At 38.8% G+C, this 232772-nt stretch overlaps 2 protein-coding genes across 2 annotated transcripts; both read left to right on the top strand.

The window, feature by feature from the left end:
• The first annotated feature begins 3468 nt into the window (after window positions 1–3468).
• LOC149228182 (uncharacterized) lies at window positions 3469–195821 on the top strand. The gene is made up of 12 exons (XM_089378088.1): window positions 3469–3994; window positions 45106–45234; window positions 87746–87838; window positions 88167–88246; window positions 114461–114574; window positions 150379–150452; window positions 150545–150621; window positions 179665–179748; window positions 179942–180034; window positions 180142–180249; window positions 180337–180411; window positions 194783–195821. The coding sequence occupies exons 1-12, from the start codon at window positions 3671–3673 to the stop codon at window positions 195272–195274; spliced, it is 1743 nt and encodes a 580-aa protein (XP_089234214.1). The 5' UTR covers window positions 3469–3670; the 3' UTR covers window positions 195275–195821.
• On the top strand, window positions 106487–107628 carry LOC149228183 (uncharacterized). The gene is made up of 2 exons (XM_089375655.1): window positions 106487–106668; window positions 106786–107628. The coding sequence occupies exons 1-2, from the start codon at window positions 106551–106553 to the stop codon at window positions 107442–107444; spliced, it is 777 nt and encodes a 258-aa protein (XP_089231781.1). The 5' UTR covers window positions 106487–106550; the 3' UTR covers window positions 107445–107628.
• Window positions 195822–232772: the final 36951 nt, after the last annotated feature.

The raw sequence follows: 232772 nt of genomic DNA, 5'->3' as shown, positions 1-232772 counted from the left end.
ACGTATTTCATTATTTACTGGAGAGGGGGGGAGTGGCTCCTTTTGGAGCCTTGTTATTCTTGCGCCCGGATCTGGTATTCATCATTCCCTTGAGGGTTTTCTGGGAACCTTGGAGAACATCCATGTAGGTTTTCTCCTCTCTTTGTTTCTTCTTGGATTTTCGGCCCCTGGATGTTTTGATAGGAGAGATTTGAGAACTGTCTGATTCAGATTCTCTTTCTTCTGATTCTTCTCCTGATTCGGAGGCAAGACTAATGTGTTCGTCATCGCCTGCTTTTCCCCCTTGATCTGCCTTGGTTAGTTGGGGATTTGATTCTTCTTCGGATTCTTTCCTTTCCTTCGGCTGACCTTCAGTTTCTTCATGTTTCTCTGAGGCCTCCCCCTTTTCAGCTGTGGATGGGCCTTCATTTGAGACTGGTTTGGTTTTGTCGTTGGGCTGGGGATTTCCCTTTGATTCTGTCTGCTTCTTCTCGTTTGGCTTTGAGACTACCTTTCCTTTTTTTATTTCCTTCCATCCTTCTTCTTCCTCTTTATCCCCTGATGGTGCTTTAGGGCAGTTTCGTTGAAAATGGCCATGTTCATGGCAGATCCTGCATTTAAATGGGAGTTGCTCGTAGTCTAGCTTCTGGTAGTGATGCCAATCTCCCACTGTCAACTTGATAGCTTCCGGTAGCCCAGCTTCGAGATCCACTTCCACGCATATTCTGGCGCAGGTGTATTGGCCCTTGTTATCAGCTTTGTCGATGAATCTTCCCAGTCCATTTCCTATCTTTTGCAGTGCTTGGTAGCTCCAGCAGTGTATTGGAAGATTGGGGAGCCGAACCCAAACAGGGACCTCCTTTGGGACATCGACTGAGGGGTCAAAGTCGGGTGTCCATTTATTCAGAAAGAGACCTTGGTTTCCCATGAAATATGGGCCATTTCTGAACACCAAATCTCGGTCTTCCTTGGTAGTGAATTCAAAGATGAAGTAGCCCCTTCCAATCGGGTAGCTGATTACATTGTTTGGGAGCAGGGGTCTCCAGTTTCTTTGCACCCATTCATCAGTCGATTTGGTTGTTGGCCATCGTCCCATAAACTGCCCTACTAAACCTCTGTCAGCCAGGGCAAGGGCGATTTTGATTGTCTGGTCTTCTGGTAGAGCAATTTCTGGGATTTCTTCTAATTTTTTGATAAACTTCGGAGCTTCAGGCTGCATTCGTTTTTTCCCTCTCTGCGTAAGGATCTTCTTGAAGGCTTCTGCAGGCGAAATCGGAGGGGTGGGAGAGGGCTCCGCACCCCCTGGAGCAGCCATGGCGGCGGCAGCTGGTCGAAAACCTAGCAGAACGCATTCCCTATCGCGCGCGCGTTTTTAATCGATGCTCGGAAAAGAATTGGCTCTGAGACAAACATCCAATAAAACTTTTATTGTTATCTCTCAAATGACATCATTTTTAAAACATGATTGCTTGCATAGCAAAATGGAGTTGAGATTATCTATATTTTGTGATTTAGTATTAAATTAATTTATGGAATAAAACTTTTATTGTTATCTCTCAAATGACATCATTTTTTAAACATGATTGCTTGCATAGCAAAATGGAGTTGAGATTATCTATATTTTGTGATTTAGTATTAAATTAATTTTTGAATTAAATTATGGAGACAAGTTAATTAATATTTATGAATAATACACAATAACAATTGTTTTACTATTATTTTAACAGTTAAATTATAACTAGCACAATTATTTAAATTAAATCACTAGAAACTATAGATAGATATCAAAAACTTAATATATAATCAAAATACTTAGTTCTTGTAACATTTCCTATCGTCAAAATGAAAATAATTTAAAATTTAAAATAAATAAAATAAATCAGTAACACTTTCCAAATATTATACATTTGTGTATGATTTGTGATTTAATATTAAATTGACTGAATTTGACACATTCCCTTTGAATAAAACTCGGAATAAATTGATAAAATTTGACACATTCACTTTGAATAAAACTCGGAATAAAGTTGCAGTACATTAAACTGCTTTAACAACATTCACATATTAACTTTTTTGCATGGTAATTGAGTCCAATCTTTTGTGTTTGGTTAGAGGAAAGAAGGTAAAACAACTTTAACAAATCAATTGAAACAAATGAGAAATTGAAGACTAACCTCCTAATAAATGCCAAGAAGCTGAATCTAGAACTTGAAAGGGGGATCCTGGTGGTAGAATTAGTTTGGATTCCATACACCATCCTCCCCTAAAATGAAATAAAGAGCTTCAATGCATTGCATTGGATTTTCCCTCACCATTGTTGGATTTTCAAATCCTTTGACCGGCCATAATAGATACACACAATGAAGGGTTTAAAAAAAGAAACTTCTTGAATTCTTGAATTCAAGAAGATCAATTTCTTGTTATAAGATCAATTTCTTGAATATCTTGGAGGGAGGAATTATAAATATTATGGGCAAATAAAACAAATTCAACAAAGTTAGGAAATAAATGCTCACCACATCCTAAAAATTAGTAACTATATATCAATAAATTTTTCTTAATGAAATTAGGAAAAAAATGCTAGATTCTAAAAACTAAACTAATTATCATAATAGTTATTAATTATAAAAGCTATGAGTAAACAAAAAAACACTGTAATTAATGGAATTGAAAATAATAAGTAAAAAAAACATACAAATTAAATCAAAAAATAAAAACCAATATTAAATTTTTTTAATTTAATTTAATTTTTTCTCTTTAAAATTTGTTATCTTAAATTGAAAATAAAACATAAGATATGTTTTCACTATAATAATAAGTCATCTTAAATTGAAAATATGGAGAAAAATTATAATTTATAAAAATAGAAATAATAGAAAAAGGTAAAAAATAAATAAATACATGAAAAATAAATAAAATTAAAAACATAAAATTAGTAACCAATAAAGATAGAAATTACTAACCAATTCATAATAAGACTTCAACCAATCACCTTACCAATAAATACATTTAAATAATAATAATAAATAACAAAAACATAATTCTCAATGTTAAATTATAGATAAATAGCATAAAATTTTTCTAAAAAACAAACTAATACCCAATCAAAATCAAAACGTAATAAATTAATTTTATTTTATGAAAATAAAATTATCTAATAATATATATTTTAAATAAATACATTTAAATAATAATAAAAAATAACAAAAACATAATTCTCAATGTTAAATTATAGATAAATAGCATAAAATTTTTCTAAAAACAAACTAATACCCAATCAAAATCAAAACGTAATAAATTAATTTTATTTTATGAAAATAAAATTATCTAATAATATATATTTTAAATTATTTATCTATAATTTTAAAATTTTAAGAAAGCAAACTTTAATTAAATAAAAATAAGAAAGCAAACTTTAATTAAATAAAAATAAATTTAGACGTCCCTACAAACTTTCTTTGTACCTTGTGAGCTATATGATTGGCTAGTTGGACAGCCCTTGAAACTATGCAAAATCCCAAACACAAATTCTATCTGGAGATATACCTGTCCTACCTTGGTGTATCTATCAGCGCAGGCAAACAGTTTACTGAAAGAGGTTTTTGCAGGGTTTTAGAAACGAAAACCGAAGAGACACACAAACGTTTTTGCAAGGCTTTAGAATCGAAAACCGAAGAGACACAGACACGCTATGAGTGATCCAGAGACACAGAAAAGCGTGGCAGTAGTATGGAATCATCTGGATGATGACGATGACGATATTGACGATGAGGAAGAGGAGGAAGTTGAGGTATTGGATGTATTAGAGTGGTTGGATCTTCGAGATGATGTTGAAGCAAGAGGGAATACGAACAAACCCTTTTCTTACACTGCGTCTGTTACTGCTACAAAACGCCCTAATGCCCATGGAGGTCTTCATTCTGCCGCAGCAGCAGCAGGAGGTCCTCGCTCCCTGCAGCCACGTACCAATCAGCACCAGAAATTCTTCAATCACATCCATGCCGGACCCCTAGAGGTAATGTAATATAATAAATTCTTTTCCTATTCCTGTTTTCCAGGGCGAAACAAAAATTACCATATTTCTAGGATGGGGTCGTTTGAATAGCTGCTCGAAAATTACTACATCTCTTCAATCATGTCCATGCCGGACGGTCGGACCCCTAGAGGTAATGGGATATAATCAATTTTATTCCCGTTCCTATTCCGAGGACAAAATGAAAACTACTATATCTCTAGGATTGGGTGACCAAATAGCTGTTCTTATTTCCTGCCCTCCTCTGATCGTTTTGATTTCGGATTCGATTCTACTTACATTCACTCATAACATAGACATACACCCAAGGTCGAACAATTTTGTTTTGGGGGTGGGGGTTAGGTGTGGAAATTCTGAGCTCCTCAAATATATGGAGCAGCCATGTAAGTTTCCTTCTTTGCCCCAAATTATTGTATTGTATTGATTGTGAATCTCTGGCAACTCTGAAATCTTTTTCCACCGAGTGTCATATCACTCACGCGTCTAGAGATGCCAAAAAGGTGGGATTTCACTCTCTCTACATTGCATTGGGTCCTTCAAATTGATGGGTTCTTTACATTGATTCGGGACTCGGAGGAGGCTGCTTCTTTTACTTCTCTTTCGTCCTCCGCCTCCAATTCTAGTACCACTTGACATGCTCCTTTTGATGGTTTTGTCGCTTTTGGATTAATTTCTAATCATATATCCGCCCTTCTTGTCGCCTCTTGGACTAGGTGCTTAGCTCTATGGAGCCTCTTCTTTCACGTCAATTATAACTTTTAGCTTAGAACTAGACGCTGCAATATTTTTCTTTTCATTAATTGGGCATAAATAAAATTATTTCTCTAAAATTGGAAAGTCATCTTTTACCGGATGGTGAATCTGGGAATAAGTGAAGATTAGGGTTTGCTTGTACCTCACCAATACCATACCATCTGGGAATAAGTGAAGAATACGGTTTGCTGGTACCTTACCAATACCATACAATAATCTACCTAAAGGGTGCATCAATAATATTCAATATAATCAATATTTACTAGTTTCATTGACCTACTTTTGTTCATTAGTTGGACACAAATAAATTTATCTCATTTTTAAAATACAGCCCTTTTTAAATGGATGGCAAATTCAGAAATAAGTTGGACCCACCTTATTGCCAGTCCCATACAATAATCTGCTCAAAGACTGCATTGGCACTATTCAATACAATCAACAGCCTCATTTGGCAAACCCCAGGTAGGGGAGGAGAATGCCATCCAAGACTTAACCTGGGCCATTGTCCAACAACAGCTCGAAATTGCTGCCAAATCACAGCCCGGCAGATCATCTTATCTTATCTATGATTTATTTATTTTTCTGCTTAATACATTGTTATAGAAGCTTTTGGAAATAGAATGCTGCTTTTGAAGATTTAAGATGTTAACATTTGACTCTTGAGTAGTAAGAATGAGAGAACGAAGTTATATTCATTTCCATGGATTATCAAATCAGGTCAATGGGATTCACATGTATTTCATAATAATGTTAATGCAGGAGTGCCCAAGGTGTCTCCTTAAAAGAAAATAACAAAATGACAAAACAAATTGGTAAACCCAAATAGGTTAACAGTAGACAATGACGCAGAGGGCCGATCCTGTTTAAAAGATGAGGAAAAACAAACACTCCTGTAGCTGAGAAGGCTGGGTGGATCATGAGCAGGGGCCAAGAAAAGAATGGGATCCTAATGAAAGTCATCCTTGGTGATCTATTGACAATCATACAGTGGCTAGTGGCTGATACTGGCTGTTGTTATATGAAATTTTATAGTGGAAGGCTGATGAGGACATTTTATTTAGCTGCTATGAGCTGGATAATGCTGACGTCAATTAATCTGATTTACTTTTACTCGCAGTTTTGGACGGAGTATTTTATTAGTCATGTTCTGCCATGAGGGTGAACATTGAAAGGACTTGACCATTTGATGGACATTCTTGTAGAGTTTCAGTATATACTAATATAGCGAAGATTCATTATGACATAGATAGGAAATACCTGGGTCCTAGTCTACTATTTTATATCAAAACCACAAGAAAGTTATGTCAAGGTTTGCTTTTAGTTTCTTTGCATTTGTAATTGGATGACTATTTTAGAATACCACCCTGTGATTTTATTATCTTTTACAAGTCTCATGCACATACACCATTACTGAGTTGTGCATCCCAAGTTTTGTGTGAAAATGATCCCTAAAACGTAGGCCTATGGCCTGTCCATCTTGCCAACACAGATCTTTTGCAGAATTAAAATTTATCATCTCTGCATATCACAATCACAATCTGAGATCAAACTTTACATTGTGAATTCATGACATGGGGTGAATGGCTTTCTGCAAATCTGGTTTCAATGGCTTGACTGCCTGTTTTACCTGCTTATGGTGCCAAGGCAAATGCTCAACCAAGGATGTAAGTCAAATTCTGTTGTGTTAAAAATAAACAATGCCCTCTTTGTGTTTGAATGTGCAATCACAATACTTCATTCAACCATTTCTTTGCTCATTAAAATCATATATGCATATTTTCAAGCAAAATAACAATTACTGATACCGCTTCTCATTGATATCACTGTAATCAGGGTGCAATTAGTCAATTATAAATCTATCATGCTAGCTAATTGTCTCCACGTGTTTGGAGAGTGAGGGCTGTAGTTAATTGATCAATGTACACAGGCTGTAGTTAATCAACAAAGCACAAAAGAACAACTTGTATGCATTTATAAACAAAATTTTAAATGGCTGTATGAAGTCTCTTTCCTTCCAGTCAATGTTTCCCAATTGCAAGACCGTTATAAAATAACAATTACTGATACCGCTTCTCATTGATATCACTGTAATCAGGGTGCAATTAGTTAATTATAAATCTATCATGCTAGCTAATTGTCTCCGCGTGTTTGGAGAGTGAGGGCTGTAGTTAATTGATCAATGTACACAGGCTGTAGTTAATCAACAAAGCACAAAAGAACAACTTGTATGCATTTATAAACAAAATTTTAAATGGCTGTATGAAGTCGCTTTCCTTCCAGTCAATGTTTCCCAATTGCAAGACCGTTATAAAATATTTACATCAGCATGTGGTGGCTATAATGTATGCCAAAGTGCACTGGCTTGAGAATATATGGCTGTAGCCTGTACCATGCTATTGCACTGCATTCAAACCCATATAGTGGACCTGCAAAGCCATAAATGAATAATTACTGCTGTAGGTTGACCAGCTGTGCGTTCAGGGAGAAATTTAGTTGTAGCAGTTTACATGGCAAACACTAACCCAGCAAACAGAAATGAGGTGTTGGTAGGCAGGTAAAATGCACACAACACTTAAACAGAGCACCAACAGTGTTTTTAACCAGTGATCTAGCCAATGTTGCATGAAGTGGGGACGTTTTTTGGAAGCAGATCTGCGGAAGCGTCATTTCCCAAAAATCTAGGAAGCGAAGCGTCTCAGAAGCATCTACTATATATATATTTATTTATTTTTGCATTTATATTAAAAAAACATCCAAAATACCAAATTAGTTGTAGAAGATATGGAAACATGCATATTTGTACATAAATCAAGATAGATATGGCATCCATTGTACATTAATGATTAATTATTAGAGCATCAACCATCTAGAATCTAGATTATTCTCCTCTTGTCTAGCCTTTGCCTCTACCCTTATTGTCTAGGGATATTAGTCAACATTGCCCAATTTTGATCAAACTACCTCATCCAAACCTTAAAATATGGTAGAAAAAGCTTAACATGCTTGATCGATGATTTTGACTTGATTGAAAGGTAATTTTTTGCTAAGGGCATGACAAAGGAGTTCAACAATTAATACCACCAACACTAGGGTACATATAGGGCTTGGTCTCTTGATTAAATGCCAATCACATACCCTGATACATGATATAATCTAATGAAATGTCACAATCCCATTGATCCTGAATTCCTAAAAACTGTTATGTCTGCTTGGTGCACTTGATTAAATGCCAATCACATACCCTGATACATGATATAATCTAATGAAATGCCACAATCCCATTGATCCTAAATTCCTGAAAACTGTTAAGTCTGCTAATTTTGAATAGGATATGAAATTCTATTTTTTCCATATGAAATCTGATGAGGATGGAACCACTCTCAAACATCCTGAGTCATTTTATGGTAATGTTAAAAATTTAAGTAAAATGATGAAAATGAAAGATAAAGGAGCATCTAGGAAGCATCTAAGGAGCATCAAAGGAGCACCTTAGGAGTGTCCGAGAAGCCCGAACCCAACTTAAGTCAAAGAAAAAAATTAAAAAATAATAATTTGGAACCCTATTGAACTACCCGTCTCCCCTTAGATCCACTCGAGATCCGTGTGGATTTGTACCTAATCTGTCATGGATCTGGGGTGGATGCGTGGTTCCGGATTTTTGAACCACAGATTTGATGATGGATCCTCCACTGATATGCACGGGACGCAGTTCTCGGTTTGGATCCTTGGGGGGGGCGTTTCGTGCAACATTGGATCTAGCTATTACACCTTTGGGTCATTGGAAATGTGGTTACTGCTAGAATTCAACCACCATGCATTTTAACAAGAATGAAAATGATTTAAAGGCACGTACTTTCTAAGAGATAGTGATTTAATTAGTAAAACTACACAACATTTAAAAACTCTGTGAACAATTGAGATTACCCTGGCAACACAAATCGGAAAATCAAGATTTATGCTCAACGATTATTACAAATAAGAGCTATACACTTTATGCCAAAGATTTTGTGTATTCTTACCCCTTAGTGGTATTTTGTAGATTGTGACTTTGGCTCAAAGATGATCTTTGTTCACCATGGAAGGGCTTAAAATCCTTTTTGTCCTCCAGTTTTGAATAAACTTCTTATTTGTGAGTCCTCCATTCTTTTGCTACTGCCCATGCTTTTTCATAAGCTTCGTTTTTCCATCTCTCTTGGGTTGGGTTTTCATCCTTTAAGGCTTCCTCTATGATAACGCTTTCTTGGATTGTTTCATCTTCTTGTGGACAAAATAAGATCTTTGGCTTTTGGATCATTGACTTCAAAATTTGCCAAGATTTATCATTTTTACAAAGATTGGAAAGATCATTTAGGATCACATCCCTCCATCCATGGGCTCTTGATTCCAAAAGCTTCAACTTAGCCCTTTGTTTTCTTCTTTTGCAATTGTGTTCTTGTCTCCTCGGTTGCACATAATAGAGTTGCTTCATTGGGTATTATGGATTTTCAATAAACTTGAGTTATCTTTGCGTTAATCTCTGGCAAATCTCCAAGAAGGGAGGCCTCTGCTGCAATATTGAAAATAGGTACTGAGGAGGGGTTGCCCTTGATGTTGGCATGATCCTATTATCCATTTTGTTGGCGAGGATGACATTTTCTGCTACTATAGGTCCCCAGGCAATCGCTGCTCCTTGGGCTGCAAGTGCAGGCAGCGCTTTCTTTCCCTTAACCTTGACTTTCCAAACTTTTCTCTTGGTTGTGCGGTTATTGTTAGGGTTGTACCCTAACTCCCATACTTAGACACTATTAATTTATGTGGCCCATTATATAGTTAGTTAATAGTAACTCATTATAAAAAGAGTCCTCTTTGTTAATAAAAACCCAATTAGCTAGTAGGCTCTCATTATAAGTGGACTCATAGGTAGTTAATATTCTTTATGGATAGATGTGTATTGAGTATAAGGTCATGTGATGTTTTGTCGAGATTGTGATTGAGTGTTGCTCTTGGATGTTGGCCCCTTGAATAGGCAGTTGATATAGTTCTCTATTTCCTATGATCAAAGAGATCTTTTTCAGGGTTTATCTCTCTTTTCTCTTGTGTTCCCCAGTTTTGCACTATATTTCATGTGAATTACACTACAAGTGGTATTGGACCTCTTTCTTAGGCATGAAATGGGAAAATTTTGGGGCACAAAGTGAATATATATATATATATATATATATATATATATATTCCTTTTGTTTCGTTTTTATTTTTTTATTTTTGACAGGAAAAAGGAGGACGATAGTATTGAGGTTGAATTTTGAGACTTTAAGTGCAAAATTTCAAGTATCTATTTTGATGAGTGGATTCGTCTTGAAAAAATAATCCAATTTTGTTATATTCCTAGTTGGAAAATAACAGTAAATATAGAGCTGTGGGAACAACAAGCAAAATATAAAATCAAGCACCCAAATTAGAACACTAGTAAATATGAGCAGAAGATATGAGCCATTTTATTAATATGGGGAAATCATAGTACAAAATGAGAGAACAATGGACCCTGTTGGCTTGGTGGGGCCTGACCTAGGTTCAACGTTAGTTAGCCAAACAAATCCCTACACTACCGGCCCTTTCGGCATCAACCTACAGAGCGCGGACCGAAGTTTCACCCGAAGTAGTATGGGGGGATGCTGGAACCAAGTCTCCGCGCCCCGAGATGGTCGTGATGTTGGTTTATTCCTTCAATTCTTGCTTTCATGCAAGTCGTTAAGTTCTAGGGCTTTGTCTGCCTAGCCCCTTATTCCTTCCTTTGATACCTCCGCGAAAAGGTACCACTGACCTTTGCGCAGCCCTAACCTTTGGTTCAGATACTTTTGCGTTGCTAAGGCAGTGTATTGCACAGATTCCCAAGTTATCTTAAGAATCTTACTTATCTTATTAGATAATCACAATTAGCACCACGTAAACAGATATCCTTATTTGCGTTCAATTATCCAACATAATTACATACATTTGCGCATCACATAATTATTATAAATGTAATTCATACACAATATGTCAAGATGCATTAACAGGAAACAAAGACACAAAATTTGTCGAATACTTTTCTTTATTGATATCTTCAGATGATTACAGACTTTATCCGCCCTGTGCACACAGCTGTAGGGGTTCGCACACTTAGCTGCAGACTTCCACCCTAGGCCTCTGTGCACTTAGTTGTTGAGCCTCTATGTTAAAATTTGGTATGTTCTATGCTAGAGCAATTTATTTAAATTTTCACAGTTAGCAATCACATCAGCATTACGATAAACTGGAGATAGAACATAAATATAAAACGCAGAAGACAAGCCAAGACAAGAGGACACAAGATGTGGTGCGAGCCAGGGACAAACCCCACAATGTGTGGGGAAACCCTTTGATCAAATCTTCTTTTATCTTCAAAGTTCAGCAGAGAAAGAGAGAGAGAGAGAGTACAATTACAACAGAAGTCAACACTTTGACTTGTCTAGATCTAAGCATAGATCATCTTCTATAACAATGAGATCAGTTGAAGACATTCTGCTTCAACTGATTCTCTAAGGTGACTCCTTCACCTATCATCATGCTGCATCTGGTTCTCTTGCTGTACCACTCATACTGCACCATACTTCACTGATCATGCTGCCCATGATCTACATTATCTTGTAGTCTTGCTGATCATGCTGCCCTTTACATCATTACTCATCATGCTGCCCATGCCTATCATGCTGTAACACTATTACACTGCCATATGCATATCAGCCTTAGCTGCTTGCTATGGCTTGCAGCCTAGCAAAGCAGCTAGGCTATAGTTGCACCCTCCTACTAAACAGCTTCTCCCTCAGTCCTCTAATATAGAGACAACTGCTATCATACATAACCCATGCTTGAGAACAGCAGTCTTTAATATCGTTGCTGCTAGGATTCCTGTGCTTTGACTGAAGGCTATATTCATCCTTGATTGCAGCATATCTTCACATTAGGACTGCGTCCTTTTGGAGCATTCATAGACAGAGTATATGTGCATTAGGGTTGTCCTCTTTCATGACTGAGTTAGAACCTTTTTAATGACTGTGTTAAGATCATCTCCTAGGGCTATTGGTACAGCGTATTAGGGCCTCCATTGACTGTGTTTAGGGCTGCTGGGAACAGCATATTATGGCCTCCATTTGACTGCGTTTAGGGCTGCTGGAAACAGCGTATTAGGGCCTCCCTTTTACTGCGTTTAGGGCTGCTGGAAACAGCGTATAAAGTCTTCTCCTCTAGAGCATTTAGGGCTTCACGTGGCTGTAGTTTAGGGCTGCGTAAACCTTCACACTTTGGCAGCTACAGGTCTCTTTTTGACTGCGGCCAGATTATTATGACTGCGGCTTGACCTTCATATTACTGCAGCTATCCTTCATATTACTACGGCTGCATTTAGAGCTGTTTGGACAGCATATTAGTACCTGCGTTTAGGTGTATTAGGGCCTGCGTATAAGGCTACAGGTCAACGTATTAGGGCATCACTTGACGGTGTTCAGGGCTGTTCCATTTACTGCGTGTAGGGACCTTCATGACCTGTGTGTCTTCATTTACAGCGGATAAGATTAGGGCAACATCTGCAGCTAGACCAACGTATTCTTTTTGGTGTCTCTCCTTCTCCAAAAACCCAAGACGTGGAGAGGAGGAGATCACTTCAAGAATATCTCCCCAAATGACTTCAAGTCCTCACCTATTTATACTAAAAACAAAGATGATGAATAGACACGTCTATTGGGCTTCTAGAGCCTACATAAGTGCTGGTCGGCTTGATAATAATTACATAAACAAAATAAATTCATATCTCCATAAATACTTATCGGAATCGGATGATCTTTGGATCAATCCTACACCTCTCGACGAGAGGGATCCAATAAAAATATCAGCTGCCAGAAATAAGCTAACCCACATGGAGTTTGGCCCTAGTTGCCAATTTAACACTCTACCTACGCTACGACTCGAAACTTAGACTTCTTACTTCAAAGCTATGACTATCTGACTACAATTCATCACTTGTCAGGACTACTTAGAGCTTATTTTCTTAGCTCTTTTTATACAATCCCATGGTCCGACTTTACTTTACAAAATAAGGGCGGACAACCCTTTATGACTCATGATGCCTCCGCGCTCCTCGACCACAAAATGCAGAGACTTTACAATTTTATTACAAAATTTGACCCAAAACATGGGCTTTTAGCCCCAAAACTGTCCTTGGGGGATCCCGTTCCCAACAAGCCCCCAACACAAACATCGTGACTCGCCCTTGAGTCACTTGGCAGGTGTGGAGATCTTAGCACAAAGGTTGTCTTGCTCCTATCCTCCGGTGCGATTTTGATATGATGGTACCTAGAGAACCCATCAGTGAAAGAGTATGCTTCCTGGCCACCTACATTGTCCAACACTTCATCCGTGAACGGAGTCGGGAAATGATCATGTACACAAGTGTCATTCAACTTCCTGAGATCTACGCATATCCTTATTTCATCCTTCTGCTTCTTCTCCTGTACCACCATTGGGCTCACCCAATCAGATTCTTCCACAGGCTCAATGATACCTGCCGCGAGCATCTTGTCTAGCTCTAAGCGGACCTTCTCCTTATACTTCAGATTGAGACGGTAAGGTCTTTGCTTAACCGGCTTCGCGTCGGGCTTCAACGTGATCTTCATAACACCTAGGTCCTCGATTATCCCTTTTAAATCCGTAAACTTGGTAGGGAACAAATCCTGGTATTCGTGGAGCAATTCAGCGACCTTATCCATCGTCGCATCATCCTAGTAATCTCCAATCTTCGTGAATTTGGGCTCTGCCTCCGTACCAATATTTACTTGTTTCGTTTTCAGTGGCGCGATTATATCAGGATTCTCAATCTGTGGTCCTTCAACCTTGTGGTGACCTTCTGTTTCAGGGATGTTAACTTTTCGCGGATCCTCATCTTCTTCTTCAACTGTTACGTTATAACATTCCAACGCGTGACTCAGCTGAGTAGCCCAATCAGGCTGAATCAGGTCCAAAAGATCCTGCGTTTTCCTAAAGATTGCTGCTTTTACTTCTTGTAGCGCTTCGTCGATACAGTCAAACCCGTCTTCAAAGTTGAATGTCATTATAAATCCCTCGCGTAGAATATCCCATTCACCTGTACCATGGCGGAGCTCTGTTTCTAAGTACCAGTTCATTGGGATGACATCCAGGGTGTGGTAAGACAAGTGCACCCATTCAGGTTGGGGCTTCTCTCCATAAGCTTGAGCTCATTTTGGCTAAGTGCGTGCGCGGATCATCCCGCCCATTATATTTGTTTGTCAGTCGTACCTTCGGCTTCCCAAAGCGTGTTCTCATCATCCTCCTACATTCGCGCCAATCATCAAAGCTTCCCTTGTGCGTACCCCACCATCTTGCGGGCGTAGCGCGCAGTGCCCAGTCCAACGCCTGGAAGCACTGCTTTTCTGGTACCTCCCTCTCAAATGCATCCAAAAAGATATCTACATCATTCAGGCCATCATAAGTGGGCAGATTTCTTACCTCTGACGACACAGTGTAGCGACCGGGTCATCATGTTACAGCTCAGTGTAGTTACTTCATGTAACCGATTTTTCCAGCGCTCTAATTCTTCATCAAAGTCCGAGGTGCAGGAACTCTCGCGATCCCATGTAATTCGTCCATCCACTGTTGGATTCACCCAATCTTGGTCTCGCGCTGTTATCTTATAGATACAGTCCAGATCGTCATCACTCTCATAATCGTGGACTGGTTTAGTATAGCGCGATCCTTGAGCAGGATCTAGGGGTATTATTACGCAGAGTGATTTCTTCTCAAATATCATCTTTCGCTTCTTTAGGTTGATTACCCCGTTCATATCAGTAGCCCAATCAATTCCAAGGAGCGCAGGGTAGGGGTTGCTATCATCCACAATTTCTATTACTTCAAAGTCAACTAGTGCGCTCGTGCCTTCAATATCTACAGTCACCCCTTGTAGTTGCCCCATGGGGATGATCTTCTGCTGATTTGCCATCCTTAACTGACTCGGAGACCATTGCGGCGCGGGTCTTCCCATCTGTTCCCAAGTTTGTTTCGGTAGGACGTGTGCGTCGGACCCCAGATCCAAAATAACCTGATCCATCTCATACTCTCCTATCTGCGTGGTCAGCCTCATCTCTCGCCCTGTCCTTGTTTTATGCTTACCAATTTTTCGTACCACGCGCGGTTCACTCGGAGCGTTTCTGGTGCATCTATTTATAAGCTCCTGTAATCCTTTCACAGCCTTGCTATCGCGTAGCAACTTCATGCAGGTCTCTAGGAAGGTTGTAAGCATAGAAGGGTCCATCTCCTAATTTGGCTTATCCTTGCTTCTTGAGGTGGAGGCCTCAGCGAAGCTCTTCTTTGCTTCCATGAAAGTTTTGTGTGCGCGCTCCAAATCGAATTCAGCCTCCTTCGCCGGAGCTTTGCGAACCCATACGCTGTCTTCGGGCTGTTTCCCCTTATCATCCCTTGTCGCAATTTCACTTCGGAGCACTATATTTACTTTCAGATCCTCTTTGTGAGGCTCAGACTTCATCATCTGCAGGTTCTAAGTCGGCTGAGGTGGTAGCGCCCCTTTGTCGCGTACCCTTGCTATCAGCATAGGACAGTCTTCCGTCTCATGATCAAACAGAGTGCAATACTTGCATGATGGACGTGTTGGGTTAGTGCAATAGCGGGCATAGTGTCGTGGTCCTCCGTAATTGTAACAGATCAACTGTCCCCGACCTTTGCCAGGTCCTCCTCCGCCTCAGCCTCGTCCGCGCCCCTGAAAGCCTGTTCGCACCATCCTTGTGCTCTGGTCAGGGGGTCGCGTTTCTGTTTGTACCCTATAGGCGGGTGTTCTATCCATCATCAATTCATAGCTTCTGCAGTTGCGCTCATCATGCCCTATCGACCTCAGAAGTTGCAGAACAGTTGCTGCGGTGTCTGTATAAACTTCTGCAACAAATGACAGTTATCCTTGTCATGTTTTCCTGCTACCTGACATATAGCGCACCACAATGCAGGCCCTGCGCTTGGTTCTGCTTGAGCTTTTAGCCTCAAAGGCATTGGTCCCCCTCCTGTAATATAGTTCGCAAAGACCGGGCAATGGTCTTTGTCATGCCCCTGATCCTTGCATTTTAGGTACCATACCTCTTCGTGCACCTCTGGTCTAACTGTTCTGTCCTGCTTCAAACTTTGCATCTCAAGGCAAAGATTTTTCAATTGCGCATGAATCTGTTGAACCCCCAGATTTGGATCTTGCATCGGTGTTTCATGCAGTCTCATTGCAATCTCCAAGGCCTCTGTTCGAGTCGTTATCTTCTGTTGTGACAGCGCAACCCTTAGGTGTGGCAGGAGCGAAGCCACAAACCATTCGCGATGCTGTCCGTCTGTTAAGTTCATATTAGCTTCACGGATTTTGCACTTCAATCTCTGATCTAATTCCCAAGGTGTCTCGCCTGGCTACATCGCGATTTCCTTGAACCCCACAATTGACTGTGCTTTAGATTTAGGCCTACTGAATTCTTTATTCAGTGCTGTCTGGATGTTTGCCACTCCAGCATTCGGGTTATCATTAGAGTACTTGATGTACCAGGTTAGTGTGCGATCCCGTAGAGCACTAACCAGTGTTACCTTCTTCATTTGATCATCTGTAACGCCCTGAGCTTCCCATACAACTTTCACAATGAACCGGAATTGGTTCGGGTCCTCATTTCCCAAGCCTTTGAACAAAGGTAGCTTCACTGAATTTGCCATACTGAATTGCGGTGGAGGTGGAGGTGGTACGGGTGAAGTTGCAGGGGATGGTGGTGAAGCTGGAGGTGGTGTGGGTGGAGGTGGCAGTGGCGGGAATCCTTGTCTTATTAACTGAATAGAACTTCACGAAGAAGCCTACGCTATTCCCTCTTCGTCACTTCGTGGAGGTGAAATCAATGGACTATATTCAGGACCCTTTCTTCCTTCATTCCTGTAAGTTTTTCCGCTTCGCGTAGCTCCAAACATCAAGGTAGCTGCATAACCTGTTTTTCGCACAATAACATCTTAATCCAGGTATTCAAAGACTTCAAGTACTTACCTCGCGGACCTTTGAAAAAGCGTCGCTTCACCTCACTGTAGCTGATTGAGGTATCGACCGCGAATTCAGTCACAAATCCTCCTATGATGCGATCGAGCCAATGATCGACAACGTGGCGATCTTGTCCTCAAAGGCTTCCAACCTCTGTACTAACTCCGGAGTCCAAACAATAGGATCGTCAAGTTTCCACCTTCCTTGGCTATCTGCTAGCTTCGCGTTCCACTCGTATAGCTCAACCGGAAAGGAACAGAAAAAGATCTCGTGGATCTCTGTATATAGGTACTTGTCAAGCCATTGTTCCTTTGTTAGTCGCGAGTTTCTGTTCTCCTGCGCCGCGAATTAGTGGATCTTCCTATCCAACTAGTCTCCGATCTCTTTCTTAGTTGGATTCCAGTAATACGACATCACACATCTCTTATGTAGATTCCGGTCCCAACAACGGAACCATTTGTTGGCTTGGTGGGGCCTGACCCAGGTTTAGCGATAGTTAGCCAAACAAATTCCTACACTATTGGCCCTTTCGGCATTAGCCCGCGGAGCGCGAACCGAAGTCTCACTCGAAGCAGTATGGGGGGATGCTGGAACCAAGTTTCCGCACCCTGAGATGGTCGTGATGTCGGTTTATTCCTTCTATTCTTGCTTTCACGCAAGTTGTTAAGTTCTAGGGCTCTGTCTGCCTAGCCCCTTATTACTCCTTTTGATACCTCCGCGAAAGGGTACGACTGACCTTCGCGCAACCCTAACCCTTGGTTCAGATACTTTTTCATTGCTAAGGTAGCGTATTGCACGGATTTCCAAGTTATCTTAAGAATCTTACTTATCTTATTAGATAATCACAGTTAGCACTGCGTAAACAGATATTCTTATTTGTGTTCAATTATCCAACATAATTACATACATTTGCGCATCACATAAGTATTATGAATGCAATTCATACACAATATGACAAGATGCATTAACAGTAAACACTGACACAGAATTTGTAGAATACTTCTCTTTACTGATATCTTCAGATGATTACAGACTCTATTCGCCCTACGCAAACAGCTGCAGGGGTCCACGCACTCAGCTGCGGACTTCCACCCTAGGCCTCAGCGCACTCGGCTGCAGAGCCTTTACCTATGTTACGACCCAAAACTTGGACTTCTTATTTCAAAGCTATGACTATCTAACTACAATTCATGACTCGTCAAGACTACTTAGAGCTTACTTTCTTAGCTCTTTTTATACAATCACATGGTCCGCGGACCATGGGTAGATCTTTACAGCCGACTTTACTTTACAAAATAAGGGCGGATAACTCTTTATGACTCATGACACCTCCGCGCTTTGCGACCACAAAATGCAGAGACTTTACAATTTTACTACAAAATTTGACCCAAAACATGGGCTTTTAGCCCCAAAACTATCCTTGGGGGAATCTCGTTCCCAACAGACCCTGGGCTTGCCAAGCAAGTTATGCAAACCCCAGGTGAAATCTCGCTGACCCAATTGTTCAAATGACTCCAAATTGATAATACACACTGACCATAAAATCTCCTACAGACTGCCAAATGGAATTGGACATTCTGCTCAAAATGAAGGCCATAATGCTCTGAAAATGCAGTCGTGAACTCCTCTCCTCAAACCCAAAAATACATAGAAAAGGTTTGGCTTATCTCCAAGTCAAATTTGAACCCATAAAGTGGTGCAAATTCCCTAGCTAACTAGCAATTAGCCCTGCTATAAGAATGAGGATTTTAGGTCTGAATATCGCCCGGAAAATTTTGTAAAATTAGCCCCGGACTCCTCTCACCAAACCTACAAAAACCCACAAAGGGTTTGGGATGAATCCACCGACCTTCGGTGACCTCCAACAAGTGCAAGTCACCCAATTTGGCCAGAAAACGCCCCAAAGTACTGATACTGCTGAATTAGGCCCAATTCCACCACTGGAAATCTATCTCAACTCTGGCTAAATTTTCCGTTGAGGAATACCTTCAATGTTCGTCCCTTATATCTCCTCAACTTCTATTATCCAGCCTCTGCGCAAGCTTGCCTAGAGACCCCTGCGCACTTCTAGAAATGTAAAATTTCGACCCCAAGAATTCCCTCAAACTCAGCCCTGCTAATCACCACAAAAATCTCTGGCTAAAATAAGGGAAAATACCTGCAAATCCTCCAGTGTTCTGCTCCTCCGTAACTGATCTCCCCACAAGCAATTTGAGCCACCTCTATGCCTTGGAAGGAACATGTACCAGCTGAAGTAACCTGCAATTATGCCCAATGGAAACTCTGAGTTGAGCTCCCCAAATTGCCTCACGGTGGAGACACTCGAAGTTCTCCGAAATGAAGGTGGAATTCCCACTCGGAAATTTCTTGTGCTGAACAACACGATTGTCTTGGCTAAGCAACTCAAGAGAACTAATGCTAAATTGTCAAATGATCCAAGATACCAAATGGAGGCCTCCCAGCTTTATTTATAATTGTTGGCCCTCTCTCCCTTGGTGGTCCCCACTTTCCACTAATTCGCACCCCTTCTTTTCTTTCTCTCTTATCACTAGGGTGAATTGCCACTTGGGTCGATTTTTCTCTCCTTGTGGTCCCCACTCTCCACCAAAGCTGTAATTTTCCTTTTTCCTCCTAAACCTCAATGTCGGAAATTTCTCCCATTCTCCAAAATTGTCTCTAATGTGGAAAATTAAAATTGGGGATATTACAAATTTCAAAGAAAAATTGTCCAAAACGGGGATTGTAAAGTGAAGTTATTTGCAATTTAAAATCAACAATTTTTTTAGGGGTTTTTTGGGAAAGGACACAAATTTTGTATATTAAATATCTTTTAATATAGAGCATAGATTTCAATGAAACTAGTGCCATTCGATCCAAAAAAGCCGAGGAATTTCATAATTGGGGTTATAATAGCCAATCCAAGAAGTATAACAAAAGTTGTGATTATTTTAAATTTTTGGGCTCAAACCTTACTTTGCACAAGTTGTTTTTTGGTGATTTTAGTGTTTTTTTTCCAGGATTATCTAGCTCATTTTTTTTGAAGAGACAATTCAATCTCCTTAGTTGGTTCCTTGAGATATTGGGTTAAGTATTATTGTTGGACCTTGTAGGTATATTTGAGAGCTATAACACCTGCCACTCCCTTGTCCTCAGGGCCCAAAAGCTTTTCCAGCGAGCTCTCCCATGAAGCATAATACATATAAACATCCTCATACTTTACTAGACAACATGAACATCCGCTTTGCTACAAATAAGTTGGAATTGGAAGGTCATCTTGAGCAATGTTAGGACAATATCAATACACAAGAAAATAAGTTCACTAAGAAGCTAGATGAGAGGTTTGGCAACTTTGAAAAAATTTAACTTAGTAGTTTTCAAGTATGTTAGCTCAAATCATACCAAGAGAAAAGCACATGACTACACAACAAATTGAGCCACACCAAGAAGAAACTTCTAACTTGGATTTGTTTAGCCACCCACAATACTCGTCAGGTCCACACAAGAAGAGATCAATGGATAATAACATATGACGTCATCTTATTAAGGTGGACTTGAACAAGTTTTATGGTTTTGAATCGTCAGGATGGGTCACTTAGATGAAACATCACTTTGCTCTCTAGGGTATTATTGATGACATGATGAAACTCAGGGCGGGGGTGCTGTATTTAGATAAAGTATGTTGGCAAAGTCAATTTGTTAAAGCTATGCACGTTTTGAAAGTGACACTCATTATTTGGGGTGACTCACTGAGTTACAACAAATTGGCTTAGTCACTGACTTTAGAGTAGCTTTTTAGCGATTAGCCATTCGTATAGAGAACTTAACAGATTCCTTTCATTAAGAATACTTCATTAGTGGTCTTAAAGAGGAGATTTGAGCACAAGTCAGAATGTAGTTTCCTACTACATTGTTAGAAGCAATTGAGAAGGCTCTCAAAGCTGAAATGGTGATTAATGAGTGAATAAAAAGCCCAACTTTCATTCCTTGCACTTGTCCTCTCCAAGCCAATTCACCAAGCACAACTCCTACTTATCCCTTAAAGGTACAAAGGTTGTCTCCAACAGAAATGGCAGATGACCAAAGACGTGGACTCTATTACAATTGTGATGAAAAATATGCTTTATAGATCATAACTGTAAAGAACATAAATTGCTCTGAATTGATATGACTACACAAGGCCTTACAAAAGACATAGCCACTAAAGGGATACCAACATTACAAGTTGAAGACACCATTGCTCAAAAGCAAGCGTATATTGAGCCATCATTTCCTCTTGAAGAACCCCTAATCTCCTTGCATGCATTATAAGGCATTTCAACACCACAAACATTGAAATTCATAGGTTGCTTCAGGCACCAAAAAGTTATAGTTCTAGTCTAAGTCATCGGTTTCTGTGAATTTTATCCTTGGGATTTGAAATTCGCCGAACCTCAAACGATTTCAAACAAATTCGATTTTGTTCGCCGAACTAAATGCCAAACTTGAACAATTTTTGTTGTTGTTGTTGTTGTTGTTGTTAAATTCAGTTAAAAATTTGTTTAGATTCAGTTAAATTTTTCTAAATCTGTTAAAAATTCGTTTAGTTTCGGGTTAGGTTTTTCAGTAGGTAAAATTATTTAAAAAACTGAGCTAAAAGCCTGAGTTTTCGGCATACAGTATACCCTCACTACTCAACGCTTGACCAACGACCGTCCTGCTTAGTGCTTGCTCGACCCTCACTGCTCTTGCTCTCTTGGTGTCTCGACCCTCCTGCTCAGTGTTCGGTGGCTCGACCCTCCTGCGTGGCGGTTCCACTGGTCCCTCATTGCTTCAACCCTCTCGGCTCAACCTGCACTGCTTCAACGCTCACGCTCCCAGGCTCGAGTCACCACTCACCAGTCTCACGCTCACGCTCACAAATTCACAACCTCACGCTCAGGCTCATGCTCACGCTCACAAGCAGTGGGCACAACCACATAGCTGCAACCCATAGGCCGGGCCCACACGGTGTTATGCAGCATAGCCACGCAGCACGCTTAGTGCTACTGCTCACAGTCACGACTCACAGGTACAACGTGAAACTCCTCCCTCGGCCTCTGCGTGCTCAGTTATGTTCCAACTTCTAGCCTCCAGCTCCAGGTAGGCAAACTGCATTTTTTTACTGCACATTTTTTTAATTAGTTAATATATATAAATTAGTAGTTAAAATTTAGTTTTTTTTAATATATTGTAATTTGTGTCTCGATTAGCAGCCTTAGCAGATCCAGACTGTTTAAAATTTAAACAGTGTGGATCTGCTAAGGCTGATGCCTGATAGTCCAAACACAATATATTTAAAAAAAAACCTAAATTACAGTCTAAAAAAATTTCTGCAAATTTTTTTATTTTGCAAAAACTTTAAAACTACTTCAAATGTAAATTAAAAAAATAAATTTTAGTAATCAGAACCTTCAAATTTCAATGGCACCCCCAAAATCAATTGTTGTAGCATGGGATTTTGTCAAAAAAGAAGGGAAAAATCTTTTGTGTCCGCTGTGTGGGCATCAATTCACTGGCTCTTTAACTAGAGCAGTGGATCACTTTCTCAGTATTAGCAGTGGAAGTGGAGGTGGTGTTGAACGCTGCACTAAGATCTTTGACAAACATAAAACTGCAGTGGAGAAAGACTATTTCACTTCAAAGATGGAAAAGGAAAAAAGGGAAAATAAGAGGCAGCGAATTGAGAGGGAGACTGCCATGTCTTCCTCAAACACCATTAATTCATTCTCAACCATTGGTGGATCAAGTTCTACTCCCGCAAAAACAGGTGGAACCAGAACATTGAATCAATTCTGGAAACCTGTGGAGAGAGAAGAAGTTGATGATGCTGTTGCATAATTCTTTTATGCATGTGTAATTCCCTTTAATGTGGCCAAGAGTCCATATTTTAAAAATGTAATTAAAAAGGCTATTGATTTTGGGAAGGGCTATGTTCCTCCCAGATCCGAAGCTTTAAGGACCACTTTGCTAAAGAAAAACAAGAGACAGAGTGGCAAAAAAGTTGTTTCAAATTAAAGAGTCTTGGAAGCATATAGGATGCTCAATTTTGAGTGACGGTTGGTTAGATTTGCGTCATCAGCGATTGATCAATGTGCTTGTTTATAGTCCGTAAGGGGTACATTTCTTGAAGATGGTTAATGCAATGGATCGGGTGAATACATTAGAATTTATTTTTGGAATTTTGGATGAAGCAATTCAAGAGCTCGGGGTGAAAAATGTGGTCCCAATCAATGTGATTATACTTTTCCATAATCATCTTCCCTACACCAACACAATTTGATGCATCTCAGTACTTGGATTTAATGTTGCATGATTTAGCCAAATTTCCTTGGGTCAATGAGAGAATCCGAAGAGCCAAAACAATTGCAAACTTCATCATCAACCATTGTCTCAGTTTGAGCATACATAGGAAGAATGCATCTAAAGAGTTGTTAAGGCCTTGTGATACAAGGTTTGCCACTTTTTATATTACTTTGAAAAGAGTTGTTGAGGAAAAAGCAAGCCTAAGAGCTGTTTTCTGTAATACTGAGTGGGAGAGATCTCCCCTTTCATAAGAAACTAAGAGATCTCCCCTTTCATAAGAAACTAAGGGGAAAAATGTTGAACAAATAGTGCTCAATAATGGCTTTTGGGAAAATGCAAAAAAGGTTTTAAAAATATGTGGCCCAATGGTTAATGTGCTCTGCATGGTTGATGGTGACACACCTTGTATGAGTTTTGTTTATGAAAGCATTGATCATTGCAAAGAGGCCATTGCAAGTGCTTTTAATAATGTGGAAGCTAATTAACAAGAGATATGGGAGGTAATTGATCAAAGATGGAAGATGATGCATAATCCATTACATGCAACAACATGCTATTTGGACCCTAGATTGTTTGGGTTATCAAGACATTGGGATGAAGAAGTCATGAATGGACTTATCCAGGTTATTGAGAAGCTAAATTTAGATCTATCAATTGCAGGTTTGGTCAGATGTCAGCAGAGGGTATACATGTTAGAAGAAGGGTTATTTGGAACACTATCAACAAAGTATGGTAGGAGAATAAGTGATCCAGCAGTATGGTGATCAGGGGCACCAAAATTGCAAAATTTTGCAATTCGTATCTTAAGCCAGGGATTAAGTGCATCAACGTGTGAAAGGAATTGGAGTTCCTTTGACCACATTCATTCCAAGAAAAGAAATAGACTGTTATTTGGAAGATTAGAAGATCTTGTTTATGTTTGTAGTAACTTGTAGTTGGCTTTGAAAAATGTGGCTAAAGAGTCATCCAATATCTCTATTGTGTGTATCGATCTTGTTCCTAATGAATCAAGGGATGACGCTGATTTTTACATTGATAGTGACATTGACAGGGAATTGAGTAATGAATTTGATGCTGAAGCAGCTAGTGGATTCAAAGCCCCTACTGCTCTTGAAGCTATAGAACTTTTTGATGTAACAAGTGGGCCACTGGAACATCAAGAATGAAACTTGTGTTCCCGTTTTAGACTTCTAGTTTACTTTTTGCATGAACAATTTTCTAAAACTGCCAAGCTACTTTAAACTTTAAAGTTATATATTTTGAATATTCTTTTATCAGATTGTTTTTCAGTATATGAAATCTAATATGGCCCATGGTTATGTCGAACTTGATATGGGTGCCAATGTCTATGATGAATTTCTCACCTTGTTTACTATGTATGGAAGTTGGTTCTTTATTGGCACTCGCTTTCATGGTTTATATGTGGAAATGATTTAAATGTTTGAGCAATAATCCTGTGTTTGCAATGTGCATTATGGACTTTGAAAATTGACATGCCACAACCCACCTCTGCATCCTTCCATAGCAACAGATTTGTTATATAAATTTATGTTTTATGAGAAATAAACATCTATTTGATTGATGTTGGATAGTTTGTAACTTTGTAAAATTTCAGAATTTCAAAATTTTCAATGTGCTCTAGCAGCTAGCTGTCATAAATTTGATTGATGTTCGGCAAATTTCTCTAGCTCTTATAAATTTCATAATTCTTCTTAGGGAATAGTTCTTTAATTTTTTATGCAAATTTTTCTAGTTTGTCATAAATTTTTAGATTCTTTGAGATATGCCCAAAGTACATACAATAGAATCTATAAAGATGAATGTCACATTTATTTTTCGGCTTGCTTAAAATTGTTTTATTTTTATTTTTTTATATATATACGTATTTCTTCAAATTTCTATATGTCGAACTTTATGCTGAACTTTATCGGCAAAATTTAAGGTGTTGAACTTTATTCGAATTTCAAGGTCGTCGAACTCAAACACGAACACAAACGTGGTGACTTAGGTCCTAGTTGATAGGGGCAATACTCAAGCTTTCATTCACAAGAGAGTCACAAAGGAAACACATGGTTTTGTACATCCAATGTACAACTTCCAAATCATGATTGCCAATGGAGTATGATGAAATGTGGGCGAAGATGTGAAAATATCAAATTTTCTATGGGAGAATATCAACTCAAAACCTATTTATTTGCCTTTGATATGGGTGGTTGTGATATAGTATTGGGGGTAGAATGGTTGCACATGTTGGGACTAGTACAATGGATTTCAAAGAACTCTATATGAGTTTCACTAGAGGGATATGTACACACCCCTCAAGGGCTTTAGGTAAGCTTCTTTGAAATAGTCAACTCATTATATGGGGAAGTTATTAAAGAAATATCACTTTGCCATTATTCCAAAATTTAATTGCCATACAGGTCATGGATAACAAAACACAAAAAATCAATGCATATTTGTAGTTAGTCCTTGACAAACATCATTAGGTCTTTGAGACATGAAAGGGTTTACCCCCTTCTTGAGGAGAGCATGACTAGTGTTGCAGGAACTCCCCCCCCCCCGAATCAAAAGCCCGAAACGCGATCCATACGAATCTGTGGGTGCCCTCCGAAATGTGTTTTGGAAAGACCGAAATGCGGATCGCGCTGAAAAATACGGTTCCTGCCATTTCAAAACCGTACGGCCTGATCCACGCTTTGTTTTTTTGAAACGCGTTTCGTACGATGGATTGGCCGTACAATCCGCGACATTTTTGGGTCGGATCCGTAAGGATCGCGACCGCTTCGCTGGGCAAGCGGTCGTTTCCGCTGTGTAGGCCACAAAATGACGTTTTTTTGTTTTTTATTTTTCTTTTGTTTTTCTTTGTTGGGGGTGGGTCCACCTTGGGTTAGGGTGAGAAGTGAAAGGATTAAAGACCTTTTCATCTCTCATTTTATCACTTTTATTTTATGAGAGCTTGGAGAAGAGAGGAGAGGACAAGAGAGGAGAAAGAGAGGAGAGCTTGGAGGAATGAAGGAGGAGGAGCTTGGAGGAGTAAAGAAGGGCTTCCATCTACAAGAGCTAAAGAGGTAAGTGCAAACCCCAAACTCCCTCATTTTTTTGTCATTGTTTTTTGTATTTTTCTCCTCTCTCTCCTACTCTTTCCCATTCTTTCTACTTGCTCATTTAATTGCAGGTTGTGCACTACCTATATCCATATTCCAAGACGGTGTTCTTTTGGCTTCTATGTATCATTCCACTTTTGGTTTTAATGATGCCAAGGGGGAGTAGGAATAGAAGGGAAGAAAAACAAGAGGATAGTGGTGAGTGACCCAATGTATGATTGTGGATGAAGGGTTTGAAGAGGAAGGGGATGAACCCGAAGGGAACAACTAAAGCACTAGAGGGGAAAGCTGCATTAACACCCATGTGGAACTATGTGACCAAACTTGAAGGGGGAAAGGGTGGTGGAAGCTATAAATTTTTGTTCCCTCATGGTTGTCACAGAGGAAAACCATTTAGTGGTTCATATACCTGTGTGAGGAGGCATCTTTGTGGGGTGATGATAAAAAGGGTGCTGCGGGGATAGAAATTTGCCCAAACATTTCAGCTGAACAAAGAAGAAAATACATCCAAATAGAGGAGGTTGCACAACAAAAAAGCAAGAAACAAAAAACTCAGTCTGAATCAAGTGCAACCTCTAGATTTGGTAGCTCATCTCCTCATGGTACTTCTGCAAGCTTTGGAGGTAAAAGAACAATAGGGGATTTCCTAAATGTTGCTGGGAGGGATGATGTGGATGGAAAGATAATCTGATTTTTTTGTGCTTGTGGTGTACCATTCAATGTGCTACGCTCTCCCTATTGGCATGAAATGGTAAAGGCCATCAATGAAGCCCCAAAAGGATACAAGTCCCCCAACTATGAGAAAGCTAGAACAATGTTATTAGAAAGAGAAAAGGCAAATGTTCAAAGATCTTTGACACGTTTTACAAATGAGTGGGTAGATTGTGGGTTATCCATTGTATTGTTTATTTGGGGTAGCATCGGGTGTGCTCTAGCCACAAAAATTGGTGGAGAGGCTAAAGCACATGAGATCTCCAAGACCAGAAATGGTTTGGGCAGAATCTAACCAGTTTGGGAGATATTAAAGTAATTAATATTTTTAATGGAGTCTCTAAGTCTAAATTTAGGGAAAATAAAATATTAATGTGAATTAATATAAAACTGAGTTAGAATGGTCCAAAAGTCATGGATCAAGCCAGATCTAATCTTAGCTGTTGATTAGGGACTTAATCTCGATCGTTGAATCATCAATGAGAAAAGTATAAGAAGAGGCTTGAAGGTCAGTTGGAGAACACACCGAGTTGATCAAAAATTCGATTTTCTGGGGCAGGGATTGCTGAGGAAATCGAAGGAGTGATTTGAGTTGCAGTTGAGGGGCAATGAATACAATAGCAGAGAAGTAGAGAGAGTACTAGGAGCATCAATGCAGAAGCTGGGAGAGGGTTGACGCAGAGCCAACTAGAGGCCATGCAGGGCAACCAGAGACTACACTGAGGCAACCAGGCACTGCGCAGAGCTTGAGGAGGGCTAACGTGGGAGACGCAGAGGCTCCAGAGGCTGACGCAGAGCCCCGAGAGGCTGACGCTGGGCCAAATAGGTTGACGCTGGGCCAGAGAGGCTAACACAGACCCTAGAGGCTGATGCTAGGAGATTTCGTGGGGCAGATTGGAGCTGGAGAGTTGGATAGGGTGACGCATTCCCTATCTGGGTGACATAGAGTAGCAAAAGTGCTGCAGTGTTGTTGTGGGATCGTTCATCTGGTGATTTAGCTGGAATATCTGTCTCCGACTGAGAGGTACTATTGTTGAGGGCATTCTCTGTTGGGTGAGCCATTTCTAGCACCTAGGCTGTATTCTGAAAATTGCATAATAATAAAATTCTCTGATAGCTGCACCGGTTTTCTCGCATTGGGTTTTTTCGGGGACATTAGTCCAAAAATAACGGTGTCACTTGTGTGCTTGTTTCCTTTAGTTGATGATATGTAGGTGTTGAGACTGTACTTGTATTTATTTTCAGTATTTACATGGTAAATAACTTGTTAATTAAAAGAACAAGTAGGAAGAAATAAATCAGATAGTACATGAAGAATTTCTAATGGGTTAAACTTAGAAATTCCAACATGGTATCAGAGCGTGATTGCAGATCACAGGATAACTGAAGGCATCAACGGAGCAGAGCAGCAACAGCAGAAGAAACAATTGCCTCGAGTGACAGAAGTTGTTCCTAGCAGAAAGCAGCAAAGAAGGGGTGATGTAGATAGCCTGCGTCATCAGTTCGAGCCAGGGGGAGGATCAACGCAGTGGCAGAGAGGAGCAGACCTGACCTACGTAGTGCCCGGTCATCTTTCTCAGTGAGTAAGGATTGATGCCTGTGGCCAGGAGGTGCGGATTTTGTTGGTGTTGGGATTGCACAGAGCCTAGAGGCTCTAACCTTCAGATTGTTGGGGCATAGGAGGTTGTGGGTAAGTTGCGGAGCAAAGCTGGTGGGGTACTATGGTTAGAACAATACTTAACAGGGCAAGACCAAGGAGGAGGGAGTTGCTACCAAGGATTTCTAGCCAAGAAATCCGGATTAGTAGTGTAGCTGCACTAATGATCGGAGTAGGGCATCTCAACATTCGCAGAAGGATTTCTTGGAGGGAAATTGAGGCTCAGAGGGAGTCACACCGAGAACTTCCAGGAGGGAAGTAGAGAGACTTGAAAGAGTCGAAAGAGGAGCAACGAAATGGCAGTGAATGGGCTAAGAGATCAGGATAGACTGGACGAAGCTTCGAACTTCGTAGTCTGGAAGGCCAGGATCTTTTTCATTCTAGACAGGCATTGTCTCAAGCACTTCGCCTTGAAAACGATAGCGATCCCAATTGACCCAGCTATGAATGAAAAGTACGAGGAGGCAAGGGCCAGGGCAAGCACATCATCCTTGATGGGGTCAAGGACCATGTAGTGGCACATATTGTCGAGAAGGACACGTCAAATGCGATGTGGGAGGCCCTGATGAAATTGTACTAGCATACTTCTGTGCAGAGGAAGATGTTACTTGAAAATCAGCTGCTGTCATACTAGATGCAAAAGGGAGAGCAGATAGATATCTTCATCAGTCGATTGAAGGAGATCCGGGACCAACTGACTTCCATAGGGGCACGTCGAATGAAGAGATGTTGGTGAGGACCGCATTGAACGCAGTCTCAGAGGATTGGGAGGTATTGTTCAGAGCACATTGGCAGGTCGAGCCTTCTGGATTGGGAGGAACTGTGGGCGGCTCTTTGTCAAGAAGAGACTAGACAACTGACCAAGGTGGGAAGCAGTGACAAGGGGGTCAGAATCAAGAAGGAGGAAGAAGAGGATGCAACTCTAACATCTGCGGGAAAGCAGGAGAAACGGAAGAAGAAGGACCTCTCCAAGGTCAAATGCTTCCATTGTGGGGAACTGGGTCACCATGCGAGCCAGTGTCCAAGGAATAAGAGCAAGGGAGAGGCTTTTGAGACCAAGGCTGCTCTAGCGAGGGCGGAGAAAGAAGTGGAGACAAATGATGACTGTGCCATGAGTGCTCATGCGCCACTTGAGAGGAAGTGGGGAGACATCGAGTTGTAGTTAGACGGACTACAGGCGATGAGGGGCAGGATCCTCGAGGTACCCAACCTCTTGGATTATACCTTGCTATGGGAGCCTCGAAGAGGTGTAGCAGGACTGGCGGATGTCAGTAGAGACGGATGCGGATGGAGCGACAGAGAGCACTACAGTGCAGGAGTCCCAGGGCAGCGTGAGGCAGCAGTGCGAGATGCATGGAGTTGCTGCAGCAGCGCAGACGTCAGAGAGGGAGCACTTGTCAGCGATAGAGGGAGCTTCAACATCGGGAGTGTTTTTAGCCTGACGAAGATGTCAGAGTTGGGAGATTGATTACTTACTTCTCAGTAATTGAGTTGCAGTGAAGCAGTCAGCAGTGGCAGTGCTATGGGCAGCATGATGCAACGTGATGAGAGGGGATTCAGTGTAGATGCAGCAGTGGCAGGGCCATGGGCAGCAGCACGGATGCAGAGGGAGCTACTGTACGGATGCAACAGTGGCAATGGCAGGGCCATGGGTAGCAGTACATGATGAAGCAGTGTAGAGGATGTTGGGCAACAGGCCTAGCATTAGCACAGGGACCGATGCTGGATGATCAGGGTGATACTCGGTGAGGAATATTACTAGAGCACAGTCCTCGCTAAGAGGGAGTGTTGATTTGGGGTAGCATCGAATGTGCTCTAGCCACAAAAATTGGTGGAGAGGCTAAAGCACATGAGATCTCTAAGACCCAGAAATGGTTTGGGCAAAATCTAACTAGTTTGGGAGATATTAAAATAATTAATATTTTTAATGGAGTCCCTAGGTCTAAACTTAGGGAAAATAAAATATTAATGTGAATTAATATAAAACTATGTTAGAATGGTCCAAAAGTCATGGATCAAGCTACATCTAATCTTAGCTGTTGATTAGGGACTTAATCTTGGCCGTTGAATTGTCAACAAGAAAAGTATAAGAAGAGGCTTGAGGGTGAGTTGGAGAACACACCGAGTTGATCAAGAATTCGATTTTCTGGGGCAGGGCTTGCTGAAGAAATCGAAGGAGTGATCTGAGTTGCAGTTGAGGGGCAGTGAACACAGTAGCAGAGAGGCAGAGAGAGTACTGGGAGCATTAGCGCGGAAGCCGGGAGAGGGTTGAGCAGAGCCAACTAGAGGCCACGCAGAGGCAGCTAGGAGCTGCACAGAGCCTGAGGAGGGCCAACGTGGGAGACACAGAGGCTACAGAGGTTGACGCAGAGCCCCGAGAGGCTGATGCTGGGCTAGAGAGGCTGACGCTGGGCCAGAGAGGCTGGCACAGACCCTAGAGGCTGACGCTAGGAGATTTCGTGGGGTATATTGGAGCTAGAGAGTTGGATAGGGTGATGAAGAGCAGTAGAAGTGCTGCAATGTTGCTGTGGGATCGTTCATCCATTGATTTAGCCGGAATATTCTCCGATTGAGAGGTACTACTGCCGAGGGCATTCTTTGTTGGGTGAGCCCTTTCTGGCACCCAGGTTGTATTCTGAAAATAGCATAATAATAAAACCCTTTGATAGCTGCGCCGATTTTCCCGCATTGGGTTTTCTTGGGGACATTAGTCCAAAAATAATGGTGTCACTTGTGTGCTTGTTTCCTTCAGTTGATGATCTGTATGTGTTGAGACTGTACTTGTATTTATTTTCAGTGTTTACATGGTAAATAACTTGTTAATTAAAAGAACAAATAGGAAGAAATAAATCAGATAGTACATGAAGAATTTCTAGTGGGTTAACTTAGAAATTCCAACATGTATTAGATGGGTGGACAAATATTTGAAACCAACATTTGATAAATGTTCTTGGTGCTTCTGCTAGTGGTGCAGTATTTATTACATGTCATGACTCCTCCTCCATGAGTGCATCTTCCCAAAACATTGCAGATCTCCTATTGCAATCAATCAAAGATGTTGGTTCGAAAAATGTGGTTCAAGTGATCACAGGTAATGTAACAAATTGTAAGGCATCTGGAAAAGTTATTGAGCGTACTCATCCACACATCTTTTGGTCTGGGTGCTTGGTTCACACATTGAACCTTTTGATGCATGATTTTGTGAAGCATAAAGAATGTGGGTGGATTAATGAGATTTATAGGAGAGGGAAGCAACTCATTAAATTTATCACAGGGCATGGAAGGGTAAACTACTTCTATGGCACTTACTCCAAGTTGCAGTTGCTTAAACTTGCAAAAACAAGATTTACAAGTTATTACCTCACCGTTAGGCGACTAGTGAAAGTGAGACAATCTTTAAATAATATGGTGACTGCTGAATCATGGGAGGAAATTAACACTGATAGAGATTGGTGCTAATGTAGCCAAGGACACTATTCTGGACACGTACTTTTGGTCACAGGTTAAATATGTTTTGCAATTCACCAAACCAATTTATTACATGATTAAGTTTGGAGATTCAGATCGACCAATAATTGGGGAGGTGTATGAGCAAATGGATAGCATGTTGGGGCAGATTAAAGACATTGTTGAGCCTAGAGATATGACCTTGTAGAATTATATTCGTACAGAGGTGGAAAACCGATTGGAAATGCTAAATGTTCCATTGCATTCATTAACATATGTTTTGACACCTAAATACTATCATCCATCATGGCTTTCAACACCAACACTTGGGGGGGGGGAGCAGGAGAAAACCACGCCTAGATCAAGAGGTTCACAAAAAATATATGATTGCATTGAGTAAAGTAGTCCTTGATGAGGAGGAGGCTTTTTAATTTCTTTTCTAATTTCTTCTTTAGATTTTAAACTTTGACTTGGGTTCTTTGCCCACAAACCCTTTTGTGACCAAACTTCACAAACCCAGATCTAGGCTTGTGGAGTATCTCCCAAGCTACACATTTCATCAAAGGATCCTAAATTAGGCATTGATTCTTATGATATTGTTGACGGCGTTGGACTCGCCAACATGTCAGGGGATCTCCCCGGAAAAAAGTCCCAACTAGACCTCAGACCGTTTGGTGTAGGAGTCCCAGTAGTGGGTCATATGGTATCGCCTTGACCGCGATTGCGCACAGAGGCAAGTAAGATGTGCTTGTTGGTAGCAAGGGTGTGACATGCGCAACAAGCCAAGGAAGTTGCATGAATGGTTCTAACACACGGAAGGTGGAGTGAGTGCGCCCCTTGGAAACCTGTGGAAACACGCAACTTGGAAGGGAACACACGAGCAAAGATGCATCACGAACTGGAAGGTAGGCGAACCAACAATCCAAAGTGATGGTTAAACCAACAACACATCTCAGTAAGATTGATACATACATATATAGAAAGAGTTTATACATACAGGCGTAAGAAAACAAATACATATCATTAGAGTAACCAAGTTGACTGAAATACAATAACAACATATGCATGAAACGTGATGGCTCTGTTATATTAAGAAGTGAAAGGTCCAATCATATAGTACAATGATGACCAACCACTAGTCCCGATAACGAAACGTTACAGTCACTGCCGCTTGCTCCTCCAAAGAGATGTACTAGTTCTGCACTGTGGAGAAGCCAAGGCTCGTTACGATACTCTCCAAGCTTTCTCTAAGATACTCCTATCAGAAGCTTGGCTTGCCCAAAGCTACAGTGAGTTATGAAGTTCTATAAATAGCAAAGGGTGGGGTGACCCTTGACATTCCCCTTTGTGACTCTTCACCTACCACATGATTGTTACATTTAGCTATCGACACTTTGACTTTCACTTTACAAGATGTTACATACAATTTGCACATGTACCCATGTGAGACAAAATAGGCTTGAGCAAGCCATGCAAGCTATCACTAACACTCAAACAGTTGTGGTAAGACCAACTCTTCGATATCCTTGCGATGATCGACGGTGGCGAACTGACGCTAAGCTTGGTCGTTCATGATGGTGTCCGTGCGTTCAATGGTGACATCCTGCTGAAAGCGAACTCTTGCCTCTGTTGCATTCGGGTACATTGATATGGCTCCTCTGTCCAACTCGTCTGATAACATGCGCATCATCGTCTTGAGTGTAGTTGGACTAGAAACATATTGATGCATAGTGCCCGCGTTGATGCTCAAGTGTGTGCTGGTTGCTGTGCGCATCAACTTGTTGAAATACATGTTCAACTCTAGTCGGACTTGGTTCTTGTCTTCGCCTCGGTGAGTGTGCCAATGGGTGGGATCGCATGCATGCGCATAATGACATCCATGCTCCTAAACAACCGTGCATGCAATCGACGACACTGCTCATCTTGTCTACTTTGTGCCAACCGCTGGGCTGGGTCTATAATCTGTATGGGTGCAGTTTCATCAGTCTCTGGATGTTGTGCCTCCTGCTGTACCTATTCCTGCTGCAACTCCTCTCGTCTGTGCAGCTCTTGTTGTTCCTTGAGTTGCCGCTTCAACACCTGCAACTCCTTCTCTGTTTCTCTCTCTGCCTTTGTGCGATCCTCTCGCCACATTGTCACCTCATATCCTCAACCTTAAAGTTGCTCTCATAAGAAGTGGATCTGCTTGAACTTGCAACTTTGCTTCGCCTCTGTGCTGGCAACAGCCTTCCTCTTGCATTTGTCGCATGCAGGTCTGCTACCTTCTGCTGCTGCTGATGTTGTTGGTCGTTGTGATGCCGCTGCCATTTCATCTTGATATCCTTGTCCATGAACAACTTTATGTCTTCATAGATAGGCAAGTCCGTAGACACTTAATCGACTGCATCCCCAGTTGCGCTCTCAACGGTGTCTTTGACTTTGCTCTCTTGGAAGCCATTGTACTCGTGTTGTTGAGAGGCAGACGAACACCTGTGTTACCTGAAGACATAGCAACACTCATAGCAAGCAATATGTTAGTTGAAAACCAAAACAAACTGGAGGACTGACATGCAACATACCTGCATGACTGTCTGTGAAGATTGCGCAATTTTCGTTGGGAGACTGATTGCCAAAACTGCGCAAGGCATAGTTCGGGCTACCGGGAGGCTGACTGACTATTGGAACTATGCAATGCACAGTCCAACCTAGCCTGCTGAGGACTGAAACTGCACAATGCGCAATTTCAGTCAGCAGTGACATGCAAACCAACAAACTGCATTGTGCAGTTTCTGGGGCCAGCAAGGCACTGCCTCCCAGAATTGCGCAATGCAAGCCTGGAGGTCAGTGCTGGGCCAGACTTGCACAATGCAAGCCTGGAGGTTAGTGCTGGGCTAGACTTGCGCAATTTTTGGAGGGAAGGCAGAGCCTTCACTTCTAGAAATGCACAATGTTAGCCGGGCAAGGTAAGGCAGCCTAGACCTGCCGACGAGTGACTGAAAACATGAGAAGTTTGATTGCATGGTGATATTAAGTGTAAATAAGAGTGAATGATCATGCATGCAAACAGTGGGTGCAGGATTCAAAGAACGAGAAAACATGCATGTGTGTGAAGAGGGTCACCACAACGACGATCGTCGGTGCAAAACAGTGTCATGCATGCGACAACAGTGAGTTGCAAACGAAAACTGAAACAATGCGTCTACAAGCTAACATACATCAAAACGGCAACAAGCACCCATTGAAATCAAACAGACAACACTTACATAAAGCGAAACACAATAGGCGACAGAAACTCAACGCAAGACATGAGAAGCAGACTTACCCTGAAACAACTAAGCTGAAAGTGCCGAAGACTCTTGGATGTGATGTGGGATGTTAGCGCTACAAGTTCGATGAGAGGAATGAGCTCTGCAGTGTCCGGTTCATAAGTTTTGATAAGATCGAGGTTATGACGCGCATGCCACAAATGTAGGAAAAAGTGACACTTGGAGGGAAGTTTCTAGAACGATCTTTGCATGTAACTTCCAATTGCTAAAAATAGATCCCTAAAGTGTAGGGATGCTTTTTGCATGTTGCTTCTTGCTATTTCGGGAAAAGCGGCCCATGCATGCAAATCAAGTTTTTTGGGTCCCGGAGGGAACCAGTCAACCTGAAGGCAGATGCAATACCTTGCAAGACTGGGAGAGGGATTTGCGCAATTTTTGGGTTGAGTTGGGCTGGATGTCCTTGAGGGATTGCACAATTTCTCGGGTCATTTGATTACTGCTTCCCAGAATGCGCAATTTCTGGGTTGAGCTGCAGTGCTGGGGCAGATTGCGCAGTTTTCTCTGGGAAGCCTCTCTAATTGTTCTGCGCAATTTTGGAGCTCAGCAGGCTGTCCAAGAGATTTGCACAATTTTTGGAGGGAAGGTTGGTTCCCCTCCAGAATTGCACAATTTTCTGAGGGAGCTGCTCAGCCAACAATTAGCTTAAGTCCGGAATGGTAGCCTGTGAATGGAGTGAAGCAAATTGACATGCACAGGCTGGCAAGCCACCGAAAAACAAATGAAGCCTATGTACTTGACAGTGCAAGACAAGCTGCTAAGGATGGTTGGTAGGGAGACTCCAATACGAAACTAAGGCAAAATTTTGGAGGGTGGTTGTAGCCGCTACAACACTTGGCGACACACTGGTAGAACTCCAACTCTCTGAATGGACCTTGTTCGTGAAAAGAAAGTCTAAAACCTCCAGAAGTATTGTTCAGATCTCTATTCACCTTGGTTTCCACACTTGTTTGATCGTAAGATGTAGCATCTGCCAAGCTCTTGGTCGGTTGGCACACATTCCAAGCCAAGCCAACACAGCCGTTTCGATTGGGGATAAGGGATATATTGGTGCACAAGCCATATGGTCATCAGAGTTTTAGTTTCTTCTTTGGTGTTGCTTCGCTGCTAGTAGGCTTGGATAGTACCCCGACGGAGTCACGCATGAACACAAGCATCGCTCCGCTGCCAGCGAGCCTGGTCAGTACCCCGACAGAGTTACTTGTATCACCTCTCTGCGCAGGAAGCCTTTCTCTTCTTTCGCCTTATTCATTTTCATTTTTCAAAATTTTTTCACATTTCAATTTTTTCATTTTCATTTTCATAATTGTGCATAGCACTTATTCATTTTAGAGGTGGAAGAGAGATCTCGACTTATTGAGAGTAAAAGAGGTTGTTCCTTCAGAGAAGTAGTGTGTATATACCTTTGATGTGCTTGTTAAGGTTTTCCCCCTCACCTTACTCTACTTGACTGAGTTGACAAGGGTTAACCCAAAACAACCGACTGGAGTAGGTGACACTAGTTAGCACGCAAGCGTTGTGTTTTCACCAAGGCTCACTTCGATCAGAACCTATTTTCCATTGCTGTATTATGGATTGAAGACAACAAGTTCTTCATACAAAGGCAGGACGACAAATAACCAAGTATTGATAATTGCACAAGTCCTCTTGTACTTTACCCAACTTGTTTCAAGAGTCGCACACGGTTTCATGCGAAACTAACCTACGAATGTAAACAAGCAAACAAACGACAAAACAAAGCAAAAGAAGAAGTAAATGCGTAAGCAAAGCGAGTAAGCAAACAAGCAGGCAAACAAACAAACATGCAAAGTAAGAAGCAAACATGCATGCAAGCAAACAAACCAAAAGCAAACACTACTACTCCTAAGCTAACGGTGCATGGGTCTGCTTATGTAAAGTGATACTTCCAATGCAGCCACCGACGCATTGGTCGACTCATGTTGGTGAAGGCATGGTTCGCGAACAATACAACTGTGCGAACCAACAAACATGAAAGATATAACAGTGAAGCCAAATACACTTCGGGGTTAAGTGCATCCACTGAAAAGAAGTGAGTGAAAGTGCATGACATGCACCCTGTGGACTTGCCATGGTGCTGTGCTATATTGCGTGTAGATGTTAAGTGTACGCATTCTCTTGACTGTGACATGTACGCAAACGTGAGAAAGGTAGACCACTTACTGTGCGCAAGTGTGCTTGCTGTGTAAGATTCCTCCAATGCATGAGCGATAGGATCGTGTAGTTCGATTGGAGGAAGCGAAATTTGAGTGTTAGATTGACCTTCAGTTCATACAGATGAGTGATGAGGAGCCTTGGGTGTTTGAACAATTTCCTGATTGGAAGTGAAACCAACCTCAGGACAACGAGGGCCTGACATAACCATCAGCTTGGGCTGAAGTGCCCCTACAGTCTGCGGGGTCTCGACTTCGTCGACAGATAGATCATCATAGACTAGTGTCTTAGACAAATTAACGATGATTGGATCATCATCGTGATCAGATGAAGAAGTAGAGAGATCACGACAACCAAGATCAGAGAATTCAAGATGTTTGTTGGCATCCTCATGATTTGATGAATCACACAGAGGGGTAGATGAGAAGCAAGAATGTTCAGCCTCTGTGTTTCTGGAAAAAGCAGATGAAGAATTAAGTGGATGTTCCATGAATGATTTGACCACTCCGCTGTCGAATGATGGGCTGACATTTGGTGTGTTCTGCGAGTGATCAACAATAGGTGCATCCGTAGACGGAGATACACGAGAAAAATCAGGGATGGCAGAATCACCGAAGATGTCAGGGAAAAGCGGAGGAGGTGCAGACGAAAGGGAATCATCCTTCGCCACGGGTTGATGTTCAGGCTCCCATTCATACTTTTCATGAATGACAACGCAAGTTGGTTGTGCAACACCAACTCCATCGATGGCTTGATCCTCATTCACAACAGGTGTAGAGTCCGGAATGGAAGAATACAAGACAGTGCAATTCGAAGGATCCACAAAACGCGAAGATGAAGGTTGAAGTAAGACATGCATGTGACAACCCATGGGCTTCACAACCAAATCTGCGCGAAAATGGAGAGAAGTGATGTTGGGAGGATGTGACAGTTGAACAGACGCGTGTGCATGTTCTTCCACATCACTCTACGGTGGTGAGGTTGTTTGATGAGGGGAGGACGGGTAGTCACTTGTGATAGCGACCGTGTCTGTCTGTGATTGTGCAGCGTCATCACCGAAGTATGCTGAGCGGGGTTTGCGCTTGAACTTCTTCTTGGGATTGACTGATTTGGTAAGACAATATTCAAATTTGTCCATGAGATACTAGAATTTTTTGCGGGGTCTTCCGTTGTTTTAACAGTTTTTTGTCAAGAGGTTATGGACCAAAATGATGGAAAGTAGATTCAATGAGATCACAGAACTGCTCAAGTGAGTGCACGCTGCGTGGTGGCAGACTCCAGTACTACCGTTGTGGGGATTCGCGAAGTGTGTATGCAAGCAGCACGCTGGCCTCTTCTGCAAGGAATGCATATAAGTCTTCTAAGTACTCAGGCCATGCTACTTCGCCTTCACCATCATACGTGAAATCGGACAAGAGATCACAAAATTCCCTCGTGATGTCGAGAGGTTCGGCATGCGAAAAACATCGCGGAGGGACGAGTCTGACAGTATCCATGACGGATGTGCGAAGATTCAAAATAGGATGTAAGGACTCAACTTGTCACCTGGCCCAACTTTTAGCGCCAAAATGTTGACGGTGCTGGACCCGCCAACATGTCAGGGGATCTCCTCGGTGAGAAGTCCCAACTAGACCTCAGACTGTTTGGTGTAGGAGTCCCAGTAGTGGGTCTTACGGTGTCGCCTTGATCGCGGTTGCACGCAGCGGCAAGTAAGATGTCCTTGTTGGTAGCAAGGGTGTGACATGTGCAACAAGCCAAGGAAGGTGCATGAATGGTTTTAACACATGAAAGGTGGAGTGAGTGCGCCCCTTGGAAACCTGTGGAAACACGTAGCTTGGAAGGGAACACACAAGCAAAGATGCGTCACGAATTGGAAGGCAGGCAAACCAACAATCCAAAGTGATGGTTAACCAACAACACATCTCAGTGAGATTCATACATACATATACAGAAAGAGTCTATACATACATGTGTAAGCAAATATATACATATATCATTAGAGTAACCAAGTTAACTGAAATACAATAACAACATATGCATGAAACGCGCTGGCTCTCTTATATTAAGAAGTGAAAGTTCCAATCATACAGTACAACCATGACCAATCACTAGTCCTGATAATAGAACGTTACAGTCACTACTGCTTACTCCTCCAAAGAGATGTACTAGCTCTGCATTGTGGAGAAGCCAAGGCTCGTTACAATACTCTCCAAGCTTTCTCTAAGATACTCCTATCGGAAACTTGGCTGACCAAAAGCCTTTACAATGAGTTTTGAGGTTCTATAAATAGCAAAGGGTGGAGTGACCCTTGACATTCCCCTTTGTGACTCTTCACCTACCCTCATGACTCTTCACCTACCACATGACTGTTACATTCAATTATCGACACTTCGACTTTTACTTTACAAGATGTTACATACAATCTAGACCTGTACCCATGTGAGACAAAATAGGCTTGAGCAAGCCATGCAAGCTATCACTAACACTTAGACAGTTGTGGTCAGACCAACTCTTCGACATCTCTGCGATGATTGACGGTGGCGAACTAATGCCAAGCTTGGTCGTCCATGATGGTGTCCGTGCGCTCAATGGTGACATCTTGCTGAAAGCGAACTTTTGCCTCTGTTGCATCCGGTACACTGATATATCTCCTCTGTCCAACTCGTCTGATAACATACGCATTATCGTCTTGAGTGTTGCTGGACCAGAAACATATTGATGCATAGTGTTTGCGCTGATGCTCAAGTGTGTGCTGGTTACTATGCGCATCAATTTGTCGAAATACATGTTCAGCTCCAGTCGGACTTGGTTCTTGTTTTCGCTTCGGTGAGTGTGCCAATGGGTGGGATCGCATGCGTGCGCATATGTAGAAATTTCTGTTTTCCCACCCCGGTTTTTAGTTTCTCCTTATTTCTCCCATGTAGTTAAATGTCCATTCCCATAACCATACATTTAACAGACTGAAAAAAATAAATATTGCTGAAAACACAAATTCTGGAAATTTTTCAGAATGCTAGAAATTGCAGAATTAAAAAACAGCAATCAAAAACAGCCATTAAAACACATTAAAACACTGATATTTTTGGTCAACTTGACCTTGGAAAAACCCCCTACAACTCTTGGGGAAAACCAGTTTGAGAGCTCTTCTTTATTTCTGAAAATTGCCTTTTTACAGTGAGAATTATTCAGCAAAAAATCAGCAAGCAAATTTACAACTTATCTCCTTTCCCGTGCCTCACAGCAATCTGGAAATTACAGCAAACAGGACAGCAATAAATGCTGTACGACCTCCGTTTTGTGTGCAGAAAAATCAGCAAACTACTCGATTTTTGTGCAAAAATCTGCCTTTCACTATGTGCTAAATCAGTTGTACAAATCTGCTCAACTGCCTTGGAATGTGTGCCAAGCTGCTGTCTCCTTCTCCTCCCTGCTCAGAAATCTCTCTTGCTCTCTTGCTCTCCTTCTCCCAATCTGCTCATGAAAGAATGAATGACCTTTTCCTCCTTTAATATAACTCCAAGTGACTTTTGGGTGATCCAAGTGACTTTTGGGTGATCTCTAAATCCAATGGCTGAAATAGATTTAGATCAATGGCTGAGATTAAATGCTCATTTAAATCTCACTTTCTATTTTTTAATTCACCCCACTTTAATAAAGACCCACTTAGTCATTTATTTCCAAAGTCACTTTTCCTTTTTAATTTTTCATTTACTTTATAAAAGTTACTTTAAAATTAGACTTAGTAACTTTATCACTTAAAGTCACTTTTAAATTAGATTTAACTTTATAAAATTATAAAGTCACTTTAGGAGAAAAATTAAATTCTTTTGGACACTTTTCCCTAGGCCAAAGATCAAAGCCTAAGGGAACCACCTGTCCTCCGATACCAAATTTCAACAGCATAATGACATCCATGCTTCTGAACAACCTTGCATGCGATCGACGACACTACTCATCCTGTCTACTCCGTGCCAGCTGCTGGGCTGGGTCTATAATTTGTATGGGCACAGTTTCATCAGTCTGTGGATGTTGCACCTCTTGCTGTACCTGTTCCTGCTGCAACTCCTCCTCTTGTCTGTGCAGCTCCTGTTCTTCCTTGCGTTTCCGCTTCAGCACCTGCAACTCCTTCTCTGTTTCTCTCTCTGCCTTCGCGCGATCCTCCCGTTGCGTTGTCACCTCATAGCCTCAACCTCAAAGCTGCTCTCATCAGAAGTGGATCTGCTTGAACTTGCAACTTTGCTCCGCCTTTGCGCTCTCAACAACCTTCCTCTAGCATTTGTCGCATACAGGTCTACTATGTTCTGCTGCTACTGATGGCGCTGCTCGTTGTGATGCCATTGCCATTTCATCTTGATATCCTTGTCCATGAACAACTTGATGTCTTCATAGATAGGCAAGTTCATAGACACTTGATCGACTTCATCCCCAGTTGCGTTCTCAACAGTGTCTTTGACTCTCTGCTCTCCTGGACGCCATTGTACTTGTGCTGTTGAGAGGCAGATGGACACCTGTGTTACCTAGAGACATAGCAACACTCATGGCAAGCAATCTGTTAGTTGAAAACCAAAACAAACTGGAGGACTGACATGCAACATACCTGTGTGACTGTCTGTGAAGTTTGCGCAATTTTCATCGGGAGGTTAGGAGACTGACTGTCAAAACTGCGCAATGCACAGTCCAACCTGGCCTGTTGAGGACTGAAACTGCGCAATGCGCAATTTCAATCAGTAGTGACATGCAAACCAACAAACTGCATTGCGCAGTTTCTGGGGCCAGCAAGGCACTGCCTCCTAGAATTGCGAAATGCAAGCTTGGAGGTCAGTGTTGGGCTAGACTTATGCAATTTCTGGAGGGAAGACAGAGCCTTAACTTCCAGAAATGTGCAATGTTCGCTGGGCAAGGCAAGGTCTGGGCTAAGGTAGCCTAGACCCGTTGACGGGCGACTGAAAACATGAGAAGTCTGAATGCATGGTGATGCTGAGTGTAAACAAGAGTGAATGATCATGCATGCAAACAGTAAGTGCAAGATTCAGAGAATGGGAAAAGATGTATGTGTGTGAAGTTGGTCGCCGCAACGACGACCGTCGGTGCAAAACAGTGTCATGCATGCGACAACAGTGAGATGCAAACGAAAACTGAAACGGTGCTTCTTCAAGCTAACATACATCAAAATGACATCAAGTGCTCATTGAAATCAAGCAGACATCACTTACACAAAGCGAAACACAAAAAGCGATAGAAACGCAGCGCAAGACATGAGAAGCAGACTTACCCTGAAACAGCTAAGCTGAAAGTGCCGAAGACTCCTGGATGTGATGTGGGATGTCAGAGCTGCAAGATCGATGTGAGGAATGAGCTCTGTAGCATCCGGTTCATAAGTTTTGATAAGATCGAGGTTATGATGCGCATGCCACAAATCTAGGGAAAAATGACACTTGGAGGGAAGTTTTTAAAACGATCTTTGCATGTAACCTCCAGTTGCTAAAAGTAGATCTCTAAAGTCTAGGGATGATTTTTGCATGTTGCTTCTTGCTATTTCGGGAAAAGCAGCTCATGCATGCAAATCAAGTTTTCTGGGTCTCGGAGGGAACCGGTCAACCTGAAGGTACATGCAATAGGCTGCAACACTGGGAGAGGGATTTGCATAGTTTCTAGGCTGAGCTAGGCTGGCCGTCCTTGAGGGATTGCGCAATTTCTGGGGTCAGCAGATGATTGCTTCTTAGAATTGCGCAATTTCTGGGCTGAGTTGTAGCGCAGGGCCAGATTGCGCAGTTTTATCTGGGAAGCCTCTTTGACTGTTCTACGCTTTTTTGGAGCTCAGCAGGTTGTCCAGCAGATTTGCGCAATTTCTGGAGGGAAGGCTAGTTCCCCTCCAGAATTGCGCAATTTTCTGAGGGAGCTGCTCAGCCAACAATTAGCTTAAGTTCGGAATGGCAGCGTGTGAATGGAGTGAAGCAAACTGACATGCACAAGTTGGAAAGCCACTGAAAAACAAATGAAACCTATGTACTTGACAGTGCAAGACATGTTGGTAAGGATGGTTGGTAGGGAGGCTCCAAAACGAAGCTAAGGCAAAATTTTGGAGGGTGGTTGTAGCTGTTACAATAGATATGTTGGTATTTGTTGTAGCATGATTTTTTTTGGACTGTAGAGGCCATCTAGAGCCTCTTTGTTGATGTATTTTTGAACCTGTTGATGTATTTTTTGGTTCAGAGATGGATTGCATTCATGCTATTTTGAATCTTGATTATATGCACCCCCTCCTTGCTATATATATGAGAAACTTTGCATATTTATGTATAATGGTTGGATTCCTATGGATGCACATGAATATTTATGGTTTTTTTTATTCTAAATTTGAATATTTATGTATGTTCCCGTGGATCGGTTTTTTTTCCGGATCCCGGTTTTTACATCGACCATTTTTTTCCAATTCCTGGTTTTTGGATTGACGGGTTCGATGACCAATCCAGTTCTGATAACATTGGCTCATGGTTGGTTCTAACTTTTGAATCTTCACTCTAGATATTGATGACCTTAGAGTGAGTCTTTGACTCACCACTTTTCACTGTTTTTGAGTTTGAGTAATTTCATTTTACTATTCCATTCTTCAGACTTTAGTATCTACTATTTTGCTTAGTACTAATCAGATTCTAGAATAACAAATGATGAATTTGAATCAATATGGATTCTAGAATGATGAATGATGAATTTAAATCAATTTATACAATATTTTACTATTTCTATTTCATTGAATCGTTTAAGATGTATGAATCAATGTATTTGACTATTGAATTTGAATCACACACACGGACACACACGAACAGGGGGGACATCTCTCTCTCTCTCTCTCTCTCTCTCTCTAGAGAGAGAGAGAGAGAGAGAGAGATATGTTCCCCCTGTTCCTGCTGACTTTCCCTAAAATTGGGGGTGCTCCCACACGTTTCTCCTGTGCATCTCGCCATTCCTGTGTCCCCCATCCTGGAAATGTGGTGGAACATTGCTATAAACATACGTTCCTTGTTTGTGTTTTTTGGATAGGAAGTTATTACAATTAAAGGATAAACAATTTTCTACTCATTTCAGACCTTTTCACTGTGCATTTTATATTTGCAACTTGTGGATGTTAGTCTTAGGGCCTTTCAAATACACAAGTGGGGCCTTTATGCTTGTTTTTAGTTAGGAAGTGATTGACACATGTTTTAGACTTTAGTCCATAAGTACTTTGACGTTTGTGAGTGAACATGCTCTGGGTAGGTGCCAATGAGTTTTAAATTTGTCTCATGATGTTTTTACTATTTAGAGTATATAATTGCTATATTATCACGAGTACTCTTAATATGCATGTTCGGTACATTTTTTAGATGGTAGAGCAATTTCTTATTGGGAAGGTATGTGGATCAAACCTTTATTTCATTCTTAATAATTAGTAAGAAAGTGTGTAAAATGCTGATTTAGTCTTTAAAATTGAAGTCTTTGAATTATAGACTACACTGTTAGTGTTCTAAATTATCCATGTTGATTAGCATACTTAACTTAGTAGGATTGTTGAGATGTAGGAATGGGAAGGCATGTCAGATATTGGTATGTCAAACTCTGTCACAACAGCAATTCGTGAAAATGTTCGCAAGCATTCTGTGGGACGCATTCGAAACAATGAGAAAGCAGATCGAGCTACTGTTGAACAGGTTATTTGCATTAAAATAAATCAAACTGTATTTTGCTAGTTCTCTTTTTGGTTAAATATTTCCTTGTGCATTGGCTTGAATATTGATTAAGCTGGCAGCATTGCTTAGATTTCTCCCGGTTGATTCTTATGAAAAGTTTTCTTTCATTGCTCTTCATTATACTATTTGTGCAGGGATTGCCAGTTACCCACTCTCCGGGTTTTTCTCCTCCTGTTATATCTGATGCTATTCGTCATTCATGCTTTGTGTACAGCTCTGATGAATGGTTATATAGTTCAACCACCTCTCCATGTTTTGGCTACATTAACATAATATCGAGTGATATTGGATTATAGACAATCCAACTGTAGGAATTTCAGCTGATCTTGGATAGATTATATATGTTCAAAATTCATGTTATCTTCCTTGCTTGCATGTATGATATATGACTGTATGACATGAATGAGTGCTGTCTGGATCTCCCTTTTTTCTTGACTCTCTAACATAGCATTCATTTCAAATGACGTGTTTCATAACCTCATGCTTATCTCCTTTTTATGAAAATTTAATTAACTCTGTTTTCTAGCAAGCTAATGCGATGAGGAATGGGGTCTTATTGACATAATATTATGTTTGATCTGATTGGTCCCTCCCTTTATTATGTTGATATTTGCTTGATATGTTTTTGGCTTAAGTTATTCCTTTGTCTTTCTGCATGCTAGCCGCTAGTAGTGCCCTGGACTGAATAACATTCCAACAAAAATGTTTGAAATTTTCTCCATTTTCCCTTCATTGGAGGGCTCTTTGGGTTGCGTTAGTTGACTAGTGTTTAGAAGGTTTCCCTTATGTTTTTTGTGCTTCATAAATGTGAAAACTTTCTGATTTGCACATGTAATTTTTGTACGAAGAAATACTCCATTGTTCCAAGGATATGAATATGCCTCATGAATGGGTATGAGTACACCAAAATTTTGGAAAATTTGGGTATCTGATTGGATACACTATAGGCAGAGTGTGTATAAGAGTATATATGTACAAACACCAAATAGAAAAATCAAGAGGGCCTGTTGTATCTCCTGAAAAATAGAAAATATAGGATAACAACTTTGCTGGAAGATAAAAATGGGAGAGGATCTTTCATGAATTTTATATAACTCAATAGGTTAGATTTCTTTTAGTATTAAGGTGTCATACATAAACAATACATACAAAAGCGGTATCCCTTAACTTTGCATTTCATCAATTGCATTATTTATTAATAGATAATTTTATGCCTATGTTTTCGCCATTATATATAATTATATATGTTCCACATCATTTATATTATTTGGTTACTGATTTCTTGCAAGATTGCTGGAAAGTCATAGGAGAAGATGTGTGGAGACTAGTGGAAGATTCCGGGGCTTCCTCCTCCATCCTCACAACCTTGTGTTAAAATATGCAACTGTGGTCAAATTCCGCTTTGGACAGATCACCTGATAGAGATAATGATTGCATTGAATTCCTCTTTTCGAGAGGACCAAAATCGAACTAAAGATCACTCAAATCAAATAAGGGAAAGTGTACTTATGAAGAAAAGCCCACATGTGCACATTTGACAAGGTCGGCCCTAAAGCAAAGTGGACACCCTTGGAAGGCTATAAATACAAGTGACCTCTACCTCATTTGGACACCATCATGAGACACTCTTCTATCTTGGTTTTTGGCTCACACAAGTTTGAGGCTCATCCACGGAGGAACAAGTTCGCTTTGAGGTGAAATTGCAGGGTCTGAAGCTCGCATCTCAATTTTAGGGTTTGGGCCACAGTCATAGGCACAACATAGGAAGAAATCGACCACATTCGCTTGCATAGAAGCTCACTTGTGCGACTGGAGCCTTCCAGTCGCATAGACAACTCTCCATCCATGCGACTGGGAGTTAGGGTTTCAGAATCGCAGTCGCTCGCTTCTCTCAGACCAGATTCGACCCCAGTTGCTCGCATGCCAGGCTTAAGGGTGCGACTGGGATGCTATAGTCACTCGCATGACTCCTCCATGCGACCGAGACCTAAATGATGGAATCTCAGTTGTCCAAAGATTTCGCTCAGTGACTGCAGGGTTCGGCAGTTAACTGCAGATAGTGACAGTTCATTACAGACTTCAAAATCATATTTTTGAGTATAAGCTTTGTTGGGTTCATTTATGGATGTTGTAGTTGTTTTTGCTGGTTAGTTACATAGATGAAGATATGGATCATTGTACTCTCTTTTGCTGAATCATTTGATGACAATCTAAGAAGAAGAAGAATTTGAAAGGGTTTTCCCCATAGTGGTTTTTGCCTTGGTCTCGACCAATCCTGGTGTCTCTATGTGTGAATGATTTTCTTCTATTGTTCCTTTATGTTCCGTTGCATTGATGATGATGATATTGTTCTTTCTACATAGTTGCATATGTTGCTGAATAATGATGTAAATCTGAATAATGTTATGATGTTATGGGGTGAACTTAATGTGTTAATGAAGAAATGCAATTATCAAAGCAAAGAATAATATAGCCCTATGAAAAATTAACACCTTGGATGCCCACCTTTATCTCTCTCATCCCTCATGGTACACAATTTGAATCTCCTTCTGATTTTTGCCTCATTGCACCTTGTAATGTAGTCTATAAAATCATTTCTAAAGTGATTGCTAACAAATTCAAGCCTCTTCCTACTCTTATCTTAGCTGAACATACTGGCTATGTTGAAGGTAGGAAAATCTTGGACAACATTCTTTTGGCTCATGAACAAATTTATTCACTTAAATCTTCGAAATTCCCTTGAATGCTGATTGAACTAGATATGCCAAAAGATTTTGATTAGCTTAGTTGGCAATCTATTTTTCATATGCTTAAAGCTTTTGGTTTCGAGGAATCTTGGATTCACTGGGTCATGGCTCTTGTCACAAAACCTTTCTTCTCCATTTTTCTAAATGATTCCTCCTCGACCCCCTTTTCCCCTATAGAGGTATTAGGCAAGGAGACTCTGTTTCTCCTAATCGAAGAGGTACTAGGACATGCCTTAAAAGATACTACCTTGGAAGGTGCTTTGAAAGGTCTTCCTACTGGAATTCCAGACTCTCCCTTACCAACAATTTGTTAATGACACACTCCTCATGGGTTGCCCTATGGCTAGAGAAGCCATTGTCTTAAAGACTATCCTTAATAACTTATTTGAAGCTTCTGGTACCTCTATCAATTTAGTCAAATCACAAATTATATTTTTCAATACTCTCTCTTCCATTCAATTTCATATTGCTAGACTCCTAGGTATTCAAAGAAGTTCCCTCCTGTCCAAATATCTTGGTGCCGCTTTGGTGCAAATCTCTCTTCGGCAAAAGTTTTGGGAAGATTTGCTTTGAAAATTTGAGAAAAAGCTTTCTTGTTGGACATTTAGATCTCTTAACCTTCCAGGTAGTCTCATTCTTTTGAAATTTGTCTTGCAATTTCTTCTTCTCTACTTATTTTCAACTCTAGCTTCCCCAAGGTCATTTTACAGATAATCAGTGATATTAAGACTCTAGAGAACCTTTCTCTGGGGAGGGGCAACTCAGGAAAGAAAATGAGCTTGGTGGTTTGAGATAACATTTGCAAACCCAAATTTCTTGGTGGATTGGGTTTGAGGGAATCTGAAATTCTTAGCCAAGCCCTAGAAGCAAAAACTTGGTGGAGATAGTTACAAAATCCAAAAGCTCTGTGGAGTTGAGTTTGGAAAGCAAAATTGCATCGAATAGAGGGGAAACACAACTTATATGCATGGAAGGAAATATCAAAGGTTCACATCTTTGGAATTTGACTTGGAGAAACAAGTATCTTATCGAAAATCACAACTTTTGGGAAGTTAGAGATGGAAACTTAACTCTTTTTTGGGAAGACTCGTAGCACCAATGGCCCAAGCTAGGGCAAATAGGGGAAATGAAAAATATAAAAACCCAATTAATATCTCAAGGTAGTCACTGTAGTTCAATATTGGACTCACTCCCAGGAATAGAAATAATGGCAGCAATGGGAACATTGCTTTCTCTGGCCATTATACATAAATCAAGACACCTAGACTGAAATAGCCAAAAAATTGGAAAAGAGGAATATAAAGACCCATAAAAGGCTAGATATTTTAAGATGGGGTCATGGTACTTCAAGAACTTTTAATCTCAAGGAAGCCTATAAAATCCTTTTGGGAATGATTGGATAGTGTCAAATTTTGCAGATTTAAAATCTAATTTCTAAAATAATAAACCATAGAAGACAATCAATTGTTGATTTAGGGTAGCATCGGATGTGCTCTAGCCATGAAAATTGTTGGAGAGGCTAAAGCACATGAGATCTCCAAGACCCAGAAATGGTTTGGGGAAATTCTACCTGGTTAAGGAGATATCAAAATAATTAATATTTTTAATGGAGTTCCTAAGTCCAAACTTAGGAAAAATAAAATATTAATGGGTATTAATATAAAATTGGGTTAGAAGGTTCTAAATGACATGGACCAAGCCAAATATAATCTTAGCCATTGATTAGAGATGTAATCTCGGCCGTTGAAGACTCAATAGAAAAAGTATAAGAGGAGGCTTGAGGGTCAGTTGGAGAGACACCTGAGTGATTGGTTAGTTCGATTTTCTAGAGCGGGGTTTACTAAAAGAAATCGAACCAGTGATCAAAGTTGCAGCTAGGGGCAGTGAGTACGAGGCAGAGAGGCAAAGATAGCTGGAAGACTAGCGCAGAAGCAGAGAGGTAGACGCAGAGCCAGAGGGAGCCACGCAAAGGCCAACAGTGACTGCGCAGAGGCCAGAAGGGCCTGCGTCATCCATGCAGAGGCTGCAGAAGTGACGCAGAGGGCTAGAGAGGCTGCATAGAGCCTCAGAGGGCTGATGCAGAGGCCAGGAGGGCTGACGCAGTGCTTCAGATTGTGCTGGAGAGGGTTTCGTGGGGCAGACTTTTAGAATATCTGCTTCAGAAGAGAGGTATTACTACCAGATTTTTTATCTCTGTCGGTTGAGCTAGTTTGGCACATAATGTACTCAAGAAAAGCTGCTTAATAATAAAACCCTTAGAACTGCTGCACCGGTTTTCCCAAGTTGGGTTTCTCCGGGGACGATTGTCCAAAAATAATGGTGTCCCTTGTGTGTTTGTTCATTTCTTCAATCGCTGATCTGTAGATGCTTGAGACTGTATTGTGTTTATTTCAGTATTTATATGGTTAAAAAACTTGTTAATAATTAAACAAGTAGGCAGAATAAACGAGAGAATACAGATAAAATTTCTAACGGGTGATACTTAGAAATTTCAACAAATTTCTAATGGGTGATACTTAGAAATTTCAACACCAGTGAACAACAAGACACAAGATTTGGTCCAAGACCAAGGAAAAACCCCACTATGGGGGAAAACCCTTTTTAAAATGCTCTTCTATTAGATCGTCTTCAAATGTTCAGCAGAGATACATAATCAGAGTACAAAACCCCTTTTACAAATAACAGTAGTAACAACCCTTTTTAATATGGCAGTGTCAAAATACCTCCACAAGCCTCCAAAGGCTTCCAAAACAAGAGCAATAAACACAAGTGCGTGAAAAAAGTGCACAAGTACGAGAGCTAAATACTGAGAGCAATATTCTCCAAATGCAAGATCAGAATGTTACTAAAGCAAGGGCAATATACCAACAATCAAACTCTGGTGCGAAAGCAATATCAAGAATAGAATATCTCTGGAGCGAGATCAATACAAGAGCTAAATACTTCTGGTGTGAGAGCAATACCAACTACAATAATACTTCTCTGGAGCGAGAGCATTAACAACAACAAATAACAAAAGCAGAAACCACTGGTGCGAGAGTTGAACGAGAGTTTTGAGATTTGTTAATAGATTTGCCAAACAATAGATCCGCCAATGATGATAAGAGATTTGCAAATCTGCAATAGATCTGCTATTGATAATAAGAGATTTGCCAATGATGATAAGAGATTTGCAAATTTGCAATAGATTTGCTACTCATAGTAAGAGATCTGCCAATGAAAATAAGAGATCTGCAAATCTGCAATAGATTTGTCACTGATAATAAGAGATCTGCGACTGATAATAAGAGATCTACCAATGATGGTAATAGATCTGCAATAGATCTGCTACTAATAATAAGAGATTTGCAAATCTGTGATAGATCTGCTACTGATAATAAGAGATCTGCAAATTTGTGATAGATTTGCTACTAATAATAAGAAATCTGTCACTGATAATAAAAGAGTTAAATCGCTGATGCGAGAGCTAGATCACCAAAGCGAGATAGAGAGAACTTCTCTTCAATATATAGAAATCTTTGAGGCAAAATCCCTTCCTCGAATTAAGTGTTTTGGTAGCTCCTAGAGTGATCCATTTGAATTAAATAACTTAAGTGATTTTATTTTGCACATGTCTAATTGCTTTATAAAATATTTTTGAAATAACTTTTGCTCTTATGAAAAATAATTTGCTCTTGCGAAATAATTTGCTTTAAGGGTGATAGGGGTTTACCACATAAAGTGATTTCTAGGGAAATTCCTCTGTAGTTGCTAAAAAATTCAACACTCCCTCTCAACTAGGGAGGAATTTCCATCAAGAAAGCCTAAACTGCTGTACCTTTCAAATCATCATGACTGATGTTGAACGTTCTTGAATCTAAAGAAGAATACTCATGGCAGGAGAGCTACTGCTACCACCCCGAATCCAAGCTCAGCGAAATAAAGGCTAAGAAACCTTTACTAGGGAGTCTCAAGCTTCAACCTGGTCCAAATAATTATCTGGGAGCCAAATGGTTCCACCCGACATCAGGGAGTCACGTGCTACAACCTGGAACAAATACCATCTGGGCGACACACACTACCACCCGGAATGGATACCGCTCAGTCAATAAGACTAAGAAACCATAATAGCTTAGTATATAGGCTAAGAATCCACAATAGCTTAGCTCAAAGGCTAAGAATCCACAATAGCTCAGCTCAAAGGCCAGCTCAAAGGCTAAGAATCCAAGCTGTTCAAGAACACCAACGTCTATGCTGTTCAAGAACACCAACATATTTGAACTTGAGCGAGATACAACTTACCATGACTGGTAAGGATCACCATCGGATCACAAGTAGCCAACACCCATTGGCCAGATGGGTGGGAAACAAGATGCATTACTGGGGCATACTCCTGATTGGAGGTCCCTCATCCCCAGAAGCTCGCTAGCTCAATTCCTCATCCCTGGGAGCTCAACTAGCGGGGAAGAGCACACATCTCAGTGTTCTTAATCAGCCGAGCCCCGAACCCGAAGAGGCACATCCCTTAATCCAAGCATATCTTTGAAGACTAGAAATTTATTCTTGGACAGTGCTTTGGAAAGTGTATAAGCAATCTGCTCATCAGTCTGAATATGGTGGAGTCTCACTGCTTCTCTCTGTACCATGTCTTGAATGAAATGATATCTGATTTCAATGTGCTTGGATCTGTCATGAAATACGAGATTCTCATACGATCAGATCCCACTCATAGTATCACAAAATATCATTGTAGTATCCAAGACTTGCTCAAATAACTCTCCAAAGAGTTTTCTTAACCAGACAACTTCCCAACTAGCTAAGTTAGCAGCAACATACTCGGTTTCTGCAGAACTGAGAGCCACTGGTTTCTGTTTCCTGCTCCCAAATTGAAACAACATCCTGAAGTGATTTTTTTGTCCACAATGTTGCCTGCCCAATCAACATCAGTGTAACCATGCAACTTTATGTTGCCAGTAGTATATGGAAGACCAAAATTAATTGTCCCATGCAAATATCTAAGGACATGCTTTGTAGCAACCCAATGATTCTGTAAAGGCTTGGTCATGAATTGACTCAAGGTGTTTACAACATAGAAAATACCAGGAGGAGTGTTCACTAGGAACATCAATGCTCTAATCAACTGACGATACTTAGATGGATCAGATAAATCAGGTCCAACTTCATCACCACAGAGTTTCTTGAAGTTCATCTCCATGGGAGTGCTCATGGATTTGCACTCTACCATTCCATGTAAAATTTTCTGTTTCCCACCCCGGTTTTCAGTTTCACCTTATTTCTCCCATGTAGTTAAATGCCCATTCCCATAACCATACATTTAACAGACTGAAAAAATAAATATTGCTGAAAACACAAATTCTGGAAATTTTTCAGAATGCTGGAAATTGCAGAAATAAAAATCAGCAATTAAAAACAGCCATTAAAACACATTTAAACTCAGTGATTTTTGGTCAACTTGACCCTGGAAAAACCCCCTACAACTCTTGGGGAAAACCAGTTTGAGAGCTCTTCTTTATTTCTGGAAATGCCTTTTTACAGTGAGAAATTTTTCAGCAAAAAAATCAGCAAAACAGAAATTTTTCCAGCAAGCAAACTTATCTGTTTTTCAGCTAACAGACAATCTGGAAAATGGCTGTACGAGCTGTACGGACCGTACGGATGTACGGACTGTACGGACTGTACGGACGACCGTACGGACTTGTACGGACAGACCTCGAAATTCGTGCAGAAAATCGCCTCCTCGATATTCGTGCTGAAAATCAATTTTTTCACTGTTTTGCTCACTAAATCTGCCTTTTTCTGCTTGTTCTTTGAGCTGTACGGATTTGCTGAAGTGCTGCCTTGGTATGTGTGCCAAACTGCTGCCTCTTTCTCCTCCTTGTCCAGAAATCTCCTTTGCTCTCTTGCTCTCCTTCTCCCAATCTGCTCATGAAAGAATGAATGATCTTTTCCTCCCTTTCCTCCCTTAACCCAACCCTAAATGACTTTTGGGTGATCCCTAAATCCAATGGCTGAAATAGATTTAGATCAATGGCTGAGATTAAATGCTCATTTAAATCTCACTTTCTATTTTTTAATTCACCCCACTTTAATAAAGACCCACTTAGTCATTTATTTCCAAAGTCACTTTTCCTTTCTAATTTTTCATTGACTTTATAAAAGTCACTTTAAAATTAGACTTAGTAACTTTATCACTTAAAGTCACTTTCAAATTAGATTTAACTTTATAAAAAATTATAAAGTTACTTTAGGAGAAAAATTAAATTCTTTTAGACACTTTTCCCTAGGCCAAAGATCAAAGCCTTAGGGAACCACCTGTCCTCCGGTACCAAATTTCAACATTCCAAACCTCTCCAATAGCTTTACAACATACTTCCCTTGGGAGAGAAATTTCGCCAAGTCTCTGCCATACCTCTAGGCCCAAGAAGAAGTTCATCATCCCAAGGTCTTTCATTTCAAATTCAGAGGCTAGCTCCCTCTTACACTGAATCATCAGAAGTTCATTACATGTCAAAAACAAATTGTCAACATATAATACCAAAATCAAAGGCATACCATGTACAACTTTGAAGTAGAGGTTTGGATCAACACTATTGCTCGTGAATCCCAACTTTACTAAGTAGCTATCAATGTGAGAATACCAAGCTCTAGGGGCTTGCTTGAAGTCATAGAGTGCTTTCTTCAATCTGCATACATGGGTTCTTCTGTCATGTACCTCAAAGCCTTGTGGTTGTTCAACATATACTTCCTCCCGAAGAGCACCATGCAGAAAAGCTGTCTTGACATCCATCTGATGGGGAGTCCACCCTTGACTAGTAGCTAAAGCAATAATAGAGCGAATGGTGGTATAGCGAGCAACAGGTGCAAAGATGTCTTCATAATCAATTCCCTCTTTCTGAGAGAATCCATGAGCCACAAATGTTGCTTTATATTTTTCAATACTGCCATGCAGGCCATGTTTTATTTTGAACAACCACTTTGAAGTCACAACTGGTTTGCCCTGAGGTCTAGGAGCAACTTCCCATCCATCATTTTGCATAATGGATTCATATTCTTCTGTCATGGCATCCTTCCATACTTGGTGCTTTTCTGCTTCTTCCAATGATTGAGAACATAGTTTTGATATCGACTGGGCTTCTTGCTTTCTCTAAAAGTGCCCCTTGGAGCTGTATGTTTTTCAGCAACCTATAGAGTATCACGAAACCATAGAGGCATTTTCCTATATGGAGGAGGAACTAATGGATCCATAGGCTCAACAAGTTCATCTAGGTCCTCATGATCAGGTTCATGGGTAGAGGGATCCACATCAACATTTGTTTCTTTAGAAGAGATAGGAGGAGGACTAGTTCTTACATTTTCAAGAGTTGCATCTTCATCAAATGTTACATCTTTGCTGAAGTCTATTGTTCTTTGACCAGTTATATAAATTCTAAATGCTTTAGAATCTTAACAATAACCCACACACATACCTTTCTTACCTGAAGCCTCAAGTTTGTTCCTCTTTTCTTTTGGTACATGAAAATAAACAGGACAACCAAAGATCCATAAATGATTGAAATCAGGGTTCTTGCCTGTGAATACTTCTTCAGGAGTCTTGTCATATAATGCTCAATGAGGAGTCCTGTTCTGTACATATACGACAGTGTTGGCAGCTTCTCCCCATAGGAACTTTGGCACATTCTAATCATGTAGCATGGCATGAGCAACCTCCATGATAGTTCTATTCTTTCTTTCTGCCACACCATTCTGTTCAGGATTATATGGTACAATGGTCTCTTTCTTGATACCGACTTCTTTGCAAAAGTCAATGAATTCATTTGAAATGAATTCTCCTCCATTATCTGATTTGAAGACTTTGATTTTCTTTCCAGTTTGGTTTTCAATCAACACTTTGAAATTTTTAAACATATCAAAGGCTTCATCTTTGTGCTTTAGAAAGTATATCCACTTTTTTCTAGAGAAATCATCCACAAAGGTGATATAATACAAATATCCACCTATGGATGTCACTGACATAGGTCCACACAAATATGAATGAATTAGTTGCAGGATGTCATGAGATTTGGTACTGCTAGAGGGAAAAGGCCCTCTCCATTTCTTTCCACTTTCACAACTGGGACAAGCTTGATCATGTTTTGTTTGGATTTTTGGCATTCCATAAACTATCTTCTTTACTTTGGGTAGTGCCTTATAATGAAGATGAGCAAATCTGCGGTGCCATAACTTGATCTAATTGAAATTGCATTCTTGAGCCATAGCTTTAATAGGTCTCCCATTGACCTTGTAAAGCCCTTCGACTCTCGATCCAAGAGTAAAAGCATTTTTCATGTTTGTTTTCTCTGGCCAGGTTAACACCTTTCCTTTTATAAAATCCACCTTCATTCCTTTATCTTCTAGAGTAGATATAGATACAAGATTTTTCTTTAGACCAGGTACATATAAAACATCTTGAAGATGAATAGTTTCTCCAAGATCCAAATGAAAAGAAACTGAACCAAACCCTTTTACAGGGTATGTAGTGTTATCTCCAAGGATAATGTTTAAACCAGTCTCCCTCTCAACCAAATTAGAGAGGACTTCTTTATAACCAGAGAAGTGCCTAGAGGCACCACTATCCACTAACCAGCTATCTAAAGAATCTGGAGGAGAAGCACTAGACAAAGCTGAAATCAGAAAGTACTCAGATTGAGAAGCAACAACATTATTTTCATACCTTGTATTTTTGTATCTCTTTTGAGGACAAGGCTCTTGATCACGATCATTGCGAGCATTGCTTCTTCCTTCATATCTTCTTCCTCCATAATTCCTCCTTTTTCGATCAGGAGACTGATTATTGTAGTTGCTGCTACTCCTTTGATTATAAGAGGATCTTCTTTCTGGACAATCTCGAGCATAGTGCCCATGCTTGTGACAGTTAAAGCATTTAACATTTCTCATGCTCTTCTTGAAAAAATTGGGTTTGGACTTTGGCTTAGAGGATTTTCCCTTTCCTTTCTTCTTCTTTGCTTGTGCAACAAAGATAGATGGTTCTCCTTCTTCATGTCTCTGAATTCTGCCCCTTGAAATCATCCTTGATTCTTCCTGCTTGCATCTTTCGATCAATTCATTAAAAGTTGGCAAAACATTGTTATTGCTGATAGGGGGCTCACCAACAGACAAAATGTGGTCCTTGAGTTCAGTAATCCTTATAAAATAAGAACGAATAGATTCTGCCTTATTCAATTTGATATCTTTGATCTGTTTCTTCAGGTCAAGGATGTGATTCAGATTGTGGACTTCAAACATGCCAACAATCTTGTCATACATTTCCTTAGATGTCTTCAGTTTGGAGATACAGGTAAGAAGATGGTCTTTCGAAGAATCAATGATAATTTTGCGAGCTTTGATCTCACCTTTCTTGTATCTTGCTTTAGTAGCAGCAAGGGCATTTTCAGGAGGCTGGGGTACACCTCCTTGGACATACTCTGGAACATCTTCTTCATCCAAGTTGGTGTCCAATTTGAGTTTCCAAGTAGCATGCCCCTGTCAATTTCTTCTTGTCCTTGAAGAAGGATGTAGCCATCTGAACTGATCTATTGTTGTATTTTGAGCAACAAATAAGGTCTTTCAGTAAATAATTGCCTTAAGCTTATCTTCACCACTACTTTGATACCATGTTAAATTTTGCAGATTTAAAATTTAATTTATGAGATCATAAACCATAGAAGACAGTCAATGAACAACAAGACATAGGATTTGGTCCAAGACTAGGGAAAAACCCCAGTATGGGGGAAAACGCGTTTTAAAATTATCTTCTATTAAATCTTCTTCAAATGTTCAACAGAGATACATAATCAGAGTACAAAATCCCTTTTACAAATAACAGTAGTAACAACCCTTTTTAATATGCCAACTTCAAAATACCACCACAAGCCTCCAAAGGCTTCCAAAACAAGAGCAGTGAACAAAGTGCATAAGTACGAGAGCTAAATACTAAGAGTAATATTCTCCAAATGCAAGATCAGTATGCTATTGAAGCGAGGGCATTATACCAGCAATCAAACTCTGGTGCGAAAGCAATATCAAGAATAGAATATCTTTGGAGTGAGATCAATACAAGAGTTAAATACTTCCGGTGTGAGAGCAATACCAACTGCAATAATACTTCTTTGGAGCGAGAGCATTAACAACAAAAAATTAAAAAAGCAGAAACCACTGGTGTGAGAGTTGAATGAGAGTTTTGAGATTTGTCAATAGATCTGCGAAATGATAGATTTGCCAGATAATAGATTTGCCAAACAATAGATCCACCAATGATGATAAGAGATCTGCAAATCTGCAATAGATCTTCTTTTGATAATAAGAGATGTACTATTGATAATAAGAGATCTGCCAATGATGATAAGGGATCTGTAAATCTGCAATAGATCTTCTATTGATAATAAGGGATCTGCTACTGATAATAAGAAATTTGCCAATGATGATAATAGGTCCGTGTTGAAGAAAAGTGTAACTAGGTTCGGTATTTGTCAATATAATTTTGATCTTTGTACTTGTCAAGAAAAAGAAATATTATTTTTATAAATTATACGGATGAGTTTCTTGCTCATTCCATAGGTCTTGGAAAGTCAAAGAGTCAAAATTATGTTAAAGAGCTCTTCTTGAGCATTTATGTAATGTACATGGGTCAACCCAGTGTCAAGTAGCCCTCCAAGACAAGCACCATCCTCCAAAGAAGAAGACTGCCAGCAAAGCGATGTGAAAGACAGTTAAGTCGACTTCATAATATATAGAGATGACATGTCGACTCAATAAATAGACACCACAATTCACAATGACACGTCGACTTATATGGAAGACGAACCACTATATATACTCCATTAGGGTCTGCGCAGAACAAAGGTACAAAACTCGAATCCTCTGAAATCTCGGATGGGTACAGTGACTTAGAAATTTTAGATAAGTGCAGAAGTTCAGGTTTTTCGGATGGAAGGATCTCTGTGTTTTTCGGTGATGTTTTAGCCTACTCATAGTCTCAACAAAGCACTGTCTAGGTATGCTAAAATACAGCCCCAGTCTTAGGTGGTGAAATACACTCTCGGCATACCTCTGTCTCAAGCATATAGTCTCGGTATTTTTGTGAAGAAGAGGATCTTAAAGAATCACCCTCAGTCTCGACATACACTTAACATGCAATTACATTTTGAACTTAGAAGTAACGGTCACAAGCATGATGATGATCTCAAGTAACGGTCACAAGCATGATGATGATCTCAAGTAACAATCACAAGCATGATGATTATCTCGGTATATATATCTTAGCATAAAGATCTTGGTCATCCTACATGAATACTCTCAATACACATACATATCTCGATATGGACCATCGTTGTTATGATGGTGATCTAGATGAAGGTGCATAGATGATCTCAGTAAAGGCACAATGGTGATCTCAATGAGTAATCAGGGTGCAACAATGATGGTCTCGGTAAAGCAGTAATGATGATGATGATCTCAGCAGTGACAAGGAAGAAGAATGGTGTCTTGGTCTTGGAGTGGCATAGAAGGTCAAGTTTCAAGGTCTTGGTGTTCGTCAATTAGAAATTAGAATCTCTATAAGAAGAATTATGTGCGGGTTTTCCTCTCCAAGAGGGAGAGGTTTTGGCCCTGGCAGAATGCCAACTTCTTGTGTTCTTGTCTCTTTGTTTTGGTAGCAGTTTGATGAAGTAAACACACACACTTATAAAAATAGGAAGATCAAGATAAGATAAATAGTAAAAGCTTTCACAAATTGTTGTAAAGTATAGAAGAATCTATCTAATGCTAACTGCCTTGGATTCTTCAATAGTCCGCAAGTCTGCAATAGATCTGTTACTGATAATAAGAGATCTGCTATTGATAATAAGTGATCTGCGAATGGTGATAAGAGATTTGCAAATCTGCAATAGATTTGCTACTGATAATAAGAGATCTGCTACTGATAATAAGAGATCCGCTAATGATGATAAGAGATCTGCAAATCTGCTATAGATTGGCTACTGATAATAAGAGATCTGCCACTGATAATAAGAGAGATAAATTACTGATGCGAGGGCTTGATCATCAATTGGAGAGCTAGATCACCAAAGCTAGAGAGGGAGAACTCGATGTGCTGCAAATGAAGGCTTCTCTTCAATATATAGAAATCTTTGAGGCAAAATCCCTTCCTTGAATAAAGTGTTTTGGAAGCTCCTAGGGTGATCCATTCAAATTAGATAACTTAAGTGATTTTATTTTGCACGTCTAATTGAATCACTTAAGTGATGTTATTTTGCACATGTCTAATTGCTCTATAAAATAATTTTGAAATAACTTTTGCTCTTATGAAAAATAATTTGCTCTTGAGAAATAATTCGCTTCTAGGGTGAAATTGGTTAACCAAATAAAGTGATTTCTAGGGTAATTTCTCCCTAGTTGCTAAAACATTCAACAGATAGAATGCTCAAAACAAATGGAAGAAGCTTTGGAATCCTAAGCTATGGCCTAAGGTAACTTTATTCCTTTGGTTGGTTATTCTTAACAAAACATTAACCTCAGATAAGCTTAAGAAAAAGGGCTTTTAGGGGCCCTTTATATGCTGCCTTTGTTCATCCAACCTTGAGACTTCTAAGCACCTATTGAACAACTGTGAGTTTCCTTCTAAGCTATGGGATCACATGGCTATTGTCTCTTGACAATCAAATCGAAATAGAAGTAGCTTGTTATCAACCATAGAGGAATGGAGATCTACCCCTTTCTCCAATCCAATACTAAATAGAGCTTGGCAACTCTTTCCAAGATTTATCTTATGGGAAACCTAGAAAGAAAGGAATTGAAGAATATTTAAAAATAAAATATCTCCCATGGATTTCATCTGGAATTCTATCCTGAATAAGATTAGAGAAACTATTTTTCTAATCCATTGGACCTCCCAATATTGGGATTGCAATCATCAAGATAAGCACATTCTTTCTTTCTTAAGTCTCCATCAATCGATCACTTGTCCTCACGCTCCTTTATCTCCACCAAGCTATTCAAGTTCCAACTATTGACTTCCTTCCCTGACTGGGTTTCTAAACTTGAACTTTGATGGGTCCTCAACATGTAATCCAAGTTTGGCTAGTTTTGGGGGGTGTTTTCAGAACAAGTCTAGGTCACGTAATTCATATTTACTTAGGATATCTTGGGGTAGACAGTAACAATGATCACCAATTGAAACATCTTCAACTTCGTGTCCATCTTCTCCCACATTGTAGTTCAAAATGTACTGAGAAGTCTAGTTGCCCTATTTGAAACGATATTCCTTGGTATCCCAAAGTGCACCTTGACTTGTCCAAAGAACAAGTTCGCTACTTCTTGCTTGTTGATGGTAGTTTTACAAGGCATTAGAACACACATCTTGTTGAACTTGTCAACTCCCATGAGTAGGTAGTTATGTCCCTTCTTGGTTGTTGAATAATCTTCCCACAAATTTCATGGAAATGCTTTCCCAAGGACAAGTGGGTCTATACAAGGGATGATATAGACCTTGTTTCCTGTTACTAGGCTTATTGGTACAAAAAAACATGCACCCTCTTATGGACCTACATACCTATTTTTGCATCCTGTGCTAGTACACATACCTCTGCAAGTTGACCATTGTCTTCCTTACACCAAAATGCCTTGCAACCTTAGACGTGTGAGCCTCTCATATTCGCTACAGTCGCTCACCTTTAGGAACACATAACTTATCTAACCTATAGAGAACCCATTTTGGAGATGGTAGTCAACTGTGCTCTCACCATCATCCACATGGATCCGACTTTACGACTATTGAAACACCTCTTTGAAGTCCTCATCCTCTGTATATGCCTCTCTATATGCATCATGGGTGAAAGGATCCATGTGCATAAGAGTTCCCAAACCTATAATATTTGATGTGGGTGGCCTTCAAAGCATGTCAACCAACTTGTTTGTGCTGCCCTTCTTGTATTTGAGCTCCCATACAAACTCCATCCACTTGTAATGCCTAGCCTACTATAGTTTACTTTGAGCCCGCAGTCACTGTAGTGTTGGTGATTTGTGTGGATTACTGTCTCCTTTCCCATCATATAGTGTTTCGACTTCTTTTTAGCTTGCATTAGGGCATAGAGCTTGTTGTGGTAGGTAGGGTAATTGAGAATCACCCCATGAAATACTTCAAAATGGTAGCATACATGTCTTCCTCCCTGCCAATGTTGCATGAAGTGGGGATGAAATGGGGACGTTGGAAGCGGGGACGCAGAAGCGTCATTTTCCAAAAATCTAGGAAGCGAAGCTATATATATATATATATATTTATATTTTTTTGCATTTATACTCAAAACAAACATCCCAAATACCAAATTAGTTGTAGAAGACATGAACACATGCATATTTTTGCATAAATCAAGATAGATATGGCATCCATGATTCCATTGTAGTTACTAGTATGTACATCAACCATCTATATTCTAGCAATTACAAACATACATCAAATTTTTAAGCATATTATAAAACATAAAACATAGAGCATATTATGATTTATCTAGCAAGTGAGCAACTGTCAACATTTGTCATGTCCAAAATTCAAATAATAATGTTTACAAAATATGTCAGTTGGTCACCGCCAAGACAAAAAAGGTTCAAATTCACAAGCCTGCAAGTCTAATGAGTAATCTATGACAAAAGTAGTAAATTGTGAATATATCTACCAATCTCTCCTCCTTCCACCACGAAGAGAACGTGGCGGCGGGCCTCCATGTGGTGGCAATGAAGAAGATGGTGCCTGTGGAAGTTGTGGCAGTGGCACTGAAACTGATGAAGACAAACCCCCTACTGTTGGTGTTGAACCATGGAACCTAGGAACTAAGGGACTAGATGGGGGTGGGGGTGGCATATCAACACGATCATCATCATCCTGGAATCGCTCAAAAAATTCATGCAAAAAAAAAACACTAGTTAACAAAAAAATTAAAAACATGAATTACAGAAATGCTTTATAAGGAAAATTCATACCACAATGGACATACTTGGATAAGAGCATCCTCTAATTGCTCTAATCGCAACACTCCATCCTCCAAATTGGGATCCTCTAGATTCTTGTCCGAAATCAACAGGTCTTTATTAGTCTTTGCATCTTCACAGTGATGGGACAACAATCATAAGTTGTAATGAACATAAACCAAGCTCTCTGCCCGGGCCCCGGTCTAAACTCAACCTGTTCCTTTTAACACTGTGGATGAAAGAATAAGAGCTCCAACACATCTCTACAGAAGAAGTGTTTACCACCTGTGATAGCACCCACAATGCCAAAGTCTGTAGAAGTGGAGTAGCCCCTCCATGCATGTTCCACCACTCAAGAGAAGAAAAAGTCTCTTGTTCTCTAATTGCATGCATGCTCCCAAATGGACCAGTGTTAAGCGTATAGTTGCTCAACTGTCTCCGTACCATGGCAACCTCCTCCTCATCAGGGATTAATTTACTCAATGCAGCCATATATTTTTTGTGAACCTCTTAATCTTGGTGTGGTTTTCCCCTGCTTCCCCCCCAGGTGCTGGTGTTGAAAGCCATGATGGATGATAGTATTTAGGTGTCAAAACATATGCTAATGCATGCAATGGAACATTTAGCATTTCCCATCAGTTTTCCACCTCTGCACGAATATAATTATACAAGGTGATATCTCTAGGCTCAATAATGTCTTTAATCTGCCCCAACATGCTATCCATTTGCTCATACACCTCCCCAATTATTGGTCGATTTGAATCTCCAAACTTGATCATGTAATAAATTGGTTTGGTGAATTGTAAAACATATTTAACCTATGACCAAAAGCAAATGTCAAGAACAACGTCCTTGACTGCATTAGCACCATCTTTGTCAGTGTTAATTTCATCTCATGATTCAGCACACACCAAATTAGTTAAAGCTTGTCTCACCTTCACTAGTCGCCTAAAGGTGAGGTAATAATTGGCAAATTTTGTCTTTGCAAGTTTAAGCAACTGCAACTTGGAGTAAGTGCCATAGAAGTAGTTTACCTTTGTATGTCCTGTGATGAATTTAATGAGTTGCTTCCCTCTCCTGTAAAGCTCAGTAATCCACCCACATTCTTTATGCTTCACAATATGATGCATCAAAAGGTTCAATGTGTGAACCAGGCACCCAGACCAAAAGATGTGTGGATGAGTACGCTCAATAATTTTTCCTGCTGCCTTACAATTTGCTGCATTATCTGTGATCACTTGAACCACATTATTCGGACCAACATCTTTGATTGATTGCAATAGGAGATCTGCAATGTTTTGTGTAGATGCACTGATGGAGGAGTCATGACATGTAATAAATACTGCACCACTAGCAGAAACACTAAGAACATTTATCAAATGTTGGTTTCTAATATTTGTCCACCCATCTGATACAATGGATACCCCAGAATCTACCCACTCATTTGTAAAACGTGTCAAAGCTCTTTGAACCTTAGCTTTTTCTCTTTCTAATAACACTATTCTAGCTTTCTCATAGTTGGGGGCCTTGTATCCTTTTGCGGCTTCATTGATGGCCTTTACCATTTCATGCCAATAGGGAGAGCGAAGCACATTGAATGGTACACCGTAAGCACAAAGAAAACAGACTATCTTTCCATCCACATCATCCCTCCCATCAACGTTAAGGAAATCCCCTATTGTTCTTTTACCTCCAGAGCTTCCAGAAGTACCATGAGGAGATGAGCTACCAAATCGAGAGGTTGCACTTGATTCAGAATGAGTTTTTTGTTTCTTGTTTTTTTGTTGTGTAGCCTCCTCTATTTGGATGTATTTTCTTCTTTGTTCAGATGAAATGTTTGGGCAAATTTGTATCCCCACAAGACCCTTTTTATCATCACTGTCCAGTGCCCCACAAAGATGCCTCCTCACACGGGTATATGAACCACTAAATGGTTTTCCTCCATGACAACCATGAGGGCACAAAAATTTGTAGCTTCCACCACTCTTTCCCCTTTCAAGTTTGGTCACATAGTTCCACAAGGGTGTTAATGCAACCTTCCCCTCTAGTGTTTCAGTTTCCCCTTCAGGTTCAACATCATCCCTTTCCTCTTCAAACCTTTCCTCCTCATCATACATTGGGTCACTCATTATTGGGAGCACTGTCCTCTTGTGCTTCTTCCCTTCTATTGCTACTCCCCCTTGCCATCATTAAAACCAAAAGTGGAATGAATATGATACATAGAAGCCAAAAGAACACCATCTTGGAATATGGATATACGTGGTGGACAACCTGCAAGTAAAGGTGCAAGTAGAAACAATGGGAAAGAGTAGGAGAGGGAGGAGAAAAATACAAAAAAAATGTCAAAAAAATAAGGGAGTTTGGGGTTTGAACTTACCTCTTTAGCTCTTGTAGATGAAGTCCTCCAAGCTCTTGCTCCAAGCTTCTCCTCCAAGCTTTCCTCTCTTCTCCTCTCTTCTCCTCTCCTCTCTTCTCTTCTCCTCTCTTCTCTTCTCCAACTCTCATAAACTCAAAGTGAGTGAATGAGGAATGAATGGGGGCTTTATTCCCTTCATTTCTCACCCTAACCTCACCCTAACCCAAGGTGGACCCACCCCCAATCTGCAAACTCACCAAAAAAAAAAATTAAAAAAAAAATTGATTTTTTTAGTAGCGCGGCACACTTTTCCGAAGCGCGTACGGAATTGTACGATTCAGCCTCCGAAGCGCCACGCTTCGTATGGCCGAAGCGCCGTACAAAATGCGCTTAGGAGATTCCGAAACGTGTTTCAGAGGGACGCTTTTGGAATTTCCAGGAAGCATCATTATCAGTCCTAAACGCGTTTCGGAATTTCAGAACCGCGTTTCGGGAGGCGCTTCTTGGACGCATCCGTACGGACCACGCTTTGGGCATTAGATCCTGGGGGGGACGTTTCCTGCAACATTGCTCCCTGCATCAAGACTGCTCCCATAGCATACTCACTTGCATCTGTCTCCATTTCAAACGATTACTGCAAGTTTGATAATGCCATAATCGATGCTTGAAAGATTTTCTTCTTTAAACTCCTCAAAGGCCTCCTTACACTTTCCCCACTGGAAACTCTTGCTACTCATTGTTATGGTGGAGTGGTACTGCCACTGTTGAAAACAAGGCTATGAATTTCCTCAAAAACTGCGCTGCCCCAACAAAACTTTTGACCTCAAAAATATTAGTAGGTATTGGCTACTTCATGATAACCTCCATCTTTGCAGGGTCTATCTTTAGCTCTTCTCCACGTATCACATATCCCAGATTCACCAAACACTGTTGTGCAAACTCACACTTCTTGAAATTTTCCAACAACGAGTGCTTCTTCAAAGTCTCTAGCACCTACATCAATGTGATATGTAGTCGTCCAATGTGGCATTGTATACTGATATATCATCCAAATGTAATGATGACAAATGAATCTATAAAAGGGGTAGTATATCATGCATCGACCTCATGAATGTAGTTGGTGTATTGCATAGGCCAAATGGCATGACTAACCACTCATACAAACCTTTCCTAGTTTTGAAGGCGTTCTTCCAAGTATCTTATTCTTTGACTTGAACCTGGTGATATCCCGACTTTAAGTCCAACTTGGTGAAGTATTTGGCTTGCTGCATTTGATCCAATAGATCATCTACAGTATGTAGGGGGTACCAGTTCATGAGCGTAATTTTGTTTAATGCCTTGTAATGAATACACATCTGCTAAGTCCCATCCTTCTTTGGCACAATGATGATGGGTGACCCACATGGTGAGGTACTTGGTCAAATGACACCCTATTCCAGGAGCTATTAGAACTTCTTCTTCACTTCGTTTGCCTTTATAACGAACTGCCTTTACAACCCAATGTTTGAACTTTGGCAACAAAGATTTTGACAACAGTTGGATCTCATGCCCCACATCCCTTTTGGGCAGTATCCCTTTAGGCTCCTGGAACACACCCCTGTATACCTATAGCAAGTTTTCCAGTTGCTGTTTATGTTCCTTAGTGCATCTGCATCCTTCTAGGGATGGCTTGATTCTTATGGACTCTTCTATAGACTGGTTTTCTTTTAAAAATAATAAAACATACGTCAGTCTTCTTGCTATAGCTGATCAACTTTTTGGCCTAGTTGGCACTTATTAGCGAGATCTTTGACTTTCCCTTGCACACGTTGATGATGAAGGAATTTTAGTTCTTGATGAGTCGATATTGGTTAGCTCTCCGCATGAATGTTGCATCTTGCATCTACGTACAGGGACTCTGAAATACAACGCCACATGCATCAAGTGGAGCTACATCCAACCCTACTTCATCAATAAAATCAACACTAATAGCATATTTGATTTGCACTATTTGTTTACCTTTATTTTTCTCTCATTGTTGACCCAATCCAATGGATATGGTCTAGGATGGTCATGAGTCTCTAGTCTCAATTTCTTGACTAGATCTGTTGCGATGAGATTTGCTTGTAATCCCGAGTCGAATAGAGTATCAGTTTTTGTCTTCTTGACCGATATCTTTATATGGAAGAGTCTGGCCATTTCCTTTTGTTCATGTTGCTGAAGGCTACTCAGATTCACCCATTTTGCACTTATATATACACAATTTTCTCATACAAGTTTGAGCTACTTTCCATTTGGTTACTAAAATCTATGGCCATGAGATTTTTCATCTTAGCATTTTTCTTTTTGTTCATCTAGTTGGGCTTTGGATGCAACTTCCAACACTTTTCCTTTGTAGTGGTTGCTGGGATCTTTGCACTAATGTGTTGTGGTTACTGTATTTCTATCTTTTCCCCTTTTCCACTTATTCTTCCCATCCTTGTAAGCTGCTTGGTGCTCGATTTGCTTTGACCCACTTGATTTCCCTTTCTTCTTGCCTATGTTCTCCAGGTACTGTCCCTGTACACAAGCCTCATCCATCGTTCTAGGTTTGAATAAAATCACTTGCTTCTGCATATGATTGTGTAAACCCATTAGATACTTGAGGAGTACCTCTGGACTCTTTGGGGAGAAGCCAAATATTATTGCGATCTTCCTAAATTCTGTGTTGTACTCCTGTATAGTCAGCCCTTGCCTTTTGCTAAAGTAATGTCACCAGAGCCATTGGTCCTCTGCATACCCTATAGGGTAGAATTGTGACTTCACGAGAATTTGAAATCCTCCCACTTAGTCATAGAGGATCTCCTTCAAGTGTCAGGGTTTCTGTGTGGCTTTCCTACTAGGTTAGGGCATGGCCTTCTAATTCCAAACGCGCAAATGAAGTTTTATGTTCATCCTCAATGTTGTAAACACTAAAATAAACCTCTAATTGCAACAACAAGTGATTTAACTTCAAAGCGTCAATCTTACCTTGATATGGCTTGATGTCAACCTATGCTTCCATCTTGAACATGGATTGTGATTGCTTCACAACACTCGAGCTGGATTGTTCCTTTTTGGGCTCTTTCTTGGCCTTCCTATTTGTTTCTTCTCAATCCCTCAATTTAGTTTCTAATCTAACCTCTAAGTTGCAACCTCTGTCTTTGTTTTCGAACTTGTTTGTTAGAGCTGCGATACAGAGATTCATGTTACGACTGATATGTACAATTTGTTCTTCCAACCTTGAGAACCTCTCCTCTGCGTGATCTCGAGGTTTATTAATAGATTTATCGACCATGGCTGGGTTTTTATGACTTTTTGCTTAAATTGATTTGGATCCCTTGCAACCTCCCATGAAGTACCCAAAGACACCTGCTTTGTTACTAATATGATTTGTAAACTACCGTGGATATTCCATTGGACAATTTGTCACAATATATCTATTAAAATATATTTGAAAATCCAAAATCTGCAATATGAGTGTTAATTGTTCCTTGTATTTCTGGATACATTAATTACTATGTTATGCTTATGCATGCAATAAATAAAATATGGAAAATAGAGAACAACAAAATGAAACTCACAAATGAAAATGAACACAAGATATGAACTGGGAAACCCTTATGGGAGAAAACCTAGCTAGAAAGTGAGGCTGTTTTGCTCATCCTTTCTCTAAATGGAAATGCATGGAAGGACAAATTAGTGAGACCTGTGACCTGTGGCTGCTATAGTACACAAACCTTCTGTGTTTGGTCTCTCTTTATCCATTCTCAACTACCTTGCTCATCTATGGAACAAAATGCACTTGAATAGAATGGAACTCCTTTTCCTCTTAGTGGCTTGGTTATGGCACAACTCGATAGCTAACTAGGGGTTAAATTTGAATCATTCAACCCTCAATATGAGTTACAACTCGACCCTTCTAGAGTCTTCTTCATAGTGCCATGGGCTAGCCCTTTTTTCATGAGTAATGGTGGTTGGCATGGAATTCTCTCGAATTATGGTGGTCAATTTGAATAGGTCAACTTTCTTTTGGGAGGCATAACTTTATCATATGGGCTTTGATTGAGGTGATTCCTGTGCTGTTGGAAAAGTACCAGTGTGTAGATTATGGAATCTAGGTCCATATTAACGTTGGGACCTCAAAAAGTGGTCGTTTAAGGCCTCAAGATGACTCTTGAAAATTTTCACCAGAAATATTCCAAATTGGGATTGCCGGTAAAAATAACCTTGCAAGTTGATTCCCCCATATTGAAAATGTAGCGAGTAAAGGTATTCTGACTTGTGCCTTAAGCAATGAAGACCTTGAATTGTCCTCTTGCCAGTATGAGTGGAGTTAATGAGTTAGACTTCAGTTAGGATGAGTTATTTACAGTATACTGGAATAATCATCAAGTCAACGTGCGTAGAGTTGGAGCTTCAGTTAAGTTGAGTCTTCATCAGTTTGACTACAGAACGAGGTGGCAGTTAGAAGTTCAGTTAGAGCGAGTTAGTTTTCAGTCTTGATTGAAGGAAGAATGATTTAGTCTCCAGTGTTGTTTGGAGAGAGAACGAGTTAAGACCTCTAGTGTTGTTTGGAGAAAGGACGAGAAGAACTCTCAGTGAACTCTCAATTAGAAATTGACTTCTAAAATAGAACTGGGCCTCCTTGCATGTTCGAATTGGGTCTATAAAGAGGAGGACGAAGGCACAAGAAATTAATTAGTTTTGTGCACAAGGTTTGTGAGACAAGACAATTCACGAGTTTGTGAGAGCATCTTTGATTGTGGAGAGCGTAAAGAGCTTGTGTCCTAAGAAATAGGAGATCACAAGTGCGCTAGAATTTAGGAGATTGATTGTGCACAATTTTGAGGAGCTGGTGTCCTAAGAAATAGGAGGCAAGAAGTGTGCAAAGAAATAGGAGGACTTGTGCTAAGAAATAGGAGCTAGACTTGCGCTAGGAAATAGGGGATTTGCGCAAGGAAATAGGGCTGCCAAGTGCGCTAGGAAGGAGGGGCAGCATCAAGCAAGAGGCAGGGCAATTCAAGGAGGCAACAAAGGAAAAATTGCGAGCTAGAGGGCCGAGATCAAGGCATACTGAGATTAATTATATCAACTGAGATTTGTGAGAAGAAGAAAAATGCTTTCCCAGAGAAACATGTTGCCTTGTAATAGATCTGATTGCTAAAAAACAATCAATAAAATACCACATCAAGGAAGCAGGTTTTCCCTGTTGGGTTTCTTGAGAAAACAAGTGCGTCAATTTGTGTGCATGTTTTTTTTTTTCTTCTCTATCTTTGGTGTTTTATTCCACTGCTTATAAATTGTTAAAAAACTCTTTATATTGGTGAAACTAAACTAGGTTTAGTTTTCACTTATTCATCTAAGTAGTTGCAGAGTTTCATGGAAATTTAACACCCCAATTTTTCCACCCTAAAAGCATCGAGATGTATGAAAAATAATTTAATGATCCAATGGAGATCAATGAAGAGACCTTTTCTCTACTCGCTAGGTACACTTGTGTTAAAGCTACCATGTCCTTAGTTTCATTTATAGGATGGAAGATACATCAAAGGGATGTGAAGACAACTTTCCTTAATGGGATCATTGAAGAAGAAGTGTAAATAGAGTAGCCTTAGGGCTTTGAGGTAAATAAGGAGTCCTATGTTTGCAAGCTTAAGAAAGCCTTTTGTGGACTCAAGCAAGCACAAAGAGCATGGAATTCCATGATAGATGGTCATTTGCAGAGCATGGGCTTCACCAAAATTGAAGTAAATCCTAACTTATATTATATATTTGTTGGGATTGATTTGCTTATTTTGTTATTATATGTAGATGATTATTTTTTTACAAGTGCAGGGAATCTCATCTTAGGGATCAAAGTAGATATGGCTGTTGAGTTTGAGATGGTGGACATTGGCTTGATGCATTACTTCTTGGGTTTGGATGTTTGGTAGAGGCCAAGGGAGGATATTCCTTAAGTTGGATAAGTATGCAGTTGGGATCTTGAAAAGGTTTCCAATGGAGGACTCCAAACTTGTGGCCTCACCCATGATCACTAATCTGAAGAAGGTGACACTTAAGATCTAGAGTTGGTGGCTTCCACGTTGTATAGGTAATTGATAGGTTCTTTGATGTAGTTGGTCAACACTAGACCAAATATATGTTTTTTAGTGAAGACCTTGAGTCATTTCATAGTGGAGTTGAGGTAGGAGCATTGGGTAGCAACAAAACATGTGCTTAGGTACTTGATGGGTAAAATGGAGTATGGTCAGAGATATCTTGGAGATTGTGAAGTGAAGTTGCGTGGGTATACATACTCAGATTAGTTCAATGTTATTAGAATTGGACTGGTCATCGAATCAGTAGACCCCTTGGACTGGGAATCAGAACTAGACCAAACCGGTAAAAAAATCAAACCAAAAAACTTGTCAACCAAAAACACATAAAATATTCAAATTTTAAAGAAAAACATATATTCATGTGCATCCATATGAATCTAAACGTTTAAATTTTATACACAGATAAGCAAAAGTTCTCATTTATATAACATGTAAGGATGCACATAATCAAAATAACACCGAGTGCAATCCATCTCTGAATCGAAAATACATCAAAAAATAGGACCTAGATGGTCTCTAACATCCAAGAAAAAATCATGCTACAACAAATACCTACATATCATCAAAGGCTTTGCCTATATTGGGATTTTTGTCATTAATATCACCTCTAAGCATTAAAATAAGATAGAAAATGCTTAGCTTGTCAATTCAAGATTTTGTTTAGGTGATGGGTACATTTTTAGTAGGATCACGATATAGGAGTTTGACAGCTAATGCCACTAACATGAAGGTGCATAGAGGGCTTGGTGCTCTTGATTAAATACTAGTTCCATACCCTTGTAAATGACAAAATCCAATGGAAATGATGCAATCCCCCCAATCTTGAAATCTTGAAAAATTATTAAGTTTGCTGGATTTTGAGTGGGATCAAATTCTACTTTCTCCATAGGAAATCCAATTGAGTTTGGAACCATTCTAAAACATCCCGAGTCATTTCATGGTAATGTTAAAAGTTTAAGTAAAATGATGAAAATAGTAGGGCCATAGACTTGAATATTAGGCACCTATTGTGGACAAATAGCCAACTAAGAGAAAAATAAAAAAAAAATGAGAAAAAGCAAAACAGGCCCCATGTGTTGTGTTGTATGTGCCTTTATCGAACTGACTAGTTTGGTGAAAATGGCCGGTTCGATATCGAACTAGCCAAAAGTAGTTCAGGAGGTCGGTCCAAACCAATTTTTCCCTCCAACCGGTTAGACTGGCAGGTTTGGTCCGGTTTTGATAACACTAGATTGGGTTGGTAGTGAAACAAATAAGAAGAGCACCTCAAGATGTTGCTTTAGATTGGATTTAGTAATGATATCATGGTTCAGTAGGAAGCAAGCTTTTGTGGCACTCAACTTAGCAGATGCAAAATTTATGGTAGCTAGTACTGCTAGTTGTGATGCCACTGGGTTCACAAGTTACGCACAAGATTGTTTGATTAAGAGTCAGATCCCACAATAATTTACCATGTTAATAAGAGTTGCATCAAACTCTTCAAGGGTTTGGTTGTCATGATAGGTCCAAGTACATGGAGATTAGATATAACTTCATGCGAGACAAGATTTCGAAGGGAGTAGTGAAGCTCCAATATCTTCCCATAGACCAATAGGTATATGATATTTTGTCCAAGCCCTTAGCAAATCGGAAGTTTGAAGCATTCAAAGACAAACATGGATTTGTGCAAAATTTCTTCTTTGTTAAGAGGGAGTGTTGAGAAATATAGGTTGGGCAAGAATTTTTGTTTAGGTTTAATATGAATGTGCTAGAAGTGGTTTAAGATATTTTGAAAGGTAACTCTATTTTCTAATTCAGTCTAGGAAAAAGTGAAAGGCCTTACATTTAGTTATTGAGTTTAAATAAGTGTATTTCATGCATTTATGACTTGGACTAGGACTAATCTCAACTACACATCTCATCGAGAGATTAGGGGTTTCATAGATATGGTTTTAGCTAAAAGTGTAAAGGCATGTTAGGATAGAAAATTCAGACTATTTTTGTCATATATGGACAACAATTAGTTGAGCAGAGCTGAAGAGTAGGAGAGGAGCTAGAGCAGAGGGATAGATGAGGCCATAAAAGAATCATCTATATAGTAGTTTCATTTAGTAGTAGGTTTTTGTATGCCAGTATGTACAATCTTCCTTGTAGGCTATTTATTCTTAGTTGTTTGTGCATATTTGTTTCAAAGGTGATTTTGATTAACTGTGTAGATGCCAGTTTTGGAGATTGTGGAGGTTTCCTTGTAAGCTTTAATTTTTAAATAAGGAATGAAAATTTGATTTTGAAGGAGAAATTACAATTGTATGTGTGAAACTATTTTATGCTTCCACTATTTACTGTTCAATTGTTGGGTGATTGATGCTATGGTCTGAAATCAATTTTTGTGCTCTAGATTGTGAAACTAGTCTGCAGAACATGTTTGGGCTTCTATATTTTAGCTACTTTAGGACCAACTTCCACTTCTTGCTTGCATAAATCGAAGATGGCCTAGGCCCCTCTTAATCTTGAACTTGATCACCGAGCGAGGGAAGGCTAAGTGTCTAGTACAAACATGGAATGGTTTGGAAAGTATATGGCCCCGAGGCACCCCTTTAACTAAATCAACAATTTGTTTGTTTAGTTGAGGTCATAAATACAACAATCACCTAGAGGTTGGGAATTTCTACATTTAAGATTGAGCTAGTCATTATGTGGATCCATAATTTGTCTTTAGGAGGGTGCCCTACCTCTTGATTTCTCTAAGATAGGGGATTTATTCTACAAGCACCATAAACTCTTTGTTGGATCTCTTGTTCTTGGATTGCAATTTTTTTGCCAAATGATGAAGGGAATAAACAACAATCGAATCCCTAGCAAAATCATCAAATAGGTCTTGCAATAAAGAAAAAGCACTTGGGAATTCCAAATCAAGAATTGGCTAGAGAGGTGGGAGATAAATGAGGAATGTCCATGAGAGAAAAGAACTGAGGAACCACTTACAATTGAGATGTAGAAGAGGCAAATGGAAATGGAAGATGTAAGGAAAACAACAACACTGCATTAATAAGTTCAACCCCATTGGTGAGATTCAAATCCAATATTGCTTAAGACTAAATGTTCATTTGAAAGAGAAGCACATGCTAACTCAACTAAAAACATTCTCTCACAAGTTGGGATTATAGACTGGGATGTGAGATGGAAAGGTGGAAGGTGCTCAAGGAAGAATGGAAAGAAATGATTTATGAAGTGTGTAACTTGGAAGAGGTAGAGATATCACAACACCTACTACTACAATGTGAAGCTTACATACACATAAGATGACACTTGGGGCTCGAAGGAATTAATTGGACAATAGTTTTCTAACAGAGGTAGTTTGAGGATACTGCATAGAGAGTCACAAGAATGATGTACTTGAGAGTTAAATTGTTGAGGATGATGGCTAAAGTGATTAGACACCATCAGGGTGGGGGGGTGTTGGATAAGTAATTTTGATTAGTAACATTCTTAGGGTAGCCCATTGCTTTTTCTATCATATCATCTTTATAGCTTGATAGCACTTCCATGATTTTGATTATCTAGAAAAAAATAAGGCGATAGCAATAAGAAGTGAAATAATGTTGACATATTGCGAAGAGCACAATAATATAGTGAAACCTAAAGTTTATTAATGAATGAAGTAGTGCACACACTGCAATATGTGAAGCAATGCAAACTAGCTAGAATGGGGGCAACTTATCTTTGAAAAGAGATGCGTCAGATGCACTCATTCACAAAAAGCTTAGCCCAAAATAAGAGTTGAAACTACCTTTTAACATAAAGGCTAAAACCCTAAGAGGTAAAGACTCTAAGATCCAAAACCCTAACCCTATGAGTTGGGGTGGCGAAAGGAACCTAGTTGATATGTCAACTTCTTGGTCTACAAATTTCAGATGGAATTTGTTTGGGTTGTTTCTTAGTTTGTTAAAAAAACTTATTCTAAGCTTTATGAGTTTGGTTGGATTGGAAAATTCCGAGCCATGTCAATGCCGAATATCCATGGGATGTGCTTGAAAAATGTGTTGAAGGTCAAGACTTTGAAAACTACTGTAAAATTGGCAAGGCGTAGGAATGTTTTTAAGTTGTTGGAGAATTAATTTGCCCCCTGTATCCACTTGGATCAATGGTCCCCCTTTACGAAGCAATGGTCTCCATTACATCAATTTCCATTAGGTGGAGAAACTTCTGTTGAATCTAACTATTGGTGAACCAATTTCCCTTGTGCATAAGTTTCTCTACATTAACAACTTGATAGAGTTGTATGTTTAGTTGGTAGATGTCCTTCATTACAGTGTACATGATTTAGTTGACTGTAGCTTGCTTAATGCTAGTGGGTGTTGAATTCTATTGGGTGAAGTGCTTTGCCACTTTGAGGTGTCCAACAAAGGTAGAATATATGGTGGAAGCAATGTTGAAGTTTCTAAGTTTACTTAATTTAGAAACCCTTCATGCACTTTTCTTGATTTATTCCTACCTACTTGTTAATTTTTCTTCAACAAGTTATTTACAATGTAAATACTGAAGATAAACACTAGTGCATGCTCAACATATTATAGATCAGCAACTAAAAGAAACAAGAACAAACACACCACATGACACCATTATTTTTGGACCACTGTCCCCGGAAAAACCCAATGTGGGAAAACTGGTGCAGCTATCTGAGGGTTTTCTTATTAAGCAATATCAGAGTACAATATGTGTGCCATAACTAGCCTACCCAACAGAGAATTTCCTTAGCAGCTATACCTCACAGTTTGAGAGAAATCTCCTGGCTGAAACCCCGCAAAACCCTTCCAGCAGCTCCTCAGCACAAAATTGCTCCTGCAACCCCAACGTCTGCCCAATTTGGACTGTGTCTGCCCCTCTCTGTCTCACTCTGGCCCTACGTTAGTCCCAGGAGGCCCTACGTCAGCGCTGGGAGCCTCTGTGTCAGCTACGCTGCCCCCTCTGGTGCTTTGCGCAGCACTTGGCTGCCCCTGCGTGGCCCTGCGTGAGCCCTTGCTGGCTCTGCGTCACCCTCCTTGGCTGCTCCGCTGCTTTCTCGACACAATCTCTGCCTTCTTTGTTCCTCTGTACTCAATGCCCCTCAGCTGCTCTCCCGATCACTGATTCTATCTCTCTTAGCAAACCCCGCTCTAGAGAATAGAATGACTGATCATCAGGTGTGCTCTCCAAGTGACCCTCAGGCTTCCTCTTATACTTTTCCTGTTGACATCTCAACGACCGAGAATAAGTCCCTAATCAATGGCTAAGATTAGATCTGGCTTGATCCATGTCTTTTGCACCACTCTAACACAGATTCATATTAATACACATAAATATTTTATTTTCCCTAAGTTTAAACTTAGGGACTCCATTAAAAATATTAATTATTTTAATATCTCCTGATCTGTTTAGAATCTGCCCAAACCCTTTTTGGATATTGGAGATCTCATGTGCCCCAACCTCTCCACCAAATTTCGTGGCTAGAGCACATCCGATGCTACCCCAAATCAACACTCCCTCTTAGTGAGGACTGTGCTCTAGCAATACTACTCACTGAGTATTACTCTGATTATCCGACATCGGTACCTGTGTTGATGCTAGGCCTTCCTGCCCAACATCCTCTGCACTACCGCCTCCGATATTGCTGCCCATGGTTTTGCCACTGCCACTGCTGCATTTGTACAACAGCTCCCTCTGCATATGTGATGTTGCTGGTCCTTTCTCCAGCACTGGCTCTGCACTGCACCTCCTCTCATCATGTTGCATCGTGCTGCCCACTGTTGCACTGCAACTCAGTTACTGAGAAGTAAGTAACTGATCTCCCAATTGACCTCCCTGTTGGGCTAGAAACACCCACTAATGTTGAAGCTCCCTCTGTCGATGACAAGTGCTGCCTCTCTTTGACCTCTGCGCTGCTGCAACAACTCCCTGCATCTCGCACCGTTGCACACCTCTCTGTGCCTTCCTGCACTGGGTCAACACTCCTATGCCTCTTGCATTGCTGCAGCCTGCTAGCTTTGCGCTGTCTCGGGGCTCCTGCACTTTAGCTCTCTCTACCACTCCATCTGCATCCGTCTCTACCCACTCAGCCAGTCTTGCTACTCCTCGTCGGGGCTCCCTTAGCAAGGTCTAATACAAGAGAGGCTGGGTACCTCAAGGATCCTGCCCCTCATCGATTGTAGTCCGCTTGACTACAGCTCGATGTCTCCCCACTTCTTCTCAAGTGGCGCATGTGCACTCATGGCACAATCATCTTCTGTCAAAACTTCCTTCTCTGCCCATGCTGGCATTGCCTTAGTCTCGGAAGACTTTCCCTTACTCTTCTTCCTTGGGCATTGGGTCGCATAGTGACCCATCTCCCCACAGTGGAAGCACTTGATCTTGGAGAAATCTTTCTTCTTTCGCTTCTCATGCTTTCCCTCAGATGCTAGGGTCACATCCTCCTCCTTTTGCTTGACCTTGATCCCTTTGCTACTGCTACTTGTCATTGATTGTCGTCTGATCTCTTCCTGGCAAAGAGCTGCCCACATCTCGTCTCAAGGTAGGAGAGTCCCTCTGCCCAGGATGCTCTGGACAAACACTTCCCACTCTTTTGAGACAACATTCAGGGCTGTCCTCACCATAAGCTCTTGATCCGGTGTCGCTCCTATAGCAGTCAACTGATCTTGGATCTCATTCAGTCCTCCGAGGAAGGAGTCAATCGTTTACCCTTCTCCATCTGATACGACCTCAGCTGGTTCTCGAGCAGCGTTCTTCTCTGCACAGAAGTATGCTGGTACAGGTTCTTGAAAGCCTCCCACATCTCAATTGCCGTTTCCTTCTCAACTATATGTGGTACCACATGATCCTTGACCCCGTCAAGGATAATTCACTTGGCCCTCGCCATCGCCTCCTCGCACTTGTCATTATCATTGGGGTCGACTAGGATAGCTATAACCTTCAAGGCAAAGTTCTTGACACGATTCCTGTCAAGCACTGTTAATATTCTGGCCTTCCAGACTGCGAAGTTCGATGCTCCGTCCAGTCTATCCTAGTCTCTTACCTCGTGTAGTGCCATGATGCTCCTCTACTTCCCTCTTGGAAGTTCTCTGTTCGACTCCTCTGAGTGTCTACTTCCCATCTAGAAGTTCTCTTCTGGACTCCCTCTGAGTCTTGATTTCCTTCCTGGAAATCCTTCTGCCGCTTGTTGAGATGCCCCCTACTCTGATCGGCTTGTGCAACTGCATTGCTGATCTGGGTTCCTTGGCTAAAAACCCTCGGTAACAACTCCTCTCGCCTTGCTTTGTCAAGTACTGTTCTGACTACAGTACGTCACTAGCTCCACTCTGCAATATTCCTACAGCCTTCTAGACCCCAACAACTGCCTCTCTGTGAACTGCGTCAGCCCCTTTTTGCTTCACACTGCCTCTGCGTCACCCTGGATGGGTTTGCGTCAGCCCTGGGATGCCTTACGTCAGCACTCTGGCCCTCTGCGTCAACAACGTTGGCCTCTCTGAGGCTCTGCGCAGTTCCCGACTTCTTCTGCGTGGATCTGGCTGGCTCTGTGTCACACTTCCTTGGCGTTTGCGTTGCTAGAAACAACTTCTGTCATCTCGGGACCACTGTTTTTTGCTGCTATTGCTCCGCTCTGCTAATGTCTTTTAGTCCTCCTGTAATCTGCAATCATGCTTTGATACCATGTTGAAGTTTCTAAGTCTACTTAATTTAGAAACCCTTCATACACTTTTCTTGATTTATTCCTACCTACTTGTTAATTTTTCTTTAACAAGTTATTTACAATGTAAATATTGAAAATAAACACCAGTGCATGCTCAACATATTACAGATCAACAACTAAAAGAAACAAGAACAAACACACCACATGACACCATTATTTTTGGACCAATGGCCCCGGAAAAACCCAATGCGGGAAAACCGGTGCAACTATCTGAGGATTTTCTTATTAAGCAATATTAGGGTACAATCTGGGTGCCGTAACTGGCCTACCCAACAGAGAATTTCCTTAGCAGCTATACCTCACAGTTTGAGAGAAATATCCTAGCTGAAACCCTGGAAAACCCTTCCGGTAGCTCCTCAACACAAAACTGCTCCTGCAACCCTGACGTCTGCCCAATCTGGACTGCGTCAGCCCTCTCTGTCTCACGCTAGCCCTGCATCAGCCCCAGGAGGCCCTGCGTTAGCTCTGGGAGCCTCTGCGTCAGTTATGCTATCCCCTCTGGTGCTTTGCGCAACACTTGGCTGCCTCTACGTGGCCCTGCGTGAGCCCTTGCTGGCTCCGCGTCACTCTCCTTAGCTGCTGCGCTGCTCTCCCGGCACAATCTTTGCCTTCTCTATTCCTCTGTACTCAATGCCCCTCAACTGCTCTCCCGATCACCGATTCTATCTCTCTTAGCAAACCCCGCTCTAGAGAATAGAATGACTGATCATCTGGTGTACTCTCCAAGTGACCCTCAAGCCACCTCTTATACTTTTCCTGTTGACGATTCAACGACCGAGATTAAGTTCCTAATCAACAACTAAGATTAGATCTGGCTTGATCCATGTCTTTTGGACCACTCTAACACAAAGTCATATTAATACACATTAATATTTTATTTTCCCTAAGTTTAAACTTAGGGACTCCATTAAAAATATTAATTATTTTAATATCTCCTGATATGTTTAGAATTTGCCAAAACCCTTTCTTGGTATTGGAGATCTCATGTGCCCCAACCTCTCCACCAAATTTCGTGGCTAGAGCACATCCGATGCTACCCCAAATCAACAAGCAACTACACATTAAGCATAAGGTGTAAGCCAAGGGAAGGAGGAATACTCAATTCAAAAACATTCTCCCTTATAGCCTTGCTGATGGTGTAAGGCCCATATTAGAGTGGTCCAAGCTTCCTATGGGGCTTAGTGAATCATTCTTTTTGCAAGTGAAACATATTGTATCACCAACTTGAAACTTATGTGGTACTCGATGTGGATTGTGTCGCTACTTGTACTTGGCATTGGCCTTTTTCAAAATATCATTAACTTGTTGGATGTGTTGGATCCATTCAATAAATTTCCTTGCTCTATGCGCCATAGTTTGAGTATGAGGCCAATAGTTGGAACCCCAGGCACACTTGAAGAGCTTGTGGCCAATATAGTTGTGAATGGCCATGTTGTAGCCCAAAGTGAACCCATAATAGTGCCTTTTGTTGTGGTACTCTTCTTGTAGGGTACCAAAATGGCCATCTTAGAGAATTAATCAACCAGAAGTACACAATTGTTACAATGCTTACTTGAGGGAAAACTTGATATATAATCCATGGAGATTGATTGCCGAGGCTTACCTGGAGCAGGTAGAGTAGTGTACAACCCTTGCTTTCTTGATGGTGTGTTTAGCAATGGTATAGATGGTGCACAATCTGATATACCTATCAATGTCTTGTCAGAGCTTTGTCTAGTAGAAGTTCTTTCGCAATAGTGCCACTGTTTTCTCCACATTGAAGTGCCCTAACACCCCACTTTATTGTGCCTCCTAAATTAGCTTCTCATGATTGACTAAATGAACACAAAGATGGCCCATATGGTTTATAAGTTCATCCTTGGAGGTGAAAGTTTGAATCTTGTTTACCTGTGCTTATTGTATCATATATAGTAGTGAAGTTAGGTTCATTGTCATAAAACTTTGGTCACCCAAGAGTCTTTTGTCTACAAGAACTAAGCATTGTGGTTAGTGTTGAAAAGTGTAACTAGGTTCGGTCTTCATAATGACATGTAATTGTGTCTTTTTTAAATGATGTAATAAAGGAAATAAAATTATTGTTTGTATGCCTTGCTTCATGGGTTTCATGAGCAAGTGATTTTATTTTAGATGCTCCCATTGAGAGCCTTAGGATTTGTCATTAAAAGTCAAAATAATTAATGTAATGTATGAAGAGTTCTTCTTGAGAATGTATATGAGTCCATTAAAGTGTCTAGAAGCCCTCCAACGACAAGCACATGGTTCTCCTATTCAAGTCGGCCTCTAGATGAATTAAGTAGCACATGTCGGCTCACCTAATAAGACACATCCCTTCGCTATATGACATGTCGGCTTATATATATGACAAACTACTATATATAGGCGTGCAAGGATCCACATTTCAGAAGCACAAAAGTTCGGATCATACTTTGAATTCGATGGGCAGTCACTGTATTCAGTTCAGATAAGATTGCAGAAGAAAGTTCGGATAAGAAGCTCAGACTAAGGTACAACAGTCAAGGAATTCAGATGTCTCTGTAATTTCGGGTGAATAGAAGCAACGAAGAAGATGACTATTTCAGAGACAAAGTTTCGGTATCCTAACAAGGAATCACAGTTCAATGAAGATACTACAGTTCGGTGGAGTCAAGGGAAATTCAGAACCCTCTGTAATCACAGTGACAACAAGAGTCTTTGTGCTACACAGTTTGGACAAGTATAGATATATTACAGTTCGATGCTAAAAGGAAACTACAGTTCAGTGATTAGAAGAATGAGTCTCGGTGCTATCTCAAGAAGGACTTGGTGCCATCATAGAAGTAAGGTGTCGGTTATATGACAACGAGGAGGTCTCACAAAAGGAGATCACGATGTGAGGACAGTGATAAGATCTCGATGGTGACAATGTCTCGATGGTAAAAAGATCGAAGAGGAAGAAGAGTCAAGAAGAAGAAGGTTGACTGTCAAAGAGAATGTGTGTCTTAGTCTTGGAGTGGAAAATAGGTCAAGGGTCTTGGTCTTGGTATTCGTCAATTGGAATTTCTAGAAGAAGAATTTGTGCGGGTTTTCCTCTCAAAGAGTGAGAGGTTTTGGCCTTGGCTTATAGCCTACATGATGTGTCTCTTGTGTATTTATGTTCATGCATTGGTTACTGTTTGATGAAGAAGAACACTAATAATCTAACATGAAGAGGATCCTAATCTAAAGAAGTAAAAAGCATTCATAAGCAATCACTAATGGAAGAGAAATCCCCTAATGCTAATGCCCTAGATTTCTCAACAGTTAGTGCCACAACTAAACTTTCATTGACTTAGTTTGCAATTTTTCTTGTATTTACCTTCTTTTGCTTGATGTTCATGTGAAATTATTGAATGTGCATGGACTACTTTTGATGCCAATCATTCTCCCTATTTTTGCAGGGGCTTGTGGCTTGTGTGGATGATCATTTCCTTTCCTAGAATATAATGCACAAATGACATGCTTGCATGATGGAGTACATCTCCTTGTCATAGGTGGGGTACTTGCAAACCATGTCAGAGAGTGTATTGTTGTGATAGGTCATTGGGTGCCCAAGCTAAGTGAGGATTGCACCAAGAAGTAGTTTGAGGCTTTTTTCTCAATCTAGAACAATTTTGTAGGTATGACAGAATCAGGATTAGTGCCAAGTAGAGGCGATGTTTCAAATCCTTGAATGCTTTCTGTTGTGCCTCACATCAAACAAAGTTGGATTTGGTTCCACGTTTGGTCATTTGTGATATGGTTGAGCCCCCACATGAACTTGCAGTAGAAGTTGGTTGGGCACAAGAGGTTGTAGAGCGCAATTAGCGACTTTAGGATTGGTCAATTGCAAATGACTTGGATCTTAGCTAGAGGCACGTGCACACCATGCTCATTTGAACTCTCTGCATGTGGAATACATCTCTCCAGATTGGTGTATAACTTGTGTTTCTTTTGTGTGGTCAACACTTGTTAAATGTCCTTTAGGTGCTCCTCCTCGTTTCTAGTGAAAATGAAGATATTATCTAGATATACAACCTCAAAGGAATTCGTAAATGGTTGCAAGTTATTGTGCACCATCCTCGTGAATGTTATTGGGGCATTAGTCAAGTTGAAAGGCATGACTAACCACCTAAAGAGATCTTCTTTAGACTTGGAGGTTGGTACTTGGTGATACTTTGACTTTATATTAATCTTACTAAAAAACTTTGTGTTCTTGAGCTGATTGAGGAAATTGTCAATTCTTGGATTGGATACTAGTTCTTAACTTTTATTTTGTTTAGGGCTTTGTAATCAATATAGAGTTTCCATGTCTTATTTTTCTTCGGACTAGCACAATTAGGTTTTCATAAGGTAAGGATTTTGGTTGATTGTGGCCCTTTTAATTTATCTCTTGTATCTAGTGTTTGATCTCCTCATTCTCCAAAAGAGAGTGTCTTTATATTGGGCCATTCAGTAAAAGGGCTCAACGTGTTCAATCAATTGCATGTTTACCTAACAAGGAAGAGGTACCCCTATAGGTGAGGTGAAAACATCTATGTAGTCTTCTACCTTCTTTTCCACCTATTGCTATAGAAAGAGACACCTTGTAGAGGATTTGGGAGTCACGGTGATCTTCCATTCACCTTTTATTTGAACCATGAAGAGGACAATTTTCCTAGTCTGAATGATTTCCTCTTTCATTGCTTAGCATTGATTAGAGAGACCACATTGTTGGGGATTCCTTTGGTATCTTGTAGAGTTGACCTCCTAAAGTAACAATTGACTTTATGGGAGATCGACTTGTAATCAACATGATGCTTCCACATATATGGTTCTCTTGAAAAAACATCCCAAACTTCAAACAAGGCAACATGACTCTGGACCTCATCTTTGAAGGGCTTGATGTCATAGTGTAGGTGACATTGTCCACTTATTTGGATGTCTTGTCCCTATTTCAATGAACTGATGGTGGATTGCTGAAGTTGCAACATCTTTGAGAGCTTCAACTTCGTGACGACCTCTACTGAGATTAATGGTTCTCTTGAAAAAACATCACAAACTTCAAACGGGGAAGGGTTTGATGTCATAGTGTAGGTGACATTATGCACTTACTTGGATGTCTCATCCCTATTTCAATGAACTGATGGTGGATTGCTGAAGCTGCAACATCTTTGAGATCTTCAGCTTCTTGACGAGCTCTACTGAGATTAGATTCTTTTGGTTACTGTTGTGAATAATGAAATGTAGTGGAATCCCCTCCACCCACATTTGTGAGTGGAATATTTGCTCACCTTCCTTGATTTCCTTTGATTGGACCTTGTGGTAGCGATGGTAACATTGGGTTTCACATTGATGATACATCTTTACTTATCCAACTTAAAATAAGAGTTGATGCTGGAATTAGAGTTTAAGGCTGACAATGATTGTTTTGAATGATATTCGTCAGTGTTGTGCCAAGGGATTTTGTGGATCTCATACCACTTTCCAGTGTCCTCCTTTGACTTCTTGTTACTCTTTTCTGCGTGTGGCTTGCATTGGTTGTTTGGAGGTTGGTTATCTTTGTTTTGTCCTTTTCTTTGCTAGTTAAGGCCGCATATATAATTCTTTAGCGACGTTTAATTTATAGACCTAAAATCTCTCTTACCTTCTGTCAAAATTTTGCTTCATCTTAATTGCATAACATTAAGGGGCACTTATTGAAGAGATATCCAAAAATCACATTTATGTCTGGATGTACTTGTGTAGGCAACTAAGTGTTGACTTTCTAGGTGCAATATAGATTAGCACAATATTTCTAAAATTCTGATAATTACATTTGATGTAGATCTTCTTTTAACTTAATCCAATATATCATTCAAACTTCAGCGAGTATACTTCAAACCATAAAGAACAATAGAACAATAGAGATCACAATGCACAAAAAGGAAGACAAGATTTACCCTGTGAAAACCTACCAAGGAGAAAAATCCAACAACCTTTTTCAATAGAGAAATTCTTCTTGTTCAATGAGAGACACACCTAGACATATGGTCAAACCTGGTCTTCTCCTCCAAGTCAACTCACCCAATATAATCCAACAATTTGTTCTTCTTGTCTGACCCAGAATTTCGGCCCTTTTGCAATTACCAGTTGCCCCAAAATTTTTGGCCCTGCAACAGTTGCCCAATTACCCAGAAAATTTCGATCCCGTACAGCAGAATGCCCAGAAAGATGGGAACCATAGAGGGAATGGCCAATCAACACGTGCAAGTTGCAAGAGAGAGATAATTCATCCTATTTGTCCTTCTTGTTGTTCGCTTGCTTGCCCAAAAGCTGTTTTGTGTGAGAGAATGCGAAGGCCTAAGTGGAGGAGGTCGAGCTGCGTTTATATAGCAGCCTGTCTTGGCTGAATGGATGTGTCTCTTGGCCAGGGATGACTTGACTTGGAGGGAAGCTGACTTGTCACTTTTGGAGCCAAAATTTTACATTTCAAAAATTCAAATTTTCAAAGTCGCAATGGAACTTTGACTCAAAATAAATTTTCTTTAACTCTAGCATTTATAGATATGCTCTACAATGATAAATACAGGTACATCAAGTGACCAAATATACATTATGATTCATGAAGACCGACCATAGTTACAAATTCAACGCAAGGCATTTTAGAACCAAGTGTCACTTGGAGTCCTTGATACCTAGCTTTGAACATAAGATAGGGAAGGTATCTTGTGTATTGGTTATCATAGTTCCAACAAGAGAGAATTCCTCCTTGAGGGCGTCAACAAAAGCTGCACAAGTGAGTTGTGACTTAAATGCTTCAGATTTGTCTTTGGCATGTTGCACATAGTAAATGTCCCATCAATCTTTTGTTGATTTTTCCAGTACAATAGATACAAGTACTTGTTTCTGAAACTTGATAATTACTTCTAATGATTTAGATGATTATTTTCTCTCTTTCAAGATATCATTAAGCAATTTTACATTCAGAAATTCAACCATAGAAAGCACTATAGTAATAGAGATCAGAATGCACAAAGAGACAAATATTTTACCCTGGGAAAACCCACAATGGGGGAAAAACCTACCTGACCTTTCCCTTAGAGAATCAATGCAACAATAGATACATCAAAGTCAACTAACCAGCAAGATGACCATCAACCAAGAGCCAAGTCAACCCTTTACAAGATCCAAGACAAATGTCCACAGTTCTGTCTACAGAAGCTCTGCAACAAGGTCTCCAAGAGGAACCGAAAAATGTCCTGCAACTCTGCCTCAGAATTTGCACTTTGCCACAGAGATTTACCACAGTGACAAGGTCTCAAGAGGGTCGAAATTCATCCTCTTTCTTAGACTGAGAAAATAGGATGATGCCACAGACTTTGTGCCTCAGATCATCGCACTATACCACATAACCTTCGTACCATACCACAGAGAAATATATCTCAGAACTCGGCTTCCTTTGATTGCTAGAACAAGGGCCATAAGATGATCTTTCTTCTTCTGATTTTTGACCCTCAAATACTCCTTGTCTTCTTTGCTTGGACAGAGACAGATGTGTGATCCGAAGTGTGTCCTTGGAGGAGAGTGAATAGGCTTATCTATAGCCTTCCAATCATGCGAATGGGTATGTCTCATGGGCAGGCCGCCATGACTCTTGGAGGGCCGACTTGGACTCTTGTGGAGGCAAAATTACTAATTCAAAAATTCAAATTTTCCTGCTTTGATAAGGTCATGAAGAACATGCCTTTTAATATTTCTTTCGAGTAAAACAAATAAATAGTTTTCTTTTTCTTGCAAGCATGAAGAACATGCTTCAAAATAATTTTTTCTTTTACAAATATAATTTATTTTTTCATCATAACAAGTACAAATGATCATTATATCTTCGTGGATCATTATGTGTTTTACTTTGTCAAGGGATGACCTGTTATCAATGTCACTTCCATCCCATATACCATTTTGGTCTTGTGGATGTTAGTAAAATCTTTGTATCTATCTCACTTATTATGCTTCTGTATAGCACACTTAATATGGTTTTATGTTGTGCTGCCCTAGTGCTGTTATTCATTTGGTTCATTGCATTAGGGTTTCCAGGTTAGTTGGATTTGATCCCTTCACTCCTATGAATCTCAATACACTCAAGGGTGCATGCAGAGCAACAAAAATTTAATCTACAATGTGTCACTGAATTGTGAAGACAGTTTGATAAAAATTCGTATCCATTTTATTTGCTCCTTTTTGCTTTCCTTTCCCATTCTTACATTCTTGTTTTGGCTGGTGTGTGTATTGCTTATCATTAATCTTATCGATTATGTTATTTATGGGGCACTCATTTTTGAAAGTGTGTAAGCATTATTTGTATGAACATTACATCAACCCATCCATTGGCTTATGCTCTCAATAAACATCCTTTGGCAAGTTTTGTCACCTGCATGTTTAAGAGTTTTGACACCTTTTTGCATCTCCTCCTTGATTATTTTTGGTCTTATCTACATGTCTCCTTAATTTTCTTATATTCTGGAATAAAGAGTGGGAAATCAAAGGGCATTATTATTCTAAAAGAAAAACTTTATTCATTAGTTGAATTTGACATTTGATACTGACAATGCTTTTACAGGCACTCGATCCTAGAACACGCATGGTCTTGTTCAAAATGTTAAATCGAGGTGTTTTTCATGACATAAATGGGTGCATTTCTACGGGTAAAGAAGTATGCATCTTACACCGTCTTCTTGAAAATTTATCCCTAACTTTTCTGTCCGTGGTTCCTGTTGTTTGAATTTAGAAAAACCAACATTAATGTTAAATTTCCTATTACAGATGCAAACATTACATAATCTGCGTCTCTAAAGTAGGCATATGGTGATGCGAGTTGTAAGAATTAATTAGTAACAGGAAAAGAAAGAAAGGTTTACTTCAAACTATTAATAGTTCAATTGACTATCTAGTCTCTGCATCTATGGTAACTTTTTTTGTTTTTGTTTTTTTTACTCTGTTGTATATGTTTTTTCCTTTTACAATATGAAGCTTCTGTACAGGCAAATGTGTACCATGCAACAAAAGAGAATGGAGAGGAGCTGGCTATCAAAGTCTATAAAACTTCTATTCTTGTTTTCAAGTAAGTTCCTTACCGTGTTTTGATGAAATCTTTAGTTGACTTCGATATTTCTCTTAAACTATTTATGGCATCCTAATACTCTGCAGTTGGCTAATTTGACTATAATAATGCTTATGGATCTATTATCTGGACGGTTGCTTGATTTTTAGTATTTTTAATTCAATTCTATTCGTCCATATTGGCTGGTGTTACAACATTCTAGCATCCTGCTGTTTTCCAATATATTCTGAAATCCATACTGTGAATATTTAAGCACATCTTTTGCAGGTGTTAAAACGTGTGGAACATTGCATACATTGTATTTCTTGGTGGAATTATGAATGCTGCACATTTAAAGCAAAAGACAAACTACGATGCCTTTGTTTATGTGTGAATTTCAGTTAATTGCATTATTTGGCCATAATGCTCTAGCTCATATCCTAAGAAACTCTATGTATTTGCTTTTCACTAGTCTAATTGAATGATCAAATGCAATGACACTTCAACGTGCTTTTTTATTGCCTGAATTACGAACTTGAGGGAATTCAAAAGTAATATTCAGCTTTTACTAAACAATTCAATAAAAAACTGATGTTGAGGTTTGGCAATTGACTGGAGGCAACTGTTGACTAGAATCTATGTTTGTCTACTTTCTGGTTGAGTATACCAGTTTTGGATATTTTCTGTAGATGTTCATCAGCTGTATCATGTTGATAGTAGCAGCTGAGATTGTTGAAAATTTCAACCTAAGGAATGAGATACCGGGAAGCTTTGCTATAGTGTTATGATCTAAAATCTGGCTTCTTGACGGAATTAAATGATTGTGAACTTCACTTGGGAAAAATAAGATGTATTATCCAAAAGCTCTTTCTTATGTAATATCAAGGTCAACAGCTGTATATAGCTAAAAAGAAGGTTTATTAATCTGACAATGCAAGTGACCTTTGAAATAATACATTAAGAAGATGGAGGTTGAGAGAACGGGGATGGAAACAATTGATGGATTTTGCGCGAAGAGTTAATAAGCAAGGTTTCAAGACATGTGGAAGGCAGAGGAAGCAAAGGTAAGAAGCTTTTCATGCTCTTTGAATTGCCTATCTAGCTTATATGAACTGATTATTGAATGGACAAGAGTAAATCCATGGTTTAAATGCTAAGCATTGCAGAAGAAATCCATGATAGAGAAGTAGCAATGGTGAGGCTTCTTTGTCCACGGTAAAAATCTCTCTCCCCACACTTTATTTGTGACGAATTGCTGGCGTTAATTTCTAGAATATTAATTTTTCCTCTGAAATATTGATTATCTCATATACAAATTAAATCATAGCATTCTATATCAAAGCCAAACGAAAAAACATATTAATTTGTTCAATCATAATATGTTTCAAACCCTGAGAATTATACCAATATTGAGCTACATATATGTTCTCTCATCATGTTTTCTGAAACAAGTTTTGTGTAGATACTGAACCCTTTACTAGAAAGAAGAAAATATGTAGAAAAATAAGTCTTCCATATTTATCATGAAGACTTTAGAAAGAAAGAAAGAAAGAATATGGAAATATATGGATGCATGCTAGAAAATAAAATTAGCAAGTGGGCAGAAGAAAGAGATAAGCGTGCTAAAGGGCAAGTAGGCTTTAGACCTAACCATTCCATAGTTGATCATTGTATAACTTTAAGGCACATCATTGAAAAAGTTTGGGAGAAAAAGGAAGAAGTCTTTTGTTGCTTTGTTGATCTCAGAAAAGCGTTTGACATAGTTCTTAGGGATAAGCTTTGGCATAGAATGGAGGAACTTGGGGTTCCTAACATTTGAGAGCAGCTGCGCATAGGCTGTATGAAGAAGTGAAAGTCAAAATTAGAACTTCAACAGACATTTCGGAAAGTTTTAGAAGCGATATCGGGGTAAAGCAAGGTTGCCCACTGTCTCTAGCCTTTTTGGTTTATATATCGACAAGCTTAAGGAGTGGTTAAATTCGCAAGGGGGTGATAGTATCTATTTGGGCAAGTTTGTTATAAGGCTTCTTTTGTAAGCAGATGACATTATTCTGATTGTTAAATCGGCTCTTGGTTTGCAAAACGAAAGTAGTGGTTTTCTCTACAAAAAAGAAAACATAACCAGCACAAGTTCTACTTTGAAGGCAACATTCTGGAAGAAGTTGTGGATTACAAATACCTCGGAATTGACTTTAGCAAAAATCTAAGTTGGGATGGTTGTAGAAAGAAAAGAACTTTGGGGGGTTGGAAAACATTTTATGCTTTTCAAAATAGGTGTAGAGAGGCAAAGTTATGGGACTGGAAAAACCACTCAAACTCTTTTTGGGCTTCTAGTGATTCTGTTAAGTTTAGGTATGTTCTATGCTTAGAGCAATTTATTTCAATTTTCACAGTTAGATCAATATCTTTTCCAGATTAGCAATCACATCAGCATTAAAGTAAACTGCAGATAGAACAAAAACATAAATCGCAGAAGACAAGCCAAGACAAGAGGACACAAGATGTGGCGTTAGCCAGGGACAAACCCCAATGTGGGGAAACCCTTGATCAATTCTTCTTATATGTTCTTCAATAGTTCAGCAGAGAAAGAGAGAGATAGATAGTACATTTACAACAGAAGTCAACACTTCGACTTTCTAGATAAGAGAATAGATCATCTCTACATGAGATCAGTTGAAGACATGTTGCTTCAACTAATTCTCCAAGGTGACTCCTTCACCTATCATTGTGCTGCATCTCGTCCACATGTTGCACCTCACCGTGCTGCACTCATCATCACAGTGCTGGATCTAATGACCATGCTATGCACTTCATGCTACTGCTCCTGTCATTGCGCTGCTCATAATGGATCTGCACCCAATGCTGCACTCATCACTGATTTGCACTCAATGCTGCATTGATCATCACTGCATCCAGTATGCTGCTTTACACTTACCAGTCTTAGCTGCTTTCTATGGCTTACAGCCTAGCAGAGCAGCTAGAGCAGCGAGACTCCTCCAAAGTGTAGTCAACTAACCGTCACAATGTATGCCTTGATTTGTCTGCAATTGTGCTCTAAGGGAAGGCTGTCATTGCCATCCACAAGACTGTCCTCCATTTATTACAACATGTATATATCTGACATGCCATACATCAGACTGAAGATGTCACTGTCATGTGTTCACTAGATAACATACAACCTAAAGAGCAGACTTAACTGTTTCTTCTTTATGACAATAAATTCCCAATCCTTAACTCATGCCTTGTAACAGTTTTATCTACAGCACTATGCTGTCATCTACAACACACTTAGGCACCTACAACACTTAGTCCATGCTGTCATCTCCAGCACACTTAGGCACCTACAACACTTAGATTCATGCTGTCACCTACAACATACATAGGGACTCCTTGTGCTGTTGATAAGGGCTGCGTATTGTAGACAAAACAATAGCTAGGTATCCTTGATTAGACTGCGGATTAGGGCCTTTGTTTGTTGTTCGTTAGGCCTCCTTAGACTGCGGCTAGGGCACCTTATTGGACTGCGTATTAGGGCCTTTTGTTTGCTGTTCGTGTATCTCTATTGCTATTTCTAAGGGCTGTCCCAAACTCTTCTAGAACAACATATATATATGGGTATGATAGGCTGCGTTAGAGTCTGCTGTTTAGGCCTCCTTCATCATACTAGATCTCCCTTCCTTTTTGCGTCTAGGGCTTCTTCATTAGGGCAGCGTAGATCTCCATTAGGGCAGCATTATCCCTTAGAATCTCTCCTCCTACTAAAACCCAAAGACAAGTAGAGAGGAAGAGATCCCAAGTGAGTGTGTGGAAATGACTTGAAGGCCACCTCTATTTATACTAAAACGTTGAGCACAAGTGGGGTTTGTTTGGTTGCTGGCCGACCTTGACGAATTGTCCCATAACACTAATAAATTCATATCTCCATGAATACTTATTGGAATCGGATGATCTTTAGATCAATCCTACGCCTCTCGATGAGAGGGATCCAAGAAAAATATCAGCTGCCATTAATAAGATGACCCACATAGAGTTTGGCCCTAGTTGCCAATTTTAACAGATTCCGGTGATTCTCTATGGTTGTGAACTATGGGCCAACAGTACATCTGACATGCAGTGGAGACAAATTGAGAAAATTCAGAAGCGTTTGATTACAAACAAATTCAAGATTAAAAGTGCAGTTCCTTATGCTATCTTGTTAAGTGAAACAGGGGCTGCTCCTATTGAAGCAATTGCTATGGTGCGAGTCATAAGGTATTTAAAAAAAATTTGAGCAAATGGAAGAGGGTAGATCGCCTAAGGTTGTCTTTAATGACAAATTGTGCAACAGAAAAAAAAAAAAAAACTTGGATGCAGCAAAATAACAAATGGTTTAGTAAATGGGGTATTTGCTTGAACACGTGTCCCATAAACAACAAAGAGATAAAAACTTTTGTTATGGATAAGTTCCACAAGCGTACTTGGGATAAGGAGCTAGGAAGAAAGAAAAAGTACTATATTGAAGTGTTTAATCCCACTCAGTCATCAACCAAAAGCATACATAGAGGCCACTATCTCTTGGATAACCAAAATTCTTATTGCTTAGTTAAGGGCTAATTCTCATCAACTCCGTTGTGAAATAGGGCGCTGGAAAAGGCCAAAAGAAGTGTGGGAGGAAAGAGTATGCATTTTTTGTTTTTCCGGAAAAGTGGAAATAGAAAAGCATTTCATTTTAGAATGTGAGGCCTTCAAAGACAACAGGGAAAGTTATGCAGATATGCTGGCAGCTAGCTCTTGGGATAATCTATTTAGCGAGGGGTTTGTCGAGAAGCTGGGAGCATTTATTGTGAAGCTTCACAGAAAAAGGGTCGAATACATCAAGCATATGAAGAAGCAATCTATCCCATAGGCTATCGTTAGCCTCGTGGACGTTAAAATAATTTCTTTCTTTCCTCTAATGACCAATTAAAGTTCTAGTGACTCGAGAGTATAGTTGATAGAAAAGGCAAAATTAGGAGTGATCAATGCATCTCCTGAAAATGTAATAAATCTAGGCTATTATCAATGCATGCAGATAAAATTGGGAAAATAGAAGGGTTTAACTGATAAAGGAAACCTTGTACAGTGAATAAGAGAATACTCAAGAAGATTAGGTGCATAATGAAGAAAGAGGACTAGTCCTCATTTAAGTCTTTGAAAGAGTTTGCAATGTTGAGTCCTTCTCTTGATTTTGCACCAACCAGCTTCAAACTGCAACTTCGACTTGCCAGCTTCAATACTGTAACTCAACCTGCAACTTCGATCCTGCAATTTCGGCTACGATGTTGCTATAGAAACCTTGACTCAACTTCTCCTTGAGAGCTTCCTTGAGAAAGATAGCTCCTTCTAAGGTCCATGAGGTTAAGACAAAGTTTCCTTTCTTCCAACAACTAGATACTGCACTTCGTCCTGCTACAACTCGAACTTGCAATTTTGACCTTCCCAGAAAGCTGGAGAAACCCTAAATTTCGCACGCGTGAGAGAGATAGAGCCCAAAAAAAAAGATTTTTGCTTCTTCCTTGGATTCTTCTTGCCTTTTAGACCTTCCCTCTCCCTTCTTTCTCCTTCCCAGCTACAATACAAATTCTTCCTTGAGAGATCGAACTTGTTGGTTTGTGTCACAAATGAGGTCGAACTGCTTCTTTATATAGCCTTTCCAAGGGGTTGAATTCCCTCCTTTAGGCCGACATGAAGCTGCCAAGGCCAACTTGTACTTTTGATGTTTCCAGGACTTTCTAGAGTAAAAAATAATTCTTTTTCCAATTACATTTTGCTCGGAAGGGTTTTATAAACATGATGTTGACTCCTTTGACTATGACAATAAATCTTAAGACCTAACAAATCCTAGAAGTATGAAGAACATGCTTTTACAAAAGACCATCAATAATGAGGATGAAACCCATGCTTTTAAAATAATAACTTTTTCTTTTCTTTTCTTGTTTGTTACTTAGGATACATATTGAAATGAGTATGACAACAATTATGAAGGCCACAATTTGTTACATTCTTCAACACTCCCTCTTAACTAGGGAGGTATTCATAATTCTACAACTAGTACAACATCATTCTCCAACTGAAGAGTTCTCATAAGAAGAGTTGGATTGATAAGCCAACTGTAAGTATCATTATTATGACCAACATTGTCTCTGGGGCCTAACTAGACAAGCTCTACTTTATTCAAGAGCATTATGCTGAGAGGCTTTATGTGTGATATCACACTACCTCTACAAGGCACATACCCCATACGGATGTTTACAAGGTATGTCCTTTTAGGACTATACTTATCTTGGGTTCCCAATCTTGGATCTGCAAAGAATGTTGGTCCTCTTCGACCACTCTTATCTTGGGTACCTGTCCCATTCTCAAAGAGTGTCGACACCTTTCCTTTCTTGGAATGTCCATCCTCAAGGGAACCATAGATGCTTAACCAATCCTCTACCATTCTTTCTTCATTAGTCATTACCTGAAGAAGAGAATGCAAATGGATGTTCAACATCACTCCCTCTCAACCAGAGAGGACATTCGTATTCTCCTTTAGATTAGAGAATAGATCCTTGCTCCTATTTAAGGAGACTCCGTTGCTCTTTCTCAAAATTAGAGGAGATTCTTGACTTCTTTTAAAATTGGGAAGTCAACGCCACAAGCCTTATAGCTTGTCTTCATGAGAGTATCAACTACATGTTCTTCATAGCTACATGGCTCCCACTTTCTTTCGCATCTCTTGCATCGGGCTTGCTTTCTTCCGAATTATTATGGTGCTATCTTTACTCTTCAATCATGCGACAAGATCTTGGTCATCTTCCTTGTTCATCACTTTCACCTTGCCATGAAGGTGTTATATTGAGCCTTCTCAATCTTCAAGCTAATCATAGCATTTGCATGAAAGTGATCTCCCTTGTTGACCTTTAGGTTATCTTCTTGCATTGCTACCTTTCAATCCCAAGATGAACATGTCTTGACTTCACAGTTGCCAGGTATCATGTATTGAGCCTCCCTCAACATTCTTCATACGTTTTATACATACAATTGAACTTACCTCAATTGTCATCATGTATCCTTGCAACATCCTTCCAGATAGCAACAAAATATGTTAACTAGATAACCAACAATAATATAAAAATAGACTTACCTCATCATGATGACCTTCTCAACCAACCAACATTCTCAGGTTTCATCTCCATATGAAACTTCCTTTATGCATTAGAGTGCTCAAAGGATCGAACTTGATTACCAAGTTAGAACTCTCTTCTGAAGATTATACTAGATGTTAATCATTATTTTATATATTCTAGAGAAAGTCTTAATCCTTTATTGATCTTTGAGTAAGCCCAATCCTATCTTATACACATCATAAAATCATACTAAGCATGTTACAAGATTTTGTACATATGAATCTTATTCAAGAGTCACTTTTTAATATGCATTCCTATGCTTCTTATTCCATCATCTAGCTATGAGATGGCAACCTGACCCATTGCATTCCTTCATCCCTTTAACAATATTGTTTCTGTACTATATGGAAGGTATACTGCCCTAGTCGTAATGCTTCATCCAGGAACCTTCTAAAATGGTGGTTCTTATAGGATCATGATGATCCATCTTATCAAGACGACTACCTCTAACTTAATGTTAGATAATGCTCAGATGTACAATATGCAAAATGGTCTATCTATCCATTTTTAGATACTAGATGACTTCTACAAAGCAACTTAAACAAATAGACTCTACATATGCTATTTTTTATGACATTAAGCAAACTCAAGATTCTTCTATAAACAACAATATATACTATCCTAAGGGAAAAACTAATCTTTATAAAGAACTCGACAAACAGAGTTCCTTCTTCAATAGTAAAGATCCTTCACTTCTTTCTTCGGGTTTTCTCAGATTCTCCCACTGCCTCTGCTACATGAGCTTCACTTCTTTCCTTTCTTTTGTTAATCTATTGGCTTGGACAATCCCTCTTAAAGTGTCCAAACTCATTGCACATAAAGCATTGAACTTTGGACATATCTTTCTTCTTGGACTTTCCAAAATTTCCCTCTTCAACTTCTTGACTTTAGCTAGAAATGCTTGAGACTGCTCATTTGATCCAATATCATCTTTTACCATGATCCTTCCAGAATGCATTGAGCCCACAACTCATCAAAAGGAGTTGAATCTTTCTTAGAGTAGATTTTTGTTGCAAAGCTACTCCATTCTGGTGGTAATGCATGTAATACACATATGGTCATTTTTGAATTAGAAATTCATTCTCTAAGCCCCTGCAGATGGTCTCTTAATTGAGAGTTTTTCATGAGAAAGGTTGCCATGTCCTCATACTTTGATTTCTTCATTCTATATAGCTTATTCCACGAAGACATCTTTTGTCCTGATGTACTTACATGGTACAAGTTCACTAGCTTATCATACATGGCCTTGGAAGTTTTCAAATTTGCAACGAATGGAACAAGAGGATCCTTAATGTATTCAACTATGATCCTTTGAGCCCTTACTTCCCCTTTCTTGTACTTTGCTAGTTCTTGAGTGTTGTCTTTGCTAGGTTCAATGATTCCACTAGTGACATACTCCATTACCTCATGTTCAGTAAGTGCTAGGTGAATCCTTTTCTTCCATTCTAGGTACTTTGCTGCTCCAACGAGCTTATCGCTATCCTTGTAGAAAAACCCATATGACCTGTAGATTCAGATAGTGAGTAATAATGTGATACCTGATAACCAAGATTCTCTTCCTCCTTGGTGATGTCTTCAACCTTTCTTGATGCCCTCAAGACCCTTGAAGAAACTTCAATGATGTCCTTGAATGATGTTCCTAGGATTTCTCCAACAACAACTTTCAAGAGTGATGAATGATACCAAGATCCCTTGATACTTTCTTCAAATATACCATCCAAATGGATCTCTTTACAATAGAGATCAACAAATTTCTTGCACTCTTCCTCAAATGATTCCCCTTGACAAGCAAACCCTTCCTTGTTTCCTCAAGGCAATCCTTCCAGATGCCTTCCAGTTCACCTTAGCTCTGATACCATGTTGGAAAAATGCAAAGTGGCAACTTATTAATTCCAATTTTCCTATTCCTTAATATTTTCTTGTGAACTTAATTAGTCTTCATATGTTCTTTGATTAAATCTTTTCATCAAACAAATATCAAGAACAGAAACAATAACAACAGAGGACACAAAAATTAGGCTCTCAACTAGGGAAAAACCCCTCCAGGAGAAAACCCGAAAAACTCTTCTCTTCTTATAGAATCTGCTTCAAATGAGATACAAAGACCCAATCCCTAGATCAAGTCCTCCTCCAAGTACCAAGTCAACCCTTCAAAAATTCCTCTTGATTTTGCACCAACTAGCTTCGAACTGCGACTTCGACCTACGAACTTCAATACTGCAACTCGACTTGCAACTTTGACCCTTTAATTTCGGCCTTGATGTTGTTGTATAAACCCTAACTCAACTACTTGAGACCTTCCTTGAGCAAGACAACTCCTTCTAAGGTCAGTGAGGTTAAGACAAAGTTTCCTTTCTTCTAGCAACCAAATACTGCACTTCATCCTGTTGCAACTCGAACTTGCAATTTCGGCCTTCCCAGAAAGCTACAGAAACCCTAAATTTCGTACGTGTGAGATAGATGGAGCCCAAAAACAAATATTTTTGCTTCTTCCTTGGATTCTTCTTGCCTTTTAGACCTTCGTTCTTCGTTCTTTCTCCTTCTCACCGACAGATCAAATTCTTCCTTGAGAGATCAAACTTGTTGGTGTGTGTCACAAATGAGGCCGAACTACTCCTTTATATATCATTTCCAAGGGGTCAAATTCCTTCCTTTAGGCCAAGATGAATTTGCCAGGCTGACTTGTACTTTTGAAGTTTCCAATTTTTTCTAGACTAAAAAATGGTTCTTTTTCCAATTACATTTTGCCTGGAAGGGTCTTATAAACATGGTGTTGACTCCCTTGACTCATGACAATGAACCCTATGGCCTAGCAAATCCTAGAAGCATGAAGAACATGCTTTTACCTAGAAGACCATCAATAATGAGCATGAAACCCTTACTTTTAAAATAATAACTTTTCTTTTCTTTTCTTGTTTGTTATATAGGATACATATTGAAATGAGTACGGCAACAATTATGAAGATTGAAACTAGTTACATTCTTCAACACTTCTCTAACAGATTTGTCAGAAAGGGAGTTGACAATTCCCTAAAATCTTCAACGATTTCTTTCTTAATCAAGAGATAATAACTTCATATTTTTTCCCTTATTTTTTTTTGGATCAATCTATTGTCCTTTTTTTCTTAGCCAAAATGGAGTTTTGCAGAAAGGAAGAATAGGTACATTGTGAAGGCTTCCAAGGTGATGATTCACACATCAGATGGCAACATAAAAACAAGTTTTGCAGCAAGAGGGTTCTCCCTAAAAGAGGGAATGGATTATGAGGAGATTTTTGCTCCAGTTGCCAGATGACCAGGTTCTTGTATGGCCTAAGGGCTTGAGCATAGACTCAACAGGAAGTGATTGATGCTCGAGAGGGAGGATTGTACAGATTGTGAGGACATCTAGGACTGTGCTAATTGACCAGAAGAACTTCCATCTCCAAGGAAGTAGACAGTCAGGCAAAATGGAAGGAGAAACCTTCCAAGAGGATGTCACGGGTTGAGATTGTCAGACAAGATGCTCAAAGATGAGAGGTCTCTAGGAACAATATGCCTTCTATGAGGAACCTGTCAGACAACAAAGTATGCTTCAGTGACAGAGGGTGCAACAGTGGCAGAAGGATTTGCTATTGTGACAAAGGGAGCAATTGAAATTACCATAGGAGGATCTGCTTCAGTGTTAGAGGGAGTTGGCCTCAGAGTTTGAGATCATGACTTGATACATTATTTCTTGGATTGGAGGTGTGGCAAAGATCAGATGATATCTTCCTTGGGAAAAAGAAGTACATTGTTCTGATTTTGAGGAGATTCGATATGATGGATTGCAAGTCCATGGCTACACCTATGGTGACAAATCTGAATAAGCTAACTGATTCTGCTTCAGATTCATCTTTGGTGGATCCCACAATGTACAAGCAATTGATTGGATCCTTGATGTACCCGGTTAACACCAAGCCAAATATTTGCTTTGTAGTGAACACCTTGAACCAATATATGGTTGAGCTGAGGCAGGGGCATTGGGTTGTAGTGAAGCATGTCTTGAGGTACTTGTGTGGTACAATTGGATATGGTTTGAGATATATCTTAGGTGGTGAAGTGAGGTTGTAGGGATATACAGATTCAGTTTGGGCAAGGTGTGTAGAGGACAGAAAGAACACCTCGGGGAGTTGCTTCAGCAAGAAGTAGACTTTTGTCGCACTTAGTACAATAGAATCAGAGTATATCACAGCGAGTGCCACAAGTCAGGAAGTAGTGTGGCTTCAAAATCTCCTTGCAAGGCTATTTGATCAGGTTGAAGCTCATTGAGATCAAATATCACTTCATCCGAGACATGGTGTAGAAGGGAGTAGGTTAGCTCCAATACATATCCAAAAACGAGTAGATTGCAAACATTCTCACCAAACCTCTGTCTGGAGCGAAGTTTGTATACTTTAGAGACAAGCTTGGATTGATGCAAAATGTCTCCCTCATTAAGAGGGAGTCTTGATGTCTTTGTAGGATTGGCCAATTCCTCTCTTGAGAAGCCATGAAGGACTTTGGATGGGTCATACTAATTGGACCAGAGGAGATTGATGTAATTCATTTGTGAAGCCACAAAGGACTTTGGTTGGGCCATGCTGATTTGGCTAGGGGTGAATGGTCCAGGCGCAAATCCTCTTGTGAGAAGTCATGAAGGACTTTGGTTGGGTCATGCTGATCTGACCACATGAGATTAATACATTTACCCGAGGAGGCATATTGATTTAGCCAAGGTTAAATGGCCCAGGGTACTCACATTGCCTACTCCAGTATGGAGTGATCTATAGACATGCATGTGAAAAGACACTATATCAACATAACAAGCTCATGAATTTTTGTTGTGGAGGAGAAATTTCAGCTAAGGAGAAATCTGTTGTAGCCAAGGAGAATACCTCCCTTGTTAAGAGGGGGTGTTGATTTTCTGTGTAGCATCGAGAGGTATTCCCACATGCCTAAGTCGACCTAGAAGAACTATGAAGAATTAAAATAAAAATTTGATTTTTGAATGACAAGTTGGCCCAAAAGAGTCAAGTCGACCCAGGAGGGTCAAGGGACGTGTCCCTTGGGTTATTTCACTCCATTCGACTAGTATAAATAGACATTGTGATGCCTCATTTCAACACCAACGAAGAGCAAATTTGACCAGGAAGAAATCAATTTGGAGATCATCTTTTCTTCTCTCTCTTGGCCATGTGTGTGAAGAAGCATTGACCACACTTTTGATTAGAGTTGGTTGAGATGTTTGACCAGGTTTTGACTGCAGTTTGACTGACTTTGACCATAGAATAGGTCGAGTTTGACTACATGTGGGAAGAGTTGACCACAGGGATTTGATTGCATTTGTTGACCACAAGGATGAGTTTGACCAAGCCAAAGTTTGATTACAAATTTGACTTTTGGTTGGTTTGACTAGTGTTGACTTGCTGGATTTTTTAGCAGGTTTGATTGGTGTTTGACTTGGATTATTGGTACATATTTCTAGACAAATTGTTGATTTGTAAACCTTGTTGAAGAATAATTTCTCCTAAAGAAAAGTTGTTGGTAACTTGGGTTTTCACCCAAGTTGGGTTTCCTAGGGTAAAATTGTTCTCTATTGTGCATTGATGTCTTTCTATGATCTTTATTATTTCTGCTAAATTAACTGTTGATATTTTCTAAAGTGTAATTGCTTAATGATATCAATGGCATAAGAATAATGTGTGAAAATCATTAGGAAGTAACTATCTGGCAAAATATTATATTCTACCATGCATCTTGTAGATAATTCAACAACCCAAGTACTTATGCAACAACAAAAAACTATATATATGTGAAGCCAAGGTAGAATCTAACACGTCCAATAGCGACTCAGAATTAGAATGTAAGGAAGAAAATAATATTCAAAATACAAAAGATGAAGAGGCCCAGCCTAAGATATTGCTTGTCACAATAATAGGACTAGTGCCACCCCAAACATTGAAACTAAGAGGGCATGTAAAAAAGGAAAATGTTGGCATGCTAATAGACACAGGAAGCATCCATAACTTCATAGATGGAAATGTCGCAAAAAGACTAAATCTATTTGTATATTCAGCCATAGACATCAGAGTTGACCATAGGGATTTGATCGCAGTTGTTGACCATAGGGATGAGTTTGACCAAGCCAAAGTTTGATTACAAATTTGACTTTTGGTTGGTTTGACTAGTGTTGACTTGCTGGATATTTGAGCAGGTCTGATTGGTGTTTGATTATTGGCACATATTTCTAGACAAATTGTTGATTTGTAAACCTTGTTGAAGAATAATTTCTCCTAAAGAAAAGTTGTTGGTAACTTGGGTTTTCACCCGAGTTGGGTTTCCTAGGGTAAAATTGTTCTCTATTGTGCATGGATGTCTTTCTATGATCTTTATTGTTTCTGCTAAATTAACTGTTGATATTTTCTAAAGTGTAATTGCTTAATGATATCAATGGCATAAGAATAATGTGTGAAAATCATTAGGAAGTAATTATCTGGCAAAATATTATATTCTACCATGCATCTTGTAGATAATTCAACAACCCAAGTACTTATGCAACAACAAAAAACTATATATATGTGAAGCCAAGGTAGAATCTAACACGTCCAATAGCGACTCAGAATTAGAATGTAAGGAAGAAAATAATATTCAAAATACAAAAGATGAAGAGGCCCAGCCTAAGATATTGCTTGTCACAATAATAGGACTAGTGCCACCCCAAACATTGAAACTAAGAGGGCATGTAAAAAAGGAAAATGTTGGCATACTAATAGACACAGGAAGCATCCATAACTTCATAGATGGAAATGTCGCAAAAAGACTAAATCTATTTGTATATTCAGCCATAGACATAAGAGTGATGGTAGCAGATGGCAACTATCGATGGAGTTGGAAAGTGCCACACAGTCAAGCTACAATTAGAGGATTACAAATTAGAATACAGATTCTACATTGTGCCTTGGGAGGAGTAAACGTTGTATTAGTAATTCAATGGCTGCAAACCCTGGGGGCCTATTATGCAAATCACCAGAAACAATTTATCAAATTCAAATGGGAAGGAAGAAAATATAAATTGTTCGGATTCTAGCCTTCACCAGCTCAAATTGTATCTTCTCAGCAAATGTCAAAACTAATTAGAAAGGGTGCATATGTTTACATTGCACAATGCCTTCAAATGGAGATAATAGCACCAAAAATAGTGCATTCTCAACACTCACAGATTAAAGCCTTAATCCAAAGTATGACAAGATATTCCAAGACCTGCGTATGAAGCTGCCCTTGAAAAGAAGGATAGATCATAGAACATATAATTGAAGTTAAACCAGACTCAACACTAGTGAATATCAAACCATATCGATATCCTCACCACAGTAAAACATAAAAAGAAAGATTAATTGAAGACCTATTACACTGTGGAGCTATTACAACGAGCAAGGCCCATATGTAGCCCTAGTAGTGTTGTTTTGGGAAAAAGATGGATCTTTCAGACTATGCATAAATTATCGAGGCTTAAACAAGATGACTATAAAAAGCAATTTTCCTATACCATTTATGGATGAAATGTTGGACAAGCTTCATGGAGCAAAATATCTTAAAATTAGATTTCAGTTCAAGGTATTATCAAATCTGAGTAAGGCTAGAAGATGTGGCAAAGATGCCATTTGGGTTAACCAATGCCCCTGCCACCTTCCAGGAAACCATGAATGAATAATTTAAAACCTAACTCAGAAAGTTTGTACTAGTATTTTTTGATGACTTTCTTATCTATAACAAGACAGGGAAGGAACATCTTAAGCATTTGGAGCAAGTACTTGCTCTCCTAGAAGAAATCAGTTCTATGCAAAAATATCACAATGTAGCTTTGGTATGCAAGAAGTCGCATACCTTGGCCATGTCACATCCAAGGAAGAATTTAAGGTAGATTCTAGTAAAATCAAAGCAATCATGGAAGCCAAATAATGTTTCTAAACTAAGAGGATTCCTATGATTAGTAGGTTATTACAGAAGATTCATCAAGAACTATGCTTAGTTAACAACACCACTATCTAATTTGTTGAAGAAAAAATCCTTCCAGTGGAGTAACCATGAAGAAAAGTGTTTCAAAGCATTGAAAAAAATTATGTCTTCTATATGTGTTAGCAACATTGGATTTCTGAAAACTGTTTGTGGTGGAATGTGATGCTTCAGAGGTTGGGATATGTGCAGTATTAATTCAAAATGACCATCCGATAGCTTTTGAGAGATGAAAACGCAACAAGGGGGAAAACCTAAACTTTACATTTGATAAAGAGATGCTAGCCATTATCCATGCGCTACCTCTTAGGTAGTAAATTCTCAATACGTACGGATCACAACAGTCTTCAATTCTCATTAGAAAACATTATCAACCGAGCAACAAAAATGGATAGAAAAACTTTCCACCTTTGATATGGATTACAAAAAAGGGAAAGACAATGAAGTTGCTGAATCATTGTTATGAAAGGATGATGAAATATGTGTGACAATAGTGGTGATTCCTGACTGGTTAGGTGAAATTGTAATACCCCTTGGGGGAAATTATCCTTAGGGTTGAAAAGAGCACTAGACAGTACCACAATATTTCTTGTATTTTGCAAACATAGATAATATTGAATGCTCAAATAGAATAAACAAGTAGTTGTTTCCACCAATGACTCATACAAATGTAACCAATCCAACAATACATAATAGGACTGTAAATCCACAGCTCTTCCAATCAGTGTTTTACGAAACGGCCGGGTTGACTCCGAAACGGCCGTTTCGATCCGGGTCATTAAAAAAAATTGCAACCCGGCCCTATGACTCGGCTCGGTGACCGGGTCAGCTATGACCCGGCCGAGTCAGCCAATGACTCGGCCGGGTCATAGCTGACCCGGTCAACCCGGCCGGGTCACGACAAAAAACGGCCGTACCGTTTCCAAACCGCTGGGCAGCGTTTTAACATGAAAAAAATTAACTTTTTGCTGATTTTTGGCTGATTTGGTTAGGGTTTGTGGACATGAAAAGGTTTATGTGATTAGTTAAATGCATTTGGGGTCCATTTCCCCCTCCCAAACTCTATTTAAGACAGCCAAATGCTCTCATTTCACTCACAGCAGTCTTATGCATTTGAGTGAGAGTCTTCTTTGAGAGTTAGTGAGCAGTTCTTGAGCTTGTTTTGGAGCAGCAGTGAGGAGTCTTGGAGGAGCATTGTAGCTGGAGTGAGGAGCTTCTTGGGCAGCCATTTGGAGCAGCATTGAGGAGCTGATTTTTGGAGCAAGTTTGAGGAGGCAGTTTGTGCCTGGAGGTATTTTTTTCCACCTCTATAAATCTGTTTTTACTTATTAAATTTTAGGTGCATATAAAGATAGCTTAGAGAGTGTTTTTAGTCAAATAAATGAACATTGAATCAATTTTTATTTTTTTTTTTCATTTTCAGATTGTTTTCCTAGTCAAAAAATGGCACCTAGAGCAAAAGATGCTGCTTGGGCATATGTTGAAATGGTTGATAATGAGATGTGTTGCAAGTTTTGCCATAGGAAAATTAAGTCAGGTCCTGGGGGGATTCATAGGCTGAAACAACACTTGGCAGGGATTAGAGGCAATATTACTGCATGTCAATCTAAGGAAATTGGGGAGATTAGAAAGACTTTGTTGGAAAGCTTTGAAAAATTTCAAGAACAAAAGACTAGGCAAAAAGAGATACAGGATGAAATTGGGAGGAAGAGGGAGATACAAAGAATGATGGCTGCCAACCCCCACTATGAGTTTGAGGGTTCTTCCTCTATCCCTCAAACTGATGCATCAAACCCTTTCCGTTATGTTCCTCCCTCTTATGCTTCTGTTCAAGATAAGGGAAAGGGTAGAATGAAGGGTGATGGGACTATCAAAAGTTTTTTCACTCACTCAGCCTCCTCTCCATCAGATGCACATGGTCCTGAAGTTAGTAAAGGTCTTTCTCAGCCCACTTTAGATGACCATTGGAAGAAAGAATTGAGGGAGACTGCTTGTGACTACATAGCTAGATGGTGGTATGATGCTGATATCCCCTTTAATGCTGCTCGTTCACCATATTATGAGCCTATGTTTGAGGCCATACATGCTGCAGGAAAAGGCTTCAAAGGCCCTACTATGCAAGAGCTAAGGGGGGTTCGTTTGCAGAAAGAAATTTCATCAATTAATGAGTATTTGCAAGATTTCAAGGAATCATGGGCAAGAACAGGGTGTACCATCATGTCAGATGGATGGACTGATCAAAGAAACCGTACCATCATAAACTTTCTTGTCTTCTGCCCACAGGGAACCATGTTTTTAAAATCAGTTGATGCATCTGATAAGGTAAAAGATGGCCACTTGTTGTTTCAGCTATTGGATGAGGTTATTCAGGTTGTGGGGGTGGCTAATGTTGTTCAAATCATCACAGACAATGCCTCTAACTATGTTCTTGCTGGTAGACTGTTAGAGGAAAAACACAAGACCATCTTTTGGACCCCATGCGCTGCACATTGCATAGACCTCATGCTTGAGGATATTGGGAAATTAGATTGGGTCAGAAACACTGTAGATAATGCCAAAAGCATAACAAAATTTATCTACAATCATACACTGGTTTTGAGTCTCATGAGGAAACACACTGGAGGCAAGGATATTATTAGGCCTGCCATCACTAGATTTGCTACACATTTTTTGACATTGCAATCTATGCTTTCCCAACATAGAAACTTGCAAAAGATGTTTTCCAGTGATGATTGGAATAATAGCAGTTGGTCTAACAAACCAGAAGGCAGAGAATTGAGAAGGAAGGTCCATGATGAAACTTTTTGGAGAAAGGCAACAGAGATTGTGAAGGTTGCTGAGCCACTAGTTAAGGTGTTGCGGTTGGTGGATGGGGAAAGGTTGGCTATGGGCTTCATTTATGAGGCTATGGATCAAGCAAAGGAGCAAATAAAGGCAGCATACAAGGATAGAGTGGCAAAGTATGGGCCCATTTGGGCAATCATTGATGAAAGATGGAACAATCAACTCCATCGCCCTATACATGCAGCTGGGTATTTTTTGAACCCACAGTATCATTATAAAGCTAAGGAGTCAGGAGCTTTGAGGGGGGAGGTCAGAGATGGACTGGTTGATTGCATTGAGCGCATGGTCCCATCGGAGTCTGATCAGCTACTGATACATCAGCAGGTCACATCCTTCACCAATGCAACAGGTACCTTTGGGAAGAACCTAGCAAAGATTGCAAGAGAAGCAGATGAGCCAGGTAAACAAAAATTTCAATTTTCAATTTCTCAATTTCAAGTTAGATATAATTTGTAATTTTGTTGAGCTTCAGCCTTCATCTAACTCATAATTCATTACACTCCTATGTTTTTTGCAGCACAATGGTGGGAGGCCTTTGGTGGCCACTGCCCTGAATTGCAAAGGTTTGCAATTCGTATTTTGAGTCAAACTTGCAGTGCATCTGGGTGTGAGCGCAATTGGTCTGTCTTTGAGAGGATTCACACAAAGAAGAGAAACCGTTTGGAGCAAAAACGGTTGAATGATCTAGTTTTTGTCCAATACAACCTTCGGCTCAGACGGAACCAATTGCTGAACAAAAGACCTGATTCAGATCCCATTGTGTTGGAAGACATTGATCCAACATCAGATTGGGTAGTGGAGAGTCGTCTACCAGAGTTTGATCCTGATGAGGATCTTGATGAACTTGATGTTGGAGATCCACTGCAGCGTGTTCAGTTGAATGCAGATCCCAATCCACCAGCCTCAGTCTCACAGCCAGCTAGTAGGACTCCAGTTGTAGGTGCTTCGCCTTCCTCTGCTCAGCCACGACAGAAGCGCAGCCGCATTTGTACTCTATCTCAGCTTGCATCTGCTTCACAGCCTAGTGGTACTGGTACTGGCACCACTTCTACAGTTGCAGTTGGAGACGATGATGATGAGGAGGAGTCATGGGGCCCCTTGTCTGGCTCTGCCTCTGATGATGATGATCCAGAGATTGGTCGAGATGATCTTGGCTCCTCTGGCAGTAGCCAGTAGCTACTAGCCTCCTTGGTTATTTGTATTTTGTTTTGACTCTTGAGTCTTTGATCATGTATGACAGACTACAGTTGACTATGTATTTACTATTGCCATTGGGTACACCGTACCATTTTGATATAATGGATTGGTTCATGAGCCTACTTTGATCATATGTTGTCTTCCATGTATATTATAATGTTGTGTGTTTCGAAACTTGAATGAAAATATTTAAAATTATGTTTAAACTATTTAAAATTATGTTTTTTTATAAAAAAAATAAATATTTAATGTATTTTTTACAACGACCGAGTCATTGAAATCGAGCCGGCCGAGTCATTGCCGTTTCCGTTTCCGTTTCCGAGTCGATCCTCGGCCGAGTCCGAATCCGAGTCCGTTTTGTAAAACATTGCTTCCAATATCATACTAAAGTTTAGATTCATAATAATGGCTGTCAAACAATACTGTCCTAATTCTATTGATCTGACCTTACAACCAGCCTCAGTAATAACACCTTATCTCTCGCTGCTACAGGCAAATCAACCAAACTTCATTTGCCATAGATCATGCCATATAAATGTTTTGATGCTGCAAACAAGTCTCAGGGATGCCTTATTGCCACAAGCCCACCTTAGAGATATTTGCTGCTAAGGAAATACTCCTGTAGGGTCTGCAGTCATCAACAGGGCCTTTGGGGATAGCTCACTGTCTCAGGAGGGTTTCATGGATGGGTGGCTGCCACAGTAACACTCAGAATTCACGCACTGCCACAGGTAATGCCCCGACGATGGGCTACTGCCTCAGATAGTGTCTGAGGGCTGATCCATTGTCCAGATAGTACCTTAGAGTTCATTCGCTATCACAAGTTCACAATAGGCCCCTTTCGGTGAGCCTCTGAATCAGAAAAGCCTTAAACAGGCCTATGCTGCCCCAAATAACCTTTGCTCCCAAAACTTCCCTTTATTGCCCCACTGTCCCAGAAAAAGCCTTCAACAGGTCTACGCTGTTCCAGAATAGCCTTTGCTACCCAAACTTCCCTTTTTTGTCTCTCACTGTCCCAAAAATAGCCTTGAACAGGTCTTCGCTATCCCAGAATAGCTTTCACTGCCCAGATAATCCCACATAACCTTGCTGCTGCAGAATTATTCTCTTAGAAACCCTTCTTGCTGCAAATAGATGAATGGTGCCTAATGAATTATGCTAAACTGAGTAAATAAAAAGGATTGGCTAGGGTGGAATCTTTCACTACTGAAACCAATTAAAGATAAGGGGTCTTTAACCCTCCAAGAGCCTCAACTAACAAATTAGAAAGATCAACAACCCATCATGATCAAAATGAATCTCCTCTCTCCTTTTAATAGATTTCATTTGGAGTTTTTCCTTCCTAATTTAAATTTTGAGTGGCTCACAAGTTTCTCTCTATTTGCCCCAAATTCGACTTCTATTGCAAGGTTTCCTCCATTTAACCCTAATTATCTAATGTTACCCCAATAACATCAAATAATGGGTTTCCAACTTTCCCCCGTTACAAATGACTATAACCTATGGGGTTACATAGGCCACTTTGTCCTCCCTTGGGCAATTTAATTAGAAGAGGACATTACAGAAATTCAGATTGAATATACTAAGGATCTTGAATCTTATTCAATAATCAACAATATGGACCAAAATCCAAAATTTGAATGGAAAAATGACATTTTATGGTAAAAGAATAGAATTTACCTAGTTCTGTCTTCAAAGTTTAAAAGGACAGTCTTAAGGGATTCACATAGTTCCCCAACAACGGGACATGTTGAGGACAAAGCAATTTTAGAAAGGGTGGCAATGTTATGAACATAGTAAATATTAATTAATTAATTAAAATGCATAGTCAAGGGGCACATACGCTTTCACCTCATGACCAGTCAATGCTATATAGCAAACTGTCCCGATGGTTATTGTTAATTGTACCATAATTCATAATCTTATTCAACAATAATAAATGTTATTTGCAAGTATTTCTTTGTAACAAAAGGTGTTTTGCACTGTGTTTCAAAGACAATTCAATAATTTCAATTAACCCTGTAAAGTGGTTCCCTATGTGACTTTCTGTATTCACATAAATGTTGAAAATTGGGGCAACTATGGGACAAATTTCCCCATAGGAACCCAACTACCCCAATGAAGCCCATCTCGCCCCAAAAAAGAAAATTCAAATTGATAAAAGAAATATTATTGATGTATTTTGGGAAAGCCATCATTTAAAATAAATTCATGTTAATAATTTATCGTGTTACAAATTTGGGCTATTATTATGATTGAATTAAAATTTATGTTTCCCTCCAAAAGTTTCCCTCCAAAAGAAATTTAAGTCAGCCATCCAAAGCTGATAGGTTGGCTTGCCCCAAAAAGATGCTTCCTTTCACACATTGAAATAACTATAAATAGGCGTTAATATTCCTCCATTGGTCATGATCAATATGGTGAAGGCTCTCTGTAATTCGTATACGTCTTTGTGGCTCGCATTCTACATTAGTGGCTCGTTGGCTTTTCTGTGGCTCGCATAAATCTATTACATGGCTCACATCTATGGCACGTTGACTTTTTGTGGCTCATATGAATCCATATGGCTCACATCCATGACTCATTGACACATTACAGTGGCATCACATCACATTATGGTGGCATCGCTTGATGGTATTGCATCACATTGCAGTGGCATCGAATGATGGCATCACATCACATTATAGTGGCATCACATGATGGTATTGCATCACATTATAGTGGCATTGCATGATGGCATCACATTACATTATAGTGGCATCACTTGAGGGTATCGCATCACATTACAGTGGCATCACAGGATGGCATCACATTACATTACAGTGGCATCACTTGATGTGGCTGACTATACTCGTAGTGGCTCTACACTGTGGCTCGCTATATTGCTATGGCTCATTCTTTGTAGTAGCACGCATAACACTGTGGCTTGTTGTTAAAATTCAGTGGCCCACATATCCTTTGTAGCACAGCGGCTTTGTGGTGGCTCGATGGCTTGCATATCTGTGGTGGTACGTATATTACAATGGTTCTGAGATCTGTGGTTTGTCTATTCTTTTGTGGCTCACGTCTATTATCCTTGGCACACATGTCCAATCTCTATATATATTCTCTGTGATATATGGTAGCAGTGTTATGGCTGCTATGTGTAACAATGTTACGATGTAACATTGATATGACAGTTAATGAATATGGCAGTGACCTTGAGTTCTCATGATAATAGTAGTAAAGTATGGTAGAGTCCCTTATGTCAGGGACAACACACTTTTGATGACAATGATAACAGTATACAATGACGGTGATCTTTGATATGACAATACCCTTGATTGATGTATGGTAGCAATCTTGATATGACAATGTCCTTGACATGGCTACAACATTTGATGACAGTGACCTTTGAGATGACAGTGACTTTGGTATGACAATGACCTTTGAGATGGCAGTGACATTGGTATGACAGTGACCTTTGAGATGACAGTGACTTCGGTATGATAGTGACTTCGGTATGACAGTGACTTTTGATATGACAGTGACTTTGGTATGACAGTGACCTTTGATATGGCATTGACACTGATGTATGGCAGTGTATATGTGATGTATGGTCTGTCTATATGACAGTAACCTACAAAGAAATATGTTACTTGGAGATCCACCTCCCTTCTTGTCTGTTGCCAGGTTTGGCCTAGGGGCCTTATGTATTGGATGATGTAAGATGTGTCTCATACTTATTGTACATTGTATCTCAATTGAACTTTTGATGAATATCTAATAGAAGAAGAATTTGGTTGGGTTATCTCCCTTGTGGGGTTTTGCCTTTGTCTTTGACCTAAATCCTGGTGTCTCTATTGTGCATGCTTTTCCTCTATCGTTCCTTTATTGTTCCGCTGTATTGTTGATGTTATTGTTCTCTCTATGTAATTGCTAATGATGAAATGGTGTTATGGGGTGAATGTTATATGAAAATGTTGAAAAAGTTTAAAATTGCAATTATCTACAAGAGAGAACTATCTAGCTCTAAAAATTAACATCAAATTTTAGGAACCACTTTTTTTGAGAGAAAATTAGAACAAGAATAAATTTGATTTTGCAAGGAAAATTATTGAAAAGCTATAGGATTTGTATTTGAGATTTGAATCAAACAAGCTTATTAATAGACTAAACCACAGATGATTTCGTTTATAGGATTAGAGAGAAGTTTATTAGCTTGTTTGCCAAAGGCCAAAAAAAATAGAGTATAGAGAGCCACAAGTTACAATTTTTTTTCCCTTTTTTAGGGTTTTTGGGGATCAACAAATATGTTAGAAAAAGTGTAACAAGGACAAGTGTTTCCTAAGGTATGGTTTCTTGCCAAGGAAAAAGTGTCCAACATGACCCTTGATTTAACTTGATGAGAATTACAGTTCAAATGACTTTATGAGCATTAAAGTCATAAAGTGACTTTTTGGTCTAATTAATGAAAAAGGTGACGAGGGGGTAAAGTGACTTTAAGAGACTTAAAGTCTAAGGTGACTTAAGTGGGTTAGTGTGATATTATATCTCCACCCTTGATCTCAATGACCAAGATTAAATCTCAACCATTGGATCTTAGGGTTTCCTTATGAGAAGACAAAAGGTCAAGGAAGGGAAAGAGACCAATTCATTTTCTTCATAAGTTTTGGAGAAAAGGAGAGAGCACACAAGAGGAGCTGAGCTGAAGAGAAATAGAACAGCAAGGGCACAAATTCCAAGGGAGAAAAGTAAAGCTGAAGGACAGTGCAAATTTCAAGGAAAAGGGGACATGAAATTCAAGGCTGAGGACACAAATTTCGAGGAGTTTTTCCAGCAGTTTAGCAGCAAAGTAAAGCATGAATTTTGAGGGCAAGTACAAGCATTAACTGAGCTGTCCGTTCAACAGGCTCAGCGCAAATTTCAAGGCAGCCAGTGGCATGAAATTCGAGGCAAGCTGGGCACGAAATTTGAGGGGATTGTACAGCATTTATTGCTGTCTGTTTGTACAGCAAGTGGCATGCATTTCTAAGTGAGGACACAGAAATTGAGGCAGCAAAGGCACAGAATTCAAGGAGAAAGATTGGCACCAATTTCTAAGAATTCTGGGCACAATTTCCAAGAGATAAGTCTGCATTTATTGCTGTAAATTTCTCTGAAGAATAATAAAACTTCTCTCTCTCACTGATTTTCTCTTGGGGGTTTTTCTAGGGTCATTTGACCAAAAAACAGTTGTGTCAAATTTTTGTGTGAATCCTTGTGTTTTAGCACAACAAAAGTGAAAAAGTAGAAGTAGATTCTTAGCGTTCCAATGTGTGAAAATATTCATGTTTATGTCATATGACAGTGGCATATTAAATGTGGGTTGGGCATTAAACTTGATGCGAAATCACTTAACTTGAAACCAGGGTGGGTTTACACACCAAATTTCTACAAAATAGAAAGGTTTTCAATGGTCAACAGATCTACTAGAGAAATAAAAAATATAGGTTTATATAAAACCTAGATTAAATATTTAAGCCAAATAAAACAGAGGTTTAGAATGGCTTGTGGGGGGAGGTTGTTCTTGCAAAAAATGATTTTGAGTTCATAGAAGAGCTTTGAATCCTCGACTACGATTAGAATATCAACCCAAAAAGCCACTCGAAAAGATCTGAGAATCATCAATTTTAGTTTTTGACCTAAAACCTCAAAATTTGGAATTTTGCCAAATCTTGCGTCAAATGGGCCTGAATGGTTGTTTGAATCAGCTGCACATCTACAAAGCAACGAGAAACTAGTTACTCTACCAGATAAGATGCTATTAGCTCTAATTTCTAAAAGCATTTTAGAAAACTCCAACAAGTCAAATGCAAAATAAAACTAAATAACAAATCCAATCACACAATGACTGCAAAACATAGGTTTATATTGAAAAACACTACTAGGAAAAACCGTTGTTGAATCTCTCCACTCTTTTATATTACGTCAAAAGGCTTACGATGCTCTTCTCTTTAGAACAATAGTCTCATGATCAATTGATCATTAGGGATTCTGTCTCCCTTTTTTATGGGCTGTTTCTTAAGTGTGAGCCATTGATCTAATCTTAATGTTTGGTTACACGTGAGCCTTTGATCTAGCCTAGATATTTGAGTTAAGGTTTTATTCTTATTTAACATTAATATCTCAACACTTCCCTATAGTTTCATGTTGTAATTTACCTTTCTATTTAGTGATTTGTACAGATGGTCAATGGACTAGTTTTAAGTTAATGTAATTACATTATGAGTTGGCTTGTTAGCAGCCATCATGTGTGCAAACTTCTAGATGTATAAACAAGCCCTCCATTGTGAATTGAGTTATAAATTATAATAGCAAGTGAAGACAACTTCATTGTACACTATTTGTCATAGCTCCATTTTTGTTAATCATGTGTATGAATGTAAATATGACTGTGAGTTGAATACGAGCTTCCTGGCATTTCATGTGTTATTTTGAATGTTTTTCTATTGATCTTTCTCTCTCCTATTTATTTAAGTCATGTTCACAAACATTTACTCTGTTCTACTGTCATCACTTTAAAACAATGATATCAGCTGAAATCCCCATTCAACATAGAGTATATGTACTTGCTCAACCTATGAATTTGCATGTTTTGTGTGATACTCATCTTCTTTTATTTGCAAATGACAAATAGTTCAATACGCATGTTTGTGGAATGTTTACTTGTGAACATGAGGGGGAAGTCAATTGCATTGGCTTGTGGAATGTTATATTGGGGGTTTCTCTTGGTAAGTTAGAGATACGTGTATTATACTGTGGGAAAAGATAAGCTAGATGGATTTCAGTGATGCAATTTATTAATTCAACATGCTTAATTTAGGACAATTATCTTGTAATTAACCGACCATGTGGTATGCACAAGTAGATATTCCATCTTTGTAATGTAGGGGCTTCTCAATGATACAATTCCATGAAGAATGGATATTTCTATGTGCTTGCAATGAATATCGGACTATATTTTTTTGTTTCAGGGACAGGGAAAGGTATGTTCAAGGAGACTTCCGTTTCAGGCATGGGTATTGCAAGCACAATCCAAGAAAAATGGTGAAGACTTGGGCAGAAAAGGAAATGAGAAATCTTTCAAGGTATTATAATTTTATGTTATTAGTTATGTCAACAAACACATTTGTTAAGAATTGTTGCTGTCCTTTTTCCAAGTCCTATGACTCTTGCGTTTTTAGATTAACTGAGATTCAGTTATTGCAGTACAATTAACTTCTTATTAACATCTTTTTGGGCTACAAATTGCACACACTTCTTTTTTCTTATCTTACAGATCCTTTATACGGTGGCATATCCCATGATTAGGATTTTGTTCCACATTAATAGTTTCCTTCTAATTGTGTGTGTGTGTGTGTTGGTCGTTTGTGTTGTAAATAATGTCCAATGCATAACAATTGACAGAGGTGATTTATAATGTGTTACCCACACTAAAAGCTTTGCCAATTGGGATGCAAATCCTTCGATTGATGTGTTATGCTTTTCGCTATGTTTCACCAAGACTCTGGGATGGGGGGATGCAGGTACAAGGAGACGCACAAGGGGGACGTGTGGGAGTACCCTCAAATTTTAGGGAATTTGGGGGGACGGGGGGGGGGACATTAGGGTCAATTTTCCTTTTTTCCCCATCTGCTTATGCCTGAATGGTTTTGACCGTTTTGCTTTGAAATTGCTTTGATCTTTCTTCTTCCAATCAATCCAGTTGTTAGTCTTATGTTTGGATTGTTCATGGCAGTAACCGTTTTTTCGGATAGTATCCTCTGATGTTTCAAGTTCATCGAACTCAATTTTGAAAGCATATTCAATAATGAAAGCATAAGCACATTGATTTATGCATAGTTGAATTATATAATGAAATACATTGATCCATACTCATCATTCATATCGATACATACATTATTCATCTGCTGAATCGTGTTGTCATTGATGCCAGCACCGGTATTTGAACGCTCTTAATATACATATGTGGATTGCATTGATTGGAAACCCCAATGGTCAAGAAGCCCTAGGAAGTTTTTGCAGTGTGGTCATGATGCCTCGCTATTTATGAAGAAATTTGCAAGCAAGATCATCATCATTTGATTGCACTTGTCATGTTGTTTCTAACAGTAGGTTGTACATCACATGGGTCCTCTTAGTTAAAGAGGCGTGCCCTTCTGAAGTCGATGCCTTAAAGTAATGATCAAGGACCCTAGAGTTAGCCTTGATTAAGGAGTGAATAAATATTAAACTTGAAGGCATGTTCAAATCGGCCCAAGCATAAAAGGGTCAAGGATTTTGGTTAAATATGCTTTGGTTGAAAATTAAATTATACTGGTTGACCCTGTTACCGCTCAAACTAGCAGGGGTCCTATGAGGGGATCCTATAGAGCAACTACTAGGTCGAAGGGCAACAATGGAGAAATAGCTCGTTGCCACCTCAGCTAAGTTCCCTTGCTCTTTAGCGATGGGAGGAGACCTGGTATAAGGGGAATCATTAGATGAATGAATCAGTAAGAGGATAAGGAGTGATTCCTAAGGTCTATTCGCAAGACAGACTCAATTGGATAGCTTGCTTGCTTCGAAAGCAAGATGATGGGCTCTTTAGGAAGGTCTAAGAGGATTCTCAAGACTACGGTTTGGGAATATATCTTGTCAAGATGGTTCCTAGACCGGAAAATCCTTATGGAGAGTTGGCTTTTATGTGATCTTTGTGAAATTAGAGCTGTAAACTTGTGGGACCACAAAGGACCAAGTGAACCCAAAATTAGGTCAAGAGTATGGAGTTGATCAACCAAGGAGGGGCTTGACCTAATTAGGGAGGAGAAGAGGATCAAAGGACAAATTTTCTTTTGAGTATTGAATACAATGATCCAAATGAGGACACTAGCCAAAGGAAACCTAGGGAAAGAAATGGTCTTTGATCTAGGGCTTGCTATATCTCGGGATCCCACTATCGAAATTGCTTCAAATTTGAAGGGACTCTAGAGGAAACCTTACCGTAGTTATGGACCAAAAATTGAGGTGTTTTGATGGCTATGATGGAATTTATTTGATGCCCTATGTGACCTATTTGGGCTAGGCCTAGAAAGAGAAGAAGAAGGCGAGAAAAATATTCTTTTAAGTGACCACCATTGGTTGGATTAGTGCCGTGCTTTGAAAGACTATATGCAATCGAGGAGACCTCTGGACAACTTCGCATGGCAATTAGGGCATGAGAGTAGCTGCTAGAAGATTTTATACTTCGATTGCAATAATTGATGACTTTTCAAGGTGTTTTCAACTAAGATAACCTCTAGGAACATTCACCCATTCATACATGACACATGCAATGTATGCAGTGCTTCAAAAGACCAAAATTTACACCATTTTTGCATAGAGTAGCAGTAAATTTCAGACCTATATAGTGAAAATCCCAACAACATTTATGTGACAAAGTAAATAACAGGAATAAACAAGAAAAAGATCACTTACGTGTACAATGAGTATAGCCAATCATCAAATTATGCCAATAATGAACCTCCAAGACCAAGAAGATAGAATCCAAACATCAAAATTCATCCATGAAACCAAACTCATCCTCCAAAAGGGAATACGAAATTCTGCAAGTAGCTACTAAACCCAAATCCAAGTGATGATGAGAGAAATGAATCACCTCTGATCAATTTATATCATCTCTAATGAGTTCAAGTTGCCTATTTGGCCTAATTAAGCCCCAAATAATAAAATAATGTGCAATAATATCCCTTGGTGACAAGTCGACCAAGATAGCTCAATAACACAAAAATAAGCCTCTCAAGACGGCAAAATGATCAACATGATGAGTCGTTGGGCCATTGAGAAGGCCTAATGAAGATCAAAATGTGCCACGGTGAGAAAATGGACCCTCAACATAGTGGACAAGGGCTTGGCCCCTTGTTTTCCAAGAAAGTCACTGTGGTGCTCCCAAGTGGGTGTGGGGGCACAGAGACATCCTCATGGGTCTCCGAGTGGATCTCTAATGCCTGTAAACCATCTGTAAGGGCCAGGATAATGACATAAGCCCTCCCTTTGTCTCTTGCAGTGAGACACATCCTCATCTGGATGCTGGAACATCTTCCAAGTGTATGGTGCAAATGTGGAGCCGATTGGGCATGGTAAACTAGGTGCATCATCTTCATCCAAAAGGTGGAACACGAACAATCAATGAGTGGTGCTGGGGATCCTTGAAGTACTTTATGCTATGGTGGAGGCTCATGGCTCTCAATGCTCACCCTATAAGTGCCAATGTGGCCCTCTAGAGGGCTAGGACCCCTTATAGGGAGACCAAGCCCCAAAAGGAGACCCACCTGCATTCCTGCATAAGATCCAATGCATCCCCTTGCCCTCCAATACAACAAATCATTAGAATAATCAAGTAAAAGAACTTACAAGTCATCGAATCATTTGGGCACTTCATGGTGGCATGCCCTTCCATAGTGGGCTTTGGCATGTAGAAGTGTCTCCAAGCTCAACAAGGGGGTTAGTCAAGGACCCTATTAGGTGGTTTCAATCTTTAAAGGGGGTGACATGTGCATGGTACATCCATCAGGTGGTAGGTGGCAAATGATATAGTGATGGAACAAAGTGGGAATTAGGGGAGTGCTTCAAGCCACATGCCATGGTACAAGGGTAGCTATAATAAGGGAAGTCCACACCTGGGTATATGAGTGGAGGGAGCAAATCGTTGCACATGAGTTACCTCGACCTTTGTTTTTCCACCCTTCTTCAGATGCCTTTTGCCTTTGATCGTTTTTTTTTCATAACTGCTCGGGGCTCCAGGGGATGAGAGCATGATGTGTAGGATATAACAGTAGGTACCCCTTTTTGAGGTGGGGCATTCCTTTGCCCACCAGGGGTTGGGACAATCATGGGTTCCTTAATGATGGAGGGGGCTCATTTAGAGCCCATATTAACCAGGGTGATGGCCATGGATAAGGGATAGAGTTCATGTTTGGCTTTTGCCCACGTGCTAAATTTGTATGTCCCATCCATCTTTTGGATTTTGTGGTACATTTCCTGTTGAGAGTAGCCAAATTATGTTTTTTCTTTTCTTTTTAGCTGCATCAACCTCCGGGGCATCATTCCGGGCCCGACTCAAGGTGTGGTCAAGGGGAGGGGGAGGCTAACCCTATGTGGACCTAGATGGGAAAAGAGATGAAGGGGCTAAAATGAGTGGAAGGGAGTGATGTATATAGCGTTGGGAAGCGGGACCACGCAACCAAAATCAAGATTTCCCGTGTAATGCCAACCCTAAAGCTAATGGCCAGTAAAGGTGATCTCATGGGACTAGGATACAACGCTAACCACAAAATTGGGTAGTAGAGACAGGAGTACATACCTATCCCACTCTTTCCACCGAATTCCCCCCACCAATCCATGCTCAAAAGTGCCCTTGACAATTAAGGAAAATTACTCAACTATACCAATGAAAATCTATACATTCAGGGTCGGGAGGCCCACCTTCAAACATAAAATCGTATCAAATGGGTGAGGGACCACAAGGCTAGCTCAAGTGGCAAAGGTAATGGCACATCAAGCTATATGGTGGTTGCAAGGGGTTGCCAGTTGAGGATCATCTAGGAGAAAAAATTTCTCCTATCCATGCCACCCATTGGGAGTGGGTAACAGACCCTAAGAGTGATTAAATGGTCATCTTAAAATGTGGATAATACTTGATTAAATAAATAAAAATGGAGCTATTACAACAAGAAAGATGGTGTCTTTTCGGCCCTCTCATAACCCCTTGTCCACTCAATCAAGTATAAATACCATTGTAACGACCCCACCACGAACTATGGGCAGAAAAGGAGTATTAGCATGCATATGATAGCTACATATGCATGCATTGCATTAGTAAACTTACTAAGTGGTTATAAAAGTTGTCTAAAGAAAGGATAAACGAATTAATTATTAAAATACTAGATTAAATACCTAACAATTAAGAAGGGAATTCTTACCCTAAACACAACACTCCAATATATATATATATATATATATATAATATATATATATATATATAGTAAATATCTATTTATTAACTTTGAATAGATTAAATGCTTATAATTTGAATACTTTATTGCTCTTTTTATTAACATAAATCAATATAATATATCAAACATATATTCAAAATGGGAAGGAGTTTTGGGAGTATTTCATAGATAGTGAAGGAAATTTCGAGGAAGCCATAGACAAAGAGGACAAAGAAGAAGAGTGGGCTGTAATTGTTCTTGAAGTTTTGGCCATAGGGGGCCATAGTGCTTCCATTTTGAAGTACTTTGGAGCTGGGTACCGATATTGTGCCCAGTTTGGCAGGGAGGTTTTGGTCATTTTGGTAACAGGAGCAAATTTGGTGCTACAACAGCTCGGGATCAACTTCAAACATGGAAGCCAAGTATGTATATGTGAATTAAATTGATAAATTCTTGTTTAAATTGCAGCTGTTAAATTTTGGTAGAATTTAGGAATTTAATTTTGGTTTGGGCATTAAAACCATGTTATATCTAAAAAATTTATACATGAATTTGTGAAGAGATTAGAGACTTCTGAGCGAGATTCGATTTGGGTAGAGCTATTGTGTTTGTTCTGTTATTTCCCATTGTTCTCGCATAGGTATCTATCATGGTGGGTCATGAATGATGTTGGGCGCAACTAATCCAATCTAGGGCTTGAGCAAATCAAGTGCACTTATGCAATTTTGAATCGATCTGAAGTTGATCAATCCTATAGCTCAAGGAACATTCTCTGGCCTGGTGCGTGTTTCGAATGTATGGTGATCATGTATTCAGTGGTCTGTTTGGTTAACAGTCTCTGAGAATGTTGATTCATGCATTATCCGTCTGCGTAATCAAACGCTAATCCTCATCAAGTTGCACTTTCACTCAAGGTGTTATATATTTTGTTTTTAGAGAAAAGAACAATTCTGCGTACAAGACATTGTCCGTGGATACTTTGTCATAGGTTGTGGTTCATTTCTTAAGTCTGACAGTGGATGTTGCGCACAATAAAGTTTTGATTTTTAATCTTTGTTTATGGAATGATTTTTGACTAGATCACACTTACGTGGAGTGATGTCACTGTGAGCCCTTACGATCATCAATTCATCTGAGCAATTGAAGCCTATATGTCTATCAATCTAGATATTTGTTCTGAGAATGTTGGTTCGTGCATTATCCGTCTGCGTAATCAAACGCTAATCCTCATCAAGTTGCACTTTCACTCAAGGTGTTATATATTTTGTTTTTAGAGAAAAGAACAATTCTGCGTACAAGACATTGTCCGTGGATTCTTTGTCATAGGTTGTGGTTCATTTCTTAAGTCTGACAGTGGATGTCGCGCACAATAAAGTTTTGATTTTTAATCTTTGTTTATGGAATTATTTTTGACTAGATCACACTTACGTGGAGTGATGTAGCTGTGAGCCCTTAGGATCATCAATTCATCTGAGCAATTGAAGCCTATATGTCTATCAATCTAGATATTTGTTCTTATGTTTTGGTACAATGCAATAAAGGCATCAAAAGGTTTTCGGTTCTGGGTATAATTACATCATCTGTCGTGATTCACTGGGTCTTAGAGTGAGATTGGATGTATATGGAAGTGAGATCAATTGCATGTCTGTTATTTCACTTGTTTTGGTACATAAAGGATCTTGCTATCGTGTTGGTGCGTAAGGGTATTTATTTGAACTTCGATCTGAGCAACTTTCCTCTTGACTTGTGCTTACATAACACTGAAATATTATGGTGCAATGAGGGTAAGTCTGAGCATATCGCTGTTCTGGTATAATGAAGGATGTCTCTCTGTGATTGAATCTGAATGCGCAAGTGTAAGGCATAAAACACTGGTGAAAAATAATGTGCGATTATGGTCTATGTAGTTAGAGAAATATCTCAGACCTCTAGTGCAATGACATGGTGCAATGGGATGTGTTTGTCTACAAATGCAATATGTAAAAGGGGCATACGCACATAAAGTATTGATCGAGGGTCCATCCTTGCAAAAAGAGCAAAGGCATTTTGGTCGATTGAAGCAGTGTCATGATCTGTGCATAGGAGAGCTTAAATTCTGAGCACAAACATAATCTCGGTCACACATGGCGGTTGAATCAAGCAGTGATCGGTGCAAATATTAAGTTTTGTTTTGGGATACATTGTGTAGTATTATACAACATTCTGATTTGGCTACTGAAGCGTGATGGTTGCTGATAACATGGTTTTTGGTAAAGCTGGTTTATTATGAGCATAATGATTATTATAAGTTTCTTGCTGCTTTTGTTTGTTGTTTAACCATTTGACTGTAAGAACAGATTGATAGTATTTGAGCTCAGAACTTGTATAGATGACCAACTGTTTTTATAAACAAGATGTTGAAATTCAGTAGATGACTTAGTTTGGTAATATCACTGTGAGGAAATTTGGTAATATCACAGTGAAGTAGTTCAGTAATATCACGATGAAGGAGTTCGGTAATATCACAGTGAAGAAACTTGGTGTTATCACAGCAAAGAAGTTCAGTGCTATCACAGTGACGAAGTTCGGTGCTTGTGCAAGGAAGAAGTTCAGTGTTCGGTGACAACACAGCGATGAAGTCTCGGTGCAAACACAGTGATAAGGATTCGGTGTAAGCACAGTGATGAGGTTGACTTGATGGATGGAGGTAGTCTTGAGTCTAAGTTGTAAGGGTCTTGGTCATCTCATTTTGAATCTACTGAAGGAAGAATTTTGACCGGGTTTTTGCCTAGAGTGGGGTTTTTCCCTGGCTGCGTGCCTATATCTTGTGTCTTCTGTTTGTTGCTTGGCATTAGTCTTGATGATAAGAAAAGATAATTCGTAAGAACTAATAATAATAATGAAAACCGTCACAAGATAATGTCATAATAAGAGAATTTGTTTAACTGCCACACTTTGGATTTCTCAACATGGTATCAGAACTAAGGTCATGATCAAAGGCAGTTTGAAGACCACTTATACATCTTGGAAGTATTCTCAGTGAAAATTTCTGTTTGCATTTGTCTCAAAGATCATGTCAGTTAAATCAAGATCCCAGCTTAAGAAGAAGGATTTGAGTATACCTCAAGGTGACAAGTTCGGACCTAATTCAGAGAAAAGAAGTTCAGTAAAAGGTTCAATACTACAGTGGTGAATTTCGGTGTAAACCTCAGCAAGGAATTCGGTGAAGCTCCAGTAAAGTATAATCAGTGAAAGACGAAACATTTTAGGGCTGCCTCCACAGAACCGAAACCTTGGACTAATATTTGGGCTGTCACTACATAACCATGTCACATGTATGCTGTCATCAAAGGAGTGAATGGCGAAATTACATGTACAGAAATCACTGCAGAAGTATATTAAAACCAAGTTATGATGCCACTGTAGAAGGATAATAGAAGTCGGGTTATGTCACCATAGAAGCCAAGTTTTGATTAAAGTTTGACACAAATAAGGATGCCACAAATGTCACCGCGGAATTGAATTTTGAGTTAAGCAAGGATGCCACAGAAATCAAGTATGACTGAAACAAGGAACCAGCTTAAGGAAATCAAGTATAAAAGATCATGGCTAAATACAAGAAGAACACTTAAAGGAATCATTACGAGGTTTGTCAAGAAACAGCGCCAGGTATGTCTTAGAGTATACACCTTACAAAATTCTCTTAAAAGTATGTTCATCTTACATTACTAACATCGTTTTGTCTAGCTGTCTTGAATCATAAATATTCTTGTTTTGGGTGATTCATCAGCTGATAAATCTACCCTCCTTACATCCTTGATTGTTCTCATAGAACCTGTTGTACCTTAAGAAACCAATTTCCTGGCTGTGTAGAAATTGTGCTTAAGACATTAATATTTATAATTATTGTCACTTGTTTGTCACTTAATTGTATGTTGTGTTCTCAAATGAAGGACCTGGGAGACTTGGTTTTTAACCCTCAATACTTAGGTGACATGAAAATATCAAAATTCCATTTGATTGTTGAATATAAATGATGAATGAAGAAAGCTTGAAGAAGTCAGAGACAATATGCTGTTTTACACAGAATCTACTATTTATGACACTTGGAGAAGTTAAAGATAATATGTTGTCTTACATAGAAACTACTACCTGTAACTTAGGAGAATTGCAAAGGTGGAAACTTCAAGTGTAGGAGCACTCTTTTAAGGGATTTTAACTTCATTTACATAAGCAAATAAAGACCTGCAGCTTCATTACCATACTTAAAGGAAGAAAACATTTGATGACACATAACAAAGAAGTCACAAAATCATACCCAACAATGTGTGGAAAACTTATGATTCTTTCATTAATCAACAGTTGTATCAGGAATACAGTGGCCTAGTCTTCAGGTTCTCCAAAGTTCGAACCCCTTCTCTGTAAACTTTCCTCTTTTTATACATTATGAGATAGTTGGTAATCACCAAAACTGTCAAACTACCTAACTATCCTCTAACTGTCTAAAGTAAAAATTATTACAGAATATTACATAGAGGGTAAAAGACACCTCATTCTCAAGAAAATAAAATAACAGGAAGTAACGGAAATTAGAAGGTGATGGCTGTTCGCTGTTTGAATCTGTAGCTTGAGCCTGTGGTTCTGCTGATGTATCTTTGTGTTGCTCTATCATCCATTAATGGAGTAGTGGAGGAAGTGGCGGGGTATGGTGAGTGATGTGGGCAATTAACAGATGAAAGCGGTGGAAGATGTGGAATGAGCAACGTGGGGTGGAAAGCTTTGGGAGCTCACTGTGGGGGTAAAGAATGTATGGGAGCTTCAACGAGGTCAAACCCTCGCAGTAATTTCTGGCCACACATTTCGGTCAACCATGCTAATGTCACGGTCAACTGTAGGGGTTGAGCTTTAATTAATCTTCGTGCTTATTGCTCCCCCGTAGCGCACCTCAACGTACTTATCAAGCTATCGCTTGATCATGCCTCTTGAACCTGCATGACCTTTAGACAACGACAAACCTTCGATTACCACGAAATTGAAAAGAATTAACACTCTGGTTCATAACCTATCACGTTCGCCTTTTCAACGGTCTTTTGACTCCCATACGGACCCGATAGGAGATAAAAACTGCCAGTTAATGATTTATCGGGTCCTATTGTAAAGACAAAACCTGATTACTTGCCGACCCGATATTTGGCCCGGACGTCAGCGAATAAAACTGTATTTGATACGCCATCGTGTCCAATCTCCGAAATAAACCCCATTCTAGTTAACTATGCGATTGCCGTCGGATCTGTGGCTTGTTGATCGGACGACCCAGATCTTCTCGCGGGTTTATCACTTTCAAAGCCATTAATAATATAAAAATCAACCATTTCTTTCATATTTTTGATTTTTCTTTCATTTTGTGATAAAACTGAAAATAAAACTTGAATAACAATGGATGCTACAACAGAACCCTAGACAGGTTCTATTGAAAACCCTAACTTAAGGGTAAGCTAATGTTAATGTGTGAAACCTTAACCTGCCTAGGGTTATCGGAAATGCTATTTGTTTTTGATGATGATGTCATGTTTGGAGTTTTGGTATGATCATGAAAATCCTAACTTGTTAGGGTTGAATGATGCTGTTTAAGATCCCAAACCTTTGATATTTTGGTAAAGAAGGGTTTGCTATGTTATGTATTGAAACCCTAGATCTTTAGGGTTTGGTTGGGTCTATAAGAAAAACCCTTGTTTTGTATTTAAAGTAAGGTCCTAGGAATGAAACCCTTGGTATGTGTCCATTAATTGAATCCCTAGGTTGGTCTAGGTCGGTTTATGTCTAATGTATTAATATTGCCTGACATATGATGTGCTTATGCATGATGATGAATTCCTAGATACATGTGTTGACCTAATCATTAATGGTCGTGAGTCCTAGGGTTTGGAAATAAGCCTTAATCAAAGTTTGATATTCTAGGATAACATTGTTTGGAAAATCTAGGGTTTTGCCGCTGAACCCTAGTAGTAGTTAAAGTCTCTAGTACATGTAACAGTTTGGAATCTATGTATCTATATAGTGATTGTTGAGATTGTGTAAGTGAGAAATCTAGGGTGTACATCAAACCCTAGTAGAAGCTAGTTATGTTGTTGATTAAGCTGTGATTGGTTTTGATAGTTGAAGCTCATGTATGAAATCCTAGTGGGGAGTCTAACATATGAATTATGATAGTTGTTAGACACATTACTTGTTTGAATTGTTTCTAGGGTTTGATATACGAAAGAACTTGTCATATCGTTGAAAGAGTATTGAAACCCTAGATGAGTTTAATATTTTGAGTTGTTGATGTGATGTAGGGTTTACTAAACTTGGATAAGAAGTTGAAGTATTGAAGTATAGTCTCTTGCTGATTATGTTTGTAAAAGTCTAATTCTTCCGTTATTATAAGATTTTGATATGGCTAACTTCATGCTTCTATAGTTTTGGTTGTACTTGCTATCTAAGTTGTGCAGGTACATCATCTTCAAGATGGTGAAGATGTCCGTAAGTAAAATTTGATGTGATAAGCATGATGTATGAATGACTTTGATAAGAAGGATGGAAGCCATAAAAGATTCTCTAATAAGAAGAAGTTGATCTCCTTGGGTGAAGAGGGAGCCTGTATAGAAGAGAAGAGGGAGTCTAGATAGAAAAAATCTCCCTGGTTGAGAGGAAGGGCATAGTTTTGGTTGGAGAATGCATTTTGAAGGATATGTTGCTACCTGTGAAGAGGAAAGGAAAGTGTATGATTGAGGAATCTTCTGTCAAAGATTTGATTAATAATCCTACTATGATAAGTTGAAAAGCAACATCTAGTTGTCTGGAAGGCCTCGAAGGTTTGTATTTGATTATGTACATTTGAATGTGTACTACTGATAGGGGTTGTGTTTGTACAGGTAAATCTCTTAAAGTTTTGATAGCATGCTGGTTGCTGATTAGTTTGATCGGGAGAGATTTGTTGTCCTTGATCTGCTGGATCAAGGAGTGTTGAGGTTTTGTGAGTGAAGCATTGCCTGGGAAGACATCTGGCTGACACTTTGTGTTGATGTCCAGGTCTCGAAGTTGGGTGGGTGGTGTTGGTCATAGAGCTCTGACCTCGGATACACTCCTAGATCCCTGGGTTGATGGTTAGCAAGTAAGCTTGATGGTGCCTAGAGAGGCTGAAAGCTTTAGTCTAGCTTAGTCCCACTCGAATAGATTGCCCTGGTCAAGAATATAGTCCGTGGCATTGCGATGCCTAAATTGTTGAGAGACCAATGGATAAATTGCCTTGGTCAAGAATCTAGTTCGTGGCATTGCGGTGCCTAAATTGTTGAGAGACCAATGGATAGATTGCCCTAGTCAGGAATCTAGTCCATGGCATTGCGGTGCCTAAACTTCTTCGTAGATGATGTGTTTTGAGATCTTCCATGTACCTCTATGATTATATGTAAATATGAATACCTCCCTAGTTAAGAGGGAGTGTTGAAGAATGTAACTAGGTTCGGTCTTCATAATTGTACTTGAAGTCAAAATGTAATATATTTGTCAAAAGAAAAGCAAAAAGAATTTTTATTATTATTGAATTGACTTGTTAAAGCATGGGTTTCATGCTTGGGTCAATTGTCATAGGTCAAGCCTCCATTGTAGGATTTATGATTGTTTATTTGGGTCAAAGTCATTTTGTTGATTGGTCAAAGACTCCTCCATCAAGTCTCCTCATTGTCGGTTTCAAATAGATCATCATCAAGTCGACTACATTTAACTGAATTGAAGTTGGCCTCAACATATAATGACACGTCTCTCCAAAAAGGTCATGTCGACTTATTTACTACAGGGAACAACTATATATACAAGTATGAGGACTTCACATAGATACAGTCAATGAACTATTTCATAAAGTATTTCGTGAGACCTTTGAAGTGCTGAAGAATCTAGGGCAAATGTAGTTAATGTGATTCTTCTTAGCATCATAACTATTTGTGAGGTATTTTAACTTTTTGCTTATTAGCACAATCTTATCTTGATATCATTAGTGTGTGCATTTCTTATATCATCAAATAGTTACCAAAATACAAGAGACAAGAACACCATATGTTGGCTTTCTGCTGGGGTCAAAACCTCTGCCTTTTGGAGAGGAAAACCCACACAAAATTCTTCTTATAGAGATTCTACTTGACAAATACCAAGACAATGACCCTTGACCTACTAGGCCACTCCAAGACCAAGACACCAATCCTCTTCTTACTGTTGACATCATCATCATCGTTACTGACTCATCTAGATCATCATCATAGCTGCATCATTGAGGCCATCATTACTGCACTCTTCATTGCTGCAACATCATTGATGGACCTTTATGGGGGGCTTTACCATGATAATAAGATCTTCGTTGTTGTACCATAGTTGATCCTTTACTTGTATCCTTGTTGCACCCTTACTGAAATCATCTTTATGTCAATGAGGTCTCTATAATGTATGAATGCTACATCGATATATTGATCATGACCTTATCTTCATGATTACCAACCTCACTGAGATCATAATTGTGACTAGTATGCTGAGAATGCTTCATTGTGAGATCACTGAGCTTCTTCTTATTATCATTATGCCAAGACTGTTGAGACATGACCCTTCTCCATTGACACACTGAACCTCTGTCTTTATCCGAGATTCTTGTACCCTGAACTAGGCCGAGACTGTAGGGAAATATGTTAGGAGATTATTGTAGTTGTCATTGAGATTTCAGAGGTATTTTGAGGTTCTGTCATCATTCGAAGTTGCAGACACTTATCCGAAATTATCAGAGACATCCGAAGTTGTAGAGGCTTATGCGAAGTTCTGTGTTTTCTGTGGTGACCCCAGCGAGGTATTTATAGTGGTCACGTCTCCATAAATGAGCCAACATACAATGTGAAATGTTGTGTCTGTTTATTGAGCCAACATGATAGTTATATATATATATTTGAGGCCGACATGACTGTACTCCTTATCGTTTTGCTTGTTGTCTTCTTCATGAGGATTGTGTTGGTCTTGGAGGGCTGATCTAGTCACTAGGTAGACTTATATACATTACATATATCCTCAAGAAGAGCTCTTTGACTTTTTGACTTTCTTAGACCTATGAAATGAGCAAGAAACTCATTCTTATAATTCAAAAATGATATTTCTTTTTCTTCACAAGTACAAAGATCAAAATTACATTTGTAAATACCGAACCTAGTTACACTTTCTTCAACACTGCCTCTTAACTAGGGAGGTATTTATAATGGTACTTGGTTATTCTGAATCTGAATAATTTCTCATAAGAAGAATTGGATTGGTAACCCATCTGTATAGCATCATAGTAACCAACATTGTTTCCACAACAAGGCCTTGACTGACAACTCTATCTCTCATCAGATTAGAGCATAATGTTGGTGAGACCAATGACTACAGACACCTTCGTCATTGTTTCTCAAGGTACATACCCACCCGAGTGTTCACTGAGTATGACCTTCTAGGACTATTCTTATCTTGGGTTCCTAGCCCTCAAAGAATATCGGTCCTCTTGCCTACTCTTATCTTGGATGCCTTACACATCCTCAAAGAGTATCAGATGCCAAATGATTACCCAACCCTCACATTCTTTCTTCCCATGTGAAGACAAGAATGTTGTATCTATCTCTCCCTCTCAATTAGGGAGGATACATCCACCATGTGTCTACATTTCTCTTCATGGCCTTCACTAAGACTTACGACTGTTAGTCCTGGTCTAGTGCATGACACATGAAATAGAAAACACAACTGTCACTCCTTTTTAATTAGGGGTGACTGAATCCAAGCTCCCTCTTGATCAGGGACTTGTCAAAGCTCCCTCTTAACAAGGGATTATCCTTTTCATCAACAACTTCTTCTTTGTGGGTCCTTCAGCTGCTTGATCAACTTCTTTCCTTGATGTCATAAAATTCAGTTGAGCTTCTTTCTTGTAGGGCATCAGCCATCAATCACTTTCCTTCTTGGTTCGTCATGTCATTCCTTTCTTTATGGAAAGTGGCCTTCTTGATACATATCTGGAACCTTCGTCATATAGCTACTTCTTTCCCATCATGCTTCTTTAAGGAATTTCCATCCACCACATGAATGCCAGTTGTACTTGTACTTACAACTCTTGTTCCAGTAGCCCTGCATGCACTCATCCAGATATTATTCAAGAAATCAAAACATAACATTAAATCAAATCGTACCTTACTAGATGGCTCTTCATCATGACATCTTCCTATAGGTATCAACATCCTGCATTCATGTTGACACATCTCCCAAAGATATCCATTGTCAAGGGTCTCCATCTTTTTCAGACTTTCATTAGAGTCTTCATATCCTTCTAGGAGATTTCCTAGTCAAATCTTCTTGGTCTATTGGATGTTGATTGCCTTCATCATGGTTGCATATCTCACGATCTCTTCCTTCCTCACTCATTCCATTCCACGAGCTTTCAATCAGAGTTTCTTAACTATAGTCAACCACCTCATACTTCATATGAGGACATATTATGTTGATTTCATCTTAGTGTGACTTTATGCCTTCCTGCATCCTTTCAGAGGAGGAGATCCTTTTTCTCTTGATCATGCTTCTTAAGATAGAAGCAATGATCCCTGTTACCTGCAACCATATGACATGACATTATAATATTAAACACAATCATACATACCTTATTTTACCTTCAGATCATCGAGTTTTCTTCCAACAACTTCCTTGATTGAAACGATCTTCAATCCCTTGATTTGCTTCATGTCATCATATCATCATCTCATGGATTCCATAAGTTGGTGTTCTTGTTGAAACACTTGATTCCTCTCTAGATTAGTGAACCCTACAATGAGGATTCCATCAAAGATTTTTGAGGATCTTGTATATCCCCAACTGGCAAATGTTTCCTTTTTGACTTGATGTATGATGAGCCTTAGATGACTCCTTCCTTTCCTTCAATGTCCATTGAGGTTCGCAAGAGCTATATATCCTACATGATGTATGCCATGGATTTTGTCCTACATGATCCCTATGGTGATGTTACGAGCTCTTGTTTCTAATGCTTCCATGATGCCACGATGCATCTTATTATCATTGTCAAATCTTATAACACAAGATTTAGGAGCTTATGATAGGACCCTTTTGTGAGGGATACTATCTTATTCATAGGAGAGATTTGTTACTCCCTCTTTCCTTGGCCCTTTTCTTCAGCTTCCTCCACCTTTCAGCGATATGAGCTTTCACAATCGTTCTATAGCATTGAGTCTTAAATATACTTATTTTGTCATGCTTGAGGACCAACCTTGCCTTTCCTTTCTGCACATGGTTGAGTTCTTTAACCTTCAATATTTTTGCCATCAACTTGTCTTTCTTTATCTAGCATAGAGACCACAAGTTGTTGAATGAGGTAACCTTCTTGTTCATGGACATTTGTTACCTTGTATATCAGTTAGAATGATGATGATTATCTTCCTTCCTAGATCTTGTAGATGGGATCTTATGAAGATATCCTATATCCCTAGATACCCTTTTTACTTTCATGAAGAATAGATTCCATGTGACCTTCATTGCATCTTTAGAGAATGAGTTTATCACCTACATCACTTTGATGTCTCCAATATTGCTATGTGAAGGGATCATTCATAAGCATCCTTTTCCATAAATTCAGAGGAGACCTATTGATATGTTTAATGACTTCAGCTACTTAGAGGACTATGTCTATCCTCCTCCTTCATGCAAGGAATCTTGAGGACCCATCCAACCTATAGATGTCCTTGCAATCATGAAGTCATTTAACCAAATATATAGATTGAAAAGATACTTACTTGTCATGTGAAGTTGAAATCTTCACCTTGATTGCTTTGATGATGGTTGAAGCAGATGCATTGATGATTCCTCTGAATGAGATCTTGGATGTCATGGTATGAAGCTAGGATATCGGAAACGGCTGCCTGAAGGGCCAAAATGCCGTTTTATGTTTTGGATATGTATTCACCTCAGAAACGGCAAAAAAACGGCTTAAAAACTTTTTGGGTGATTTGGAATCTGGATACGTTTTGTTTTTTTTTCTAGCCGTTTTTCAGGCATTTTTCTGAAAAAACCCTCCCGTTTAAAAAAAACCAATACGTTTCAGCAAATTGTGATATGTATTTTAAAAATTTCAAAACGTTTGGTCGCTAATACCTTGCTCGCCGGGAACAGATTTTCAGAATTTAGCATTTTAAGTTTTGAAGTTGTAACTTTTAACTTTATGGGCACGGTTTATGATTCATTCTACCCTAACCTAATTCCTAAACGACAAGAGCGCTGACTGCTGAGTGCTGAGTTCACTGCCACCGCTGAGAGTTTCGCTGCCCGTTGAAAGTTACTGAACCTGCCGGCATCGTTGGACTTGGTACACAACTGATAATCTTTGTCTCTTTTTATCTTTCGATTCATCTCTAGAGTCTAAACAGAATGATTTCTTGCTTTCAAGTTTCTGCGGCATTAGCAGCCTGTTTCGTTTTCTCTACACTGTACAGTGAGTGAGTATGTAAGACAACAAATTTACAAACGTTAACCTCTTCTCCTCCATCATTCTGTCTGGATGGTAAATCCCAGGTGTGTTTTATATGACGCAGGGACAGTTAGATCCAAAGATAGGCTTTGGAAGAGATTGACTTTACCTACTAAGTGTTTGAGGCTCATACCATAGTTACTGCTTCTTTGCACATCCTGTGATCTTCTGTTAACATTTTTTTGACTTGATAGAAAGAAAGATTTAAGTTGTAACTTGGAAGTTCTTCCAGTGATATAAATTGTTGCTTTTACCAACACCTCATATTGTGTATATTTGGACTTTCACCGTCACGTTGATATAGGAGGAGTGTTTTGTAACTTTGAGCATAACGTGAAGTCCCTTTCTCCACAATTCTTCAGTGGTGGCCCTTGGGAAGTTAAGCACAATGGAACTGGAAGTTGTCACTTGAATCAATTCAGCTACTAGGAACTTTTGATTGCATTTATTTCCATCCTTGTACATCAGTGTTATGGTTGATACTGTCAACACTTACGGCTATGTTAATTAGATGTCCCATTGATGTTTGTGCTCAATTTTATGAAAATATGCAACTAACACTGCCATGTTATACTAGTCTTTGAAAGGGAGGGTTTGGCATATCTTTCACCGTTCACGTCTTGTTCAGACTCCAGAGGTGTACTAAGCATGACATTACTAACTAATCCAAATAGTATCAGCATTGACTGTTTGACACAATACCCAATTATGATTTATTATTAGAGTCTATGTTGGAGAGCTGAGAAACAGTTGCTGGATCAAAGGATTCCATGGCTTCATTCCATTATATAATAAAAGGACGAAGAATTAGAGGTTTTGCCATTTGGCATTATCTTCATCTTGGAACATAGTTGACATGATACAGGTAGACAGAAGCAAGACTGTCTCCCTTGGCTTTTTACTGGAGAGAGACCCCTCCAACTTCACTCTACATCTGCTCAAAATTCAAATGTGTTTCTATTTTGCTTGAACGTTGCACACCCCCAAACAGGGATCATACCTGCCTACTTACATAGTAGAATTTTCAGGCTATCTCATTACCTAGACAACTTCATGCGGTTGTGTATGTAGGGCCTACTGAAACAGGGATACATATCCACAACATTCCCACATTTTCACTAATGCAACATCAATGCCCTGCAATCTCTGGTGTGATGTTAGGTCACACTTTGGGCAGGACTAACTTTCAAAGGTGGTAGGACTAACTTTGAAACTTGAAACTTGAATCATGAATGTTATAATAATCGTTAATGATGATGGCAATGTTGAATGTTTATGCCATATGGCATATGTTGAAACTTGAATTGATGATGATGAATCATGAATCATGATAGATCATAGATGATAATCTAGATTCTGAAATATGAATTTTTTATTTTTAATATCTATATATATATATATATATATATATTTTATATATTTATTATGCGCCGTTTCCTGCGGTATCGTATCCAGATTTTTTGAAAATTTTCCGTATCCGTTTCAAACCCCGTACCCGTATCCGTTCCCGTATCCGTTTTCTGGTAACTTAGGTTTGATGTTTGTCACAGTATAAAAATAAGGAACAAAGCTAATAAGTAAAAAGGTAACACAAACAATTATCAAATTGAAGAGAATTAACATATTCATTGACCTATTGAATTCTCAATAGATCTGGGCAGTAGATCATTTTCCAGTGGCTGAGAATCAGTTCCGGAAGGAAGACCGAGCTTGTGTAGTGTGAGTGCAGGATCACCAAAGGAGTGTAGGATCAATCAGCTCGAGATCCAGTTAGCCGAAGCACATTTCTAGTTGCCAGTGTAGAGCAGAAAGGAGTGTGAATTATTGGAGGAGATAGAGTTGGGTTTTGTAGTGGAAACAAGGAGTTTCTAGGTTGATCTACCAGTTGGAGTAGTGGAGAGAATTATACAGAGCTTTGCCAATGTTTGGCAAGTAGATCATTGTACTCTCTAATTTTGCTGAAGAATAATAAAATAAACCCTTATTTGCCGCACCGGTTTTCCCTACGACGTTTTTTCGGGGACATTTAGTCCAAAATAATTGTGTCAATTTTTATGTGTTTGCATCTATTTCTCAGTTCTTTATTTTACTTCCATAACATAATTTATTTGTGAAGAATGCATCCGTGAGTTATTTGCTATTTGCACAAACAAATGAACTACTAATGAGTTAGGAGAATAATTTCTAGTTGGTGCATTCATGGAATTTCGCACCCTACAAGGCTAATACTAGACCAAGTGACAACAATAAGGTAGTAGCCCACTGTCACCACAACTACTACCCCTTGCGCTTTGTCGATTTTCAGGAATGGGAGGAGTCCCGGTAGGTAGGTCACCTAAGAGATTTTCTATGCTTCAAGGTATAAGGTAATTAAGAGGCTTCTAAGGGAAAGGCACGACTTAGGTACAAGGCTCCAACAATGATGATGGGCTAATTTGCTTTCCAAATAGAGGCCAAATTTAGGCAACACAAGGCTAGGTTTGACTGATAATTTGTGAGTTGGGATTACTTGAGGTCAAGGTGCTAAGAAAAGGTTTCCAATGATGAGTATTATCAAGGTAAAGGCACATGAAACCTTCAACACGTGCTCATGTTGAAGCTATAACAAAACTGGGGTTTTATCCTAAGGCAAACAACTAGGGTAAGAGAAATTATGGATAAAAATGGAAGGATTGGCCACCAAAGGGGAATGATTTTGAAGCAGCCACTTAACCCTAGATGTTGAGGCCTTCCAAGATAAAATGTTCCTCTTCTTATCGAATTCTCACTAAGCCCTAATTGGTTGCTTGGCCTTAAGAGGGCCGAATTTACTGAGGAAGCAAAAAATTAAATTTTATGGATAAAATTTGAGCTGATCACCAACAAGAGATGGCCAGTGCCTAGTCCTTGGGTTGATGGTGTCTATGGAGGTGATAAATTAGCTAATTCTTGCAAAGAAGTAAGGATGTTTGATGCCCTAGCAAAAAGCCTAACTCTTTCCTTTGTGAAAGATTGAAGTCACTTGAGAGAGCTATAATCAAGATTCGCCAAGGGAAATGTCATTTACATTTCATATATGAGTAATGCATACAATTATGACATCTAGATTCTATAATATTGATTTTCAATAAATTAGGGCACAATAGAAAAATCCTAGATCATCAATACATTCCATACATTAAAAATGGGCATAAAGATTATTCAAAAATAGGTACATTTACACGATGAAAATGCATGAACATTTTGTTATCAATTCGAGATAACTTCTCCAAAGTCAAGAACAAGCTCCAATAGCTAAGTATCCTCGATAGGTCACATCTTGCCAAAGATAAATGAGGCTGAAATTCGCCTAAGAGAGGCTGAATTGTCCAAGTGATGATGATCAAAATGATATAGTCCTCACCTCCATTTATATGAGGCGGAAGAGTCATAATTACTAGCCTAAAGCCCCTACTACCAACTAACATTACAATGAAACCCTTGGGTTACAAGCCAACCCAACTAGCTTAGACATAAAAGCAAATAAAAGCCACATGTGTGAGCTGTGAGTCCTTTAGGGCTGACGTCATCCATAGAAGAGGTTCCAAATGTCAAGCGTTGGTGCTCTAAAGTGCCAAGTGTGATGTAGAAGCACTTAAAAATCATCCTTTGAGGATTGGCCCTCAAATCTCTGTCAGAGGCTCTTTGTGGTCCCCAAAATCTAGCTAGGGCACGACAAAGGGGTCTCCTGGGTCTCCAACTGTGACAAAGTGTCCATCTCTGGTTCAACGTTGAGGGATTTCCAGGTGCTACTAGCCCTCCCAAGTCTTTGAAGGAGAGACCATCCTCATTTGGGCCTTGAATCGACTGCCATCCTCATAAGACGCTGAGGCCGACCTGGGGGCATGCTGGGTCCAGGTATATCATCCTAAATAATTCAAATGTAGTGCAATGTAGCAAAACATCCTAGGTGCAGGAGGTGGTGCCTAAGGGTAGGTATGATGTGTTGCTGCTGCTTGGAGATCAAAGGCTCTTGATGCTTCACCTGTGGGTGCCAATATACTTCTCTGGGCCTGGGTACCTATGGGTAAGGTGCCTAGGACATGGGCTGCTGAATGACTTGACAATCACAACACAAAGTCTAGTGAAAGAAACCAATCATCATAGACTAATCATTTTTGCATCTAAGCGAGCCAAACTTGAATGTTAAGGGCTATTTAATACTTCAAATTGTTGAAGAATCTAGGGCAAAGTAGTGTAAAGTGATTCTTCATTACTTGATAACAGTTTGTGGAGTCTTTTTACTTTTTCTTGTTAGCTTATTCCTCTTCTTTTTCTTATTAGTGTGTATGTGTGTACTTCATCAAATTGCTACCAAAACATAAAACAAGAACACAGGATGTTGGCTCTCTGCCAGGGCCAAAACCTCTCTACTCTTGAGAGGAAAACCCTTTAGTGAATTTCTCTTATTGAAGCTTCTATTGATCAATGCCAAACCCTAGACCCCTGACAAGGAGATCCTCCAAGAACAAGTCAAGTCTTCTCTCCTTTCTGCACCATATATCTCAGCACTTCTTAAGGCACTTCTTCCGACACTTTGTTCTCCGGCACTTTGTCCTCCTTCTGCTACTTTGTTCTCTTATTATGAATCTTGTTCTTCTTCCTTGAGTATTTTAGATGAGATGATCTTCTTTGATCCCTTGCTCAAGTATACTTCAATTTTTCCCAACTGAAACTCTTCTGGAGTGTATGACTATTCTGCTGCCCTAGATTTTCGCACGTTTGGAGAGTATTGCTAGATGGTGTATGTCTTTCTCCCTCACTTGAGTGTCTTTCTTCCACGCTGGAGGAGGAGGCCTTGTAGGCCTAGTTTCAGCGCAAACAAAGGTAGGTAAGTGTCTCTGTATTGCTACTGTCCTAGCCACAGGAACAACCTTCAAATCTCTTCGCACATGTCACTGTGGTAGCCCTAAAACAAACTTCTAGCCCTCGGTGGTGTACCCTTTCTCTTCGCTGCCTTTTAAGACCCTTTTACTTCGTTTCTTTCTTGCCTTCACTTCGCAGATTTCAGAGCACAAGTTGATGCATTGTCTTTGGAGTGGACAACCTCTATAAATAGAGGATTATCCCTCCATTTAAGACGACTTGAGTGGCTACATGTAAGCCGACTTAGAGTGCTGCTTGGAGGCCGACTTAGAGGGCTGCTTGGTGACTGTTTTGCTGAGCAGACTTCACATGTTCTTCCATGGTGTTGTAGCATGCTTGAAGGAGGTTCTTGACCCTGTCATTACATAGGATTAGACTTGACTTTGCTTGGAGGTTTCCCTTTGACTTTAATATATATTTCTACATAGTGTAACATGCCTTTAATGCCTCAATATTTTCTCTTGATTATTTGACTCACCTATAGCACTTTGAAATGTGCTAGACCTACTTCAATGAGCAAGAAACTGATTGGGATATATTATAAAATAATATTTCTTTTCTTGAATAAGTACAAATATCAAAAGTACATTTATGAAGACCGATCCTAGTTACACTTCCTTCAACACTCCCTCTTAACTAGGGAGGTATTCATACAATATTACAAGCTGTTTGGCTATTATCAATCTTGATGAATTCACATAAGAGAAATCGGATTTGCAATCCATCTATTATAGCATCATATTCATCAACATTGTCATAGTGCAAGGCCTTGACTAACAACTGTTAAGATTAGGTATGTTCTATGCTAGAGCAATTTATTTAAATTTTCACAGTTAGCAATCTCATCAGCATTATGATAAACTGCAGATAGAACATAAATATAAAACGCAGAAGACAAGCCAAGGCAAGAGGACACAAGATATGGCACGAGCCAGGGACAAACCCCACAATGTGTGGGGAAACCCTTTGATCAAATCTTCTTTTATCTTCAAAGTTCAGCAGAGAGAGAGAGAGAGAGAGAGAGAGATAGTACATTTACAACAGAAGTCAACACTTTGACTTATCTAGATCTAGCATAGATCATTTCGTATAGCGATGAGATCAGTTGAAGACATTCTGCTTCAACTGATTCTCAAGGTGACTCCTTCACCTATCATCGTGCTGCATTTGGTCTTATAGTTGCACCACTGCATACTACCTCATGCGGCTGTCCATGTCCATGATCTTATCCATCATAACGCTGCTCAAACTAATGTGCATCATCATCATGCTGCTGCCCCTGCTAATGTATCATTGTGCTGCCCATGCACATGATCTCATAGTGCTGCCCATCATGCTACTGCCCATGCTCCATGTATTCGTTGTACAGCCCATCCACAATATATCATGTTGCTGCCCAAGACTGCGTTATATATGTGTGTCCAGCGTATATATATAACTTATGTACTATAGCGTATATTGTCCAGTGATTACTGCCCATCATATGTACAGTCTAGCGTATATATAAAGACCATACATTTCAAGACCACATACATATTAAGACCCTATATACAACTGGAGCAAGATCATACATATCGAGAACCTGTTATATAACGTTGATGCCATACATCTTTGTATCAGTTTTCACACCAGAGCAATATCATATACCATCACAGTATTGTGATCATATGCCATTATAACTAGGGATATCATGCGAATGCCATATCACATTAGAGAGATGAATGCGAGACAATATACCAAAGCGAAAAACCTCTGCGGCCTCAGTGAATATACATAAGAGACATCTGTGAGTATATATAAGAGTCTTTGGCATCCTCTATGTGAATATAGATAACCTCTGCGATGTGTACAGGACCTCTGCGTGTATATATATAACCTCATGCGATGTGTACAGGACTGTCCAGCGAATGTATATAACCATAACTGCAATGTATGACATGACTGCCCAGCGTATGATTGCACAACGTATACATAACTCCAGCTACACCTCAGGACTGTGGAATTATGACTGCGGTTGACTGTGTCCTTTTATTACTGCGTCCACCATTTATCTTACAGCGTGTAAGTTCCTTAAGAACAACGCATATATATATATATATATATATATATATATATTGTGCTCCATAATATTTCTACAGCGAAGCATATATATATTGCGTTCCCAGCGTATGGCTGCGTGTCATCATTATCTGCGTGTAAGATACTCTATGAACTGCGCTTTGACAACAACGTATATAATCCTTTATGAACAACGTATATGATCCTCTATATAAAGGCATCCATTAACTGCGTTTAGGGCTGCTTAGAACAACGTATAAGTTCATGACTGCGTTCTCCGTTAGGGCATCATACTAGGCCGACGTAATCTAGTGTGAATCTCCTTCTCCAAAAACCCAAGACGTGGAGAGGAGATCACTTGAAGTGAGTTACCAAATGACTTCAAATCCTCCTCTATTTATACTAAAAACGTAGAGGTTGAATAGACACGTCGGCTGGGCTTCTAGAGCCTACATAAGAGCTGGTCGGCTTGATAATAATTACATAAACAAAATAAATTCATATCTCCATAAATACTTATCGGAATCGGATGATCTTTGGATCAATCCTACACCTCTCGACGAGAGGGATCCAATAAAAATATCAGCTGCCATAAATAAACTGATCCACATGGAGTTTGGCCCTGGTTGCCTATTCTTTTCTTGAATAAGTACAAATATCAAAAGTACATTTATGAAGACCGAACCTAGTTACACTTCCTTCAACACTCCCTCTTAACTAGGGAGGTATTCATACAATATTACAAGCTGTTTGGCTATTATCAATCTTGATGAATTCACATAAGAGAAATCGGATTTGCAATCCATCTATTATAGCATCATATTCATCAACATTGTCATAGTGCAAGGCCTTGACTAACAACTCTATCTCTTTATGAGACCATGAGCTACAGTGATGGCGAGACTAATGATTTACAGACACCTTCATCATTCTTTCAAGGTACATACCCACCTCGGTGTTCACCAAGTATGACCTTCTAGGACTATTCTTATCTTGGGTTCCTACTTCCTAGCCCTCAAAGAATATTGGTCCTCTTGCCTACTCTTGTCTTGGATGCGCTACACATCCTCAAAGAGTATCGGATGCCAGATGATTACCTAATCCTCCCATTCTTTCTTCCTAAGTGAAGACAAGAATGTTGTGTCTACATTTCCATTCATGGCCTTCATCTAGACTTACGACTGTTAGTCCTGGTCTAGTGCATGACCCATGAAATGGAAAACACAAATGTCACTCCTTTGTAATCAGGGGTGATCCAAGAACTCCCTTTTGATCAGGGACCTGTCAGAGCTCCCTCTTAACTGCAGACTCTTTCCTTTATCAACAACTTCTTCGTGGGTCCTTTAGCTACTTGATCTCCTTCTTTTCTTGATGTCATGAAGTGTTTGATCGAACTTGTTCTAGGTAGGGCACCATCCATCGATCACTTTCCTTCTTGGTTTGTCATGTCATTGCTTCATGGAAAGTGACTATTAGGTTTTTCTTGTCATCATGGCTACTCCTTTGTCATCTTGTCCATGCTTCGGAATACTCTTCTCATGGATGCTTCATAGTACTTGCTTGATTACATGTTTTTGACCTAGTAGCCCATTATGTCTTTATCCTGATATTGCTTCAATTTTGCTTTTCCTTTTGTTGGATGGCTTCTTCATCACGACATCTTCATAGGGTAGGATCAATTATCTGCACCTTTATATCTCCAAGGCCTTCATAGGTGTCAAGGGTCCTTTCTTTCTTTATCAGAGTTGTCCTGCCTTCCTTCTGGAGATATCTTCAAGGCCTTTTGTCAGATAGTGATTCTCGGTGATCATGGTGTTCTACACATGCTTGATCTCTTTCTTCATTTGCTTCTCCTCAGATAGATAGGTCAACCATCTAATGCTTCTTGTGAGAGCATTCCTTTATTGCTTGCTTTCTGGACTTGTCATCATTTCTTCTTGCTTCTTAGTCAGCAATCTTATGCTTCTTATGTGAGCATGTTCTTTTGTTGACCTTCATCGTATTGTAGTGCATGCCTTCGAGCATGTCCTTGGTGAAAGAGATTCTTTCATGCTTGATCATGTTATAAAACTATACCCATGACTTATTAACATACAAATGATAACATGACTTAAACTTTGATGTATACATACCTCATCTTGATTCTCCTTCGATCATCCTTTGGTGTGGTCCTTCTTGCTTCATCTTAGCTTGCTTGCATATCATCCTTTTCTTGAATCTCGTGAATGGGATTCCCAATGAGACATCTGCCTTGGTTCATGAACCTTCTTTTGAAGATTCCATCATATCATAGGATCTTAAAGATCCTTGCCTTGCAAATGTTTCTTATCCTTTGATGATGGAGGTCTTCTAAGATACTTAATCATGATCAAAATTTTCTTCTATCATGGATGAGGTTCTATACTAGGTATGCTCCTTCTATATGAATATCTTGAGCTATATCTACCATGCTCCTATATTCTAGAAGATATTTATACCCATGCATTTTTATTCTCATAAATGCTACATCTACATGAGTATCTAGAACTCTATGCACATCATGCTGCTAGATTCTAGAGGATGCTTCTAGCCATGCAAATTTAATTTATTCCTACATGCTCCTATCCTACTCAAACCTTTGAAAGAAGTCTAGAAGTAAAGAGTTTGACCTAGTCATAGTAGAGATCCGTAAGATCTTCCTTCTTTTGTTTCTTTCCTTCTTCTTTCATCTCGAGTTATGTGAACTTCTTCCCTCTTCCTTTTGCTGTTGTTGTCCTTCTTAAGCTTAGGACAATTCCTTTTGTAATGTCCATATTCTTGGCATCCAAAGCATTGGATCTTGGACATGTCTTTGTTGTTTGTTCTTCGTGGACCAAACTTGCCAAAAATTTACCCTTTCTTTTGTCCATGGTAGCAAATGCTTTCTCCTTTGATCCCACATGTTCTTTTGCCTTGAGTCTGGTTTCCTCTGTCCTGCATAGAGACCACATTTCACTGAGAGTGGTTGCTTCCTTCTTGGCATATATGCTTGATGTGAAGTTTCCCCACTCCTCTGGTAGAGCATTGAGTACTACAGTTGTCATCTCTTTGTTAGACATGCTTTCCCCAAGCTCTTGAAGTTGATTTCTCATTTCAAAGATTTTCATGAATTAGGGAGCTATTCCTTCCTATGTTATCTTCATCTTGTATAATTCATTCCTTAGAGATATCACTTCTTCGATTGTGGATACTGAGAATAGCTCTACTAGCTTATCATAAATTTCTTTCGATGTCTCAAACTTGGAGACATAAGGAATGAGAGAGGCTTTGATCGATTCTATCAGAATCCTTTGAGCTCTTGTCTCATCCTTGCTGTACTTGGCTAAGGCTTGAGTCTGTTCCTTAGTAGGGATAGTGACATTCCCTTTGACATGCTCTAGGAGTTCATTCTCCTTGAGAAGTAGATCAGTCCTCTTCTTCCATGCAAGAAAGTTATTTGTCCCTACCAATTTATTGCTTTCCTTGCAAAAAGACAATGATGCATATTCAAAAGGGGACATGTACTTACTTGATAGATTTTGTGATGTGATGGATTTGCTTCCTCCTTGAAGGCTTGATGGCTTGTCTTCCCTGGATCTTGATGTTCTTCAAGATGCCTTCTTCGAGTAGACTTGCTTGGTGATAAGGTTTGCTTGAAGACTTGTAGCTTGATGTAGGTCCTGCTTCAATCTGCTTTTCTTTGTAGGTGCCTTTATGTAAGGCTCTTCTTCTAGCTTTGTAGACCTTCTTGATGAGTAATGGATTGTATACCCTTCTTGATCTTGAAGTGATTAAGACTTTTGATGTTTCAACTTTGTAGATGTTTCTCCTTGATGAGTGTTCTTGAGTTGCCCTATCCTTCAGGAGTCACCTTAGCTCTGATACCATGTTGAAGAATCTAGGGCAAAGTAGTGTAAAGTGATTCTTTGTTACTTGATAATAGTTTGTGGAGTCCTTTTACTTTTTCTTGTTAGCTTCTTCTTCTTATTAGTGCATAGGTGTATACTTCATCAACCTGCTACCAAACATAAAACAAGAACACAAGATGTTGGCTCTCTGTCAGGGCCAAAACCTCTCCACTCTTTAGAGGAAAACCCTTTAGTGAATTTGTCTTATTGAAGCTTCTATTGATCAATGCCAAACCCTAGACCCCTGACAAGGAGATCCTCCAAGCACAAGTCAAGTCTTCTCTCCTTTTTGCACCATATATCTCGACACTTCTTTAGGCACTTCTTTTGGCACTTTGTTCTCTGGCACTTCGTCCTCCTTCTTCTGGTACTTCGTTCTCTTACTATGATTCTTGTTCTTCTTCCTTGAGTTCTAGATGAGATGATCTTCTTTGATCCCTTGCTCAAGTATACTTCAATTTTTCCCAACCAAAACTCTTCTTGAGTGTATGACTGTTTTGCTATTCTGCTGCCCTAGATTTTCGCACGTGTGGAGAGTATTGCTAGATGGTGTATGTCTTTCTCCCTTGCTTGAGTGTCTTTCTTCCACGCTGGAGGAGGAGGCCTTGTAGGCCTAGTTTTAGCCCAAATGAAGGTAGGTAAGTGTCTCTGTATTGCTGCTGTCCTAGCCGCAGGAACAACCCTTAGATTTCTTCGCACGTGTCACTGTGGTAGCCCTAAAACAAACTTCTAGCCCTCGGTGGTGTACCCTTTCTCTTCGCTGCCTTTTAAGACCCTTTTACTTCGCTTCTTTCTTGCCTTCTCTTTGCAGATTTCAGAGCACAAGTTGATGCATTGTCTTTGGAGTGGAAAACCTCTATAAATAAAGGATTGTCCCTCCATTTAAGCCGACTTGACTATTTGCATGTTGGTTGACTTAGAGTGCTGCTTGGAGGCCGACTTAGAGGGCTGCTTGGTGATTGTTTTGCTGAGCAGACTTCACATGTTCTTCCATGGTGTTGTAGCATGCTTGAAGGAGGTTCTTGACAGTGTCATTACATAGGATTAGACTTGACTTTGCTTGGAGGTTTCCCTTTGACTTTAATATATATTTATACATAGTGTAACATGCCTTTAAGGCCTTCAATATTTTCTCTTGACTATTTGACTCACCTATAGCACTTTGACATGTGCTAGACCTACTTCAATGAGCAAGAAACTCATTGACATATATTATAAAATAATATTTCTTTTCTTGAATAAGTACAAATATCAAAAATAAATTTATGAAGACCGAACCTAGCTACACTTCCTTCAACATAAATAAGGATTCCTTTCCAAATTAAAGGCCTTGAACTCGCAATGGTGTTTTCTCCCTTGGTAAGAGTGGCTAAAGGAAAACCCTATTAGCTGTTTCTAGACTCCAAGGGGAAGTAACATTTCCTCAATCCACCCTTCAAGTAATAGGTGTTGGTGAATTAATGAATTATCTACCTTAGGCCCTTCTTGCTTATCTCGATGATTATTTTAAGACAAATCTGCGGCAACTGAGTTTGTTGCTATCCCATTTGAGCACTATTTTGGGGAATCGTCTCCACCTTCGGCCATTACTTAGTTTTCCGATGTCCTTGCCAAACTAGAACAACTCCCACCTAAATCTCTCTAGAGCTCAATCTTGGTTGTTGACTATCTTGATGGCTTTTTATAAGAGCTATGTGGAGTTTAGGGGGGTAATATGGCCCTTGGACTAGCATTAAGGAGGAAAATAAATACTGTAACCTTGTATTTTATTGACTTCTATTGGTGGCTCCTTGTTCATCTCAAGGGAGGTGTTGGAATTATTGGTGTAATTTGTAGATGTGGTTGTGGCTCATTCATATGTTATTATTTTATAATTATGGCCAAGGCCATATTTTATTCTTTTATTGTATTACTAGGCATGGTAAAGGTCGACCTTCTCAAATTTGATATGTAGATTCAATAACCCTCTTAGGGTGTGTACCCTGTTTTGTGGGCCCATATCCCTCTCCTGAAGGGATGCCTCGCTTGAGTTGTATATAAATACTCAACTCAAAGTCTCATTTGTATCATCTTATCTTGTGATTTTCTTGATATGAAATACAAAGCGTTATAAGCCTAAGGACACCTAATTTTTTTGTTCCTCTTGTGATTGGCTTCTTTCTCTTAGTCATTGTTGTGTATTTCTCTTTTTAGCTCTTGTGTTTGGCTTTTGCAGTCCTTCTTAAATGCATTGCACCCATCTCTCTCTAGCTCACTTATGAAGAGGCTATTTCGGAATTTGGGTGAGATTTGCTTCCATCAATTCCTCTCTTGACCCTTAAAATCTCAACAAGCTTTTGCTGTGAGCTTCCCATTGTATTGATATCCCCTATATTCTAGTCATGGTTTATTAGCTACCTCACCTTCCTTTTTATTATTTAACTAATTATACTTTATTATGCATGTGCTAGCATTGGTTTAGTTATGGATGTCGAGGCTTGAAATTTAAGGTTGGCCTTTCCCTTAAGAGAAACTTTTGAAGATATCATTTATCTTGCATGTGATTCCATCGAGCATCAATTTCTTTTGTAATTGTCAGAATTATGTATTATCCTGAAAATCAGAGCCTCTATAATCTACACTTTAAATGACATGAACATGTGATTTTATAACGTTGATTACCTATTCACTTGTACAAGGAAACTAGGTTACCAGGATTTGGATTTGGATTCGATGCTGATCCGAATCCGAATTTGCTTGTTTTTTTGAAAATCCAGGATCCGGATACGACAAGTACAAAAAAATTAAAATATAATAATATTTTTTAAATTAAAAAAAACACTTTTAGAGTTCAAAAGTGAAATCCATATATAAATCACAACATTTAAAATTGAAACCATTAGATATATTATAAATATGAAGACTGATACACTGAAATGATGCATCCTCCCTCATACAAAAAGGATAATATCATAAATGATAATAGTAAGTACAAAAATGAGCTTCTCACCCATTATTACTCTACTATTATCATAATGTGCAGTAGGTTTAACTACAAATCCTCAAGTGGATCTACATTATCTTCTGCATATTGCAACTCTACATCATGTATAGATAATGGGGGTCCTGGAATGTAGGAAGTTGCTTCAGTAGGCTGGACTGGTGGTGGAACAATATCCTCAAGTAGGTTGAGGTGAGTCATGGCATTCAGTGTTAGGTTCAAGTTAGAGATCTCAGGCTTCACATCCCACATCCTGCTCGAATCTTTTTTATACCTTGGTTCAACATTTTATAGAAGACAAAGGTTGGTATGAACATACACAAGATCCTCGGCCTTTGCTGCTCCTAGCCTGTTTCGCTTCACTGAATGGATGAAGCCATATGTATTCCAATTCTTCTCAACTGATGAGGAAATAGCAAAGTGTGATAACAACCTGGTGGCTAGACCGGAGAGACGAATGTTATCCTCACCATGGAAGCCTTGCCAAGTAATAGGATCAAGATGCCCTCGATCATCCATAGCTATTGAATCTGAAAAGCTACTAGTAGATTGTATAAATCCTCCAAATTCTTGGCGTACTTCCATTACAATTCCCACATCTCTATAAATTTTCCTCAAAGTTGTCTTGTATCCTTGTACCACTTCAGAATCCTTGTCTGGTACTGTTCTACCAGGTAAAGACAAAATTTTGGAATGATAATATTTGCGGTGCAATGCATAGGCCAAAAGGTGTAATGATGTGGTCATTTTGGTCGACCTTTCTGTAATTATGTCCTTCACTTCATTATAGAATGTTTCAAAATGGTCATTTTCACTTGCCCTGATAATTTCCCTTATCCTCTCCAACATAATATCAATGTTTTCTTTAACTTCCCCCAAGCGAGGTGTAACTATGTCAAATGTCCTGATCAAGGTCAAGATTGGTTTAGTAAACCACAAAAGATATTGGACTTTGTCTCACCATGCATTATCAAGAATGATGGACTTGATTTTCAGGCCTCTATCAGAAGTGGAAGTCCTCTATGATTCCCAAAGAGGGTCATTGACCATTGATTGTAATGCTTGTCTCACTTTCACAAGCCTCTTTATGACAAGAGTGTGGGAGGCAAAATGAGTTTCAGCAACCTAAAAGTTTCAAAAAGTCAAATCTCAAATGAGAAATCATATATAAATTTGTAATTAAAATTAAGAATTTCCAATACAAATAATATTGATTAAAAAAAGAGTACCTTCAGTAGCTCCAACTTTGCAAAACCTCCATATATAGCCTGAGACATTGAATGATTGGTTATGAACATTTGAATTTCTTTTGCTGCTACATATATTTCATTAATCCACTCAATCTCACTAATTTTGGCAAGCATAAAGTTCAATGAATGTACTGCACATGGAGTCCAAAAGATGTGATCATATCGACCCTCCACAATCAAACCTGCAACTTTACAAACCTGTGCGTTGTCCGTAATGACTTGGACAACATTATGTGGCCCCACACATTCTATTGCATCAATACGAATTATGGATATGAAAGATTCATCTTTCTCTATTCCACTGCAATCAACAACCTTCAAAAACATTGTCCCTTGGGGGCATACTGCAACAACATTAATTAATGGACGGTTTCTTTGGTCTCTCCATCCATCAGAAATGATGGACACCCTTGTTTCTGCCCATGTATCTTGGATCTCCTGTAGCTGTCTATCCACAAATTGTCTCTCTGATTTTCACAAAGTAGTGCATACCTTTTCATATCCAGGGCTTTTGTATCCTTTTGGCATTTCATTAACTGTTTTAATTATTTGTTGCCAATAAGGGGAACACACCAAATTGAATGCTAGCCCATTTGCATAGATGCAATGAGCTACATGTTCATTGAGTATATCTCTACCTTGATTATTGAAAGCTGCTTCAAGAGGCCCTAGAGTGGGTCTTTTATTAGTTGTGGTACCAGGTCTAGATGGCAATGAAAATAATGCACAAAACATTACGTTTAATAATGGTAAAGATAAACTTGGTTGTAGTAACAAAGATCCACATGAATATGATGATGATCGCCACCATAAACATAGAAAGAGAGTCACTCGGTTTCAATCTTTTGATTGGGATGGTGAAGAGGATGATGAGGCAAGACCTATCAAGAAGCGAGGCAAGCTTCTAGATAATGGCCAGTCATTGCAGGAAGGTGAGGCATAGTTTTCAGATCACTGCAGGGAATATATCCCATTACAAATAGAGAGAGAAGTATCTGTAAAGTTTGACAAGAAGCGTTATGGTTCTTCACCCTTTGCTCGGTTGAATGTGAAGGGAGGTCAAAAATTGGTGAAGGGAAGTCAGACATATCGTGTTGGACTTGCTCCTCGGTTTGATGTGCAGAATTCCCTTCTTTGTGCTCCATTAGGAAGAGGAAGGGGAAGGAGTATAGGTAGCTGGGCTCTACATGATTCAAGGTTCACCTCCATGGAGACAATTGATTTTTCGTCAGCAATGCCTCAGGTACCTACGTCTTCAAATATGTATTGTGCAAGGCCTATATCAAATCTTTGAAATTCTGAAAATTCATCATGGGATGCATTTGGGCTGATTCCTGGAATGCCTAATGGTGGTCTAGAGCAGATGCATACACTACACACGTTAAAATACAAGGAAACTGGCAATTTGAAGTCACATCCTTTGTTATGCCACTACCCTATCAAGGCTTCGATGCCACTGAAGCATAAAAATCAATAGCTTGTTGGCTTGAATGTTAAAATACACAAAAGTATTTGTGATAATAATTTATTATATATATAAAATGTATAAGTGATGATTGTTACAATGAGGACCCGCCTATATATACCTAAGCAGGTGTCCTTTCGTGATTGGGCATGTCTTTTAGACATGCCTTTTCACTTAACTTAATGACTATTTAACATAACCAATATTTGATTATTTAATATTTACATTAATTTTATTTATTTTACTTGTTATGAATCATATCCATAACATATTGAAGATGTATATTATCAATGAAAAATTTAGTGGAATGACATAGTATATTCTACATGACATCAAAGGTAGCTATAGATAATTTAATTGATGTTTCAGAATATCAATATGAAATGGTGGCCCAAAGCTCAAACCTAGAAGATATTCATACATGGAAGATTGCTTGTACACCAATTTGAACGCGAATTTGACTTTGAGATGACAACCTATTTTAATATTTATTTGACAACATATTTTGATATTGGAAGTAGTGCCTGACATAACCATACTATTCAACGAGAACAAACATTTTATTATTTCAGGAATTTTATTATTTCAATGAGGGCCATACTATGCCAACAAGCACGTTGAATACAACGAATAGTGTTATACCTTGAATAACGGTGATGAATAGAAGTCATGCTGCTTTTGACTGTTGCTTTATTGCTTGTTGGGTGCCGAGTAGACAACGTTGAGCCCACAACCGGTGCCAAGTAGACATTCTTGAGCCCATTACTGACAACCTTGTGCCCACTTGTGGAATGTTCCGTGCGGGTTGCGGGTTACTTTGTCGCTGTCTGGGGTGAATCACTAAATAATCCAAGAAAACTCGAGAGTCGAGAGTTTCACAACCCTCTTGTTCTTCGCCTGTTCATCGAGAGTAGGGTGCACTGTCGACGAAGAAGAGGGACCACACTTTAAAGAAAGTCAAAAACCTAAAATCGGATTTGATTTTCACTTTCGCGGGTTCCGGCTAACTAACTCGGGATTTTTTTCGTTGACGAGGATCCATTTCCTTAAAACCTAGATCCGCCACCTGCCATATTTGCCACGTATTTAGGCGGATCCAGGTCCGGGGATCTTGGCCCTCCCTCTGCTAGATCTGGTAACTTAGCAAGGAAATGATGGAGCTTGTTTATACTTTTTTTTTAATATATATATATATATTCCATATGAGTAATATACTTGTTTCAATCCTTGAGGCACTGCTTAGACATATAGGCTTGAATTCATTACATGAAATACTCATTATGAGCTCAGCATGTCACATGTGGGAGTTGAATCCGAGTGGGGAGGATAACAACATTTCTCCCAACCACCCGAGCTAAACCCAATTGACAGGATTTGAACCCAAGTGGAGAGGATAACAACATTTCTCCTATGATCACGGGCTGTGGAAATATGCATGTGCAAACTTTTCTGCCAACCAGCCAAGCTAAACCCAATTAACGGAGCTTGTTTACACTTGCATCAAGTTGTTGGGTTTGCTTACACTGTCAACAAAGCTGTTATAATGAAAGTGCAATGTATTATTTGTGAAGGGATGGTATTTATCATTGATTCAATTTTGACATGTAAACTGGTAGGCTACTGGAGGCTTTTGTGCATCTCTACCTTATCTAGGTACATTTGTAAAATTCAATACTATGGGCATTGACAACATTCTTTTGTGCGAGTTAACATTTAATTGTCAGACATGACATTAGGTTCTTAGATACTTGTATTTAATGAAATGATTACGTTGTATTTTGATCTGCTCATTTTGATATATATGTAATGTAGTAATCTACCTTTCTACTGCATGCAGGCTGAATGCAGCTGGCATCCGGTGTCCAACACCAATGCTTCTACGACTTCATATTCTTGTCATGGAATTCATAGGTTCTATTGCGTGCTGTTATGAATTTCTAATTCGTCATGCTTAGTATTCATTTCTAAATAACAGATGAGAATATTTTAATATGGCTATACAGGAACAAATGGTTGGGCTGCACCTCGACTCAAAGATGCTGCCTTGTCAGAGGATAAATTACGTGAATGTTATTTAGAGGTAATAATTTGATTATAATATTTCTTTAATTTATTGTTAGTGGAGTCCTCGTTCTGAATTAAGAGTTTTGTTTTGTTTTGTTTGGGTGTTACTAGTCACATGTGGGAATTTCACCTGCAGGCTTGTGGCATCAATTCTTTTGGTTAAGTGGTTGTGACTGAGGGGAGTCTAATCCATCAAAGTCATCTTTGATTTGCAGTTGGTCCCATCCACATGAACGGTTCCTTGTGGAGGCAAATCAGCCCATAGGAGGCAAGCATGTCACTAGTGGGAATTGAACTTGGGTGGGGAGGATACTAATGCTGGACTTTAACCCTGCAAGCTAGGCTGCATTGACGTGATTAAGATTGTATAGCTTATCTGCTATATTAACATTCTTTTTGAATTAATGCTGCTTATGAATCCCATCAAACCTGGTGAACTTATAATCCAGAGGTCATCTAAACTAGAAACTGAATGTGGAATTGTAGTGGATGCACGCTGAATGTGTGAATGTGCCCTCTACAGAATGCACCAATCCTCCTTTGTTGTGCACAGGAGCCAGGACAAAAGCCTGCTGTCAATGCATTGAATGCTCGATTACTTCTGTTGTATGAACTTGCAATAAGTGCACCACTGTTGGAGAACACTGTCCAAGCTAAAAGAAGTAAAAATCTAACACTCCCTTGTAGTAAGGAAAGTGTTCTCCATCAAATCTATTGTCTCCTTGAAGATATCAAACTTCCCCTTTGCCAGGGGCTTAGTCAAGATATTTACAACTTGCAAATCAGAAGTAACATAATTGTTCTCCATCAAATCTATTGTCTCCTTGAACATCTCAAACTTCCCCTTTGCTAGGGGCTTAGTCAAGATATTTACAGCCTGTGAATCTGAAGGAACATACTCTAGAACCACTGTTCCCTTTTGAACCATGTCTCAGAGATTGTAGTACATGATACCAATGTGCTTGGAGGTGTCATGGAACAATTGATTCTCAAAATGTCTGAGACAATTCAGTTTGTCACTGTAGACCATAGTAGGTTCCAACATCTTACTTATTAGCTTTACCCTTAACCTGTTGAGCTAGATGGCTTCAGAACTTAGAAGTAATAGTGCTAGTTGTCAGATACTTTGTATCTACTGAACTTAGCACCGCTAACGTTTTCTTGCAGAACCAGAATAACACTCCTGAACCCATACTAAAGAAACACTCTAAGGTACTCTTCTTGTCCCTAGCATCCCTTGCCTAGTGAGAATCAACAAATGCGTGTAACATCATCTCACTATCTCCTGCATATCTCAGACCATAATGTAATATGCCCTTCAATTATTGGAGCACTTCTTTGCAGCAACCTAGTGAAGCTGTCTCAGCTCAACCATATACTTGCCCAAAGTGTTCAATGGAAAACATATATTAGGGCTGGTATTAATCAAATACCTCAGAGATCCAATCAACTGTCTACAGAATGAAGGATCTACCAAATTTGAATCCAAGTAAGTGTGCAACTTCATTTTTGATAGCACGAGTGGCGAAGGGTTTACAATCCATCATTTGCAATCTCTTTAGGATCTCAGTTGTGGATGTTCCCTGACAAAGGAAAAACCCAGCTGTACCCTCTTACACCTCTAGACCCTACAAATAGTGCATCAGTTCAATGTTTTTCTTTTGGAACTCTTTTGCCAACTTTGCCTCGCACCATGCAATGGGCTTCTTTGAAGTTTGAACTCACTGAAAGTATCAGATAATCTACATACATGATCAAAACAAGTAGATTGGATCTATTAACTAAATAATAAAGATTGAGATTTGTGGAAGCTTTGGTGAAGCTTAAACTTAACAAGTAGTCATCAATCTAGGAGTACGAAGCATGTTGTGGTTCCTTTAGCCCATGAAAGGCTTTATTGAACCTGCACAGATAGGCTTCTTACTCATGCACCGCAAATCCTCTTGGCTCATTAATGTATACTTCTTCCTCAGTTATATCATTGGAAGGCTGTCTTTACATCCATTTGATCTAACTATCAACTGGAAATTGATGCTAAAAATGTGATACCCTAATAGAAGTATACCTGGTAAGTGAAGCAAAAGTTTCGTCATAGTCGAGCTCCATTCTTTGGGCTAGTCATCTTACTACAAATTGAGCCTTGTACTTCTTGATGTTTCCATCAACTACATGCTTCACGTTGTACAACACCTTGATTCAACAACTGATTTCCCCTCTGGTCTAGGCACAATGTCCCAGACATCATTCTTCATGATGGAGTTGTACTCCACCATGGCATCGTGCCTTCCTTGCCCACCTGCTACTTGCTCATAAATGGAAGATGCATCAATGATGGAAAACGTTAGTGCAAGATAAATGAGAAATTTCATAGGAGGATGACTTACTCAGAAAGAAGCCTTTGGAGCACCAACTTGTTGCTTTGCCTCTTGCAATGTTTGGCTTAGCCATGTGGGCTTCTTGGTTGAACTAGATGGGAAAGTTATTTCTGTGCATCTACTAGAACCTGTATGACCTGAACACAGGTTCCCTAAAACTAGTGGGTTAATGCTTGGGGCACCAAATGTAGTTTTGTCATCAAGCATTGTTGGAAGGTCCTAGGAGTTGAAGAACCATGCATCTTGATCTGCATTCACGACTGTACTTATGAGTATCTTCTTTTGAGATGGAATGTAGGCCTTGTAAGCTTAAAGGGCTCACAGTAGCCAACTAGAATACCCTTCACACTAGAGGGTTCAAGCTTTGCCCTCTTCTCTTTAGGACCATGAATGCAAATTGGACACCCAAACACTGTAGAATATGAAATATATTGTTTATCCTCTATGAAAACTTCTTTGGAGTCTTATAATTCAATACTTTGTGAGGACACCTTTTAAGTATGTAGACCTATATTCAACATGCCCAGAGAAACATAGGCGACTCTAAGTCATGGACCATGGATTTAGTAGTGTCTACTATGGACCTATTCTCTTTTTTGCAATCCCATTCTATTGGAAGTGGTAAGGCATTGCAAACTCCCTCTTGATACCTGTTGGGAAATCCATAGAGTTGGCAGTTAAACAGTTTCCCTTATTATGACATTAACTTGAGATGTTTTCATTATTAGTATTAGATCTTTTAATTATCTTTCCTTATTATCAAGATTAATGCCAATCAACAAATAGATGAGAACACAAGGTGCAGGCACGCTGCCAGGGCAAAAACCCCCCTCGAGGGGAAAACCCAGTTACAAATTCTTTCTTAAGTAGATTCAAAAAGTGAGACTATCAAGACCCTTACAATCTAGGCCAAGACATCCTCCATCAAGTCATCCTTGTAACTGTGAGAGCACCGAGTCCATATTACTGTGAGACCTTGTTACTGTAGCACCGAAACCATCTTGTAATAGCACCAACCTGTGGTCGCACTGAAACACCAAACTGTGCCTAGCAGTGAAATCATTTCTGTGCCTAATCCGAGCTCCTGTAGACCGAACTTCTCACTGTGATTATGCCAAAACTTCTTCTCTGAGATCGCACCGAAACTACCTTGATGAGATCCAAACTTCTCACTGTGATTGTACCGAAATTATTACTGTAATGACCGAATTTGATTTCAGATGTAATCCAAATTTGTACTTCTGTGTCTAATGCGAATTACTTAGGCTTGTATATATAGTAGTTTCCCCTTGTAATACATCTTGAATAGTTGCGTCATTGTTTTAGGTGAGGCTGACATGATCATATTTGAATGTAGCCGACTTGATGATGATCCATTTGAAGTAGACACAAGGAGATTTGATGGAGGACCCTTTGACCAATAAACAAATTGACTTTGACCCAAATACATAATCCTAAAGTCTACAATGGAGGTTGAACCTATATCAATTGACCCAAGCATGAAACCCATGCTTTAACAAGTCAATTAAATCAATAATAAATTCTTTTTTCTTTTCTTTTGACAAATATATCACATTTTGTCTTCAAGTATAATTATGAAGACCGAACCTAGTTACATTTTCCAACAATACCCACTTCTTTGTGAAATAGATCAAAATCATTAGAGGTATACTCCCTTCCATTGTTTAATTTCATTACCTTGGTGTTCCTGCGTGTCTTGTTCTCAATAAAACTTTGAACTCTTAGAACCTGTTAAAGACTTCATCGGTGGTCTTCATAAAATATATCCCATTTTTTTCCAGCAGATGCATCAATGGAAGTAACACAATAACGATTTCCTATCAACAAAGCAAATGACATGGGTCCACAGACGTCTGAATGAATCAATCCAAGAGTACCTCTTCTTTTATGCTCACTGCTTGGGAAGGAAACCTTGGCATGCTTGCAGACTGCACATCCCTTACACAGTCATCTCCTTTCCACCTTGAAATTAGGAAATCCAATCACCATATCTTTCATAAGAGGCAAAGATCCATAGTTCAGGTGATTGAATCTTCTGTGCCGAAGTTCACATATATTTTTTCTCCTAGTCAACAAGTCTCCCTGCATCATGGGATTTGCCAACAATCTATAATCTCCACTTTCTCTAACTCTTCTGGCCAAAACTTGACCAGGATTAGGGTTATGATTTTGATTATCACTTACTCATCATCAAACTCAGTCCTGCACTTCAAGTCTATTAGATAGGAAACTGAAAGTTGATTGTCACATGGTTCGGGTTTGAGTTCGAATTCGGAAACAATGAAGTTCATATTGAATTCAAATTTAACAATGAAGTTTGAATAAGGTTCAGCATTAGGTTCAACTATATATATATATATATATATATTCAAAAAATATAAAAATTATACGTATAATAAATTTATATTAATTTTTATTTTATATATAATTATAACGATATATTATATTAATAATTTTATAATTTTATAATAAATAAAAATTATATTAATTTCTAATCTATATTTTATATACTATATGATAATTTATAATATTATTATGTCATATTAATAAAATTTATTAATTTATATGTAAAATTTAAAATATAATTAAATTTATTATTTGAAATGTGTTTTTTATATCAATTAATGAATCACCCTGTAATTCCTGTAACTCCCTGACGCAACTCACGTCGACTCCCATAACCTGCCTTGAGTAATTCATGTTGACAGCTGTAACCTGCCCTGCATAATAGTCCTCGATTCTCTGTTCATGCATAACTTGCACACATGTCAAAGCATCATATGGTTTCTTTGGTTTTGTTAATGGCGAGGACCTTCTCATAGGTAATGAATTACAAAAGAATGATGGGTCATGTTTCTTAATCAAATTGTTTGCTCATGTGATTGCCCTCTCCATTGACAATACTGGAAAATTGGTGGGGATTTGTTGTCTGTTTTATTTATGCCTTCAACACCTGTCGAAATTATGCCGAATCTGTATTAAAGTTCGACAAACCTGAACCAAAGTTTTTAGATTTGCCTAAATTCGAACCTCGTCCTTTAAATCTGGCGAACCCTGTGACTTAGCTAGTATGTTATAGAACCTAATCCTATCACTAGGTACTTGCCATCATCACCAAGTTCTACTTTCACACTGGTATCTTGTTGAACTTGAAGAAGGTTGATTTGTTGGTTGTTATATGACTTTAGTTCCACCTTCAACATACCACCCAACACTTGAAACTGTGTTGGTGGAAAGATGTAACACCATGTCCAAAGATGTGTTGATCTCAACAGTCAAACTCGTCCACACTTGAAGCTTCTGCACTTCTTGCAAATTGTTTTTGTTGTTGTTGTTGCTTGCCCTTCCCTTTCTTCTCTGGACATTGAGGAGCACAGTGGCCATTTTTGTTGCCCTTGAAACACTTGATGTGGCTCAAATCCTTCTGCTAGTTAGAGGACCCAGTTTCTTCTTCACACCCATCCTGAATCTTGCATTCTTTCCTGCTTTCCTCATCATTTTGTGAAGTCTAGCTCTGGCACATCCTCATAGCTGGTTCGAATTGTCTCTTCCTTGATCAGAACTAAGTTATTGTCTTCTACCTTGTCACTAACTACAACTCAAAGATCTCCCAATCTATTGATCTTCATTATATAACTAGCTACTGTATTAGTCTTCCTCGTACAGGTACTGGTTAGTTTATTCCGCAATTCTGTTGGATATGTTCACACTTTGGTTCAAGGTGACCAGGGTAATATGCATCTCCTTGGTTGTCTTTTTCTTTGTGATGTGAGGGATTAGATGATCCTTTACCAATTCAAAGCAATTTGTTTACCTTTGACTGATTTCCTGTTGTGCTTGGAATCCTTGTGATTTGTGGGAAGTACAACATCCTCTAGAAGGTAGCATAGTTCAACTTCTTCCAATAGATTCTGCACCTTGCACTTCGATGGGTCAGAGTTGGAAGCTCCCTCCAACATGTGGCAATCTCCGAGACCATAACTGGTCATGAGTGCTACTGTTAGAACAAACACAAAAACAGATCACCAACTAAGATAACGTACAACTTTCCAATTACTAGAAGATCCTGGAAATCTCACCCCTCAACCCTTCACAGGTCTAGATCTACTTCACTCTGTAAGCTTATGCATCCCACCCTTGAAACCCTCCAACAATTGCCTTCCACAGGTTGCTGTGTATACATGCATGGATTCGGGGAAAGTTTCGGCAATTGTGCTCAGATACCATGCCATTTTTCAGATGATGTTAAGCAAATTATGCACTCAAAGGATAACCCTAAAACCCTAACTAACTTTAAAGCTTGAAACCTATTAAAACAACAATCTTTGAATACTAGAATCTACAAACACATACTGCAGGAAATAATCACAGAAAATACAGAGAAATCTGAACTCTTAAATCTGCATCACTGTGTTTATTAAATCTGGGAAAGTAGTAAACTGTAATGCTACACCTCAGAAACTAAATTTCGCTGACCAACACAGTGTTACACCTCGACAGTCTTCTATAGAATAAGAGATTGTAAGGTTTACAAATGTCTGCCCTAATCTCTGTAGAGTGTTGTAGGTAGGAGATCCCAATCCTAATCTAGCCAAGACAAGTGCATTGGGCTTGCATGAGTGTGGCCCTTGATTAGAGTGCCCACTAGGAGTTCACTACATGCATTGAAGTGTGCAAACTCTCCTAAGGATCTACACCATACTTGGACTCTGTTTTCACCCATGCGATTTATCCTTGTTAGGATATTTAGATACTTAGTTAAAGATCAACTTGGTCTAATGTGTTTTTGGGTAAAGTTTGTTTCTTTAATATGCCTGTGTGGCTACCTAATCCTATGGTGATGATATGTTCTAAACATAAAGTGATCCAATGATTGATATTCTTATATTGATGTTTCACCCATGGCTTGGCATTCAACTGGTTCATGATCTCTATTTAAAGATCTCAGAGGGTCATTTGCTAATAATCGATTATGAGAAACTCTTGTGTAAAATTTGTTCCTCTTGCATTCATATATAATCTCATGTGGCTGTGTTGGCTGGGGCTGTGTTTTCTGTGTGCTTTATGTGAGTTTAGAAAAATAAAATATATAGAGAAAAATTGCATATTTGAGATGGATTAACTGAGATCTAATCCCAACCTTATCAAATTTTTGATTTGTGTTTTTTTTTTGAAATTTCATTTGTTTTTGTGTGTGGTTGTGTAGAAGTTTTTTGTAGGCAATAAGGGTTTTGGGGTGAAGTATGCACTTTGAGCCAGAATTAAGAAAAAGGAAAGCTCCCCTCCTTCATAACATTTGTTATATATTTTCAATTTTGCATTAGCTCCCTGGGTTGAAAGTTACTTTGTGAAATAAAATGTTTTCAGTTCAAGGGTTTCTTTTCACAAGTCTTTTTTTGAAAGATTTCATGCAGTTTTAAGTTATCCAATAACTTTATTGTAAAGTGCCATTTTAAATTATAAAAGTGAATCACTATAAAGTATAATGCTTTTATTATTATTATTATTATTATTATAAAGTTACGTTTTGCACACAACTTAGTTTATAAGTAACTTCATTGTGAAAGTGATTCTCACTTATTTCATAAAAGTGGGTTATTTATTGTAAAAGTAACTTATTTGTAAAAGTGAGTGTTATTGCTCATTTTGTATGAGTCTTGACTTGTGATTTTGATCATGCACACACTTGTGATTTTCATCACAAAGTAGGTTTGCAGGATGATAGAGCTTTAGATAGCCTAGGGGTATACATATTTTGGGTTGGAGAGGTGTGCTCTTCATGTTGATCTTTTGGTTTCTTTTATGTGATAGCTGGAAGGGGATAGTTTAGATGAATTTTGATGCTATGATTTATTATTGGTGGTGTGACATGTTCCTAGTCACCAAGACGTTTATTGCGATATGAAGAAATGTACCTCGCCATGATATTATCGCCAGTAAAATTTGATGATATTTTCGTCGATGATAATATTTCTTTCCTATCTTAAAAATTGTGAAACCATCCAAAAAATCGTAGGGCTGTAGGGAAAGGCAGTGTAAGTGTTTCTTTCTTTGGTTCGGTTTTTTGGACTCATTTTGCAAACAGAAAGAATGTTTTGGAGAGTAGAGGAGGAGACTAGTTTTGCTTGAGGCAAGGATGTGAAAGACATCTTTTTCCTTTGCCATCATTGCATTATTTTGACAAGGATTGACTTTCCTTAATCATGGATGCACTTGTAGGTATGGCATCAATTTCCACAAATTCTTTTCTTCTTTGTAGATTTTTCATATGGTTTCTTTGACCCATTGGTTTTTCCTTATCTTGTTAGGGAGAGAGTGTGTTTTGTTTTCCATCATCAATTTGTTGTGGAATGGGGAGGGTTCTCTACACCCACCTTTTTTTTTGTTTTAACAATTTTTTGATAGGTTTTGCATGCCTATCAATTTTCCCTCTTTTTTCTTAAAGTTTTATTGGAGTGTAGGAGATTACCACTTATGTATCATTTTGATTTGTACTTTTTTAAGCAATTTTTTTGTTTTGTTTTTTTTTTAAATGTTGATTTTGTTTTTTTCATTTTTTTTGTGCCCTAGGTTTATTCATTACATTGAAGATTGAAAATGCCAAGAGTTTTGGACCCTATATGGGAATATGGTGAACTTTAGGGGCGCTTAAATAGACAAAATTTGAATTGCAAGTTGTGTTGGAAGCATATGACAAGGGAAATCTCATAGTTGAAATACCACCTTATACAAATTCTAGGACATGATATAGAAATTTGCGCAGAAGCAAGCTCGGAAATCATTCGTATTACCAACAAAGCACTTGTAGATAAGGGTACAACCAGATAGAATAGTGAAGTTGTGAAAAGTTAGGTTGCAATAGGAGGAGTGGGGGGTTGGGGGGGGGAGAAGTTATAGTGGTTTTCTAGCATTACCTTCCGCAATGGCTGGCCCCTCATCGACTTCATCATTTTTTGTTTCTAGAACCACACCTAGTGCACAACCTTCTGTGAGCTTGCTATCGCTCAAACTAGTAGGGGTCCTAGGAGGGGATCCTATAGAGCAACTAGTAGGTCAAGGGACAACAGTGGAACAATAGCCCACTGTCACCTCAACTAAGGCTCCCTGCTCTTTATGGATTTTCATCGATGGGAGGAGACCCGGTAGAAGAGGAATCACAATGATGAATAGATCAATGGTCAGATAAAGAGTAATTCCTAAAGCCTATTCACAAGAAAGACTTAATTAAATAGTTTACTTGCTTGAGAAGCAAGGTGATAGGCTCTCTAGGAAGGGCTAAGAGGACACTTGAGCCTAGGTTTAGAGGATATGCCTTGACAAGGGACTCCTTAGACTTAAGGATCCTTATGGAGAATTGAGTTCTATGTAATCCTTGTGGAATTTGAGTTATAGAATCGTGGGACCACAGAGAACCCAAACTAGGTCAAGGGTATGGAGTTGATCGACCAAAGAGGGGTTTGACCTAATTAGGAAAGAGAATAGGGCAATGATCCAAATGAGGACACTAACCAAAATCAACCTAGGGAGAGAAATGATCCTCGAGCTAGGGCGTGTGATATCTCGAGATTCCACCATCAGATTGTGCTCAAATTTAGAGGACCCCTTGAGAAGACTCTAACGTAGTTGTGGACCAATTTTCAAGGTGTTTGGACGGCTACAAAAGATTTTTCTTGATGCCCTATGTGACCCTCTAGGGTTAGGCCTATAATTTGGAAAAGTGAAGAAAAGGGAGGTAAATTTGACCGCCAAAGGGATACGAGGATCAATGCCTTATCACTTGGGATTAATGGAGTCAAGGTACACATAGATCGAGAATTTTTGTGAGCTAAGGAGCCCTAATTGATCTTTGCTAGCCTCCCCAAGGGTAGCCACTAGGTCAATAGGGATTTATACTTCAAATTTGCCAAAGAGATGAAGTTTCTAGGTTTTTCAACCTAAGAGGTGCCTCTAGGAACATTCACCCAATCCCTCAAAGTGCAACACATGCATTAAATCACTTATTCAAGGTCCCAAAAAAATTTCACATTACATTAACCCATACAAGAATAATGATAACAATATACATGCATTTGACAAGGAAGATAACAAGAGTAACATCAAAATTTCGACTTACATGAGAGAGACTATATCCATTGATCCACTTTGCATTAGAAAGAAGCTCCAAAGACAATAGTGAAAATCCAAGCATCATATTGCATCAAGAAACTCCAAAAAGTTAATCCCAGCAAAAGGTGTGAATATATCACAAGAGATACCAATCCAATCCAAGTGATGATGAGAGGTTAGAATGTGTTGGAAATACTGAGAGGGGGTGTGAATCAATATTTCTTTTCAATTGTTATTTTTACTAGTTAGATCACTTATAATTAGAACACAAAATGAACAATGATAAAATAAATAATTTTATTAATAAGATATATTGAGTACAATAATAGTGTAGGGCTCCAACCCTAGATGAAGACACCAATCTTCAATCTCCCAGGCTCCAACTTGTATTATGCCAAGCACCGACTTGGGCTTTCGAAGGCTCCAACCTTGTCAACTTTTAGGCACCAACCTCTAGGGCTCCATCCCTATCTCTGATACAGGCTCCAACCTGGTCCCTTGAGGACTTGTATCCTCTAGGGCTCCAACCCTATCTTTCAAGGCACCAACCTTGTCTCTATGAGGCTCAAACCATCAACTTCAATTCGTCAGGATACGTTTGATGATTCTTCACAGCTCCCAAATTCCAATATCTTCTTCAATGAGCTCTGTCAATCTCTTCAGCAATGTCTTCTCCAAATCACTTCATCAATGACAACCTTGTCTTCTTAGAAGGTTTCACCATTGCTCTTCATGTCACCCAAACAAATATCTCCAAAGTCACCTCATGATTGCTTCAACACATCATAGTCTCCAATAATATCTCCAAGACCTTCAAGATGTCTTCAATAGGCAACCCAAGTTCTGCACCTGCTCTAAGCCTCTTCAAGGGATTCTTCAAGAACTCTCCAAGGAAGTCTTCACAATGCTTCAACAACAAGATATTTCTAAATGCTACTACTGTAATCTGAGTTTCTTCAAAGCAATAGGTCTGAGCCTTCTTTCAAGATGACTGTCTTGAGTTAACTCCAAAGGATGTCTGTCCGAGCCCTCCACAATTGACACTGTTAATTCGAGTCTCTCAAACTGTTTATTGGTCCAGGGTCTGCACAAGTCCAAGCTCCCAACAAACACAGGTCTATACAAGTGACTGTAAGCAATGAAGCGCCACTCGCATAAGACCCGCGAGTACCAGCAGGTCTTGGTGGGTTCTATAGTGAGCCGGGTCACTCACATAGAACCCACGCTTAAGACTTGGACTCGGTGGGTATTTTATTAAACCCGACTACCCTTATAAGATTCGTGAGTTTGCCATAAGACCTGTATCAGACCCTTATAAGACCCGTCGACCCCAAAAAGGCAATTTTTTATTTTTATTTTTGATTTATTTTTATTTTTCTTTTCTCTTTTGGAAATGAGGTGGAGGGAAAGGGAAATTGGAGTCACACCTCTTTCCCTTCCATTTGTTATTCACTTGTCATGAGTGTTTGGCTAATTTCTATGAGTGTTGAGTGACTCCATTGTACAGTGAAGGAGCTCTTGGAGGAGGCTAAAGGAGGCTAAAGGAGGCCAAAGGAGGCTAAAGGAGGCCAAAGGAGGCTTCATTAAATCAGACCCAAATTTAGGTAGGCTTCATGAACTTTGTTTGAATGTTTTCCATGTAATTTTTTAAATTTTTTTTATTCAATTAATTTTTTTTTAGTTTGCAATTTTTTACGAGAATTCGCCATCAGAGTTCTGAGTGAACCCTGCAGTGCTTCTTCTTGTGAGCACAATTGGTCAGTGTTTGAGCACATCCACAACAAACAGAGAAACAGGTTGGAGCATGAGAGGTTGAAGAATTTGGGTTTCATCTACTACAACCTTCGAGTGCTCACAAAACAAGTGCAACCAAAAGAACAGATCCAATTTTATTGGATACTATTGATTTAGAGTCTGATTGGGTTGTGGAGGAGTCCCTTGATTTGAGTTGGCTTGATGAAGAGACTGAGGATCTCTCTAGCTTTCCATCTCAAATGGAGACTCCAAATACATCTGCCTCACTGTTGCTTCAACCTTCTGATGTTAGCACTAGCTCTGCAAGAGCTTATTGTAGGCGTAGTTGTCCATGAGTGATGAGACTGAAGATTGTTATGAGACAATTATTTATCATTTATGACATATGTATTTGAATTTTGAACTTGTTGACATTTTTATTTTAATTATGGAATCATGAGTCCTTTTCTTATTCAGTATCTAGATGTTTTGCGTACAAAAATCAAATATGTTATGTTGTACTTTTATACATATGAGATGATGTTATGAATTATTGCATATATTGTGGTTTTTGTAACTTATAAGGATTGGTATTTTCATTAGTTTCTTTTTTGTGCTTAAAATTTACCATATTTTAACGTTTTTTTGTATTTTGACAAGTCTTATGCGGGTCGTTCCTGAGTCTTATACGAGTCGACGAGTCAATAGTGAGACGAGTCTTATACGAGTACGAGTCGTGCAACATTGACTGTAAGTGTATCTCTCAAATTGACACTGTTCTTCATGTGTATTACAACACCGTGTAGCAATAGGTACGAGGTGAGCTCCAAACTATGCCTCCAAGAGACTTGATCACTGTCCAACCTTAAGTCCGATGTGTATAAGCAAGGTCCAAGCCAAAACAGTGCAACTGTCCACTCACCGAGTTGTAGGTGAGGACTGGTCCGAGGTTATACCCCTGAGGCTGAGCACCGAGGCTTAATTCTTCACTGTTCCTTCACAAATCAAAGCACCGAGCTGTAATCTGCAATCAGAGCTTTACAACAAGTGTATACTTTAGATCTGTCCGAGTTCTGCTGCCCATAGCTTAAGCTTGCCAAGTATGCCTGTGGTTCTGTGCAAGAAATCCGACCTCTTAACACAAGATTGTCCTCAAAAGAATTTGCCCAAAATAATATTTTCTTGCTCCTCGACGCTTCTAAGTTCACGAGTTGTGAACTATGTATTTATCTCTGTGATGGATGACTAAGATAGATACTTGAAATGAAGTATTTGACTTGTGTTTATACGAGTTTCGCCAATAAACGAAAAGACATTCATTAGAGGAGAGGCCGACTTGTGCATGAGGTGGCACATTGAAAATATATTAAATAGCTGTCGGAAGGGGTCTTTGTTATTAATTGACCAAATATAATATAGTTTCATTATTACGGAAACCATATTATAATAGCAAGATAGGAGGGGCCATAGCTTTTAATGAATACATTTAAATAATGCGAAACCATATTATAATGGATGCCGGGAGGTCCCACATACCACATCATCACTTTACTCTCATACATTGGGACCACATGGATATCGAGGATTTGTATCGGAAGCTTTAACATGACACAACCTGCAAAACTTGCGATATAGGAAAGTTCCGATGAGGTAGATGCAATATTATATTGAACACGTTATGATAAAGCCAACTGGGTCTGCAACCATATTGGAAATCAGAAGGGCATATTGGAGGTGCCATTCAGAAGTTCTGATAAAGTGGCGGATGCGATTTAATAATTAAATCGTTAAATTAAATCAAGTCGGGTCCGCATATCGGAAGTCAAAGATCAGAGGTCCATATCGCTCATCGGAGATCTGAGTTCAATATCACATATCGGAGATCAAAGTTTATATCGCATATCAGAGCTTAGGTCTTATCGGAGATCAGAGATTGGAATTTTGAGTGATGATGCACAATAAAAAAAAGCCGATTTGATATTTCTCCGATATCACTGTTCTTCACTTTTGGCTCTTTCTTTTGGGCATATGGGGTCTTCTCTTGGATTTGCTCCTCCTTGGCTTGTCTTGGCTGTTGCTCTTGGCTTCCGATGGTTTTCCTTTGGCTTTCGATGGCTTCTCTTTGAACTGCTTCTCGCTCTTTTCTTTGGTATTGCTCCTCGGGTCTAATTCTTCTTGAGATTTCGTCTGTATATATATATATATATATATATATTCATTCAATCCATATGGCCATCAATGACAACACTGACATCTCAACAGAATGAGCCTCTCATTTTTATACAACTCTAAAGGTGATTCGATTTTCCTAATTGGCCTAAGCTAGCCCCAAATAATAAAATAATACATAATAATGACACCAAGATAGCTCAATAATACCAAGAATAACCTCTCAAGAGGGAAAAATAATGAACATGACGAGTTGCTGAGCCATTGAGGAGGCCTAATGGACTCCAAATGTACTAAGTTGAGTGAAAAGGCTCCAAACATAGTGGACAAGGGGTTGGCCCCTTGTTTTCCAAGCAAGTCACATGTGGTGCTCCCAAGTGGATGTGGGGGCACAATGACATCCTCATGGGTCTCCAACTGGATCGATAATGCCTGTAAACCATCTGTAAGGGCTAGGATGATGACATAAGCCCTCCCTTTGTATCTTGCAGTGAGACACATCCTCATCTGGACCCTGGAACATCTGCCAAGTGTATGGTGCAAGTGTGGAGCTGACTGGGCATGGTGAACCAGGTGCATCATCCTCATCCAAAAGGTGGAACATGAGCAATCACTAAATGGTGTTGGGGATCCATGAAGTGTTGTCTGATATGGTGGAGGCCCATGGTTCTCTATGCTCACCCTACAAGCGCCAATGTGACCCTCTAGAAGTTTTGGACCCCGTATAGGTAGACCAAGCCCCAATTGGAGACCCACCTGCAATCCTGCATAAGATCCAATGCGTCCCATTGCCCTCCAATACCACAAATCATTAGAGTAATCAAGTAAAAGAGCTTACAAATCATGAAATCAAGTGGCAATTCATGGTGGCATGTGCTTCCATAGTGGGCTTTGGCATGTACAGGTGTATCCAAGCTCAATAAGGGGGTTAACCAAGGACCCTATTAGATGGTTTCAATCTTTAAAGGGGGTGACATGTCCATGGTACATCCATCAATGGGTAGCTGGCATGTGATATAGTGATGAGACAGAGTGGGGATCAAGGGAAGGCACCAAGCCACATGTCATGGTACAAGGGTAGCTATGAGGGAAGCCCACACTTGGGTATATGAGTGTAGGAGGGATCAAATCACGGTACATGAGTTACCCAACCCTTGTTTTTCAACCCTTCTTCATATGCCTTTTGCCTTTGATTGATTTTTCTTTATAATTGCTAGTGGCTCCAGGGGATGAGAGCATGATGTGTAGGATGTAGCAGTAGGTACCCCCTTTTTAGGTGGGGCATTTCATTGCCCACCAGGGGTTGGGACGATCATGGGTTCCTTAATGATGGAGTGGGCTCATCTAGGGCCCATAAGAACCATGGTGATGTCCATGGATAAGGGGTGGAGCTCATGTTTGGCTTTTGCCCATGTGCTAGATTTGTATGTTGCAGTCTTTTTTTTTCATTTTGTGGTACATTTCTTGTTGAGAGTGGCCAAATTATGCTTTTTTTTTTTAGCTACATTAACCTCCGGGTCATCGTTCCGGGCCCGACTCAAGGTGTGGACAAGGGGAGGGGGAGGCTAGCCCTATGTGGACTCATTGGACACATGTGGACCTAGATGGGAAAAGAGATGAAGGGAATAAAATGAGTGGAAGGGAGTGATGTATATGGCATTGGGAAGCGGGACCACGCAACCAAAATCAAGATTTCCCGTGTCGTATCGACCCTAAAGCTAATGGCTAGTAGAGGTGATCCCATGGGACTAGGATACAAGGCTAACCACAAAATTGGGTAGTAGAGACAGGAGTACATACCTATCCCACTCTTTTCGCCGAATCCCCCCACCAATCCATGCCCAAAAGTGCTGATGATAATGAAAATTACTCAACTATACCAATGAAAAGCCATACCTTTGGGGTTGGGATGCCCACCTTCAAACTTACGATCATAACAGATGGGCAAGGGACCACATGGTTGGCTTAGGTGGCGAGATTGTGGCACATTGAGCTATCTGGTGGCTGCAAGGGGCTGCTAGTTGTCGACCAAAGATCATTTAGGAGAAAGTTTTCTCCTATGCATACTACCCATAGATGGTGGGTAACAAACCTTAATGCTTAAAATAAATGAGAAGGAAGAAGCGGACAAACTAGTGGCCAGGCGTTTTATATGAAGTGACATTCCTTTCAATATTACCAAGAACAATCCATCTACCAACCTATATTAAATACTATTGCTATTGTTGGCCCAAGGTACAAGGTCCCTTCCTATGATGAGTTGAGAGGGCCCATTCTTCAAAATGAAAAGGTTGATTTCTCTACTAGATTGGAGGAGTTTAAGGCATCATGGAAACGCATTGGATGCACTATAATGTCTTAAGTCACCTTACAAAGTGACATAGGACCCAAATGATGCATAAATACGAGTTTATGATATGGGACATGATGACTTTGGTGACATGACATGAAGGAAACACACACACACATACACACATAACAAATTAGTGAATTATTACAGAGTCAGAAATGAAATAGAGCAAAGATTCAAATCCTTTGGAATTTAAGTCAGGAATGAAATAGAGACAAAGATTCAAATCCTTTGGAATTTAGAAACTAAAGCGATTTACAATTTTTACATGATGATACAAATTCTATCATACAACTAGTACTACATTAATGGTGATAAAATGACAAACACATGAGGAATTAGAACCATAAACTACAATTTTTTCAGCAAGACTTAAAATCAAAATGTATTACATAGATACTGAGTCACTTCTACTATAAGTGGGAATGCTGATGGCAAATACAATTTAGTATAGATACTAGATACTAGAACCATAGATGACGGGGTCCATGATCCTAATGGTGAGATCTACCCTTTCCCACCAACCATCATTTAAAACTATGTCCTTGACCTTTTTTGAGAAGCTTGATCTTCCTTCCTCCAAAGAGACTGAAACTCCTCCCTTTCTATTGACCTTTACTAGCTGCCCTTGAAAATTGAGCCATAATATTTGTAAAATGAGGAAGGCAATGGACCGTTGTAGAGAAAAAAACCTTAAAGATTTGTGGGAAAATCCACTTGCCTAATAGTTGGAATTAATCTCTTCTAGCACTCCACTATAACCCTTAGCTATACTCCAAATTGCCTCACAACTCCAGCTTGCCGAGTTAAATGACAAATAAAGAAGGCATAAACATGTTTTAATGCCCGTTCACATGGGGGACACATGTCAAATTTTCAAGACATATTGAGGGCACATGTCTAAAACATGTTTGGCATGTTTCTAACACGTGTCCTCACTTGGTGTTTGACATGCAAAATCCAAGACATGACCCCTATTTGGACATGGATTAGAAGGGTAGGACCCTTGTTAACTTCCTTGTTAATTGTTTGATGCGGATAATGTTTATTAAGTCTCTTGATGCGTCTACACATATTAAAGAGGCACAATTACTATGTGAGTTGTTGGATGAGTTCATTTTGGAGGTAGGTCCATAGAATGTTGTCCAGGTCATAACGAACAACACTGCAAATTATGTCACTATTGGCAGGTTGCTTATGCTAAGGTATCCTACCTTGTTTTGGACTCCTTGCATTTCACATTGTATTGATTTTATGTTGGAGGATATGGGGAAATATCACTTATATAAAGGATAGTATTAAATCATCTAGTAGCATAACTAAATTTATATATAATCATGCATCTATGCTTGACATGATGTGAAAATTCACCAATAACAAGTAGTTGGTGTGTGTTTTGCTTTAGGAAAACGCCCTAGAGACACACTTAGTTGAGTGTGATTTGATGTTGCTTGTACTTGTTTCTCCATCTCATCAACTGCATTGCTGTGCTCATAAATCTTCATGGATTTAGTGGTATATCATTCTTGATGGCCAGTTCTCTTAAGATCAATTGTGCTAAATGATGTTGCATGATACCTTAGGCTACAATTGGTATGGTTTCGTTGTGTTTTCTCTTATTTAGAAGTGATGCTTGAGTTTTGACTTGCTTGTGAAGTGTACTTGGCATTAGATGGGTATTTTATTGCATATAATTAAGTAAAAATGTTACCTTGTTACTATATTAAACCATGTTGGTACATAATTGCCTTTGGATAAGTGTTGTTAACCTAGGCCATTGGGTACGATAAGGAATTCAAGGTGGGTAGCATGGTCATATCCCCTCCATTCTTAACATTTTTCATTAAACATGCTTATATTTCCATCCTATCCATAAAAAAAAACATTCCCCCAACTTATGTTTGACTTAGCAAAAGATCATCCAGAAAAGGGTCATGAAGAAAAAGTAAAGAACAAGAATGAAAACCTCAATTAAATCAAGCCAAATAAAAGGCTAGAGAGGCAAAGAGCAAAAAAAAAAACTACTTCATTATGTCACCCCCCCTTTTCAAGTCCTAAGAGTAGATGCTTTTATCTAAATAAAAAAGGACTTAGAAAAATTAAGAAAATTAAAAGAAAAAATAATAGAAAATGGAAGCGTGTGTAGGTCGAAGTAAAGGCTCCATCTCACAAGGCTTTGTAAAGAAATGAAGACTCCTAGTGATATTCTAATCAACTAGTTGGACTAGACCTAAGCCACCAACATCATATATGACTTAGGAAGTTAATTCATATGTTACCTTTATATCCCCTTTAATAAGTTAGCGTCATTTACCTACTCTAACCAAGATGACTTGGGAAATACCTTATGCTCTAGTCCATAGACAGATGTAAAACATGCAAGGTTGTCCCCCATGGTTTATTTCATGTAATTTGGTAACATTGGCTTAATGTAATTGTGCTAAATTATTTTGTCTATGTTGGTACCTAACAGTTGGTCGAGGCTTGATGTGTCATTATAGGTTTGGGGTTATGCATTGGAAGTTGTGTTAGCTGACATGGACAATTATATGGTGTTTTATTCATCTCCAAAGAGTCTACACAACCTTCATGTTCATACAATGTTATTTGGCTAGTTATTTATCAAAAGTATTAAGTTTTTTGCTAGCCCATGTATAAGGGGTTTTCTCTTTTCTTTATATCCATGTTCACACTTGAGAGAATATTTGATTTAAAATTGAACTAGTTGGTCATATGAACACAACTAGTCCCAATTATTGGGTTTTTAGAAGTTTCAAAAAACTTCTCTAAGCAGATCATTATTTTAATAGATCTTTTAGGAAAAGGGCACAATTTTCTTTGTCCACTTTTTATTTGTTTATTATTGACCTTATCTATTTCACATTTGTGGGATTTTCTCTAGCGCAAGGGGGTTTCCATGTGTGATTGCTAAATTTCCCTTATAATCTTCTTCAATAAATTGGATTTATAAATCAAGAAAGTTTTGATTTACAATGGAGGTTATTGAGGTGGAAGCAGCTACGATTACAACTTCACATGCCCTAGTGAAGCAGCTATGCAACTACAACAAGGATTTATACTACGAGTTGACAAATTAATAGAGTTTTGAGGGTGAACCTTCCATGATTACCCCTAGGAACGTTCACTTTTCATGCCCAATGAATTAACGCATTCAATAGATCAAGACTACTAGATGATTCAAGATATTCGCATAAATTTAGAGCACAAGCAGCATCATGATGTAGTATTCCATACATTAAACATAAATTGAAAATTTTGCATGAAAGAGAAATTTACATTGCAGAAAAAGAAGTATATGCATCCATTATATTTGCAAGAGAGAAGCTCCAAATAGAATAATATCAATCCAAACATTAAAATGCATCCACTAATTGTCAATTTGTCCTTAATAGCTTATGCAGAATTTTAAAGAAGAGATACCAATCCAAATCCTAGTGATGATCTAATGAAACGATCATCACATCAATATATATCCTCCCTAAGGGGTTCGATTTGCCTTATAAGGCCTAATAATGCCCCAACTAATAAAATAATGTGCAAAAATAACATTCCTTGGTGACAAGCCCACCAAGATAGCTCCATAATACAAAATAAGCCTCTCAAGAGGGAAAAATAATAGATACATTAGGTCTAAGGGCCATTGAGGAGGCCTAGTGCAGTCCAATGTATGCCAAGATGAATGAATGAGCTACAAACATAGTGATAAAGGGGGTGGCCCCTTGATATATAAGCAAATGACCTGTGGTGTCCCCAAGTAGCTATGGGCGCACAAAACATCCTTGTGGGTCTCCAAATGGATCGAACAAGCTTGTATCCCACCTGTAAGGGTTGGAAGAATGATGCAAGCGCTCCCATTGTCTCTGATGACGAGACACATCCTCATCTGGGCCTTGAATCAATTGTCAAGTGTGTGGTGTAGGAGTGGAGCCGGCTGGGCAAGGTGGTCCTAGTGCATCATCATCGTCCAATAGGTAGAACACGAACAAGCAATAAGTGGAATTGAAGGATCCCATGAAGTGTCAATCTGCTCTCTGCTATGGTGGAGATTCGTGGCTCTCAACGCTCACCCTACAAATGCCAATATGTTCCTTTGGAGGGCTCAGATCTCGTATAGGGAGACCAAACCCAAAGGAACACCCACCTGTAATCTTTTATAAGATCCAATGTGTCCCCTCACCTTCTAGTATAACCAAACATTAATGTAATTGAGTAAATGAGCTTACAAAACATGGAACCAAGTGGACACTTCACATTGGCATGCCCTTCCATAATGGGCTTCAGAAGGTACAAGCATCTCCAAGTTCAAGAAGAAGGTTAACCAAGGACCCTATTAGGTGGTTCAACCTATAAGGGCGTGACATGTCCATGGTACATCCATCAAATGGCAGGTGGTATCTGAAATAATGATGGAATGGAGTGGGCATTGGGGGAAGGCTCCAAGCCACATGCCACAGTACAAGGGTAGCTAAAATAAGGAAAACCCACACTTAGGTATATGAATGTAGGAGGGAGCAATTGTGCTACATGAGTTACCCCGACCATTGTTTTTCCGCTGTTCTTCATATGCCTTTTTTCCTTCTATATATTTTTGTTTTGTAACTGCTCAGGGCTTCAAGGGATGAGAGCATGATATGTAAGATATAGCAGTGAATACCCCTTTAGGGTGAGGCAATTCATCACCCACTAGGGGTTGGGACAATCATGGGTTCCTTAATGATGTAAGGGGCCAATATAAGGGGCCCTTGGAACCAGGGTGATGGCCACGATGCAAGGGGTAGAGCTGTTGTTAGGCTTTTGCCCACATGCTAAATTTGAATGTCTTGGCCATCTTTTGCATTTTATGGTAAATTTCCTAATGAGTGTGGCAAAATTATGCTTTTTCTTTTCTTTTAGCTACATCAACCTCTGGGGAATTATTCCAGGCCCGATCCAAAGTGTGGACAAGGGGAAGGGGAGGCTAATTCCTTGTGGACCCAATGGACAAATGTGGACCTCGATGGGAAATATGGTGAATGGGCTTATAATAAGCAGAGGGGAGTGATGTGTATGGTGTCGGGAGGTGGGACCACGCAACCAAAATCGGGGTTTCCCATGTAGTGCCACCCCTAAAGCTAGTAGCCAATGAAAGAGATCCCATGGGACTAGGATACAAAGTTAACCGTCAAATTGGACAAGGGAGACGAGTACAAATCAAGCCCACCCCACTAACCCATGCCCAAACATATCCATGATAAGTAAACAAAAATACTCAATTACATAATGAAAAACCATACCTTTGAGGGTGGAAGGCCCACCTTCAAACATATGATCATAATAGATGGAAGAGGGAGCGTATGGCTGACTCAGGTGGCAGAGATAGTGGCACATCGAGCTATTTGGCAGTTGCAAGGGGCTGCTGGCCGTCGACTAAGGACCATCTAGGAGAAATTGTTTCTCCGATGGGTATCACCCACAGGTGGTGGGGAACGCTATGTTTGACAATGCTGGTTATGATGTTGATGCTTGAGAATGGCTTATCAATCCGATTGTTCTTATGAAAATATTTCATGAGTATCCTTGTACCGGTTGTACAATTATGAATACTTGCCTAGTTAAGAGGGAGTGTTGGAGAATGTAACTAAGTTCGTTCTTCATAATTGTGTCAAAATGAATTTTGCTAATACAAAGAAAAAGAAGAAAAGTAAATTTTGCTATTATTATTTTTCTAAACAAGGCATGCATTTCATGCCCCTAGGTTTATTGAGTCAAAGTAATTTTGGATCGTTTGAAAGAAAAATAAAAGAAATTATTGTTGAATTAAAAATATTAAAATTGTCCCGCAAACTATGTTGCAGGAAACACTGGGCATGTAGGTATTTTAGGCAAAAAACGAAATGGAAACATTGAAACGTGTTTGGTATGGCCCTAAAACATGTTTCAGGCCATACAGGGGCGTTTCACAAGGCTAAAATGTGTTTCAGGGCCGTATGACCACGTTTTTGACAAATTAACATGTTTTTTTTATCGTTTTTTTTCTTTTTTCATTTTAATATTTTTATTTGGCATTTATAATAATGTGTGGATGTTTCTAGATGTCTCTCGCAAGTTATCAAAAGACTCTTGCATCATTCACTCATCACACAAATTGAGCAAGTCGTTTCACTTAGAAAGGGGAAAGAGGAAGAGAGTAGTGGTTTCAGCTAGGGTGTTTGCAACAGTGAACAAAGGAGATTTTAACAAGAAGAAAAGGAGATTTCACAAGCAAATTCAGAGTGGGGAGTTTCCGACTACGACATTTTTTTTTGGCTTAACTACAACCATCTTTGTCTTGTGTTTTGTAGAATTTGGGGTAACTTCGACTATAAAAAATTAGTTTCGGTAAGAAACATTCATTTTCTTAGTTTTTTCCCACTGTTTGTATTTTTTCAGGGTTTATGCTTGCAAAAATGTGAAAAAAGTTTTTTCTTTACAAATTTGTTTTTTTTTTTTTTTTAATTTATTTTTGTAGCAATGGCTTCCAACCAAGGTGCAAGCTAAGTCACAGGGTTCGGCGAACCTGAAGCTTCAGGTTCGAAATTCGGCGAACCTGTAAAAAAAATTTGAGGTTCGTTCAGGTTCGGCGAACCTGAAAGTCGAACCTCAAGGTGAACTCGAACCTCATCGAACTTTATCGAACTTCAACAAACCTCACGAACCTAATCTAACCGAATCGCGAACTTAAACGATTTTTTCAGGTTCGGCGGTTTTCCTTGACGGTTTTGTTGACGGTTTTAGAAAAAAAACCAGGGGTTTAATAGCTTCACTTACAAGTAGCTGAATTGCTATGACTCAAACGCAAATGAAAAACGAGGACAACCCTATTAAGATCCAAGGCGCGGACTTTTGGATCATGTAGTTCCAAAGTACTAAGCATTCTGGTTTCCAACGTAAACACTGGAGGATTTGGATTTATTTTGAAGGATAAGGGTTTACTTCTTCGATTGCGGGGAAGTTTATGTAAAAATGACGGAGTCTGCACAATTTTTTTTCCATAATCATTATAGGTGTGTTTGAAATGCTACTAGTTAGTTTTTTAAAGATTTTTGAAATGCAACTAGTTTGTTTTTTTTAAATAATAAAATTTAAAATTTAAAATTTTGTAATGAAAACTATTTTTAAAATTAATTGAAAAATGAATAATTTTTTAAATCAATTTAAAAAGACAAAATTTTGATGTAGAATTTTAAAATATTTTAATCTATTATATTTTCTTAATATTTTATTTTTTATTTAAATATAATAAAAATAAAAATTATTAATAAATAAATCAATTTTAAATTTAACATATATAAAGTTCATACATTATTGAATTTCTTCCGTGTATATATAATATTTCTTTGTGTTATCATTTTATAAAGCAAATAGATAACATAAAATCAAATTTAGACATTTCTTTAAAGGAAGAATTCAGTTTGAATACAAGCCCAAGAAGTTAACTGAGAAAATATTTGGACATTTTAAAAATCGGAATATTTGGAAAAAGCAAAAATATATTATGCGAAAAAACTAAAAAATTAAAATTGAAATATTATCGATGGAAGAGGTAAAGGAATCGTCTTTCACAGGATAAGAATTGTGGAATCGAGAATTTTGATATATATTCCTTTGCTACTATGCCTTCACCTATAAGGTTTTGAAGTCATCAGGGTTAAATGGTAAAATATTTGAATAATCCGAATGAAAAGAGATATTTGAAAAGTGTTAAATAGTTATTTTGCTTTTTATTTTTAGTTAGTTAGTGAACAAATTCCATTAGTTCAAACAAAATATTGATAATTTATATAAACCAAAATCATCATTTTAGCTCCAAAAATAATAAATAAAATATTCTTTTCCAGTCATACTAATCACCTGATCACTTTTCCAATCATACCATCCGCATTTATCAACCATCTATTTATATAACTATTTTAATCTTTAAAACACTAGTCACAAAACATTATTTTATTTATTGAAAAAAAACCACAGAACCTTATTTTTTTTTTAAATAAAAATAAAAACCAATCGGACATGGCACATGTAGACTTTTCATGTTTAGTAAATTATTTTCCCAAAGACCCGTGCCATTGACTAATTAGTAGAATTTCAAAACTTCTTTGAATCAGTGCCCCTTTAGCGTTGCAATCTTAAAAGCAACCGAGGTTGTGTTCAGTAACTAGTCATATATATATATATATATATATATATATATATATATATATTGAAAAATATGTATAGTCGAACCTAATGCCGAACCTCATTCGAACCTGATCGGAAAATTCGAATTCGAATCGAACTTAATCGTTGTCGAACTCGAATTCGAACTCGAACTGTGTGACATAGGGTGCAAGTTCAGCCCCCAAGTCCGACCAGAGGGCTTATTATTATCCTCTTTGGAGGCATGTTCAGGGGTTGAAAGATGTGCAGGTGGTGGCCCATGGGAATGGCGATGTAACCGTTGTAGTAATTCGCTCCTACCCAAGAGTGAAGGCACATCTTTTGCATGGAGGAGGATAGAGGATTGCAGGTTGCCCAAAAACAACAGACCCAATGGTGAGGAGGGCATATCAAAGAGAGCAAGATGAGGTTAATGGACTTAAAAGAAGGCATGAAGAGCTTGCTAATGCTACTCCTCAAGCTCCACCAAACATTGAGCCAAGGATTATGGTTGAAGCAAGGAAGAGGAAAGCAACTCAACAACAACTACCACCATCTAAAAATACGAGAGGGGCATTTGCTTCAATTCAAGAGAGCATAATTGTTAAATTGGTGAATGTGCGAACGAGAGGAGAAGTTGATCCTAGAGTGGCTAGGTGCATCTATGCGTGTGGTATCTCATTCAATGTTGTTCAGTTTGCTTACTAGCAAGATATGATAAAGGCAGTTAACAAAGCTCTCATAGGGTACAAGGGGGCCAAATATGAAAATGTTAGAACTCAACTTCTCAAAAATTAGGAGCTTGTGGAGGATATCTTATCACCGATTCATTGTTCCTGGAGTAGCTCTGGGTTTAGTATAGTCTCAGATGGATGGAAAGATACAAGGCATAGGCCATTGATAAATATCATTGCCACTTCACCAAAGGGAGCAATGTTTTTAAAGGCAAAAGACTTCTCAGGAGAGGTAAAATATGCACAGTTCATTGCTGATGTTTTAATAAAATCTATTGAACAAATAGGGCCCAACAAGGTGGTGCAAGTTATCATGGATAAAGCACCAATTTGCAAAGTTGCAGGTTTAATTATTAAGGGGAGGTATGACCACATTTTTTCGGCACCCTGCATTGTCCTTAATCTAAATCTGATCTTAGAGGAGATCAATAATAAAGTTCCATGGATAAAAGAGATCACAGGGGAAGCAAGAGAGATCATTAAATTCATCAACGACCACCACCAATCTCAAGCAATATTTCAGGAGTACTCCAAATTGGAGTTGTTAAAAGTTGTTGAGACAAGATATGCCTCAAACTTTCTAATGGTGCGCCGCCTTGTTGAGGTTAAGCAACCATTAGTTTCTATGGTGGTGAGTCAACTTTGCGCTGAGTGGAGATAAGCAGATTCAGAGCAGGGATATGTGGTGTATAGATTGTGCCTTGATGAGGAGTGGTGGAGCGAGATAGATTTCTTGCTAAAGTTCACAACCCTTGCATTTGAGCTTCTTTAGAATGCTGACACAAATTGACCTTTCTTAGGAGGGTATATGATGGCATGGATACCATGGTTGAGAAAACTATGTAAATCATTTCACAAGAGTCTCCACAACTTTTATTGTTGATGCTCATTTTGCTGATTTAATTAAGAAAATGATTGGTGATAGTTGGAACAATTTCAACAGTCCATTGCGCCCTTTAGCACATTCCCTGAACCTGAGATTTTATGATGAAGTGCTTATTGCTCAAAGCAATGGGAAGAGGAACGCACCCCATAAGGATAGCGAGGTGGCTAATGGGGTGAGAAAAGCCCTTATGAGAATGTTTCCAGCTCATCTACACAGGGAGGTGAAGGAAGAGTTTCCCAGTTTTGCTGTAGGATTAGATGATTATTTAGATATATCAGCGTTGGAGGAGAGAAGCACCATGAATCCAGTGAGGTGGTCGTTTTGTCATGGAGCAAATGGTGTACATTTGCAAAACCTTTCCATTCATGTTCTTTCACAATTGGCAAGCTCTTCATCAACAGAAGGGAATTGAAGCACCTATGGTTTTATTCATTCTGTGAAGTGCAATAGGTTGGGATCACAGAAGGCAAAGGATTTTGTTCATGTGCACTCCAAACTTCGCCTTGCATCTTGTAGGAGTCTAGAATATAACAGTGGTCCTTCTAAAGAATGAGATGTGGTTCTAGAAACTCTTGATTTGGAGCTCTCTTTTGCTGCCCTGGATATTGAGGATTGAGAGCCTAGAAGTGGAATTGGCCAATCATCTTCTTCTGCTCCACCATCCACTGTTGAGCATGCTTCTTCTTCTATTTTTGCTGAGGATTATGATGATGAGAATGAGGATTGAAGACTATTAGTCTTTATAGTCTATATGTGTTAATTGTCCACAGTTTGATACTTGTTGATGTAGCATTGTACTTGCAACCTCATATATAAAGGTTGATTTTTGGATATATATTTATAATAAACCTCATTTATCAAGGTTATTTTTGGATATTACTGCTTTCAGTATGTGATCATTCATGAGTAAATGTGATGCTAGTATGTTTCATCATCATGTAAAATTGATAGACGTATAGTTTATGCAATGACATTGGACAATTTAATCATAATGTAATAATGTATCATGTATACTTTATGATTGCACATAACATTTCTTAAATGTCCTATATATATATATATATATATATATATATATATATATATATATATATCGTGTTTCCCTGTTTCCAAAATTTGGGGGGGTAGGGGATCACGTTTTGTACCCGTACCCATTTCCCCGTATCATTTAACTTAGCTCCCAAAAGTCCAAGTCGGCCCTCCTGGAGATCATGTCGGCTTTCTGAAAGGACGTGTCCATTTGTTTATGGAAACATTTATATATTGGCATCCATTGGCAATGAAATTCGGTGGTCCTCTTAAGTGACATAGCACGAAGTTTTTAGGTGAGACGATATGAAGTTCTGAGGCAGAAGAAGCCTGATCTATGTGAGCTGTATGATATATGCTCTGGAAACTCTTGAGGCACACAGTCCGAATATCTGAAGACACATAGGATCAAAACACTGAAGCACACAGGATGGAAGTTTGAGGCTGTTATATCATAATATCTGAGGTTCTATTGGTAAGGAAAAGACTGGTTTTATCTCGGTATTAAGATGAAACAGTTGACAGAGTTTGGGCTTATGCTGAAGGTGTATATCTGGCTTCTTGAGGACAGTTTGAGGACTTTCTAAATGAACAGTATCATGACTTCTAATAAGGAGAATGGAGGGACGACTTGGGACATTTGTGGAGGATTGTCTTGGTTATTAAGGTCTTGGATTTCTCATTTGATCTGATTCTATAAGATGAGAAGAACTTTTCTGGGTTTTCCCCTTGGGGGATTTTGCCTTGGCTTGGAGCCTATATCTTGTGTCTACCTTTTTCTGTGATCTTCATGATGTATGATTTTGACAGTTTTTTGATGAAGAAACATAATAAACAGTAATAAAATGGCTAAACATATTCACAAGCAATTATCAAAGGGGCAATCGAATTTAACTTGTAAACCTCCCATTTCTCCAACATATCCAAGTGCCATATAAGTATTGCCAACATGTCCGCTTATGCCTTGAAATATGCAGAACGTGCCTCATGAAATGTGAATTGTGTCCATGAAGAAAGTCATGCCACCAAATATGCAAATATGTCTTGGAGAATGTGAATATGCATGAAAAGTCTTCATAATAAAGAATAATGAATTACGCATCCATAAATGTGACAATGCTGCATTATCTCCAAGGCCTTGCATGATCTAGTGGTAACACTTCTAAATTCAAATACTATGGTTGCAAATTTCTTCGTAGTTTATATTAATATATTTTAACATATTATATTATTGGGTGTACAGATTTGTACTGCCGATTCTGATGCAATTTCTAATAGTTACGAAAATTTTCTTGATGATCCTGAAAGTATTGTTGAATGTTAATAAAGAAAGTAATTATGTTTTTAAGAGAGCATTGTTTTTGTTCTATTTCAATTTTTGTAATGTTCAATTCCGCCCTATTTCACCTCATTTGATAGGGTTATTTGTAAGTTTTTGTGGTTGTGTTTTTAAGTAGTATTTTTGGACGTTGTGAGACAGGTTGTCATCATGATGCGTACCATATATCAGAAATGCAAACTTGTGCATGGAGATTTAAGTGAATACAATATTCTTTATCATGAGGTATGCTAAATGATTGTTTTTATTATATATAAAGTGCCGATGCGGTCTCTTTTTTTCATGAATTTCATGCTTGTTCAAATAGCAAGTTAATTAAAATGATCAATGCTTTGGCTTTGTTCTATTCAGTGACTCCTAGATATGATAGGTTGGTAACGTGCTTGAAAAATTTAGTTGTTTTGTGTTTGTCTTCCAGGGTCATTTGTATTGTATTGATGTTTCTCAGTCTGTAGACCTTGATCATCCACGTGCGTTAGACTTTTTGCGTGAGGATTGCCTTCATGTCTCTGTAAGTCCATTGAAGAATTCAAAATTAATTTGATACACTGTTTGGAGGTTTGATGTATTTCTTGTGGAGTTGTATTTGTGGAAAGACGTTTCTCTTGTATGATGCAGGATTTCTTTAAGAAAAATGGAGTAGCAGTTATGGCTGTCCGCGAGCTTTTTGATTTTGTTGTTGATCCATCAATTATGGATGAAGATATTGATGATTATCTTGAAAAGGTTACTTCCTAATTGCATTTTTGTCTTTGGATTTGATTCATTTGAAGAACTTGTTTTTGATAATTCAAAGTCATTACATGATTACAGATGCAACAGAAAATCCGGACTAGGGGTATGCAGTCCTCTGCAGAGGATGAAATTGCTGAAGCTGTTTTTGTTCAGGTGAAGTATTTTTGCTCTTTTTGAAGTAAGGTCTCGACCATTATGAAGTCAGTGCTAGTTGTCTATTCAGCTGGAATATTGCATTATTTTCAGGGCATTGCTAAACTTGAAAGGTTTACTACAGAATGCACATAACAATAGCACAAATTGCAGATCACCAAAATGAGAGAGGGAACCAAACTGATGGTATTAACTTCATTTAAAAGTTAATATGTTGCTTTATTCAAAATGTTCTTTCTAACCTAAATATCTAAGTATTAGTGTTGTTTTTCCACGATATTGAAGTCTAGGATAGAATCTTAAATCACTGACACTACCAATCCAAGTATCACAACAAGACTACTTTGCACAGTGGAATAATATACAACAGTAAATCTACTAGCCTTATGCATGAAGTAATCATGATGGAATTGGGGAGGGGCATGGCTACATCCTTTGCCATGTATGCATGGTGGGACACTGACCTTACCCCCCCCCCCCTCTCCCCCGACACCCCCCTCCCCCGACACTCCATCCAGGGGCATCTTATTTTAACTTTACTTAAATCCTTTTGTATATACTTTTTTATCATGCATTGTTTATACCAATTCCCATCCATCCAAGGATGACTACAATTAATTATACACACTAACATGGTGACATCACAAACCTTAAATTCTATCCCATGATTGAATTAGATGAATATAGATCCCTTACCTATACTTGATCACTTTTGGGACATTAATTGATCTCCCATGACATTGACCTTGGTCTCATGTGCCAATCAAATATTTTTTGCTACTTAATCTCTCTAGCATAATTAAGCATTTTTGGGCTCTTTACATTTTAAATATTTCCTAACTTAGTTATATTCTCACTTTTGGTGCCATGGGAACTCCTTATCTTTAGTAGGAAAGCTCCATTTATGAGTCCAATTTCGTAAGCTTTTATGCTTAGCCCCATTTTGCAGCATTCTTATTGCAAGTGTTTTTTTTTTTCATTTATATTCCTTATTAATGCTACTTGCCTAATTTACATGCAATAAAAGGGGGATACATTTGGCTCAATATACATGGTTAGATCCACATAGTTAAGCTCTCTATCATACATAGGAAAGTAATTCAGCCTTTTCTTTTCCTTTGACTTGCTCTAACATCATAAGGAATTAGGAATAAACCTTATATTTGTTTTTTGTCATTTACATTGATTTTCATCCAATAAGATAAAAAATATATATATATTTTTTAAGTTTTTCAAGTATACCAAAAGCGAAGGGGAAATTAATCTAATTATTATTTCTTTTACTTGTATTCTTTTCCATCCATTGTAGTTAATGTTCTTTTATAAATTTACCTAAATTAAGTATATGATCAATCTATAACAACCATATGAACATCAATAATATTAAATCACAATTAGCTTAGTGATTCTCTCCCTCCTTCCCTTCTTACTTTTCCCAATGTTTCCCAAATATTAGGTGGTGACTCAACCTTAGAAGAGGTGAGACCAGCATGGCTCAAATCCACATTAGAAGAGGCGGAAGAACATGCAACTCCTGATGGCATATCTAGAGAGGTAAAGAAACCTAAGATGTTCTCTAGCTATGCCGCTCTCATGACGGACCTCATTGATGACGGACCTTCCACCTACGAAGAAGAAACTAGTTAGTAGGTGTGGAAGGAAGCAATGAATGAGGACTACCAATCGATCATGAAGAATGACGTTTCAGAAAGTGTGCCAAGGCCCGAAGGGAAGTTAGTAGTAACTTCCAAGTGGATATACAAGATTAAGCATGTTGCAGATGGGAGCATTAGCAAATATAAGGCATGGTTTGTGGCTAGAGGATTCTCCCAGAAAGAGGGAGAAGACTATGACGAGACTTTTGCTCCAGTGGCTAGTTACACCTCCATTAGATCCATCATTTCACTTGCTGCTTCTATGGGATGGGAACTACACCAAATGGATGTAAAAGACTATTATCCTCAATGGAGTAATTGGAGGAAGAGGTGTACATAGAGATGTTGAGAAATCAATGCTTATAGGAATTAGGGCTTGACTCCTCTTTCTTGATAATTACTTGTGAGTTATTTTGGCTTCTTTTACTTCTTTATTAGTTTATCTTTCATCAAGCAATTACCAAATTAAATGTATATGAAGATCACAAGAACAAGAGACATAAGATGTAGGCACTCATCTAGGGAAAAACCCCTCCAAGGGGAAAGTCCAGTCCAACTCTTCCACTACTAGATTCAAATCAATATGAGACAATCCAAGACCCTTTAGACCTAGAAAAACACCTCCTCCAATTACCAAGCAACCCTTCTTCCTCGTTGATGACCCTTGCCAAAGTCTCCAAGTGTCAGTGTCCCAGCAACAACTTCAGTCTAGAACAATCTCCCAACTACAGATTTTTGGTCCCTAGCTACAAAATTTTGGACTTGTAGTAGACACAGAATTTTGACCCCAGCAACAACCGATAAACTTCGCATGTGTGAGAGATAGATAGCCCAAGAACTCGTTTTAGGTCATCCCAACTTCTTCCTTCCTTTTCCAACTGCTTTTCTCTTCTTTTCTGTTTCTTCTTCTTATAGATCGAACTTGATGAGTGAGCGCTGCCTCTCTATATATAGCCTTTATGCTGAGTCGAATTGCCCTAATTTACACTGACTTCATGAGGACAGGGCCGACTTGGTGTGGAGGTGACAAATGACCTTTTTGACTAAAAAATAATTCTTTTTACATGATACAAAAGTCCAAGAAGGGTTTAATAAAAATGAAAAAGACTCTATTGACTCAAGACAAAACCTAGAAGCCTTCAATGGAGCCTTTAGCCTAGAAAACATTGACCCAAGCATGAAATCCATGCTTTAAGAAGTCATTTTCTTTAATAATAAAATTTATTTTTGACATATACAATTATGAAGACCGACACTAGTTACATTCTTCAACACTCCCTCTTAACTAGGGAGGTATTCATAACTACATATATATAATGGTACATGGAAGATCTCAAAATGATATGAACGATAAAGAGTTCTAGTACACAAGTGCTACAAATTAGATACTTGACCAAGTTACTCTAATCGGGTAGGACTAAGGTGTACTCAAGCTTTAGCTTCTCTATGTACTTTTAGGCTTTTAAGCTCTAACACCAACCTAGGGATCGAGGTGCATATCCAAAGTTGGAGATCCATGACCAACACTATCCTCGCTACTTTAGGATCTAGACGTCAACACATAGGCCGACAAGATGTCCTCCCAAGCATCTTATTGCTACAAGATGCTTCAGTGCTCTCTATCAACTAAATCTGTAACATCAACCAATCCAAGCATGCTTCTGAAATATTCAAATTTCTTATTGGGAAGAGATTTCATCAATACGTCAGCTACCTGTTCATCCGTCGTAATATATTGTAGCTTCATGACCCCATCTTGTACGAAGCTTCTAAAATAATGGTACTTGTTATTGATATGCTTCGTTCTTGCATGTAATACAAGGTCTTCAAACATCTTGATGTTGCTTTGATTATCACAATTAATAACTGTAGGATCTAGAGGCTTTCCAAACAAATCTGACAAGAATTTTCTTAACCAAACAACTTCTTTTCCTACTTCACATGTAGCAACATATTCTGCTTCGTCACTACTACATGATCTTGTTTTCTACTCATCCATGAAATCATTATAGATCCCAAACTAAAACAACCACCGTTAGTGCTTCTTCCAATAGTCTCACTACCAGCCCAATCGGAATTGGTAAAACCTGTTAACTTCCATTCCATCATACTTCAGGCAGTAATGAATTGTACCATGTAGGTACTCAAGATATGCTTGGCAACTCTCCAATTGTCACACCGAGGCTCCAACTAAAATTGACTAAGAATATTTACAACAAAGCATATACCAGGTCTTGTATTCACCAAGTACATCAAAGAGCCCACCAACTTATGATAGCTTGTAGGATCGACGAGACTAGAGCTAGAGCTTCTCAACTTCTTGATATTGGTGATCATGGGAGTGGTCATAGGCATGGAATCCATCATACCGAACTTTTGTAACATCTTGATTATGTACTTACCTTGATGAAGATATATCTCACCAGGTTTTTGCCAAACTTCCAAGCCCAAGTAATAATGCATGAGTCCCAGATCTTTCATTTCAAATTCTACTGCCAACATTTTCTTGCATTCTAGAATTTTGCGCTCCACATCTATAATAAACAAATCATCCACATATAGTATTATAATGACTGATTCATTCTTCACTATTTTTATGTAGAGGTTTGCATCAACAGAACTTTTGATGAACCCAATCCTTAAGAGATATACATCCATCCTTTCATACCAAGCCCTAGAAGCTTGCTTCAGGCTAGATAGAACTTTCTTGAGTTTGCAAACATGAGTATCCCTGCTATTTATCTCAAAGCCTTCCGGTTGTTAAATATATACTTCTTCATCAATGGTTCGATTTAGAAATGTTGTTTTGACATCCATGTGATGGACATTCCATCCCACAGTAGCAGCTAGCAAAGCCAAAGATATAATATTAGTATACCTGGCAATAGGAGCAAAGGTTTCTTCATAATCTATTCCTTTCTTTTGCGAGAAACCCCTTGCAACAAATCTGGGTTTGTATTTGTCTCTGCTTCCATCAACGACATGTTTGATTTTGTAAATCCATTTGGAAGTGACAAATGATTTGTCACTAGGTCTAGGAATGATTTCCCAGACCCCATTCTTCATGATGGATTGATATTCTTCCTGCATCACTTTCTTCCATTCTTCTTGGTTAACAACTTCTTCAAAGGTAGATGGTTCTGTCATGTATGCTGCATATCTTGAGTATCTCTTCGGTCTTTTGCTTTCTCTGAAAGTTCCTTTAGTTGCTCCATGTCCTTCGACATCTTCAAGTGTAGCTTTAACCAATTTGCCTCTTCGTTGTTTCTGGAATGACTATAGGTTGAATAGGTTCACTTGGTCCTTCTTCTTCTTCTTGGTTTGTATGCGCCTTGTCATGTTGCTCTTCTTCTTCAAATAATAGTACATCTTCATCAAATTCGATTGGTATATCTTTGGATGTTTTGTAGGCATGGTTTTCATCAAATATAACATCCCTGCTAACTTTGATTTGTCTTCCTTCTTTGATGTAGATTCTAACCAATGAAGATACCTTTTATACTTGTAGAGTCTAACTTCTTTCGCTTGTCTTTTGGAACATGAATGTATGCGGGACACCCAAAGGTTCAGAGATGGTCGACACATGGATTTTTCCTTGTGAAAGCTTCTTCGGGTGTCATATTATCAAGGCTTCTATGTGGACTTCTATTTTGTATGTATACCGCTGTCATGGTTGCTTCTCCCCATATAAAACTTGGTAGATCTTGATCAAATATCATGGCCCTTATGCATTTTTCAATGGTTATATTCTTCCGTTATGCTACTCCATTCTGGTCAGGGTTGTAGGGAACAATGAGCCCCCTCTTAATACCTACTTCTTTACAAGTTTTTTTGAAGTGTATTCCCCTCCATTGTTGGATCTCAAAGTCTTTATCTTTCTTTCAGTTAAGGTCTCGACTTCGGATCAAAATTCCTTGAACTTTTCAAATACTTTGTCCTTTGTCTTGAGGAGATAGAGCCATGTTTTTCTAGAGTGATCATCAATGAAGGTCACATAGTAAATATGGCATCCAAGAGATTTATTAGACATTGGCCCACACACATCGGAATGAATGAGGTCTAATATCTCCTTAGAACTTGTATCACTACTTGTAAAAGGTTTCCTAGTATTCTTTCCCAAAGCACATCCCTTGCATACTCCTTCATGATATTCCTTGATGTTAGGGATGCCCTTTACCATTTCACTAAGAGAGGGTATTATCTTGTAATGAATATGCTCATATCGTCTATGCCAAACTTCAATAGGATTGATCTTCATGTGAACTAGGGCTTGAGGAGATGGTGTTATAACTCTATATAGTCTTCCTTCACGAACTCCAAATAATCTTTTTCTTTTTCAATATTTGAATCCTTTACCCAAACCAAAAGTTTTCCATCTACAAAAGCAACCTTATCTCCTTTATCTTCTAAACAAGAAATGGAAAGTAAATTCTTTTCAAACCTATGACATAAAGGATGTTGTTGAGGTGTAGCTTTTCTCCACTTTCCAACTTCAATGATGTGGATCCAAGGCCCTTGATTGCATAACTGTTGTTGCCTCCTAGCTCCACTGCATGTGATGATGATTCCCTTGATAGAGTATGAAGTTGCCCACTTTCTCCCGTCATATGTCTTGAGGCTCCACTATCAATAATCCATGCGTTGTCATCATCAAGTGTACCTGTAAGTGCAACCAAGAATCCTTCACTCTTGACTCTCCTAGATAGATTGTAGATGATCCTTCCAATCCATCTTCCTACAATTTTCATGATATTGAGACCCATCTTCAAATAACTTGCCATTGAGGGAGTAACCTTTCCTTCCAACACTGCTTTTCCCTTCTTCAAATGATAGCCAACAAAGTGATCTTCAACCTTCTTCCACCTTAGCTCTGATACCATGTTGAGAAATCAATGCTTATAGGAATTAGGGTTTGATTCCTCTTTCTTGATAATTACTTGTGAGTTATGTTGGCTTCTTTTGCTTCTTTATTAGTTTATCTTTCATCAAGCACTTACCAAATTAAATGTATATGAAGACCACAAGAACAAGAGACATAAGATGTAGGTACTCAGCCAGGGAAAAACCCCTCCAAGGGGAAATCTAGTCCAACACTTCCACTAGTAGATTCAAACCAAGATGAGACAATACAAGACCCATTAAACCTAGACAAATACCTCTTCCAATCACCAAGTCAACCCTTCCTCCTCGTTGATGACCCTTGCTAAAATCTCCAAATGTTTGCTTCCCAACAACAACTTCAATCTAGAATTTTGGCCTCCTAGCTACAGATTTTCAGGCCCCAGTTACAAAATTTCGGACTTGTAGTAGATACCGAATTTCGACCCCAGCGACAACCCATAAACTTTGCATGTGTGAGAGATAGATAGACCAAGAACTCGTTTTAGGTCTGCCCAACTTCTTCTTTCCTTCTCTAGCTACTTCGCTCTTCTTTTTTGCTTATTCTTCTTATAGATCGAACTTGATGAATGAGTGCTCCAAATAGGTCGAGCGACCTCTCTATATATAGCCTTTCTGTTGGGTCGAATTGCCCTAATTTAGGCAGACTTCATGAGGACTTGACCGACTTGGTGTGGAGGTGACAAATGACCTTTTTGACTCAAAAATAGTTCTTTTTACATGATACAAAAGCCCATGAAGGGTCTAATAGAAATGAAAATGACTCTATTGATTCAAGACAAAACCTATAAAACATTGACCCAAGCATGAAATCCATGCTTTAATAAGTCATTTTCTTTAATAATAAAAATTCCTTTTGACAAATACAATTATGAACACTGACACTATTTACATTCTTCAACAAGAGCAACCTCAAGGATTAGAGGTATATGGAAATGAGTCTCATTTTTGCAGGTTGAAAAATGCCTTGTATGGACTCAAGCAAGCTCCAAGAGCTTGGTATGCCCATATTGACAGTTATTTGACAAGACTGGAATTTACCAAAAGTGAAGTAGATCCAAACCTTTTCTTAAAGGTTGTGAAGAATGCACCTGTGAACCTATTATTACTATTACTTGGGATTAGATGTATGGCATAAACCCGGTGAAGTCTTCCTCGGTCAAGGGAAGTATGTGATAAAGATCCTTCATAGTTTCAGAATGATGGATTGCAAATCCATGGCGACTCCCATGGTGACTAACCTGAAGAAGTTAAGAGGCTCTGACTCCAGTTTGGTAGATCCATCTATTTACAAGCAACTGATTGGTATGTTGATGTATTTGGTTAACACCGGGCCGAACATTTGCTTTGCTGTGAACACTTTGAGCTAGTGCCAGATAGAACCAACACATGACCATTAGATTGTAGCAAAGCACGTATTGAGATATTTGTGTGGTACAATGAATTATGGTTTTAAATATGTTGCAAACATGGATGTACAACTTCAGGGATATACATATGCAGATTGGGTAGGAAGTGTTGAAAACAAGAGTACCTCGAGAGTATGCTTCAGTTTGGGATCCGCTATGATATCGTGGATGAGTAGGAAGCAGAGGTCAATAACACTCAACACTGTTGAGCAAGAGTACGTTGCATCCAATGAAGCTTGTACCGAAGCATTATGGCTCCGGAAGCTATTTACAGGACTATTCGACGAAGACTTGGAACTGACGGTGATACATTGCGATAATCAAAGCTCTGCAAAGCTTTCAGAGAATCCCATGTTCCATGACATGTCCAAGCACATTGAGATCAAGTACCGCTACATCCGTGACATGGTGCAAAGGAGAGCTATAAGGCTTGAATACATCTCCACCAATGAGAAAACAACTGATGTTCTGATGAAGCCGTTATCGAGTGACAAGTTCGTGTGCTTCAAATACAAGCTAGGGCCTATGGAGATCCACCCTCATTGAGAGGGAGTGCTGATTTGTCTGAAACATGGATGGAAATTCTCCCGAAAGGGAGAATGCGTCCAAGAGACCCAGAGGGCTCAACATGCAGTGTTGAGTGTCTCTTGAAGGAGAACCCTGATCACACACTAGAAATGGTGGAGTGAGGTCCTGGACATTGATCACACACCAGACATGGTGGAGTGAGGTTCTGGACCTTGATCACACACGGGCAGGGTGGAGTGAGGTCTTGGACCCTAATCACACATCGAGTATGGTGGAGTGAGGTCTGGTTCAACATCTAGACTCGATCGCCAATCAGGAAGGGGTTGAGTGAGGTCTTGGCCTAGAGTGCTCACCAAGAAGGGTGAGTGAGTGCTTGCTAGTTGAGGGTCTCAAGATTTTGGCCTAGGTGGTGGCCATGAGATTTGAGGACCGACCACTTTGTTGGAGTGAGTCCTGATATGCTTATGACATTGCCATGAGTTTGGTACCACCTTGAACATCTATGACAGTGATTATGTATACCTCCCTAGTTAAGAGGGAGTGTTGAATTTGTAACTATGGTTGGTCTTCATAATGTACTTTTGGTCACTTGATGTAATTATATTTATCATTGTAAAGCATATTTATAAATGCTTGAGTTAGAGAAAAAATTATCTTGAGTGAAAGTCCCATTGCGACTTTTAAAAGATGTAAATTTGAATTTTTGAAATGTAATTTTTTGGCTCCAAAAAGTGACAAGTCAGCTTCCCTTCAAGTCAAGTTGGCTTCCCTCTAAGTCAAGTCGGCCCTAGCCAAGAGACACATCTATTAACCCTAGATATACTACTAATAAAGGCAACTTGAGCTCCTCATTTGGTAGATTTCCATTCCTCACTCAAGACAACTTCTAGGCAAGTGAAGGAGGTCAAGGACAAAGAAAGAAGGACGAGTTTCTCTCTGTCCTCTCTCATCACCTCGCATGTGTGGATAGACATCTTTCACTGTGATTCACACTGTTTCTGGGCATTTTGTTGCAGGGGGGCCAGAATGTTTAGGCTTACTGGGCAGTTTTTGGGGGCCAAAATTCTGGCTAGTGGACAATTGCTGGGAGGCCAAAATTTCTGGATTAGGCAGGCAGAACGAAGTGAAAGATCAGTTTGGGTGACTTAACTTGGAGGAGAAGACTAGGTTTGACCATAGGTCTAGGTGTGTCTCTTATTGAATAAAAATAATTTCTTTATTGAAAAGGTTGCTGGGTTTTTCCACGTAGTGGGTTTTCCTAGGGTAAATTTTCTCTCTTTTGTGCATTGTGATCTCTACTGTTCTACTGTTGAATTTCTGAAGTACAATCATTGAATGATATATTGAAATAAGATAAAAGAATATCTACATCAAAAGTAATTATCAGAATTCCAGAAATTTTGTACTAACCCTAATTGCACTAGAAATTCCCACACTTTACTCAAGTTTGTCTATGCCCTCAAGTAGGAGGTTGAAGCAGTGTGTTGCATATGGGGTCCACCAAATGGTGGGAGGTTTGTCCTCCAATAGCTTACCCTTTTCAACATAGTTACAGGCATTGTTAGTGATGATTTGCACAGCGTTCTCTGCCACCACCACCAGAATTACTTCATCCAAAAGATGAGAAATAATAACTGGGCATCCTTCGCTTGATCATATGGGAACATAAATTTAAGAAACATAGCTCCTTGTGGGCGAGAACTGAGGAAATTAATAATGGTGTGGGACCTTCCATTAGTTCATCCATCAAATAGAGAAATCTGTTTTGTTGACTCTTTAACTTGTGTGAGGTATTCATGTATTCTTTGAACTTGTTTTACTTTTCATAAAAATGGCCCCCTGATATGATCAAAACCGAGGCCTTTGAAGCCTGAACCATATGAAGATAGAGCATCTATTATAGGTTGATGATAAGGGGAGTTGGTAGCGTTGAAGGATAGGTCTTCATCATACCATTATCTAGCCATGCATTTCCAAGCAACTTCCTTTTCCTGCTTTTTTTGTTTGCTAACTATGGTGGGCTAGCAACTAGGTGTACAAAGAATGAGTCAATCTTTTGCCTCTTAGGATCATGTCTGCAATAATCAACCTCTTGTATTTAATTGAAGATTGGGGCTCTAAGGGAATTAGTAGCAGGATGAGAGGAGTCTTGAAAACTAGTGTTTTCACTATCATCATTCATGTACACTTCTACTTCTCCCCATCTCTTTTTGCATCTGTTATTGCATTTGTCTGCTTTATGGCCTTCAATAAGAGCTTGCATCTTGGCTTTGAATTTGGGGGAGGCTTTAAAGCAAGTCTTTGTTTTCCTTGTTACATGTGCTTAGTGTTGTTTCATCCTGTGTATACTATCTCAGCTATTACATCCTTACAATGTTTGCATACCATTTTGACCTCCAACCACTTGCAATGGTTCCATGCAGGGCCCCTTTTCTCTTTGGGAGCCATGGCAATTTCTCTAGCAGCAAAAGCAAATCTGCATATAAAACCCTACCCTTAATTTCCTGAAAAACATAGAAAATTTACTGTAAAGAGAATGAGGGCTATAAGAAGATTTTGTACATGCCTTTACAAGCTTTGAATCTACACTCTGAATCAGATCCAAATCAGCCCAACAGCAGCTCTGAATTAGCTCTAAGAACAGATCATAATCAGCACCTTCAATCGGTGAAAGAGAAACTCCAAGAAGCACCCTAATCAACTCTCCAGATGAGCACCATGAATCAGCCCAAGAAGTTCTCTGGATCAACCCAAGGAGCACTCTGAATCAGCAGTCTTTACTGTAGAAATCAAAATCTTCACAAGCTCACAAATGTTTAATGATAAGGATGTGAGATGAATAGAGTGGGGGACATCATTAAATAGATGCAAAAAAGGTTTTAATTTGATTTTTAGGATATTTTCCCCTTTTATAATTTTTGTATAGGGATGGCAACCTGGAACAGAACTGGTCAAATCCAGTTTGGGAAACTGGTTGGAAGCCCCCCGTAAACCTGTCTGAATCAGCTAGTTCTGATAACATTTGTTCAAGGAACCACTAATGATAGGAAAAGGCTATGCTTTTATGTTTAATTTTTGTATTGAATAATGGTTTTCAGGTATATTTTTATTTTATTAATAGCAATATCAAGAAGATAGCTAGAGTAAATACACTAATAGTGGGCACTAGGCTGAATAGGAAATCAGCAGTGCAGAGAAAAGATGGCAATGAAAATGGCTATTATGATATCTTTTGTACCTATATGAAAACAAGAGTGCCACTTATAAGAAAATAAAATGACATGAAATAGTTATATAACGGATAATATGATTCATCTCTACTCCACATATATATGTCCTCTGTCCTCTTCTTAATAAACCATGTACCCTTATACACGCATGATGTTCTATTTGATACCTAAGGACAGCTTTATTTGATAGTGGTTTTATGTTGCGGTGTGTATATACAGACACATTAAAATACCATATATGTATGTACAAGTTTGCCAGGGTTCATGTGTTTGGCTATGTGGACACCATTTCCGAAGTGTAAATGTGTGTCATATATATAAAAATCTATGTTACCGGATCCTTCAGGCCCAGCGGCTGGATCCGCGGATCCCCGGATCAGAGACGGATCCGGATCCGGATCCACGAAGATCCGCCCCGCCCAACATTTGTCTATCTATAATATGGTTTGACATCAGCACATATTTCCAAATTATATCTCAGCGCAGAATCTACAAAGAAAATATCAGTGGATGAATAACCCGATATTGGAAAAATCAGCCGTGCGGGAGTTCATTAATCTATGTGCAATATGGTTTGACGTCAGCACATATTTTCAAATTATATCTCAGCGCAGAATTCCAGAAAGAAAATGTCAGCTGATGAATAACGCTATATTGGAAAAATCAGCCATGGGAATAATTAACAAGGGAGTTCATTAATTTCAAGATTATAAACCTGTGGTTAACCATTGTATAAACTTTATTTCAAGACTATAAGATACGGATGTTGGGATATTCTAATTAAATTATATGTTTATTTTAGAAGTTTGATGAAGTAAGTTCTATAAAGTAACTTCATTTAATTAAATATAATAACTATTAAATTATAGGTTTATTTTAAAAGCTTCATAAAGTAAGTTTATTTAATTTAAATATAATAACTAGTAATTAATGTTTCAATATTATGATACATTAATTTTAATATATTAAATTAATAATTATTTTTTCCATCTGAAATTAATAATTATTTTAAAAATATTATATAGAAGTTTTATATTTAAAATTTTAAACAGAAATTATAATTTTTTTATTTTATACAAATTTAATTAATATTTATAAATAACATATTAATTCTGATACTATTTATCTAATATATCTAATGTTTATTTTTATAGGTACTCTATATAAAAATTATATATTTAAAAATTAATATATGTTTTTATTTTATTTTTACATAAATTTAATTTTTTAAAATTATAAAATATTTTATAGTGTTTGTACTTGCCGTATCCGGATCCTGGCTTTTCAAAAAACTAGCGGATCCGTATCCGAATCCGGATCCGGATCCGAATCTGTATCCGAATCTTGGTAACTTAGATAAAAATATGAAATATATAAACAATTTAGAAACAGAACAGAGAAAATATAAAACAATAATACTTAAATTGTAAAATGATATGCTTATTGATATCACCAGAGTCATTTAACAGTTACGAGATTCATGACAAGTACATTTAAAATTTGACACAATATAAATTATTATTATGTTAATGATTTACAATTTTATAGAATGAAAATGTAATCCTCTTCTTCTTTTAAATATTTGTTCATGTTATTCATTTGCTGGGGAAACCTCAGCCAACATTCTCTCTCATTCTGAGAATGGTACTGAGGGTAAATTGGATTCTGTAGAGGCTTGAAGCTTTGTCATGTCACTTATGGCAATAGATCCTGAGTAGAGAGGATAAGGCTCCATCACACAGCCCATCAGGCTAGACTCTTTTGCATCTTGTAAATCCTTGGTCAAGATGCCCTCCAAGAACTCGGCACTCTCAAACTCTGGCTCATATGCAGCATTTGTAATTTTGTGTAGCCCAACATGGCCATCTGGCACAGTCTCATCCATGCATATCTTGTCATATGTGGAGCCTGGATCTTTCCAAGAAAGAAATTGAAGGGTACTGTCCAAATTCTCGCTGAAGTTGAGGAACTGGCCTAGTGAGAACTTGTATAGCAAATGTTTGTATAACATGCTGTACTGGATATTTGTAGACATCCTAACATGCAAAGGCTCAAATATGCCAATCATATCTTGCCTACATGTAGATCATAGACTGACTCTGGATGATGGATATCTTCTCTCTTTCTTGTAACATAAAAACTTCTTCACTGCAGTCATAAAAAACTGACTCTAGATGATGGATGCCTCCTCTCCTACATAAATCTTTGTCAATGCAATCATGAATAATGTCTCTGATGTTTTAGATCTTGCTTGTAAAACTACACAAACGAAAAGAATAGTATTTTAAATCTTTATTGTGCCATACTTCATTGCTGCTCCCTGTCACATTGCTACAATAGTGGTGATGATATATTTGGTTTCTTGATGATATGTCTGGTTTCTTTCTAATGGTACTGATATACTTTCCTTATAGTACTCAGAGAAATGGTGCTTCTGTCAGTATGTTGTAAAATCAATTCTATGGGTGGAGCATTGAATGTGTTGTAATTTTTCTGGCAATATGAAATTCTCTCGTAGCCAGTCAACGATACTCGATATTTTATCATCTATGTTGATAATCATGCTAGTAATTTGTTTATGAAACATTTGGAAGATAAACCATAAAATGTTTGGTCTAAATTCTATGTATGGTGTTTATTTATTTTGCAGTCCTTCATCCCGAGAACATTAGATCAGGTACAAGATTTTGAAAAGGATATAGATCGGATTACCAGTGGCAATAATACTGAAGGAATATACTATCAAACAATTACTGGTTTGAAAGAGGACCTTTCTGGGGTGCGCCTTATTCCTGCCATCTTGGATAATGTGAATGATCAGCCTGCCAGGGAGATTGTAGATTCTTTTCCAGTTTCAATCTCTGCTGATCAGAGATCCGGAGAAGGATTGGATAGGGATTTAGAAAATATGATAACAGAATCTGAGCAGAGTAGCTCAAGTGCTTCCGAGGATGATGTGGCTTCAGAAACTGGGGACAACAAATCTTCTTTGAGTGAAAACCAACAAGTTGATAGAAGAGCAGCTCGGAAGGAGCATAAGAGGATGGTGAAGGCAGAAAAGAGAGAAGCTCGAAAAACGAAAATTCCCAAGGCTGTCAAGAAAAGGAAAAAGAAGGTATCGAAAGAAAAGATGCGGCACTAGGTTTCTAACCATAGCCAGCGGTTGATTTCCATTAGTTGTATCGTAAGGAATTAAGTGAATGTTTAATTCTGGGTTCTGGAGGTGGATGACTTTTTCAAACGGCAAGGATTTTCAGGAAGAAAATATTTTTTCATTCCTGTAGCTATGAGCCTCATGGCTACATGTAGAGCATCTCAGACTCATTGTTTTGATCTGCTAGAAAAATGTGTCGAGTCATTTTATTTATAATGTAATCTTCTTGTCAAGTAAACATAAATTTACAGTATGGCACTTTGAGTGGCATATTTATAATGCTTATACTGCACATTCTAAAGGCCGGGGAACTGGTTTTATTCCTCCAAAAGAGCATGAGGAGACTGGTACCTGGGTTGTGCATTCAACAACTGGATGGACATTTACCAATTTTGTCACAGTACTAGTAGACACCCTCACTAAACACTATTTTTAAGATTACTTATTTTCAGGTTAGAGATGAAATTAACATAGAAAGATAACTTGTTTTCAGGTTAGAGATGAAATTAACATAAATTACAAGGTATTTTTGGCATATCAATATCACCATTATTGGCTAGATCTTGCTTTTTCTGTGAGTGTCAATTGGGTTTTGTGAAAAAAATGATGACATTTCTGCACAAACCACCTCCAGAACACTTACATATTGTTTAATATCTTCATCAAAAGTGTCATGTACAAATTAACATTAATAAATTGGCACATTCAATGACTTTTAGTTTGGATATCGCCTATATTTCGAAAGCTCTATTCATGATAATGGGCCACCCTTGCATATGGTTTTGTGCTGAACGGAAATGCTGGTTAATGAGAGTTCTTATGGCATTGATATCATCAAATGTATGCCTTTGCTTTATTACTACGACCATTTGTTTGATTGACATGGATTATTTAACTAATTGGATGGTCTAGAGTGGTCGAAAGGGCCATTGGCTATTCTCAAGAATTGGCAGCCACATATGCCCTCTTGATTGCCAACAAGTATGTACTTGAAATTTAGGCTGATTACACATGGCACCATGGCGCTGTATGGCCTCAATTTATAAGGATCCAAGTTTCGAGGCTACAGGTATGCCAGTTTTTGAAACTGGTGGCAGTGGTATATAACAAAACTAAAATTAATGTAGATAAAGAATGACTAGGTTATTTCCACTGGTTGTCGTTAATGTTGGGCATTTGGCTAGTTCTATGCTAACAAAGGTTTGAGTCAAATATTTTTCAAGGAGGCACATTAGTGTATGCAGATTAGTTTACTACGGATGCCATCCATGGTTGTGGGGAATCATCCCTTAGATTTCCCTGCTAAGTTGAATATTTTTGTAGCAATTCGTATATATTTTTAGATTAAAATAATTCTATTTAACAAGCCCGACCTTGAATATCTCGACATGTTTTGTTATTAATGTGAGCGATACATAAATACATTGATATGGCCTTTGGTTTCATCTTCTCGTAGGACCGATCATTGTTCTTTTCACCTATGACTCTTCACTTTTCTCAATAATAATATTTACAATATTTACAAGACACCATAATCCTTGGGATTAGGTATCTAACATTCACTACTTAGAAGGGTGATTGTGAGTCCAAGCATCTTTCCAAAATTTTCAAACTTGTATCTTCCAAGCACTTTGGTGAAGATATTTACAATTTCCTCACCTGTGGAACTTTGTATCAACCGAATGGCCTTGGCTTCAACATGATGTTGAATTAGATGGTACTTTGTGCTGACATGCTTTGTTTGATCATGTAATCTATGATTCATAGCCAACTTCATTGCACTGATGTTGTCAATCAAAAGTAAGGTACCATTTATTTGTTTTTCATGTGAATTCTCTAGTATCTTCCTTAGCCACACTATCTCCTTTGTTTCCTCTGTAGTAGCCACATACTTTGCCTCTATAATGGAATTGGTTGGAACAAATTGTTTGTGTGATCTCCAAGAAATGCTCCAAGACTTGTGAGGTATCTTGAAGGAGGCACTTATCTTTGTCAAAGTTTGAATTTGCACATCCAACTAGGTTGAGGCATTTTCTTTGTAGCACACCAATCCCTTCTCAATGATTTTGTATGAACCTAGATATAATTCCAATTGCAAATGAAATATATTTTCTAGTAACGGTAAGGTAGTTGATGTTGAAGGAAATGTAACTAGGTTCGGTCTTCATAAATGTACTTTTGATATTTGTATTTATTCAAGAAAATAATATTATTTTTATAATATATGTCAACGAGTTTCTTGCTCATTGAAATAGGTTTAGCACATGTTAAAGTGCTATAGGTGAGTCAAATAGTCAAAATAAAATGTTGAAGACCTTAAGGGCATATTACACCATGAAAACTTATGTATTAGAGTCAAAGAAGTCACCTCCAAGCAAATTCAAGTCTCCTCCAAAGCAAAGGCACCATCAAAGAATCTATCTGAAGCAAAGACATCAAGTCGGCCTACAAACAGCTAGTCGACCTAAAGGAGGGACAATCCTCTATATATAGAGGTTGTCCACTCCTTCATAACATCAAGCATTCCTCTCTGAAATCAGCGAAGGTAGAAGGCAAGTAAAGGGTAATAAGAGGACAAGAAAAGGGTCTCGACAACGAAGGAGGAAGAAACACTGAGCCTTAGAGTTTTGTTCTAGGCAGCCGCAATCACACGTGCGAGGAAAAAGGAGGGTTGTCCCTGCGGTTATGACAACAACAACTCACAGTGAACTATCTCTCATTGTTTGGGGTTAAATCTAGGCCTACAATGCCTCTACTCAAGTGTAGAAAAAGGGCACTCAAGCGAAGGAGAGACGAACATACAACATCAAGTAAACCTCCCACACATGCGTGGAATTAAGGCTGTAGGACAGTGATATCAAGTCTGTGCCTACACCTCAAGGAAGAAGCTCATTTGGTTAAGAGGAAGGAAGGGATCATCACAAGGAAGGAGTCTCATCATATACCAAGAATAAGTGTCTCTTCTAGAGCAAGTGCAACAAGGTTTACCAACAATTGAAAGAAGGATGTAGTGTCGGAAGAAGGAAGTGTCGGGGAACAAAGTGCAAAAAGGAGAAAGGACTTGACTTGTGCTTGGAGGACATTCTAGTCAGGGGTCTAGGGTTTGGCATTGATCAATAAGAAGTTTCAACAAGATAAACATACCAAAGGGTTTCCCTCTCAAGAGGAGAGCTTTTGGCCTTGGCAAAGAGCCAACATCTTGTGTTCTTGTTCTTATGTTTTTGGTAGTAGTTTGATGAAGTACACACACATGCATTAGTAATAAGAAGAAGAAGGTTAAGCTAATAAGAAAAAGTAAAAAGACTACACAAATTGTTAGCAAGTCAAGAAGAATCTCACTACACCTCATTGCCCTTGATTCTTCAACATGGTATCAGAGGTAAAGTCACACTACACCTCATTGCCCTTGATTCTTCAACATGGTATCAGAGGTAAAGTCACACTACACCTCATTGCCCTTGATTCTTCAACATGGTATCCGAGGTAAAGTCACACTACACCTCATTGCCCTTGATTCTTCAACATGGTATCAGAGGTAAAGTGACATGTCAAGGAATGGGCATCTCAAGAACACTCATCAAGGAAGGACATCCACAAAAATTGAAGCATCTAGCCAAGAAGTCTCAATCACTTCAAGGACAAGAAGGTCTACCATTTATCTTTCATCAAGGAAGACTAAAAAGTAAGAAGAGTATTACATACAGGCACCTACAAGAAGAGAAAATCAAAGAAGGACCTACATCAAGCCACAAGTCGTCAAGCAAATCATCAAGTCAGGTCCACTTGGAGAAAGAAACTTGAAGAACATCAAGATCTAAGGAAGGCAAGCCATGAAGTCTTTAAGGAGAAAGCAAGTCCATTACATCACAAAATCTATCAAGTAAGTATATGTCCCCTTCTGAATATACATCAATGTCTTTTTGCAAGGAAAGCAACAAATTGGTAGGTACCAATAACTTTCTTCCATGGAAGAAGAACATTGATTTACTTCTCAAGGAGAATGAACTCCTAGAACACATGAAAGGGAATGTTACTATTCCTGATAAGGAACAAACTCAAGCCTTAGCCAAATATAATAAGGGTACGCGCTCAAAGTATTCTAATAGAATCCATCAAAGACTCTCTCCATTCCTTATGTCTGCAAACTTGAAACATCAAAAGAAATCTATGATAAACTAGTAGAGCTATTCTCGGTAAGCACAACTGAAGTAGTGACATCTCTACGAAATGAACTGTACAAGATGAAGATATCAAAGGAAGGAATAACTCCCTACTTCATGAAGATCTCTGAGACGAGGGATCAACTTCAAGAGCTATGGGAAGTCATGTTTGACAGAGAAATGATAACTGTAGTACTCAATGCTCTACTTGAGGATTGGGGCAACTTCACATCAAGCATATATGCCAAGAAGGAAGCTACCCCATTAAGTGAAATGTGGTCTCTATGGAAGATAGAAGAAACAAGACTCAAAGCAAAGGAAGATGTGGGATCAAAGGAACAAGCCCTTGCTACCATGGCCAAGAGAAAGGGAAAATTTGACAAATTTGGTCCACGAAGAACAAACAATAAAGATGTGTCCAAAATCCAATGTTATGGATGCCAAGAATATGGACACTACAAAAGGAATTGTCCTAAACTAAAGGACAACAACAACAAAAGAAAAAGGGAAGAAGCTCACACGACTCAAGAGGTGAAAGAAGAAGAAAAGAAGCAAAAGAAGGAAGATCCTTCAGATTTCTACTATGACTAAGTTTGCTTCTTTACTTAAAAGTCTTTTTTCAAAGTTTTGAGTAGTATAGGAGCATGTAGGAATAGAATAAAATTGCATCACCACTAGAAACATCTTCTAGAATCTAGAAGCATGATGTACATAGAGTTCAAAATACTCATGTAGAAGGAGCATTTATAAATGAGAACAAATTGCATGGTTAGAAATGTCTTCTAGAATATAGGAGCATGGTAGATATAGTTGAAGATATTCATGTAGAAGGAGCATACCTATTATGGGACCTCATCCACAATAAAAGAAAATTGATCATGATTAAGAATGTTAGAAGATCTCCATCATCAAAAGGGAAGAAACATTTGTAGGGTACGGGTCTTCAAGATCCTATGGTGGAATCTTCAAAAGAAGATTCATAAACAAAAGCAGATGTCTCATTGGGAATCCCATACATGGGATTCAAGAAAAGGATGACATGCAGGCAAGCTAAGATGAAGCAAGAAGGGCCTCACCAAGGACAACAAAATGAAGCTAAGATAATCAAAGGAGAATCAAAATGAGGTATGTATGCATCAAAGTTTAGTCATGTTATCATATGTATATTATTGAGTCATGGGAATAGTTCTATGACATGATCAAGTATGAAATAATCTCTTTCACTAATGACATGCTCAAAGGCATGTACAACAATGCAATGAAGGTCAACAAAAGGAAATACTCACATAAGGAGTATAAGATCGCTGACTAAGAAAGCATGTAAAGACGAAACGCTGACTAGTTCTAGAAGCAAGCAATGAAGAAGTGCTTCAAGGAGCATAAGGTGGTTGACCAATCTATCCAAGAAGAAGCAAATGCAGAAAGAGATCAAGCATGTGAAGAAAATCATGATCACAAAGAATCACTATTTGATTAGATACTTTGAAGACATCTCTCGAAAGAAGGCATGACAACTTTGAAAAAGGAAGAAAAAGATCAAAGGACCCTTGACACCTATGAAGGCCTTGGAGATATGAAAGATATAGATAACTGATTCTACTCTACGAAGATGTCATGATAAAGAAGCCATCCAACAAAAGCACCATTTAATGTTGAAGCAATATTAGGATGAAGTCATGAAGGGCTACTAGATCGAAGCATGTAAACAAGAAAGTACAACGAAGCATCCATGAGAAGAGTATTTTGAAGCATGGACAGATGATAAAGAAGTAGCCAGATGACCAAAGAACTTGATATATGACAAGAAGGCCACTTTCCACGAAGGAAGCAATGACATGAATAACTAGGAAGGAAAGTGATCAATGGATGGTGCCCTACCAAGAAGAATATTCGAACAAAGACTTCATGACATCAAAGGAAGGAAGGAGATCAAGCAGCTGGAGGACCCACGAAGAAGAAGTTGTTGATGAATGGACAAGTCCCTAGCTAAAAGGGAGTTATAACAAGTTCCCAATTGCAAAGGAACTTGGACAAGTACCTTGTTAGAGCATACTTGGGCATGTCTTCCTCAATTGACATGGAGAGATAGACACAACATTCTTGTCTTCACTTGGGAAGAAAGAATGGGAGGGTTGGCTAATCATCTGGCATCCAATACTCTTTGAGGATGTGTAGGGCATCCAAGACAGGAGTAGGCAAGAGGATCGATATTCTTTGAGGGCTGGGAATCCAAGACAAGAATAGTACTAGAAGGTCATACTCAGTGAACACCTAAGTGGGTATGTGCCTTGAGAGACAATGACTAAGGTGTCTATAAGTCATTGGTCTTGCCAACATTGTGCTTTCATCTATTGAGAGATAGAGTTGTCAGTCAAGGCCTTGCTCTGGAAACAATGTTGGTTACTATGATGCTATAACAGATGGATTGCCAATCCAATTTCTCTTATGTGAATTCTTTAAGATTGAAACATAGCCAAACACCTTGTATTGTTGTATGAATACATCTTTAGTTAAGAGGGAGTGTTGAAGGAAATGTAACTAGGTTCGGTCTTCATAAATGGAATTTTGATATTTGTATTTATTCAAGAAAAGAAATATTATTTTTATAATATATGTCAATGAGTTTCTTGTTCATTGAAATAGTTCTAGCACATGTTAAAGTGCTATAGGTGAGTCAAATAGTCAAAAGAAAATGTTGAAGACCGTAAGGGCATATTACACCATGTATACTTATGTATTAGAGTCAAAGAAGTCACCTCCAAGCAAAGTCAAGTCTCCTCCAAAGCAAAGACACCATCAAAGAAGTTATTGGAAGCAAAGACATCAAGTCGGACTTCAAGTCGGCCTAAAGGAGGGACAATCCTCTATATATAGAGGTTGTTCACTCCCTCATAACGTCAAGAATTCCTCTCTGAAATCAGCGAAGGTAGAAGGCAAGTAAAGGGTAACAAGAGGACAAGAAAATTGTCTCCAAGGACAACGAAGGAGGAGGAAGAAACACCGAGCCTTAGAAGTCTGTTCTAGGGCAGATGAAGTCACATGTGCGAGGAAAAAGGAGGGTTGTCCCTGAAGTTATGACAAAAACTCACGATCAACCATCTCTCATTGTTGGGGTTAAATCTAGGCCTACAAGGCCTCCTACTCAAGCATAGAAGAAGGGCACTTAAGCGAAGGAGAGAAGGGCATACAACATCAAGTAAACCTCCCACACGTGTGAAGAACTAGGGTTGTAGGATAGTCATATCAAGTCTGTACCTTCACCTCAAGGAAGAAGCTCATTTGGTCAAGAGGAAGGAAGGGATCATCACAAGGAAGGAGTCTCAGCATAGTGTCTCTTCTAGAGCGAGTGCAACAAGGTTTACCAACAATTGAAAGAAGGACGAAGTGTTGGAAGGAGGAGGACATCGTGCTGGAAGAAGGAGGACATCGTGTTGGAAGAAGGAAGTGTCAGGGAACAAAGTGTAGAAAGGAGAAAGGACTTGACTTGTGCTTGGAGGACATTCTAGTCAGGTGTCTAGGGTTTGGCATTGATCAATAAGAAGTTTCAACAAGAGAAACATACCAAAGGGTTTTCCTCTCAAGAGAAGAGAGGTTTTGGCCCTGGCAGAGAGCCAACATCTTGTGTTCTTGTTCTTATGTTTTTGGTAGTAGTTTTATGAAGTACACACACATGCATTAATAATAATAAGAAGAAGATTAAGCTAACAAGAAAAAGTAAAAAGACCCCACAAACTGTTATCAAATCAAGAGGAATCACACTACACCTCATTGCCCTTGATTCTTCAACAGTTGTGACTCTCCACACACTATCTATATTTAGTTGCACCCTCACTTGCATTCCCTCCTTGATGTTAGAGTCAAATTTTGCTCCATTTGGGTAGAGAGGAGTACAATCAATAATGCCAAATTTATTCAGTAACTCTTTAGTGCATTATTCTTTTAGGAAATTATTATATACTTTGGATTCTCAATTACTTTAATACTTGTTATCTAAAAACCTTTATTCAATTCCTTTTTAATGGATGCAATGTACACTTCATTGTTCCATGCTATTTAAAGATTATCTACATACACCACAAGATATACAACAATTTTTCCAACTTTCATAACAAACAAGTTGCATAATCAATATTAAAGTGTGTGAAATCGAGTTTCAAAAGATGCTCAATGAGCTTTTCATGCCATGTACGAGGTGTTTGCTCTAGGCCTAACAAACACTTGATGATCTTGCACATCTTATGTTGTTGACCCTTCACATAGAATCTTTCTGGTTGAGACATGTAGAGATTCTCTTTTGAATCTTCATTCAAGAAAGTTATCTTCACATCCATGCAATGAATCTTCCACCTATTTTGTGTTAGAAAAGCCAACAAAGTACGAATATTAACCCATTTTTGTTGTAGGGAAAAAATATCTTCATAGTCTATGCCTTCTCTCTATCTGAATCGTCTTACTGCAAGTCTTGTCTTATGCTCATCAAGTGAACTATTTGATTTGTACTTCTTGTATATCCAATTGTATTGATTGGTTTGGTTCCAATTGGAGGAACCACCAACATCCATGTCCCATTTAGGGTAAAAAGCTTTTTAAGGATATAAATTCATTTTAAAGTATAAAATGAATTTATGCAAACTATAAAATGTCTAATGATGTTTTTGTAAAGAATTTCATTTTCTTTTTATATAATTTCTATAAAATTGTCTATTTTTAATATAAAATAATTTTATCTTATAGAATATGGGCTAATTATTTTTATCAAAAATGAAAATTGGCAACCTTTTTTAGAAAGAGCATGGAAAATTAGCTCATGGGAAAAATTTAGTTCCTAAAATTGCCCCTGGTTTCATTCTTGATGAGAGCATCATCATCTTTCATAGCTTCTTTCCACTCATCATGAGGAGCAATTTTTTCAAAGTAAGTTGGTTCAAAGTTGGTAGATAATTCAATCAATAATCAAATGAAACCTTCCAAATGGAGGCTTTTGTGAGTAGAGTTATTCAGATATTTGTCTTTTAGATCCATTACATAAATATTTCAAATTGTCGATGTGTTTTGAACCAGCTAATGTGGTTCATTTATTTGTCTTGAAGATGAACCACATTAGTTATTTCAAAACACATTGGCAATTTAAAATATTAATGTGATGGATTTGGATGACAAATCTCCATATGAAACCTTACATATAATTGACATCACCTAACATGATTCATCTACTTTAACTCCATTGTTTTGTTTTGTAGAACTTCTAGTTCTTGTCTTTTCAGCCTCATTAAGATGAACACTTTCAAGTGCCTTCATGAACCACTTTGGACATCTTTGTGATGGTATAAGTTGGTCCACTAGATGAGATGGTGTTGCATCCCATCAAGGTTAAACATTTCAATCCTTTAAATTGCATCAACTAGTTGAGCCTCTTGTTCTAATGAAGTGGTTGAGTTTTCTACATGAGGTGGAGATGGCACTTCAAAAGTGGATTTCAAAAAGTTATCTAAGACAGGTATCCCCTATTGCAAGATGTTGAATGCCATTATCAAACTCATGATGTGTCTATACATGGGTAAATGTGTGAAGATGATCAAGTGGTCACTCAACACTCATGTTATTTTAATGGATCCAAGAAAAATCACATCTCTAAAAAGAACAACGTCATTTACCTTATAAGAAAAATGATATGATTTGGTGGTATTTGAGTACCCCAAGAAGATGCACTTTCGACTCCTTGCATCTAGTTTATTTCTTTGCTCAAAAATTCAGGCATAACAAGTGGAACCAAAAGCCCTGAGATACCTCATTGAGCAAATGTATTCATACTAAATTTCATAATGAGGTTTGTTCCCAAGAGCATGACATGGATTTTTGTTTCACAAATACACTGCATGCGAAATTGCAATAACTCAAAACATAAACTTCACTTTTTCAAAAAATAATATAGAGCGTACCATATTCAAGAATGTCAAGATCATTCTTTTTGCTACAACATTCTTCTAAGGATTGTATGTAACATTGGTTGGATGCTTAATTCCATGTTGGTGAAGATAAATTTCAAAATCATCAGTGTTATATCCTTCAACATTATCAATATGAAGAGTGTGCCAATAGAGATTATGATTTTTTCAATCTATACTTCAAATTTTTTAGGTGTTTCAAATGTTTGAGATTTATTTGTTTCAATAAATAAACTCAACAAATCCTAGTATAGTCATCAATAAAAGTCATGATATATTTATTGCTAAAAGTAGATGCAATAGGCACGGGGTCACACAAATTGGATCCAATTTTGAATGTGAATCATATGGATCATTCAACTTTTTCAAAACTTCCAAAGAATCTTTAATAGACTTGACATGGTGACTCACCTTTTCGCTTATAAAAGCAACAATCAAAGCATATGCTTTCTTCTCTTTATTCATCCATGTGGAAAGATCTTTATTTACTATAGGTTTGGTAGGTGAAGTGTCTCTATCACAAATTCCATCCCAAAGATCATTGAAGATAACTATATGGTTGATCTTTCTTGACCATTTTGGATAATTTTCTTTGCCATTGAGCACTACACTAGGAATTGAGATAAGAGAATGCATTTTCATAAAATCACTTCAAAAAATATAAGCAATGCCAATGGTTTTGAGAAAGGAATGCCAACGATCTTTTCTTAAGAAGCAGATATAAAGTCAACATCAAAATCACTGTGTATGTTCTTCCATATCATTGTGTATCATTATTATAGCGTTAATGTGTTTTATAGGTGTAAAATAACAAATTTAAAGTAGAGAAAATCGTTACAAATTGACAATTGTTGGGTTGAAGCTTTGTCACGCTCCACTTAAGTAATATCCTCTTGGTAACCTATGAAGTCTTAGCTTGATATTTATGTGTCGAGCTTGAATCTCTTTGCTGAGCTCGAGAGCTCCATTGCTCCCAAAAGTAAGCAACCCTCATTGATTCCTATCACATTGATAAAGCATTAGGAGCCAGTGCATGAGAAGAAATTAAATGATCATAAGAGAGGATAATCACTTGAGGAGGGTGCTAAGAGAAGAGTTGCACTGGGAGGGACAAGAAATGGAGATACCAATGAAAAGGAGATATGGGTGACAAGGACTAACAAGAAGGAGATTATAGAGGAGGAAACAAGCTAGGGAGAAGAAGTCAGAAAAAAGAAGTTGAACCATTCAAAAAGGTAGTAACAATATATTGAATTAAATTTGAAATTCAAGACTCGCAAAGAGGGGGGTACATAGTTAATAAATCTCGAGGGCCACACACAGAAAGAGAACCAATATAAAGGAAACAATGGAAAATAATGGAATTTAACTAGTAAAATAGGAAATTACCTACATAGGAGTAGACATCTAGAATGTTCTCTAGCCCATGAAGGTTGATAATACCCATGCCTTCACTTTTTGGTACCTAAAGTTTACAACTTCCACATGTAGAAATCAACCACTACTATGGGTAAATGATAACTTCTACAAATGATGGAAGAAATTCATGGGAGGCCTAGTCGAGATTGGACTCCGCGACAATCTTGAATTTCCAAATCTACATAGCATTGAAATGAAAAGTATCCACTCGATATCCCGCATCATAACATCTGCACTCTTTTAGGAATGAAACCTGCATCATATATGACCTATCTCAAATGACCCCCTCTTTGAAATGGATGCGTGTCACATCCAATCTTGCTCACACAATCTCACTAGCCTTATGCATTAAATAATGATGATGCCATTAGGGAGGGTGCATGGCCACGTCCTTAGCCATGTATATTGCATGGTGGGACACTTAACTTGTGATCTCCTTCCCCTCGCCCTCCTTGCCCCTCCTTTGACACTCCATTCATGGGCATGTTATATTAACCCTTTTGTATAAATTTTTCTTATTATGCATTGGTTATACCAATTCCCATCCATCCAAGGATGACTACAATTAATTATACATGCTAACATGATGACATCATAAACATAAATTTTATCCCATGATTGAATTAGACAGATATAGATCCCTTACCTATACTTGATCACTTGCGGGACATTAGCCGATCTCCCATAACATTGACCTTATTCTCATGTGCCAATCAAATATGTTTTGCTACTTAATCTGTCTAGCATAATTAAGCATTTTTGGGCTCTTCGCATTTAAATATTTTGCAACTTAGTTATATTCTCACTTTTGGTGCCATGGGAACTCTTATATTTAGTAGGAAAGCTCCATTTATGAGTCAAATTTAGTAAGCATTTATGCTTTGCTTAGCTTCATTTTGAAACATTCTTATTACAAGTGTTTTTTTTTTCATTTATATTCCTTATTAATGCTACTTGTCCAATTTACATGCAATAAAAGGGGGATAATTTTGGCTTAATGTGCATGGTTAGATCCACATAGTTAAGCTATCTATCATATATAGGAAAGTAATTCATCTCTTTCTTTTAGTTGACTTGTTCTAACATCATAAAGAATTAGGAATATGTTGAAAAATGCATCAAGAAATTCTCAATTTGATTTTGCCTTGATTAAATTGAGAAAATTCGTTTTTCCACATCAACAGACAACTTGGTTGATGTTAACTTGTGTGACATGACTTGTGTCACCCAGTTTACTCAGTAAATTTGAGTTGGAAAAATTAGAGTTCTGTTCAACATGTGTGATTGCTAATTTGTAGCAATCAAGGTCGGTTATCTCATGTTGTTTTCAGTTAAACTAGTTCCAACTTTTGAAGGAACTAGTGGAAGGTCAGTTAAGCAGTGGGACTTCAATCAAACTCAGTGATCATCCAATTAACTGATCAATCAATCCAAAATAGCTAGTGCATGCAAAGAATTCAAGTTACTTTGTTGAGGTGGAGATTCCAAGGAAGTGTAACATCAGTTGTAGACTAGTCTTGAGTGTACAGGTGTTGCATGCAGTTAGATGACCATCCTAAGGATTTGAATATTCAATTAGAGGAATTTCCTGAATAATAGGGGCTAATTACTCAAGGAACAACTCAAGAAAATAGGAGCTCAAGTCGAGGCAAAATTTGACTATGGGTCAGAGGTCTTCAGTGAGCAGAGAGATAGGTTATGCACTTGTAGGGTGTGCTCAGTTGAGAAAAGCAATTGTAATACATCTCTATTCATTTGATTAATGCAAGTAGGTATTGGGGTTTTTAGCAATTTTCTTTCCATAGATAAAAATACTTGTTTCATATGTGTTATTTATTTTTGCATGTCTGAGATTTTTGTTCTAAATTGTGAATTAATGTCCGCAGAGTAGTAGAGTAGGTTTGTGTCTTGTGATTTTGATTAAAACTTCATAAGTAGTTGCAAATATACAACCTAATTTCTACATGGTATTAGAGCTAGATTCACATTAGAGAAGGAAATTCAAAGTTGTTTCTTAGAGGTTTGAATTTGAAGATCAGTGTAGCAGGATTTATTTAGAGATGAGAAGATGGCCTTCAATGGACTAAGGCTAGAGTATGCCTTGGAAGGAACCTCAAATTTTGTTGCATGGAAGAAACAGATGGAGGCAGTATTGGATGGCAATGGATTGCTTGAATATGTCAAGATAGATATTCCAAGACCACGAACAACTGATGTCCAACACCTTGCACAACGGAAGAAATATGTAACCAAGGTGAGGAGCATAATCTTGAAGGGAGTACGAGATCATATTGTCTCGAATCTCCATGGAAAAGAAACTCCGCTCACGATTTGGAAAGCACTAACAAAATTGTTCGAGAATAGTAGTGACCACATGAAGCTGGCGCACAAGGATAAACTTTGAAGTATCAAGATGAAGAAGAATGACACTATACTGCAGTGTCTGAGCAGGTTCACACAATGTTGTGATGAACTGGGCGGGGTCGGTGTTACTGTCCCTGAAGATGACTTGGTAAGCCTAGCCCTTATGGGCCTTCCCAAGAGCTGGCATAACTATCTAATTCGGTGAATGAGAGGGAGAAACTGATGAATTGGGAGCTCTTATAGTCTGATTTGGTACAAGAATTAAGGCAGAATACCAGAGATGGGACTTCATCCAAGGGCGAGGATGAAGAAAAAATTACATTCGCTGGCAAGGTAAAGAAGGGAAAAGGGAAAAAATCCCAATCCAAACTAGAATCTAGTCAAGGGGGCAAGAAGAAATATTTGTTAAAAATTAAATGCTTCCATTGTCATGAATTCAGGCACTATGCCACAAAGTGTCCACACAAGAAGACAAACAATAATACCTCAAGAGGAGCATTAGGTCAAGCTTTGGCTTCACTGTTCGAGCTTGAATTTACCCTCATTGCATGCATGACCAACACAATGATGGGGAGCGTGTGGTACTTGGACTCAGGTGCATTTTTCCACATGACGAGGAATAAAGACTTTTTTAGTGACTTGGAGGAGAAATATTTGCAAATGCACATTGAGATGGGGGACGACGGAAGGTATAGCATGACCAAGATTGGTATAGTCACCTTTCAGAGGGAGTCGGTCTCCCCCCTTAGGCTCAAGAATGTCATGTTCTTTTTTGGCCTAGAGAAAAATCTCATCTCTGTTGTAGTTTTGGAAGACCGTGGTTATGATGTGATATTCAACAAAGGAAAGGCATTCCTCATAAACATAGCCACATGAAAGGTGAAGCAGATTGGTGTTTGTGTGAAGAACCTGTAAAAGATAGATGTTGAGGATTGTGTTGCATTGAGCACAATGACGGGGAAGGTGCAGAGAGTCACGATGTCAGTGAACTTTAGCATAGAAGACTTAGCCATTTTCATCATGGCACTTTGAAGATCATGCAACAAATAACCACATGCCTCCCCAAAGGAGCACTTGAGCAATAAGATGTATGCAAAGGATGTACTTTGGGGAAGTACACAAAATCCACCTTCCATGATCAAGACAACAAAGCACATGCAGTCCTGGAAAGGATCCACTCTGATGTCTTTGGACCTTTCTTGACAGCCTCCACTATTAGGCACAAATATTTTGTCATTTTTATTGATGACTTCTCATGGAAGTGTTGGATCTTCTTCATGCAGAAGAAGGATGAGACATTCTCCAAGTTTGTATAATTCAAGGCACTGGTTGATAAAGAAACGAGCAAGAAGGTGAAGGCTCTCAGGAGCAATGATGGAGGTGAGTATGTGTCGAATGAATTTAAAAATTTCTGTGCAAAAGAAGACATTCGATGAAAGTTGACATCACTCCACAACCCACAACAGAATGGGATGGCTGAGAGAAAGAATCGTAGCATTGTGGGACTAGCAAGGGCGATGTTGTAGGACCAAGGACTATCTATGCATTTTTGGGTTGAAGCATCAACACATTAGTCTATTTGCAGAACCAGAGTCCTCATTGGATTTTGGGCATGATTACATCGGAGGAGGATTTCTTAGGGAGAAAGATAGATGTTTCGTACTTCAGTATTTTTGGAGCCTTTGTTCACTGCCGTGTCTCCAAAGAATCAAGGAAGACGCTAGAGCCAACATTAGAATTGGGGGTATTTTTGGGTTACACAGAAACTCCCCACAACTACCATGTGTACTTTCCATCCTTCATAATGACAACTGTGCGAAGGGATGTAAAATTTGATGAAGAAAAGCGATGAGATGCTCTCTTGAGATGGAGCTTCAGATCCCACCAGAGGAGGATCTTTTAGCTCCAAAGGAGGAACCTCAAGAAGTTGTGGAGCAACCACAAATTGAGGAGTAGAGAGTGGAGACAACCAGTCAAGAAGAACCATCGAAGAAGGCAAAAAAAAGAACCAAGCAAGCCAAGATACTTGTGCAACATATGAGGGAGAATGCGGGTGATCCTTCAAATCAACACAGACAGAGAAGGTCACCAGATTGGTACACTGGCTACATGGCTCTAATGACTGAGCTTGTAGAGACCGAGTCATCCTCTTTCGAGGAAGCAATAGAGAAACATATATGGGTTGATGAAATGGTGGAGGAATAAGAATCCATTGTAAAGAACAATATTTGGGAATTAGTCCCAACACTAATAGACAAATCAGTTATCGGTTGGAGATGGATGTTCAAGGTAAAGTATGTAGCAAATGGAAGCATAGAAAAGTACAAGGCCAGATTTGTGGCAAAGGGGTGATCTCAAGTTGAGGGGATTGACTATGAGGAGACTGTTACAGTCCACCTCCATCATCGAATGCCGACTGTTTAATCACAAGAAGCAATGTGTAATGGAAAGGAACTGGCAGCGTGGGCAACCCAGTTGTTTTTCCTTTTTTTCCTTCGCTTGGCTCTATGGCCTTTGAGGAACCCTCGACTCTGCGGCTTCCATTCGTTCCATTGTCCCCAATCATGAGGAATCATTCCCTTTTGCCTCTATGGCTCTCTGAGCTTCATAACGCACAGGTGTGATGGCGGTTTCCAATGGAAAGGAACCGACGCATCGGAAAACTGGTCGTTTTTCCTTCTTGTGCAGAAATGGACACATAATGCAATACACAGAGAAACGCGCGAAAAACACATCTTTGGCCATTTAGTTGGACTTCAAATAATATGCAATCGCATCTATAAACCTATCGGGTCCGTGCCTTATCTACGTATCACAAGTCACAAGTCACATGTGTAAACGACCTTGGTATCGGGGATTCGTTGATCGTTGATCTGCCGATGAAATCCTGACCGTTGATCTGACTCCTCGATCTGACGGCTGACATTGCACATCGCAGATCACTATCGCATATCGCATCGGCCTGGGGGTCTTCCCTTTGGCTATGCCAACCGCCGATCCACCGATCGCCGACAATCGCATATTGCATTTGGCTTGTCTGGGGTCCCGATATCGGGCGAAGGCCTACCTCCGATGCGATAAGTCGGATATCGCAATCGGGGTTCCTTCCGCCTCCCCTTAAGTCCTCCCTTTAGCCTCTTTCGATGCGATTTTCTTCAATGCTCTGTTAAGTCCATTTTTATAAGGATTTGCCTCTTTTTCCAAAGGACATGGAAAACTTCTTTCTGCAATAACTTTTGCATCCTAAGTCTATTTTTGCCCATTCGAGTTGCAACCGATTCAGAATGAGACGATCTCTGCAATGGGACTAGTTCCAGGAACTTCCTTGGACTTTCATTTTTTCTCTGTGAGGAACACCTTGAATTAGGAATCTATCCAAAATCCATTTTGGGTCACGCCTTCCCGCTAAAAGAACTTTTGGTCTCCAAAACACTGATATACTGATCTAAACAGTAAATGAGAGTGACTCACCCTCTTCTTTCAGCCTCCCTACACTTGCCTTGCATAGTGCCTCTGAACCAAAGTTTCTGACCACTTCCCTTCTTGGATGGGCTGGTCTTCCTGGGAAGAACTGTCTTCCTCCTTGCCTTCCTGCAGAACTTTTGCTGAAATGGTCATAGAAGGTGGTTTGAACTTCTTTGCCTTGATCATTGATCCAAGGTGGCTCAAACAAATGTGAAGTTCATCTGCTCCACAAAACTTTCATTTGTACCTGTTTGAAAGGCTGCCAACAACAACTGTTAACAACAACGGCATACAGACAACAACTGGATGGACTAAACTTCTGCTTCAACAAAAGAAACAAATTTCACATCTTGTGAACACCTCCATGTCTTGTATCTTCATACAAATTATAGACTAGACAACAAGCCCACAAAATATGCCTTTAAAAACAAATGACCCTTCAAGTCAAGCATGTAGAAAAAGACCATTGGGACTCTTTTCAAAAGATAAAACATTTCATCATTATCTCCATTTGGAGACCAAGTTAACTTCTCCCAAGTCAACATGGCATCACATGCATGTCAAAGCAATCAACCCTTCAAGTTAATTACACATACATGTTCAAAAACAAGGAAATCATCAACATCCTTGTGTTCATGCATCTCATGCTCATGCATGCATTTCATCCTTCAACTTTCACTTAAGCACACTGTACTTTCAAAGCCGAAATGAAATATAATGTAGATGCATCAATAGACATGCAATCTTAATTGGATAAGAACTCTACCTGTTTCTTACCAATCCCTTTCAAAGGTACTACCTTTGTCTGCACATCAGCATCATCATGTGAATCATTCTGAGACACATCATTTATGAAATCTTCACTTCGATTTCTGCCATCTTATCTTTCCACTTTCTTCAGCTTTGGTGGAAGCATTGTTGGACTCAAAGTCCAACATTTTGCAGCAAGATGTCCTTGCTTATGGCAGTAAGTGCATTGCATGTGCATTCTCTTGACAGCATGATTTGCCTTATCCAATGGACCTTTGGCTTCTTGCTTCCTTTCCTTCAAAAGTTTCCTGTATGTGGCCATTCTCTTCCAACATCTAGAAACATGATGGTTATCCAAACTACAAAAGGAACATGCAATTCTTTTCCCATACATATGTGCAAATTTATCATGCTTTGCAAAATCAAAAGGAAAATGTTTAGAACCAGATTTATACCTGCCTCTTTCACCTTTATTGCCTTCATGAGGAGGTGAAGCATGTTACACAAAAATATCGTCACCATGATTATTTGCAGTCAGTATGGGTCTATCATCACTTGTACTGTCCTCCTAAGCAAGTCTCAGACCTCAGCTCTTCAAGTCAAGCTTTGAAAATGAGAGAAAGACATTGAAAATCAACAAAGCTTTGGTTCCGCACTTTCTCTCACTGTTGCTTGCGGTCCCGCACTCCCTGTTCGCAAAAACTGCGGACCTGCCCGCTCTGTCCCTAAAGGAGTGGGTGTGGACCCCTGTGAAAGTCAAAAAGACGCAAGTTTATTCTAAAAAACTCACTTTGGGTTAATTCTAGATGATTCTAGAAGGAATTTTGACGTGGATTGGTCGTTCTTAGGTGGTTCATGCATCCCAAAAGAGAAGGAGCTAATACCTTGATGAGATGAGCTATCCCTTTGAAGGAGGGCTTTATCCCTTTGAAGAAGGACCTAGTAACTTCCCTCCATTGCACTATAAATTAAGGCATTGGGTTGGTTGCTAGAGAGGTTGGAAGCTGAACATTTTAAAGGGTAAATGCTGGGGGAATTAAGACTTCCTAGTTAAGCTTGAGAGGAGAGATCACATACCTTTTTGGCTTCATTGGGAAGAGAGTGAAACTTGTCAAAGTAGAGGAGACTTCTTGCTGGACCGTGGGAGGAGCTTGTACAACGTCAAGGCACAGGTTGTAAAGTTCTTCTTTGATTTGAATTAATACAATCAGATTCATTTTTCTCAACAAATTGTCTTATGTCATTTGTTTCATGAATTCTTTGATTTTCATGTTAAATATGTTTTATGATATTGGCTTTTCAGGTGCTATTTAATTTGTTTGCTTGTTTGTGTTTGTAGATTCGCGACAAGGGAGCTCACTTGGATCAAAGGAGCGAGACTTCCACAAACTTGCATTGGACCCAAGGTAGGCCTAAAACACTTGTTTGCCTTTGTTTATAAATGCATATTTAGAGAAAGATAGTTTGTGATTGGCTTACTTGTCACTAGGTCTTCTTTAGATTCTAGGAAGGTCTATCTTGTCTGCAAGATCGACTCATTCCATGTGACAAAATGGAGACACTGCTGGGGACTTGAATTTTTCCTTGTTTTTACTTTGACCTGAGAAACTGTGTTTTTGTTTCTGTTTTTGGCTTGTTGTGTGTGGAATTGGGTAGAATTAGTAGATCCAAGGTTATTTTTTGTTTTTCATAACTTTGGGAGAGGATCGCACCCTAGGCTTTTGACACAGTGCGTACTTATCCGCACTTTTGCTTTTAGCACAGAGCGGTACCGCACCTGTGTTAACTGTGGGCCTGTGGACCCTGCCAGAATTTTGGAAAACCTAAGATTTTCTCTGTTAGTCAGCTTAGTTTTTGTTTAGGTATTGTTTTCCCCTGCCCAGACCTGCATGTGACTTGTCAGGAACTTTTCTTAGGTTCCTTCCATTGGCATTCTTGTTTTAAGCTTTTATCAATTGGGTGTTTTGAGTCTCTTTTTTGAGAAATTCTTAATTTGATTTCCTTTGGTCATTACTTGGAGGTTTGTCTCAGTCTTTTCACAATTTTGCATCTATTTTCAAAAAAATTTCCCCCTCATTCGCCGGGGGGGCTAAAAAGTATATGAGTGTTAATTGCCTTTGAGTGTTTTTATTTTTTGATCTTTGGAACTCTCACCCAATTTTCTCGACTTGCACTTGATTGGTTCTTAGATTACATTAGAATCATCTTGTGTTTGAGAATTCTCTTGCATAGATCACATTTGCATAATTAGAATTCTCATTTTCAGAATATGAATGAAAAATGTGCATAGATTACATTTGCATACTATTCAAGTGAATTTTGCATAGATTACAATTGCATAGTTTACATTCTGAAAAATCAATCGTAGATTTAGATCATTTTTCTTTGATTTGAATTTACATATTTTTATGCTTGTTTTTAACACATAAAAATAAAAATAAAAAATGTTTTGAAATTGATTTGCATTAGTTTTTCTTGATGAAATTAGCGCATTAGAGAATTTGTTATATTTTCTCTTAGTGATCAATTTTTGCATTGTTGGAAGTGAATGGAAACTCTCTCCTTACTTTAGTTAGGATTCATCGAATTGAAAGGATTACATTATCATATTCGATTGCATTCAGTTTTGAGTCGGGTCATAACACCATTGGTTTCATATCCATTTACCCCTTTGAGTAATAACAACCTAAATAACACAACGCTTAATTAAAATTCATCTAGTAATTTTTACATTTTTAGGGCTCTTTCCACCAATCTAGCTTAGGCTAGTGTCTTGGAATAGGTTTTAGTTAACTCTCCAAGACAGTAAAACAAACAAGTAGCTGTATCTTGCGGTAGGAGATAAATTCCAATTGTTACATCTATGCTCTGGGAAAGCTCCTCTTAAAGGAGAAGCACGAGATCATATCTGAACCAGTGTGGGAATCAATCCTTCCTCATTGGGAACGATAGAAGATATTCACGTATTAAAAACGGTAAACCTCGGATTGACCATTGTCGAGGAGCCTGGGGTCACTTGTTGGTAAACCTTGGATTATGTCAAGGAGCCTTCAAGGGGATTGAGCTTGTTACTCTGCCCTTGCGTGCGTATCGGATTGTAGACTGTTCCCCCAGGTATATTTGTTTTAGTTGGTAACCTTAGCGGCCATAATCCATAGGATTCTTCCCTAAGGTGATGGTGGAGGGAAGATCCCACTGTACCTGGAGCAGACGTCGACTAGACTCACTTGGATTTTCTGGGGGGTTCTCTTCACTCGAGACGGTTTATTGGAGAAACTTGTGCCAGTCTATTCATTAAGCAGGTTGTTGGGGTAACTGTTCCACCCGCCATTTCTGTATTGAATTCTGCGACGTTGGATTTCATCACCAACTAGTGTTTTCTGTACGGAAAGTTACTGTTTGTGTGTGGTTTGAATCCTAGATTTCATAGCACGTGTTAATTTGTTTGTTTTTACTTTTAGAGACCATAGGTGTGAATTGTGAATTGTTAATTTTAGTTTTAAATTGTTAATAAAATTCACTAAAGTTGAATATAATGGCAACTGTTCCGGAATTTACCGACCAAGGAACCCCTCTTAATGAGGATCCTAGTACTTTTCCTTTCTTTGGAAATGTTGGTCCTCCTTATATGGCTACTTTGTCATTACCTGGATTTATAATAGGTTTACCGATATGGTTATTTTCAACTTCGTTGGCCCCAAATACTCCAATTGTTCCACCTCAACCGAATGTTCCACCTCAACAGAGTTCACCATCTCAACATCACCAACCTTTTGTTGACCATTTACCTTCTTCACCTAATTTTTCTTCCTCCATTTCTTCCTCTTCGCTTGGTAAAAGCCTTGATGCTAGTAACCAGGTGGCTAAGAAGAAGAAGAAAGGGAAGAAGAAGAAGAAAAAGAAGAAGAAGAAGAAGACGCAAGATAAGAAAGAAGTCAACCAACCAACCACGACTATAAGTGTTAGTTGTGTTGAGGAAAACTCCGACATGCATCTTAAACCCAAATACTCTTGCAGGCTTTGTAAGGTTGACCACTTCCTTATCGATTGTCCTGGTATTTCAAAAGTCTTGGAAGTATGGTCAGAAAAATCTCATCAACTTTCTATTGATCCAACAACCAGTGATAGTCAAGTTCCTGGGAAAAAGGGTAAAGTTAGGTTTCCTTGTAAGTTATGCAAAGGGAGTCATCAAACTCACATTTGCCCTCACATGGATGAAGCCTCGAAATTGTTGGAAAACCTTACTGTTCCACAGCAAGAATTTCCAACTGGTTGCCGTAAAATTTCTCCCAACCTACCGTCAACTGACGGAGTGATTGATCTAATTTCAAGTACAGTCGATCACACTCTTCCATTGGAGACTGAAACTCATGTCACTCAGGTTGATGATCCATTAGTTGATCAAGTGGTCAATTCAATTTCACATTCGGTCGATCCCACTTTCCCTTTAGAGAGTGAACTTCATACTACTCAGGTTCTTTTTGTTACATCAGATTCCTCTACGCCGGGGGGCATTTCACCTGTTTCTATGGAAACCCCTCCAAGTACTGAGGTCTTTTCCTTTGATTGGAATAAATTGGCAGAACCTCGTCTTCCTTCCTCCATCCCTTTCCAAATCATTGTCAAGGTTGGTGGTAGGGACATGCATTGCACGCAGGTAGATGAAGGTGCTTCCGTTAGTATTTTATCCTCAATTGCTTGGAAAGCTTTGGGTTCCCCTCAGCTTGTGCCTATTACACAGAATCTAAAAGCTTTTAACATAACCATTAGTGAACCTTTAGGGATCCTTCCTAATTTTTCCATTACCTTGGAAGGTAAAACTGTCTGTATTGATCTTATGGTAGTTCAAGGTCCCTTGGATTTCAATTTACTCCTTGGGCGAGACTATGTTTATGCAATGAAAGCTGTCGTATCGACACTCTTTCGCGTGATGTCTTTCCCTCACAATGGAAATATTGTGACTGTAGACCAGATTTCGTTCCCTAGTCTTGTTTCAACTACCAATAATATGATAGTCCTAAATGTTCCTGATTCTCAAGTGGTATCTACCCCGCCACGGGTTAATTATGTGGCAACTGGTCCCATGTTTTCAGTTACCGATGTAAGTGAGCCTCTCACTGTTTGCTCATCTTCCTTTGATTTAGATCCGGTAATTGACATGGAAAAATCTATGGGATTACTTGAACACGATGTTCTTATCCCTTTTGAGTCCCTTGACATGTGTTCCTTCCAAAGAACTATTCTTCCTTCCGATGAAGACCTTTTGGAAGCCATGATCAAGGTGTGTCCATTGACATGTTTTTCTTCCAGTTGGAAGCCATGATCAGTGAGTGCGAGGATAGTTTATTTTCCTGTACTAACCTCGTTAAAAAATGAAACAAGTGTCCATGAGGATAGTTTCTTTTCCTGTACCAACCTCGTTAAAAAATGAAACAGGATGTTTCGAGGACAGTTCCTGTTACTGAGTCAACCTCGTTAAAAAATGAATCAGGTCTGAGGACAGTTCTTTTCCTGTGTCAACCTCGTTAAAAAATGAATCAGTTGGTTAGAGGAAAGTTCCTGTGACTAAGTCAACCCCGTTAAAAATGAATCAGGTCTGAGGACAGTTCTTTTCCTGTGTCAACCTCGTTAAAAAATGAATCAGTTGGTTAGAGCATAGTTCCTTGTCTTGTGTCAAGCTCGTTAAAAAATAAATCAAGGTTTTTTAGAGTATAGTTCCTTGTTAGGTAGATTGTAGAGAGTAGTTATGAGCATAGTTCCTTATCTTGTGTCAAGCTCGTTTAAAAAATGAAACAAGGGTTTTGAGGATAGTTCTTTTTCTGTGTCAACCTCACTAAAAAATGAAACAACTCCCACGAGTCTTTCCAAGATTTCGAAAGTAAACCTTCATTTCATCCACCTGGTTGAATGCAATGTAGCTTGGGGGGCATGTACCTTGATTTGCGTCGTTATGCTGGGGGCATGTGAACTTATAACAAGCATAGTTTTTCATTTCAAGCTTGCGTAAACATGAAACCGAATCCAAGCATAGTTCTTTTCCTGTGTCAAGCTCGTTAAAAAATGAAACAAATCCTCCTCTAATTTGAGTCGAGAGTTTGACTAGATCTCATAAATGTTAAGTTGTATATTTAGGTTAGTTATTTCAGTTTTTTGCATAATTTTCTTAAAGTTTTAGGTCGAGTCTTTCAAATGATCTCGTAACTGAACCTTCATTCCATCCAGCTATTAATTAATGTACTTAGTTGAATGAAATGAAGCTGGGGGGCATGCGCGCTAGCAGTTATGCTTAGGGGGCATCAAGCACAGTTTTATCTTTGTTTCAAGCTTGTGTAAAAATGAAACTACTTTGAAGCATAGTTTTTCTCTGTTTCAAGCTTTTGTAAAAATGAAACCTATCTCGAGTCAATTTCAGTTATTTTCAAGACTCGTTAAACTCATGAAAATCCTGAGATTATTTTGCTATCTTTCAATTTCGTAAAACAAATGAAAATGTTGAGTTCTTTCTGTCGTTTCCTGCTCGTAAATTAAATTGAAAGTCGGCCATATGAGTACATTTTTATCATTTTTTCGAACTCATTAAAACTTACAAAAAAATGAAAACCATGAGTACATTTTTATCATTTTTTCGAACTCGTTAAAACTTACGAAAAAGTGAAACCATGGAGTTCTCTTTTAAGCTCTTTTCTAACTCCTAAAATATGAAAAGATTGCCGAGTTTTTATTTTTAAGCTCGTTAAAACGGAATTAAAAAGACGGTCCACTTACAACCCTTTTATGACCGTAAAAACATGAAAAGATTGCCAGATTTTTGTCGTTTCAAATTCGATATTGGTTATAAAACGACGTGTTGTTGATCACTTTTTTACTTTTTTTTCAGATCAGAGGCACTAATTACGAAAAGTACTCCTTGGTCGTAATGATCGAGCGGTTCTCTCAAGTATTATTTTATACTTTTTCGGACTTGGGAGACACAAATTTACGAAAAAGGACAACCATGGAGTCTTCTTAAGTTTTTTCAGACTCTCTAAAATTGAAAAACGCCGAGTTTCTCTTATACTGGACTCGTTAAAATTTAACAGTAAAGGACCTGTTCAATTACAAACAGGAATGGACCACTCCTTCTTAGGGTTTGAATTTAAACTAAGTTGGATTCATTCGAAGGATGAACTTATAATCAAGCAAATGTTATCCTCCTCAAGCTTGTCAAAAATAAAGAGGTACTTGCCAGAAATGGTGGGTTGAAAAGAGAAGAATGAGCCTGTTTGTCATACTTTGTAACCACTCTTGAACACGACACTTTTATTCACCTGGGTTGGGAAATCCTTTGCCTAACAGTTGATCAAACCACATTGAAATTCTTTAGCTGGTTTCTGGGTATTAATTTTGGGTCAATTGTCACCAAACCATCTGTTGTGTCGTTATGTGTTCAAGAGGTCAGTGCCAATATGCCATTCATCTGCAAAATATCTGTCATCCATCTTGACCATCCCTGAGTTAGTCCTTGCAACTAAATTTCTTTAACTTGATCTATGATTTCATGTTGTGGGCTTGCCTACGACGGATCGCTTTCTATCGACTCCAGCTCATTATCTAGAAAGATGATCTAGAAATCGTCAGTACCTTGGGATCTGCATGCTTCAATGGCAGGTTTCTCGCCTTTGACGACAGGTTGCATCATTGACCTTCGATCAAAGGATTCTGTGACATGTTCGACATCAACACATCTATTCACATCTCATGGATTGTACTGGGTACTTTGAGAGCCATTGACATCACTGGTGGTTTCTCTCACACTTGTTAACAATTTACATCATTGACTGGTAATCAAGTGGTTTCTACCATGTTCGACTTCAACACATTCATTCGCATGGATAGAATCGTACTGTGTCGGGAAGTAGAAATGAAGACCCTGGATCTAGTTTCCGTAATCCAGGCTGCGAGGAATTTTGTATTCATTATATTGTGGACTATTCATAAACAGATGGCTGCATCCATATTGTGTCTACATGTGTCTATACTTGTGATGTATTAAAATATCATTCCTATATCAGAGCGGTAGTTAGTTTTCTAAGTCAGTTTTGATCTGAGTATGGGAATGCCTACCTCAGCGATGATATGATCTCATATATATATCTTGCATTGATTTTTTTTTACAGGTTCCGATCGGGCTCTCCACAAGATGATCCTTGAAATGATAAAGTACTTCACTCTTCCTAAATGATAAATGAAATCCTCATCTACTATAGACTTCACACTTTAGGGGGCAATCTGTTACACAAAAATATCGTCACCATGATTATTTGCAGTTAGTATGGGTCTATCATCACTTGTACTGTCCTCCTAAGCAAGTCTTAGACCTCAGCTTTTCAAGTCAAGCTTTGAAAATGAGAGAAAGACATTGAAAATCAACAAAGCTCTCGTTCCGCACTTTCTCTCACTGTTGCCTGCAGTCCCGCACCCCCTGTTCACAAAAATTGCGGACTTGCCCGCTCTGTCCCTAAAGGAGTGGGTGCGGACCCCTGTGAAAGTAAAAAAGGCGCAAGTTTATTCTAAAAAACTCACTTTGGGTTAATTCTAGATGATTCTAGAAGGAATTTTGACGTGGATTAGTTGCTCTTAGGTGGTTCATGCATCCCAAAAGAGAAGGAGCTAATCCCATGATGAGAGGAGCTATCCCTTTAAAGGAGGGCTTTATCCCTTTGAAGGAGGACCTAGTAACTTCCCTCCATTGCACTATAAATTACGGCATTGGGCTGGTTGCTAGAGAGGTTGGAAGCTGAACATTTTAAAGGGTAAATGCTAGTGGAATTAAGACTTCCTAGTTAAGCTTGAGAGGAGAGATCACATACCTTTTTGGCTTCATTGGGAAGAGAGTGAAACTTGTCAAAGTAGAGGAGAGTTCTTGTTGGACCCTGGGAGGAGCTTGTACAATGTCAAGGCACAGGTTGTAAAGTTCTTCTTTGATTTGAATTAATACAATCAGATTAATTTTTCTCAACAAATTGTCTTATGTCATTTGTTTCATGAATTCCTTGACTTTGATGTTAAATATGTTTTATGATATTGGCTTTTCAGGTGCTATTTAATTTGTTTTCTTGTTTGTGTTTGCAGATTCGTGACAAGGGAGCTTACTTGGATCAAAGGAGCGAGGCTTCCACAAACTTGCATTGGACCCAAGGTAGGCCTAAAACACTTGTTTGCCTTTGTTTATAAATGATATTTAGAGAAAGATAGTTTGTGATTGGTTTTCTTGTCACTAGGTCTTCTTAAGATTCTAGGAAGGTCTATCTTGTCCGCAAGATCGACTCATTCCGTGTGACAAAGCAAATGAAGAAGTGGCTCCCTTTGGAATGCCATCAATCTCTTCAAGGTTGTTAGAGTTTCCACAACTCTTTGGTTCAAGTGTGTGCTTCTGTACACCTGCATCCTGCAAGTGATGTTTCAAGCTGTTACATTCCTCCTAAACACAATCTTCACACTCTGCATTGCAACCCTTCCTTGGAGCTGTTTCAATGGCCTTCATGGCAGCTTTGGAACTATCTCCATAAGATTGTCCATAGCCAAGACCCAAATACTTAGGCCTCTCCTCAACCATTATTGGTTCAACAATACCTTATGCATTCTTTCCCAAGCCCTTTCCTTCATAGCCCATCTTGGACATTAGCTTGGAACCTATGCCTCTAGTTTGTTTTTCGAAAGAACCAATATAAGCATTCTCAGAGGAATTTGAAGAAAAACTGGAATGGTTTACCTCTTCTTCAAGCTAATACTTGACTAAGGCTTCTTGGGCAACAAAGAGCTGTGTCTCCAACTCATGCATCCTTTTCAGGTTCATATTTGCAATATGAAGTTGCCTCTCCATTTCCTGCAATTTGTCAAAAAGCAACCGCTTCTCTTCCTTCATGGAATTCAACTACTTTCTAAGCATGCTGCTTTTCCTTCCATCTTCATACATTTCTCTCACCATATTCATCATGGTGGAAAATTCTTGCTTCATGTCTCAATCAAAGAATCTTGTGAAGAAAGCAGAATTCGAGGACTCACTTGTAGAAGTTGTCATTATGCCAATGACTTCTTCTTTCTTCTTGTCCTTGTTGGACTGAGCTATCTATAGCTTTCTCTTCACCTCTGCAAACTTAAACTATAGTCAGTAAGCATACAATCAACCTCTGACTATTTAAGTACCTTTCAGACAAGCAATCTTTGCTCTGTCAATCAAGCATGCTGATATAACCTTTTTTTTGAAGGTGTGGTTAATCCATCTTAAGCTCTGATACCACCTGATCTGAAAATGGGGCATTTAGGCTTATTGTCTAACTTACAAGAACTTCTCCCACTTCCAAAGCTTTAAATATTCCCAAGTCTTATTGATTAACCAAATGCAGAATTAATAAGTGCTTGATATTAAGGTGTATGCTGATATTTGTTTTAAACTGTTAAGTTGCTGTAAATTAATGTGTTGACGCTGATCTATAAATATGTACAACAGTAAATAATGCAGCAATAAAACAAGCACATAAGACAACAATTTAATCTGGAGTTCACCCAAAACTCTTGGGCTACATCTCCTTGAGCTCTAGTCAACTCAACTAGGCTCTCTGGGATTATGGCTTCAATTCTTTTACAAGTTCCACACTCAACTCCATTGGTTTACAACTAAACCTATGGGCTTAGAATGCCATCTTATCCCGCTAGCTGTCCGCACTCTGCAGACAGATCTAGGCTTCTTTGGACTTGACTCCTTCAGTCAGTGCTCTGAGCTTCTTGAGCTTCTGGCTTCTCTGACTCCCTCATAATTCTCTTAACTATTTGTGGAACTCCTTCTTCTGTCTTCAACACACTCAGGACACCAGCAACAGCTGGATCATTTGATCTCTTTGTTGTTCTGCAGCTTCATTACAACTCTATGGCTCTTAGAAGTCTTTAGGCTTTTCTGAACTCCATCTCAATGGATTCAGTGGTCCCCTACAATCACCTCGACTATTGAAACCTTCAGAATGAGCACTGGCTCTATTCTCTGCAGCTGCCTCCAACCTCTGGCGGCCTCTGCTTCTGCTCTCGGCTCTGGCTCTGGTTCTTCGACGCTGTCTCTACCTTTACGCGTATCCAAAACTCTGGTGGCTCTGTCAAGCGCTATGGCTTTGCGGCTCTCAACAATCTCTTACTCTTCCTGAGTATTCATTGAGCATCCCTAGGCTTCCCGACTTCTCTGAGCTCTCTCTGAGCATTCCTCTGCCTGTGCTTCTGGCGATCCTTTAACTGTGTTCTCTGTGCTTTTTGTAACACATCGGTTATAGTCTGCCTCCATCATCAAATACCGACTGTTTCATCACAAAAAGCAGTTTGCAATGGACAGGGACCGACGACATGGGCAACCTAGTTGTTTTTCCTTTTTTTCCTTCTCTTGGCTCTATGGCCTTTGAGGAACCCTCAGCTTTGCGGCTTCCATCCGTTCCTTTGTCCCCAATCATGAGGAATCATTCCCTTTCGCCTCTGTGGCTCTCTGAGCTTCATAACACATAGGTGTGATGGCGGTTTCCAATGGAAAGGGACCGACGCACTGAAAAACTGGTCGTTTTGCCTTCCTGTGCAGAAATGGACACATAATGCAATACACAGAGAAACGCGCGAAAAACACATCTTTGGTCGTTTAGTCGGACTTCAAATAATATGCAATCGCATCTATAAACCTATCGGGTCCGCGCCTTATCGACCTTGGTATCAGGGATTCGCTGATCGCCGATCTGCTGATCAAATCTTGACCGTTGATCTGACTCCTCGATCCGACGACTGACATCGCACGTCGTAGATCGCTATCGCATATTGCATCGGCCCGGGGGTCTTCCCTTTGGTTATGCCGACCGCCGATCTGCCTATCACCGACGATCGCATATCGCAATTAGCTCATCTGGGGTCCCGATATCGTGCGAAGGCCTACCTCCGATGCGATAAGTTGAATATCGCAATCGGGGTTCCTTCCGCCTCCGCTTAAGTCCTCCCTTTAGCCTCTTCCGATGCGATTTTCTTCAGTGAGCCGTTAAGTCCATTTTTATAAGGATTTGCCTCTTTTTCTAAAGGACATGGCAAACTTCTTTCTGCAATAACTCTTGCATCCTAAGTCTATTTTTTCCATTCGAGTTGCAGCCGATGCAGAATGAGATGATCTCTGCAATGGGGCTAGTTCTAGGAACTTCCTTGGAATTTCATTTTTCCTCTGTGAGGAGCACCTTGACTTAGGAATCTATCCAAAATCCATTTTGGATCATTAGTCCAACCAAATTATTTTGGAGGGAAACTAAGCGTGTTCTACGGTACCTTAGAGTCACTACCTAGTTTGGACTATGGTATAGACGAACAAAGGAAGTGAAGCGATGTGGCTTCACAGATGCAGATTGGGCGGGGAGTCCATCAAACCGAAAGAGTACATCAAGTGGAATTTTCAGTGTTGGGTCCGCTGCGGTTTCTTGGTACAACATGAAGCAAATATCTGTGGAACTCAGTTCGAGAGAAGCAGAATACATGGCTGCTAGTCAAGCAACATGTGAGGTGATCTCGATGAGAAATATACTTGTTGGATTGTTTGGTAAGATGATGGATCCAACTATGATCTACTGTGATAATCAGAGTTGCATCAAGCTCTTTGAAAATCTTGTTTTTCGCGATTGATCCAAGCATATAGATATCCAATATCACCATTTACGGGACTATGTGTAGAGGCGGACAATGTTGTTGCAGTACATTCCGACAGAGGAACAAGATGCTGATATTTTGAGAAAGGCCTTGTCAAGAGGGAAGTTTAAGTTCCATAGGTGCAAGATTGGGGTGGTTGATAATCCATTTCTTGCGGAGAGGGAGTGTTGAAAAATGCAACAAGAAATTGTCAATTTGATTTTACCTTGATTAATTTGAGAAAATTTGAATTTCCACATCAACAAACAACTTGGATGATGTTAACTTGTGTGACATGGCTTGTATCACCTAGTTTACTCAGTAAATTCAAGTTGGAGGAGTTAGATTTTAGTTCAACATGTGTGATTACTAATTTGTAGCAATCAAAGTCAGTTATCTTAGGTTGTTTTCAATTAAACTAGTTCCAACTTTTGGAGGAACTAGTGGAAGGTTAGTTAAGCAGTGGGACTTTAGTCAAACTCAGTGATCATCTAGTTAATTGATCAATCAACCCAAAATAGCTAGTGCATGCAGAGAATTCGAGTTACCCAGTTGAGGTGGAGATTCCAAGGAAGTGTAACATCAGTTGTAGACTAGTGTTGAGTGTACATGTGTTGCATGCAGTCAAATGATCAACCTAAGGAATTGCGAAATTCAATTTGAGAGGAATTTCCTAAATAATAGGGGCCAATTCCTCGAGGAACAACGCAAGGAAATAGGAGCTCAAACCGAGGAAAAATTTGACTAAGTCTGGGTCAGAGGCCTTCAATGAGCATAGAGATAGGTTATGTGTTTGTAGAGTGTGCTCAGTTGAGCAAAGCAATTGTAATACATCTATATCCATTTGATTAATGCAAGCATGCATTGGGGATTTTAACAGATTGCTTTCCCTAGATAAAAATACTTGTTACATATGTGTTATTTCTTTTTGCATGTCTTAGATTTTTGTTCTAAATTGTGAATTAATGTCCACAAAGTAGTAAAGTAGGTTTGTGTCTTGGGATTTTGATTAAAACTTCATAAGAAGTTGTAAAATTTACAACCTAATTTCTATAGAATAAATCTTATATTTGTTTTTTTGTCATTTACATTGATTTTCATGGATAAGATACATATTTTTTTTAAGTTTTCCAAGTATATCACCAAAAGTAAGGGGAAATTAATCTAATTTGTTTTTCTTTTACTTGTATTCCTTTCCATTCATTGTAGTTAATGTTCTTTTACAAATTTACCTAAAATAACTATATGATCATTCTATAATAACCATATGGACATCAATAATATTAAATCAAAATTAGCGTAGTTATTTTCTCCCTCCTTCCCTTCCTACTTTTCCCAATGTTTTCCAAATATTAGGTGGTGACTCAACCTTCACACAGTCTCTAGATAGGTTTGTTTTGTTTAGTAGGGACTTGGATTGGAACCACATGGGATGTTTTACCCCCTTTATCTTCCCCATGCTAAGCTTCAATGGATTCTTATGTTGGAAAATAATCTCTATACCTCGTTCTCCTAGGTTTGGTCCACCTATTCTTACATTATATGGCCCAAGCACACCAACCTTTTATCAATTCCACTAAGAAGTCCCCATAAACAATTCACTTTCTAATATAAATGGATTCTCTTTCCTTATCTCTTAGCTTCATTATGAGGGTTTCCCTCCTTAGTTGCCCCATATTTTGTTGGAATATAAGGTCATGTGGTTGATGGGTTAGTTGAGTAATCAACTAGTGAATAATCGATCAAGTGGTCAACTAATGGAACTAGCAACTGAGTGGTTGGAGGAATTTATTGGACAATCGGGCCGACTCAGGCAATTGATTAGTCAACATGAAATTAATGAACTAGAATAGTCAACTAGTCAATGAATCAATGTATATTTCACATAAATGTTTGGAACTTTCAACACTCATTTGTGGACCAAATCTTCCACAGTTCAAGGAAGTTGGTTGGATTTAGACATTATAAATAGAGGACCCTATGGGTTGAATATGTACTATCATGGAAATGGATGGAACTTGTCTTGTTTTATTATCATGCTTTGATCACAATATGTTGTTCTTAGGTGATGTAATTGTGTTTTTAGACACTACCTATCGTCTTGGAGCTAATTACTCTTATGTCTATTTATTTTAGATTCTATTTCTTGCTCTATGTTCTCATGTTCAATCCCAACATATTTCCTCTTGAGAAGAGTTCTCACACTTCACCTTTGAGAAAGTTCTCTTCCTTTTTGACTTCTCTCTAAATTGGAAATGGCTCTACTCTCCATGTAATTGACCTTCTCTTACACTATTTTAAGAAGTAATATAACTGACCTTCTCTTACACTATTTTATGAAGTAATATGTACGTTAAATACTATACCTTATTTTCATATGAATCCATATTCTTTCTCCTATCAACATATATAGGATAAGTCACACCTAATTACAAAAACTCAGGAAAGGAAAATGCAGCCTTAATCAAAACACCCATAAGATTTCCCTTAATTAACTTAAGAAATTTACATACAACATTCTAAATATTCAAGTTAAATATTATTCAAATGAAAATTCCTAAAAGACAATATTTATACATCTCTAAAGCAACCTCTCACACACGCTCTACATGGTTAGGTTAGTATCTACAGACCAACAAAGTACCGCTTTTTTGAACCTCTCCCTATTATATTTGTAGAGGATGTGGACAAGTGTAGCATATGTGGCATGTTGTTTTTCCCATGAAATACATATCTCAAGGAAGCCCACTAAGTAGTTACTCTCATTCTGAGGATGATTCCTAGGATAAATTGCATTTCATAGAAACTTTAATATTTATCGATCTACGTCTTAAAGTAGTTACAACAATATATTCATGAAGATCTCAACATGTCACTTATAAAAATATGGGGAAAATAAAAATCAATCCTCTCAATCATCTAAACTAGACTTAATTGACATGTGGCATGCTATTATATAAAGAAAAAACAAAAATGGAAACTTTGTAAAGTCTTATCCCCCTCTAAATAAATGGACATGGATTCACTCAATTAATTTCTTAAATGAATATATGATTTAAAGTGTGGTGTTGGTATGTTAGTTTATGCTTTTTCATTTTGATTGTATTTGAGATAGTCATACAAATTTATCCCTAGTTTTGTGAGGAGCTTAGGGAATTTGCTTCGATTATTGTGGTTGTTATACCACCATTTGAGATTTGATTAGCCCCTAACATAAAGAGAATATGATTTTTATAACATGGAACATTGATCCTTGATACACAAGACTTACTATAATTTTGGAGTGGAAGATATTGGACTTCTAGTATGTCTTGTGAGAGAGTGTTAAGGATCATTTTCCCAACATCGATGCATGCATAAAAGAAATGCATAGACTGGTAAGGTGGAATAAGGTTATAAGACCTACATTTTCCAACACCATTTGTAGATTGGTTGGAGCTACTAAATAATTATTGGAATTGAAAGAGAACTCAAGTGGACTAATTTATGTATTTGTAACATCAAGAGCATAAACAATTGTATTGATATGCTTTGTACTTATTTCATTTGATAATGGAAAGGGGAAAATGAAAAAAAAAAATTAACTTCCTTGATTGATCCAAAATGGATCCTAAAACCCTCTAAGTCTTCATATAATCAAAACCTATCGCATGAGAAAAAACTTTACAAAAGGCGGATTACACTATTGGGAGAGAAAAAACATGCAAAATGGTGAAAACAGAGTTTATTGGAGGTTTGAACAACTTTGCATAGGAGCCGTCGGATTTGGCCGATCAACGGTCCAGATATGATCGGCATATCGCAATCAGCGATGGCAAGCGGAGGCTATCAGAGGCTACCATATGAAAGTTGCGATAGTGATCAACGCAATTAAATGAGGACCGTCGATCAAGCGCGCAGATCAACGATGCAGATTCAACCGTGCTATTGCATCACTATATATATATATATATATATATATATATATATATATATATATATATATATATATATAAGGACTTAACCGCGGCCCGAAGGATCAGCGATATGCGATTGCGGTATCGCAATATTGCGCCGGAGCAATACAAAGGAGCGAGGCTGATATGACTTGCGATAGCCGGACCCGACGGGGTTATGAATGAAATTCAATAATATTTCAATTCCGGTAAAATGGTTTTTCCTATGTATTTCGCATTTTCGTTAAATAAACGAAAAACAAAGGAAATGCGAATGAAGTGATAAAACGGACCCGAAAGGATTATATATGCTGTTTTATCTCAATTGAGTTCTGTAATGAGCAGGATTTTGGGCGAGCCTTAGGCAGTAAGTGGTATTGGACGGGCTCCGCCTGATCCCATCCACTAGTCAACACGTGGCTTGAGAAAACCACCTTTTCGGGTGGGTAATCTCCGTACGCCTTAGCTGCCTGAAATGAATCTCAACCATTGGATCAAGATCACTCAGATCAATGGTGGATATGCAATAGTGATATAAAGGTGGACCCGATGAAGTTCTAGGGTAGAATTGATAATATTTAAGTTTTGATAAACGACAGTTTGGCGGATTTTCCCATGTTTATGTGTATTTCTTTGTGTAAGCAGAGAACGACTATTCTGGGGATTTTAAAGGCGCCGATGGTCCATTCCATTACAAAATAGGTGGCCACCATACCTGAAGACGTTATACCATGATTGGTTAACGCTCAGAGGGGATTTGAAAGGATAGAGGCCGGGAGCCAGAGAGCCTAGAAGAGGAAATGAATAAACAACGCCGATTGGCTTAAAAGCCATTGAATGACAGAGACAGAGGCAAGCAATGCTGAGACTGAAAGAAAACAGAGACAAAGAGCGAGAGGGAGAGTCTGTGTACTCAGAGAGACTTGAGGGATTCAAGTAAACTCTTGGTGTTTTGTATCTGTTATGTTGAGACTCAAATTGAGCTCTCTTTGTAAAACTCTGCTCTTGAAGACATAATAGAGAGGTCACCACTGAAGGCTAGACCAAGAGACATAGCCCAAGAGTTTTGGGCGAACTCCATATTAAACTTGCTGTGTTATGTGTGTTTGTCTATTATGTTTCTCTAACTGCTCATTGTCTATATTATTCACAATCTTATCGATCCGTTGCACTAAGTAATATAGGCGAATCCATGCACATGAGTCTGTAATACCTTAATATTACTCTAAGATCTCATTTTCAGATCATTGATCATTGTTCTTGCCTTATATGGATTGAAGTGTGATAATTGAAAGAAATATGAAAAAGAAACTTTCGATAACATTTAGATTTATTTTCTTTCTTATTGATTTATGTAACATTTCTAAATATTTTATCTAGATTTCAAGTTGTTATTTAATGGTATTAGAGCATGGTTGTATCCATGTGACTACATGGGCTTGATGTTGTTGAAACTTTATTTAGGTGTTGTTGTGATAGATCTTGTACTAGTTATCCATGGCGATTTAGTTCCAGAGATAGCATTAGGGATAGATTTTAATAAGAATTCCATCATTAAATTGAAAAAAATGGAAAACAAATCCTTAAGATTAGGATATTATATTCCCTTAGCTAAATTGATTTATTAAAATAGAATATAAATCAAAGTATGATAATGTGAGCATGTGCCTAATGCTATTTAAAAGTTTAATTTGTTACCCATAAAATTAGTGAATGAATGAGGATAAAATAGTACTTATTATCTAAGATGATGATGGTAGTCTAATTTTAAGGTCATGACCAAACCAAACACCAAATTGGTGTGTGAGACCCACTTGTTTATACGACAAAAGAGTTACTATTGGAAAAGTGAATGAAAATTTACTAATTACTATTATCAAACATATTGTTAATCATATTAAGGAATATTAATTGTTATTAAAAAAGCTAAGATTGTTTAACAAATATTAACTTCAATGAAATATTATAATGGTAATGATGGAAATGTTCAATCTATTATTATTATTATAAAGAATATTGATAGTTATTAAGAAAAACTAAGATTGTTCAACAAAAATTAACTTCAATATGAAACATTACAATGGAAATGATGGGAACTCTGAGTCTATTATTCTTGAGAATATATGGTTAGAAGTAATGATGTTGACATAAAATAACTTTTTTTTTTTTATTTGGAATGATTCCCACATTTTTTCATTTCATGGATGGTAAACTAAGTAAATTGTTGGGCCTCGTCTCGAGGGAATCAAGGAGAGTCGAACCATAGCAACAATATCAAAGAACTTCACGTCTGAATCTAGACTACTTGAGGATAACATCAAATAAAATTATTTATATTTGAATGCACACTTAAAGAATAAATAAGCAATGAATCATGCATACTTTAATAAGAACTAGCGTAGATTCATCCCAACTCCGGATCTATCAAGCTCCTAGAGGGATCAAATCTCTTGAGTTGCAAACCCCTTTTTTGAGTGAAAAACTTGAGGAAAGGTTTTCACTTCGAGAGATTTGATCCCTCTCGATGCTTGATAGATCCAAAGTTAAGATGGATCTATATTGGTTTTGTCAAAATCTAGAGCACAAAACCCACCAATTGTAAATTATCTCTATGACCTCAATTTTACCTGAACTTTAAATAGTGGGAAAACCTATCATAACTCAGTTGTCAAACCAACAACGGGGTTGAGTAATCATTGTTATTCAAGGAAAACCATGCCACCTATAATTACCCGCTAGTGGTCCATAAGGGGGGCGGATTTTACTATTACTAGATTCC

The sequence above is a fragment of the Pinus tabuliformis genome, chromosome J (genome assembly GCF_031772625.1).
Source record: "Pinus tabuliformis cultivar Carrire ecotype Pingquan chromosome J, CPIR1, whole genome shotgun sequence".
Taxonomy (NCBI): domain Eukaryota; kingdom Viridiplantae; phylum Streptophyta; class Pinopsida; order Pinales; family Pinaceae; genus Pinus; species Pinus tabuliformis.
The sequence above is the reverse complement of the archived record's forward strand: the minus strand, read 5'-3'. Positions and strand labels throughout refer to the sequence as shown.

Excerpts from the sequence above, each read along its gene's own strand:
- LOC149228183 (XM_089375655.1), top strand. The coding sequence starts at position 106,551 with ATGGTCCCATCGGAGTCTGATCAGCTACTGATACATCAGCAGGTCACA. Across the intron at positions 106,669-106,785 it reads AAGAGAAGCAGATGAGCCAG|CACAATGGTGGGAGGCCTTT; the intron begins GTAAACAAAAAT and ends TGTTTTTTGCAG.
- LOC149228182 (XM_089378088.1), top strand. The coding sequence starts at position 3,671 with ATGAGTGATCCAGAGACACAGAAAAGCGTGGCAGTAGTATGGAATCAT. Across the intron at positions 45,235-87,745 it reads ATCGAGCTACTGTTGAACAG|GCACTCGATCCTAGAACACG; the intron begins GTTATTTGCATT and ends ATGCTTTTACAG. Across the intron at positions 180,412-194,782 it reads CTGAAGCTGTTTTTGTTCAG|TCCTTCATCCCGAGAACATT; the intron begins GTGAAGTATTTT and ends TTTATTTTGCAG.